At 48.0% G+C, this 237189-nt stretch overlaps 3 protein-coding genes across 3 annotated transcripts; all 3 read left to right on the forward strand.

Annotated features, from left to right (window-relative positions):
• Window positions 1-41092: 41092 nt before the first annotated feature.
• LOC119978461 (polymeric immunoglobulin receptor-like) lies at window positions 41093-62291 on the forward strand. The gene is made up of 6 exons (XM_038820117.1): window positions 41093-41193; window positions 42418-42738; window positions 48574-48891; window positions 49517-49601; window positions 56137-56227; window positions 61155-62291. The coding sequence occupies exons 1-6, from the start codon at window positions 41142-41144 to the stop codon at window positions 61200-61202; spliced, it is 915 nt and encodes a 304-aa protein (XP_038676045.1). The 5' UTR covers window positions 41093-41141; the 3' UTR covers window positions 61203-62291.
• An 8789-nt stretch (window positions 62292-71080) lies between these two features.
• Window positions 71081-197992, forward strand: LOC119978458. Its single transcript, XM_038820114.1, has 10 exons — window positions 71081-71153; window positions 81061-81372; window positions 85216-85539; window positions 174557-174868; window positions 182016-182339; window positions 186078-186192; window positions 189899-189987; window positions 195344-195396; window positions 196331-196616; window positions 197907-197992. Exons 1-10 carry the CDS (start codon window positions 71117-71119, stop codon window positions 197915-197917), a joined length of 1863 nt encoding a protein of 620 aa, XP_038676042.1. The 5' UTR covers window positions 71081-71116; the 3' UTR covers window positions 197918-197992.
• On the forward strand, window positions 127144-155991 carry LOC119978459. The gene is made up of 7 exons (XM_038820115.1): window positions 127144-127241; window positions 140050-140361; window positions 145638-145961; window positions 148984-149098; window positions 152301-152389; window positions 152867-152919; window positions 155674-155991. The coding sequence occupies exons 1-7, from the start codon at window positions 127205-127207 to the stop codon at window positions 155968-155970; spliced, it is 1227 nt and encodes a 408-aa protein (XP_038676043.1). The 5' UTR covers window positions 127144-127204; the 3' UTR covers window positions 155971-155991.
• Window positions 197993-237189: the final 39197 nt, after the last annotated feature.

Raw genomic sequence — 237189 nt, forward strand, 5'->3', positions numbered from 1 at the left:
TGGAAAAGAAAAACAAAACAGGAAACAGAAAAAGGGAAACAGACAAAGGAAACCGATTGAGCATTCAGAGTCTGGGTAGCATTGTGGACAGCTCCAGGGTCCCAGGTTCGATTCCGGCTTGGGTCTGTGCGGAGTCTGCACATCCTCCCCGTGTGTGCGTGGGTTTCCTCCGGGTGCTCCAGTTTCCTCCCACAGTCCAAAGATGTGCAGGTTAGGTGGATTGACCATGATAAATTGCCCTTAGTGACCAAAATTTCCCTTAGTGTTGGATGGGGTTACTGGATTATGGGGATAGGGTGGAGGTGTTGACCTTGGGTAGGATGCTCTTTCCAAGAGCCGGTGCAGACCCGATGGGCCGAATGGCCTCCTTCTGCACTGTAAATTCTATGATTCTGTGATTCACCTAGGGTAGAAAATATCTGAAGATCCACGTGCCTTTGAGTGAAGAATCTTCCTGGATTCTCATTCCCGTCGGCAGCGCACTCCTACCTATATGTTTATCCGCATCGTGGGTGTTGTGTTATGCTTCTTGATGTAGCATAAGATGCTTCCTTGATGCGTACTCTGACAAAGGAAGGTTGAGACTTGGAGATAGCTTTAACACATTTATTAAACTATTAACAATTCTCCTACTTGAGTTTGACTCTCCTGTCAATCTCCCCATAGCTGCTCAGACCAACTAACCAGTCTGCTACAATCCACGTGATGGTGTGATGCTTCTGATCTGCCCCTGTCTGTACTCACTAAGTGTTGCCAGTGGAAAGAGACTGAGCATGTGTGCTCTGTCCTTTTATATGGTGATGTGTAATGCCTCCTTGTGGTTCCTCCGCGTGTCTTGACTAACCATTGGTTGTGTCCTGTCTTACTGCCCTATTGGTTGTATGTCTGTGTGTCACGATGTCTCTGGTGCTCCCTCTAGTGTCTAGCTAGGTGTGGTGTATGTACATTAACCCCTTGTGTATTTACAGTGATGCATATGACCACAGTGGGTGGGGGGGGGGGGGGGGGGGGGGGGGGGCTTCAATGGGAAATCCCATTGGCAAGTGGTGGGAGTAGAGAGTTCCTTCACCAGCGAATGGCGCGCGGTCGAGATACACGTGCTGGGGGATCGGAAAATCCTGCCCTTCATCCCATTCCTAAATGATTACTTCCCTGTTGAAACGCTGTGCCCCGTGTTTGCGACTCTCCAATCGGAGAAACAAACTCTCAGTGCGTTCAGCCCCTTCAGAATTTCATCTGTTTGAATTGGACCACCTCTCATTCTTCTAAACTCCAGAGAGTAGAGGCCCAATTGGACTCCACCTGTCTTCTTCGGGCAGGCCTCCAATCTCAGGAACCAAGCCAGTGAACATTTCCTCCACCACCTCCAATGCAACGTGTCCCTCCCTAAATATGGAGAATAAAATTGCGCGCAGTATTCTTGGGTGTGATATTGAGCCCGCGTTAGCTGCCAGTAGGAATGGTGACGCGGGCGGGAAATTCAGCAGGAATTGGAAACACAATTTTCTCCAGCAAGATCACGATATCCAACTTTCCTGGCCCCATTACCCTCCAGGGTGAGCGCTCAGATCACCATTACCCTTCAGGGTGCCAGTCACACAATGGGCAATGGAGAGGATGCTTGGGATCCAGATAGGTTACGCCCTGGGCCTGGTGGGTGGGTTGGGTTCAGTCTCAGGATCTCCATGGGTCCATTCACTCGCACACCTTCGCGGCCCTTCATGTCTGCGAACCTCTAGGTGTAAAGGAGTTTGGAGGCTAAAGGCAGTGATTCCCATGTCCTTCTTGCTGGGATTGTGGTGGTATCACCGCCGAGGTATTGCCCTTCCAGAGGGGCAGCTGGAAAGTGGACGGGAGCAGATGAATCAACAGGGTCAACACTGAGGGTGACTAAGGTTCTTGGGTGGGGTCCCGGGAGAGGCCAGGCTGTATGGGCAGACTGGGGAACTCTGACAAGGGGTGGTTTCCAGCTTCACGAGGCCTAAAGTCCCTCAAACAGGGGGCAAAACTCCTGCAGTGAGAGTGAACCCCCACACTCAGACAGCACTGTGAAGCCTGAGGGCACAAGCTGTATGGAAGTTCAAGGCCGCTGGTTATGGTGACCAGGCCGCCGGGGGTAGTGTCCGGGTGACTGGCTGTTCCAGTTGGAAGGGTCATTTAATCCGTAGCCCATGGGAGCTGGAGAATGAGGGTTCCCTCTAAGGATGAAGTTGACATGCTCATTTCAGTCTTCACATGAATCAGTTGTGCCTCGCCTGACCACAAGGGGAAGCCAATTTCAGCTCCCTGACCCTTTCACGGTGAGTCAATTGTACCAATTTAGTCAGCATCGAAATGCATGTATGCCACTGATAGGCACCCAATTGTCAACGCCCTCTGCTGCAGCTGCTGTCTCTGCTATGATCTGCTGTTACTGTGCTGTCTTTTTTTTGTCTGGGAGAAGGACCTGCTATCTGGGGCAGGAGGAGGCTATCACTGCCTTCACCTGAATCCCTACGGGTGAAAGGACAGTGTTTCTCCTCTTTAACCTCTGAAGCCTGTGGCCGAGGGAGGAATAAGTATCTGTGACTGCTTGATTTCAACAACAATTACAGAGGCCTCAGACCTGAGGCCTGGAGACCTCACAGCCCTCAGGAGGGGGAGGAGCAGAAGGACTGTAATACAACAGCTGCAAGGAGAGGCAGTGACCCAGAATCCAGCCGACCCTAGTTAATCCCACCAAGGCGTGAGTGTCTGCGGTGGTGGAGGGTGCGGGTGACTGCTGTGACGCCTCCTTCATGCTTCCCTCCGAATTGTCTATCATGGAGCTCCTCGGGTCTGTTGTCTCCAGAGGGTGCGAGATGATCGACTGGTTGACCTGCAAAGGGAGTGAGAGGGCATTAATGCATCACAGGGGATAACTGATGGGAGAAAGGTGTTGCTGTGCTGCCCTCCTCTGTGTGTGGGAGGTGTGTGCAGGCCTCAACTATGACTGTATATTTTGAGAGTCCTCACTGTTGCCTGGGGTCACTGTTTGTGTGGGGTTTGCACGTTCTCCCCGTGTCTGCGTGGGTTTCCTGCCAGTGCTCTGGTTTCCTCCCATTGTTCAAAGTTGTGCAGGTTAGAACATAGAACGATACAGCGCAGTACAGGCCCTTCGGCCCTCGATGTTGCACCGACATGGAAAAAAACTAAAGGCCATCTAACCTACACTATGCCCTTATCATCCATATGCTTATCCAATAAATTTTTTAATGCCCTCAATGTTGGCGAGTTCACTACTGTTGCAGGTAGGGCATTCCACGGCCTCACCACTCTTTGCGTAAAAAACCCACCTCTGACCTCTGTCCTATATCTATTACCCCTCAATTTAAGGCTATGTCCCCTCGTGCTAGCCACCTCCATCCGTGGGAGAAGGCTCTCGCTGTCCACCCTATCTAACCCTCTGATCATTTTGTATGCAAAGGTTAGGTGTCCATGGTAAATTGCCCTTAGTGCCCAAAAGGGTTAGGTGGGATCACTGGGTTATGGGGATAGGGTGGAGGTGTGGGCTTAGGTAGGGTGCTCTTTTCAAGGGGCTATGCAGACTCGATGGGCCAAATGGCCTCCTTCTGCACTGTAAATTATATGCATTCTGTGTCTATCACCCCTCTCCTGCACACCATCCATGAGATTCCGCTCTATTTCCTAACAACACAGCAATGATTTTTCACAATCAGGAGCAGTAAGAACATTCAGGTCTCTGAAGCCAATCTGTGACACATGGAGAAAAAAATTCCGCTCTGAATTCAACTAGAGGGGTAGAGTTCTCATTAAGAACAGCAATGAGTTGAGAAGCAGCTTCATTTATTATTGCTGGCTCATCCTTGGAATTACCAACAGCAGGAATAACTTGTATTTAAATCAGACTTTAAAATTGTAAAAACACTCCAGGTGCTTTGCGTAAATGTGTTAGGGAATTGGAATTAAATGAAAAGTAAAGAATTGGATGAAAAAGAAACTGATCGGGATGTAGCTGCACTGGGGGATTGTGAGATGCAGATTAAACTAGAAACGGTGAAACAGATACTTTGTTAAGCAAAGTGGAGTTGAGCAGTTTCGTGGCCCAGATCAGAACCATGTCCTGTTTGCTTTTTTCTCTGAGAGAATCAACTGCTGCGCAGAAAATAAAGGTTTTCTGCATTAGACCCCAGTATTTCTGCTCTAAACTAGAAGAGTGACTCCGAAAATAAAGCTGCAAGTCCTGTGCGGTATTTATCTATTGGATTTGGCTCACAGTATTAAAACCTATCGGATGTTGTTTTGGGAGAGGTGTATTCTCGTAATTTAGGAAAGTAGATCGAGTTAGATTGGAAGGCAATTCAAGTATGGTGTCTGAGTAATCATTATTGCCCGTGTCTATGTATTTACATTGTGTATTTATGTTGCCCTATGTATTTTTCTCATGTTTGGAATGATCTGTCTGAACTGTTGGCAGAACAATGCTTTTCACTGTATCTCGGTACACGTAACAATAAACACATCCAGTCCAATATGATAACAATTGTAAATGTTGTTCTTTACTGTTGCCTTCCTTTTTGTGTTTAAAGTTTTTAAAAATTAAATTTAGAGTTGATTATTTTTTTCCTATTAAGGGGCAATTTAGCATGGCCAATCCACATACCCTGCACATCTTTGGGTTGTGGGGACGGGCAGAATGTGCAAACTCCACAAGGACAGTGACCCGGGGCCGGGATCGCATTGTGTTTAAAGTTTGATAAATGTTTATTATTTAAATACTTACAACAAGTCTGATCCATTTCCTCACTAGGTTCCATCTCTTTTATCTCAAGTTTTTTCCAAATCGCAAAAAATAAATAGTTAAGTACCGGCATTCCAAATTTCCCTTCTAGGGTTTGGGGATGTCCTTGCATTTAATATCAGCGGGGTTCATAACACAGGTGATCAGATGTTTTTTTGCCAAGCCAAAGATAGATACACATATTAGGTACACAAATCTTTGGTCAGAGTGATCTGTTTAAGGGAGAAAATTCTGAAGATTACCAACTAGACAATTGAAGACATTACTGTTAATGCTGGAGTGATTGAAGTGGAAATGTAGAAGAACATAGAGTTGGCAGAACACCGATTTCACAGATGGGGGTTACAAAGAAAAGGACAGGCAAGGCCATGAACCATAAGACCATCAAACATAGGAGGAGAAATGGGCCATACGGCCCATTACTGATTACAGATCTCTCAGCCTTGAACCTACTTAACAACCCAGCTTCTACAAGAGGTGACAAGATTTGGATGCAGGTAGGAGAATCTTTAAATCAAGGCAATTGGGGAATGGTAAACAAGTGAGATCCGTGGGCACAGGGTTGATGATGATACAGTATTTTACAAGTTAGGATGCCGGCAACAGAGATTCAGATGAGCTTAAATTGATGGAGGGTGTAAGTTTAGAAAGCTGGCGAGAGGGGCATTGGATTTCCCGAGTTTGGAAGTGGATTTCTCGAGTTTGGAAATAACAACGGCATGCCTGAGAACTTTAGTGACCAGTGAATGGGGTGGAGTTGGTGGCCAAGGAACTTTTTTTCTGACTGGGTGGCAGACAATGGCCAGGATTTTACAGTCCCACAATGGTCCGAGCGGACACTGGGGGCCATTTAATTTGCCGTTTACTTTTTAAAAATAAATTTAGAGTACCCAATTATGTTTTTTTCCAATTAAGGGGCAATTTAGCGGAGCCAATCCACCTATCCTGCACATCTTTTGGGTTGTAGGGGGTGATATCACGCAGACACGGGGAGAATGTGCAAACGCCACACGGACAGTGACCCGGGGCCAGGATTCGAACCCGGGTCCTCAGCGCCGTAGGCAGCAATGCTAACCACTGTGCCATCATGCTGCCCTTAATTTGCCGTTTACCTCGGCAGGACCACATTATCCCGCAGGGTGTGACGGACAGTAAAATCCTGATCAACGGCTTCACTTTGCAGTACTTTCTTGGTACCCATTTTTAGTTAATCAAGGAATGAAAGTGGGGCAAGCAGTCTGACGGCACAGAGAAAGCAAAGGGGTCAACAGAGATGGTGGTCGGGCGGCACGGTGCTTAGCAATGCTACCTCACAGCGCCCAGGACCTGCGTTTGATCCCAGCCCCGGATCACGGTCCATGTGTAGTTTGCACATTCTTCCCCATGTCTGCGTGATATCACCCCCCCACAACCCAAAAATGTGCAGAGTAGGTGGTTTGGCCACGCTAAATTACCTGATTAATTGGGGGGGAAATGGGTAACTTAATTTAAAAAACAGAGATGGATGTCAATAAGGGGATCAAGCTCCATCCTCAAAACTGTGCTTTGTAGCATGTGCTACCTCCTCACAAGTGTAAACCAGATTTTTTTAAATAAAAAGAAAATCATAGCAAAATAAAATTATGATAATATTGGATTTGCTAAAATAATGAAAAGCACAATCTTATTTGTATCAGTGGGTCTCCCTGTCTTCTACTGTTAGACAGGTACGTTCTTCCATCTCAGATAAACGCATAAGTTATTATTGAGCAACTGGTTTCCAATGAATGAGTGATTCAAGTTGCCAATTTCCTCACAGAATATTGTTCGTGATACGTACAAGCTTAAAAAATAACTCAAAATCTATGACCAAAAAATGAGCAAGAAGTCAAGTCAGGCAACCAGAAGGTTTTCCGATGAATCCCCAAAATGGAGATGGAGCGACCGCAACATAAAAGTTCCAGCTGTCGTTTTTTGCTTTTGATTCTTCCTGCAGCAATTTAATGGTCAAAATGATTTGATAACAAAATGCATTTTATTATGTACAATCGGTGGAGAAAAAGTTTAAAACTGGACTCAGATGCAAGCAGTGAATCTTCAAGTTGTCGCGTTGGTCACGTTGTGAGCATCTGATTCAGTGAGAGACTGGAAAAGAGGACATTTCATGCATCAGGTTCAATACGATCGGGAATGACTGGCTGTGTTCCATGTCAGTTCCGAACAGGATTTTGCAACTGGCAGAAAATTGAGGAAAAGCTTGTGAGGAGCTGGAGCTCTCTTGGGATCACACCTTCTCCCACCCCCATCCCACCCATTGCATTTGTGCTGGGTAAAGGTGCCAGGTATGTCCGTCTGCAAGGGGTGTACCGCCAATTTTTCGAAGGGAACGAATGTTTCCCGGCAGTTGTGGTGATCCACAAGAGTCAGAAAAAAATATTAACATGACAGCTTTATTCAATACATTCCAGTCGAGCTTCACAGCAACAATAGCATCGCTGCCTGTACCTGTAAGATTTGGTTTCAAGTGGATCAATTTTAGTCCCCGTGTTCTTTTAGAAAACAATTGTTGCTCATGTCTGATAGTAATGTGCTTTATGTTTTCACCTTTCCCATTTCATTCATAGTGATTGTTTTATAACAATTGGACTGCAAGTTGGGAGAGATCTTTAACAGGCGGATATATCTAAACATAGCAACAAGAGTGGCCCATTCATGCTGTGGAACCTCTATGGGTAGAGCTGCAAAATACCAAGGGGCAAAAACCATTAGTCGGGGTTGTTTACGGACCCCAAAACTGCAGTGGAGATGTTGGGATAGCTTTAAACAGAAGATTAGAGATGCATGCGACAAAGGAACATTTGTAATTATGGCCAACTTTAATCTGCATATAGATTGGACAAATCAAATTAGTCACAATACCATCGAGGAGGAATTCCTGGATGTGTCTATGGGTTGTTTTTATGGACAAATACAGTGAGGAACCAACTAGAGAACAGGCCATCCTAGACTTGGATATTGTGTAATGAGAAATGAATAATTGGCAATCTAGTTGTGTGAGGCCTTTTGGGGATGAGCAACCATAATATAATAGAATCTTCATCAAGGTGGAGAGTGACGTCATTAATTTTGAGACCTGAATCCGTGCATTGGCTTTGATGGATTGGCGAACGCTACTTAAAAGGATGACAGTGGATTGACAATGGCAAACATTCAAAGAGCGCTTGGATGAACTGCAACAATCGTTCATTCCTGTCTGAAGCAAAAATGAAACAGCAAAGGTGGCCAAATCATGGCTTAAAAGCGAAATTAAAGATAGTATTGGATCCAAAGAAGAGCCAGAAAGAATAGAAGACCTGAAGATTTGGAATAGTTTAGAATTCAACGGAGGAGGACAAATGGATTGAGTAAGAAGAGGAAAATAGAATATGAGAATTTGCTTGCGAGGAACAGAAAAACTGACTAAACGCTTCAGTATGTGAAGAGAAAAAGATTGGTGAAGGCAAATTACAGTAAAATACCTTGGAATTTAAAAATGGAACAAAGAAATGGCTGACCAACTACATACACGCTTTGGTTCTGTCTTCACAAAGGAGGACACAAATAACACACCAGATGTGTTGGGGAACAGAAGGTTTAGTGAGGGAGGAACTGAAATCAGTATTAGTGGGGAAATGGTGTTGGGAAATTGATGGTATTGAAGGCCGATAAATCTGATAATCTGCATCCCAGAGCACTCAAGGAAATGGCCCTAGAAATATTGGATGCATTGGTGGACATCTTCCAAGATTCTATAGACTCTGGGACAATTCCTACAGATTGGGGGGTAGCTAATGTAACCCCATTATATATAGAGGAAACAGTGAATTATAGACCAGTCAGCCTGACGTCAGTAGTAGGGGAGATGCTAGAATCCACTATAAAAGATATAATCATATAACAGCAAAACAGTAGCAGGATCGGACAGAGTCAGCATGGATTTACAAAAGAAAAGTCATGCTTCACAAATCTACTAGAATTATTCAAGATTGTAACTTGCAGAGCTGAGACGAGCCAGTGGATTATTTGGACTTTCAGACGCTTTTTGACATGAGAAACGAGCATTGAAAATTAAAACACATTGGATTAGGGGTAATGTATTGAAATGGAGAGAAAACTGGTTGTCAGATAGGAAACAAAGAGTAGGAATAAATATTTTGTTTCTAAGTGGCAGGCAGTGACTAGTGGAGTACCGGAGGGATCTGTGCTTGGACACCAGATATTCATAATATATCTATTACCGATTTAGATGAGGGGACTAATATCTCCACATTTGCAGGTGACACAAAGCTGGGTGGGAGGGTGAGCTGTGAGGAGGATGCAGAGATGCTTCAGTGTGATTCGGACAAGCTGAGTGGGCAAATGCACGACGGATGCAAAGTAACGTGGGTAAATGTGAGTTTATCCACTTTGATAGCCAAAACAGGAAGGCAGATTATTATGTGAATAGCGATAGATTGAGAGAGGGGAATGTGCAGCGAGACTTGGGTGACCTTGTACACCAGTCACTGAAAGTAAGCATGCAGGTTCAGCAGGCGGCAAAGAAGGCGAATGATATATTGGCCGTCAAAACGATGGATTAGAATACAGGTGCAGGGTTGTCTTGCTGTAATTAAATAAGGCATTGGCGCGGCCACACCTGAAATATTGTGCCCTGTTTTGGTCTCCTTATCTGAGGAAGGATGTTCTTGCTATAGAGGGAGTGCAGCAAAGGTTACTAGCTGGACCCCTGGGCTGGCAAGACTGCCATATGGGAAGAAATTAAGTTGGTTAGGATTCTATTCGCAGGAGTTCAGACGAATGAGGGGGAATTTAGTAGAAACCTGTAAAATTCTAACAGGACTATACAGGGTAGATGCAGGAAGGTTGTTTCCGATAATGGGGGACTCCAGAATCAAGTGTCACAGTCTAAGGATATGGGGTAAACCAGTGAGGACTGAAATGGGAAGAAATGTTTTCACCGAGGGAGTAGTGGAATTCGCTACCACAGAAAGCCTTTGAGGCAAAAACATTGTATGTTTTCAAGGAGGAGTTAGTTATAGCTCTTGGGGTGGGGTGGGGTGGGGTGGGGGGGAGTGAGAACAGGCTACTGAGTTGGATGATCAGCCGTGATCATAATGAATAGCAGAGCAGGCTCGGAAGGGCCATATCGCCTCCTCCTGCTCCTATTTTCAATGTACGCCTTGAACCTGTTACGCCATTCAACTGGATCATGACTAAATTGTGGGTCAACTCCATTCACCTGCTATTGATTCATAGCCTTCCATATCCTGACTCAATGAATATCTATTGATCTCAGTAGCGTATATTTTAATTAACCCAGCGTGCAAATGCTTTGGATGAGATGTAATTTAAAAATGTAATTTAGCTCACTTAAAAATGTAATTTAGCTCAGTTGGCTAGACAACTGGTTTGTGATGCAGAATGAAGTCAACAGTGTGGGTTCAATCCCCATACCAGCTCATGTTATTTACGGGCAACACGGTAGCATGGTGGTTAGCATAAATGCTTCACAGCTCCAGGGTCCCAGGTTCGATTCCCGGCTGGGTCACTGTCTGTGCGGAGTCTGCACGTCCTCCCCATGTGTGCGTGGGTTTCCTCCGGTTTCCTCCCACAGTCCAAAGATGTGCGGGTTAGGTGGATTGGCTATGCTAAATTGCCCGTAGTATCCTAAAAAGTAAAGGTTGGGGGGGGGGTTGTTGGGTTACGGGTATAGGGTGGATACGTGGGTTTGAGTAGGGTGATCATTGTTTGGCACAACATTGAGGGCCGAAGGGGCTGTACTGTTCTACGTTCTATGAGACGGGCCTGAATTTTTACTGCAATAAAGAGCCTCTGCCTCATAGCAAAGATGGTTGACGAGCCCTGAAATCGGAAGCCTGCATCTGAACACACACGTTTTTCATTTGAGGAAGCAAAGTACATTACTGTCCACTTCTAATGTGTGTGAAATTGCATGCTGTCTTCAAGTAAGTGATAATTTGTGTAAAGACAGTGAAAGGGGATGGAGTGACTTGGGACATGGAAGGGGAGAGTGAGCCACGAATATTTGCATTAATTTTTGATTGATTTAGGTGTGTAAATGCCCCAACGTGTGTATGTTACACCCAGCATTTCACCTCTTAGCCTTTTGATAACAGCTACGTGTAGTGGATTATTTGTCCTCCATGTGAATTCACAGGCTTTGCAACTAGATGGCAGCAAATACACCCTCTGCTGTTGCAGCATTGGGCAAAACCCTCCTGTACTGGAATCACAAACAGCATCACTGCATCTACTTGTATCATATCGATCCTCTGAATCATTTTCAATAGCTCAATCAACTCACCCTTCCAGGTTTATGCAGTCAGTTGTCTTAATTTAACCCTTTAAACCCTGGAATAATTCTGGTAAATTTACATTGCTCCCTTTCCAAAGACAATAGCGAAAATCTTCCAGCCTTTCCCACTGTGGGATCTTCCGGTCCTGCCTACGGCGACTGTCATAACCCCCGCGAAGATTATATCTAAACATAGCACGAGCAATATCATAGTTGATGGTGTGCGACCTCCAGCCAGCAGGTGGTGGTACAGGCACACCTTGCGCTCTCCAGACCAAGGCCATGTGACCTGGGACCCGGATATAAAGGGAGACACATCCAGTCATCCTGAGAAGAAGATTGAGAGGGTAATAAGATGTACATGTAATTGGCCAATGGACTGGAATGTGGAGGAGTTGAGGTTCTAATCAGATCAGCCTGAACTTATGAATTTAAATTTTTTTTTAGAGTACTCAATTCATTTTTTCCAATTAAGGGGCAATTTAGTATGGCCAATCCACCTACCCTGCACATCTTTGGGTTGTGGGAGTGTAACACACAAAGACACGGGGAGAATGTACAAACTCCACACAGACAGTGACCCGGGGCTTGGATCGAACCTAGGAACTCGGCGCCGTGAGGCAGCAGTGCTAACCACTGAGCCACCGTGGTGCCCTGTGATCTTATTAAATGGCAGAGCTGAGTGGCTTACTCTTGATCCTAATGCATATCTTTATAGGTATGTATATTCGTATTAATACGGAGCCTACTTGATTTTCCTACATGATATCAGTAATACTTGAAAACTAACTCATTTTGGCTGCAAAACTCTTTGATTCATCCTGACAACATGAATGGATTAATGAAATTGCAAGTTTCCCTTTACAATATCTGTGATCAATGTCATTTGAAAGAATTTCTGGAACGATTCAGATATTGTTCACAGTGGCTACCTTATACTTTCCCGTGCACCATATGACTGAAACAGTATAAATCACCATGAGAGCAAAGAGCACCCAGTGAATCACAACCCAGATAATGTAACTGAGCAAAAATGTGATTGGGAAGGATGCTTGTGATAGTCTTAACAATTTAAACAGTTGGTGGAATGGGCAGACAAGCGGCAGATGAAATAAAATGCAGGGAAGTGTGAAGTGATCATATTTTAATCAGAAGAACGAGGGGAGGTGAACATAAGATAAATGGTACAATTCTGCAGGAAATGCCGGAGCAGAGAGACCTCGGTGTATAGGTGCGTACGAATCATTGATGGTAACAGGACAGGTTGAGAAATCGGTTAATGAATTAACTAGGTTTTAAAATGATGGACACCGAGAACAAAAGCAAGTACCTTAGCAAAAGACTGGTTCAGCATCAATAGAAAAGATGCAAAGCTTTTAGAAAGGGTGAAGAAAAGATTTACAAGACAATTTCCGAGGATGAGCAACTTCAGCTTTGTGGATAGATTAGTGAATCTGGGAGAAGAGAAAGTTGAAGGGAGATTTGTTAGACATGAGGGGTCTGTATAGGGTAAATGGGATAAATCGGTCCCATCAGCGGACGGTCGAGAACCTTAAGGTGGTTAACAAAAGAACCAGAGGTTAAATGAGGAAAGTCTTCTTTATGCAACAAGTGGGTTGGATCTGGAATGCGCCGCTTGAGCATGTGGTGGACACAGATTCAAATGCAATTTTCAAATGGGAGCTGGGTAATTATCTGAAGAGAAAAGCTTTTACAGGGCTACGGGGCAAGGGTGGAGGAGTGGGACTAGCTGAGTTGCTGAGTGGGACTAACTGAGTTGCTGAGTGGGACTAGCTGAGCTGCTGAGTTGGACTAGCTGAGTTGCTGAGTGGGACTCGCTGAGTTGCTGAGTGGGACGAGCTGTGTTGCTGAGTGGGACTAGCTGAGTTGCTGAGTGGGGCTAGCTGAGTTGCTGAGTGGGACTAGCTGAGTTGCTGAGTGGGACTAGCTGAGTTGCTGTGTGGGACTAGCTGAGTTGCTGAGTGGGGCTAGCTGAGTTGCTGAGTGGGACTAGCTGAGTTGCTGAGTGGGACTAGCTGAGTTGCTGAGTGGGACTAGCTGAGTTGCTGTGTGGGACTAGCTGAGTTGCTGAGTGGGACTAGCTGAGTTGCTGAGTGGGACTAGCTGAGTTGCTGAGTGGGACTAACTGAGTTGCTGAGTGGGACTAGCTGAGCTGCTGAGTTGGACTAGCTGAGTTGCTGAGTGGGACGAGCTGAGTTGCTGAGTGGGACTAGCTGAGCTGCTGAGTTGGACTAGCTGAGTTGCTGTGTGGGACTAGCTGAGTTGCTGTGTGGGACTAGCTGAGTTGCTGAGTGGGACTAACTGAGTTGCTGAGTGGGACTAGCTGAGCTGCTGATTGGGGCTAGCTGAGTTGCTGAGTGGGACTAGCTGAGTTGCTGTGTGGGACTAGCTGAGTTGCTGAGTGGGACTAACTGAGTTGCTGAGTGGGACTAGCTGAGCTGCTGAGTTGGACTAGCTGAGTTGCTGTGTGGGACTAGCTGAGTTGCTGAGTGGGGCTAGCTGAGTTGCTGAGTGGGACTAGCTGAGTTGCTGAGTGGGACTCGCTGAGTTGCTGAGTGGGACTAGCTGAGTTGCTGAGTGGGCTAGCTGAGTTGCTGAGTGGGACTAGCTGAGTTGCTGAGTGGGACTCGCTGAGTTGCTGAGTGGGACTAGCTGAGTTGCTGAGTGGGACTAGCTGAGTTGCTGAGTGGGACTAGCTGAGCTGCTGAGTTGGACTAGCTGAGTTGCTGAGTGGGGCTAGCTGAGTTGCTGAGTGGGACTAGCTGAGTTGCTGAGTGGGACTAGCTGAGTTGCTGAGTGGGACTAGCTGAGTTGCTGAGTGGGGCTAGCTGAGTTGCTGAGTGGGACTAGCTGAGTTGCTGAGTGGGACTCGCTGAGTTGCTGAGTGGGACTAGCTGAGTTGCTGAGTGGGACTAGCTGAGTTGCTGAGTTGGACTCGCTGAGTTGCTGAGTGGGACTCGCTGAGTTGCTGAGTGGGACTAGCTGAGCTGCTGAGTGGGACTAGCTGAGCTGCTGAGTGGGACTAGCTGAGTTGCTGAGTGGGACTAGCTGAGTTGCTGAGTGGGCTAGCTGAGTTGCTGAGTGGGACTAGCTGAGCTGCTGAGTTGGACTAGCTGAGTTGCTGAGTGGGACTAGCTGAGTTGCTGATTGGGACTAGCTGAGTTGCTGTGTGGGACTAGCTGAGTTGCTGTGTGGGACTAGCTGAGTTGCTGAGTGGGACTAGCTGAGTTGCTGATTGGGACTAGCTGAGTTGCTGTGTGGGACTAGCTGAGTTGCTGAGTGGGACTAGCTGAGTTGCTGATTGGGACTAGCTGAGTTGCTGTGTGGGACTAGCTGAGTTGCTGAGTGGGACTAGCTGAGTTGCTGAGTGGGACTAGCTGAGTTGCTGAGTGGGACTAGCTGAGTTGCTGAGTGGGACTAGCTGAGTTGCTGAGTGGGACTAGCTGAGTTGCTGAGTGGGACTAGCTGAGTTGCTGAGTGGGACTAGCTGAGTTGCTGAGTGGGACTCGCTGAGTTGCTGAGTGGCACTAGCTGAGTTGCTGAGTGGGACTAACTGAGTTGCTGAGTGGGACTCGCTGAGTTGCTGAGTGGGACTAACTGAGTTGCTGAGTGGGACTAGCTGAGTTGCTGAGTGGGACTAGCTGAGTTGCTGAGTGGGACTAGCTGAGTTGCTGAGTGGGACTAGCTGAGTTGCTGAGTGGGACTAGCTGAGTTGCTGAGTGGGACTAACTGAGTTGCTGAGTGGGACTAGCTGAGTTGCTGAGTGGGACTAGCTGAGCTGCTGAGTGGGACTAGCTGAGTTGCTGAGTGGGACTAGCTGAGTTGCTGAGTGGGACTAGCTGAGTTGCTGAGTGGGACTAGCTGAGTTGCTGAGTGGGACTAGCTGAGTTGCTGAGTGGGACTAGCTGAGTTACAGTCGTAAGGATACCAGGTGTTGTCTTAGTTTTGGGAAAATTCATGCCAAACTTGGTATCACGCAACACGGCACTAAGACAGCTTATCCAAAAGACATTCAACTAGTCTGATGAACGCAACAGAGAGTGGTCTGATCTAAAACGAGCACTCACCAAAACACCTGTTCTGTCCTTCTTCGATCCCCAACGCAGTACGATGATCTCGAAAGATGCCAGCAAAGGCAGCATAGGCACAGTGCTGTTACAGCAGAGCAGTGAAGGGCTACGGCAACCATTGCATCTGCCTCGAGAGCGATGACACCTACCAAGCAGCGCTATGCGCAGATCGAAAAGGGGTGTTTGGGTCTACTCATGGGTATGGACAAATTCCATTTCTATGTGTATGGGTTACCCCCATTCACAGTTGAAACCGATCATCGTCCTCTTGTCGCAATTACAAAAAAGAATTTAAACGGCATGTCTCCACGACTACAGAGAATGGTCATGAAACTTCAAAGGTAAGATCTTGAGTTAGTCTACACGCCAGGGAAGGAGATAATTGTGGCTCATGAAGTATCACATGCAACCGATGATCCAGGTACGACAGACATCGTACAGATCATTGAAACTCAAGCAACCCTCATTGAAGAGAACCTGCCTGTGTGTAGTGACAAGTTGAAATTAATCAAAAAGGAAACAAGTAAGGACAAAACTATCCAACGAGTGTTAAAATACATGCGGGATGGTTGGCCCAAAGGAACTTGTTACAACTACCGAAACATACAAACAGAACTAAGCAGTGTCAATGGGTTTCTGCTCAGACAAAATTGGATTGCATTACCGACTTCTTTACAACAAATCATAGAATCATAGAATTTACAGTACAGAAGGAGGCCATTCGGCCCACCAAGTCTGCACTGGCTCTTTGAAAGAGCACCCTACCCAAGCCCACACCTTCACCCTATCCCCATAACCCAGTAACCCGACCCAAAACTAAGGGAAATTTTGGACACTCAGGGCAATTTACCATGACCAATCCACCTAACCTGCACATCTTTGGACTGTGGGAGGAAACCGGAGCACCCGGAGGAAACCCACGCAGACATGGGGAGAATGTGCAAACTCCGCACAGACAGTGACCCAAGCTGGGAATCAAACCTGGGACCCTGAAGCTGTGAAGCAATTGTGCTAGCCACTATGCTACCGTGCTGCCCTGATACTCAGCAAGGAGCATGAAGGCCATCTGGGGATGAAAAAATGTAAAAAAAAGAGCTTGTGAGTCCGTGTACTGGCCAGGAATCAACAATGATATTAGCAACCTAGTTGCACAATGTGAAACGTGTCAGAAGAATCAGTCTCATCAACAGAAGGAAGCAATGACTATGCACGAAAGTAGGAATTGCTCTGTTTTTCTTTCAAGGCAGTGAAAATCTGTTAGTCACAGAACATAGAACATACAACGCAGAAGGAGGCCATTCAACCCATCGAGTCTGCACCGACCCACATTAAGCCCTCACTTCCACCCTATCCCCGTAACCCAATAACCCCTCCTAACCTTTTTTTGGACACTGCAGGCAATTTATCATGGCCAATCCACCTAACCTGCACGTCTTTGGACTGAGGGAGGAAACCGGAGCACCCGGAGGAAACCCACGCAGACACGGGGAGGACGTGCAAACTCCGCACAGACAGTGACCCAGCAGGGAATCGAACCTGGGACCCTGGCGCTGTGAAGCTACAATGCTATCCACTTCTGCTACCGGGCTGCCCTCATTGACTAAAAATAGTCATTGACTATTTTTTGAATTACCTGAGGTAATCAAGCTACCCAACTCAAGTTCAAAGGCTGTCATCAAGGCTACAAAATAAATATTTGCGAGGTATGGCATCCCATTCACTGTCATGAGAGACAATGGATCGTGTTTTGATAGCATCGAATGGACTGAGTTTTCCAGACAGCATGACGTCCATCATGTAACCTCTAGCCCGTATCATCCACAGTCCAATGGCAAGGCTGAGAAGGGAGCGCATATTGATAAAAGTTACTGAAGAAAGCTTGGGATTCAAACAGCGACCCAAACCTTGCTTTGTTCAGCTCCAGAGCAACACCACTTGCCACAGGATACTCACCAGCTCAGTTGCTGATGACCCAAATCAAATGTACCACATTACCGAGTCTTACTACAACAAATCCTGAAAACGAAGACGCACTCAAAAAAATCAAACAGAACAAAAGGAAACAACAGAAGTATTGTGATAGAACAGCAAAAAAATCTATCACCGCTAGACGAAGGTGATACTGTCCGAGTACAACGTCCGAATGGATGGTCGAGCATAGCACATGTCATACACCAGGCAGCTCCACATTCCGATGTAGTAGTAACGGAAGAGGGTTCTATCTTGAGGAGAAACGAGGGAGCACTTCTTCAGGTAAAGCCAACTCAACCCGCAATTCCAAACATCACGATAGATACGGAGCTACTCAAAGCAACTGCAACAGTACATCAGGAAGACATCATTCCAGCAGCGAACAAACAACAGCAGGCTTGGAACTACACCATGCAGAAGCATTGGAGAGTAACCAAACACAACTGTAAGACAAGATTGAACTCAGAAGATCTACACGTCTCAGGATAAAAAACCAGACAGACTGAATTTGTAAAAAAGAAAAAATTGTTAACCAGATGGACAATAATATTGTTAAACCATGCATAAGCTCACCAAGCATCATGTATTGTAAATATGTTTGAATACATATCCAAACAACTTCAAGGAAAGGGGGATGTGACAATATGCGTTTGGAAGAATAATGAAAGGTTAACAATTTACTATAACTACATACAACCACTAGATAGCGATCAAACACATACACGTAGATCACGTGATGTTCTTGATTCGGCGAGTAGGTTGTTAGGTGAAATATGAAATGAATTGAAATGAAAATTGCTTATTGTCACAAGTAGGCTTCAAATGAAGTTACTGTGAAAAGCTCCTAGTCGCCACATTCCGGCGCCTGTTCGGGGAGGCTGATAAGGGAATTGAACCGTGCTGCTGGCCTGCCTTGGTCTGCTTTAAAAGCCAGCTCTTTAGCCCTGTGCTAAACCAGTCCCGTTAATAGCAAATGGTTGTGTTATCGAAAGATTATGCCAGTGCTTTTCAATTCACGGATTACCTGAAGTAATGTTATCAGATAAGGGAACCATATTCATAAGTGCTGAGTTTCACATTGTCACCACTCTCAACGGTATTAAACACATCAGAACTGCTCCCTACCACCCAGCATCAAACGGACTAGTCGAGAGAGACGTCCAAACTGTCAAGTCTGTTCCGAAGAAACTGTCAGGAGTAACCTAGGCGACCAAAATCTCAAGATTCCTCCTTAGCTATCGTACCACACAACATGCAACAACAGGACGTCCACCAGCAGAATTGTGAATGAAACGTCATCTCAGAACGAGACCGAGCCTCGTGTTTACCAATGAGGGTAGAACCCGGTCAAAGTAACCAGGAAACAAACCATAATTCACATCGAAAAGCACCATCATTTATATTAAATGAAGCCGTATATGTGAGAAACTTCAATAGTGGAGCACGTTGAATTCCCGGAATTATTGTCTCTAAGAACAGACTTCTTTCATACCTAGTAGATGTTTACTTGGAAGTAAAGGAAGGACACTAGTGATTTGACCCACAGGGAACCGATCAATCAGTACATTGGGGGACATTTCTCGACACACTGTGGTGTTTGAGCTGCCTGTGTGTACGATTTCCCTTTTTCATTTGCACCCCATTTTAAGCTTAACCATATCATGCGGGAGGGGGGGGGGTGGCCTTGAGGTGCAGTAGGCATTGTTTGTACCTCTGAGCTCGAAAACTTCCAGGTTCAGGTCCCACCCTAAGACTTGATGCCCACAGAAAATGAGTTAATAACGTCGCCAAATAGTTCGATCGTCAACCTCCCAATTGTTCCAACATGCCTGTGCCAGGCAATAAAGAGGGGGGAGAGACTTCTGGTCAACCATGCTTGACGTGAAGGGGTGTCCCTGAAGCTACTGTCTTTGGCTTCAGGCTAGTGACTTGTTCCAATACCAAAAACAAGCCTTTGCCTTGTCTGCCTCATGGATCTCCAGAAGTGTGAAATCGCCAGAATTTTATTCTGTTGTCATGGACTATTAACCAATACCGCCACTTCTCCATTTCTGACAATTCACAATATTAAACTGTCAGCCCTACCCTCCTGTGAGCCGCAACTCACTTAATCTATCAAACCTCTGTTGTGTTATGTACTCTGGGATAACACAGGCTGCAACTGGATGCAGCTTAAACCAAAAGATACTCCAGACCGTGAAGTTAATTCAATCTGATTTATTGAACCAGTAGCACAGTTAGCACAGTTCACTATCAGTTCGACTCTCTGCTCTAAGTGTGGTTACTCTGTCTGACTGAACCAGACTAGCTCTTAGACACGTGCTGGAGGTGTGATACTGTACATACACCCTGACTCACTCTGTAGATGTTCATCAGTGGAAAGAGGCGGAGTGTGAGTGCCTCATGCCTTTTATAGTGAGATACCACCCCTGAGTGTCCTGCCTGCTCATTGGTCATGTCCTGTTCTCTGTGTTCATTAGCTGCCTGTCTGTGCCTGTCTGTATATCATTATCGGCATGTCTGCACGTCATGACAACCTCCTCATAAAGAAATTGTTCCCCCAGTTTGACGATTTTGCACAAGCGTATTTTGTGCATTTCTGTGTATTTGATTGCTGCATGCTTCTCTCGGTTTGGCAATCGTGTTCTTTTCAATCCTTCCTCTTTCTCTTATGAGCTAGGCAGCTGGCTTTTCATGCAGAACAAAGCCAGCAGCGCGGGTTCAATTCCCGTACCGGCTGAGAGAATTCTCAATTCTCTCTCTGTGTACCCAAACAGGTGCCGGAATGTGGCGACTAGGGGATTTTCACAGTAACTTCATTGCGGTGTTAATGTGAGCCTACTTGTGACAATAACGATTATTATTATTATCAATGTGTCTCTTTCCCTTTCTCTTCTTCCTGCCTCTTCACCTCATTTTTTTAACATATATTTTTACTAGAATTTTATCGTTTTTACAGATAATGCCAGAAAATTTCAAAACACAAACTGGTAGGGTAAATATAAGCGAGGCCGCAGACCCAGGGGAACATAGGCTGCTCTTACCTTTGAGAGCTGACTGATGGTGGTTTAACCTGAGGGTCACTGCACCTCAGGCGAGGGGCACGGTTGAGATGGCAAAGTGGCAAGGTTCAATGGTTCTGCAAGGTTTTCAGGGGGTTTCAAGGGATTTCAAATGTTTTCAGCTTTCTAGGAAGGCTCAGAGGCGTGAAAAAACAATGTAGTGTTAAAAGCATGGGGCTGAATGAGCAGCTGTGGAGAAAGGGAAAGTATCTGAGGTGCCCTGGCTGCTAGCAGCAAGAGCTGTTTGAACAGCTGTGCAGCCCTCAAGCAGGGCAGGCCAAAGCGGTCTGGCTGCATAGGCTCCTGGAGGGAATTACCCCCCCCCCCCCCCCCCCCCCCCCCGCCACCCCGTGAAACTGACTTTGCCTGTGAGTTCAAGGGGGTCTTCAGCAGCTTCTGAGAGGGAAAAAGGAGAATCCCTTCTGCAGAATGGAGTGCCACTGCGATTGGGAAGCCTTCCCGGGATCTGGGGCTCATGGGAATTAAAGTGACCTGGTCACGTCAACGTTTTCACAGTGCACAGGCAGGAATGGAGGTTTTGATCAGAGAGCTGTCTGAAATCACCATGCCAAGACTGATCTTCATGTTCCCCAGAGCCGGAAGGGGCAGTTCAACCACAGGACTAGCAACCCAGGGAGAGCACCCCCTTACACCCAGTCTGAGCCCACCCAACTCCCAGGACCCTTGAGGAACCCTGCCTCTGCAGCCTGGCATTGGACCAACCTCCTTGACCCCCCCCCCCCCCCCCACCCACACCCAGCCTTGGGGTCCAACATGCCAGGCATGTCAGGGTACCAAAGGGATGTCCATCATCGGAACTACAAAGGGATGAGGCCTGCAGAAAATGCGGAGGGGTTGGATCACTCTTATGCCTGTAGCGTGGGGGAGGGGTTGACCTGTTATTTTAGTGATGGGGGGAGGATGCCCCTCTTTGCTGAGGGGTTGTGGGTGCTTCCCTAGGCAGTTGGGGGGGGGGGGGTCCCCATTTCCATTGTGGCAGGGCCTATCTGTCAACGCTGGTTTTCAGACGCCCCAAAATCGGTTGGCCAGCATACTACCCGATATGCTCACTTTGAATATTAATATAATCGTTATTGTCACAAGTAGGCTTACATTAACACTGTAATGAAGATGCTGTGAAATGCCCCTAGTTGCCACATACCGGCGTCTGTACGGGTACACAGAGGGAGAATTCAGAATGTCCAAATTACCTAATAGCACGTCTTTCGGGACTTGTGGGAGGAAACCGGAGCACCCGGAGGAAACCCACGCAGACACGGGGAGAACGTGCAGACTCCGCACAGACAGTGATCCAAGCCAGGAATCGAACCTGGGACCCTGGAGCTGTGACACCATAGTGCTAACCACTATGCTGCTCACATACTAAAGGTGAGTGCATTGCAATCTGGGTCGCGCCCACCACCCAATAGGAATCACTTTGAGGTTCCTGCCCGAAATGACAGGTATTTCAGGAGAATCGTGCCCAATATCTCATACAACAGCTGTACCCTCTCCTTCTGCACTGAACTGTCAGCCCAGATTTGTTCCCAAGTCTCTGGATGAGGTGATGCCACAATTTATTTGATCAAATGTCCAAACACAATAGCAAACTTCAGACTTTTATATTTGAAAGATTATTACCATTGTCAACTTTGGTGTAATATTGGGCATCAGACCACTTAAAAAATGTTTTTTTTAAGTATTAAAACAGGTTTGTATTTTTATTATACTAAGCACGCAGCTTGAAAAATAAATAAATGGATTCCCTTATTAAAAATACGGCTTATCACTTATTGGTAGATACATCTATTGCACAATACCTCACAAAATATTTTTCACTTTTTTGTGCCAAGTATTTAAACATCACCACCGTATAAATTGTACACCACACTTAAACTAACGCTGATTATCTGAATATCCAACTCTGGTGGTTACTCACCAGGTAAGGGACAACAAAAAAGTGTCATAATCCACATTGTTTTTCCTTATCATGTGAGAGTACCTTTAAGAAATGGGTGTTTAAGAAATGTACCTTCAAGAAATAGGTGTTTATCAGTGATGTCAGAGTATGGGTGGAGCTGGGCTGTCTGTCAGCTTTTTACTTTTGTTTTAGGCTGTTTGCTGCAGGGTGTGTTTTTTGTTTCGTTTTCAGTGTTGGAGCTGAAGCCAGACCAAGCAGGTGTACTGCTGTTCTCTCTGCCATCAAAAGACTATCTCTTGATCATTTGGTGAATTCAGAATTATAAATGTTCTCAGTAGTGAATGTAAACCTAATGTGCTTCTATTAAAACATGTTTCTTTTGCCTTCTGGATGTTGTTTGGGAAGTTATTAAGGATTACTTAGTGTTGTATTCTTTGTGGGTTGTATTTGAATTGATGGTTCCTAAGATTTTCACTGTATGTTTTAAAAAGGTTAACTTGAGTTCATAGAATAAACGATGTTTTGCTTTAAATACTACTTTTCCATTTCTGCTGTACCACACCTGTAGAGTGGGCCGTGTGCTCCCCATACCACAATCTAGCAAAAGTTGTGGGTCAGGTGAACTCCATGATACACTTTGGGGTTCTCTAAACCCTGGCCCATATCACCCTTCAGAGTTCAGATCAACATTGACTTCAGTGTCTAATGTGGTAAATGATGCAAAGAATTTAAATGAGGAAGCAGAAGCCAGAGCGTAAAACCGCAAAGCAAGCTGATGAAACCTGACCCTGAGGAACATGACTGAATGTCAGGGAAACAAACAATAACTGCACTAATTTTCTTCGAAAGGTGGAAAATGCTGAAAACACGCGTGGCTACCAGGAGTTGATAATGGCGACTCAAACGAGGTTTTTAAGATTCCTCGACGCGTCTGTTACCAAAGATTTTTTTTCTGTGCAAAAATAAAATTAAAACTATAAAAATTGCCATTAAACATTTATGTTTTTTAAAAATGTTTTGGTCTCATTTGCTGATCTGGTTGTTGGTCACGAGTAACAATTCTGTCAGGACGAGGGGGTGTGAACTTGTAAGATTATGCAGACTTTCCCGCGCTCCATTTATCCACAAATAAGTTATGAGGTAGTTTTCAGGCAGAAAGGGAACTCAATTCACAGAGAGAAGCCTCTGGTAAAAGCAAATTGGATTGAGTAACAGTGAGGATCCTCATTTGTGCATCGCACACCATCGTCACATTTGAAGAATGAAACCCCGTCCTGTTGCTGAATTAAATGGTGGACGGAATTTCGCAGCGCTGAGGGGTGCATTCAATGGGAAATCTCGCTGACAGCGGTGGGACTACAAGATCCCGCTGGCAGGCCGCCTCCGCTGCCGAAAAACACAGGGGGGGTTGCGCAGGAAATCCCGCCCGGAGTTATTTCTTGGCGCCGTCAATGCAATATGTGCTCCATCGATAGCCCCAGTTACTTTTAGGAAGCCAGCAGTCCTGTAGAATGCAATGGACCTCTCCTTCATCTTCACAGGGAATGTGACAAAAATAATAATCTCCGAAACATTACGCTTTCCTTCCCTGGTGAATGCAGCATTCTGTGAAATGTTACAAGTCACTAATGCCACGTTGAAAGGACCCAGACCCCCAAAAATTCAGCATTGTTGTGAGTTTAGTTTCCAATGTTAAGGCAGTTTGGCAGTGACGGTCCGGCTTCAGGTCTTCCTTCAACATTTCGCAAAAGCGTCCCATTGCTTCCTTGCTGAAGCGCACTCTCCTGCCACACATCATCTCTGACATTATTTCAGGATGTCCTTTGCCTGTACACTCTTTGGGGCGGTAATCGATTTGCTTCCTCGCCAAGCGGAGATGTAGCCTGACTCTTCTCTCATGATCCGTGCGCCTACGTTGAAGGATCAAAAGAATTTCAAGGATTTTAAGAAGCCAAGCGATAAGTGTAATTCCCCAGCCGAGGTGAAGCATGACTCCAGATTTTGAATCTGCCCTGGAATCTGCAATACCTGTCAGAGAGATAGTTCACATTAGCTTATATTGCGTATATTAGCTAAGCATTAAACTTTGCTAAAACATTTGTAGTAATCACTGAGGCTTGTAAGGATGGACATGACATCAGGGAGACTCTTAAACAACACAGCTTAAAATACATTGCAAAATCCAAATCAGCTAGGAGGACAGACGTGCGAACATTAGTATCCCTGAAGGAGTCAATAGCACCTGTATAGAGGCCATAATCATCCGAAACCAACTCCACTGGGCTGTCCATATGCTTAGGATGTCAGTTCAAGGAAGGATCCCGAGCAAGAGGAGCACAAAGGAAGTTCTTCAAAACGCCTTTGAAGGCTTACATAAAGAAATGGAGCTTAGGCATTAATGCCTGGGAGACCTTTGCTCAGAATAGGCCTACTTGGAGGAACCTCCTGATTGAAGGGACACAATTATTTGAGAACATCCGAAAAGGGTATTTCTGCAGTATGCTAATGTTGGAGTTCAGGGCCAGTTGGTTGGGCATCCTCTTACCATGCAACACAATACAAGTGGAAGGGACAATTCCTGTCTCTTGACCCTCTCTCCCCCATCAATGGCTTCCACCCTCCACTCTGGGGCTAGCACTCAATGGCCCTAAGGCGTCCGCCCCAGCGAGCTCCTTCTTGGGCCTTCATCGTTTGCATGTTCCAGACTGGCTGCAGTCCCATCAGCGGCCACTACCCCTGGTGGCGCTGCTGTGACAGAAGTGCTGCCAGCCCTCTGATTGGCTGGCGACACTCGGAAGAAAGACACAATCCTGGAGGAGGACGGAGGCCAAGACCTTGGGCAACGAACTGCCTGAGCCACCAAAAATTAGCATTGTGGCTTCTCGGGCTGGCAGGGGAAGGCTTTTTAATGGCTCTCCAGAGATAAGAGGGTGGTCAATACCTTCACATTGAAACTGAGCCCCAAGGGCAGACAGCACTCGCTGTTTATTATGCACACAACTCCCCAGAGAGATTTTGTGTTGCTTTGAGCAGAGACTTCAGCATGACGCTCTCTGCAGTTATTCTGCAACATGTTGGAGCAACCCAGGAAACAGTGAGGATCATTAAGCAATCAGACAGAGCAATCCTCTCTCAGCCACACAGAATCCAAAGACAGGAAATATGAAGCATGAATTCCACTTCAATCAAGTGTTGAAGGAAAATAAAGATGGAAAAAATGATACAAAGAGAGAGAGAGACAAAATGTATAGGAAGGAAACCTATATTAATTATTGGAATGTTAAATATATAAAAATCTCTAACATGACTTAAATTCTGAAGGAATGAGACTCGGATTTTTAGCGTTAAATGTCGCTGACCCTACTGTTAAAATTCCATTACACCTGAATGCATCGGTTATAAAGGGCACAATTCTCCAGAAAGAGTTCTAAGTGTGGTAGCGAGTGGGAATTGCCGTGAGGTTCCCGGCCCCGAGGCCACAAGGCAGACAACGCTATTCAATGTTAATTGGTCCATGTAACGAGGCCCCACTGGCTTCTTTCTGCAAATAAAGGCTCGCCAGCTGATTCGCCGGTACCATGCTCGGCAGCCTCCCACTAACAAGGTAGAGCAGCACTTAAACAGCTCTTGCTCAGCCAACCCCAGCCAGCTCACAACAATGGCACCCAGGAGACCGGCTGCAAGATTCCGGAATGCAGATCTCAGGATGCAGTGGAGGCCAGGAGGAGTGTCTTGTTTCCCAGAGGGTCCCCTCCGGGGAGGGTCAGTCATGGGGCAGCTAGTGCTGCCTATGACGAGGTGGTAACTAGGAGGACTGACCTCCAGTGCAGGAGAAAGATCAACGACCTAGACCGGGCAGCACAAGTGAATTGACACCAATGCACCTCCCCCTCACCGGGACCTTTCCTCCCATGCGAGCATCCACCCCCCCAACTCTCCATGTGACCCCCAAATCTCTATTCAACCATCCTCGCCCTTCAACCCCCCCCCCCCCCCCCAAAACCTTCCTTCACACCCCCCATCCCACCACTGCGAACCGCGCATGGGGCTCACGTTGCCCTCTCTGTGTCTCCTCAGGAAAAGCTCTCCCACAATCGTCGGGAGAAGGGCCAGATTGGCGGTGGAATGCCTGACTTAAGAATCCTCACCTCCTTCAGAAGGCCAGATGAGATGCATCTTTACCAGTAATTAGGTTAGAAGACATCTCGGCGGAACCATGTGTGAAAAACCTATTAGTGGAAACAGTTTATTTAGATGATTGGGATAACAATGAGGTATACACATGGTCCAACAGACTTGAGAGGGGCAGACATCCAAATACCAGAAAGCAGAACCAAAGGGAATAAAATGGTATCATTGCCAGCACCCTCAGAAACAGCCTGGTGGCCAGGTTTACATCTAGCTGCCTGGAGACAAGAATTACATTTAACAGCCTCTTAAGTCTTCGAGCCAAGGCAGTGCAGAAACCTTCATAAAGGTAGTTTAAATATCTTCAGTGGACCAGGAAAAGATTTATCCCAACCATCATCAACCCTGTATTGTGTACTAATTATAAGCTGGATTTAATTCATAGATCTATTTATTTTGGATGTTGTTTGGGTAACGGGTAGTCTTAAGGAGTTGAGGGATCTTTGATGTATTTTGGAAGTAGGGGTATGTGTGTGTGTTTACTAGTTCCATTACTTAATTATCTTAGCGTGGTATATTCCTGTTCATGTGTATTTGGCTTTTCTTTAATTTAATAGTCTTTAATTGTTACAGAACAACTGGACTCCTCGGCTGGGATTCTCCCTACCCAGCGGGGCGGGGGGTATTGAGTGGTGTGAACCACTCAGGCATCGGGCCGCCCCAAAGGTGCGGACGTCTCCTCACCTTTAGGGGCCAAGCCCTCACATTGAGGGGCTAGGCCCGCGCCGGAGTGGTTCCCTCTCTGCCGGCTGGTGGAAACGGCCTTTGGTGCCACGCCAGCCGGGGCTGAAAGGACTTCGCCGGCCGGCGTACGTCCGTGCATTCCTCGGAGCGTCAGCGGCTGCTGACGCCATCTTGGCACATGAGCAGGGGAGGGGGTCTCTTCCACCTCCGCCATGGTGAAGACCATGGCGTAGGCGGAAGAAAAAGAGTGCCCCCACGGCACAGGCCCGCCCGCCGATCGGTGGGCCCTGATCGCGGGCCAGGCCACCGTGTGTGCACGCCCTGGGATCAGATCGCCCCACGCCCCCCCCCCCCACCAGGACCCCGGCGCCCGCCCGCGCCGCCAATCCCGCCGGTAAGGTCGGTGGTTTAATCCACGCCGGTGGGAGAAGTTTGTCAGTGGCGGGACTTCGGCCCATCGCGGGCCAGAGAATCACCGCGGGGGGCCCGCCGACCGGCGCGGCGCGTTTCCCGCCCCCGCCGAATCTCGGGTGGCGGAGACTTCGGGACACGGCGAGAGCGGGATTGACGCCGGCCCCGGGCGATTCTCCGACCCGGCGGGCGGTCGGAGAATCCCGCCCCTCATCCTCACTGGGGTGTCACTTAACTCTTCACACCATTCCAAACACTATACACCCCCACAAACCGGCGTTGCAGGTTAGGATATGCTCACAGATAACAGAGATGCGATAAGTGATTAAAATCCTCGTTTGGTGGTCGGCGTGGGCTGGGGTGAGGCCCACCTTGTAGTGGCGTAGTTGCTGGTGAGTGTAGTCGCGCTTCAGCGGTGCTGTGTGCATCTGGATGATGGCCGCCATTGAGAATGTTGTTCTGGATGAGGATCTCGGCTCTGCGGTGAAGGTGGTTGGAGCTCAATTTGACGATTTGCGAGGTCTCCTCAGCAGATTGGTGGAGGAACATGAAAGAGTTCTTGCATTTGAAAGAACACTTTCCTCGGTAAGGTCCTGTCTTCAGGTCACTGAGCTCCTGTTGCACGGTGTGCCGTCTATCCGGAGGGGTTTCGGAGGTTGGAGCTGGACAAGGGGTGCCCTTGGACCTGGTCCCTGGCAAAAAGTGGGAGATGAGTTACCGATTGAGTTTGAAAATTGGCTGCCATGCTTTACTAATCTTGATTTGGAGGCTGGGAATATCAAGTTTGATGGGGCACAATGTATCCAAGGCCAGGGGCCTGTTGGGTCCCTTGATCATTAGCCCAATATTACCCAATCCTCAATGCTAATCATGAGGTGTTGGAGGTAGCTGACCAACCTAGTTATCCCCCTGCCCCCCCCCCCCTCCCCCATCGGCTCTGGGTCACTTGGACGTCAGAGCGCCATCATTTTTGAAGTGATGATGATTCATTCGTTGGAATCCTTGAGAGATCCTGAGGAGTGTTTGCTGATCATGCCTTAGCCTCTGGGTTCTCGAGCAACATAGATGGTGTTATTATCATGAAATTCTTCCAAAATCCTTGACGTTGTTCACTTGTGATAATTTTGTTGATTATTTAGAATTTACAATGCAGAAAGAGGCCATTCTGTCCATCGAGTCTGCTCTGGCCCTTGGAAAGAGGACCCTACTTAAGCCCACGCCTCCACCCTATCCCCGTAACCCCACCTAACCTTTTGGACACTACGGTACAATTTATCATAGCCAATCCACCTGACTTGCGCATCTTTGGACTGTTCGAGGAAACCGGAGCTCCCGGAGGAAACCCACGCAGACACGGGAAGGAAATGCAAATTCCGCACAGTTACCCGAGGCTGGAATTGAACCCAGGTCCCTGGAGCTGTGAGGTAGCAGAGATAACCACTGTGTCACCGTGCCACCCAAGTCTTGCGGCAACTGTACACAGTAATTGTAAGATTACACATAGAGCAGCTTTTGTTTTATTTATGGAGGGACATACTTGCAATGGAGGCAGTTCAGGGAAGGTTCGCAGGTTGAGTCATGCAAGTGAGATGTTGTTTTATGAGGAAAGGATGAGCAGGTTCAGCCTATGCCCATTGGAGTTTGGAACAAGGTCCTACTGAAAAATAAGGTAGATGTTGAGAAGGATGTTTCCCACCCCAGGGAATCTGGAATTATGGGGCATAGTTTCAGAATAAGGGGTTGTCTGTCTAAGACAGAAACGAGGAGGAATCTCTTCCTCAAGGTTGTGAATTCTCAACCCCAGAGGGCCGTGGAGGCTGTCAGTGAGCATATTCAAGACTGAGATAGGTGGACATGTTTTTAAACAATAGGAAAGCCAAGGGTGTGGGGAAGAGACTGGGAAGCGGAGCCGAGGTGACAATCAGATCAATCGTGGTCCAGTGAGTAGCAGAGGAGGCTTAAGGGACACTGTGGTCTATACTTGCTATTTTTGATTGATTGTTGTGCAAGGGTGTGTCAGGTGTGACCACAAGGTGGTGTCTTTGGTTATCCTGTTCTTCTTGCAAAACCATATCGAGTCAATCACGCGGAATGTGGTGTGTGCAGTTTTGTTCCTCTTCCACCTTTCGGATATTTTGTGTTACAATGCTTGTGGCTGTGGAAGGGCTGTGGGCTTTCGTCTCACCTCTCATCTCGTTTATAATGAAGTTGAGCGGAGCCATGACGAGGTGAAGTGTGGATGGCTGGGGTGGAGTTATTTCGATTTTTCTTTTTGTTACTTTGAATTTAAGAATCTGTGCCTCTCTCCTTCAATGGCGTGGGCAGATTATGTATTCTGGAGAGCACTGGGTTCCGTCTGGCTCTTCCTTGACGTAGCAGTTTTTACTTTGGGCTTTTTCTTTGCCTCTTTAGAACTATTAGAAAGAGAGAAATGGTGCACGCTGAAGGGAGGTTGGTTAATCTGTGAATAGTCTGTTGAAGTGAGGGATTGTTCTTAGCTTCCTCTCTGTGATGGCAGATAGGGTGGGGTGGTGGTTGATGATTCTTGGGTCAGTTCGGGCGTTCCTCCCTTGAGGTTTTTCTTTTCTCTTCTTCTCTTCATCCGGGTGAGCAGGGTACTGTTTCAAATCCTCGTCCGGCCCTGTTATGTATATCGCCTGCTGATGCAATGTCACGTGATCTATCGTGACATCAGCAGAGTGTTCACCATCATATCCTGTGGACGGAACATCACAAAATAAACCCTGCACTATGTTTTGATGAACTTAGAGTGTGGAGCGTCTACTTCTTTTCTCTTTGCGGCTAACAACAAAAATATAACAGAAGAGAAAACTGGCGATGAGGATTCGGGCCGTAAACAACCACCGACAAGTTTGTGGTGAAGAAAAAAACAAACTGCTCAGACCTTGGGAAGTCACCAACGAATCCATCCAATCAATCGCAACCAGCCGCTAGTGCAAATAAGCGTTTTGATAAACAAATTGGAATGGAGCTGTGAATAAGTGCCGCATGTCCTCAAACAAGTTGGGGAGGTGATGGTGGTAGTGGTATTATCACTGGACAAGTCATTGAGAAACACAGGATAATGCTCTGGAGTCCTGTGTTTGAATCCCAACATGGCATAGAACATAGAACGATACAGCGCAGTACAGGCCCTTCGGCCCTCGATGTTGCACCGACATGGAAAAAAAACTAAAGGCCATCTAACCTACAGATGGGTGAAATTTGAATTCAATCAAAATATGGAATTAAAAGTCAAATGATGATCATGAAACCATTGCCGAATGTCGTAAAAAACCATCTGGTTCACCAATGTCCTTCAGGGAAGGAAATCTTCCGTCCTTACCCAGCCTGGTCTACATGCGACTCCAGACCCACATAGCGATGCGGTTGACTTTTAACTGTCCCCCATTGAAATGGCTCAGCAAGCCACTCAGTTCAAGGGCAATTAGGGATGGGCAACAAATCCTGGCCCAGTTAGTGATGCCCACATCCCAAGAACGAATAAAAAAACCCCCCAAAGTTTCAGGTGTACTTACTGTTTGCAGTGGGTAGAAGCTGCGAAGACCGTACACGTGGGACTCCGAACGGGCTGCAGGAACGGCTGCCAACTCTGCAACCTGCTGCTTGGGAACTGATAATCCAGACAAGGGAAGAACTAGTTTGCGTGAGGACCAGGAGATTGCTTGCTTTGAACAACGAAACAGAGGCGAGAAAGGCTGAAGTCTGAAGAAATGCAGACCAGGGAACTGGGATCCGGAAAATGGCGGGGAAAAGTGGTGCCATGGGCATGTTTGCCGAGGACTATGAAACACGGAATTCATATGACGAACGGATCCAGTTGTATCTTGTAGCAAATCAGGCACCTGAAAACCAGCATTCTGCGACGTTCCCCAGCTGGGTTGGGCGAAAAACATTCATGTTGTTACAAAATCTGGCCCACCCAGCTAAACCAAGAATTAATGACAATCTTATAAGGACATTTCTCTCCCCATCTGCCTTTGATAGCATAAAGATTTTGCTTCCATCATCGTGGTCAAGAGGAAGGAAAAGGCATTTTGCAATTCGTAGCAACGGTTATGTAAATTAGCAAAGTACTGTGAATTTGGTCAAATACTTGATGCTTCTCTTTCAGGCAGATTGGTTTGTGGACTCGGGAATGAAGCCATCTAATGAAAACTGCTGACTTAAAGTACTTTAACACTAAAATGTGCTGTGGAAAATGCTACTTCCATGAACCCTGCCGTGAAAGAGGCATCGTTGATTGGAGTCCCAGCCAAAGTTCATAAGATGGCGTCTGCTAAAAACAAACCTGCGAAAAATCTACCCTGTCATTGCTGTACACAAGTAGGACATCCAGCAGAAGAATGTTGGCGTAAGGAAAATGAATGCAAAAATTGTGGCAAAGTGAGCCATATTGCAAAGGCATGTTGGTCACGTCAACCTTCATCAGCACAAAAGAAGTGTACCCAATAAAATACCGCCACGTCTACTCAGCCAGTTTACAAGTTAAGAGACAGAAGGGCAGCACGGTGGCACAATGGTTAGCATTGCTGCCTGCGGCGCTGAGGATTCGGGTTCGAATCCCGGCCCTGGGTCACTGTCCGTGTGGAGTTTGCACATTCTCCCCGTGTCTGCATGAGTTTCATCCCCACATCCCAAAGATGTGCAGGTTAGGCGGATTGGCCATGTTAAATTGCCCCTTAATTGGAAAAAATTAATTGGGTACTCTAAATTTAAAAGAAAAAAGTTAAGAGATAGAACTAAAGACTCACTCGAGGACAATGTGTCAAATCAGCTTCAAGAATTCAAGCTAGATGCCGCGGCAGAATGGGGTGATCAACGCTTCTGTGTATTCTGAAAACTTGATGGAAATACATTCAAGATGGAAGCGGATATGGGCACTGCAGTATCACTAATACCTGAGACAATATACAGTCAGAAGCTAAAATATCTGCCCTTACAGCCAACATATGTAGTCCTAAGGATGTACACAGAAGTGGTAGTACTTCTAAAGGGATGCATTATAGTGAAAGTATAAGTTAATGGTGAAACAGCAGAGTTACCTCACCACATTGTGCAAGGAAAGTTCCCAGCCTTGTTTGGTAGATCATGGTTGAGAAATATAAAACTCAACTGGGCCATCGTGAGCCAACTGTTTGATTGAAAGAATGACCTGCAACAACTTCTGCACAAGTGTACAAAGGTGTTTGAAGATTCACTGGCCTCAATGACAGGAGTTGAAATCAAAAATAAGATCAAACCAGACAGTGCACCTAAGCAAAAACCATACCATTCCCCATTAGGCCAAAAGTAGAAGAAGAACTTGAAGGATTAGTTCAGACAGGAGTCATTGAACCTGTTACTACCAGTGATTGGGCAACACCAATAGTTCCTGTGGTAAAGCGTAATGGTTGAGCAAGAATATGTGGAAATTTTAAAACCACAATTGACCTGATATTAAGTGTAGGTCATTATCCTCTGCCACCTATTGAAGGTTTATTTGCTGGACTCATGAGAGGCCAGAAATTCAGTGAAATAGATCTTTCACAGACATATCTACAGGTGAATATGACTGCAGGATCGTAGCCATTACTTACCATAGTGACACATAAACATCCTTTTTATTATCAGAGACTTCCATTTGGGATAACTTTGACACCCGCTCTTTTTCAGAGATCAATGGATCGCATTCTGAATGGGCTAACTGGTTACCTAGATGACATTCTCATTACAGGTTCCAATGATGAAGAACATGTAAGGAATTTGGAAGTTACCTTTGCACAATGAAAAAAAAATCACACCCTTAGAGTCAAGAAAGAAAAGTTTGAATTTTTTAAGTCTTCGATCAACCATCTGGGTCACACTATCGACAAAAATTGTTTACATAAAGAAGCAGATAAGAACCGAGATTGTCGAAGCCCTACATTTGCAGAATGTGAAGCAATTGAGGTTGTTCTTAAGATTGTTCAATTATTATGGTAAATCCGTCCCTAACTTAGCAACAAAGCTGAAGTTATTACACACTTTGCTTTGTGTCAAACAAGCATGGCACTGGATTGAAGAATTTGAAAATGCTTATCGAAATGTCAAAGAAATTGTGGACAAGTCAGAGTTATTGGTTGACTGCAAGAGGTTACAGCTTGCATGCATCATCACGTGGGATTGGCACAGTTGTCTCACACATAATGCCCTCAACAGCGGAATGACCGATAGCATTTTCCTCCAGAACACTTAACAGCGCAGAATCTAATTAAAATATAAGTAAATGTCGCCACCGTCTGCACTCTCCTTTGAGAGAGAGCTGACTGGCGGTGGTGATTTAATCTGAGGTTTGAGAAGGCCGGTCCTCAGTCGGTACAGGAATTGAACCTGCGCTGTTGGTATCTCTCCGTATCGCACACCAGCTGCGCAGCCGACTGAGTTAACCGACCCACGCTCAGCTCGAAAAAGAAGCATTATTTTGCCGTAAGAACGTTTAACCATTACCTTTATGGGTGAATTTTCACTTTGGACTGATCACTGAACCTTAACTAGAATCTTTGGGCTGTATAAAGGTATTCCTTCTTTCGCAGCTAGTCGGTCACAGAGATGGCCATTGATATTGTCGGGACGTGATTATGATATCCAGTATTGTAAATCAGAGCAGCACGCAAACGCAGATGTTTTATCGGGACAGCCATCACAAGTCAAACAAGAATCTGAAGACAATTTTGTACATTTCTTACATCTGTGAACCATAAATGCTTCACAGCTCCAGGGTCCCAGGTTCGATTCCCGGCTGGGTCGCTGTCTGTGTGGAGTCTGCACGTCCTCCCCCTGTGTGCGTGGGTTTCCTCCGGGTGCTCCGGTTTCCTCCCACAGTCCAAAGATGTGCGGGTTAGGTGGATTGGCCATGCTAAATTGCCCGTAGTGTCCTAATAAAAGTAAGGTTAAGTGGGGGGGTTGTTGGGTTACGGGTATAGGGTGGATACGTGGGTTTGAGTAGGGTGATCATGGCTCGGCACAACATTGAGGGCCGAAGGGCCTGTTCTGTGCTGTACTGTTCTATGTTCTATGTTCTATCTCTCCTTTAGGAACAGTCTCTGAACAGGTGAACTCCTGGACAACTGGAGAGTTCTGGGAGAGCACAACGCCTCTTTTGCTGTTTGACAGTTTGTGTGGCTGTCCATAAGAATCCCCCAACTTCAGACCTCCTCTTACCTGTTCGAACCTGCACATTCTGGATTCCACACTCCTGTTCTTCCAAAACCTCACTTCAGTTGCGGCACCTGATGATTTTAATGGCCAGCTGCCTCCATGAGTCGCGCATTTGTGAAGATCCGCCTGATTCGTGTCCCGCTCCCGCAAAGACGGGAAATGCCAGTTTCGGGGTGAAATTCCGGCCATTTCCGGGATTTTCACCAGGACAGAGAGCCTTCAAACCTGGGTGTCAGGTTAATGCTTCACCTGAAAGGCATCACCAAGCTCTGCGAACCCAACTGGGGGAGGAACATCTGGGCCTTAGTGTCCCTTACTATTACACAGGAATGTTAGTGTAGATTTTATGTTCCAATCTCTGGAGTGGGACGTGACCCTGTAATCCAGTGATTCAAAGGTGACAGCGCAAGCGCCGAGACCCAACTTAACAAAATAACAATAGCGATTGCACATTAAAAATACATTATGGCAGCAAAGTGCTTGGGTACTGATAGTATGGCTCCAAATATCAATGTTTTCTTTCATCACAAACTAGCTACTGAACTCTGAATACATTAAGTGGAGAATTTACTCTGTACACTGTGACGAATCTTATTAACATGTTTTTCTTTGTATTAAGCAGTTATTTGCTGATCAATTTCTGAAATGTTATCTCCTCAGTTTCAGGTGCATTGTTGGCTGGAAATAAAGTAACAGGAATTTTGGGAAGAGCGATCACAATAAATTGTCACCATGATGCATGGTACCAGCAAAACATGAAATATTGGTGGAACAGTTGGACTCGTGAGTGTTCCTATTTAATGAGAACAGATGATCCAGGTAGACGGAGACGGAGAATGTCAATTACAAATAACAAGACACAAGGAATATTTGTTGTCACTATGGAGAATCCTCGCTCAGGAGGTACAGGATGGTAAGCTGTGGAATTGATAAACATGGCCAAGATGAATTATTTTCCAGCTCCTCATCATCCAGATCCTCTCCCCTTTGCATCGGCAGGTTGTGTAGCCTGCAGCAAGCCACTCTGGGGAGCGCACGGGAACAGTCTGCCAGATCTGTCCAGGCACCAGAACCTCATTTTCAGGATGCCACAGGTGACTCTGGGTTCTGGAATGAGCCTCGTTGTACCTTCTTTCACATGGGTGCCATCAGCAACATCTTTTGTGCGTAGCCTTTGACCCTGAGGAACCAACTCTGCATCCTCTCTATCAAGCTGTCAGGGATTTGAGGCTGTAAGATGTAAGAATTGGGGATGGCTCTGGGGTAAGTTGCACCCACCTGCAAGATCTTTTTGTTGCACACCATGGGAATCCACAAATCTTAGCAAATCCCAGCGCTCCTGTTCCCTGACTCACCTGATCTCTGTTGAAGTTGACAAAGTTGAGGGCTTTGATAAAAAGGGTGACTGCGACCTCCTGATTCATTTGTGGGCAGAGTCTTATGAGGCCCCGGCAGGAGTCATTGCCGTAGAAATTGAGCTAAGGCAATGGGTACCCTCTGGGTTCTGTTCTTAAAAATACAGAAAAATGTGTCATTTGAAACATGGAAGTCTGGCAATATCTGGTTTGAGAGGATACAGGGAAAGATCCCACAAAAGTTTAATAGCAGCTTCAAAGAGCAGGATTATAAAATGCAGATTCTTTCTCACAAGCAGGTTTAGCAAACACACAGGTTTCATGTGGTAAGCTAAAACAATGGCTCACACCTTCATGGAATGTAACTATCTCAGGAAGCATCTGGAAAAGCATGGATGAGAGTTTCAATTGCATTAAGTGACGAATGTTTAAAACAGGCAAGTCTTTCAAGTCATAACCAAGTTAAATTTTAGCATACAGCTAAAAGCAAAGTTTCACACCTTAATTGAAATAAACCCTCTTAGTAAACAACTGGAAAGGATGGATGATGCTCAGTCGAATTTGGTGTCAATTCTAAAGTGTAAAATTCTATGAACATCAAGACAATTAAAAGAAAATTGGAGACGACCTGTCTACGAGAAACATAATTTAAGTCAAAATCAAAGTTATGAGCTGGGGACAATTGGAAAATTAAACGATTCGAAATCACAGAAATAAAAGTTAACTATTGAAACCAAAGCATTTTTTAATCAGATCTGAGAGGAGACAATATGCCCAAAATGAATAATTAGTTGTAGTAAAATGTTTACATCAAAGATACTTTTAAACTATCAAAGTGAAACAAGCTCATTTACAATAAAGTCGTTAAAACTTAATAACTCTTCGAAAGAGAATATAAACCACCGGAAGAAAGGGTACAACCAGCAGAGCCAGAGCCAGCTCTCACAGCTCGGTGCATGGGAAGGACAGGACACAGCAACCGAGTTCACCAGCGAATACAACTCGAGAAGACCAGATTTTAAGAAGATTGATTGTCAAGGTGGGCCTGAAGGTCTCTACAACCAACCAGCAGCAGCCAGAAGCAAGATCTTTTTTCCTTTCTGTAAAGAAAGTGTTTGCAGCTTTTAAAAGAAAAAATATAATAATAAAATAACTTAACTTAACCTGAAAAAGTGGTTATTAGCCTACTTTACTTCCTTAACAACGCAGGATCCAGGACATCGATGCTACTAAGGGGTAAGTAGGTAAAATTCTTCGGTGAAGGTATGGGTTATACTGGGGGATAACTTGAAAATATAGTTTGACCTAAATAGCACCCACCGAAGCCTGCATCGGAGTCAGGGAGTGAGAATCCCTGTTCACCATTTAGAATATCAACCTTTTTTGGTATAGGGGGAAATCTAAGAATAGTGGTGAGTTTTAACTTCAGTTCCCACGGCACCAATTCCTGCAGAAGGTGGCATATGACCAGTTTCCTTGACTTGTGCAACCATCAATGATACTGGTTCTCGCTCATCTGCGGCTAGCACATGTGTCTGTTATAGACCTTGGGTAGCATGCCCATACAAATGGCAGCTTTATCATAGAATTTACAGTGCAGAAGGAAGCCATTTGGCCCATCGAGTCTGCACCGGCTCCTGGAAAGAGCACCGACCCAAGGTCAACACCTCCACCCTATCCCCATAACCCACTAGCCTTGTGATATTACCACTAAGCCATTCTCCCCAAGCAGTGGAAGCCTGTCGGCGGAATTCTTCGTCGGCGGGATCATCTGGTCCCCGGCAGTGCTCCCACGGCCGGGGGATTCCTGACGGCGTGAGGTGGCCACAATGGGAAACCCCATTGGCCGGGTGCAGAAATGGAGAATCCCACTACTGGCGGGGGCGCACCGGAAAACATGGCTGGCAGACCAGACAATCCCGCCCTGTGTCTATTTATTGAGGCACACGTGAAGGCCCAGTGTTGCCCAGCACCAGTGTAAAATTTAATTCAATCAACAGGTTTTCTCTAATTAAATAGAGTTAATATGTGCAAACAAAATTTAAAATCAAATTAAATTAATAACCTCCATATTCTGTACCAAGTTTTGCAATGAGAGATGTCTTTCTTCTCGGACCAACACCAATTTCTTTGTACATTAGTTTTGTTAATCAGTTGATGGCAATTATAGAGACTTCCCTTTTCACCCGCATTTGTTTCACCTTAATTGTTATGAACAATTGAAGTTGAATTTATACATATTTGTGTGTTAAGAAAGATAAAATGGTTTCAGTTTCATTTCGATTTTGTGTGTGAATCCTGGTGCAAGGGAATTTGTTTTTTATTCATTTATGAGAAGTGGGCGTCGCTGGCTGATCCAGCATTTACGGCCCTCGTGGCCTTGGACTGAGTTGCTTGCTAGGCCACCTTACTTCAGAGGGCTGTTAAACGTCAACCACAATGCAGTGGATCTGGAGTCACATGTAGGCCAGGCCAGGTAAGGATGACAGATTTCCATCTCTATAGAACTATTAGTAAACCAGCTCATGAACTCTGTACCAAAGTTCCTCGAGCAACCAATATCTGCTCCACATGGGAACCACAATGGGGTCCATCAGCTCCCACATCATTCAGGTACAACACACCGCCTGGCCCTCCATCTCAATCTTATTTTATTAGTTTTAATTTTTTTTTTAATTTTCAACTTTTTTTGCCTTTTTAATTCGGAAAATATTTCTTCTTTTTAACCTTTAATCTGAAAGCAACTTAGAATAGGTAATGCAAATTAGCAGTTACTTACCAGCCAATGAACCTAACATTTTCCTATGATGTCAATCGTGGATTGTTTTACAAACTCAGACCATTGCCCAAGGAGAGGTGTTCCTCGCAGGTCCGGTTTTCTCCGCTCCCTCCTCATTCACCGAACTCCCTTCTTCACCAAACTCCAGTAACACTCTGATACAACAATGCAGCGCTCAGTGGGTGGGACTTTCTCGACCCTCCCATCTCAGGATCCCACTGAAAGTCAATGGAACTCTGGCTGGGATGCCAAATTGCCTGTAGTGGGTCCCGCCATGAGAGGCCCAGGAAATCCCTGTCAGTGAGTTAAATATATGTTTTTTTGGGTGTCTCGGCGAGAGATATGTGCTGTGGGGGGGAAAGCATCGAGTGAATGTTCAGGAATTCACTGAAAGAAAGCAGTGCCTGTCCCAAGCAAGAATCCTTTGTGTCAAGCTCGTGGTAATTCTTCACTGGTTTATGTGCCTGTAAAGATGTTGCTGGGATAAAGGAATAGTGCGAATTGGAAGTGTCGTTTTGAGTATGTATTGAGATCTGTTCAATCTTTTTTTGTCTGGTGTAATACAGTTCATTTTTCTTGTTTAATAACTATTTTATTCTTTGTGTGATAAATTCATCAGCAGATTCATGTGAATTTGTTCAGCAGCTTTCCCCCATGGTTTCCAAAAAAATGTTAGGATCTATCAAGCCGGGTTTCACTTTGGGATCTGACTTGTCGAATATTAGCATCAGCTGGGATTGTAGCACAATCCCCAACTGTTTCTCACACACATTTTATCAAGTGTGGATTATCCTCACATTGATTATCGATATGCCATTCACTACAGACATTATACAGAATCTTATTTCAACCACTGGACAAATAAATTCCCATGTTGACTGCCTCCACAAGGGCCAATGTTTCATTAACCAAGGTATAAATAAGCAGGTTTATGTTCTTAGCTCCCTGAGCTAAAGGGCAACGTTTCCCATGCTCGTCCAGGAGAAATATTCTGACAGCAGCTGCACTGGAATGTCCATCAGGAAGATTAACATGTCAAACTTTACCAAAACTTACGAGTTTCATGTTTTTGGGTCACTTAAGGTTGGCAACTTAACATTCCTCCTGATATTTCAAAAATGTTTTATTTGCTCTAAAAACCATCTCCTACAAAGTATTTGATTGTCGTACTGAACTCCAGCGCAACACAGCTTGGCTAGTCTGAGTGCACAATCAGTTCAAATGACAACTCAAGCTCCGCCTTTCTTCTGGCTCCAGCTAAAATATACCTAATATCACTAACTGGTTGGGAGTTAGTTCATTCATCGGTCTTTTCTTTCCAGGATGCTGACTGTCATGCATCTCCAGACCCAATAAAGCCTCATGATAACACATTGAACACAGGCAAGGAAACCTCCCACTGTTTGATGCCTTCCCAAGGGCAATTAGGGATCATCAACAAATGCTGTGCTTGCCAGCAATGCTCACAATCCAGGAAGGAATAGATCAAACTGCCTGCCTCCTTCCACAGATGAATCAGTGCTCATTCGTATTTCACATTCTTTGATATAAAAGATAAACTGCAGCATCTTGTGGAGACTCCGTCAACAGCTCCTTCCAAATCCAGGAGGTCTACCACCGAGGAAGCAGACATGTGAGAGCGCCATCATCTGAGAGTTCAATTCCAAGTCAGTCACCATCCTGACTTGGAAATATGTCACCGTTTCTTCACTGCTGCTGGGTCAAAATCCTGGAAGTGCCTCCTTAACTACTCTGTGTGTACCTCCACTGCATGGACTGCAGCAGTTCAATAAATGGCTCACCATCACCTCCTCAAATTTTATGGATGGACAATTCAATTCCCGGCTTTGGTCACTGTCTGTGCGAAGTCTGAACGTTCTCCCTGTGTCTGCGTGGGTTTCCTCCGGATGCTCCGGTTTCCTCCCACAAGTCCCGAAAAACGTGCTCTCAGGTGAATTGAACGTTCTGAACTCACCCTCTGTGTACCCGAACAGGCGCCGGAGTATGGCGACTAGGGGCTTTTCACAGTAACTTCATTGCGGCGTTAATGTAAGCCTGCTTGCGACACTAATAAAGATTAAATGTTGGCCTTGCCAAAAAGGCTCACAAACCATTAATAAATAAATACATTTCTAGCAGTCACTTTTTCCCCCACAATTTTCTATCCTTCAAAGAAAATAAGTTGGTTTTGTTGGAATTTCAACATCTTAGTGGTCACATTTCTTTGGCGGGTATGATGCAATGTCACGAGCTGGCTTCCTCCTACCTTCTTCCCCTTTCAAATTCCTCGTATTATTTTGATCTGACAGTCATTTCAATGTGGGAGCCAAGAGCTGGGTGACCGACAACAAGTGTTGATCGGAACATGGCCAGGAAAATAATGTGGATACTGATTCTTCTTATCTCGTCTCTGGCCAGTGAGTACAGTCAGAGCTGAATATTCAGATAATCAGCGTTAGTTTAAGTCTGGTGTACGGTTTATACGGCACAGATGTTTAAACAATTGGAAACAACAGAAGACACAAAATATTGAGCAAAATTATGTAATATTCTGTGGGAAGCCTCGTAACTTTCTTTGTCTATCCTAGTGTATCACAGAAATATTTACCTTTATAAAGAAAACTAAAGTCAATTGTAAATTAAAAATAAAGGACGCACTCATTGGGCGGAATGTACTGGCTGCAGCCCAGTAGGATTGGGATGGGAAGTGGCAGGTAGATCCCGGGAGACGCTTCTGAATGAATTGGGGAATCATCTCAAATTCAAGTTGTTCTTGCTATTCGAAAGGAAGACTTGCATTTTTGCATCTGACAGTGTTGTCAGAGACCCCTCACATCCAGGCTTTGCCCTCTTCCAGACCCTCCCATCAGGCAGAAGATAATAATATTAATCTTTATTAGTGTCACAAGTAGCCTTACATTGACACTGCAAGGAAGTTACTGTGAAAATCCATTACAGATACAGAAGTCTGAAGACCCACACACCCAGACTTAGGAACAGCTTTGTCCCCACAGCTGCCAGACGCCTCAATCACTCTCCCCCTCGGACTGATCTGTTCCCTGTAAGAACACTATTCACGACGCCCTATGCTGCTCTTGCTCATGTCGTATTTGTTTTGATTGGCCCTTGTTCTCGATTACTTATTTGTCGGTGTACTGTGTACTTTTTCACATGCACTGTAACAATCTACTATTCTTTTTTGTCTGCTGTGTACGTACTGTGTACTTTTCCTTGGCCGCAGAAAAATATGTTTCGCTGTACTTCGGTACATGTGACAATAAATCAAATCAATCAAATCAAAAAACATGTTTCACAAGCCCGAGACATCGCAAAGGGCTTGACTGGCAATTACTTTTCAAGTAGCTTTTGGCTTCCTGACTCGAGAGGCGAGAATATTATGACTGAGCCATGGTGAACACACTAACGATAGTAACTGTGCTTCAAAGGTAAAATCTTGGCTGTGAGGTGCTTCATCACGTCCTGATTCCATGATAAGATTAATTTTTTCCTTTATCGCAGACTTGAATGAATTAAACTGTATTAATATAGGCAGCAAAGGGATTCCTCTGTACGCAGTGTTAGCTTCTTTCAGAGTGTATTCGTTTCTATTCAGCCTGGTTCCTGAAATGCTGTCTCCTCAGTTTCAGGTGGATTGTGGGCAAAGAGCAAAGTCACAGGAGCTGTGGGAAGAAAGATCACAGTCGCTTGTCACTATACCAGACAATACAAGCAAAACATGAAATATTGGTGCGACGGTCGGACTCGTGAGTGTTCCTATTTAGTGAGAACAAATGATCCAGGTGGACGGCTTGGGAGAATGTCGATCGCAGACAACAAGATAAAAGGAATATTTGTTGTTACTTTGGAGGATCTTCGCTTGGGAGATACAGGATGGTACAGCTGTGGAATTGATCAACCTGGCAAAGATACAATGTTCGCTGTACGCCTACAAATATTTACTGGTACGTTTCTCGCTGATTATCTTTATTAATCTCTATTGAAATGTCTGATCATTGTTTTCTCCGGGAGGAAACACGGCAGCTCCGATATCCCGTGTCTCTGCTGCAGTGCAGAGTCTGGCAGGCAGAGGGCAGCGGTCAGGGAAACTGACTCTTGTTACACAAACCCAATTCAATTAATCTTATTGGTGTCACAAGTAGGCTTACATTAACACTGCAATGAAGTTACTGTGAAAATCCCCTAGTCGCCACATTCCGGCGCCTGTTCGGGTACACTGAGGGAGAATTCAGAATGTCCAATTCACCTAATAACCCCGTCTTTCGGGACTTGTGGTAGGAAACCAGAGCACCCGGAGGAAACCCACGCAGACACGGGGAGAAAGTGCAGATTCCGCACAGACAGTGATCCAAGCTGGGAATCGATCCTAGGACCCTGATGCTGTGAAGCAGCAGTGCTAACCACGGTGCGACTGTGCCGCCCAAAAGAGTAGCTGGAAGAGATTGCAACAAAAAGTAGCAACTTTAAGGCCAGTGGACGGACGGCCTGGTGTGGGAGGAGGGGGCTTGTTTCATTGAGAATACATGTTTGGGTTATTTTTTAAAAAGGGGTTTAATATGGAGGAGAAAGGTCAAAATCTAAAGCTGAGCTCAATCTTGAGTTCTGAAGTCTGTAACGTACCCAACTGGAAGATGAGATGCTTCTCCTCCAGAAGCACCAGGCTTCACTGGAGCATTGCAGTAGGCTCAGGACGGACATGTGGGCTTTTGAGTCATGAGTTATCCATATGGCATACTCAATCCTCTTATCTAAAATATTACTATGGATTGCAAATGACTGAAACCCAAGAACTAATCCTTGCAGTAACCCGTAGGTTACAGCTGGCCAACCTGAAATATCCTGTTCATTCTGACTCTGTTTTCTGTCCTAATTCTGTGTAATAGCTTCTGTTGTGCTTCCTGAGGTAGGATTAAGTGGAGAAATGGCAAAGTATCATTTTTGGCACTCAAGTCTGTGCGTTATCCGGATCGCGATCTTGAGCCACTGAGTCTAATTTATTTCCCCCCACATGAAACAATCTGCGCCTGATTCACCCACCCCCGTGGGTCAGCCCAGCACTGCAATCAAGGGGGCGCTGCGTTTGAACAAAGCCTCAACACTCACTCTCAGTCAAGACTCCATCAAACGGACAACCCAGGCCCATTACCCTGTTCAGATGTCAATGAACCCTTTGCAGGGGGAGGTGTTGCGGAGCTGCCGGACAACAAGCCTCCTAATGGGTGAACTTGGAGGCGATGAGAGCACCTCGGGTCCTCCTGCCCTGGTGCACCCTGGCCACTGTCTGTCCTTCCTCCAGGTCCTGAAAACTTTGGGCTCTGTGGCTTCGGACTGTGTCCAGCACCGCCACACTTGGCCGGGATCCGTGCCGCTGGCCGGGGAGGCTTCAGTGATGGCTGGGGGGGGGGGGGGACTGGTGGGGGGTGGCCAGGGGGTGGGCTGTGGGGTTGCAGTTTGCGTCGTGTCAGTGCTCGGCCGGCACCATGTTGTACGGCGCGACCGCTGCAGGTCGTCAGCCGTGTATATGCGCGGCCCGGGACCCGGCCATTCTCCGGCCGTTTTCAGCACGGGAGGCGGGTGTTTTGGTCGGCGCTGGTGCTAGTCTCTCACCGGTACCAGAATCAGTGCGGGGTTCGCACCGCTTTTTTACGCATAGACCTCCCGTGGATTCTCTGTTCGAGACGGCACTTAGCCGCAGGAACAGAGAATCCTGCCCGGGATATATTTTAATTCTTTAAATGCTAGTCATTGCTCATCTATCGTCCTAACCTTTAATTAAAGCAAAATAATGCCAATGTTGGAGATCAGAAATAAAAACAGAAGTAGCTCACTTGGGGGGGGGGGGGGGGGGGGGGGGGGGGTGGGGGGTGGGTGCGGTATTGCCTATGTCTGGGGGAGGGGGTGGGGATGACATTATTCATCGGTGGGGGCTGTGGGGGACTCCCAAGCTCACTTAGAGATCGGGCACCTTTGCAAAATGCTGGCTGATCTCTGAACAGTAGGTCTCGCCGGCGAGTTCAGCTCCCCACTGACTAAAACATTTCTACAAGTGTGAGCGAGACCAGGGAGAAACTCCCCAAGTCCCAAACAGCGACGAAGTGTATGTGGATCCAGGTCTGGATCTCACTCAGAAAGCCAACTGGAAACATGGCGCCAATCACCCAAAACAACACTTGGGGCTGGATTCTTCGGCCACGCCCACTGCATGATCACCACGGGGACCATGTAGAGGTCCATTGACCTCGGGAGGGAATTTCTGGTCGGCGGACGGGCACAGCCGAGGAATCCTGCCCTTAGTCATTTTTTGGGAGAATTCCGCCCAAGGTTTCAAGTTCAGTTTCACATTGCACTCCAAACTTTATGGGCAAAATTCTCCGCCCCCCACGACGGGTGGGAGAATAGCGGGAGGGCCTTCCCGACATTTTTGCCGCCCTCCCGCTATTCTCCCCCCCCCCCCCCGCCGAAGTCCCGACCCGAATCGCTGCCGCCGTTGTTTTACGGCCGGCAGCGATTCTCAGCTGTTAGATGGGCCGAAGTCCCAGCCCTTTCCGCCGTTTTTACGAACGGCAAACACACCTGGTCTTGCCGTTCGTAAAAACGGCGTGACTAACTCGCTATTAATAACCATGGCACCGATTGGCACGGCCGTGCCAAGGGTGCCATGGGCCCGCGATCGGTGGGCACCGATCGCGGGCAGCGGGCCCGATGCCCGCGCACTACTTGTCCTTCCGCCGCCCCGCAGTATCCATTCGCGGGGCGGCTGAGGGGCAACCCGGCCCGCGCATGCGCGGGTTTTGCGCAAAAACACGATGACGTCACCCGCGCATGCGCGGGTTGGAGTCTTCCAAACTGCGCATGCGCGGCTGATGTCATATGACGCGTCAGCCGGCGCTAACTCCGGCAAGCGGGCTTAACGATTTTCGTTAAGCCCGTCTTGCCGGAGCCTACGGCGTCGGGCTGCTAGCCCCGACCGGGGACCAGAATCGGTCCCCGGTCGGGAAGGGGCGCGCTGCCGTAAAACCCGCCCGGGTTTTACGCCAGCTTTACGATTTCTCCCGTTTTGGGAGAATCGCGCCCTATTTGTTTCTCATTCCAGAGGTGCTGCCAGAACTATTGAGTTTTTCCAACATTTTCCTTGTTTATATCCTATCTATTAATATATTTGGCCAACTTCCACCCTATACCAACCTCGTTTCCGTGGTTTTGATCAACAACCCTATTTTCAGACTTCTTTAAATCACTTTCAAGCTCAATATAAAACTCCATCATGTTATGATCACAGAACAAGCCCTTTCACCACAGCCCCATATTAGCTCCAATATAGTCTGTTCCCTAATTGATTGCTTGACAAACTGAACTAGGTAACTATCTTGTATACATTCCATGAACTCGTTTTCCACACTTTTACTACAAATTTGACTTGCCCCAATCTATGCGGAGATTAAAATCCCCCTGAATTAATGTATTACCCTTATTATATACACTTCTAATTTCCTGATTCTTATTTTGTCTTAAACTAAGACCACTGAATGTGGAACCTATGGACAATCTCCACCAATGTTTTCTGCCCTTGCTGTTTCTTAGCCCCATCCAAACATATTCTACAGATGTTGCGGGCTAAGCTAATTTCTCACTATTGTATTTAGCCCCTTCTTTATTACGATGGCCATCCCTCTTTATTTCTTGTTATTTTCTATATCTTTACTTAATCATCCAAGTTCGGGTCAATATTCAACCACATCTCCCAAATGGCTATTCGATCAAAGCTAGTCATTGCTATCTGTTGTGAGTGCTTAACATATTCAGATAAAATAGATTTAGCTTTGACCTTTTTATATTTCCTGTGTGCTCCGACCATTGTACAACCCCTGCCCCTTATTTATTTGAAGCCCTGTCTCCTGTCCGAGTTATTCAATTCTTCACGACACCAGTCTGGGCCCATTTTAAATGGAGTAGATCCCAATGGATCAGTCCCCTCTTTCCTCAGCACTGGTGCCAGTGACCCATGCAGTGAAACCTTGCCTCGATCATTTCAACCAAGCATTTAGTTTTGAATCAGTTGTTCATTATATCCACCCATGTGAATCAAGTGACAATCCAGACACAATCACCTTTTCAGTTATCGTTTTTCATCAACTCTCTAACTCTTCAAACTCTCGGCAGAAAAATGCCCTTGTTTTACCGACATTGTTGGCTCCTATGTGGACGATGGCAGCCGCATCCTCCCCTCCCCCTCCAAGATCTTCTCCAGCCACTGGGGAAATGTCTTTAACCCTGGCACTGGGCAGGCAAGAAAACATCAGTCACAGTCACAGGGGGCCTCACGGTAGCATGGTGGTTAGCATCAATGCTTCACAGCTCCAGGGTCCCAGGTTCGATTCCCGGCTGGGTCACTGTCTGTGTGGAGTCTGCACGTCCTCCCCGTGTGTGCGTGGGTTTCCTCCGGGTGCTCCGGTTTCCTCCCACAGTCCAAAGATGTGCGGGTTAGGTGGATTGGCCATGCTAAATTGCCCGTAGTGTAAGGTTAATGGGGAGATTGTTGGGTTACGGGTATACGGGTTACCTGGGTTTAAGTAGGGTGATCATTGCTCGGCACAACATCGAGGGCCGAAGGGCCTGTTCTGTGCTGTACTGTTCTATGTTCTATGTTCTAAATGTGGAGAATATTATTTATTACTCTGTCCATAATGCCAAAAAACACTTTCACGTTCCTTTGCATTCTTGGAATGGCATCTTGCACTTTGGCACCATGGTCATTTCGCTCATCCAGCATTTAGTGCCTGTTCTCATCCATATGTTGAGTGAGTATCTGCTACTTCTTGATGGACAGCACGGTAGCACAGTGGTTAGCACTGTCGCTTCACAGCGCCAGAGACCCGGGTTCAATTCCCGGCTTGGGTCACTGTCTGAACGGAGCGTGCACATTCTCCCCGTGCCTGCGCGGGTTTCATCTGGGTGCTCCTGAAAGACGTGCTTGTTCGGTGAATTGGACATTCTCAATTCTCCCTCAATGTACCCACTGCAGGAATGTGGCGACTAGGGGCTTTTCACAGTAAATTCATTGTTGTGTTAATGTAAGCCTTACTTGTGACAATAATAAAGATTATTATTATACCTGCCTCAGCATCTTCCAGTCCCTGACCATCAGCCAATTCTAAAGGCTAGAATTTGCACTCTCCTGTCGCATGTGGCCTGACGTCCCCTGACATGTCTATCCGGCCCTGAGCTGTCTCAATTGTAAAGGGATTGAAGGGGTTGGGAGGCGGGGTAGGGAGTTAGATGCGGGGTGACGGCGTGTGGCAGACCAGCCTTCCTTGGGACTATTGAGGTCTTTAAGTAGCCTTTTAAGGGCTTCATCCTGCCTGCAATGGTATCTTCCATGGCAAAGAGAGATCCGTGCTAAGCAAGAGGGTCCACTGAGCAGATCCAAACTCATTACACTCCCCCCAGGGAAAACTAGTCTTTAACGGAGACTCTTTCCTGCCAATTCACATTCAAGAGCTGAGCAATGAAACAATGACTCTCCACCACTAAGAGAGATTGTTACCCCTGATATTCACATCCTCAGTATCATTGCTGCTGGCTTGACCTGGAAACCTATCATGTCCCGAAATAACGGTAGCCAGGGTTGTTCAGGCTGTTAGGAGGTTGGATAGATATGGATGCATTGCTGAGATTAAAATATGACAGGGCCTGATTGAGACACAGAAGTGCTGAACATTGGATTGTAGTTTATTTTTGGAGGTTCAGTCAACATCTGAATGTTTCTTCCTTTCCCACAGAATCCGTATCTGTTCCTCTACTTAGCCTTTTACCAAATGTCTCATGTTCTGTGAGCCCAGTGTCCGTCTCCTGTGAGTCTCTCCGGGGCTCCCTCCCCATTCAGTACATATGGAATGAAAAGACCCCGTCTGGAGATTCAAAGATCTCCGACACCAATAAACTGGATCTCCGTTGTCGATCCTTCAAACAGCAACAGCATCAATATTACTGCACAGCCTCAAATACTCAAGGGAAACAATCCAGTCAAATGGTGAATGTGTCGGTCATCAGCCTTTCAGAGCAGAGCTGCAGTTATGTGATACTAAATGGAAGCAGTGGTAAGTGTTACCGTCAACAAACCATAACCAATGTTTCCAATGAATGTTTATTCAAACTGGTCACAACCTAAGTTGCTACAGTCACTCTGAGAAATGTAACCGGTCAAATTCTGTCTATTCTGCCCCTCAACAGTCATGGACAATTTGAATATTATTTTAACTACGCGGTTCTTTAAACAGAGAAACTCGTTAAAATATTAACTTCTTGTCCACACAGTTGCATCAGCAAACCCTCATTCAATATTTCACTGTGTGTTCATTGCAGAACTGACCTCCAGGACATAACAGTGTTGGCAATGCCACCAAGGGATAGATTGTCCAGTGGTGGCAGTGCCCAGCTCCCTGGCTAAAGGTTTTCTTTATGTTTCACAAAGGCAGAGAAGGTGATATCTGAATTGCAAACCTGTGTCCTTTAAAACCTTCCATAATAACTCGGTATCACCAATGCCTAGATACAGGAACAAAATATAAATAATAAGTAGAAACAAGGCTCTTTCCTCGCTACCAGAGAGTGGGAAATTACACAGAAATTAATTCTTCCAAACCATTTCCCGAGGTTCCATTTGGAAAGAGTTCTCTCTCCGTTAATCAGCTGAATCTGAATACTATCTTTATGTCTCAATAGGAGCTGAATATACTTGTGCCGTTTTAACAACAATATCACCAAAAACATCAAATGCAACTTCAAGATTTACATCTGTCAGTAAAAGGTACAGTTTTCTCATTGCTGATGTTTTCATTGGCATTGCTTTCAAATGGAAATAAATATTGATCAGTTTTGACATGAAGCTTTACAATAATTGGGCAGAATGGACTGTGATTACATAACGCTACTGGCTGTGATTTTCCCACCGCGTTGCGCCTGGCGCCAATCCCGTTACATTGGGTGGGTAGCGGGAGAGGCCAAAAACGGGGTTTTTGCCGAACCGATCGCGATGCACCCGAACCTTGATGCCCGACACAATGTGGATCACGCCCTCGCTGGGCATAATCCGGATCAGCATATCTTTTTTTTGAATAAACATTTTATTGAGGTATTGTTTGGTTTTACAACAACGACAAAATAAACAATACACATGTCTATCAACATAGTGCAAAAAAAAAGGCTGCTACCTCCCAAGCAGGTCCCACCTTCATTAACCCCCGACTCTAAACTAACCCCCCCACCTTCTGCTGACGATTAATTTCCCGCAAAGAAGTTGACGAACGGTTGCCACCTCCGGGCGAACCCTAACATTAACTCTCTCCAGGCGAACTTGATTTTCTCCAGACAGAGAAAGCTAGCCATGTCCGATAGCCAGGTTTCCGACTTCGGGGGCTTTGAGTCCCTCCAAGCTAATAGTATTAATAGTATCCGTCTCCGGGCTATCAGGGAAGCAAAGGCCAGAATGTCTGCCTCTTTCTCCTCCTGGATTCCCGGATCTTCCAATACCCTGAAATTCGCCACCTCCAGACTCGGTGCCACCCTTGATTTAACACCGTGGACATGGCATCCACAAATCCCTGCCAAAATCCCCTAAGCTTCGGACATGCCCAGAACAAATGGACATGGTTTGCTGGCCCCCCCACATACCTTGCACACCTGTCTTCTACATCTGCTCATCCGGGCCACTGTCTTGTGAGCCCGGTCAACAACCTTAAACTGTTTCAGGCTGAGCCTGGCACATGTTGTGGACGCGTTGATTCTACTCAACGCATCCACTCAGAGACCATCCTCTATCCCTCCTCCTAACTCCTCTTCCCATTTGTGCTTCAGCTCCTTAGTCTGCATGACCTCTGACCTTCCCTTCTCCCACCCTAACTCTGGAAACTACCCTATCCTGAATCCCCCTTAGCGGTAGGAGCGGGAAGGTTGAAACCTGTCTACGCAGGAAGTCCCGCACCTGCAGGTACCTAAATTTGTTTCCCCTTGCCAATCCAAATTTTTCCTCCAGCTCCCACAAGCTAGGAAAGCTCCCCTCTATAAACATATCCCCCATCCTCTCGATCCCTGCTCTCCGCCATCTCCGAAATCCTAAATCCATCTTTCCCGGAGCAAACCGGTAGTTATTACAAATTGAGGACCAGACCGATGCTCCCTCCGCTCCCACATGCTTCCTCTATTGCCCCCCGACTCTTAGGGCTGCCACCACCACGGGGCTGGTGGAGTACCGTGCCGACGGGAACGGCAGAGGCGCCGTTATCAACGCCCCCAAACTGGTGCCCTTACACGAAGCCGCCTCCATCCGCTCCCATGCCGACCCTCCCCCCACCACCCACTTCCTGATCATGGCTATATCCGCCGCCCAATAATAGTTACTGAAGTTTGGCAGCGCCAGCCTGCCCTCTCCCCAGCTCCACTCAAGCAGTCCCTTTTTTACTCGCGGGGTCTTGCCCGCCCATACAAAGCCGGTGAGTACCTTATTGACCCATTTAAAGAAGGACCGCAGAATAAAGATGGGGAGACACTGGAACACAAACAGGAATCTCGGAAGGACCGTCAACTTCACCGTCTGGACCCTCCCAGCTAGTGACAACGGGAGCGCGTCCCAACCCCGAAAATCGTCTTTCATTTGATCTACCAGACGGGCCAGATTACGTTTGTGTAACCGTTCCCATTCCTGCGCCACTTGGATGCCTAGTTACCTACAACTTCCCCCCCCCACTCTAAACGACAGCTCCCCCAATCGCCTCTCCTGTCTCCTTGCCAGGATCGCGAACATCTCGCTTTTCCTCATATTTCGTTTGTACCCCGAAAACCGGCCGAATTCCCCCAGAATCCTCATGATTCTTCCATTTCCCCCACTGGGTCCGACACATACAGGAGCAGGTCATCTGCGTAAAGTGAGACTCTGTGTTCCATTCCTCCCTGGACCAACCCCTTCCAGCCCCTTGAGGCTCTCAGAGCAATTGCCAGCGACTCTATAGCTAGCGCAAACAACAGCGGGGAGAGGGGGCCTCATCCCCTGCTTCATCCCCCGGTGTAGCCTAAATAGTCTGTTGTCGCCCTATTCGTCCGTACACTCGCCACAGGAGCCTGATACAGCAACCTGACCCAGTCAATAAAGCATTGTCCAAATCCGAACCGTCCCAGCACCTCCCACAAATATTCCCATTCTACTCGATCAAAAGCCTTCTCTGCGTCCATTGAAACCACTACCTCCACCTCCCTACCTTCTGGGGGCATCATGATCCCATTTAGAAACCTCCCTACATTGGACACCAACTGCCTTCTCTTAACAAACCCCGTCTGGTCCTCCTCAATCACATCCGGAACATAATCTTCAATCCCAGAGGACAGAATTTTGGCCAGCAGTTTGGCATCCATATTCAATAGGGATATCGGCCTGTAGGACCCACACAGCTCCAGATCCTTGTCCCGCTTCAGGATCAGCGAGATCGTGGCCTGTGACATCGTTGGGGAAGCACCCCTCTATCCCTAGCTTAATTGAATGTCCTCATCAACAGCGGCCCCAATATCCCAGAGAACGTTTTGTAGAACTCCGCTGGGTACCCGTCCGGCCCCGGGGCTTTACCCGCATGCATGGTGCTCAGACCCTCCACCATCTCTTCGATCCCAATCAGGGCTCCCAGCCCTTCTACCAGCTCCCCGTCCACCTTCCGGAAATTCAGCCCCCCGAGGAAGTGCCTCATCTCCTCTGGCCCCGGTGGGGGTTCCGACCCATACAGCCTACTGTAAACCTACTTAAATGCCTTATTCACCCTACCAGGTTCCTATCTCCATCCTTTACTTTCCCTATCTCTCTGGCTGCCTCCCTCTTTCTAAGCTGCTGTGCAAGCATTCTGCTGGCCTTCTCTCCGTGCTCATAGATCACCCCCCTCGCCTTTCTCAGCTGTTCCATCGTCCTCCCTGTGGTTAACAAGCCGAACTCCGCCTGCAGCCTCCGTATTGAGATCTGCTCCTCTCTAACCACCGCCTTCAGTGCCTCCCAGACCAGCGCTGCTGAAATTTCCCCCGTGTCATTGACCTCCCGGTAATTCTGAATACATTTCCTCAGCCACCCGCACACCTCCTCGTCCGCTAAAAGCCCCTGTCTAACCTCCAGTGCGGGCGCTGGTTACCGTCTTTACTAACCTGTAGGTCAACCCAGTGCGGGGCATGGTCTGAGATTGTGATCGCCGATAACTCCGGGTCCACCACCCCCGTCAGTAAAGCCCTGCTCAGAATAAAGAAATCAATCTGGGAGTACACTTTATGCACGTGTGAGTAGAAGGAAAACCACTTTACTCTTGGCTGCCCAAAGAGCTTGACCGGTCTAAACCAGGGTCAATAACTGTTTTGAAGTCCCCTCCCATGACCAGCTTATGCAAATCCAGGACCGGTATCTTCCCCAGCATCCTCTTTATAAACTCCAGATCGTCCCAATTTGGCGCATACACATTTACTAATACCACCTGCCCCCCCTCCAATTTCCCACTGACCATAATGTACCGGCCTCCCACATCCGAAACTATTCTTCCCGCCTCAAACACCATCGCTTGTTGATCAGGATTGCGACCCCTCTAGTCTTTGAGTCCAGTCCCGAATGAAAGACCTGTCTGACCCAGCCTTTCCTTAATCTATTCTGATCAGTTACTCTAAGGTGCGTCTCCTGCAACATTACCACGTCCGCCTTCAGTCCCCTCAGATGCGCGTACATGTGTGCCCCCTTGACCGGCCCATTGAGCCCTCTTACATTCCAGATGATCAGTCGAGTTGGGGAGCTCATCGACCCCCCCCCCCCCCCCCTTCACCAATCAGCTACCCCTCTCTTGGGCCAGTCACCAGTCACCAGCCCCGCGCCCTGCGCCTCCACCGGCCCGCCCCCAAGCAGCCCGTGCCCCACGCCTCCACCGGCCCGCCCCCAAGCAGCCCGTGCCCCACCGGCCCGCCCCCAGGGAGTCCGTGCCCCACGCCTCCACCGGCCCGCCCCCAGGGAGTCCGTGCCCCACGCCTCCACCGACCCTCCCCCAAGCAGCCTCCGTCCCCAACTTCCTCTCTGTCCCTCAGCAACAGTCCCTCCCTCATAAGCAGAACATTTCCCCCCTCCCCCTAGTAACAGCACTAAGTAAATCAACCCCTTTGATAAGCCTAACTTCTGTTCACCCCCCACTACGCTTCCGTACGCTAGCCCGTCCAGGTTGGTGGCCCTCGCCCCTGGCGCCAGACAATCTCCCACCTGTTGTCCCTTCCCCACCTTCTCCCCCCCGCTCATACATGCATATTCAAATGAAAAACAATCCCAACACAATTGTCCGACAGAGATGAGAAAAAACCCCAAGTTGAACTCAAACGAAGGAAAAGGTCAAGCAAAAGATCCAGCATCTGAACAAACACACCTCCATCCCCCAACAGTGCAAATGCAAACTTTGACCTCACTCAGCTCTGCAGCTGGTCCCAGATCCATACAGCAGGCATTACACATAATGTCCGAAAAGAAACCCCCACAAGAAACAAGAAACCTTTTATTTGCAAAACATAAACGTAACAGCCAAATTCCAAATTCAAAGTTCTCAGTCCGACACCAGTCCTTTCCTTTTCCAAAGTGAAGCGACTCAAAATAGAAATGTTGCTCCTCGTATGTGACCCAGAGGTGGGCTGGGTCCAACAGCCCGAACTTCACTTTTTTCTTGAATAGGGTCGACCTGATCTGATTGAATCCCACTCTTCTCCTGGCCACCTCCGCACTCAGGTCCTGATAGATCCGCAGGATACTGTTGTCCCATTTACAGCTCCGTGTCTGCTTGGCCCACTGTAAAATATGCGCCTTATCCAAATACCTGTGGAATCTCACCACCATTGCCCTTGGGGGCCTCCCATTCGCGGCTTCTTCGCGAGCGCTCTGTGAGCCCTGTCCACCTCCAAGGGTCGGGGGGATGCTCCATCCTCCAGCAGCTTCTCAAACATTGTCTGCGATATTGCCCCAGCGTCTGCTCCTTCGGACCCCTCCGGGAGCCCAACGATCCTCAGGCTCTGCCGGCGGGACCTGTTCTCTAGGTCCCCCACCTTCTCCAGGAGCCTTTTCTGCTGATCTCTCAGCATCCCCACCTCCAACTCCACCGCAGTTTGATGTTCCTCCTGTTCAGCCAGCGCCTTCTCTGCTTTCTGGATCGCCCGATCTTGGGCATCCAGTCTAAGCTCCAGCCGCGAAATTGCCTCTTTAATCGGGTCCAAGCAGTCCTGCTTCTGCGATGGGAATTTGTTCCCATTTAGTTAAATCCCTCGGGCACAATTCTCCCGAAAGGGAACAAAGTTCCCTCGCGAGCGCGTTCAGCCACGTGTCTCCCGGCACTCGTAGTGTGCGACCACGATTTGTATCGTGGGGAGCTCAGCTTGCGTGCGCAAGAAGACCAATCGGGTTGCCATTTTTAAAGGCCAACGATTTCGATGAATCTCACAATAAGTTTCGAGTATCGCGGATTGCGCAAGGTGCCTCTCGGCTGATTCAACAGCCTCGTCATGTGACCTAGTTGGGTGCAACGAGGCCGGTACATCGCATTGTCATTAGTCATTGTTTGGGAGAATTTCACCCATTGTGTTTAGTAACAAAGTTGCTGTGGAAATTCAGATAAAGAAGTCAACATTTTTTGTTTGCCTCCCCTCAGATGTTGCAGTTTTCATTATTCATGTGAATCACTTCACCATGCACTCAACCTCATGGAGATGTAGCTGTCACACCCCAGTCATGGCAGATTTCCTGTGTGTTCTGGAGTATCTCTGACAGGGACATTTCAATCACTGTCATTGTCTCCTTCACGGTTGTCGGGTTTTACAGGTTGTCCCCAAACTGAGAAGGTTAAAGGTCGTCTGCTTCCATTTGGTTAAGAATTTCCTGTGAGGAGATGCACCAGGGAATTGTGGGATGATAAAAACAGGAAGTTCTGGAAAAACTAAGCTCCCTCAGCATCTGTCGAGAGAGGAACAGAGTTAACATTGAGTTGAATATGACTGTACTTCAAAACAGTGTTAGATGGTGTTATTCTGAGTTCCTTAGTCACTGAACAGATACGGCACCATTGCTATATTGCACCATGAGAGATATGCTGTGGAAATCTAATTAAATTTGCTCCATTTGATCTTTATCTAATAATCATGAAATTGATCAGTAAAACGTTAGTTTATTTTTCCAGCGGATATGCCTTGTCTCTGCTGCTTTACGTTGCTACAATACACTAAGGTCACAGCAGAGACAAGTGATTTACGTTTCAAACGTGAAGTAGTCTTATTTCCTGCAAGTAATGTTGTAATCTTTCCGTTTTCCTCAGTTACATTATCTGGGATGTGATCCGCTGGGGGCTCTTTACTCTGCTGGTGATTTGTGCTGTTTCAGTCACATGGTGTGCAGGAAAATCTAAGGTGAGCATTACGGACTTTACCAGAATCATTCTGAGCGCTTTGTAAACCCTCCATCAATTATTCCAAATGCATTGACCACAGATAATGGGAAGAAAATCTTGCATTGTTGTAAACTGTGGTATTTTTTAAAGGATACGTTTGCAGACCACGAAGGTGAAAACAAACAAGAGCTTTATTGGAAAGGTGTTGTCACACAGGCTGCTAGAATTGACTGACGGTTAGCCCGTCCAAACTGTTGCTAATGTCATCCATACGTCACGTGGTCGACCTAGGAACAAACATCAATGGACCAAACCTACAACAGAGGTTTCTGCAATGAAACACAATACAACATTAAGAGATATTGGAAAGAAAATCTTGCGTTGGTGTAGATGTCCACAGGGTTAAACAATGGCGGAACTTTACCTTTTATCTCAAAGAGTGGCAGGGCATTGTGGAGAGGGAGGGTGGCCAGCCAGTGGCCGTGGTACACAGTGGTACCAACAACAAAGGGGTGAGGATCTGCATATAGCTGAATATCAGAAGTTAGGAGATAAATTAAAATGCTCGTCCTCAAATGTATTGATCTCAGGATTGCTGCCAGTGCCATGCACTGGCGAGAGCAGGAATAAGAGGATAGATAAGATTAACGTGTGGCTGGAGAAATGGTGTACCCGGGAGGGATTTAGATTCTTGTGGCATTGGGACCGACTCTGAGGAAGTTGGGACAGGTTGCACCCGGATAGAGCTGAGATCAATATCCTCTGGGGGGCTTTAGTTATTTCTGTTGGGGAGATTTGAAACTGATGGGGGAATGGGACCCCAAGGATAGGCTTAGATGGGTCAGATTCTGATCAGGAAACAGGAAGTAGGACATTAGTCAGTGATGCAGTCAGCGACTCAGAAATCCAAAAGAAACAAAGGTTAAAAAGCAAATCCATCAAAGGAAACTGCCGGGGTCGAACTGTTCATACTTCAGTTCAAGGAGCATTACAAACAAGGCAGATGAACTAAGGGCACCGATAGACACATGGCAGCAGGATGTCGTTGCTATAACGGAAACCTGGCTAAAGGAGGGGCAGAATTGGCAGCTCAATATCCCTGGATGTAGAGATTTCAGGCAGGAAAAAAAGGATGTCAAAAATGGTGGGGGCAGCATTATCGTTTAAAGAATCAGTTACAGTTGTGAAAACGGATGATGCAATAAACTAGTTAACAATTGAAACTTTATGGGTTGAGTATAGGAATAAAAAAGGGGCAGTCACACTTCTAGGAGTGTACTACAGACCTCAAAACAGTGAGAGGGAGCTAGAAAAAGATATATATGGACAAATTTCTGCCTGTAGGAATAAGAGGGCAATAATAGTAGGAGGCTTTAATTGTTCCAATATCAATTGGGTTTCAAGCAATATAAGGGATATTGAGGGTGAAAATTTCATCTACTGTGTCCTGGATTTTTTAATTAAACGATACGTGACAAGCGCAACGAGAGGAGACACAATTCTGGATTTAGTCTTGGGAAATGAACATGGACAAGTGGGTGAAATGACAGTAGGCGACCATATCGGGAATAATGACCACATCAGTTGGATTCAGGATTATCATGGAAAAGGACAGAGATAAATCAGAAGTAAAATGTTTAAACTGGTGTAAGGTAAATTTTACAAAACTGAGAAGTGATTTGGCTGAAGTGGGCTGGACAAGACTGCTAAAGGGTATGTTAGTGGTAAACCAGTGGGAAGCATTAATTAGTGAGATCCTTATGGTACGAAGTAGACATGCCCCCTCCAAAAATACAAATGTTACTGCCAACCCCCATGGTTGTCCAGAAAAATACAGGAGAAGATTAAACAGAAAAAGAAAGCTTTTGATAGTCACAAAAAACTCAAGACTGCTGATAGCCTAGTATAGAAAGTACAGGATCAAGTAAAAAAAGAAATAAGGAAATCAAAGAGAGAGCATGAAAAGATATTAGCAAAAGCCAGGGGTCATGGATTCAAGCTAAATGGCAGAAAGTGTAGAGGGGACGTGAGGGAAATCTGGAATTCGCTGCCTGAGTAACTTGTGGAGACAGAGACCCTAAACTCTATTAAGATCCACATCTTAGGTACTGTACGCTGCAGGGCTATGGGCCATGTGCAGCAAGATGGGATTAAATAGGGCACTTTGGTGTCTTTGGGCCAGCATGGACATGATGGACCGAATGGCCCCATTCTGGGCTGTATCATTTCTATGGTCCTATGGGCGGGGAAAGAGGCATTGAAGACATAATGCTAAGTACTTTGTCCAGAAAGGTTGATCAGAGACCTGATAATGGTTCACAAATGTTGAACGTCAGGATTCCCGTTGTGCCACTGACGGGAGATGGGGACAATTACAATGAGAATTCCTGTCAAAGTAAAACGCGATTTGAGCCTCTCGTGAGATTTTTATCTCCCGCCACCAAATCCCCCACGAGAAGAACGAGAGCGGAAAATCCCGGCCAAAGTGATTTCCAGATTATAAAACCATAGAACATTGGAGCAGAATTAGGCCACTCGGCCCATCGAGCCTCCTCCGCCATTCAATCATGGCTGATATTTTTCTCAGCCCCATTCTCCTGCCTTCTCCCCATTATATCTCCTGCCTTCTCCCCATTATATGTTTTGAGCTGTCGCTGATGTTATGTAGGAAAGATCAATGGGATTGTTTGTTGCAGATGGTATCAACATTCCTGATCCTTATTGTAGCTGCATCCATCATGATATGATCAATTGTCTTAATCCAGGGAAACCTCCAGCAATAAATGAAAGTTTAACTTTATCACTGAAGGATTTTACAAAAAAAAGATCTCTAGATAATCTGATTAGTCCAGGACACTGGGTGATCTCTGCTCTTCTCCAAATATTGTCATGGCCACTTTTGGCACCTGAGCAAGACGATGGCGCTCTCAAATCACAATTCATAGATAGTCATAGAATTTACAGTGCAGAAGGAGGCCATTCGGCCCATCGAGTCTGCACTGGCCCTTACAAAGAGCACCCTACTCAAGCCCATGTATCTATCCTATCCCCGTAACCCAGTAACCCTCAATTAACCTTTTTGGACACTAAGGGCAATTTAGCATGGCCAATCCACCTAACCTGCACGTATATGGACTGTGGGAAGAAACCAGAGCACCCGGAGGAAACCCACGCAGACACGGGGAGAATGTGCAGAGTCAGCACAGACAGTGACCCAAGCCGGGAATCGAACATGGTACCCTGGAGCTGTGAAGCAACTGTGCTAACCACTATGCTACCGTGCTGCTATATCTGACAATAGAGCACTGTCTCTGTACGGGGTTGAGGTGTTGGCCAAGATTCTGTCTCTGACCAAACAGGGTCAATCCAGGAGACAGAAATCCATGTGGCTCGGGTTTTACTTCTAGTTGATGTCACTGAAGAACTTATCATCTTCACAGTAAAGGCAATAATGCTGTGGATTGGAGGGGTGAGTTGGTTGAACTTTTTAATGGATGCAGTCTGGTAGGTAGAGAGAAACACTTTGCTCAGTGCACAGATTGAGTACAATGGGGTGTGACATTATAGAAATGTACAGCATGTGAAGAGTTAACGTCATGTTACAATTAGCCACTAGATGGAGCTAGGGACAGTACTAATAAAGCACTGACGCTTAGGCTTTTGGGAGAGAATAAAATAGAGAAGAGACTGGAGTGAAGTGCATGGTATAGCTGTAGACGATAGAATATAGTTACAGTTAGCATATAGACATGGTAGCACAGTAGTTAGCACTGTTTCTGCACAGCGCCAGGGTCCCACGTTCGATTCCTGGCTTGGGACACTGTGCGGAGACTGCATGTTCTCCCCGTGTCTGCGTGGGTTTCCTCCGGGTGCTCCGGTTTCCTCTCACAAGCCCCGAAAGACGTGCTTGTTAGGTGATTTGGACATTCCGAATTCTCCCTGTGTACCCAAACAGGTGCTGGAATGTGGCGACTAGGGGCTTTTCACAGTAACTTCATTGCAGTGTTAATGTAAGCCTACTTGTGACAATAAAGTTGATTCTTATTATTAGAGATGATGTTAGTGAGTGTAGTTTAATATAATCTATTTGTTTACTCCAGGAATAAGTGTTGAATTTTAATTCAAGTAGTGTGAATAAATTTGTTGTTGAACACTAATTGGTCCACCCTGATGACAACCTCACAAAGATCACCACTAGGGGCAGCTAAAGTGAGAGCTTTAGGAGTGAAATTTGGAAGCATTTCTTTCACACAGCTGGTCATGGAATCTGAAACTGGTCCATGCTAAAGGTTATGGATGCTGGGCAAATTAAACTTATCAAAGGATATGTTTTGGTGAGCAGAAATAGGAGTGTAATAACAGATAAACCCAATCCTATCCAATTGAAAGGTGCAACAGGCTCAAGGGAATGAATGAGCTACTCCTGTTGCTATGGTCATGCGTAACCATCCTTTATAGAACCCTTTCATCGTGTAATCCAAATCTTATTAAACTGTCGCTACAAGAAAAAGGAAGGAAATGGGAAAGGTTAAAAACAGCGACAGGGCAGATAGTTTTTGGACAAGAACACAAGGGGACTTTTGCAGACTGCATCAAGAGGCTGAGACCCAATGGTATTGTTGCTGGAAGTAGCAAGTGGACTGTATAAAATATATTTAATAACACGGACGTAACAACCTATTTCTCCAGTCAATTGTCCAGAATCACAGCTGCAGGGAAACATTAGTTACCTGTGAGAAAATAAAGTTCCATGTTTTCCAGAAGGACACAAATGAGAGATTTTCCCAGCACATATGCAATGGGGGGACAGAGTGATCCTGAAACTGCTCCACTTCTTCAGAAGCTTTGTCTCAATTTGTTGCCATTTGCAGAATTCTGTTCAAAACTGAAGTGTCAATTAATTCATCGTTCTCATTCTCAATGATTCTGATGTTTGTCTTTTCCAGCCACTCAATGATTGCAGTTCTCACAGCTTCTCCAATGTGGGGAAATGAAGATTCTGGGCTTGCATCAACATTGATGGAATTTTGCCTCCTGATCAAACATTCATTACTCACCAGCTTTTTTGAAGCATGTTTATTAAGGTTTTACATTTTAGCAAACAACACAACAAAATTACAAAAATGATACATTGCCATAAGCAAAGAAAGCTTCAGCGTCCATGAATACGGAGGGGGACAGGAGAACAACATGAGAACTGGCTGGATATAATCATTGGACATAGCTAGGTCTCTCTGCAGCCCAACCAAAGACCAAGAGAGAAACAAGATGAGGCCATGAAAAGATGGGAAAATGGTGCGCACGTTCCCACACTGCGCCTGCTCACAATTACCGCGGGAGTTCAGGATAAATTATCTCCGCCATGTTCAATCACGCACCAATATGTTTCTTCCTCAACTTGAGCAGCACCAACGACACATCACAGCTTCCTCTCCTCGGATAGCAAACCCGCCTGCACACATGCAGGAACCAATCACGGATTCTTCGTACCCACCCTGACAACTAAAAACAAGGAAAATACCTGGAATCCCCAGTTCTACAGGGAGTTGCATGTATACCACACAGTGCAACTTGACCCCAATCTCAGACCCAATACAGAACAAATGGTCCGTAATTTCCTGCCAGCAGTGGGCAGCCGCGGGGTCACCGATTTTGAAAGTGAAATCTGCACAGCTTCCTGAACTCCGGTGATGCATCCAACCTTCCTTCCTCGCCGGCAGCCTGGGGGCCTCCAGCGGCCTGGACTGCACAGGCTCCAGCGCAGCGCAGGAGCAGTGCAGCCCTTGTGACACCGCCAGCTGGGGAACGCCCAATGAGGGCAGGCATTTAAATAGCAGCTTTAGTTAGAAAACAACAGGCAACTATTTTAACAAGTGTTTTAACAAGTATATAGACTGCTCTTAACAGTTATTTTTGCTCTGTCTTTTAAACAGGCAATACTGTTGTTGTTGAGTCCTTTAAAATAATTTTTAATCTTAATTTTTATGATTATAGGTGCTCATTGATAAGTGAACAAAGGTTTGGCTATTTGTTTTAAATCTCTGAAACCATTTAATCTAACTATAATATTATATAATTTTGCATGCAGCATACTTAAAAAGTTTGTATGTTTTAATTTAAGTTATGGTGATAAAATTTGAAAAGCGCCCCAGGCTTTGTGCTGTCACTGTCCTTGTAACATCTGATTTTTTTTGATTAGTGCTTATAGGATTCCCGCAGTGCAGAAGAAAGCCATTCGGCCCATAAAGTCCATACTGACACTCCGAAAGAGCACCCTATCAAAGCTCAGGCTCTATCACCATGATGCCATCTAACAGTTGGACACTAAGGATCAATTTAGCATGACCAATCCACCTAACCTGCACACCTTTGGACTGTGGGAAGAAACCAGAGCACTCAGAGGAAACAATGGTTGCACCATGGTACAGTGGGTAGCGTACAGTGGGTAGCACTGCTGCCTCTAAGTGCCAGGGACCCGGGTTCAATTCCAGCCTTGGGTGTGGACTTTGTACATTCTCCCCGTACGTGGGTTTCCTCTCGGTGCTCTGGTTCCCCCAGTCTTGTCGGGTTCTGGACAGCCTTCTTCGAGGCTATGTCCAAGGTGGTGGGGGTGAGGGTGGAGTCATGCCCGAGAGTGGCAGACTTCGGGGTCTCAGAACAGACCAGATCTATTCCTGGGGAGGAGGGCCGACGCCCTTGCCTTTGCCTCCCTAATCGCCCGCCGGAGAATCTTATTTGGCGGGCGATCAGCAGCACCACCCAATGCTGCAAACTGGCAGTCTGACCTATCGGAAATTTCTCCAGATGGAGAAAATGAAATTCGCCATCCGGGGGGGTCGGAAGAAGGCTTCCACAAAACGTGGGAGCCATTCACTCAGCTGTTCCAAGACCTGTTTGCACCCAACAGCCAGTAAACCAGAGGGAGCTGAAAGCCACAACACAAGAACGAATGCCAATGAAAGTGGGGGGAGGGGGGCGTACAAAGAAACATAGTGCCCAAGCAAGATCAGTAAATAACAAAACACACGGCGTCACACCAACCATACGGGGACAAAATATAGGAGCTAAAGAGGAAAGAGGGCACTGCAGATGACCAGAAGGGGAGGGGGGTTGAGAAGAAAGTTTGGGGGGGGGGGGGCAGAGAAAGTGAGGGACCCGGCTGGGAATGAACAGCAAATGGAGTACGTGAAACAAGAAGCTACAACCGATGTAAAGAATAAAGGACGAGAATGTATATATAATTTTTCTTTGGTTTTCTGTTGTTTTCAATGTATATTCACAGTTGCCTTTGTCTTGTATAGCTTAAATTTTTAAATAAAAATATTTAGAAAAAAATAAACAAATACAAAACTTTGAAACCAGTTACCATTTAATTTAACGTTTAACTTTAGCAGCTGGGGCAGCACGGTGGCCAAGTGGTTAGCATAACCGCCTCACGGCGCTGAGGTCCCAGGTTCGATCCCGGCTCTGGGTCACTGTCTGTGTGGAGTTTGCACATTCTCCCCGTGTCTGCGTGGGTTTCGCCCCCACAACCCAAAAATGTGCAGAGTAGGTGGATTGGCCACGCTAAATTGCCCCTTAATTGGAAAAAATAATTGGGTAATCTAAATTTTTAAAAAAAAAAAAAAAAAAAAAAAACTTTAGCAGCTGAACGGTGACATAAAACTGCCTCGACTTTAACAAATTTCTTGCAATAAAATATATTTTCTCAGCGGTCCTGTCTATGTGTAAAGGGAAGGGAGAGAAGGTGGGAGGAACGGAAGAGGAGGGGAAGGGGAGGGTTTTTACAATTGTTAATTGACAAGCTCAACGTCCGAAAGCAGCAGCTGCTGAAGCACAGTGCCCTGACACACATCTCCTCTGACATCATTTCGGGACGTCCTTTTGCAGTACACTCTTCAGGGTGGGTGATTGATTTGTTGCAATACCTGTCAGACAGATAGTTCACATTAGCTTACAGGAGGCTTGCATATATCAACTAAAACTTTGTTGAAGCATCTGAAGTAATCACTGAGGCTTCTAAAGATGAATATTACATTTGGGAGACTCGTAAACAACTCATCTTAAAATACATTGCAAAATCCAAATGTACTTTAGCTCTGAATCAGCTGGGAGGACAGGCAAGCTAACATTAACTATGCAAGTGATTCCGAGGGGCTGGTTTAGCACAGTGGGCTTAACAGCTGGCTTACAAAGCAGAACAATGCCAGCACTGCGGGTTCAATTCCGTACCTGCCTCCCTGAACAGGCGCCGGAGTGTGGCAACTAGGGACTTTTCACAGTAACTTAATTGAAGCCTACTTGTGACAATAAGTGATTATTATCAGTGTCCTTGAAGGAGTCAATAGCACGAGTATCGAGGCAATGAGCACCCGAAACCAACTCCACTGGACAGTCCAAATGCTTAGTATGTCAGACTAACGACTGCCAAAGCAAATCTTCTTCACCATTTCAAGGAAGGATCCTGAGCAAGAGGAGGACAAACAAGCTCTTCAAAGGCACCTTGTAGGTTTACCTCATGAAATGGAACATAGACGTCATTGCCTGGGAGACCTATGCTCAGAAGAGACCAATTTGGAGGAACCTCCTGATTGAAGGTCATAATTCTCCGAGAGCACCCGCTGGGAAGAGGAGGCCCGGAAAAGGCGCCTGAGGAAGGATTACCCGCGACTTAGTGACCAAGCACCGATCCCACCTTTTGGAAACTCCTGCCAATTGATTGGTTGAAGATGCGGATCTAGGATTGGGCTCATGAGCTATGCAAGACCCAAAGAACCCATGGCCAGTGACATAGAGTATCTGAGGAGGACAATCATACTCGTTAGCGAGTGATCATCGCATTCTATCCCTTATAGTTCCTTCAATGCAATTAATAGCCTCATGACAAACCAAAGTTTCAAAAAAATAATTCTTTCACCTTCTGTGACTTCAAGCTCACTATATACAGTAAAGCAGGCATTGTCAAACTCGGGGGTGCGACCCGCGGGGGGTTGCGGGTGGGTGTCGGGAGGGTCCTGGAGCCGTCCGTCGCGGCGTTCCCGCTCACGGAAATCTGTGCGCAACTGCCACAGCAGCCGGCTGCAAGCGGCCTTCAAAATGGCGCCAACATGTAAAGAAAATGCGGCCACACTGCACATGCGTGCCAGATCATCGGAGCGCAAACGCATAGTTTTGCACATACGCGCCGATGATCAGGCACACATGCTCTGTGCGGTCGTTTTTTAAAAAAAAACGGCCGAAGCTTTTTGTTTTACAATTTCGGATTCACTAAAGGGAAATCATGCTGGACAAATCTTTTGGAATTTTTTGAGGATGTGACCAGTAGTGTGAACAAGGGTGAAACAGTGGACGCTCTGTATCCGGAGGCTTTTGACAAGGTCCCACACACGAGATTAGTGAGCACAATTAAAGGGGCAGCACGGTAGCACAAGTGGATAGCACTGTGGCTTCGCAGCGCCAGGGTCCCAGGTTCGATTCCCGGCTTGGGTCACTGTCTGTGCGGAGTCTGCACGTTCTCCCCGTGTCTGCGTGGGTTTCCTCCGGGTGCTCCGGTTTCCTCCCACAGTCCAAAGACGTGCAGATTAGGTGGATTGGCCATGATAAATTGCCCGTAGTGACCAAAAAGGTTAGGTGGGGTTATTGGGCTATGGGGATAGGGTGGAAGTGAGGGCTTAAGTGGGTCGGTGCAGACTCGATGGGCTGAACGGTCTCCTTCAGCACTGTCTGTTCTATGTCTATATTCTATGGTATTGGGGGTAATGTATTGACGTGGATAGAGAACTGGTTGGCAGACAGCAAACAGAGAATGGGAATAAATGGGTCCTTTTCAGAGTGACTAGTGGGGTATCGCAGGGTTCAGTGCTGGGACCCCAGCTGTTCACAATATACATTAAAGATTTGGGCAAAGGAATTGCATGCAATATCTCCAAATTTGCAGACGACACTGAGCTGGAGGACAGTGTGTGCTGTGAGGAGGATGTAAAGAGGCTGCAGGGTAACTTGGACAGGCTGGCTGAGTGGGCGAATACTTGGCAAATGCAATACAATGTGGGTAAATGTGAGGTTATCCACTTTGGTGGCAAAAACAGGAAGGCAGATTATTATCTGAATGGTGGCTGTTGAAGAAAAGGGGAAATGCAACGAGTCCTCGGTGCAATGGTGGAACAGTCGCTGAAGGATGGCATGAAGTACAGCAGGCGGCGAGGAAAGCTAATGGCATGGTGGCCTTCATAGCGAGAGGAGATGAGTATAGGAGTAGGGATGTCCTGCTACAGTTATACAGGGCCTTGGTGAGGCCACACTTTGGGTATTGTGTGCAGCTTTGGTCTCCTAGTTTGAGGAAGGACATTTGTGCTATTGAGGGTGCCCAGCGAAGGTTCCCCAGACTAATTCCCGGGATGGCAGGACTGACAAATAAAGAAAGACTGGATCGACTGGGCTTGTACTCACTGGAGTTTAGAAGAATGAGAGTGGATCTCATAGAAACATAAAATCCTGATGGGACTGGACAGACTAGATGCGGGATGAATGTTCCCGATGTTGGGGGCGTCCAGAATTAGGGGTCACAGCCTAAAAATAAGGGGTCAGCCATTCAGGACTGAGATGAGGAAGAACTTCTTCTCTCAGAGAGTTGTGAGGTTGTGGAATTCTCGACACAGAAAGCTGTTGGGGCCGGTTCATTGGATATATTCAAGAGGGAGTTGGACATGGTCCTTGCGGCTAAAGGGATCAAGGGGTATGGAGAGAAAGCGGCAGTGGGATACTGAATTTGCATGATCAGCATGATCTTATTGAATGGTACTGCAGGCTTGAAGGGCCACATGGCCTATTCCTGCCCCTATTTCCTATGTTTCTATGTTTCGATCACATTTGATTGAATTTTTTGAGCACGTGACTAAGTGAGGGTAGAGTAGTTGATGTTGTTTAAATGGATTTAAAGCCTTTGACAAGGTGTCACATGGGAGACTTATAAAGAAGGCAAATGCATATGGGATACAGGGGAACTTGATAAGGTGGATTCAAAGCTGGCTGAGCTGTAGGAAACAGAGGGTGATGACAGACGGCTGCTTCAGTGATTGGAAGCCAGTGTACCACAGGGATCTGTGCTGGGTCCCCTATTATTTGTCATTTATATAAATGGCAGCACGGTAGCATTGTGGATAGCACAATGGCTTCACAGCTCCAGGGTCCCAGCTTCGATTCCGGCTTGGGTCACTGTCTGTGCGGAGTCTGCACATCCTCCCCGTGTGTGCGTGGGCGTCCGCCGGGTGCTCCGGTTTCCTCCCACAGTCCAAAGATGTGCAGGTTAGGTGGATTGGCCATGATAAATTGCCCTTAGTGACCAAAATTGCCCTTAGTGTTCGGTGGGGTTACTGGGTTATTGGGATAGGGGGAGGCGTTGACCTTGGGTAGGGTGCTCTTTCCAAGAGCCGGTGCAGACTCGATGGGCCGAATGGCCTCTTTCTGCACTGTAAATTCTATGAAATATAAATTACATAGATGACTATGTCAGTAAGTTTGCGGATGGCACAAAATAGGCCGGATGATTAACAGTGAGGCTGGGAGTCGGGTTACCGGAAGATATGGACAGAATGGTCAAATGGGCAGAAAGTGGCAGAAGAAATTTAATCCTGAAAAGGTGTGAGCTGTTAAACTTTGGAAGGAGCAATTTGACAAGGAAATATTCAATGAATGGCACCACACTGGGAAGTCCTGAGGAACAAAGAGACTTTGCCGTGTTTGTAAATAGATCTCTGAAGGCAGAAGGGCAGGTTAATAGGGGGTGAAAGAAGCATTTGGGACACTTGCCTTTATCAATTGTGGCAGAGATTACTAAAGCAGGGAGGTCATATTGGGAGTTATATAGAACTTTTGGTGAGGCCACAGCTGGAGTACTGTGTGCAGATATGGTCGCCACATTATAAGAAGGATGTGATTGCACTGGAGGGGGTGCAGAGGAGATTCACCAGGATATTCCCTGGGTTGGAGCATTTTAGTTATGAAGAGAGGTTGGATGTCTTGTGTTGCAACTGGATGCAGCTTAAACCAAAAGATACTCCAGACCTTGAAGTTAGTTCAATCTGATTTATTGAACCAGTAGCACAGTTAGCACAGTTCACTATGAGTTCGACTCTCTGCTAACCTAAGTGTGGTTACTCTGTCTGACTGAACCAGACTAGCTCTTAGCCATGTGCTGGAGGTGTGATACTGTACATACACCCTGACTCACTCTGTAGATATTCATCAGTGGAAAGAGGCGGAGTGTGAGGGCCTTGTGCCTTTTATAGTGAGATACCACCCCTGAGTGTCCTGCCTGCTCATTGGTCATGTCCTGTTCTCTGTGTTCATTAGCTGCCTGTCTGTACCTGTCTGCATATCATTATCTGCATGTCTGCATATCATGACAAGGTAGGCTTCAGTTGTTTTCATTGGAACAGAAGAGACTGAAGGGCAACCTGATTATGGTTGACGACCAATGTAAAAAAAGACTTGAACTCTGAAAACAATGGTTTCAAAGTTGTTGCACCTCATGGCGGTTTAACTGCAAGAAAAATGTGTTGCTATTCTCAAGGTTGGTGTGTGACAGAAACATGTGAATATGTACAATAGGTGCTAATTACTAAATGAAGGGTTGTGTTTGCAACTGGGAGAAGAAGCTCTGCTTTGCTACAGGGTTTGTTGGAGGTAAACATCATGAATGTTGATCCATTATTGGGCTCCATGTGATACAGGTGGAAGAAACAGTGAACAGGAGAACAGGCTTCATACGAAGCACACCGTGAGTAATTCATCCCAGACACAGTATTCACTAAACTGGATGGAATCGAATGAATCATAAAGCAAAGGGAAGGCCGTAACTGAGTGAAAATGAATGGATTCAACTCCCCTGTCAGAAAAACCTGCGAGGCTTAAGCTTCATACGAAGACAACGCTGCTTGTAACTGCGCACCACCCTGTACTGAGCTGAGAAAGGATAACATATTGTCCTGAGCATGGGTTTCTAATGGGAGTGTGGTCCCTGATGGCCTGGCATTACAGTAAGGGGTGAGCCTGCCCCCACATGGCTGATGGGGCTTGAGGCCAAAGGTCAGTGTGGGAAAACCCATTTCCAGAAACTGCCAGCCAACCCAATGGCCCAAAGCCTTCTGGCCCCAGTGGCGCCAAAAGGAATGGTGGCCTTTGATGGAACTGCAGCAAGTTAGGGCTGGGTTGGTTTGACAGTGGAACGGAAGTCATCTCGATCGACACAGGGCTCGAAAAAGAGGATCAACGTGTAAACAATGTGTTATTCACCAGGCTCACTCACCACCAACTACACAACTCCATGCCACGGGGCGTTGAGCACACCTATCCTCACCTGGGAACTGAATCTTCCTCCCAGTTACTCAGTCACAATTTCCATACAGCCAGAGTCGTCTCTCTGAGAATTGAGAACCTTTTCTGCCTGAAATCTGCCTCACAGCCTGTTTGTGGATCTGGTGAGTAGAGTAAAGGGTGTTCATCTACCGCACATCCAGGAGCTCAGATCTCCTCATCCTGACAGAATTGTTGCTCAGCGCGACTAACAAGATTCACATGAAGCAAACAAAAACAAAATATGAATAAAGCTCTGTTTCGTTAGAGAAATAATTCTGAGCAGGAAAAAAGTACTTGTTTTATTAATCATAAACTTTTATTGTCACAAATAGGCTTACATTAACACTGCAAAGAAGATCCTGCAAAAAGTCCCTAGTTTCCACAATCCGGCACCTGCTCAGGTACACAGAAGGAGAATTCAGAATTCTCAGCTATTACTGGAATTGAACCTGCGCTGCTGGTCTTGTTCTGCATCACAAACCAGCTATCTAGCCCACTGAGCTAAACCAGCCCTGCTTCCAGAGGCGTTCATGGGATCTTGATAACAATGGAGGAGGGCCTGTTCTAACTCACCCCCCAATTAATTATAAAACTTAGCCTGGGTCAATATTACCCATTGATTCGGAGATTTTAACACCTTGGTTTCAGAATTTTACATACTGTCAGAGATGTTGGGTGGGATTCACTGTCGGCCAACGGCGAAATTGCAATTGGGCAAAGAATAGCCTCCGATCCAAAATTGCGGTAGGTGCTGGCTTGACGCCAAATCGGCACCCCGAAAATGGCGTAAATGCGTCACTCGTCGCCCGGCTTTTAAGCACCGTTGGCACATCATTAGCGGGCCTGACCGTCCATTCTCCGGGGCCTCCGGTATTCACCGGCACTGATGGGCCGGGTTGCTGACGGGGCGGTTCACTTGCGGTCTCAGCTGTCGGGAACCCGGTGTGGTGGCTGCGGACTGTGCCCCGTGCCACCACAGCCAGCCAGGAGCCGTGTTGCTGGCCGGGGGAGGGCTTCTGCGAGGGCTGAGGGCACCTGGTGGGGGATGGCCAGGGGGTGGCCAGAGGGTGGCTAGCGGGACAGTATTTGGCAGGTTGGGATCCGCGCACGGCCAGTGCCATGTTTTACAGCGCGACAGTTGCAGGTCTTCGCCGTACTCATGCGCGGCCATGGACATGGCCACTCCACAGCCGTTATTGTCGTGGGAGCCGCAAGTTTCACTCGGTGAAGTTGCTGGCCCACCACAGGATCGGTGAGGGTTCAGCGCCGATTTTTCCATCGGAAAACGCTGCAGTTCCCACGCGGGCATCAGCACTTAGCCTCCAAATCGGAGAATCCAGTCCAATTACTTTTATTCTTTTGCTAAATATAACTGACAGACGTTCAAGAAGCCAGATTTTGGGCAGCCTTACTGTGGTTTTATGACCCGGCTTCCTGTTTTTGTCTTCCTCATTTCAATTCCTTGTACAATTTATACGAGTCACTTATTTCAGTGTGAGAAAGAGGGGCTGGGTGACTGACGACAAGAACTGATCTGATCTCGAACAAGACCATGCGGATTCTGATTCTTCTTATTTGTTCTCTGCCCGGTGAGTAACAGCCAGAGCTGAATATTCAGATAATCAGCGTTAGTTGAATTCTAGTCTACAGGTCATACGGCAGAGATGTTTAAAATATTTGGAGACAGAAACGACACAAAAGGAGGTTTTGTGGTACAGTGGGTAACGTCTCTGTATCTGAGACTGAAGCTCCAGGTTCGAGTCCCACTCCTGCTCTCGATGGGAGTGGAAGGTGTGTTCTCACGGGGCCATACAGGTTGACTATCAACCTGCAAATCCTCCCAACACACGGTAGGCAGTCAGTAAGAGGGGGAGAGGTTCCCAGGCAGTCATGCTCGATGTGGAGTGGCGCCCCTCAAGGTTTCAGGCGAGTGACCAGCAAAAGCTAGCTGTTGAAAACAGACAGCCGTATTTGCTTTGTCTGCCTCATGTCTCTCTAGATTTGGGCAGTCTCCCGGATTTAAGGCACAAAATCCTCAGCAAAAATAAATAAATAATATTTGTGATGTATTGTTTCTCCTTGTGAATGTACAATCCCACCATGGATATATTTATCAAATAAACTAAACTGCAATATTCATGGTGAAAGGGTAATGAAGGACAAGTAAACTTAAAAAAATCTAGATAGCAACATTTTAAAAATGAAAGCCATGTTTAATTAGAATATCTTTGTAATATAATCCGATGTCCAATTTATATTGAAGGCTGCTGTGGTAATAATTGGGGGCTGGTTTAGCACAGTGGGCTAAGGCAGCTGACTTGTAATACAGAAGACCAGCAGCGCGGGTTAGATTCCCGTTTCAGCCTCCCCGAACAGGCGCTGGAAGGTGGTGACGAGCGGCTTTTCACAGTAACTTCATCGAAGCCTATTTGTGACAATAAGCTATTATTATTATCTCGCTCTCAGAACATGTCGCAAGTTTCTCATTGTTTCTGTTGTTTGAAGTATATGTTAGGCTCGGTCAGTGGCATTGTTCCTCACCGTTGTCGATATTACTCTTCCCAGAAGTAAACTTTTTCATTTCATTGGATTTTGATCTTCACTCCTGCCCATTTTAATATTAAAAGATTACAGTGGAATGAGATTTTTGGTGATATTGTCACCTCTCCTCCATTTACAGTGAATCTATTTTCTAATAAGTAATGTTAAACTCCCAGACCAATCCACTCTCACCCTCAACTCTGTTAATTATATTCCATCAAACTTCCCATCTAAGACCACCACTGATGTTATTCTGTGAGAGTGAATCAAAACTTGAAAGTTTAACTTGAATCACTAGTTGTCAGTGGTTTATATTTGTTTGGAAATATTGTGAGGAACAATCTACAATTGCCTCACACCTGTATGCCTTAAGATTTTGATATCATTCCCCATTCTAGTCTGTCCACATGGAAATATTTGAACCCAGCACCCAAATCTTTGAACATATCGGCCACCCGCTGGTCACTCTCCTGATGTACAATTGGTGCGCACATTTATCCTTCCTATTGTTTGCTCATTACCTCCGTGTATAAATCCACCCCACTTCTCCTGTTTTCCAGCCTCTGATTTCTAACCTGTATTCGACCTTACTAAATGCATTACCTCACATTTGTTCGGATTAAACTCCATCTGCCATCTCTCCGCCCAAAGTAAAGGAGAATATCACAGATGTACTGCGGGAGGACACCTCAGAGGGCTCATGCAGTGAGGCAATATGGTCGCCACAGTACCAGAAGGGTGTGGAGGCTTTGGAGAGGGTACACAAGAGATTTACCAGGACGTTTAAAAAAAAATAATTTATGGGATGTGTGCGTCACTGGTTTTGCCAGCATTTATTGCCCATCCCAAGTTGCCCTTCAGCAGCTGGTAGTGAGTTGCCTTCTTGAACTGCTGCAGTCCATGAGGTGTAGGTACACCCACTGTGCTATTAGGGAGAGAAATCCAGGAGGCTGCCATAGCAACAGTGGACAAAGTGGTGAGTGACTTGGAGGGGAACCTCCAGTTGGTGGGGTACCCAGCTATCTGCTGCTGTTGTGCTTATAGATGGTAGTGGTCATGGGTTTGGAAGGTGCTGTCGAAGGAACCTTGGTGAATTACGGCAGTGCATCTTGTTGATGGTACACATGACTGCCACTGTTCATGTGGTACCCCACATGCCATCTGGACATTGCAACTCAGCGGGGGATCGCTTGGTTCCCCGATGCAGGTGGGTGAGGGGCTGGCTCGTGGGTGACAGTTGTTATCAACTTTGGTCATGGCTGATTAGACCTATCCGGAGGCCACAGACTGGAGTGGCGACGCCCCCTGCCCACACCACACTGGCACCCCCCCCCCCTGTGATTTCTACGTGTCTCACTACGGGGTGCTGACCCTAGGTTGGCAGTATCCCTGGCTCTGTGTCTGCTCCAACATCGATGGGTCTGCTCTTTCCAGATGCCCTAGGCCCCTCTGGATGGCATCTAGTCCTTGGGGTCGGCCAAACCTCCGACCGTCCGACTCCTCGGGGGTACCTACCTCCACCTGATGCACTGCTTCACGTGTGTGGTGTGCATCAGATAGTGCCACAGGAGCCTCTTCACTATAATGCCCAACTGAAGTGAGTGTCTCTGGGTGAGTGTCTCTGGGTGAGTGTCTCTGGGGTTGGAGACAGCTATGATGGAAAGTCAGTGTCGTCCTGCAAGACGCAAGACATGACGCATGGTTGGATGGTGGAGGGGATCATAGCATTTTCAGTGCAGAAGGAGACCATTCGGCCCATCGAGTCTGCACCGGCTCTTGGAAAGAGCACCCTACCCAAGGTCAATACCTCCACCCTATCCCCATAACCCAGTAACCCCACCCAACACTAAGGGCAATTTTGGACACTAAGGTCAATTTATCATGGCCAATCCACCTTTCCTGCACATTTTTGGACTGTGGGAGGAAACCGGAGCACCCGGAGGAAACCCACGCACACACGGGGAGGATGTGCAGACTCCGCGCAGACAGTGACCCAAGCCGGAATCGAACCTGGGACCCTGGAGCTGTGAAGCGATTGTGGTATCCACAATGCTACCGTGCTGCCCTTGGTGGAGGGGTGGTGTGGAAGTGGCGGTGTTAGGGTGGGGAGGCGGTGGGTGGTGTGGGGGTGGTGGGTGGTGTGGGGGTGGTGGGTGGTGAGGGGGCGGTGGGTGGTGTGGGGGTGGTGGGTGGTGTGGGGGCGGTGGGTGGTGTGGGGGTGGTGGGTGGTGTGGGGGCGGTGGGTGGTGTGGGGGCGGTGGGTGGTGTGGGGGCGGTGGGTGGTGTGGGGGCGGTGGGTGGTGTGGGGGTGGTGGGTGGTGTGGGGATGGTGGGTGGTGTGGAGGAGGTGGGTGGTGTGGGGGCGGGGGGTGGTGTGGCGGCGGGGGGTGGTGTGGGGGCGGTGGGTGGTGTGGGGGTGGTGGGTGGTGTGGGGGCGGTGGGTGGTGTGGGGGCGGAGGAGTGGAGGAGTGGACCAGGGTGTCATGAAGGGAGCAGTCCCTGCAGAATGCTAACAGAATGCTAACAGGGTGGATAACAAAAAGATGTTTTCCATGGTGGCATCATGCTGGAGTTGGGATAAATGGCGGAGGATGATCCTCTCAATGCAAAAGCCGGTGGGGTAGAAAGTGAGACCCGATCATGCCTCTGGGAGGAATGTGAAAGGCGAAGGACAAATGTGTGGGAGGAGGGTCGAAATCGGTTGAATTACCCTTCAACCACAAGGAGGGGAAAACTCGGTTAAGAAAAAAGGCAAACATTTCAGCAGCGCCATACCAGCAGGGCGGCATGGTAGCACAGTGGTTAGCACTGTCGCTTCACAGCTCCAGGGTCACAGGCTCGATTCCGGCTTTGGTCACTGTCTGTGTGGAGTCTGCATGTTCTCCCTGTGTCTGCGTGGGTTCCCGCCGGGAGTTCCGGTTTCTTCCCACAGTTCAAAGATGCCCAGGTTCGGTGGATTGCTGTGCTAAATTGTTCTTAGAGTCCAAAGGGGTTGGGTGGGGTTGCTGGTTTACAGTAATAGGGCGGGGGTGTGGGCTTAAGTCGGGTGCTCTTTCCAAGGGCCTGTGCAGACTCGATGGGCCGAATTCTGTGTCTACGTCTATCAGAAAAGATACAATACAGCTGGAGAAACTGGGAGAATGGGTACCCATAGCCACACCTTTATTTTCAGAAAGTGAGACAAGTTAAAGAAGAACATTTTGAGTGACAGAACAAGTTCAACTAGACGGAGGAGAGTGGTGGTGGTTGGGGTTTGTCCAGGTCTCTGCTGAAGGAAGAAGTGATGACCCCTTAGACCCTCCTGGTGGTGGATGGAGGTGTAGAGGGATTGGACAACCCTTAGAGATAGAGATAGAGATAGAGATAGAGAAATACAGCACAGAACAGGCCCTTCGGCCCACGATGTTGCGCCGAACTTTTGTCCTAGGTTAATCATAGAATTTTGGACAATTTTTCATGGCCAATCCACCCAACCTGCACATCTTTGGACTGTGGGAGGAAACCGGAGCACCCGGAGGAAACCCACGCAGTCACGGGGAGGACGTGCAGACTCCACACAGACAGTGACCCAAGTCGAAATCGAACTTGGGACCCTGGAGCTGTGAAGCAATTGTGCTTTCCACAATGCTACCGTGCTGCCCTTAAGAAGTTAACCTACACTCCATTATTCTACCCTAATCCAAGTACTTATCCAATAGCCGCTTGAAGGTCCCTAACTTTTCCGACTCAACTACTACCACAGGCAGTGCATTCCATGCCCCCACTACTCTCTGGGTAAAGAACCTACCTCTGACATCCCCTCTATATCTTCCACCATTTATCTTAAATTTATGTCCCCTTGTAATGGTGTGTTCCACCCGGGGAAAAAGTCTCTGACTGTCTACTCTATCTATTCCCCTGATCATCTTATAAACCTCTATCAAGTTGCCCCTCATCCTTCTCCGTTCTAATGAGAAAAGGCCTAGCACCCTCAACCTTTCCTCGTATGACCTCCTCTCCATTCCAGGCAACATCCTGGTAAATCTCCTTTGCACCTTTTCCAAAGCTTCCACATCCTTCCTAAACTGAGGTGACCAGAACTGCACACAGTACTCCAAATGTGGCCTGACCAAGGTTTTGTACAGCTGCATCATCACCTCACGGCTCTTAAATTCAATCCCTCTGCTAATGAACGCTAGCACACCATAGGCCTTCTTCACAGCTCTATCCACTTGAGTGGCAACTTTCAAAGAACTATGAACATAGACCCCAAGATCTCTCTGCTCCTCCACATTGCCAAGAACCCTACCATTAACCCTGTATTCCGCATTCAGATTTGTCCTTCCAAAATGGACAACCTCACACTTGTCAGGGTTAAACTCCATCTGCCACTTCTCAGCCCAGCTCTGCATTCTATCTATGTCTCTTTGAAGCCGACAACAGCCCTCCTCACTATCCACAACTCCACCAATCTTCGTATCATCTGCAAATTTACTGACCCACCCTTCAACTCCCTCATCCAAGTCGTTAATGAAAATCACAAACAGCAGAGGAACCAGAACTGATCCCTGCGGTACACCACTGATAACTGGGCTCCAGGCTGAATATTTGCCATCCACCACCACTCTCTGTCTTCTATCGGTTAGCCAGTTTGTTATCCAACTGGCCAAATTTCCCACTATCCCATGCCTCCTTACTTTCTGCATAAGCCTACCATGGGGAACCTTATCAAATGCCTTACTAAAATCCATGTACACTACATCCACTGCTTTACCTTCATCCACATGCTTGGTCACCTCCTCAAAGAATTCAATAAGACTTGTAAGGCAAGACCTACCCCTCACAAATCCGTGCTGACTATCCCTAATCAAGCAATGCCTTTCCAGATGCTCAGAAATCCTATCCCTCAGTACCCTTTCCATTACTTTGCCTACCACCGAAGTAAGACTAACTGGCCTGTAATTCCCAGGGTTATCCCTATTCCCTTTTTTGAACAGGGGCACGACATTCGCCACTCTCCAATCCTCTGGTACAACCCCTGTTGACAGCGAGGACGAAAAGATCATTGCCAACGGCTCTGCAATTTCATTTCTAGCTTCCCATAGAATCCTTGGATATATCCCGTCAGGCCCGGGGGACTTGTCTATCCTCAAGTTTTTCAAAACGCGCAACACATCTTCCTTCCTGACAAGTATCTCCTCAAGCTTATCAGTCTGCTTCACGCTGTCCTCTCCAACAATATGGCCCCTCTCGTTTGTAAATACTGAAGAAAAATACTTGTTCAAGACCTCTCCTATCTCTTCAGACTCAATACACAATCTCCCGCTACTGTCCTTAATCGGACCTACCCTTGATCTAGTCATTCTCATATTTCTCACATATGTGTAAAAGGCCTTGGGGTTTTCCTTGATCCTACCCGCCAAAGATTTTTCATGCCATCTCTTAGCTCTCCTAATCCCTTTCTTCAGTTCCCTCCTGGCTATCTTGTATCCCTCCAGCGCCCTGTCTGAACCTTGTTTCTTCAGCCTTACATAAGTCTCCTTCTTCCTCTTAACAAGACATTCAACCTCTCTTGTCAACCATGGTTCTCTCACTCGACCATCTCTTCCCTGCCTGACAGGGACATACATATCAAAGACACGCAGTACCTGTTCCTTGAACAAGTTCCACATTTCACTTGTGTCCTTCCCTGACAGCCTATGTTCCCAACTTCTGCATCAATTCCTGTCTGACAGCATTGTATTTACCCTTCCCCCAATTATAAACCTTGCCCTGTTGCTCGCACCTATCCCTCTCCATTACTAAAGTGAAAGTCACAGAATTGTGGTCACTACCTCCAAAATGCTCCCCCACTAACAAATCTATCACCTGCCCTGGTTCATTACCAAGTACTAAATCCAATATGGCCTCCCCTCTGGTCGGACAATCTACATACTGTGTTAGAAAAGCTTCCTGGACACACTGCACAAACACTACCCCATCCAAACTATTTGATCTAAAGAGTTTCCACTCAATGTTTGGGAAGTTGAAGTCGCCTATGACTACTACCCTGTGACTTCTGCACCTTTCCAAAATCTGTTTCCCAATCTGTTCCTCCACATCTCTGCTGCTATTGGGGGGCCTATAGAAAACTCCCAACAAGGTGACTGCTCCTTTCCTATTTCTAACTTCAACCCATATTACCTCAGTAGGCAGATCCCCCTCGAACTGCCTTTCTGCAGCTATTATACTGTCTCTAATTAACAATGCCACCCCCCTACCTCTTTTACCATCCTCCCTAATCTTGTTGAAACATCTATAACCAGGGACCTCCAACAACCTCACGGTAGTTAAGGGGCCTCACGGTAGCATGGTGGTTAGCATCAATGCTTCACAGCTCCAGGGTCCCAGGTTCGATTCCCGGCTGGGTCACTGTCTGTGTGGAGTCTGCACATCCTCCCCGTGTGTGCGTGGGTTTCCTCCGGGTACTCCGGTTTCCTCCCACAGTCCAAAGATGTGCGGGTTAGGTGGATTGGCCATGCTAAATTGCCCGTAGTGTAAGGTTAATGGGGGGAATTGTTGGGTTACGGGTATACGGGTTACGTGGGTTTAAGTAGGGTGATCATTGCTCGGCACAACATCGAGGGCCGAAGGGCCTGTTCTGTGCTGTACTGTTCTAATTCTAATTCTAACCATTTCTGCCCCTCTTCTATCCAAGTTTCCGTGATGGCCACCACATCGTAGTCCCAAGTACAGATCCATGCCTTAAGTTCACCCACCTTATTCCTGATGCTTCTTGCATTAAAGTATACACACTTCAACCCATCTCCTTGCCTGCAAGTACTCTCCTTTGTCATTGTTACCTTCCCCACTGCATCACTACGTGCTTTGGCGTCCTGACTATCGTCTACCTTAGTTGCTGGACTACAGATCCGGTTCCCATTCCCCTGCCAAATTAGTTTAAACCCTCCCGAAGAGTACTAGAAAACCTCCCCCCCAGGATATTGGTGCCCCTCTGGTTCAGATGCAACCCGTCCTGCTTGTACAGGTCCCACCTTCCCCAGAATGCGCTCCAATTATCCAAATACCTGAAGCCCTCCCTCCTACACCATTCCTGCAGCCACGTGTTCAACTGCACTCTCTCCCTATTCCTAGCCTCGCTATCACGTGGCACCGGCAACAAACCAGAGATGACAACTCTGTCTGTCCTGGCCTTTAACTTCCAGCCTAACTCCCTAAACTTGTTTATTACCTCCACACCCTTTTTCCTACCTACATCGTTGGTACCAATGTGCACCACGACTTCTGGCTGCTCACCCTCCCCCTTCAGGATCCTGAAGACACGATCAGAGACATCCCTGGCCCTGGCACCCGGGAGGCAACATACCTTTCGGGAGTCTCGCTCGCGACCACAGAATCTCCTATCTATTCCCCTAACCATTGAATCTCCTATTACTATTGCTTTTCTATGCTCCCCCCTTCCCTTCTGATCCCCAGAGCCAGACTCAGTGCCAGAGACCTGGCCGCTGGGGCCTTCCCCCGGTAGGTCATCCCCCCCAACAGCATCCAAAACGGTATACTTGTTTTGAAGGGGAACGGCCACGAGGGATCCCTGCACTGTCTGCCTGTTAGCTTTCTTTCCCCTGACTGTAACCCAGCTACTCTTGTCCAGTACCTTTGGTGTGGCTACCTCCCTGTAACTCTTCTCTATGACCCCCTCTGCCTCCCGGATGATCCGAAGTTCATCCAGCTCCAGCTCCAGTACCTTAACACGGTCTCTGAGGAGCTGGAGTTGGGTGCACTTCCCGCAGGTATAGTCAGCGGGGACACCAGTGGTATCCCTCACCACCCACATCCTACAGGAGGAGCATGCAACTGCCCTAGCCTCCATCCCCTCTTACTTTACAGAATTAGCTGCCCCTTGGACCAACTAGACCTCCGCCCTCCGACTCTACTTCCAGTCAGCTGTACTCTAAACTCCTGGCTCCCTTCACGCTCTTTGATAAATATAGGAAATTAAATGACAGGAGCACCTTACTCCCTCCTCACCTAACTCCCTCAGTCACCAAACTCTCACTGTAGCACTCAAATGCCACAAGCTCAGCACTCCAGTGCAAACAAAGTCTGCACTGTATCTAGCCCCTATTTATACTGTGACTCTAGCTTCTGAAAACTGGCCTAATGCAATTAACTAATTAACAAGCTCCAGCTGCAAGTAAGTCCAAGTAGAACCTTGTTTAAAGCTGATTCAAAATTCACCTTCTTATAGGCCAAACAGCAACTTTTAATTTAATTAACTAAATAAAAGAAATACTAGACTTTAAATAAAAATGAACCCTTATACTCCCTCAGTCACCAAACTCTCACTGTAGCACTCAAATGCCACAAGCTCAGCACTCTAGTGCAAACCTTGTGAAGAGGAGTGGTTCAGACCGGGGAACTGGAAATTGTCGATGTGATGTAAGGAATCAGAGGAATCCCGAATGCAGGTGGGAAGAGGCTGGACAAGGGGAGTGAGGATGGAGTCAGGATTGGAAGAAATGAGTTCCGTGGGGCAGGAAGAAGCTGATACAATGGGTCTACCAGGGCAGACCTGTTTGTGGATTTTGGGAAGGAGGTACAAGCGGGCTGTGCAGGGTTGGTCGCCTGTGAGATTGGAGGCTGTAGAGGGAAGATCTCCAGAGGAGACGAGGTCAATGTGAGTCCGAAAAACAATCACTTGATGTTTGGTGCTGGGGTCATGATCCAGGGGGAGGAAGGAGGAAGTGCCTGAGTTTCAGATTCCAGTATCCAAGAAAATACCCCAAATATTTCAAAAGTAAATCATTGGCTTTGGAATAGAACATAGAATACTTTGGAATATTCTGAGCCTGTGAAAAGTGTCTATATAAATTATTACTTTTATTGCAAACTGGGTGGAATTTAACTCATTAAAAATAAATCTGTTTGAATTAAGCAATTATTTCCTGATTGAATTCTGAAATGTTGTCTCCTCAGTTTCAGGTGCATTGTGGGCAAAGCCTACAGTAACGGGAATTGTGGGAAGAGCGATTGCGATAGATTGTCACTATGGTGCAGCGTACCAGAACCATGTGAAGTATTGGTGTCGCGGCTGGTCTCGCCGGTGTACTGTTATAGCAAAGACAAATTGGCAAAATGGAAGGTTTTCAATCACAGATGACAAGACACAAAGAATATTTGTTGTTACGATGAAGGATCTTCGTTCAGGAGACACAGGATGGTACAGCTGTGGAATTGAACAGTCCAATCTTGATACAATGTTTTCCGTAAAGCTACAAATATCCGAAGGTACCTTATTCTGAGTTATTTTCTTTGTTATTCTCGACTGAAATGTCTGGTCAATGGCCTGAATTTCAGATGCATTATGGGCAGAAAGGAATGTGCATGGAATTGTGGGAAGAGCGATCACAATAAATTGTCACTATCTTGCATGGTACAAGTCATATATTAAATATTGGTGTCACGGCACGACTCTCGTGTGTAACGTTTTAGCAAAATCAAATTGGCAAAATGGAAGAATTTCAATCACGGTTAACAAGTCACAAACAACATTTGTTGTTACTATGGAGGATTTTCGCCCAGCAGATGCAGGATGGTACAGCTGTGGTATTGAAACAGCAGTTCTCGATCCAATGTTTTCTGTGGAGCTTCAAACATCTTATGGTACATTTCTCAGTTTTATTTTATTACTTTCTATTGAAATGTCTGATCATTGTTTTCTCTGTGAGGAAACTTGGCTCCGATATCAGTGCAGGGTCTGGCAGATAGAGGGCAGCGGTCAGGGAAACTGGTTCTTGTTACACAAACCCAATTCATGTCATGGCCAACTTGTCACACTGCCAGGTGTTTGATTTCAGAAAGCAAGTTGTCAACAATGGTGTTAGTTCAGAGAATCATAGAAGTGTTACAGCACAAAAGGAGGCCATTCAGTCCATCTTGTCCCTGCTGGCCAAAGGACACCCAGGTGCCCTTTCTAATCCCACCATGTTACGCCCCCGGTCTATAGCCCTGTATATTAGAGCATGTAATTGCATATCCAGGTACTTTTAAGAACAGCTTAGACTCTGCCTCCACCACCAACATGGGCAGCAAATTCCAGACACTCACTACTCTCTGCATTGTCATCAAATAGAATCAATCCACTGAATTTCACAGCTTCCATAGTCTTCCTGATATGTCGAGTGACTCAAATAATCAATGCGACACTGAGGTCAGCCTAACAGAATTCAACTTTACAAAGGACATAGTGGGTGTGAGGGGAGGAAGGGCAGAGCTTGGCATGTGAGCATGACTGGGCCGTGGGTGTGGGTAATGGGCCATTGGGTTGATGATGGAATTGAGGGTAGTGGGAGACTGCGACGTGGCAGAAGGGGATGAGCAGAACCTTTTTAACTTGGCTTAACTTCAAACAAGTTGGTGAAAATCCAGTTTAATGTTCTTTTCATGGGGATTTTCTCAAGGGTCATTTTTTGAATTCCAGGTGCTCATTTTTCATTCTCATTAACTCCCTGATTAGGTGATGTTATTGCAATATTACAGTTTGCATTTATGAACTTTTTTTAGGGTTTCTTTCTTGTGTGCACATAATTAAATCTTTTAATTTTAAATCTATAGAAAAGGTAATATTGCGAATTGATTATAAATAAATCTCCCATACTCCATATCGAACTGAAACTTCTGAACATTTGGCACATGGGAATTGAATAGGAACAAGTCTCAACCGTGTCACCCTGGACGGTGGGGTTGGGAGGAGGTGGAAGTGAAGATGTTGGGCGGAATCTACCTGGCGCGTCCGAACAGGGACGTGATGAGGCCGCTCATGGGATTTACCCAGCTCGCCACACTTAGCGAGATCTAACGGGATCTCGCGAGACGTCATGATCTGGATCCCACCACAATGGGTGGGATCAGTATTTAGCATATCAGCACATTAGACTGAGGCAGCTAATCCTTCCTGGTCCGTGGTACCTTCACCGCCCACACAAACCCAGTATTGTCTCATTCACTCGACTAAAAATAGACTTGGGCATGAAAATCGGGAGTTTCTGAAACACAAACAAAAACTCCTGGAGCACCGGCCAGCCTTACCGTCTGGGCCCCCTCAATACCCCGCCACCCCCTCGAAGCCCTAAGTGTCAATGCCAACCGTTTAATCACTAGGGCACAGAGAAAAGGGGTGAGCGGATAACCCTGCAACCCAAAATATTCCAAATTGAGATTATTGATCCGCACACTCCACACATTCAGACGCCTTCTCCACATCCATAGACATAACCACCTCCCCTACCTGGTCCTTCGAGGGCATCATTACCTCATTCAATAATATCTGAACATTGGCCGATAGCTGCCACCCATTCACCAACCTCGTCTGGTCCGCCCTTATCACTCCTGGCACACAATTCTCTATCCGCATTGCCAGCACCTTTAATTGGTTGGACATTGAAAATTGTAATGGACATATTAAAATAATTCTGCACAGTGTCAGGACCCAGAACTATCTTCCGTGTCCACTTCATATAACCTTGATCAAATAGCCATCCGTGGAGAGGTAGACATGACATTCCTATTTTTTTAATGAATGTTTTTTATTAGGTTTTTGAACAAAGTATGTTTACAGTTATGTGCACAGAATAAAATTTATATACATAGAAGAGAAGAAAACTAAAAAAAGAAAAAAAACGGGAAGGATATTGTGCACTAGCTCAACAACAGCAACACTATGCAGTTAGCAATATTATTTTTAACACATAAGTAGGCACCTGTTTGGTGGGGGGGGAAACTGGGGAGGTAGATATACATTTGGGTGCTGAAGAAACAATTACAGTAGTTATGTCCAATATAGAGTGGGCAATATGAGAATGGATCTGGTGTTGGTGTTGTTACTTGCTTCTCCCGGACGGTTTTCGCTGCCGTTGTCGTCTCGTGTTCACCTCCGCTTCGGCCGTTCGTCCCGTCTTTCTCCTGTATTGTCCTTGCTTTCTGTTCCTGTGTTTGCCAAGTTTGTTATCGTTTCCTGTGCTCTCCTTCCGGCTCCATTCCCTTGCCTCCCCCCCCCCCCCTCTGGTTCCCTCTATTGTTCCCTGGTTCCTCCCTCTTCCCCCCCCCCCCCCCCCCCCCCCCACTTCTGCCTCCCGTCTCCTGTGTTTGCCTTTCTTTTCTCTTAGGTTTAGCTGTCCCTCCCCCCCCTCCCCCACCCAATCTATCCCTCCCTCTCACGCTTTGGCTACTTTCCCCTGATTTTTGGCTACCTGGCTATTCTTCTGCTTGTTCGCTGGCCACAAACAGGTCCCGGAACAGTTGGGTGAATGGCTCCCACATTCTGTGGAAGCCGTCGTCTGACCCTTGGATGGCGAATTAGATTTTCTCCATTTGGAGAGATTCTGAGAGGTCGGACAGCCAGTCTGCAGCTCTGGGCGGTGCTGCTGACCGCCAACCGAACAGGATTCTACGGAGGGAGATCAGGGAGGCAAAGGCAAGGGTGTCCGCCCTCCTCCCCAGGAATAGATCTGGCTGGTCTGAAACCCCGAAGACCGCCACTATCGGGCATGGCTCCACCCTCACCCCCACCAATTTGGACATAGCCTCGAAGAAGGCTGTCCAGTACTCCACACGTCTGGGGCAAGACCAGAACATGTGGGCAGCACGGTAGCATGGTGGTTAGCATAAATGCTTCACAGCTCCAGGGTCCCAGGTTCGATTCCCGGCTGGATCACTGTCTGTGCGGAGCCTGCACGTCCTCCCCGTGTGTGCGTGGGTTTCCTCCGGGTGCTCCGGTTTCCTCCCATAGTCCAAAGATGTGCGGGTTAGGTGGATTGGCTATGCTAAATTGCCATTAGTGTCCAAAAAATAAGGTTAATGGGGGGGGGGGGGGTTACTGGTATAGGGTGGATACGTTGACTTGAGTAGGGTGATCATTGCTCGGCACAACATCGAGGGCCGAAGGGCCTGTTCTCTGCTGTACTGTTCTATGTTCTATGTGGGCGTGATTTGCCGGGCCTCCTTGGCACCATTCACAGACATGACATTCCTACATGGCTGACACTGGCCGAGATGCTGAAAGACAAAAATCATGATGAGTATTTGATATTGAGATGCTCAGTCAGTATCTGAATGTTTGTTTCTTTCCCACAGAATCCGTGTCTGTTCCTGTGTTGAAATTTCTATCGCCGCCAAATGTCTCACATTCTGGGGGCTCAGTGTCCGTCTCCTGTGAGTCTGTCCGGGGCTCCCTCCCCATTCAGTACACATGGACTGAAAGGACCCCGTCTGAAGAATCAAACATCGCCGACACCAATAAACTGGATCTCCGTTGTCGATCCTTCAAACAGCAACAGCAACAATATTACTGCACAGCCTCAAATACTCAAGGGAAACAATCCAGCGAAATGGTGAATGTGATAGTCTTCAATAAAACAGAAAAGAGCTGCAGTTATGTGATACTAACTGAAACCATTGGTAAGATATATTCTATCCAAGCAATATGGTCAATGATGTTTATTCTTGTCTGTCTAAAATAGTCACTTGTTCACCTCCTTCAGTCACTCTGAGAACCTGCAACCAGAAAGGAATTGGAATGGAAAAGCATCAACGGAATCCCACAACACTCTATTATTTAATAGATAATCTTTAAAATAGTCGTACCTATTTCGGTCGTATCTCAAGTCGTAAATAGTCGTTTCTCGACCTGAATCCGTTGACCACTTTGAAGGCCCCAACCAAACAGCAGTCTGGTAAAGCTGGTGTCGCAGAATCAACAGGTATCGGACCACTGCAGGTCTGGCACAGAAGCCTGATTAAGAACAGGCCAACACACGCCTGTATTCCATTTGCAGCAGTCCAGATGACTTTTAGTAAGATAAGATGTTAATGAAGACAAAGCAAACTTTGGAGAGGTTTTAAAGAATCATATTTCAGTCTTCAGAGGAATATTATTGTAGACCGGGAGAGGTTTAAGAGGGGCACTCAGAATCCGGAGAGGTGTTACTAATTTTTGTTCATGGGCAGTATCATTTGGCTGATAGTTGGGACAATTGAGCTCGATAAGATGAACTGATCCAAGACTGTGCTGTGGTCAATGTGCTTGATCAAGCCTTGTCTGATTTCCTGCAGTCCAGGGAAAGGTTAATATTATCCAAGGAAATTCAATTAGCAAGACAGGCCAGGCCATGGAAACAGAACCAAGTTTTAATCCAGGGTGCAAGAGAAACTATTGACACAGTCCAGTTTGGTGAGAAAGAGAGTACCAGCATACCAACTTAAAAGCTGGTTCAGAATGAATAGGGAGCAGTCAGCACCATTGTCCATTGCTCCTGTTGTGGAGAGAAAGCATCCCGCCAGTGAAAAGATTGTCCTTCCAGACTCGGAGTGTCATTTGAGTCCTGCTGGAGGCAGGTGGAGCTGGTTTAGCACAGGGCTAAGTAGCTGGCTTTTAAAGCAGACCAAGGCAGGCCAGAAGCGCAGGTTCAATTCCCGTACCAGCCTCCCCGAACAGGCACCGGAATGTGGCGACTAGGGGCTTTTCACAGTAACTTCATTTGCAGCCGACTTGTGTCAATGAGCGATTTTCATTTCTTCAAAGCTCCTCTCCAAAATTTAACGGGAGGCCAATCAGATGCAAACAGTAATCAGGAAAGCGAAGACACAGGGGACCATAGCTTGCATTTCTTGGGCGAAGTTGAAAAATGCAAGAGGACCTTTTGGAGTCCGGGTATTATAGTCAATGGCCAGAAAACCAGTTTGAAACTAGACGTGGGACAGGGGTGTCAATTTTTCCACTGGAATCCACTCAAGGTGCAAGTTGAAATGTTAGCAATAGAGGTCCCTAAAAACAAACCAGATCTTGCATCAGGTAAAAACGGTAATCCTCATTGAGACTTGTTTTTAAGAGATGTGTGTTTTTCACCCTGAGGGGAGGTTTCTTCTGAACAGAGAGAGGACCCAGACGGGAAGGCTAGAAACTGGTATTCATACTGAACTTTTGCACAACAATAAAACAGTTGTGAATCGCAGAATGTCTTCTATTGCCTAATTCAGTGAATATATATCCACCTGTTTAACTCATTGCCATGCTTCATTACAATGGAAGGGAACTTACTGACGTTCTCTAGATTATTAATACTCACGGTTGCTCTGTATTAAGCACAAGCTTTGCAGCCTCTTTATTCACCAGTTCCAGTGGAAACCCAAGTCAATCCAGAACGGTTTAAACTAGTCTCCATAGTGGAAGCTCCACATTTGCAGCTACAGGTGGACATTCTGGATATTGTATAGGAGGCAATACAAAGGTTGGCGTCATGCTTTCAGGCTGAGCGAAGATCTCCCCAATGTAGAGGAGACGCTATTGGGGGCAGAAAATACAGTCGACCAAATTGTAGGAAGTCCAAGAGAAATACTGCTTAACCTGAAAGTGAGTGATTGGGTCTTTGAATGGTGAGGCGGGAGGTGACTTATAACTTCTGCAATTGCAGGAGAAGTTGTCATGTGATAGGATGGGCTTCTGGGCATGGTGGAGGAGTGGACCAGGGTGTCATGAAGGGAGCAGTCCCTGCAGAATGCTAACAGGGTGGATAACAAGAAGATGTTTTCTATGGTGGCATCATGCTGGAGTTGGGATAAATGGTGGAGGATGATCCTCTCAATGCAAAAGCCGGTGGGGTAGAAAGTGAGACCCGATCATGCCTCTGGGAGGAATGTGAAAGGCGAAGGACAAATGTGTGGGAGGAGGGTGGAAATCGGTTGAATTACCCTTCAACCACAAGGAGGGGAAAACTCGGTTAAGAAAAAAGGCAAACATTTCAGCAGCGCCATACCAGCAGGGCGGCATGGTAGCACAGTGGTTAGCACTGTCGCTTCACAGCTCCAGGGTCACAGGCTCGATTCCGGCTTTGGTCACTGTCTGTGTGGAGTCTGCATGTTCTCCCTGTGTAGGCGTGGGTTCCCGCCGGGAGTTCCGGTTTCTTCCCACAGTCCAAAGATGCCCAGGTTCGGTGGATTGCTGTGCTAAATTGTTCTTAGAGTCCAAAGGGGTTGGGTGGGGTTGCTGGTTTACAGGTATAGGGCGGGGGTGTGGGCTTAAGTCGGGTGCTCTTTCCAAGGGCCTGTGCAGACTCGATGGGCCGAATTCTGTGTCTACGTCTATCAGAAAAGATACAATACAGCTGGAGAAACTGGGAGAATGGGTACCCATAGCCGCACCTTTATTTTCAGAAAGTGAGACAAGTTAAAGAAGAACATTTTGAGTGACAGAACAAGTTCAACTAGACGGAGGAGAGTGATGGTGGTTGGGGTTTGTCCAGGTCTCTGCTGAAGGAAGAAGTGATGACCCCTTAGACCCTCCTGGTGGTGGATGGAGGTGTAGAGGGATTGGACAACCCTTGTGAAGAGGAGGTGGTTCAGACCGGGGAACTGGAAATTGTTGATGTGATGTAAGGAATCAGAGGAATCCCGAATGCAGGTGGGAAGAGGCTGGACAAGGGGAGTGAGGATGGAGTCAGGATTGGAAGAAATGAGTTCTGTGGGGCAGGAAGAAGCTGATGCAATGGGTCTACCAGGGCAGACCTGTTTGTGGATTTTGGGAAGGAGGTACAAGCGGGCTGTGCAGGGTTGGTCGACTGTGAAATTGGAAGCTTTGGAGAGAAGATCTCCAGATATGACGAGGTCAGTGACCATCCTGGAAATAATGGCTTGATGTTTGGTGGTGGGATCATGATCCAGGGGGAGGGAGGAGGAAGTGTCTGAGTTTCAGATTCCAGTATCCATGGTAATTTTATTCGACTGTGAATCAGGTTTGACAATTAGGTTTGTAAAACTCTTGACGATGTCACTGAATGGCACACTGGAGTTAAACCCCACAATACGAGGCAGAACCCTAATTTCCAGGTTCCCCATGCTCTCCCAGTAAGTCAAGAAAATACCCCAATTATTTCAAAAGTAAATCATTGGCTGTGAAATGCTTTGGGACACTGAGGCCATGAAAAGTGTCTATATAATAATAATCGCTTATTGTCACAAGTGGGCTTCAATGAAGCTACTGTGAAAAGCCCCTAGTCACCACATTCCGGCGACTGTTCGGGGAGGCTGGTATGGGAATTGAACCCGCGCTGCTGGCCTTGTTCTACATGACAAGCCAGCTTTTTAGCCCACTGTGCTAAACCAGCCCCATATTAATGCTTACTTCCATTACAAACTAGGTTGGATTTAACTCATTAAAATCTATCTGTTTGAATTAAGTAGTTATTTCCTGATCAATTTCTGAAATGTTGTCTCCTCAGTTTCAGATGCATTGTGGGCAGAAAAGAAAGTGCGTGGAATTGTGGGAAGAACGGTCACAATAAATTGTCACTATGATGCATGGTACAAGTCATATATTAAATATTGGTGTCACGGTACGACTATCACGTGTAAAGTTTTAGCACAAACAAATTGGCAAAATGGAAGAATATCAATCACTGATAACAAGTCACAAACAACATTTGTTGTTACTATGGAGGATCTTCGCCCAGCAGATGCAGGATGGTACAGCTGTGGTATTGAAACAGCTGTTCTCGATCCAAAGTTTTCTGTGGAGCTTCAAACATCTTACGGTACATTTCTAAGTTTTATTTTATTACTTTCTATTGAAATGTCTGATCATTGTTTTCTCTGTGAGGAAACTTGGCTCCGATATCAGTACAGGGTCTGGCAGATAGAGGGCAGCGGTCAGGGAAACTGATTCTTGTTACACAAACCCAATTCATGTCATGGCCAACTTGTCACACTGTCAGGTGTTTGATTTCAGAAAGCAAGTTGTCAACAATGGTGTTAGTCCAGAGAATCATAGAAGTGTTACAGCACAAAAGGAGGCCATTCAGTCCATCTTGTCCCTGCTGGCCAAAGGACACCCAGGTGCCCTTTCTAATCCCACCATGTTACGCCCCCGGTCCATAGCCCTGTATCTTAGAGCATGTAATTGCAGATCCAGGTACTTTTAAGAACAGCTTAGACTCTGCCTCCACCACCAACATGGGCAGCAAATTCCAGACACTCACTACTCTCTGCGTTGTCATCAAATAGAATCAATCCACTGAATTTCACAGCTTCCATAGTCTTCCTGATATGTCGAGTGACTCAAATAATCAATAAGACACTGAGGTCAGCCTAACAGAATTCAACTTTACAAAGGACATAGTGGGTGTGAGGGGAGGAAGGGCAGAGCTTGGCATGTGAGCATGACTGGGTCGTGGGTGTGGGCAATGGGCCATTGGGTTGATGATGGAATTGAGGGTAGTGGGAGACTGCGACTTGGCAGAAGGGGATGAGCAGAACCTTTTTAACTTGGCTTAACTTCAAACGAGTTGGTGAAAATCCAGTTTAGTGTTCTTTTCATGGGGATTTTCTCAAGGGTCATTTTTTGAATTCCAGGTGCTCATTTTTCATTCTCATTAACTCCCTGATTAGGTGATGTTATTGCAAGATTACGTTCTCCATTCATGTTCTGTTTTTAATGTTTCCTTTAGGGTACATAATCAAATCTTTTAATTTTAAATCTATAGAAAAGATGGTACTGCGAATTGACTATAAATAAATCTCCCATACTCCATTTCGAACGGAAGATTCTGAACATTTGGCACATGGTAACTGAATAGGAACAAGTCTCAGTCGTGTCGCCCTGGACAGTGGGGAGGGAGGAGATGGAAGTGAAGATGTTGGCATGTCCTCCCACAATGTGCGGGATCAGTATTTAGTATATCTGTATATTAGACTGAGGCAACTAGTCCCTCCTGGTCCAGGGTACCTTACACACAAACCCAGTACTATCTTATTCAGTCTTATTCAAAGATTTGGGCACAAAAATCGGGAGATTCTGAAGCACCATCATCTTTACCATTTGGACCCTTCCAGCCAACAACATGGCAACGGATCCCACCTCCTAAAGCCCTCCTTCATTCCCTCCATCAGCTTTGCCAGATTCAACTTCTGCAGCTGGGCCCAGCTCTGTCACATATCTATCCCAAGATACCGAAAGCCCATCCCTACCAACCGAAATGGCAACCTCCTCAAATCCTTAAACCGCAGCCACCTCCACCCCGTACCCCCCCCCCCCCCCCCCCCAACCCTCCCGCCTCCCCATCCCCGGAATTGGGAATACCACACCTTTCCCCATACTGGGCTTATACACCCAAAAAAGACTGAATTCGCCCATGGTCCCGTACTTCTGTCAAAACTTTGAACCAGGTTTGCAACATATAACAAGAGGTTGTCAGCATCTAAACAGTCTCGGTGTTCCACCCACACACACACCTCAATATTCCGCCACCCCCTCAAAGCCCTAAGTGCCAATGCCAACCGATTGATCACTAGGGCAAGGAGAAAAGGGGTGGACGGGCATCCCAGCCTCATCCTCCGATGCAACCCAAAATATTCCAAATTGAGACTATTGGTCTCAAACACCTTCTCCACATCCATAGACATCACCATCTCCACTTCCCGGCCCATCGAGGGCATCATTATCTCATTCAATAACCTCTGAACATTGGCAGATAACTGCCATCCCTTCACCAACCTCGTCTGTCACCCCGCCACACAATCCTCTATCCGCATCGCCAGCACCTTCGCCAATAGTTTCGCATCCACGTTTAACAACGATATCGGGTGGTACGACCCACACTGCTCCGGCTCTTTATCTTTCTTTAAACTGAGCAAGTTCGATGCCTGACACAGTTTGGGGGAAGCTCACCTCTCCCCACCGACACATTGTAAATCTCCACTAACAGGGGCCCCAGGAACGACCCAAAGCTCTGATAAAACTCCGCTAGGAACCCACCCGGGCCTGGGCTCTTCCCCGACTGCGTCACCCCAACACGCTACCTCACCTCACCCAGACCAATCGGGACACCCAGCCCCTGTACCCTCACCTCATCCACCCTCAGGAAATCCAGCCCATTCGAAAACCGCCTCATGCCCTGACCCCCACCATGAGCACCGAACTGTACACTTCCGATAAAATGCCTCAAACACCCATTTACCTTCTCCAGCCCCGTTACAAGCTTCCCCCACCACCCCCCCATCCCTCATCCGCTCAATTTCCCTCGCCGCCTGCCTCCTCAGCTGATGCGCGTGCATCCTGCTCGCCTTCTCCCCATCCTCGTACACTGCCCCTCTGCTCTTGCGTAGCTGTCCCACCGCCTCCCCCGGCGACACTCGCCCAAACTCCATTTGGAGCTTCTGCCTCTCCTTCAGCAGCACCTCCTCAGACACCACCGAGTATCTCTGGTCCACCGTCAGAATGGACTCCACCACCCTCAGCCTCGCTGCCCACTCTGCCCTCACCTTATGCACCCTAATCAAAATAGACCCCCCTCTAACCACTGCCTTCAACCCCTCCCACAACGCAGCTGCCGTGACCTCCCACATCTTATTATGCCCACATAGTTCTGTATAGTCCCACCTATCTTCTCACAAACTTACTTATTGGCCAATAACACCACATCCATCCTCCATTGTGGCCTCTGGGAGATTGCTGCAAATCCACCCAGTGTGGCCCACACTGTCTGATTGGATGGTAAGACTGGTTCCTGGCCTTTAATTGGCCGTACATTGAAAATTGTAATGGGCATATTAAAATAATTATGCACAGTGTCAGGGCCCAGAACTATCTGCCATGTCCACTTCACATAACCTTGATCAAATATCCACCCCATGGAGAGGTAGACATGTCATTCCAACATGGCTGACTCCGGTCGAAATGTTGAAAGGCAAAACATGATGAGTATTTGATATTGAGAAGCTTAGTCAGTATCTGAATGTTTGTTTCTTTCTCACAGAATCCGTCTCTGTTCCTGTGCTCAGATTTGTATCACCATCAAACGTCTCATGTTCTGGGGGCTCAGTGTCCGTCTCCTGTGAGTCTGCCCGGGGCTCCCTCCCCATTCAGTACACATGGACTGAAAAGACCCCGTCTGGAGATTCAAGCATCTCCGACACCAATGAACTGGATCTCCGTTGTCAATCCTTCAAACAGCAACAGCATCAATATTACTGCACAGCCTCAAATACTCAGGGGGAACAATCCAGTCAAATGGTGAATGTTTCGGTGATCAACCTTTCAGAGCAGAGCTGCAGTTATGTGACACAAATTGGAAGCATTGGTAAGAGATACTTTATCCAAACAATATGGTCAATGATGTTTATTCTTGTCTGTCTAAAATAGTCACTTGTTCACCTCCTTCAGTCACTCTGAGAATCTACCACTGGCCAAATTCACTCTATGTGGCTCCTCACAGAACAAAGTCACTGGGGGTGATTCTCCCAAATGGAGCCCAAGTGTTCGCGCCGTTGTGAACGCTGTCGCCCACAGGGGGCCAGCACGGCGCTGGAGTGGTTCACGCCACTCTCGTCTCCCTTCCCGGCGCCGCGCCAACTTGTGCATGCGCGGGGGACTTCTTCTTCAGCACGCCGGCCCCGACACAACATGTCGTGGGGATTCAGGGGCCGGCCGCGCAGGAAAGTAGGTCCGGGGTGGGGGGGGGGGGAGGGGAGGGAAAGAGGCCAGCCCGCCGATCGGTGGGCCCCGATCACGGGCCAGGCCCCATCGGAGGCCCCCCTCCCCCCCCCCGGGGACGGAGCGCCACTCCCCCCCCCACCACCCGCCCCTGGCCCTTCGCGCCGAGTTCCCGCCGGCAGCGACCAGCGGTGAATGGCGCCAGCGGGACTCTGTCGTATCCGCGCGGCCCATTCGGGCCGGAGAATCGGCGGCCCTGCCGATTCCAGCAGCCCGCGGCCAGCGTCGCATCAAACACGCCGGCGCAAATGGTGCCGATTCTCCAAACCTCGGAGAATTGCGCACCGGCGTCGGGGCGTCGTGGCGGGGTTGCTCCAATTCTCCGGCCCGGCTCGGGGCTCGGAGAATCCCCCCCCCCCCCCCCCCCCCTCCCCCCACTGATTTGCATTCATCGTCAACAATAAAATATCTTCAAGGCGTGTAAATTGAAAATGGAGTTTGAGTTACGAAGCTTTGATTAATCTATTTTCCAATTTCTGGCAGACAGGATTGTGAAATGCAACCTTGAACTGGTGTGCCCTCGTTGTTGTAGTACAAAGGGTTAATAATGGTCATGCTAATAGCTAGTACGCATCATCAGTGTTGTCAAATCACGTCTTCAGAACTGAAAGAGAGCTGTTTCTGGAAGGAAACTCATGATAATCTATCCCTGCACATGGGGAAGGTTGATAATCAAACTTCTCGATGGTAATGGTAAAGTTACCGAACAGCAAGGATGCCTGACACAATTGCCAGTTGCAGGAAAGTGGAAGCCATGGAAAATGGAGCAGTGAGGGAAAAACCGTGGAAAAGAATTGGAAAGGAAAGCATCAACGGAGTTCCACAACAATCAATTGATTAAGAGATAATCGTTGAAAAAATCCTACCTCCACCTGAATCCGTTGACCACTTTGAAGGCCCCAACCAAACAGCAGTCTGGTAAAGCCGGTGTCGCAGAATCAACAGGTATCGGACCACTGCAGGTCTGGCACAGAAGCCTGATTATGGCTGGATGTGTCCCCAAGCCGGTGTAAAAACGCTGGCCTTTCCCTCCAGACTTTACTGAAAAAGATTTACAGCAATTCACTTACCTACAGGGGGCTGGCAGGGACCCGGAGTGATTCCCGCACATCCGGTTTCGAGTCCGCGCATGTGCACAGCGGCCGCGCCAAGCGCGATGACGGACTTGAACTGCGGACCTAAACCAAGCAACGAGGTCCCACCGATCTGCCCCATGCCAATTCATCTATTCGATCGCTGCCCCGGCCGCCCATAAGGCCCCCCCCCCTCCCCCAGTGATGGATCCCACCGCCCCCACCAGGAGTCCGCAGCCACTGTGCATGAGTCCCGACCGGCCAGACGTGGTTAGAACACGCCGTCGGGAACTCGGCCGGTCGGGAACGGAGTACCACTTAAAAGCCGATTCAGAATGAATAGGGAGCAGTCAACACCACTGTCCATTGCTCCTGTTGTGGAGAGAAAGCATCCCACCAGTGAAAAGATTCTCCTTCCAGACTCAGAGTGTCATTTGAGTCCTGCTGGAGGCAGGTGGAGCTGGTTTAGCACAGGGCTAAAAAGCTGGTTTTTAAAGAAGACCAAGGCAGGCCAGCAACACGGTTCAATTCCCGCACCAGCCTCCCCGAACAGGCGCCGGAATATGGCGACTAGGGGCTTTTCACAGTAACTTCATTTGAAGCCGACTTGTGTCAATAAGCGATTTTCATTTCATTAAGCTCCTCTCCAAAATTCAACGGGAGGCCAATCAGATGCAAACATTAAGCAGGAAAGCGAAGGCACAGGGGACCATAACGTGCATTTCTTGGGCAAAGTTCAAAAATCGAAGAGGACCTTTTGGAGTCCGGGTATTATAGTCAATTGCAGAAAACTAGTTTAAAACTAGACGTGGGACAGGAGTGTCAATTTGTCCACTGGAATCCACTCGAGGTGCAAGTTGAAATGTTAGCAATACAGGTCCCGAAGAACAAACCAGATCTTGCATCAGAGTGAATTGAGAAAAGGTAATCCTCATTAAGACTTGATTTTAAGAGAAATTCGTTTTTCCCCCTAAAGGATTGGATTGGATTTGTTTATTGTCACGTGTACCGAGGTACAGTGAAAAGTGTTTTTCTGCGAGCAGCTCAACAGATCATTAAGTACATGGGAAGAAAAGGGAATAAAAGAAAATACATAATACGGCAACACAAGATAAAGGGGAGGTTTCTTCTGAACAGAGAGAGGACCCAGACGGGAAGACTAGAAACTGGTATTCGTAATGAACTTTTGCACAACAATAAAACAGTTGTGAATCGCAGAATGTCTTCTATTGCCTAATTCAGTGAATATATATCCACCTGTTTAACTCATTGCCATGCTTCATTACACTGGAAGGGAACTTACTGACGCTCCCTAGATTATTGTTACTCACGATTGCTCTGTATTAAGCACAAGCTTTGTAGCCTCTTTATTCGCCAGTTCCAGAATCAACTCAGAACGGTTTAAACTAGTCTGCATAGTGGAAGCTCCACCTTTGCAGCTACCGGTGGACATTCTGGATATTGTTGTGATCCTTGAGTAGAGGGTGGGTGCGGACCGTATCCAGACCACCACTGACAACGGTGAGCAGACAGTGTCTGAACAGATACTGTATGAGGAAGGTAACCAACATATCACTAATGGATGTGACCAAAACATTGTCGATGAGTGTGACCAGGATGCTAGTCCACCTGACCATTCAGGTAAGGACATCAATGACATGAAACAACCTGGTGCCGACATTAACTTTCACAAGGAGAAACCAGGCACTGAAGATCCGCCAATGTTGCAATTGCAGAACACAAAGTTGACTCCACAAACGCTGATATCAAGGCTGAAGAGGAAGTGGCTAAAACTGCTGATGTAGCAGCTGCTAATCTTACACACACCTCAGATGTACAAGGAAGGGTAACTTCTCTGAATCTAGTAGAGGCAGAAGAACAACAATCTACTCAGAAAAATACCGGATAGTAACAGAACCTGAGGTGATATTCAACACAATTTCTAATCTTAGCTCTCAAAAATTACAATACCTAATGAACAGATTGTGGTGAATGTAACTCCGTAATTCACACTGTATTGTATATACATGAGACCATGCATTGATAAGCGCAGTTGCATTGCCTGACCACTAGGGGGAGTAGCGCTGGGAATGCTGCGGCGTTTGCACAGGGCTCCACCCTTGGCTCCGCCCATGACTCCTCCCCCTGGACTGCTGTATAAATACCAATGCTCAGAGCCAGTCGTTCAGTTCATCGAGAGTTCAATGCGGAACAGGCTGGCTCTGTTGTAAGCAGATTAAAACCACTGTTCATATCTTAAAGCACGTGTCTAGTGAATTGATGGTTCCATCACAGGTATGACCTGCAAAAGGACAAGGGCTGTAGACAGTTGGGAACACACCACCTTGAAGTTCCCCTCCAAGTCACTCACCATCTATATGTTGGCTATGAGCATTAAGCAGCAAAGGACATAAGAACATAAGAACATAAGAACTAGGAGCAGGAGTAGGCCATCTGGCCCCTCGAGCCTGCTCCGCCATTCAATTAGATCATGGCTGATCTTTTGTGGACTCAGCTCCACTTTCCGGCCCGAACACCATAACCCTTAATCCCTTTATTCTTCAAAAAACTATCTATCTTTACCTTAAAAACATGTAATGAAGGAGCCTCAACTGCTTCACTGGGCAAGGAATTCCATAGATTCACAACCCTTTGGGTGAAGAAGTTCCTCCTAAACTCAGTCCTAAATCTACTTCCCCTTATTTTGAGGCTATGCCCCCTAGTTCTGCTGTCACCCGCCAGTGGAAACAACCTGCCCGCGTCTATCCTATCTATTCCCTTAATAATTTTAAATGTTTCTATAAGATCCCCCCTCATCCTTCTAAATTCCAACGAGTACAGTCCCAGTCTACTCAACCTCTCCTCATAATCCAACCCCTTCAACTCTGGGATTAACCTAGTGAATCTCCTCTGCACACCCTCCAGCGCCAGTACGTCCTTTCTCAAGTAAGGAGACCAAAACTGAACACAATACTCCAGGTGTGGCCGCACTAACACCTTATACAATTGCAACATAACCTCCCTAGTCTTAAACTCCATCCCTCTAGCAATGAAGGACAAAATTCCATTTGCCTTCTTAATCACCTGTTGCACTTGTAAACCAACCTTCTGTGACTCATGCACTAGCACACCCAAGTCTCTCTGAACAGCGGCATGCTTTAATATTTTATCGTTTAAATAATAATCCCGTTTGCTGTTATTCCTACCAAAATGGATAACCTCACATTTGTCAACATTGTATTCCATCTGCCAGACCCGAGCCCATTCACTTAACCTATCCAAATCCCTCTGCAGACTTCCAGTATCCTCTGCACTTTTCGCTTTACCACTCATCTTAGTGTCATCTGCAAACTTGGACACATTGCCCTTGGTCCCCAACTCCAAATCATCAATGTAAATTGTGAACAATTGTGGGCCCAACACGGATCCCTGAGGGACACCACTAGCTACTGATTGCCAACCAGAGAAACACCCATTTATCCCAACTCTTTGCTTTCTATTAATTAACCAATCCTCTATCCATGCTACTACTTTACCCTTAATGCCATGCATCTTTATCTTATGCAGCAACCTTTTGTGTGGCACCTTGTCAAATGCTTTCTGGAAATCCAGATATACCACATCCATCGGCTCCCCGTTATCTACTGCACTGGTAATGTCCTCAAAAAATTCCACTAAATTAGTTAGGCATGACCTGCCTTTAACGAACCCATGCTGCGTCTGCCCAATGGGACAATTTCTATCCAGATGCCTCGCAATTTCTTCCTTGATGATAGATTCCAGCATCTTCCCTATTACCGAAGTTAAACTCACTGGCCTATAATTTCCTGCTTTCTGCCTACCTCCTTTTTTAAACAGTGGCGTCACGTTTGCTAATTTCCAATCCACCGGGACCACCCCAGAGTCTAGTGAATTTCGGTAAATTATCACTAGTGCATCTGCAATTTCCCTAGCCATCTCTTTTAGCACTCTGGGATGCATTCCATCAGGGCCAGGAGACTTGTCTACCTTTAGCCCCATTAGCTTGCCCATCACTCCCTCCTTAGTGATAACAATCCTCTCAAGGTCCTCACCTGTCATAGCCTCATTTCTATCAGTCGCTGGCATGTTATTTGTGTCTTCCACTGTGAAGACCGACCCAAAAAACCTGTTCAGTTCCTCAGCCATTTCCTCATTTCCCATTATTAAAACTCCCTTCTCATCCTCTAAAGGACCGATATTTACCTTAGCCACTCTTTTTTGTCTTATATATTTGTAAAAACTTTTACTGTCTGTTTTTATATTCTGAGCAAGTTTACTCTCATACTCTACCTTACTCTTCTTTATAGCTTTTTTAGTAGCTTTCTGTTGCCCCCTAAAGATTTCCCAGTCCTCTAATCTCCCAGCAATCTTTGCCACTTTATATGCTTTTTCCTTCAATTTGATACTCTCCCTTATTTCCTTAGATATCCACGGTTGATTTTCCCTCTTTCTTCCGTCCTTCCTTTTTGTTGGTATAAACCTTTGCTGAGCACTGTGAAAAATCGCTTGGAAGGTTCTCCACTGTTCCTCAACTGTTCCACCATAAAGTCTTAGCTCCCAGTCTACCTTAGCTAGTTCTTCTCTCATCCCCTTGTAATCTCCTTTGTTTAAACACAAAACACTAGTATTTGATTTTACTTTCTCACCCTCCATCTGTATTTTAAATTCCACCATATTGTGATCGCTCCTTCCGAGAGGATCCCTAACTATGAGATCATGAATCAATCCTGTCTCATTACACAGGACAAGATCTAGGACCGCTTGTTCCCTCGTAGGTTCCATTACATACTGTTCTAGGAAACTATCGCGGATACATTCTATAAACTCCTCCTCACGGTTGCCTTGACCGACCTGGTTAAACCAATCGACATGTAGATTAAAATCCCCCATGATAACTGCTGTACCATTTCTACATGCATCAATTATTTCTTTGTTTATTGCCTGCCCCACCATCTCGTTACTATTTGGTGGCCGATAGACTACTCCTATCAGTGACTTTTTCGCCTTACTATTCCTGATTTCCACCCAAATGGATTCAACCTTATCCTCCATAGCACCGATGTCATCCCTTACTATTGCCCGGATGTCATCCTTAAATAACAGAGCAACACCACCTCCCTTACCATCCACTCTGTCCTTCCGAATAGTTTGATACCCTCGGATATTTAACTCCCAGTCGTGACCATCCTTTAACCATGTTTCAGTAATGGCCACTAAATCATAGTCATTCACGATGATTTGTGCCACCAAATCATTTACTTTATTCCGAATACTACGAGCATTCAGGTAAAGTACACTTATGTTGGTTATTTTACCTCTGTTTTGAATCTTAACATCTCCAGTTTTATTCCTTTTGTTATTACTGGGCCTATTCACTGTGCTCCCCTCAGTCACTGTACCTTGTACTGTCGCCCTTATGGATTTCTGACTATGTCTTCTCTGCCTTGCACTTTTCCCCTTACTTCCTTTTGTTTCTGTCCCTGTTTTACTACCTTCCAACTTCCTGCATTGGTTCCCATCCCCCTGCCACATTAGTTTAAACCCTCCCCAACAGCTCTAGAAAACACCCCCCCTAGGACATCGGTTCCAGTCCTGCCCAAGTGCAGACCGTCCGGTTTGTACTGGTCCCACCTCCCCCAGAACCGGTCCCAATGCCCCAGGAATTTGAATCCCTCCCTCTTGCACCATCTCTCGAGCCACGCATTCATCCTATCTATCCTGACATTCCTACTCTGACTAGCTCGTGGCACTGGTAGCAATCCTGAGATTACTACCTTTGAGGTCCTACTTTTTAGTTTAACTCCTAACTCCCTGAATTCCGCTTGTAGGACCTCATCCCGTTTTTTACCTATATCGTTGGTGCCTATGTGCACCACGACAGCTGGCTGTTCCCCCTCCCCCCCCCAGAATGTCCTGCAGCCGCTCCGAGACATCCTTCACCCTTGCACCAGGGAGGCAACATACCATCCTGGAGTCTCGATTGCGTCCACAGAACCGCCTGTCTATTCCCCTTACGATCGAGTCCCCTATCACTATAGCCCTGCCATTTTTCTTCCTGCCCTGCTGTGCAGCAGAGCCAGCCACGGTGCCATGAACCTTGCTGCTGCCTTCCCCTGGTGAGCCATCTCCCTCAACAGTATCCAAAGCGGTATATCTGTTTTGCAGGGAGATGACCGCAGGGGACACCTGCACTGCCTTCCTACTCTTGCTCTTTCTTTTGGTCACCCATTTTCTATCTCCCTCAGTAACCTTCACCTGCGGTGTGACCAACTCGCTAAACGTGCTATCCACGACCTCCTCGGCATCACGGATGCTCCAAAGTGAGTCCATCCGCAGCTCCAGAGCCGTCAAGCGGTCTAACAGGAGCTGCAACTGAACACACTTCTTGCACGTGAAGGAGCCAGGGACAGTGGACGTGTCCCTGAGCTCCCACATCGCACACGAGGAGCATGACACGGGTCTGGGATCTCCTGCCATGTCTTAAACCTTAGGTAAACTTATACAACTAGAATTTCAAAATAAAAATAAATAAATTAGACAATGAAAAGAAAAAGAGAGACTACTTATCAGTCACTTACCAGGGTAAAAAAGCACCTCCTTACACTCTGCACCGAATTACCTCACTGCACCAAATTACCAAGTTTAAATCTCCCACTCTGTATGAGTCTCACTCCGGATGTGTCTCCTGGAAAAGAAAAGTCCTGGATAGTTAAGAATGTAATAATGCACATCTCCTCCAGTCATGATGAACTATTTTGCAACCAACAATGTAAAACCTCCAGTTCCACCCCACTCTACAGCACAACTCTCTTAATTCCATTACATAATACCTTCCCGCGAAAATTTGTGCCCCCAGCGAATCACTTTTGCAAAGAGTATTTTGACGATTTTTGTACATTCAACCAGCATGTGGCTGTATGTGTTTGGTAAGCTTTCCCCTTCCAATCAATCCTTCGTCTTTCTGATGTGATCATTGACCTTTTTGTTTCTCTCCTTCCACCGCTGGATTGGGAGTGTGGTCAATCCAACCGCGTGTGAAATCCTGCCAAGAATGTCTCATGTTCCACTGCGAGAGTCGGAAGCACGTCCACCGACAACTAAGCCCATTAAAAAGGCAATTCCCTTGAATTTTACATAACCTGTGCAATTTAGTGGTCACTGCACTGACCGCACGGACAGGTGCCATCATGAGATCGTGCCGTCCAGTTGTAACATCATCTGGGATGCTAACAATAGATGACACACATCCAGCCATAAAGGTGCCAACGGGTGAGCTGGGTGTTGGGTTACGGGTATAAGGTGGATACGTGGGTTTGAGTAGGGTGATCATGGCTCAGCACAACATCAATGGCCTGTTCTGTGCTGTACTGTTCTATGTTCTATGTTCTATGAATATTATCTTCATGCCTCAATAGGTGATGAACATACCTGTGAAACTTTAACAGCAGGATCACCAACACCTCCAGGATCTACATCTGTCAGTAAAAGGTACAGTCTTCTTATTGATGATGTTTCCATTTACATTGCTTTTAAATACAAATAAGTTATCAGTTTTGGCATAAGGCTTTACAATCATTTACCAGAATGGAAATGGTGACTGTGTTTATATAATGTTATTGTGTTGGCTTCCTTACAAAGTCGTTGTTACTGTTAGTGGAAATTCAGACAATGTAGTCAACATTTTTGTTTGCCTTCCCTCAGATGGTGCAGTTTTCATTATTCATGTGAATCACTTCACCATGCACTCAATCTCATGGAGATGTAGCTGTCACACCCCAGAAATGGCAGATTTCCTGTGTGTTCTGGAGTATCTCTGACAGGGACATTTCAATCACTGTCATTGTCTCCTTCACGGTTGTCGGGTTTTACAGGTTGTCCCCAAACTGAGAGGGTTAAAGGTCGTCTGCTTCCATTTGATTAAGAATTTCCTGTGAGGAGATGCACCAGGGAATTGTGGGATGATAAAAACAGGAAGTTCTGGAAAAACCAAGGTCCCTCAGCATCTGTCGAGAGAGGAACAGAGTTAACATTGAGTTGAATATGACTGTACTTCAAAACAGTGTTAGATGGTGTTATTCTGAGTTCCTTAGTCACTGAACAGATACGGTACCATTGCTATATTGCACCAGATAGTGCATCCACCCCAATGACCGGACAATTTATAAAATATTTCTTACAAGATTAATTAAATTTGCTCCATTAGATCTTTATCTAATAATCATGAAATTGATCAGTAAAACGTTAGTTTATTTTTCCAGCGGATGTGCCTTGTCTCTGCTGCTTTACGTTGCTACAATATGCTAAGGCCACAGCAGAAACAGGAGATTACATTTCAAAAGTGAAGTAGTCTCATTTCCTGCAAATAATGTTGTAATTTTTCCGTTTTCCTCAGTTACATTATCTGGGGTGTGATCCGCTGGGGGCTCTTTACTCTGCTGGTGATTTGTGCTGTTTCAGTCACATGGTGTGCGGGAAAATCTAAGGTGAGCATTACGGACTTTACCAGAATCATTCTGAGCGCTTTGTAAACCCTGCATCAATTATTCCAAATACATCGTTCAGAGATATTGGAAAGAAAATCTTGCATTGATGTAAATGTCCACGGGATTGAACAATGGGCGGGACTTTACCGTTACGTTGCAGAGTGTAGCAGCCAATAGGAAAAGAATGTGTTGAAGCTGTCTGCACCAATGGCGACTGTCTCTGCCAGGTACTTAGTGAATAAAGGTTGAAGGGGCAGGACCCACATGTCACACTGGCAGCAACTTAGTCTTTTAAAGATCGAGGCACCCTACTTAAAGGTCTTTTTTAAAGGCCTCCCCGTGTACAGATGTTAAAATGGAACCACCCCCCTTCTCACGTCCGTCCCCCCATGCAACTGCCCCCCCCCCTACCCCCCCCCCCCCCCCCCCCCCCCCCCCCCCAGGAACTGCCCTTAGCAGCAGCCTCTGCCCGCTCCAAGATGGCAAGGGGCAATGTCTGGCACTGCTTGCGCACTGCCCGATCATGGAACTCTTCCCCCTGAGCGAAGGACTCACCTAAGCTCCTCCAGCGGGTCTGGCGCCAGGGGTCATAATTGAAACCAATGTGGAGTAACGTACAGGGGGGGCTGGATGGATGATCGGGTGCAGAGCCCTGATAATGACAAGTAAATTTATCATAATGGAATTCCTGATTTTTGAATGCCTGGATTCCCGTTCCATCACCAGTGGAGCTTGGAGATCATCGCGACGAGACTTCCCGTCAACGGGATTTGAGCCTCTTGTGAGATTTTCTGTCCCGTCACCAAAACCCCCCGAGAAGCATGGGTGCCTGAAAATCCCGGCCAAAGTGTTTTACAGATTATATGAGTTGGTTTGAACTGCCGCTGATGTGATGTGGGAAAGATCAATGGGATTGCTTGTTCCAGATGGTGTAAACATTCCCGATCCTTATTGTAGCTGCATCCATTGTGATGTGATCACTTGTCTCAATCCAGGAAAACTTCCACTAATAAATGGAAGTTTCACTTTATCACCGAAGGATTTTTCAAAATACACTTAGAGTACCCAATTATTATTTTTTTCCTTTTTTCCAATTTAGGGGCAATTTGAATAAACTCGGTTTGTTCTCACTGGAACGACGGAGGTTGAGAGGCGACCTGATAGAGGTCTACAGAAATATGAGGGGCATGGACAGAGTGGATAGTCAGAGGCTTTTTCCCAGGGTAGAGGGGTCAATTACTAAGGGGCATAGGTTTAAGGTGCGAGGGGCAAGGTTTAGAGGAGATGTACAAGGTAAGTTATTTACACAGAGGGTAGTGGGTGCCTGGAACTCGCTGCCGGAGGAGGTGGTGGAAGCAGGGACGATGTTGACATTTAAAGGACATCTTGACAAATACATGAATAGGATGGGAATGGAGGGATTCGGACCCAGGAAGTGTAGAAGATTTTAATTTAGACGGGCAGCATGGTCGGCACAGGCTTGGAGGGCCGAAGGGCCTGTTCCTGTGCTGTACTTTTCTTTGTTCTTTAGTGTGGCCAATCCACCTAACCAGCACATCTTTGGATTGTGGGGGTGAAACTCACCCAGACACGGAGAGAATGTGCAAACTCCACACGGACAGTGACCCGGGGCCGGGATTCGAACCCGGATCCTCAGCACCGTAGTCCCAGTGCTAGCCACTGTGCCGCGTGTCGCCCTTTCTGAAGGATTTCATTAAAAAATGTAACATCTCTAGATAATCTGTTTAGTCCAGGACGCTGGGTGATCTCCTCTGCTCGTCTCCAAATATTGTCATGGCCACTTTGCCACCTGAACAGGCAGAGGGTGCTCTCAGACCATGATTCACCCTGGCAATAGAGCACTGTCTCTGTACGGGATTGACGTTTCCGCCAAGATTCTATCTCGCACTCTCTGACCAAACCGGGTCAGTCCAGGTGACAGAAATCCATGTAGCTCGGGTTTTATTTCCCGTTGATGTCACTGGGGCAACTCATCAGCTTCACAGTAAAATAACGCTGCGGATTGGATCACCCGCCCACCCATTCTAGGATGGTTGGGATGAGGAACTTACATTAAAACAGACAGACTGAGTGAATGGGCACATCGAGGACAGATGGAGTTCGTTGTGGACAAATGTGAGTGTACCATAAGACCATAAGACATAGGAGCGGAAGTAAGGCCATTCGGCCCATCTAGTCCACTCCACCATTCAATCATGGTTGATTTCAACTCCATTTACCCGCTCTCTCCCCATAGCCCTTAATTCCTCGAGAAATCAAGAATTTATCAATTTCTGTCTTAAAGACACTCAACGTCCCGGCCTCCACCGCCCTCTGTGGCAATGAATTCCACAGACCTACCACTCTCTGGCTGAAGAAATTTCTCCTCATCTCTGTTCTAAAGCGACTCCCTTTTATTCTAAGGCTGTGCCCCCGCGTCCTAGTCTCCCCAGCTAATGGAAACAACTTCCCTACGTCCATCCTATCCAAGCCATTCATTATCTTGTAAGTTTCTATTGGATCTCCCCTCAACCTCTTAAACTCCAATGAATATAATCCCACGATCCTCAGACATTCATCGTATGTTCGGCCTACCATTCCTGGGATCATCCGTGTGAATCTCCGCTGGACCCGCTCCAGTGCCAGTATGTCCTTCCTGAAGTGTGGGGCCCAAAATTGCTCACAGTATTCTAAATGGGGCCTAACTAGTGCTTTATAAAGCCTCAGAAGTACATCCCTGCTTTTATATTCCAAGCCTCTTGAGATAAATGACAACATTACATTTGCTTTCTTAATTACGGACTCAACCTGCAAGTTTACCTTTAGAGAATCCTGGACTAGGACTCCCAAGTCCCTTTGCACTTTAGCATTATGAATTTTGTCACCGTTTAGAAAATAGTCCATGCCTCTATTCTTTTTTCCAAAGTGCAAGACCTCGCACTTGCCCACGTTGAATTTCATCAGCCACTTCTTGGACCATTCTCCTAAACTGTCTAAATCTTTCTGCAGCCTCCCCACCTCCTCAATACTACCTGCCCCTCCACCTATCTTTGTATCATCGGCAAACTTGGCCAGAATGCCCCCAGTCCCGTCATCTAGGTCGTTAATATATAAAGAGAACAGCTGTGGCCCCAACACTGAACCCTGCGGGACACCACTTGTCACCGGTTGCCATTCCGAAAAAGAACCTTTTATCCCAACTCTCTGCCTTCTGTCTGACAGCCAATCGTCAATCCATGTTAGTACCTTGCCTCGAATACCATGGGCCCTTATTTTACTCAGCAGTCTCCCGTGCGGCACCTTGTCAAAGGCCTTTTGGAAGTCAAGATAGATAACATCCATTGGCTCTCCTTGGTCTAACCTATTTGTTAAATCTTCAAAGAACTCTAACAGGTTTGTCAGGCACGACCTCCCCTTACTAAATCCATGCTGACTTGTCCTAATCCGACCCGGCACTTCCAATAATTTAGAAATCTCATCCTTAACGATGGATTCTAGAATTTTGCCAACAACCGAGGTTAGGCTAATTGGCCTATAATTTTCCATCTTTTTTCTAGTTCCCTTCTTGAACAGGGGGGTTACAACAGCGATTTTCCAAACCTCTGGGACTTTCCCTGATTCCAGTGACTTTTGAAAGATCATAACTAACGCCTCCACTATTTCTTCAGCTATCTCCTTTAGAACTCTAGGATGTAGCCCATCTGGGCCCGGTGATTTATCAATTTTCAGACCTTTTAGTTTCTCTAGCACTTTCTCCTTTGTGATGGCAACCATATTCAACTCTGCCCCCTGACTTTCCTGAATTGTTGGGATATTACTCATGTCTTCTACTGTGAAGACTGACGCAAAGTACTTATTAAGTTCCTCAGCTATTTCCTTGTCTCCCATCACTAGATTACCAGCGTCATTTTGGAGCGGCCCAATGTCTACTTTTGCCTCCCGTTTGTTTTTAATGTATTTAAAGAAACTTTTACTATCATTCCTAATGTTACTGGCTAGCCTACCTTCATATTTGATCCTCTCCTTCCTTATTTCTCTCTTTGTTATCCTCTGTTTGTTTTTGTAGCCTTCCCAATCTTCTGACTTCTGTTGCACGTTTTGCTATGGGCGTAAAACGCGTTTATTGGGGTGTATTAACTTCCAAGTGCTTAACACCACTAGGCTCTGTCGTATGTATTTATTCAGCTTTAGGAGTCGCCAGTTGCCGTATAGACAACGTCACTAGTATTCCAAGGTCAAGTTCAAAGTAATAAAGACGATACACCGATTAGTAAGGTCCAAACGATAATATTTATTATACAGTAATAATAAATATTCATGCACACACTAAGAGACTAAGCTATGACTAAACTAAAGTAATCAGAATACTTATCTAACAGGAACAGGCAAGGTCAGGGAGCGAGGCCTTCGTCCTGGTCTTGGGCTGCAACCTTCAGCAAGCGTTCTGGTCACTGGGGGTTCTAGCGGGCTTAGTTCGCGTAGCGAGCGTCGTACTGGCACTTACGGTTCGGCGGCTGGTGCTCAACGGCTGGAGTCAGAGTGGATCTTCTAGGTCGTGGTCAGAGCCGGAGCACGGAAAAACAGACCTTGATCGAAGTTAAGCCGGAGCACAAAACAGACCGGACAACACGAGGTCCCTATCTTTTATAGGGGTTCCATTGTCCTTCCCCCTTCTTGGGCGGGCTCTACCTATTGGGTCAATTCCTCATCGATACTGTTTTAATTCCCCAATGCGAGGGGGTCTCCGTGATGGGGGGGGGGGTTTCTTATGCCCTTTTGTTTGGAGGTTTCTGGTGCCTCGATGTCTGGGCCTTGATTAAAATGTGTCCATTCAGAATCAAATGTATCTATTGTGTGGGTGTTCAGGTCTGATTGCCTCATTAGCATGCAAAGCGTTTTGCCATTTGCACCTAGCTAAGGTCTTCTCACCTGAGCCCAAACTGGTTTCTGCTGCTGCAGAATGCAAAATGCTCTTTGCAGACTGCTGTTCTGGCTAAACTGTCTGTTTCCCAGCAGTCTTAGCGCTTGACCTAATTTTGTAGCTCAGCATCCATTTTAGGTGGCTACACTTCCCACTACTCTTTGCCACATTATAGGCTCTCTCTTTTGCCTTGATGCATTCCCTGACTTCCTTTGTCAACCATGGCTGCCTAATCCTCCCTCTGATAACCTTGCTTTTCTTTGGGATGAACCTCTGCACTGTGTCCTCAATTACTCCCAGAAACTCCTGCCATTGCTGTTCTACTGTCTTTCCCACTAGGCTCTGCTTCCAGTCGATTTTCGTCAGTTCCTCCCTCATGCGCCTGTAATTACCTTTATTTAACTGTAAAACCTTTACATCTGATTCAACCTTCCTTCTTTCAAATTGCAGACTGAATTCTACCATATTATGATCACTGCTTCCTAAGTGTTCCCTTACTTTAAGATCTTTTATCAATTCTGGCTCATTACATAACACTAAGTCCAGAATAGCCTGTTCCCTCGTGGGCTCCATCACAAGCTGTTCCAAAAAGCCATCCTGTAAACATTCAATGAATTCCCTTTCTTTGGGTCCACTGGCAACATTATTTACCCAGACCACCTGCATATTGAAGTCCCCCATGATCACTGTGACCTTGCCTTTCTGACATGCCCTTTCTATTTCGTGGTGCATTTTGTGCCCCTGGTCCTGACCACTGTCAGGAGGCCTGTACATAACTCCCATTATGGTTTTTTTGCCTTTGTGGTTCCTCAACTCTACCCACACAGACTCCACATCGTCTGACCCTATGTCGTTTAGTGCTATTGATTTAATTTCATTTCTAATTAACAAGGCAACCCCGCCCCCTCTACCCACCTCTCTTTTCGATAGGTTGTAAATCCCTGGATGTTTAACTGCCAGTCCTGAACCCCCTGCAACCACGTCTCTGTGATGCCTACCACATCATACCTGCCAGTCACAATCTGGGCCACAAGCTCATCTACCTTGTTCCGTACACTGCGGGCATTTAAATATAGCACCTATAATTCCCTATTGACTGTCCCTTTTTGTTTTCTTAGTGTGGTGGACCTTGGTTTACTGAGCCTTTCCATACACTGTGTCATATTTTGTGAGATGGGGACTATCGTAACCTCTCCTGAGCTCTGTCTTTTCGTGATTTTTTGTAATCCTAAGCAGCTACGCTTCCCACTGATTCCTTCACCTCTTGGTTCCCTGACTTTCCCTTCCCCCCCCAATCTCTAGTTTAAAGTCCTATTGACCACCCTATTTACTCTTTTCGCCAGAACACTGGTTCCCAGCTCGGTTCAGGTGGAGACCATCCCAACGGTATAGGTCCCCCCTGTCCCAAAACTGATGCCAGTGTCCCATGAAAAGGAACCCCTCTTTCCCACACCACTCTTTCAGCCACGTGTTAACTTCCCTTATTCTTGCCTCCCTATGCCAATTTGCACGTGGCTCGGGCAGTAATCCGGAGATTATGACCCTTGAGGACCTGTTTTTTAATTTGAATCCTAGCTCTTTATAATCCCTAAACAGGTCCTCTTTCCTAGACTTGCCTATGTTGTTGGTACCGACATGGACCACAACAACTGGATCCTCCCCCTCCCTCTCCAATATCCTTTCAAGCCGGTCAGAGATGTCCCGCACCCTAGCACCGGGCAGGCAACATACCATGCGGGACCCTCTATCCTGCTCACAAAGGATACTATCTATCCCTCTGATAATAGAATCTCCTACAACTACAACTTGCCTATTTACTTCCTCCCCTTGAATGACCTGCTGAACCATGGTGCCTTGGTCAGCTGACTCATCCTTCCTGCAGCCCTGTTCGCCATCCACACAGGGAGCAAGTGCCTCGTACCTGTTGGACAGGGTCAAGGGCTGAGGCTCCTGAGTTCCTGACTGCTGGTTCCCTTTACCTGCCTGACTTGCAGTCACACCCTGCTGTCCCTGGCCACTGGCAGGATTTAAACTATTTACTCTGACAGGTGTGACTGCCTCCTGAAACAAAGTGTCCAGGTAAGCCTCCCCCTCCCGGATGTGCCTCAGTGTGTGAAGCTCAGACTCCAGCTCATCAACTCTGAGCCGGAGTTCTTCGAGCAGCCAACACTTACTGCAGATGTGGTCGCTGCAGCTCGCAATGGGATCTGCCAGCTCCCACATCAAGCAGCTTAAGCACATCACCTGACCAGCCATCTCTAATTAATAAATTTGTTTAATTTAAGTTTACAAGTTTTAAATTTGGGGCAGATTTGTTATCAACCAATCAGATCACAACTTCCCTCTGACGTCACTTTTGAAAAAAAAGTGGAAAACAGGAAGTTACCGTTAGGTCTGTATACTCACCCAGAGACTGCTCCTCCTCCTCTGAATGGCTCCCGAAACTAGGCCTCGATCCCCGGGTTAAAGTGAGTTTTTATACTCACCCAGAGACTGCTCCTCCTCTGAACGGCTCCCGAAACTAGGCCTCAATCCCCGGGTTAAAGTGAGTTTTTATACTCACCCAGAGACTGCTCCTCCTCTGAATGGCTCCCGAAACTAGGCCTCAATCCCCGGGTTAAAGTGAGTTTTTATACTCACCCAGAGACTGATCCTCCTCCTCTGAAAGGCTCCCGAAACAAGGCCTCGATCCCCGGGTTAAAGTGAGTTTTTATACTCACCCAGAGACTGCTCCTCCTCCTCTGAATGGCTCCCGAAACTAGGCCTCGATCCTCGGGTTAAAGTGAGTTTTTATACTCACCCAGAGACTGCTCCTCCTCCTCTGAACGGCTCCCGAAACTAGGCCTCGATCCCCAGGTTAAAGTGAGTTTTTATACTCACCCAGAGACTGCTCCTCCTCCTCTGAACGGCTCCCGAAACTAGGCCTCGATCCCCGGGTTAAAGTGAGTTTTTATACTCACCCAGAGACTGCTCCTCCTCATCTGAACGGCTCCCGAAACTAGGGATGTTAAAAAGACAAACCCGTAGTCTGAAGATGTGCAGGTTAGGTGGATTAAGTGGTCACGCGAAATTTCCCCGTAGAGTCCAAAAAGTTAGGTGGGTCTGCTGGGTTACGGGGATAGGCTGGAGGTGTGGGCTGAGATAGGGTGCTCTTTCACGGGCCAGTGAAGACTCGATGGGCCGAATGGCCTCCTTCTGCACTGTAAATTCGATGTAAATTCTATGATCAGATACTAGTGGACGGGCGCAGAAAGTAATCAAAAAGGCTCAACACAATGAAAGTCTTTATTTCAATGAGACTGGAGTTTAAGTGACAAATTTGACAGATTCTTGGTCCGACTACCTCTGGAATTCTGCAGCCAGTTTTGGGCAGCATCAAAGCCATTGCCATGGGCCTGGAGTCACATGTAGGCCAGACCAGATAAAGAGGGAGATTAGTGAGGATTTCCAACAATTTATGACCATTTGTCACCTTCTCCCAGAACAAGATGGGTTTATACAGCAATTGATAATAGTTTCCTGGTTACCGTGAGACAAGTTTTCAATTCCAGATTTATTAATCAATTGAATTTTACTTCATTGCATTTATATTCCACCAGCTGACATGTTGAAGCCATGTTCCCAGCGCATTATCAGGAGCCTCTAGAATAGATTATTAGCCAAGTGACATTAACACTACAGCACCATCTCTGCAATATCAATGAACCAGAATGATACAGGGAGCACAAGATTCAATTACATGCAGAGATTGCACACATTTGCTGAATTTCCTCAAGCTTGGAGGTTGGGGGTGAGCTGATTGAACTTTTTAAGGGAATCAGCCAGGTAGGCACTGAGAAACACTTTGCTCAGTGGGCAGATTGAGCACAAGTAGGCAGGGACGAACAGTGAGAGATAAGATATTGAGGAGTGAAATTCGGAAGCATTTCTTTCACACAGCTGGTCATGGAAATCTGAAACTGGTCCATGCTAAAGGTTATGGGTGCTGGGCCAATCAAACTTAGGTAAGAATATCAAAGGATATGTTTTGGTGAGCAGAAATAGGAGTGGAATGGGCGGCACGGTGGCGCTGTGGGTTAGCCCTGCTGCCTCACGGCGCCGAGGTCCCAGGTTCGATCCCGGCTCTGGGTCACTGTCCGTGTGGAGTTTGCACATTCTCCCCGTGTCTGCGTGGGTTTCGCCCCCACAACCCAAAAGATGTGCAGGCTAGGTGGGTTGGCCACGCTAAATTGCCCCTTAATTGGAAAAAATGAATTGGGCACTCTAAATTTATAAAAAAAAAGAAATAGGAGTGGAATAACAGATAAACCCAATCTTATCCAATTGAAAAGTGCAACAGACTCGAGGGAATGAATGAGCTACTCCTGTTGCTATGGTCATGCGTAACCATCCTTTATAGAATCATAGAATTTACAGTGCAGAAGGAGGCCATTCGGCCCATCAAGTCTGCACCGGCCCTTCAAAAGAGCACCCAACCCAAGCCCATACTTCAACCTTATCCACAACTCCACCCTATCCTCGTAACCCCACCTAACCTTTTTTGGGCACTAAGGGAAATTTAGCACAGCTAATCCACGTAACCTGAACATCTTTGGGCTGTGGGAGGAACCCGGAGCACCCGGAGGAAACTCACTCAGACACGGGAGAATGTGCAGACTCCACACAAACAGTGGCCCAAGCTGGGAATCGAACCTGGGATCCTGGAGCTGTGAAGCAACCGTGCTAACCTCTGTGCTACCGTGCTGCCCATATACAACCCTTCCGTCGTATAATCCAATTTTATTAAACTGTCGATACAAGAAAAAGGAAGGAAATGGGAAAGGTTAAAAACAGCGACAGGGCTGATAGTTTTTGGACAAAAACACAAGGGGACTTTTGCAGACTGCATCAAGAGGCTGAGACCCATTGGTATTGTTGCTGGAAGTAGCAAGTGGACTGTATAAAATATATTTAATAACACAGACATAACAACCTATTTCTCCAGTCAACTGTCCAGAATCACAGCTGCAGGGAAACATTAGTTACCTGTGAGAAAATAATGTTCCATGTTTTCCAGAAGGACACAAATGAGAGATTTTCCCAGCACACATGCAATGGGGGGACAGAGTGATCCTGAAACTGCTCCACTTCTTCAGAAGCTTTGTCTCAATTTGTTGCCATTTGCAGAATTCTGTTCAAAACTGAATTGTCAATTGATTCATCGTTCTCATTCTCAATGATTCTGATGTTTGTCTTTTCCAGCCACTCAATGATTCCGGTTCTCACAGCTTATCCAATGTGGGGAAATGACGATTCTGGGCTTGCATCAACATTGATGGAATTTTGCCTCCTGATCAAGTATTCATTATTCATCCAGCTTTCAGCATTTCTACAAATCTGCCTCATAAAGTGCTGTTTCCAAGTACGTTTACGAAGGTTTTACATTTTAGCAAACAACACAACAAAATTACAAAATGATACATTGCCAGAAGCAAAGAAAGAAAATGCTTCAGCGTCCATTAATACGGAGGGGGACAGGAGAACAACATGATAACTGGCTGGATATAATCATTGGACATAGCTAGGTCTCTCTGTAGCCCAACCAAAGACCAAGAGAGAAACAGGATGAGGCCATGAAAAGATGGGAAAATGGTGCGCACGTTCCCACACTGCGCCTGCTCACAATTACCGCGGGAGTTCAGGATAAATTATCTCCGCCATGTTCGATCGCGCCCCAATATGTTTCTTCCTCAACTTGAGCAGCACCAATGACACATCACAGCTTCCTCTCCTCGGATAGCAAACCCATCTACACACATGCAGGAACCAATCACGGATTCTTCGTACCCACCCTTTTAAACAAAAACAAGGAAAATACCTGGGGCGGGATTCTCCACCCCCCCGCCGGCAGGGAGAATCGCCGGGGGTTGGCGTGAATCCTCGTAATTCTCCCGGCCCCCCAAGAAGTGCCCTGGCGTGAGTCGCGCCGCCTGCCTCGGAGAATGGCGGGGTCCGGCGCGACTCAATGGACCCCGGGGCTGCCCGAATTCTCCGGCCCACGGTGGGCCGAAGACCCGCCCATTCTTTGCCGGTCCCGCCGGCGTAAATTAGAGTAGGTCCCTTACCAGCGGGGTTCTTGGGGGGTCGCGTGGGATCTGGCCCCGGGAGGTGCCCTCATGGTGGCCTGGCCCGCGGTCGGGGCCCACCGATCCGCGAGCGGGCCTGTGCCGTGGGGGCACTCTATTGTTCCGCACCAGAGGCCGTGGTCTTCCGCCATTCCCGGTGCGGAAGCGATTCCCTCTGCGCATGCGCGGGGATGACGAAAACACACGCTGGCGCTCCCGCACATGCGCCGACTCGCGGAGGCCCTTTGGCGCCAGTTGGCGTGGCGCCAAGCCCCTTTCCCGCCGGCCGGCGGGGCGCCAACCACTCCAGGGCAGGCCGACGCCGGGACTCCCCGCCCCACCGGGTAGGGGAGAATCCCACCCCAGTAATCCCCAGTTGCATATGTACCACACAATGCACTTAACCCCAATTTCAGACGCAGTACAGAACCAACATCATTCCATACATCCATGCAGAGAGGACCGGTAACAGCATGTTCAGATTATGATCAAAGCCTTCAGACCGCTCAAGAAAGAAAAAAGAAGGGCGGAGAGGTAGAATTACCAGAAGTAACCCACAGGTTATCGAAAAAACAGGATCCAACCCTGGTTCCATATTTCTCTGGCGCTCACTGAGCGCCCACAAATGAAGAAGAGAACAGGCTGCTCATTCACACAAGAGAGTCTCCCACTCTGGGGGAGCATCAGGATATTAATCGAAGAACCAAAGTTGGCTCATCCCCTGGCCGTGGTGCTCCAAAAACTCCAAATCCAGCCTCTCAGGATGTCCCTAATAAGTGCTTTCGAGAAGGGATATCCCAAGCTCCCTGGGGGCGACCCGATAGTCGCCACGTCACTGGTCCAAGCCGAGGCCAGCACATCCCAACACACAGGAACTGATAGCCCAGGACCCTTCAGCACGCCCAAAAAAGTTACAGCCCAGCCAAACCTGCACCACTCCAACCACATCCGGGTCAATGGACCACCCCCACTCACACTAAAAAAGAAATATGGGTGATGATGCCAGACCCAACTGGGAAGACTCCACCACCAAAGAGAAGAATCGTCAAGATACCCAACAATTGGGCACCCTGGGAGGGGGGCAATTCCCTCTACGCTGGTACAACCAGGGGAACTTACCCCAAACCATCAGAGTGGACCAGGAATAGAAACTTGTTCATCAGATGAAGAGAAGAAGAAACACCCTCCAAGGGAGGACTGCCCAAACTGACCCAGAAACATTAACCAGCACCACTCACTTACCGCCATCACAGAAGGGATAACTAGAACAATCCCTGCCTTCAACAGCCTCCCCTCAGTGTTCACCATCACTCCAATCCTCCCATTCGAATAGATCTGAAGAGAAGAAAGAGGCTCAAAGGAAAATCTACCACCTCAAGGAAGAGTCCGAAGGAACCCAGACCCCTCCAGGATACACAACCTGCCCAGGCCAGTGAAGGGCAAAGGCACGGATTCTTAAATTCAAACAGAAAAAAACAAAATAAAGCCCAATACAGATTAGCTCCAGCCGCAATCTCAGCGAGGACTGAACTGACCCAACCATCCAACCGCCCAGACAGTGGATGGGAGATGATTCGATCTATCACCTTCCTCAAATCCCTCACGATGAACATCGTGAATAGGATAATATAGAACCAGCGTTCAGGGGATGCACCCCGCCCCTGACCTTGTGCCCACTCAAACCCGTTTCATCCAGCCTCTAGATCAACATTGCTGAAGCATGGTCGCCAATTTCTCAATGGCGGCCATTATCCGGATGTGCACAGCGCCGCTGAAGCGAGACTCTGCTCACCAGCAACAACGTTCACTGCAAGGTGGGCCCCAGCCCAGCCCGCGTCAACCACCAGGGTGAAACGAGGATTTTAACCATTTATTTAGGCTTTACTTCCCAAAAACAACAAACAAGATCCTCCAGGGACATAGCACAAGTCACGTATCCCAAGAAAAGACAAATGTGAAATGTGCATCAGGATAAAATAACAGATTACATCCTGAACAGAGCCAGAGCTCACGTAAACGTGACCGCTCCCACGCTTACATCACGTGACCCTCCATAAGGTGTTTTTGTCACTGAATAGTTTTGACCAGAAAATTGGCGGAGGAACGAAAAACCAAAACGGATGGCTGCAAAAGTCAAGTATCTCCACCTGGGCGATAATTTATCTGTTTGCTGACTTAATATCTAGCTTTCTTCTTTCATTTCTTATCTTAATTTGTGTCAATTTAAAGGCAATCACATTCTCTAAGAAACAGACAACAAGAGTTATTCACTCACCAGAAACCAACCGCTCCAATGAGATGTTTCACATTTACCAGAGATAGAACACAGAACATAGAACATTACAGCATAGAACAGGCCCTTCGATGTTGTGCTGAATATTGTCTGAAACCAAGATCAAGCTATCCCACTCCCTGTCATTCTGGTGCGCTCCATGTGCCTATCCAATAACCGCTTGTAAGTTCCTAAAGTGTCCGACTCCACTATCACAGCAGGTAGTCCATTCCACACACTAACCACTCTCTGAGTAAAGAACCTACCTCGGACATCCCTCCTATATCTCCCACCCTGAACCTTATAGTTATGCCCCCTTGTAACAGCTACATCCACCCGAGGAAATAGTCTCTGAACGTCCACTCTATCTATCCCCCTCATCATCTTATAAACCTCTATTATTTGGAACTTCCAAATGGGACAATTTAACTTTGTAACTGCAGAACAGTTAAATAAGAATGTATTTCCCTTTATTTCAGAAAGCTGGGTTGATGTTTTCGGGATTGACATTTTAATGTCCCTCTTTGTTGGTTCTGTTACAATCCCAGTTGATGTTACAACTGGACAGGAAGATCCCAGAACCCCTGGCTCAAAAGACTTTCATTGTTTACATTTTAAAATAAAACATGGAGGAACAGAGTCACGGGGCCGCTAATTAGTTGTGACTACAGGAAAAAAATATTTATTAAACATGAAAAATTAGATTATAATGCAAAACTCCTTTACCCCCCCCCCCCCCTCCCCCGCCTTAGTTTAACAAATACACACAGGTTTGAAAATGATCATGGATTACAAAGTACATATTAAGCTACAATGGTCTCATTAACACAAAGTCCATTTTAAGTATACAGATTAGCTGTGGTCAAATACGCACACTCCGTTCTGAACCCAAGTGAGATGGATTTCTCCTCAGAATCCCCCAGACGATTGTTACATGAAAGTTTCCAAACTTCACTCCCAAAACACCGTTTAAAATCGTCTCTCACAATAATGCTTCCTCTGAGCGGTTTGCATTCCAAATGCCAGTCTAGCTTTCACACAATACTCTTCAGCAAAGCTTCTGCTCCACTTTTACCAGGGAATCCTGTCCCCAACTCCTTTGACTACTGCACAAATTGTTCACAATTGCTTTAACTCTCGATTCCCAAACTCTAGAAAAATAGTGTAAATATTTAATTCACCTCTGAAATCTGCTGTCCCTCTTTAAATCTGGTTACTGTAATTGTCTCGTTAACACAGAACACTTTATTTACTCTTCCTTGAATTCTTCTGTCAATACCTTGGTCTCCGTTCTTTTAACTCCAGGCACTTGGACATTCTTTTTGGCCCAATTCCCTGATTATCTGGGCTGTAACTTGTTCCTCGGGAAGTTTGCAACTCAGCAATTCCCTTATCCTGTCCAGCTGCTCCCGGGTGTTGTGTCCAGCTCAAACTAAAACTTAAAAGCTTTTTCAACCTTGCAAGGGCCTCCAGTTGCTAAGTAATGACTGCTCCTACTATTTATTCTCCATGCCATAATCCTCTCTAAGCACACTAGAATCACAGTTGGAATTGAACCAAGACCACACATACAAATACCTCTGTCCAACATCAATATAACTCGAGGTTGTACCCTTTCAGGTAGAGAAACATTAAATCAAACACACTCAAAACTATGCCTTAATTTTTTTTTAAAGAAGGCTTACTTGAACACTGCAATGAAGTTATTGTGAAAAGCCCCTAGTTGCCACATTCCGGTGCCTGTTCCAGCGCCTGTTTCTAACGCTCACCAAACAAATATAAATCCCTTAAAACTACCTATATTTTCCTAATAATTGCAGCAAGTTCCCCCTGGTCCCCACCACCCTCCCACCAGAATCACCACCATCACTCACCCTACCTAATCTATGTATTACAAAAGAGCGATCTATTCCTTTAGATTTTAAAGGATCCATCATTGCCCATATCGATGAGGAATAAAATATTATATTGGAATTAGTTTAAAACGCTAGTTAATTTATATAATTTCCACTTTTTATGGGAGCGATTAGCATCTTCAGTTCGGACTGTGAGAGACGAGCTGACAATTGGAAGAAGACATCCCGAGGCCACAATCTGCCTGGGGCAAGTTCTGAGACAGAAACTCCACTGGTGTTAGTTCTCAAGGTGTGTAATAACAATTTGGGATCTTCTACCATTTGCTCTGGTGCCAGCATGTCTGGAGGTAACGGAAGGGAGGCGAAAAGTACATACAGCTACATCTCTATTGTTGCATCCATACCTCGAGAGGAGCCACTAAACAGCAGAGTTACCCGACAGGGAGAGTGATTATTAGGCACAAGCCAGATAACGGACTACCGATATAAATATTTGTAAGACAACATGCACGTGTCTTTGCACTGATTGAATATTATAATTCAGTATGTGCTCACTTGTAATTGGTTAATTGTTCTCACATACTGTGCATGATGTAAACATAATCAGCAGTCATAAGTGGACATAAATAACTAATAACAAATGATTGGTATATGCTTGGTGTATTTTTGTGACCGAATCTGATGTACAATATTTGAATCGGGCACTCTGGCTTGTCAGCTTTGAATGCCATCAATCCGTGCTACAGTTCACAATAAAGGTCTCGTTTGGAACTCCAATTCCTCTGATATTTTGTGAGTGGGAGAGTGAAGTTCACTGTAGCCGAATAGTCATGTAATTTGCCCTCGACACATATGTAACCGATTGCCTATAGAGACCTGGGGCTGGATTCTCCAGTCCCCCCAGCATGCTGCTAGCTCCCACCGTGAACTCCCACCACACGTCAGTGGGATTTCCCATTGAGGTCACCCCATGCCGCTGGGAAACGCGCTGGCGGTGTTGCGCTGCCGGCAAGAACAGAGAATCCCAACAGGCGGAGAATCCCAGCCCTCATTTTCTCATTGTTTTCAGAGATTGAAAAGATTGTTTTGTATAGAATTCTCCAAGTGATTGTTCCATCAATAATGAACAGAAACTCAGTTTAAGGAGAACTCATTAACTCCTCAAGTAAGTTCCTGGTTCATGACCAATGTAAAAAAAGACTTGAAAACAATGGTTTCAAAGTTGTTGCACCTCATGGCGGTTAAAATGCAAGAAAAATGTGTTGCTATTCTCAAGGTTGGTGTGTGACAGAAACATGTGAATGTACAATAGGTGCTAATTACTAAATGAAGGGCTGTGTTTGCAACTGGGAGAAGAAGCTCTGCTTTGCTACAGGGTTTGTTAGAGGTAAACATCATGAATGTTGATCCATTATTGGGCTCCATGTGATACAGGTGGAAGAAACAGTGAACAGGAGAACAGGCTTCATACAAAGCACACCGTGAGTAATTCATCCCAGACACAGCATTCACTAAACTGGATGGAATCGAATGAATCATAAAGCAAAGGAAAGGCCGTAACGGAGTGAAAATATGTGGATTAATCGACACAGTTTCCCAAAAGCCCTGAGGCAGTCATCAGTTAAACTGTGCTGTGAAATGTGGTTATAGTTCCTGCAGCTCTGAACAGTGATCGCCCTTCCAGGAACTGGGTGGCAGTTTTCTCAGGGGTCAATGGAACGGACATCAAATTGTATCAGGGACGTCACAGAAGCTTCCCAAAGGCTTCGACATGGCTAAATAACATTCAGAAACTGGAGCCAAAGCTCTTCACTTCTCATTGTGTTTGCACCTTTCCAAAGGTGAGGCCCTCATTCGCTGTTCAAATGTGGCTATTCATTCCCAAAAATACAATGCTGACAGCAATCAAAAAAAATCTCTCTGACTCAATGTGTGATTCACAGTTTGGAAAAATACTGACATTTATATTCAATTCCCTTGTCAGAAAACACCAAAGCTGCTTGTAACTGCGCACCATCCCTGTACTGAGCTGAGCAAGGATAACATATTGTCCTGAGCATGGGTTTCTAATGGGAGTGTGGTCCCTAATGGCCTGGCATTACAGTAAGGGGTGAGCCTGCCCCCACATGGCTGGCACCGATTTAAAGCCCTTTGGGTTTGAGGCCAAAGGTGAGTCTGCCCTGTCAGGGTGGCAAACCCATTTCCAGAAACTGCCAGTTTTATTAATGGGCAAACGCAGCAACTTCATCAGACTCTCAGCGTGGTTAACGGTGAGCTGGGAAGTTAATGGTGGAGTGGCACAAATCAGTCACTAACTTATGGCAATTTACAATTCATGGGGGATCTCTTCATTGCCACATGTTGCTGACTGATTTTCACATTAATAAAGGCGTGCATCATTCACAGCCCATTATTATCGCCAAGTTCGAGGCTGTGATGTTCTCAGCGATTGTAGAGGAAATAAGGCATGTCCGAGTCATTCAACACCAGTTTCGACCGCCTGGTCACACCACCCAAGATGTCAACAGCCATATCTGCAGATATTGAAAATGAAAAATGCTTATTGTCACGAGTAGGCTTCAAATGAAGTTACTGTGAAAAGCCCCTAGTCGCCACATTCCGGCACCTGTTCGGGGAGGCTGTTACGGGAATCGAACCGTGCTGTTGGCTTGCCTTGGCCTGCTTTCAAAGCCAGCGATTTAGCCCAGTGAGCCCCTCTGACATGTCATGAAGGAGGCAGATGCTGAGCTGTGCTGTTTTTTTATAAGGAGATCTGCAAATAATCAGCAGCATTAAGCTGACACAGCCAGTGATTGCAGTGCTCAGTGGAAAAATCCACTCTGTACAGGAAGCACAGAAGGAGGCCATTCAGTCCATCGTCTCTGCTCTGAACAAAAAAAGGGAAAAAACCTAGCCGCTCATTTTAATCCCACTATTTAGCACCACGTCCAGAGCCTCTCAGGTTACTTCAGGTGCCGATCCAGGTACGCTGTAAAGGAGTTGAGTGTTTCAGCCTCAACTACCCAGTCACAAAGTGCATTCAGACACCCACCAGCTCTGTGTGAAAACGTTTTTCATCTAATTTAATTTAATCTAATCCTTCTACCAATTGCCTTAAATCTATGTCCCCTGGTAACTGACCTTTCAACTGGGGGAAAACACAGGCCTTTCTTGTTTACCTTATCTCAGCCCCTCATGATTTTATCATAGAATTTACAGTGCAGAAGGAGGCCATTCGGCCCATCGAGTCTGCACCGGCTCTTGGAAAGAGCACCCTACCCAAGGTCAACACCTCCACCCTATCCCCATAACCCAGTAACCCCACCGATTACTAAGGGCAATTTTGGACACTAAGGGCAATTTATCATGGCTAATCGACCTAACCCGCACATCTTTGGACTGTGGGAGGAAACCCACGCACACACGGGGAGGATGTGCAGACTCCGCGCAGACAGTGACCCAAGCTGGAATCGAACCTGGGATCCTGGAGCTGTGAAGCGATTGTGCTAACCACTATGCTACCATGCTGTCCTTGGGCAGAGAAAGGAGATCTGTACCCCTCAATGAGGTCTCTCCTTAGCCTCCTCTCTTTGAAAGACAATAACCTGAGCCTATCCAATAGCGGCGATTATCAAGCCCTTTCTGCAATCTTCTCTCGGGGTGATGTACATGATGGCAGCATCTGTCCGCCCCTCTGTCACTGGCTGTTGTTTTGGAAAAGGTGATAAATAAATTTTTTTTAAAACGTTATTCCATTTTATTTCACCCAAAAGTGGTTATAATGAAATTTAAAAAATGAAATGAAAATTGCTTATTGTCATGAGTAGGCTTCAATGAAGTTACTGTGAAAAGCCCCTAGTCACCACATTCCAGCACCTGTCCAGGGAGGCTGGTACAGGAATTGAACCGTGCTGCTGGCCTGCTTGGTCTGCTTTAAAAAGCCAACGATTTAGCCGAGTGAGCTAATAGGGAAAACTGAAAGGTTGTTATATTCTGGGGATGGTAAATTTTGAAGAAGGATGAGGACAATGTGAAAAGGTGAACGAGAACAAAGATAGTTAAAGAGACCTTGGGAGCAGTGTTGGGGAATGGCTGTGTAACGTCCTGTAGTCTGCTCTGTGCTGGGCTAGGGCTGTAAAGAAGCAAAGTGAGCTTCCAGCCAACCTGGAAAATTATCTGTGCTTCCAGAACCCCAGGTTTTGTTTTTGCCTTTTTTGATTTTCCGCAGCAGAGTGGTACCAGCGAGAGAAAAGCCCTCTCCTACAACAACAGTGGGTGTGCCTTGTCGTAATATTATTTAAATGTTTAATAGGTGAAGTATCTATGCGGGATTGTCGCACAAAGGGGTGTAACAAAGTAGGAAATCATTTTGAGGGCATGTTCTGTCAGACTAATTTTAATTGTGTAAATGTAACCTTGTATGTTTAATTATTTTCTTTTGTAAATAAAGTTAATCAATTAATATTTCTAATCCCAAAATTAGTTACTGGAATTTGTGGCTCCTGACTCCAGTACGTGTCTTCTCCGCATAAAATTCAAAAATAAAATAGTTGTGGTAGCTTGCTGAGTTTCCCTTTGGGATTTGGTTTGAACGGCACCTACAACCTCACCCTCACAACCCAAAAAGATGTACAGGGGAGGTGAATTGGCCACGCTAAATTGCCCCCTAATTGGAAACAAAGAATCGAGTGCTCTAAATTTAAAAGCAAAGCAATTCTGCTAGCCCCCCAGCCATCAATTTTAATCTGAGTGGTTCAAACCAACCTCATGCTGCTGAATGAACTGCAGCTCACATCTGCAGTCACTCCTCAGGGTGATGGCAGCATTGACTCCGTCCGTCCCTCCATCAGTCATCATTGCGTATGATGAAAACGCGATGTCTGAGGAGTGGCCAGCCATGGCGCTGGAGACAGGAGGGCATGCAGAGGCTCCACCACCAGAGGAAGATAGCCAAGGTAATCAACATCCACAGGGCATTAGAGGCAGCAAGCTGCCTCCAACCCAACTGCTAGCGATGGGGAAACACCGAGACGTAGCACTCACAAACGGACCTTTAAGCCACTATGAACATGGTCACTACTCCTGGTATGCCCTGTCCGACCAACAGGACAGCCCCAGCAATGGTGATGGAGGCACAGCGGAATACAGTCGTGAGGGAGTTGCCCTGGGAGTCCACAACATTGACCCTGTACCCATTTAATTATTGTCGATAATCTTCCAACTTCTGCGTGTACCTGCCAAACAAGATAATGCGAGATGACGCGATGATGTCACCCACCTAACATCACCGCCGGCCACTCCAACGGTGATCAGGACCGCCGTACACCCGCTTCCTGAGTGTTAAATTCAGATCAATGTTTAAACAATGTGTTATTCACCAGGCTCACTCACCACCAACTACACAACTCCATGCCACGGGGCGTTGAGCACACCTATCCTCACCTGGGAACTGAATCTTCCTCCCAGTTACTCACTCACAATTTCCATACAGCCAGAGTCTTCTCTCTGAGAATTGAGAACCTTTTCTGACTGAAATCTGCCTCACGACCTGTTTGTGGATCTGGTGAGTAGAGTAAAGGGTGTTCTTCTACTGCACATCCGGGAGCTCAGATCTCCTCATCCTGACAGAATTGTTGCGCAGAGCGACTAACAAGATTCACATGAAGCAAACAAAAACAAAATATGAATAAATCTCTGTTTCGTTAGAGAAATAATTCTGAGCAGGAAAAAAGTACTTGTTTTAATAATCATAACCTTTTATTGTCACAATTAGGCTTACGTTAACACTGCAATGAAGTTACTGCAAAAAGCCTCTAGTTTCCACAATCCGGCACCTGCTCAGGTACACAGAGGGCTGATGCACTATCAATTATGACCAGGCAAGAGTAGAGTAATCGAGGCTTTATTACGCAGAGATGTGTAGCCTCCCGCAGCTGCTGCCGAAATGGCTGCAGCTCGGAGAGCCCACACATTTATACTCCGCCTACTGGGCGGAGCCAGCAGGCAGGGGTCTACCCCTGTACCTGTAGTACAGGGTGTGTACCGTGAGGGAGCAGTGCCTTACTGTATCGGGGTGGATGAAGCTCTCAGTGCTCCCGGAGTCCAGAAGGCAGGATATCTTGTGCCCGTTGACCTTCACTGTCATCGACGCGGTCGCGAGGTTGTGCGGTCGGGACTGGTCGACCATGATGAAGGCCCGACGCGGCTGGTCGGCGGCGATTGCAGGTGATGAGCGGCCCGATGAGGTGCCCGATGAGCAGGGGTCCTGAGGCAGGGAAGATGGCAGTGCCCACAGGCTGCACGTGTTGCGAGGCAAGCAATATGGCGAGCAAGATGGCGGCACCCACAGGCCGCTTGTGGTCTGAGGCGGGTCGCACATAGGGGATATTGGCGGTGACCGAGCAGGCCTGTCACACAGCAGCGAAATGTCCTTTCTTCCCGCAGGCCTTGCAGAACGCGCTCCGTACCAGGCAGCGCTGCCGGGGGTCTTTAGTCTGTCCGCAGAAGTAGCACTTGAGTCCCCCGGGGTTGGTTCGCTGCCGCGCGGCGCAAGCCTGGGGTGGGCTGGGGCCGGTCGCTGATGGGGTCCATGGTGGGGTGTTCGCTGGTGGGGTCCACGATGGCCAGGAGGGGTGGGCCATGTGGTCGGGGCATACGCCTGGATATTGCGTGAGGCGACTGTGAGTGAGATCGCTAGTTTCTTGGTCGCCGCGAGGTCAAGGGTAGCCCCTTCTCGAAGGCGTTGGCAGATGTCGGCTGACTCTATGCCCGTAATGAATGAGTCTCTAACTAGCAGGTCAGAATGTTCAGTGGCCGAAACGGCCTGGCAATCGCAGTCCCTCGCCAGGGCCTGCAGGGCACGGCAGAAATCCTCCACAGGCTCACCGGGGAGTTGATGCCGCGTGGACAGGAGGTGCTTGGCGTAGATTTTGTTAGTCTGCTGAGCGTAGTTCTTCAGAAGCGCCATGGCCTCAGCATAGGTTGGCGGGTTCCAGATGAGGGGAAAGATATCAGAGCTTAGCTGCGTGTAAAGGATCTGGAGCTTCTGTGCCTCTGAGCGTGGGTCTGTCGCAGATCTGGGGCGGGATTCTACCCTACCCGGCGTGACGGAGGGTCCCGGCGTAGGGGAGTGGCGCCAACCACTCAGGGGTCGGACCTCCCCAAAGATGGGGAATTCACCCCACCTTTGGGGGCCAGCCCCGCGCCGGAGCGGATGGCACCAGAAGACTGGCGCAAAACCCCGGCGCCCCCGGCAGCGGGGCTGGCCGAAAGGCTTTCGCCGTTCGGCGCATGCGCCGGCAGTGACGTCAGCAGCAGCTGGCTGCTGACGTTACTGCCGGCGCATGCGCGATGTGGGGTTCTCTTTCGCTTCCGCCATGACGGCAGCCGTGGCAGCCGCGGAGGAGAAATAGTGCACCCAGGGCACTGGCCCGGAGTCTGAGCGGGGGCCCCCGATCGTGGGCCAGGCCACCGTGGGGGCACCCCCCGGGGTTCGATCGCCCCCCGCCCCCCCCAGGACCCCGGGGGCCCGCTCACGCCGCTGATCCCGCCGTTCCAGAGGTGGTTCAAACCTCGGCGGCGGGAGAGGCCTCCCAGCAGCGGGACTTCGGCCCATCCGGGCTGGAGAATCACCGCAGGGGCCTCTCCGATCGGAGTGGCGAGATTCCCGCCACCGCCACTTCCCGGGTGGCGGAGAATCTCTGCCACGGCGGGGGCGGGATTTTCAGCGGCCCCAGGCAATTCTCCGACCCTGCTGGGTGTTGGAGAATTTCGCCTCTGATGTATGCTTCAAAGCAGGCTAGCCAATGTGCGAAGGCCTACTTGGCGTTGTCTGCTTGAGGGTGCAACTGCATGCGATCAGGCTTGATGCGGCGATCCATCGTTGTAAAATCTCTGCGTAATAAATTGATGCACTATCAATTACGATGAGATGAGAGTAGAGAGTAATCGAGGCTTTATTACGCAGAGATGTGTAGCCTCCCGCAGCTGCTGCCGAAATGGCTGCAGCTCGGTGAGCCCACACATTTATACTCCGCCTACTGGGCGGAGCCAGCAGGCAGGGATCTACCCCCGTACCTGTAGTACAGGGGCCTTACCGTAATACCCTCGGATGCAGTATATACAATCCAACAGTGGTGACTAGCACAAGGAAGAATTCAGAATTCTCAGCTGTTACGGGAATTGAACCTGCACTACTGGCCTTGGTCTGCACCATAGACCAGCTGTCTGGTCCACTGAGCTAAACCAGCCCTGCTTCCAGAGGGGTTCATGGGATATTGATGACAATGGGCCGGGGGGGCTGTACTAACTCACCCCACAATTAATTATAAAACTTAGCCTGGGTCAGAATTACCCATTGGTTCGGACATTTGTTGGTTTGGTTGCCTTGGATTCAGAATTTAATTTTCTTTCAGAGAATTACTTTCATACTTTTGCGAAATATAACCTCCGGGTACTCCGGTTTCCTCCCACAGTCCAAAGATGTGCGGGTTAGGTGGATTGGCCATGCTAAATTGCCCGTAGTGTCCTAAAAAAAAAGTAGGGGGGGGGGGGGTTGTTGGGTTACGGGTATAGGGTGGATACGTGGGTTTGAGTAGGGTGATCATTGCTCGGCACAACATCGAGGGCCGAAGGCCCTGTTCTGTGCTGTACTGTTCTATGTTCTATAACTGACAAACGTTCAAGTTCCTTTGAGCGGATTTTGTGCCGCCCTATTGTGGTTTCGCGACCAGGCTTCCTGTTCTCTTCATCCTCAGAGTTCCCTGTACAATTTATACGAGTCACTTATTTCAGTGTGAGAAAGAGGGGCTGGGTGACTGACGACAAGAACTGATCTGATCTCGAACAAGACCATGCGGATTCTGATTCTTCTTATTTGTTCTCTGCCCGGTGAGTAACAGCCAGAGCTGAATATTCAGATAATCAGCGTTAGTTGAATTCTAGCCTACAGGTCATACGGCAAAGATGTTTAAAATATTTGGAGACAGAAACGACACAAAAGGAGGTTTTGTGGTACAGTGGGTAACGTCTCTGTATCTGAGACTGAAGCTCCAGGTTCGAGTCCCACTCCTGCTCTCGATGGGAGTGGAAGGTGTGTTCTCACGGGGCCAAACAGGTTGATTATCAACCTGCAAATCCTCCCAACACACGGTAGGCAGTCAGTAAGAGGGGGAGAGGTTCCCAGGCAGTCATGCTCGATGTGGAGTGGCGCCCCTCAAGGTTTCAGGCGAGTGACCGGTCCCAGCAAAAGCTAGCTGTTGAAAACAGACATACGTATTTGCTTTGTCCGCCTCATGTCTCTCTAGATTTGGGCAGTCTCCCGGATTTAAGGCACAAAATCCTCAGCAAAAATAAATAAATAATATTTGTGATGTATTGTTTCTCCTTGTGAATGTACAATCCCACCATGGATATATTTATCAAATAAACCAAACTGCAATATTCATGGTGAAAGGGGAATGAAGGACAAGTAAATTTTTAAAAATCTAGATAGCAACATTTAAAAAATGAAGCCATGTTTAATTAGAATATCTTTGTAATATAATCCGATGTCCAATATATATTGAAGGCTGCTGTGGTAATAATCTCGCAGTCAGAACATATGTCTCAAGTTTCTCATTATTTCTGTTGTTTAAAGTATAGTTGATATGGGGCTGGTTTAGCTCACTGGGCTAAATCACTGGCTTTTCAAGCAGACTAAGGCAGGCCAGCAGCACGGTTCGATTCCTGTACCAGCCTCCCCGAACAGGTGCTGGAATGTGGCGACTAGGGGCTGTTCACAGTAACTTCATTAAAGCCTACTTGTGACAATAAACATTTTTCATTTCATATTAGGCTCGATCAGTGACACTGTTCCTCACTGGAAGGCGGTTGTCGATAGTCCTCTTCCCAAAAGTAAACCTTTTCCTTGTGTGGCAAGGCGGCGCTGTGGTTAGCACTGCTGCCTCATGCTGAGGACCCCGGTTCAATCCCGGTCCCGGGTCACTGTGTGTGTGGAGTTTGCATGTTCTCCCTGTGTCTGGATGGGTCTCATCCCCACAACCCAAAGATGTGTCGGGTAAGTGGATAAAATTGCCCTTGAATTGGAAAAGAAAATTAAAACAAAACTTTTTCCTTTCATGTTTAATTGTAAGCAACAGGATTTTGATTATCACTCCTGCCAATTTTAATATTACCAAATTACAGTGGAATTAGATTTTTGGTGATATTGTCACCTCTCCTCCATTTACAATGAATCTATTTTCTAACAAGCAATGTTAAACTCCCAGACAATCGTCTCTCAGCCATAACTCTGTTAATTATATTACATTAAACCTCCCAGTTAAGAAATGTAAGGTCATCCATTTTGGTAGGAATAACAGCAAAATGGACTATTATTTAAATGGTAAAAAATTACAGCATGCTGCTATGCAGAGGGACCTAGATGCCCTCGTGCATGAATCGCAAAAAGTTGGTTGCAGGTGCAGCAAGTAATTAAGAAGGCAAATGGAATGTTGTCCTTCATTGCTAGAGAGATGGAGTTCAAAAGCAGGGATGTTAGGTTGCAGCTGTATAGGGTCCTGGTGAGGCCACACCTGGAGTACTGTGTACAGTTTTGGTCTCCTTACCTGAGAAAGGATGTACTGGTACTGGAGGGTGTGCAGAGGAGATTCACTAGGTTAATCCCAGACTTGAGAGGCTTAGTTTATGAGGAGAGACTAAGTAGAGTGGGACTATACTCATTGGAATTTAGAAGAATGAGGGGGGATCTTAGAGAAACATATAAAATTATGAAGGCAATAGATAGGACAGAAGTGGGGAGGTTGAAGCTAAAACTAGGGGGCATAGCCTCCAAATAAGGGGAAGCAAATTTAGGACTGAGTGGAGGAGGAACTTCTTCACCCAAAGGGTCATGAATCTGTGGAATTCCCTGCCCATTGAAGCAGTTGAGGCTACCTCGTTAAATGTTTTTAAGGCAAAGGTAGATAGATTTTTGAACAGTAAAGGAATAAACGGTTATGGTGAGCGGGCGGGTGAGTGGAGCTGAGTCCAGAAAAAAACATCAGCCAATATCTTACGAAATGGCGGAGCAGGTTTGAGGGACCAGATGGCCGACTCCTGCTCCCAGTTCTTATGTTCTTATGCTCTTATGATCTTATTCTGTGAGAGTGTCTCAAAATTCCAAAGCGTAACTTGAAAAACTGGTTCTCAGTGGTTTATATTTGTTTGGAAATATAGTGAGGAACAATCTACAATTGCCTCACACCTGTATGTCTTAAGATTTTGATATCATTCCCCATTCTAGTCTGTCCACATAGAAATATTTGAACCCAGCACCCAAATCCTTGAACATACCAGCCATTCGCTGATCACTCTGCCGCTGTACGAATTGGTGCGCAAATTTATCCTTCCTATTGTTTGCTCATTACTTCCGTGTATAAATCCTCTCCGCTTCTCCTGTTCTCCTATTCCAATTTCATATTTCCCCTTTTACGATTTCTAACTCCAACCAGTTTTCCATTTAGTCCCAAACCTTGGATTGGTCCAGTTTCAAAGAAAGCATCTAACTTTCCTCACCTCTCTGATCCCCGCAACACAATCTTTTTTATTTTGCGCTGAAGCCTCCTTTGAACTTTCAATCATTCCCTCTCTTGCTTGATTGTTCTTTCTCGCTCGCATCTCCCCATTTTCGATCTTTATCAGACTTAAGAGTGTTGAAAGTAAGAACAAAGGATAAAGAACAAAGAAAAGTACAGCACAGGAACAGGCCCTTCGGCCCTCCAAGCCTGTGCCGACCATGCTGCCCGTCTAAACTAAAATCTTCTACACTTCCTGGGTCCATATCCCTCTATTCCCATCCTATTCATGTATTTATCAAGATGCCCCTTAAACGTTGCTGCTTCCACCACCTCCTCCGGCAGTGAGTTCCAGGCACCCACTACCCTCTGTGTAAAAGACTTGCCTCGTACATTTCCTCTAAACCTTGCCGCTCACACCTTAAGCCTATGCCCCATAGTAATTGACCCCTCTACCCTGGGAAAAAAATCTCTGACTATCCACTCTGACTATGCCCCTCATAATTTTGTAGACCTCTATCAGATCGCCCCACAACCTCCTTCGTTCCAGTGAGAACAATCCAAGTTTATTCAACCTCTCCTCATAGCTAGCGCCCTCCATACCAGGCAACATCCTGGTAAATCTCTTCTTCATCCTCTCCAAAGCCTCCACATCCTTTTGGTAGTGTGGCGATCAGAATTGCACACCATATTCCAAGTGTGGCCTAACTAAGGTTCCATACAGCAGCAACATGACTTGCCAATTTTTATACTCAATGCCCCGGCCAATGAAGGCAAGCATGCCGTATGCCTTCTTGACTACTTTCTCCACCTGTGTTGCCCCTTTCAGTGACCTGTGGACCTGTACACCAAGATCTCTCTGACTGTCAATACTCTTGAGGGTTATACCATTCACTGTTTATTCCATACCTGAATTCGACCTTCCAAAATGCATTACCTCACATTTGTCCGGATTAAACTCCATCTGCCATCTCGCTGCCCAAGTCTCCAAATGATCTAAATCCTGCTGTCTCCTCTGACAGTCCTCATCGCTATCCGCAATGCCACCAACCTTTATGTCGTCCGCAATAGTACTAATCAGACCAGTTACATTTTCCTCCAAATCATTTATATATACTATGAACAGCAAAGGTCCCAGCACTGATCCCTGCGGAACACTCATCGTCACAGCCCTCCAATCAGAAAAGCACCCTTTCATTGCTGCTGTCTGCCTTCTATGACCTAGCCAGTTCTGTATCCATCTTGCCAGGCTGTGACCTATGAACTAACTCATAATTGTCAGCAAGCTTTGTTCCTCCACATAGGCCCTTGTCGTTGTCGGTAACAAGTCTTTAAATTCTTCCAACAGAATTGCTTTTCTCAGGGCTTCATAGCTTTCTTCTATTTTTAATGCTCTCATCCACCTATCATAAATACCCTCTCAAATTCAATATAAGTCTGCCCAGGCTGTTTTCTTATATTTCAAAACCTTTGTCTGTAAGCCTCCGGTGCTAACCCATAAGCACTCAGTAAAGCTCTCTTTGCCATCTCATATTCCCCAGTTTTCTATGTTAAAGACACATTTCACTCACCCTAACCACACTTTACTTTGTAAGAGCAATGTCCAAATATTTTGTGACCATTTTGTCTGTTTAGCTATTTTGTCAAAGGCATTAAAAATTGCCCCGGCGACCCTTTCATCAAATTTTTGAAGTGCCTGTACAAATATAAATACCTCCTCATTAGCTTCATGTTTGGAAGTATGTTCTTCGTCATCCAGCTCTGTTGATCCGACTGCAGTTCGCTGCATTTTAATTTGATGTTCTCTCTTTATTCTTTTTTCTTTCTGCTATTGTTAACTTCTCCAGTTCCAAAGCTCTCGCTTTCTCTCTTTCTTCCCGCTTCCTTGGAAAGCTCTCTCCTTTTTCTTGCATTTCCAATGTCTTCATTTTGATTTCTCTTTGTAATCGAATTTTAGCAGATTCAAGTTCCCCACTTCTTGAAATACTGGCTCGGCCTGGTATATTTAAATGGCTTGCTATGCATTAATTACTTCAGCTTTGTTTTTTTTTGTTTTTTTATAAATTTAGATTACCCACTTATTTTTTCTAATTAAGGGGCAATTTAGAATGGCCAATCCACCTACTCTGCACATTTTTGGGTTGTGGGGGCGAAACCCATGCAGACACGGGGAGAATGTGCAAACTCCACACGGACAGTGACCCAGAGCCGGGATCGAACCTGGGACCTCAGCGCCGTGAGGCAGTTGTGCTAACCACTAGGCCACCGCGCTGCCCTACTTCAGCTTTGTTGACCATTGTCGATAATCCTAATTCCAATTTATCTGCTAATTCCATCAATTTAGCTTCAGATACACTTTTCAAATTTGCTAAATTTATATTTTCCACTTCCAAAGAAACCTGGGAGAGAGCGAGGCCCATCTCTGCAGTCTCTTTATGTTAACTAACACTTGGCTCCACGTGTTCCTCACTCTCGTCACAAAACCCCTACAACTAAAAGGAATTGTGCTTTGTAAAATTCCAGATGAGCCTCCAATTTTGTTTTGAACCTCGCTAATGTTGCCTGTGAGAGTGTGTCAAAACCCCATTGGATAGCTTGAGACATTGATCCTTACTAAACACACTGTGGTATCTGAAATTACCTCTGGTTCCCAAAATGTCTTTTTACATTTCCTGAGCTCACTGAGACACCCCCTTTCCCAAGCAACATCCAATTTTAGTAAATTTATGGGTCAAATCCAGCTAATAGTTGCCAGACAATACCGCTTAACTGGTCAAGTTTGTTAAACGTCGGGGCAGCACGGTGGCACAGTGGTTAGCATTGCTGCCTCACGGCGCTGAGGACCCGGGTTCGAATCCCGGCTCTGGGTCACTGTCCGTGAGGAATTTGCACACTCTCCCCGTGTCTGCGTGGGTTTCACCCCCACAACCCAAAAGATGTGCAAGATAGTTGGATTGGCCACTCTAAATTGTCCCTTAATTGGAAAAACTTATTGGGTACTCTAAATTTATTTTTTTTTAAAGTTTGTTAAACGTCTCTTCCTAGTTCAGCGAAGGCACAAAACTGTGACTTTTAGAGGGGAATACCTGCAATCTGACTTGCTTCAAAATGCTGGGTGGAAAAGGTCTCCATGGCTCAGAACGTCGATGGAACTGGCCTGTCTGACTGTTGGTTGGAGAACTAGCCTCCTTCCAACAATGAGGGTGCTCGCAGTTACGCTGTTCAGTCTATTTGATATTCCCCTCAGTGGATTCAACTGCTTAAATCTCTCAAATTCCTTGGGCTAGATTCTCCGCAGCCTGGCGCTGAAATCGGGTTCGGCGACGGAGCACGAAATCGGGACGGGCGCCGGTTTCGCAATTCTCCGCCCCCTGAAAATCGGCGTATTCCGCGTCGAGTATCCACCGCCCCGTGATTCTCCGTCCCCGACCAACCAAATTCCCGATGGCGTGGACCTCTCATGGTCCCACCACCCGGGATCCTCGCGTGGAGGCTGCAGACTCAGTACTGGGCCACCACATTCGGGGAAGGGTTGATCGGAGAGCAGGGAGGGAGCTTCATTCGGGACTGGAGGCTATGTGTGCGGGCAGTCCGGGGCACGCGAGCGGCGATGCAGGGCACTACTTTGCCCGTCCAGGTCCGCGGGTTGAGTCCGTCATGGAGCACGGGGCAGCCGCTGGAGACCGCCGCATTGCGCATGCGAGGCCTCTGACCCAGAGGTGTGGGGGTCCGTATCAGCAGCTGGAGCTGTGAGCTCCACAACAGCTGCTTGCTAGCCCCCTGCAAGATGGTGAATCTGTGGCCTTTTGACGCCAGTTTTCCTGGCATAAAAGACCACAGTTTTCCCGATGGCATGGGGACATAGTCCCAAAAATGGAAAACCTAGCTCCTAGTCTTTTGACGTTATCACTTGTATAATCCCACTGATCTCTGGTCAACAATATTTCTGATAATGCTATTTTCACCTCAATGTCTCTAGACTCCGGTTAATCTTGTTACTGGGCAAATTGCATCTCATTATTCCTTTAGATGCCTGCTAGTCATGTAACATAGAATCCCTACTGTGCAGAAGGAGACCATTTGGCCCATCGGGTCTGCACTGACCCTCCGAAAGAGAACCCCACACAGGGACAATTTAGCATATCCAATCCACCTAACCTGCATATCTTTGGACTGTGTGAGGAAACCAGAGCACCAGGGGAAAACCCTCGCAGACACGTTGAGAACGTGCAGACTCCGCACAAACAGTGACCCGAGGCTGGAATTGAACCCGGGTCCTTGGCGCTGTGAGGCATCAGTGCTAACCGCTTATCGGTTACGCTATTTTCATCGCAAGTTCACTGTTAACCTTGTTACCTTCCCACATTCCTAACACCCCCCAGAATATTTTGTGCCTCTGGCTTATTGTTTTGTTGAGGGGTGCTTCATGTCCTGAAGGACGGGCAACTGAAGTCTGTTTCTGTCTGTTTTGCAATCTTCCTCTGTTCAGTACTTCCTCTTTCTGATAAGATCTCACTTCCTCTCCAATTTCATCATTAATCGTTCCCGCGCCCTTTTTCCTTTCCTGCCCTTCTCCCAAGTCCTTTAAGTATTTTGAATCTCGAACCTGTGGTTTGTGGTAAACTCCTTCTGCACAGCTTGAGCTCCTCGCCCAAACAAGGTGGGACAGCTGGGACAATGGTGAGTGGGAGCTGGGAGAGATCTCAACAAAGATGGAGCAAAACCCTCAGAAACAAGTGACAGATGGCCCAGTGGGGGAGGGAGGGTTTTTGCGCAGAAGCAAAGAAACGTTTGGGGCATTAAAAAAAGATGGGGGAGAAAGTTCACATTCTGAAGCTGGTGAACTCAATGTTGAGCTTTAAGGGTTGTAAGTGCCGAATCGGAAGATGAGGTTCTGGTCCGCCTGTTTGCGTTGGGTTTCACTGGATCATTTCAGTAGGCCAAGGATAGACATGTGGGCATCAGAGCAAACTGCTGAGTTAAAATTGTTCATCGGAAACAATGAAAGGGTGAATGTGTTAGATATTAAAGCGTAGCTGTGAGAGATTGCTACAAAATGTAGCAACGTTAAGACCAATGGCCTGGTGTGGGAGGGGAGGGGGGTTTACATTGAGACAATACGGACGCGATTCTCCCAAAGGGAGACTGAGTGCTGACACTGGAGTGAAACCCGGATTGTTTCACTCCGGAGTCGGAGGCCGCTCCTCACCCCCTTTTCTCCCCCACCCCGGGGGACTAGGAGCGGCGTTGCGAAAAACTCAGCCGCCGGACCTTGACGCTTGCGTCAAAGCGGCGCACCGAGAATGACGCGGCCGACGACGCCTAAGTGACATCAGCCGCGCATGCGCAGGTTGGCCGGCTCCAACCCGCGGATGCGCGGTTGCCGTCTTCCCCTCCGCTACCCCGCAAGACATGGCGGCTTGATCTTGCGGGGGGGCGGAGGGGAAAGAGTGCGTCTCTTAGAGACGCCGGCCAGTCCCCTCACGAGCACGCCCGTGGTGCTCAATCCTCTCTCCGCCCCCCACAGGCCCCACACTTACCTGTTGCGTGCTGTTCACGCCGGCAGCGACCTGGTGTGGTTGCCGCCGGCGTGAACCCGTCGGGGTCATCAGGCCGCTCGGCCCATCTGGGCAAAACGCGACACGCCATTTTGGGGGGGGGGGTGGGAGAATCGCGGGAGGTCCGGGTGAATCACGCCACGCCGCCCTGGCACCCCCCGAGATTCTACCACCGGCGTGGGGAGTGGAGAATCGCGCCCTACATATTTGGAATATTATTTAAAAAAGGGTTTCGGATGGAGGAGAAAGGTTAAAACTAAAGCTACTGAATTCAAGGTTGAGTCCCGAGGGCTGTAATGTGTCTAATCAGAAGATAAGATGCTGCTCCACCAGCTTGCGTTGGGCATCACCAGAGAATTGCAGCAGGCCAAGGACTGATGTGTGTGCATGAGAGCCAGGTGCTGAGTTACAATGGCAAGCGACAGGAAGGTTGGCGTCATGCTGGCAGGCTGAGCGAAGATCTCCCAATGTAGAGGAGGCGGCTTTGGGGGAAGTGACCAAATTGTAGGAAGTGCAAGTGAAATGCTGCTTAAGCGGAAAGTGAGCATTTGCATCATTGAAGGGTGAGGTCGGAGGGAGATGACAAGAGGCAGGGGAGGAGTGGACCAAGGTGCCACGAAGGGAGCGGTCCCTGCAGATTGCTGACAGAGTGGGTGAGGGGGGATGTGTTTCGTGGCAGCAGCATTCCGGAGTTGGAGGAGATGGTGGAGGAATGATCCTGTCAATACAGAGGCTACTGGGGTAGAAAGTAAGGACAAGGAGGACCACATCATGGTTCTGGGAGGGAGGGAAAGGGCTGAGGATAAATGTGCGGGAGATGGGTCAGGCTGGTTTGGCGGGGGACGGGGGGACGGACGTGATTAATGAGAGAGGCACCACCTCCAAAGTTGGCATCATCAGAACAGATGCAATGGAGGTGGAGAAACTGGGAGAATGGGATTGAATCCTTACAGGAAGCAGGGTGTGAGAGGCTGTAGTCGAGGCAGCTGTGGGTGGCTTGCACTGAATATTGGTGGTCAGCCTATCACCAGAAATGAAGACAGAAAGGTCAAGGGTGGGGCGGGAAGTGACGGAGGAGGACCATGAAAGGACCATGAGAGAGGGGTGGAAATTGGCAGCAAAATCAATATATTTTTCCAGGTCCAGGTGAGAGCATGAAGCAGCGCCAATGCAGTCATTGATGCAACAGAAAAGGAGTTGTGGGAGCAGGCCTGAGTAGGACTGGAACAAGAGTGTCTCACATAACCCACAGAAAGACAGACACAACTGGAACCCATAGCGACAGCTCTTATTTACAGGAAGTGAAACAAGTTAAAGGAGAAATGTTTGAGTGACAGAACAAGTTCAGCTACACGGAGGAGAGTGGTGGTGGATGGGGTTTGTCCAGGCGTCAGACACACCAGGTGGGGGATGGAGGTGTAGAGGGATTGGACATCCATTGTGAAGAGGAGGTGGGTAGGGCCTGCTGCTCATTTTACTGCCTCCGTTTAAAGGCCGTGTGCTTAACACTACTATGGCTCTGTGTATGTAATTATGCTCAGGAGTCGCCAGGTGCCGTATTTAGACACCTCACAAGTATATCAAGGTCAGGTTCAAAGTAATAAATCTGTACACCGATTAGTAAGTCCAAACGATTGATATTTATTATGACAAATATAATAAATACACATGCATACGCTAAAGAGACTAACTTACTTCTAATACTAAACAACTAAAATACTTATCTAGACAGGAACAAGCAAGGTCAGGGGACAAGGCCTTCGCCCCGTTCTTGGTCTGCAACTCTCAGGTACTTAAAGTTGTCAGGATCTAGCAAGGTCTGGATCACGTAGCGATCGTTGTATTGGCACTTACAGTTCGATGGCTGATGCTCAACGGCCGGTGCTAAAACTGGAGTCAGGATGCGATGTAACAAGTCTGGGCCGGAGTCTGGAAGCAACAGACCGAACCATGTGCGGGGTCTATTCTTATAGTCCCTAGAAGTCCGTGCCCCTTCGGGGCGGGCCTTTTACCTGCCATGTATCGATTGGGCCTTTCCCAATCGATATCTTCCAAACCCCCCAATCTGAGGGTCGTTTCTCGATGGGTGGGCTGTCCCTATGGTTCTTTGTGTTGGATACAGTGGTGCCGTTCTGTCTGGGCGTCTACTCAAAAGTATCCATTCATACTTAAATGTTTCTATTGTGTGGGGTCTGGATCTGGATCACCTCATTACTATGTAGATCTTGTTGCCATTTACACCTTTGGCTGAAACTCTGCACCTGACCACAAACTGGTTTCTGTACGTGCAGAAAGCTAATTAGTCTCCTGCAAACTGCTTGTCCTTGCTAAGACTGTTTTTCCCTGCAGCCTTAGCAGTTCTCCATTTTGTAGCCCAGTGTCCATCTTAGGGGAGTGAGGATGGAATCAGGATTGGGAGAAATGAGTTCCGTGGGGCAGGAAGAGGCTGATATGATGGGTCTACCAGGGCAGACCTGTTTGTGGATTTTGGGAAGGAGGTACAAGCGGGCTGTGCAGGGTTGGTTGACTATGAGATTGGAAGCTGTGGAGAGAAGATCTCCAGAGATGACGAGGTCAGTGACCATCCTGGAAATAATGGCTTGATGTTTGGTGGTGGGATCATGATCCAGGGGGAGGGAGGAGGAAGTGTCTGAGTTTCAGATTCCAGTATCCATGGTAATTTTATTCGACTGTGAATCAGGTTTGACAATTAGGTTTGTAAAACTCTTGACGATGTCACTGAATGGCACACTGGAGTTAAACCCCACAATACGAGGCAGAACCCTAATTTCCAGGTTCCCCATGCTCTCCCAGTAAATCAAGAAAATACCCCAATTCTTTCAAAAGTAAATCATTGGCTGTGAAATGCTTTGGGACACTGAGGCCATGAAAAGTGTCTATATAATAATAATCGCTTATTGTCACAAGTGGGCTTCAATGAAGCTACTGTGAAAAGCCCCAAGTCACCCCATTCCTGTCAATACGGAGGCTACTGGGGTATAAAGTAAGGACAAGGAGGACCGCATCATGGTTCTGGGAGGGAGGGAAAGAGCTGAGGATAAATGTGCGGGAGATGGGTCAGGCTGGTTTGGTGGGGGGAAACGTGATTAATGAGAGAGGCACCACTTCCAAAGTTGGCATCATCAGAACAGATGCGATGGAGGTGGAGAAACTGGGAGAATGGGATTGAATCCTTACAGGAAGCAGGGTGTGAGAGGCTGTAGTCGAGGCAGCTGTGGGAGTCGGTGGCTTGCACTGAATATTGGTGGTCAGCCTATCACCAGAAATGAAGACAGAAAGGTCAAGGGTGGGGCGGGAATTGACGGAGGAAGACCATGAAAGGTGAGAGAGGGGTGGAAATTGGCAGCAAAATCAATATATTTTTCTAGGTCCAGGTGAGAGCATGAAGCAGCGCCAATGCAGTCATTGATGCAACAGAAAAGGAGTTGTGGGAGCAGGCCTGAGTAGGACTGGAACAAGAGTGTCCCACATAACCCACAGAAAGACAGACACAACTGGAACCCATAGCGACAGCTCTTATTTACAGGAAGTGAGACAAGTTAAAGGAGAAATGTTTGAGTGACAAAACAAGTTCAGCTACACGGAGGAGAGTGGTGGTGGATGGGGTTTGTCCAGGTGACAGACCCACCAGGTGGGGGATGGAGGTGTAGAGGGATTGGACATCCATCGTGAAGAGGAGGTGGTTGGGGCCAGGGAACTGAAAATTGCTGATGTGACGTAGGGAATCAGATGGGTCACGAATGTAGGTGGGAAGTAGCTGGACAAGGGGAGTGAGGATGGAGTCAGGATTGGAAGAAATGAGTTCCGTGGGGCAGGAAGAAGCTGATGCAATGGGTCTACCAGGGCAGACCTGTTTGTGGATTTTGGGAAGGAGGTACAAGCGGGCTGTGCAGGGTTGGTCGACTATGAGATTGGAAGCTGTGGAGAGAAGATCTCCAGAGATGACGAGGTCAGTGGCCATCCTGGAAATAATGGCTTGATGTTTGGTGGTGGGATCATGATCCAGGGGGAGGGAGGAGGAAGTGTCTGAGTTTCAGATTCCAGTATCCATGGTAATTTTATTCGACTGTGAATCAGGTTTGACAATTAGGTTTGTAAAACTCTTGATGATGTTACTGAATGGCACACTGGAGTTAAACCCCACAATACGAGGCAGAACCCTAATTTCCAGGTTCCCCATGCTCTCCCAGTAAGTCAAGAAAATACCCCAATTCTTTCAAAAGTAAATCATTGGCTGTGAAATGCTTTGGGACACTGAGGCCATGAAAAGTGTCTATATAATAATAATCGCTTATTGTCACAAGTGGGCTTCAATGAAGCTACTGTGAAAAGCCCCTAGTCACCACATTCCGGCGACTGTTCGGGGAGGCTGGTATGGGAATTGAACCCGCGCTGCTGGCCTTGTTCTACATGACAAGACAGCTTTTTAGCCCACTGTGCTAAACCAGCCCCATATTAATGCTTACTTCCATTACAAACTAGGTTGGATTTAACTCATTAAAATCTATCTGTTTGAATTAAGTAGTTATTTCCTGATCAATTTCTGAAATGTTGTCTCCTCAGTTTCAGATGCATTGTGGGCAGAAAAGAAAGTGCGTGGAATTGTGGGAAGAGCGATCACAATAAATTGTCACTATGGTGCACGGTACAAGTCATATATTAAATATTGGTGTCACGGCACGACTATCACGTGTAAAGTTTTAGCACAAACAAATTGGCAAAATGGAAGAATATCAATCACTGATAACAAGTCACAAACAACATTTGTTGTTACTATGGAGGATCTTCGCCCAGCAGATGCAGGATGGTACAGCTGTGGTATTGAAACAGCTGGTCTCGATCCAATGTTTTCTGTGGAGCTTCAAACATCTTACGGTACATTTCTCAGTTTTATTTTATTACTTTCTATTGAAATGTCTGATCACTGTTCTCTCTGGGAGGAAACACGGCAGCTCCGATATCCCGGGTCTCTGCAGTGGGTGGGAGGGGAAGGTGTTGACTTGATTGGGGCCAGTGGCACGCCACAAAATGCGCAGGTAGCCAAAGGGGCTGCCAGGACAGTGACAGGCTATTTAAAAGGCCCACCTCATGCCTTGGGACTTTGTCCCAGCAACAATCTAAGCACTAAGGACCCCCCATTCCACAGAACCATAGGATCCCTGCATTTGGCCCATCAAGTCTGCACCGGCCCTCTGATAGATCACGCTACCTAGGACGACTCCCCCATCCTATCCCCGTAACCCCACCTGACCTGCATATCTTTGCTCACTAAAGGGCAATTTAGCGTGGCCGATTACCTAACCTGCACATCTTTGGACTGTGGGAGGAAACCGGAGCACTCGGAGGAAACCCACGCAGACACGGGGCGAAGGTGCAAACTCCACACAGTCACCCGAGGCTGGAATTAAACTTGGGTCTTTGGTGCTAACCACTGTGCCAACGTGCCGCCCATTTTATTCGTCATCCCTCACAGTCCACAAAGGGGGTGGGTGATGGGAAGAGCTTGGCATGAGGCCGCATAAAGGGGCATAGATGGTGTGAGGGGAGGAAGGGCAGAGCTTGGCATGCGGGCATGAATGTTCGTGGGTGAGGGTAATGGGACATTGGGTTCATGACGGGATTGGGGGTGGTGCAAGACTGTGAAGGGGATGAGGAGAACCTGTTGAACTTAGTATAACTTTAAACTTAATGAAAATCCAACTCATTATAATCAAGGGCAGACCTCCAGATCAGGATCACAACCATTGTTATTTTCATGGGGCCCTCTTGAGGATTTTCTCAAGGGTCATTTGAAGGGAACACATTTTGATTTTCAGCCGCTCTTTTTTTATTCTCATTAACGTCTTTATTAGGTGATGCTATTGTAATATTACATTCTGTATTGATGTTATTTTTTAGGGTTTCTTTCTTGCTTGTGTGTGTGTGTTCCTGTAATTAAATCTTTTGGGCGCGATTCTCCGCACTCACGACGCGTCGGAGAATAGCAGGCGGCGCAAATTTTTACGGCTACACTGGTCCGACGCCCTCCCGCTATTCTCTCCCCCCCCCCCCCCCCCACGGCCGCCCCCCAACACGAATCGCTGCTCGCCGTTTTTTTACGGCGAGCAGCGATTCTCCCCTGGCCGATGGGCCGAGTTCCCAGGCCTTTACGGCCGTTTTTACGAACTAAAAACACACCTGCTCTCACCGTTCGTAAAAACGGCCGTAAAGTGCCATTCTGGGGAACCATGGCACCGATTGGCACGGCCGTGGTGCCCGCGATCGGTGGGCACCGATCGAGGGCAGTGGGTACTTACCCCGCGCACTCTTTCTTACTCTGCCGCCCCGATGGATCCGTCCGCGGGGCTTCTGAGGGGCATAACGGCCCGCGCATGCGCGGCTGACGTCATCATACGCGTCAGCCATCGCTAACTTTGGCGCACGGGCTATCCCCGACCGGGGAGCAGAATCGGTTCCCGGTCGGGGGCGCGGAGGCTGCCGTCAAACACGGCCGGTTTCACGGCAGCCTTCACGACTCTCCGTATTTGCGGAGAATTGCGCCCTTTGACTTTAAATCTAAAGAAAAGATGATATTACGAATTGATTACAGATAAATCTCCCATACTCCATTTCCAAACTGAGAATTCAAATACTTGGCACATGATAACTCAATAGGTATGAGTCTCAATTGTGTTGCCCCTAGGCAGTGAGAAGGGAGGAGGTTGAAGTGCAGATGTTGTATCTCCTGATCCTGAATGGGAAGTTGCCTTCCTGTATTTTTCTGAAATTAAACGTGCTGGGCAGCGTTCTCCGTTTCAACGTTGACGCCAGGTCAGAGTCGGTGGACGTCTACAATTGGCGCCGCTCCCAGAACAATTCTGCAACAGTTAATGGACGAGCACCGACACCACGTAGAACACCATCGATTCCAATGAGAAACGGTGTTGGATACTCCGGAGTCGGGATTGAGAGGCTGACAAGCTGCAGACACGTTTCAGCACTCCGCTCCCCACACACACTCATCCCAGCCAACAAGATGGCAGCGCAGAGAGCGGCACCCTGGTTGGCGGATGCGGAGTTGGTGGCCATACTAGATGCCGTGGAGGAGAGGCGGGTAACCCTGTACCGTAGGGTAGGAAGGAGGTTGCCAACCGCTGCCGTGCACCGGGCCTGGGTGCAGGTGGCAGGCGCTGTGGGCCCACGCCAGGGACGGACAACAGTGTCGCAAAGAGCTGCACGACTTCCTCAGGGTGGTCAGGTTCAATCGGCAGCACTGTGCCTCTGACAGTAACCCCCGTCCCACACACCCATAACCCCCCCCCCCCCCACCCCACCCTGCACCATGTGCCAGCGCCCATACCGGCTGCCACGGCCGAGTGCCCTGGCCATGAAGGTCACCAGCTATGCTGCATGCATCCAGCTGTCTAACACTGAGCGTTTACTCTCCCTCCCCCCACTCCAAGGAGAAGGTGGTCCACATCCGGCGGGAGAGGGAACAAACGGAGGGGGTCCGTCGAACCTGCGGCCCCCTCACCGCAGCGGAGCAGCGGGCACTGGGCTTGGTTGGTGGGCCCGCAGAGAGGGCAATCGCCAAGGCGGAGGTCATCATTGAGCGAGTGAGTGAGACCTCGCTGAGTTGCAATTCCCCATGGCACATGTGTCACCACCCCCTCCACCACCCCCACCCTCCCCCACAGCACCACCACACACCCCCCCCCTCCACCACCATCCCCCTAACCCCGCACCACCCCAACCCGCAGTCCAGTCATGAGTAATGTATTGTGTTTTACAAGATATCCTGGCGATGAGGCAGGTCCTTCTGATGTCCCCGTGCACCGGCCCCAACCCCAACCCCAACCCCTCGTGGAAAGCAGCAAGGAAGAGGTCACAGGAGCCCTCGAACCGCAGCCCGGGACACCCCGGAACACCAGTCCTTCCTCAGGTGAATGAAGAGGTTTGTTCCAGAAACATATGTATAGACAAAGTCAAAGATGCCAGACAATGCTTAGAATGCGAGCATTTGCAGCTAATTAAGTCTTTACAGATCCAGAGAGAGGGGTAACCCCAGGTTAAAGAGGTGTGAATTGTCTCAAGCCAGGATAGTTGGTAGGATTTCACAAGCCCAGGCCAGATGGTGGGAGGGTGAATGTAATGCGACATGAATCCCAGGCCCCGGTTGAGGCCGTACTCATGTGTGCGGAACTTGGCTATAAGTTTCTGCTCGGCGATTTTGCGTTGTCGCATGTCCTGAAGGCCGCCTAGGAGAACGCTTACCCGGAGATCAGAGACTGAATGCCCTTGACTGCTGAAGTGTTCCCCGACTGGAAGGGAACATTCCTGCCTGGCGATTGTCACGCGATGTCCGTTCATTCGTTGTCGCAGCGTCTGCATGGTCTCACCAATGTACCACGCTTCGGGACATCCTTTCCTGCAGCGTATGAGGTCGACAACGTTGGCCGAGTCGCACGAGTATGTGCCGCGTACCTGGTGGGTGGTGTTCTCACGTGTAATGGTGGTACCCATGTTGATGATCTGGCACGTCTTGCAGAGATTGCCATGGCAGGGTTGTGTGGTGTCGTGGTCGCTGTTCCCTATGGTGGCAAAGGGCAAGATTCACCAACCACAAGGGATTCCACTCATTCAATGTCTAGATCGTGTCTAACTGTGCTATACACATTACGCAGGTGTGTGCCCAATTCCCAGGGAGTATCCATGACAACTACATTTTGGGGTGCTCACAGATCCTAGGCATTTTCAAGGCAAAGCAGCGGCTGGAGGGATGGCTCCTCGGGGACAACGTGTACCCACTCGTGAGGTGGCCTGACTCCAGTGCGTAGGCCCCACACAGCCTCTGAGACTCGCTACACTCCCACAAAGGGCACAGGGCCAGGGACACCCTCATTGGCTCTGGGTTTGGGGGCGACGGGGACCAGGATGTCAAAACCTCTCCCACCCAGGGGCTCTTCCACCTTCTCCCTGCTGCGGTGCCTGCGGGAGCTTTGACAAAGAGTCATCCAGACTCGAAACATTAGCTCCCTTCTCTCTGCAAAGGTGCTGGCAGACCTGAAGAGATGGTCCAGTATTTTCTGTTTCTGTGGCATTTTGCCTGTGCCGGAGATCGGACCCGGAGGTGCCATGTGGGGTGTGTGGGGGGGAGCTCAAGGACCCCCTTGTAGGTGAGTTGGGGGGGGGGGGGGGGGGAATGGGGGTCGAGAGATCGGGGCATCAATTCAAAGTGCAGTAAATGCGACTGAGTGCAGCCTCGGGTGGGGGGGGGGTCCCCAATGTGCAACCAAACAACACGTAGCTTCTCAGATTCTCACACCCAATTCAGCCACAGATAATTTAAGCTCATCGCCAACTACTTAACGAGTCATTGTTAGTCACGCTTTGCATGTTGCCACATCCTCGGTATTATTCTTGTTGTCCTGATCTGGAGACCTGATATAAAGGCAGACATGGCAACGCAGGCCTCCAGGAGGCTAGTCAGAAATGGGGCTGGGATTTTAACAATTACTGTGTTGGGATCAGAAGCGGTGGGCGCACCATTTGGTGCTGCCAGTCTTCATGCCAATTCGCTATTGCAGCCCGTCTCCAACACATTTTGAGAGCGGCTGGATTGCCGTCAAGTGGTGGACAGTCAATGTGGCAAAGAAATTTACCAATGGCTTCCTACACCAAGTGGAACCATCAGTGGGAAATGCAGGTTGCCCCTTCAGGATCATGGTCAGGCGGCTGGGGGATTTTCAAGGATAAAGTAAAATAGCACGGGCTTAACCCCTCGCTGTCTCCTTATCCGGACTGGTAGCCCCCCACCTCAGCCACTGAGGCCTTGTAGCATCTGGAGCCTGCCCACAGTCCCTGACTGGATGGTGAGCCCAGTTACTTGGCCTTGAACTGGTTGAAGCATTGAAAATGGCGGTGGGTGTTCCTGAAGTTTGACGCGCAGTGTCAGGACTCAGAACTTTTCCCGATGTCCAATTCCCAAGCCCTGATTAAACATCCACCCTCCCCCCTCCCCCCCCCCCCCCCCCCCCCTCCCCCCATAGGGAGATACATGTCAGATTCCAACATGGCCAACACTGGCTGGAATGCTGAAGGGCAAAACATTAGAGAGTATTTGATTTTTAGATCCTCAAGTCAGTATCTGAATGTTTGTTTCTTTCCCACAGAATCCGTCTCTGTTCCTGTGTTGAGATTTCTATCCCCGCCAAAAGTCTCATGTTCTGGGGGCTCAGTGTCCGTCTCCTGTGAGTCTGCCCGGGGCTCCCTCCCCATTCAGTACACATGGACTGAAAAGACCCCGTCTGAAGAATCAAAGATCTCCGACACCAATGAACTGGATCTCCGTTGTCGATCCTTCAAACAGCAACAGCAACAATATTACTGCACAGCCTCAAATACTCGAGGGAAACAATCCAGTCAAATGGTGAATGTGACAGTCGTCAGTAAAACAGAAAAGAGCTGCAGTTACGTGATACTAAATGGAAGCAGTGGTAAGTGTTACTGTAAACGAACCATTTAGTGATTGAGTTTTTCGAAACTGGATGCGAGTTAACTTCCTTTAGTCAATCTGAGACACTGCCACTGACAAAATCCATTCTGTTTGGATCTTGAAACATTTGTGAACAGAACATTAAAAACAGAAACTGTTGGAAGAAAGGTCGCAATGTCATCATTTATATTGGCGGAGGGGCGGGTGGAGGAGGTGGGGAAGACGAGAAGGTCAGGGATAGGTCGGAGTAAAGGAGTGATTGAAAAGGACATCGTGGACATCAGACAAAGGGGGTGTTAATGGTGCCATTGAGGACTGATAGCACTAATGGTGGTAAAACGTAAGGTTAGAGCAGAATGTGCTCAGAGGGGAACTTCTCATGGAAAGTGGGCAGGATAATAAAATATCCTGGGGCTGGTTTAGCACTGGGCTAAATAGCTGGCTTTTAAAGCAGAACAAGGCAGGCCAGCAGCACGGTTCAATTCCCATATTAGCCTCCCCGAACAGGCGCCGGAATGTGGCGACTAGGGGCTTTTCACAGTAACTTCATTTGAAGCCGACTTGTGACAAAAAGCGATTTTCATTTTATTTTCATTAAAAATATCCCCAAAACCTGTACACATGTTTCAGACTTTAGAAACCAACATGCCAATTCTAGCCAGGTGTGAAACGGAGTGTCATAATATACACCAATATATCATGGTGCAGACACACACACTGATGGGCATACAGTAGGACCAATTAACATGCGTAACACCGCAGCCAATCACCAGTTAGAGCACACTCACTATAAAGTCAGAGGGCATCAGTTTTCCCGCTCATTCGGGATGCAGCCTCTCAGAAGTACAGAGCTCACAGCTTACAGCACAGATCCTCACCATATGCTGAGTGATTAGACTGGTTAGAATAGGCACAGGTCTTTAGTTAATCTAGCATCGTGTTAACCCACAGTAAGAGTATGTTCAACAGTTTATAGTTTAATAAAATAGTGTTGTACTATTTTAAGTGTTGGTGGCCTGTATGTGTTCCACGGATCCAGAGCACCCAACACATCACGGAGGGCGCAATTTAGCGGCCTCGTCACGTACGACTTGATGTTGGGACCAGGCCGCTGAATCTCGCGGGAGGTCTCTCGTGAGATTTAACGGAGTCTCGTGGGACGTTGCAACCTGGATCTCTCCCTCACTGGACGTGACGCAGGTCAGCGTATTTAAACGAGCTATTAGTCACAATTAAATATCCGTTTGCAGGATTCTCCCGGATTCTCCCTGTGCCCTGGACCTCACGGACGTGCCTGAGAGACCTCACCAAGATGCCATTTAGTGCTGGTTTCTACAAACGTGGACCAGTCATAATGGCACCTGGGGTGGGGGGGTGGAGTGTCTCCCAGGCCATAGGAGACCCCCAAGTGGTTGGGGGCATGGAGGGTGGCGCCCTGGCACTTCCTCTGGCACCCTGGCACCTTGGCACTGCCATCCTGGACGTTGGCAGTGTCACCAGGGCTCCAGCCACCAAGAAACACCCAGCCAAACTCGTCCAAAACCGGACATAGATGTTTCTGGTTAAATCGCGCCGGGAGCGTTTAACTGTAATACCTGGTTTAGGAAAAATGTCATGGAGTAAAGAACAAAGGGAGAAATTAGGATCATTTAATGGATGCAAATCATTATTATAATGTGGAATGCCCAAATGGAATAAGTTGAGAAACAAATTCAATAATAGCTTATCAAAGGGAAGGAAGCAAATGAATGAGTGTTTGCGGAGAGGACAATGAAAAGCAATTAACCGGGAGCTTTTTCAGTGAACCAACATACGAGAGATGGGCCGAATCTCCTCCTTCTGTGCTATAGCATCCTATCATTACAGACAAAATTGCAAATTACCTTGTGCTGAAAATTGAATTCTCCAGGCCCCATAAAACGATGCCCCTGGTTTTGAAAGAGGGAAGACTTTAGTCAATTTGAATGTGGCAGTTCCATTTTCAGCAGCGGGGGAGAAACACGTGACCTGATGGTTGCATTGAGAAATACCAAAATGGGCAGAAAACTCAGAGGATAGCATTTCCTCTTGGAGGTTGTGAAAGCTGCCAAATCATAGATTATCATAGAATTTACAGTGCAGAAGGAGGCCATTCGGCCCATCGAGTCTGCACCGGCTCTTGGAAAGAGCATCCTACCCAAGGTCAACACCTCCACCCCTATCCCCATAACCCAGTAACCCCACCCAACACTAAGGGCAATTTTGGACACTAAGGGCAATTTATCATGGCCAATCCACCTAACCTGCACATCTTTGGAGTGTGGGAGGAAACCGGAGCACCCGGAGGAAACCCACGCACACACGGGGAGGACGTGCAGACTCCGCACAGACAGTGACCCAAGCCGGGAATCGAACCTGGGACCGTGGAGCTGTGGAGCAAATCAACACAATTTATTTCACACATTATGAAGCAAGTAATTTATTGAAGTACTCTCAACCAATTGTCTTTAGTGCACACTGGAGGGTTTGGGGGTGGGGGTTGGGGGGGGGGGGGGGAGAGCGAGTGTCCCCCAACAGGAACATGGACCATTAGAATTAAATGGTCAGAACATTGCTGGTAGGTTTGAGGAATTCATGGCCAGTGGCTAAAGATTCCCAACATTGCTGCAAGCTTAGGGAACTGAACCCAAGTGGCAGGAAATGACCGTTGCCAATATTTAGAAGCGGCAGTTCAATGCCTCCATGTGAAATTGATGACAAAAAGAGGGATATCTGGATTGTGGTCCACAATCTGAGCCCTGTAACTAGCGCAACAGTAGCTGTGGACCACCAACTCTCAGATATAGGAAAGAAATCACCAATGGCCCACTGCCAGCGATCAGCAGCTTCTCAGTTGTTACCAGAGAGGGGGAAATTGCACAGAGATCAATGATACCAACCAGGCTTTTCCTCAAGCACTGATGTTCCATTTCACAATGATGCTCTCTCAGTTGACCACAAGTGAAAATGAGGTGAAGCTGAATGTTATTCCCTTGTTTCAACAGGACCTGAATACTCTTGTGAAGTTTCGACAACAAAATCGCCAACATCGACACATTCCACGAGCAGAAGTTCCACGAGCAAACAAAGTGAATCTTCAGACTCCGAAAACGATGGAAGGTACGATGTTCTCATTAATGCCGTTATGAATGACACTGCTTCTATGTGAGGGGTCAAATGTCCTTTAACCATTGGGACCATAGCAGAAAATGTTGTTCATTACTTCGGAAAGTAGCTCGCCAGAATGGAAATGGTGGCTGGGTTGACATTGTGCTGTTGGGTTCGTTTTCTGATGAAGGTGACATTTTTTGTTGTTGGAAAATACAAAGGGAAAATTCTCCTCTCTGGCACTAAAAACCATGGCGGAGGTGGGGAGCAGAGCTTATCCCAGTGCAGAGGGCAGTGGGAAACCAAGATGTACCTTACCTTCCCAGTGTGATTAATTATGCATCCAGGTGTTTTGCACCATCTTCCTTGGCAAGATGGGCTTGAGGGCATGTGTCCCACCATCATGCCCGGGTGTCATATTGAAAATACGGCCAACATCACTAACTTACCGCTGGATCAAGATGGTTGACCTCCTGAGGAAAGAAGGTGGACCTCCAGGGACACCCTGAGGCCTGAAGCTGGACGATTCGCCTGACAGATATTTTCCCCACGCTGTGCTGCAGTGTTCCAGACTCCAGGGTCACTCACAGATTCCATGCCCACCTCTGAAGGCAGCCCCAGGCCTTACTCATTTCTGCTTCTGCCCCCCACGTTGGGCCAGGTGTCTTCTGGGCCAGCGTGTTTTCCCGCTGGCGTTACGAAGGATCGGGCTGGGAGGGGGAACATTCCGGTCAGGCTTTCATTTGCGGGATGCAATTCGCTTTCATCCCAGCCTCCAGCTAGATTCCTGGGGGGGGGGGGGGGGGGCGGTCAGAGAATCCCTGGGGGGGGGGGGGCGTGAATCCCACACCGCCGCTCCGACGCCGGCTGCCCCTGGGTTTCGGGTGGGGGCGGGGATCACGCCACGCCGGTCGGGGGCCGTTGGCCCGACCCCAGAGGGGACCCCCCCCCACCGGTGGCCTGGCCCGCGATTGGGGCCCACCGATCTGCAGGTGGGCCTGTGTCGTGGAGGCACTCCCTCCTTCCGCGCCAGCCCCTGTAGGGCTCGGCCATGGCCAGTACGGAGAAGGCACCCCCCCCCTGCACATGCGCCAGAATACACCGGCCGGTCTGCACAAGTGCTGAACCACGCCGGTGGTTCTGCGCGTACGCTAACTTGTGCATTCCCTCCGGCGCCGACCTAGCCCCCGGAAGTGCGGAGAATTCTGCAGCTTCCGGTCAGCCCGACGCGGGAGTGGTTCACGCCGTTTTTTACGCCGACGTCGGGCCAACCCGCCGATTCGGGAGAATCCCGTCTCTGATCTGTCATGATGGCCGCGATCGGAGGATCCCGCTGGAAATTCACTCTGGAGTTAAAACAATTTTTATTCCTCCGACTGAATTCTCCTTCCCCGCAACCCCCCCCCATCCCAAACCTGCCATTGATTCTGCCAAGATTTTCGAATATTTTGTTTTAAAATAAATTGTTTGTTTGTTTATTTAATTGTTGTTTGTGGAAACATGCTATTTCCAGATTCAAAGCCACGTCTGTCGCATTATGGACGTGGTTTTCCCACCCGCGTTGCACCGGGAGCATCGTAGGAAAGGTCCCTGGGTGGTCATGGACAGGGCAGGGCACTGCCAGGGTGCCTGTTGACACTGCCAAGGGGCGGGGACTGAGGGGTCCAGCCATGAAAGGGTGGGGTGAAGAGCGGGGGGGTGAAGGGAGGGGCCAGAAGGGAGGGGCCTTAAGGGTGGTGCCTTCAGCAACTCCATAGTGGCATATGCTCACTGGGGGGTGGGGGGGGGGGGGTGATCCGATGCCCACAACTATGGATTGGTGTGGGGCATGGTCAGCCTCATGCCTGGGTGGTAGGAGGGGGGGCTCACATTAATTTTATTGATGGGGGGAGGTTGGCCCTCAGGGGTCAAGCGTTGGAGTGTTGCCCATGTCTGCGGGAGGGGGGTGTATTGTCTGTGGGTGGGAGGTGTGAGGGACCCTCAAGCCCACTTTCAGATTGGGCACCTTTTTAAACCTTTCAAAATGGCGTTGTGATCTCTGAGGAGCTGGCCTTGTTGGTGAGATTAGTTCCCCACTGCAGAAAACATTTCGAAGTGTGCGGTTATCCGGTGAGAAACTCTCCAAGCCCCAAACGTGCGGCATGGCAGCACAGTGGTTAGCACTGTTGCTTCACCGCCTCAGGGTCACAGGTTCAATCCTGGCTTGGGCCACCGCCTGTGCAGAGTCTGCACATTCTCCCCGGTGTCTGTGTGGGTTTCCTCCGGTTTCCTCCCACAAGTCCCGAAAGATGTGCTGTTAGGTAATTTGGACATTCTGAATTCTCCCTCTGTGTACCCGAACGGACGCCGGAATGTAGCGACTAGGGGCTTTTCACAGTAACTTCATTTCAGTGTGAATGTAAGCCTACTTGTGACAATAAAGATTATTAAAAAGAAATGACTTAAGTGTGGATGAATACAAGTCTGGGGGCGGATTCTCCATCCCAACAGCTCCGTATTCTGGTCGGCTCGCCCCCCACCGGCAGCGGGATTCGCCGTTCCCGCAGCCAGCCAATGGGGTTCCCCATTGTGGCCACCCCACCCGTCGGGAAACCCGCGGATATGGGTGTGCTGCCGATGAAGCGGAGGGTCCCGCTGTGGAACTTACTTAATAACTGATGGAACCATCAATTCTACGGACACGTGCTTGTAGGATTAGAATAGCGGTTTTAATATACTTACAACAGATCCAGCCTGTTAGCCGTTGAACTTTCGGTGAACTGGCTGGCTGACTCTGTGGCACGGATCTTTATACAGCAGCTCCAGGGGGAGGAGTTCTGGGCGGAGCCAAGGGGGGAGCCCAGTACAAACTCTCGAGTACTCCCAGAGCTACTCCCCCTGGTGGTCAAGTAGTGCAACTGCACTTACAATATTGATACATATATATACTTGGAACAGAGTGACATTGGTAACTTATAATACCGTGTGAATCTCATTAACCACAATAACCAATTCGCCGTAGTGATTTTTTGGATGGATTGTGCCCGACAACAGGTATCAAAAGGATTCAATTGTCTGTAAAGAGCTTTGGGATGGTCCTAAGTTCATGAAAACCACTTTATAAATGTCTCATCTCTGGACACCCCCTTCATCTTCCTTTAATTATTTCTTTAATCTAATGGGCAAGGATCAATTGTGCACCCACACTGACCCTTTCCTGTTCTCTGTATCACAGCCTGATTTACATTGTGCTCGGTGTGCTGGGCGCCATTCTCATCGTGTTTGTTGTTTCTCTACTTTTGTACCTGAGGCAAATCAACAAGGGTGAGTTTCTATTTCTCTTCAGTCATTTCTTTACGTGTCAGCAATTTGTCACAGAATATAATGAATACATAGTTTGTCGGATGAATCAACAATCACCTAAGATTGTAGCATCTTAATTCTAGCCTATACAAATTCAAGGTGGAAGAATAATTGAGTTGGATATTGACGAACAAAATGTTTTTGAAGCAATTACTTCGAAATCAATGTGATGACATTTGGATGTGTTCTCCACAGACGATCTGTTCTATCAGACGGTGAGGGTGAACCCATTTGTCATGAATATAATGTATAATAATCTGACCAATTGTTGATTCCATGCTGAGAATCATGGGTGTGATGCAGATGAGTGTATCTACTTCAATATAGGTCAATGGAAGACATTTGAAACATTTGAAACTCATGCTCAATTTAGAGACTTTAAACATATTGATCATCCCTGTCGCAGCTCTTTAAACAGCTAAATTGGTTCCAATTTAGGTTCCAATGGCATCCTGTGTTATCGAAGAGACAAGGCTCTTCATGATGATCAGGTAAGGATAATAAAGTTGAAGATGGACAATGTTTGGAAATTTGAAAAACTGGGTGACGCAGAATTTATTGAGAATTTACGGCAGGAACGAGCCATTCGGCCCAACTGCTCCATGCAGCCTCCTCCCACCCCTCTTCATATCACCTTATCTGCATATCCTCCTGCCCCTTTCTCCCTCATGTGATTCCCTGGCTGTCCCTGAAATACAGTAATACTATTTGACCTAATGGGTGGTACGGTAGCACAGTGGGTAGCATTGCTGCTTCACAGTGTCAAGGTCCTGGGTTCGATTCTCGGCTTGGGTCACTGTCTGCACGTTTGCCCCGTGTCTGCATGGGTTTCCTCTGGGTGCTCCGGTTTCCCCCCACAAGTCCCAAAGAAATGTTTGTTAGATGAATTGGACATCCTGAATTCTCCCTTTGCGTACCCAAACAGGCGCCTAGGGGATTTTCACAGTAACATCATTGCCGTGTTAATGTAAGCCTACTTGTGACAATAATAAAGATTATTATTATAATTCCCCCACAGGGAAGGAATAAGGAACTCAGGAGAAACACCTTCACCCAGAGAGTGTCAGAATACCAAATTCATTGCCATAAAAGATCAGCTGAAGTAAATGTCATAAATACGTTCATGGGATATATTCAAGCTGGATAAGCAGTTGAGAGGGAAAGGAATAGAAAGATATGTGGAAGAGGTTGGACGAAGAGGGGTAGGATTAGCTGATGACCTCAAAGCTGGGTGGGAGGGTGAGCTGTGAGGAGGATATGGAGATGCTTCAGTGTGATCTGGACAGGTTGAGTGAGTGGGCAAATGCATGGCAGTTGCTGTGTTAAGTGGATAAATGTGAGGTTATCCACTTTGGTACCAAAAACAGGAAGGCAGACTGTTATCTGAATGGCTATAGATTGATAGGGGGAATTTGCAACAAGACCAGAGTGCACTTGTCCACCAGTCACTGAAGGTAAGCATGCAGGAGCAGCAGGCAGTGACAAAGTCAAATGGTATGTTGGCCTTCATAATGAGAGGATTTGCATACAGGAGCAAGATGTGTTTTTGCAATTATACAGGGCCTTGGTGAGGCCACACCTGGAGTATTGTGGGCAGTTTTGGTCTCCTTATCTGAGGAAGGATGTTCTTGCTGTAGAGGGAGTGCAGTGAAGATTTACCAGACTGATTCCTGGTTTGGCGGGACTGATGTATGAGGAGGGATTGAGTCACTTAGGATTATATTCGCTGGATTTTAGAAGAATGAGGGGGGTCTCATAGAAACCTATAAAATTCTAACAGGACTGGACGGGTAGATACAGGAAGCTTGTTCCCGATGGTGGGGGATTCCAGAACCAGAGGTCACAGTCTGAAGATACGGGGTAAACCATTTAACACCAAAATGGAAACATTTCTTTACTCAGAGAGTGGTCAGCTTGTGGCATTCACTACCACAGAAAGCAGGTGAGGCCAAAACATTGTGACTGGATTCTTCGTTTGGGAAACTATGTTCTCCCAGCACCACATATCACTTCACGCCGCAAATCAGCCCTCAACCCCCTCCCGTCCCACCATATGGCAACCCGCACCCCCAAGTGCGGGGGTGACAAGACCCTCCCACCAAGCACCCCTGTAATAAGTGGACTCCCCATGGACCCCTGTAAAAGGCAGATCCCCCACAGGGATCCCTGTTATAGGAGAATCCATCACAGGGACCCCTGTAATAGGGAGACCCCCTACAGGGATCCCTGTAATAGGGGGACCCTTAGGAACCACTGTAATAGGGAGACTCCCCACAGGGACCCCTGTAATAGGAGAGTCCATCACAGGGACCCCTGTAATAGGCAGACCCCCCCCCCCTCTGTCCACAGGGATCCCTACGATAGGAGGGCCTGCACAGGAACCCCTGTAATAGGCAGACCCCCCCCCTCTCCACAGGGATATCTACGACAGGAGGACCTGCACAGGGACGCCTGTAATAGGAGAGTCCATCACAGGGACCCCTGTAATAGGCAGACCCCCCCCCCTCTCCACAGGGATATCTACGACAGGAGGACCTGCACAGGGACCCCTGTAATAGGAGAGTCCATCACAGGGACCCCTGTAATAGGCAGACCCCCCCCCCCTCCACAGGGATCCCTACGATAGGAGGACCTGCACAGGGACCCCTGTAATTGAAGAACCCCCTGTCTAATGGAACCCCCTCCACAGATGCCTGCACACAAAGAACAACCCCCGCCTCACACAGACTGCCCCAAGAAAGGGATCCCAGCCTGGCATCTAAACAGCAGCCCAGCCAGGGACAGCGGGAAGCATTATAGCTGAGATAGTTATCTTGCAGCTCAGGTGTCCATTCCTCAAAGGAGGGCAGCTGTGCCTCAATCTGTTTCCCACAGATCCACTATCTGCAAGCCATTCATATCTTTCCAGTACTGGTCTGCGGTTGGCAGGTCTTTAAAAACTATCTAAAAACCATCTCCAGCTTTGATCCATTCTTATCCCTTTACACTTCAGTGGCCTAAGTGGTGAATCCCCAATGTTTGTAAAGATTGACCTCATCAAAGAGAGCGAAGTGCAGTGAAATCACAGGCTTAAGTGATTGGAATGCACTTAGTGCACTTACCTCTCTTTGATGTAAATAATTTGAAATATTTTGCTATACTTTATGAACTGATTTATAAGGATCGATAAATAGCTTTCTCCTCATAACAGCACAAAGCACCATTCATGCTGTTCAAAAATAAATGCAACCTTCTTGTTATTTTAGCAATTGGCAGCGGAGGAAGAGAACATTGTGTATGCAAATATAAACCACATTGACAGGAACTCAGCGAGAACACACAGAGAAAGATCTGTCCAGCTGACTAATGATGAAATCACATATGCAGCAGTGCAGTTTCAGAAGAAATCGTCCAGAAGGAGCAATGAAATGTCCAGACATTCAGCTTACAACATGGACGGTGCTATCTACAGTAACATCACCATACAGAGCCAACCACCAAAGGAAAATCCAAAAACTCCACATGAATCCGAAATGTCAACTTACGCTAGTGTTATTTATTAGAAAATCCATCCAGCTGGTGCACATGTTGCTTATTGCTTCTTACTTTGCTTCTCAGTTACGTTGGGCTGGAATCGCCAGCACCTGCCACCAGTAGCAGAGTTCCTGATGTGGCAAAGAATCCAGCGGTGGTAAAAAAAATGGGATTGACCCCCAGCGCCGTTCTGTTTCCGATATTCCGATCCCCTGCTGGCGGCAGCATCTAGGTTCGTGCTCCGCACCAGCGGCTGGATGCAAATGACACATTTGCCTCCTATTAACAGGCGGGCACCGGATTCTCCAAGCCTCCGTGATTCTTCAACCCACTCGGCTGGAATTCACCCTGGCATGGATTGGTGCAAGTATTTCCCAGCGTGGCCCTGACACGGTGAAACTCCCAGTGGCCCGAGGGGCTACGTATTTCAGGTAGCTGTCCCCAAAGTCTATCGGGGGGGGGGGGGTACCCACTAGCCCACAATGTAATTTGTGCCCACCCTCCTCCACCAGAGCCCCCGCCCCATGAGACACCCCTACCAGATATCCCACCAATCCTCTTTTTCTCAGAAGAAAGCACTTAGCTGCTTCTGAGGTGGTCTGTCAATAATAGCTAGATATAAAGGGAAATGAAAATAATGAATCCAGACATCTGGTTGGCTAGAAGCTGTCAACCACAGACTATTAAAATCTATTTCATCTTCAAATTGAATAGAAGCCTTGCAAATTAAAGGATCTGAGGGGGTTTAAAGCCTCGTGATGTGGTTTTGGCTTTCTATGAAGTTACAGCTGCTGCTTTCTAAACATCTGTCTGAGGCAGCAGGTATAAGGCACAGGTTAGTGCGAAAGCAGTATTTTTTTCACTGTTTCTGTCTGGATGGCTTTTTAGCTTCCAGGTATGTGCGATTGATGGGACGAGTGGGAGGTGTTCCCTGTTATGGGGGTTCTCTGCTATGGGGGGTAGGTTTCCCTGTTATCAAATAATCCCAACCGTGCAGGTGGAGGCCATTTTCCCCCTAAGCTCAACCCACTTCCCCGCCCTATCCTCGGAATCCCGGAACTCCACCTAACCTTTGGACACTAAGGGGCAATTTGTCATGACCAATCCACCTAATCTGCATGTATTTGGATTGTGGGAGGAAACCGGAGCACCCGGAGGAAACCCAGCCAGACTCGGCGAGAAAATGCAAACTCCACACAGTCACCCAAGGCTGGAATCGAAGCCGGGTCCCTGGCGTGATGAGGTAGCAGTTCTAACATTGTGCCACCATGCTGCCCTGTTATGGTGAGGGTTCTCCGATATGGGGGGGGTTCCCTATTGTTGGGGGTGGGCTCTGTTATGGGAGGAGGGTTCCTGATATGGGGGAATTCCCTAATATGAGGGGGTTCCCTGAAATGGGGTTTTCTGATATGGGGGGCTCCCCTGTTATGGGCAGTTCCATGATATTTGGGGCATCTCTGCAATGGGTGGTTCCATGATATGGGGTGGGGTCTCTGTTGAGGGTGTCTCTGATGGGAGTTCCTGGTGGTGGTCTCTGGTGGAGGGGTTGGTGGGCAGACTCATGCGTGCGTTCTGTGTGGGGGTGGGGTGTCTCCAGCAATTTCCATGATGTGGGGGGGGGGGAAGAAGCTCCTACTTGTCGTGGGGAGCGGGAAGGTTTTCCGTCGCTGGGAATGGGGCCAGGGAGAAGGGGACCAGCCGCTGGACCTCACTATCGAGCAGTTTGCTGAAAATGGTGGCCCGGTAGCGTGATACATGATGGAATTTCAAGGGACACTGAATCATTTCTGGGCACCTCTCCCAGCCCCAATGCGAGGCAGAAGCGTTTCAGCTCCAGCGGAAGGACATATGGCGGGATGTACCAGTCACGTTGCGCCCGAAAATCAGCGCAACCGGCAGATGTCAGGAGATCTCACTTCCGGCATTTACCTTTCTTGCCACGCCTCACGAGATCTGACCTGATTTCTCGAGACATTGTGATGTGAAACCCGCCCATTGTGGGCGGCAGAACCTTCTGGAAAATCTGCATTTTAGAGTGAGATAGCTGGGGAACCTCCTTATAGTGAGTTGGGACATGAGGGGAGGGAGTTCGGGGGTCGTGTCAGGTGCGCGAGAGATTGAGTCACCATCTAAAAATGATGTGCCATGAGTGCATGAAACATCGCAGCAGAATTAGGCCACTCGGCCCGTGGAGTCTGCTCCACCATCAATCATGGCTGATATTTTTCTCATCCCCATTCTCCTGCCTTCTCCCCATAACCCCTGATCCCTTATTAATCAAAAACCTATCTATCTCTGCCTTAAAGACACTCAGTGATTTGGCCTCCACAGCCTTCTGCAACAAAGATATCCACAGATGTTTCACTGTAGAAAACGGGGCTAAGTGCGGTCTCATTGGGGAGTTCCCCACTGACTCCCCCGATCTACCTGGATGGGCGTTAGATAGCGGAGTGTTTGGCGGCACTCTGTGCATCGGGAATCACCTGACTAATCTCGTACGCTATGGGTTCCCATTCAGGTAGATCGTGCCCATTCATCCACGAATGGAAGATCCTACCCATTGAATTTCTGATGTCATGAGCTGCCCACATGTTTACTTTTGTGGGATTATTCATCTAACTTTGGAACTGTCTCCTCCATTCCCACTACTCCTCCCAGTTTGGCATCACCAGCAAATGTCATCAATTTACCTGGGGTTTGAGTCTAGGTTAATCAATGAAATTAGAATGGTCCCATAACTAAGGTTTGTCGCTTCCCACTCGCTACTTATCACCTCCCCAGCCCCCAGCATACGATAATTTAACCATTGAATTTCAGTCGTGTCTTTCTTTGTTGTCCTCTTTCCTCCAATTCATAGGTTCCTGGTTCAAGTCCCATGCCAGGGTTTGCAAAAATCAAATGTTGACTCTCTGGTGAAGGATGGCTGAAATGCTGGAGCTGCATGACTGGATTCTCCCAAATGGGACTCATGGGCGAAATTCTCCGACCCCCACGACGGGTCGGAGAATAGCGGGAGGGCCTTCCAACATTTTTTCCCACCCTCCCCGCTATTCTCCCCCCACCCCCCCCCCCCCGCCCAACTCCCGACACGAATCGCTGCCGCCGTTTTTTTACGGCCGGGCAGCAGCGATTCACAGCTGTTCGATGGGCCGAAGTCCAGCCCTTTACGCTGTTTTACGAACGGCAAACAGACCTTGTTGGCAGTTTGTAAAAACGGCGGGGAACAACTCGCTTTTTATAACCATGGCACACGATTGGCACGGCAGTACCACGGCCGTGCCAAGGGTCGCCATGGGCCCGCGATCGGTTTGGCACCAATGCGCGGGCAGCGGGCCCGATGCCCGCGCACTACTGTCCTTCCGCCGCCCCGCAGTATCCATTCGCGGGGCGGCCTGAGGGGCATCCCGGCCCGCGCATGCGCGGGTTTCGCGCAATACGCGATGACGTCATACGCGCATGCGCGGGTTGGAGTCTTCCAATCCGCGCATGCGCGGCTGACGTCATATGACGCAAGCGGGCTTAACGAAATTTGTTAAGCCCGTGATGCCGTGAAGTTTACGGCGTCGGGCTTGCTAGCCCCGACCGGGGACCAGAATCGGTTCCCGGTCGGGAAGGGGCGCGCTGGCATCAAACCCGCCGGGTTTTGACGCCAGCCTTACGATTTCTCCCGTTTTGGGAGAATCGCGCACTATGGCTCCACCCCAGCATACAACGCTGGAGTTTTACTACACAGAGATTCCTGCAAAATAGATCAGCTAATTCAATGCCCTGCAGAGGGCTGGCAGGGACCTGGAGTAATTCACGCAGCTTTAGCTGCAGATATGGGCCCCCCGCATTTCCGGTTCGGTGTCCGCACATGCGCACGGCGACAGCCTCCAGCGGCCATGCGAGCTCCATGGCGGACCTCGGACCGCGGAGCCAGACACAAAAGTTAGACACCCCCGACCAGCCACGCGCCTGAGCACCTAACCGCGTGGATCCAACCCCTGGCCGCTATAACCGGCGTCCAATCCCCCCGCCCCCCACCACGGCAGCCGCAGACTGAGTCCGCAGCCGTCACAACCAGCATCCCGACTGGCAATAGGTGGTTAGTTCCACGCCGACAGGAACTCAGCCGGCCGGGAGCGGACGATCGCTGGGCCGGCCTCCGTCAATCGGTCCCCAGCCCCGCAGCGTACTCCGTGATCACGCCGATTCTCGGGTCCCGGAGAATCGGCCGACCGGTGCCGGGCCCGATTTCAGCGTGAAAGTGGATTCTCCGCCCCCGCACCGAATGTGATTTCGGCGCAGGGCTGCGGTGAATCCAACCCGTTATCTTTTGGATGAGATTAAACTAATCCCCCATCAGTGTGCCTGGGTGAATGTAAATGATCCCATGGCACTGTTTTGAAGAGGAGTAGGGGATTATCCCCAATTACCTGACTATCAGTTATCCCTCACTCAACACCACATAAACAAACTATCAAACGGGTTATTATCCCATTGCTATTTGTGTTCATTTGTTGCCTGCCTATTGGCTGCTGTATTTTCTACTTTACCACAGTGACTACACTTCAGAAATACTACATTGACTGTAAAGAGCTTTGAGATGTCTGCTGATCATGAAAAGCACTCTGTAAATGCACAACGTTCTTTCTTTTCCTTAACACAAAAGGTTTAAGGGAACAAATTTGACTTTGCACCAAACCCTTGTCTTCAAGTCAGAAGTTTGTGCGCTAACTCTAAGACGTGCCATCGAATCCAGGCTGACATTTCAGTGCAGTACTGGGGGAACCGCTGCACCGTTACAACTGCCATTTCTCGGGATGGGACTTTAAAGTAAAATCCCTTCTGCTATCTTGGGTTAATATGGAAGATGTGGAGGTGCCATTCAATAGTTCTCCCAGTGCCCCAGCCAATAGTTATTCTGCAACTAACATCAATTCAACAGATTACCTGGTCGTTCATCGAATTTTCGGGTGTTTTGCTGTGTGGCAATTCGTTTCCGCCTCTCTATTTCAAAAATATTTCAGGGGATGTGAAAGGCATTTGTGAATTGCAAATTCCTCTTTCCTTTCTGTTGTAACGGCTTCAATTTGTCACTCAGATAATTTCTTATCAATTCCCAGGCTTCAATGCATAGAACTTTGGATCTCATTTATTCTTCAGCCAAATATGTTTTAAAATCACAGATCATAGAATTTGCAGTGCAGAAGGAGGCCATTCAGCCCTTCGAGTCTGTACCGGCCCTTGGAAAGAGCACCCTACCTAAGCCCAAACTTACACCCTACACCCACACCCTATCCTCGTAACCCTCACCTAACCTTTTTTGGACGCTAAGGGCAGTTTAGCGCGGCCAATCCACCTGACCCGCACGTCTTTGGACTGTTGGAGGAAACCGGAGCACCCGGAGGGAACCCACGCAGACACAGGGAGAACGTGCAGACTCCGCACAGACAGTGACCCTAGCCGGGAATCGAACCTGGGACCCTGGAGCTGTGAAGCAACTGTGCTAACCACTGTGCTACCGTGCCGCCAGAGTCAACTGGGGAGATGTTATCACTCAATGACGTCATGGACGTTGCTCAGGCAATGTCTTCCAATGTCACATCTATATTACTATTTATTTTGTTGTTATGCTTGTGTGCACCAATGAAACAGGTTCTGCAGTGATTCCGGAGCCTGTCTGCAGGAGTCACACTGGGGAATGGCTGTAAATTCAGTAACAATAAAGAATGGCTGAAATGTTGAATGCAACGTTTCCTTGGTTTTTATAAAACTTGAGGGTGAGGCTAAAAACAATATTAACCCAGTTGAGGTAGAACAGGAGAAAGATAATTGGCCATGTAGCAAATGCGAGACAGGATGATGCCATCGGATTTCAGGGCACCCACTCGGGTTGCCAACTCTCCAGGATTGGCCTGGAATCTCCAGAAATTGTTGATCAACCTCCAGGGCAGTGCTGTGTGCCACCCTGGAGAAACATCATCAGGGGATATTACGAAGGATCTTTTTCTCTCATTTTCTTTGAGTATTTCTCTTTGCCAGAGATAAAAACATTGAAAATAACAAACTAAGGCTGACTGATTGAAGTCAAGCATCATCCAATTGGGTATTAAATCTTTTTTTGCTTTCCAATTTCCTTAGGAAGGCAATACAGAACAAGGGTGGCTGTGTCGCCTGACTAGCAGTGAGAGAATTGGGCAAGTCACGCACTGAAACCTCCCGGGAATCTATTTAATCCCAGTTGACAACCCTAGTACCCACTGAGAGCTAAGCCCGACCGGCAATGCTTTGCCAATGGCCAGCCTGAGGCATCCATATGATCCCCGGTTCTAACTCCCAACTGGACCGCAGCCATCAGTGGACCAGAATGTGGCCATTCGGGTGGGGGGGGGGGGGGGGGGGGGGGGGTTATCCCGAGGGCAGCGGGGTATCCCGAGGGCAGCCTCGGAACAGCGATGACCGTTTATTTTATAAGACCCTCACTGGCATTTTGGGGAGTGCCAATCTCGACTTCCGCACAGGAACAAAGACGCTCCCTGTTTTCTTCAACCAGGTGCAGCACGGTAGCATGGTGCATGGTGGTTAGCATAAATGCTTCACAGCTCCAGGGTCCCAGGTTCGATTCCCGGCTGGGTCACTGTCTGTGCGGAGTCTACACGTCCTCCCCGTGTGTGCGTGGGTTTCCTCCGGGTGCTCTGGTTTCCCCCCACAGTCCAAAGATGTGCGGGTTAGGTGGATTGGCCATGCTAAATTGCCCGTAGTGTCCTAAAAAGTAAGGTAAAGGGGGGGGGGGGGTTGTTGGGTTACGGGTATAGGGTGGATACGTGGGTTTGAGTAGGGTGATCATTGTTCGGCACAACATCGAGGGCCGAAGGGCCTGTTCTGTGCTGTACTGTTCTATGTTCTATGTTCTATCTGCCGCGTGTCCCTCATAGTGGGTGAGTGGCATTCCCGCGATCAGGGATGTCTCCCTGTTGATGTGGGTGGCATTGTCCTGCACAAACACAGATCGATCGACTGTGAGTGCTGTGGATGAAAGAATCAATCATTAGCATGTGCGTGCTGAACGTTCCTTATAAGGACTGAAATGAAATGAAATGAAAATCGCTTATTGTCACTAGTAGGCTTCAATGAAGTTACTGTGAAAAGCCCCTAGTCGCCACATTCCGGCGCCTATCCGGGGAGGCTGGTACGGGAATCGAACCGTGCTGCTGGCCTGCTTGAAAAGCCAGCGATTTAGCCCAGTGAGCTAAACCAGCCCCTTAAGATGTCGCTAGTGCAGGATCGTACAAGAGATGGTGATATACACGTGTCTGTCAGACAATCAGTGCTGGTGCCCCATCTGCTGGTGGTACGTGAGATCCTTGTGGACTGTAACCCTTTGAATGCCTGAAGCCCTGATGGGAGTGTTTGCAGTAAGGAGAAGGTTGATTAAACCTGGTGGAGCAGGTGAGATCATTCATCCTTTTCCTGCACTGCAGGATGGTCCTTTTCCTGTGCCCCACAAGTCACCACATCCCAGGCTGGGAATGGTCAGGTTAGGGACCTCCTGCTGCCATCTCTGGGATAGAGCCCCTCCTGCCAGACCAGGTCTGCCTAGAGACGTCTCTCCAAGGATGTGTTACTAAAGCATGGAGTGGAGGGTTTGGTGCTTCTGGGCGCCATGGACAAGAATTTCCTAACACAGCTGGGTTTCAGTGAGTGAGTGGATGTGTGTGGTTGCAGTGTTAATGTGCCACGTGGACCTTCGTGACCCGTCTGCTGCCAGGTCAGGTCCCACTAAGTCAATGGGCATTTGGCTAAGCTGCTGAATCTCCCACAACAAGTCCCACCATGACAGGGCCAGAAACCCCCGGCATTACTCTCCTATTGTAACCCACCTCCTGGCAGCAATTGTCTACACGTCAGCAAGGAGACAGGTGGAGAGCTGTGCCATCTGTTGCAAGAATAACAGGACCTAATAAGCAGCAGAAAGCTGGCAGGACCACGGAGAGCAATATTCAGCTGAGGCCTCCATTCTGGAGGACCATGGTGGCGCAAATTTGAGAGCTCCTGTCACCATTATTAATGATGTGGAGATGCCGGCGTTGGACTGGGGTGGGCACGGTAAGAAGTCTTACGACACCTGGTTAAAGTCCAACAGGTTTGTTTGGAATCACTAGCTTTCGGAGCGCAGCTCCTTCACCAGGTAAGCGTGTTCTAGCTCACCAGATGAAGGAGCTGCGCTCCGAAAGCTAGTGATTCCAAACTAACCTGTTGGACTTTAACCTGGTGTTGTAAGACTTCTTACCATCATTAATGTTCAGCATCTCCCCATTGAGCAGAAATCCTGGGAAGGTAGGCTCCTAGGGTGGATCACTGAACCATTCCAGAGCAAATAGGATGTACATCCCACTGGGGGAGGGATTCCACAGCAGAACTTTGCCCAGCATCTATTTATTTTTTCAAAAATGTTTTTATTCTCCTTTTTCATATTTTATTTTTCACATTATCTTCCAAATGTACACCCACCACCGAACAATAAACAGTAAAAATACATTGTCAGTCCCCTTATCATAAACAATCCCATCCCCCTCCCAAACCCCCAAACATCAGCCCGCATGTTAACATGAACAAATAACAAAAAGGAATCATGAATCACCCACAGTCGCCATTAACACACACAGCCCCCCTCCCCCCAACCCTCCCAACCTCCGCCCCTAATGTTCGGTGTAATCCAATTCTTGAAAGTGCATAATGAATAATGCCCATGAATTGTAAAACCCCTCCATCCTTCCCCTCAGCTCGACCGTAACCTTCTCAAGAGTCAAGAATTCCAGCAGGTCTCCCCACCACGCCAGGGCACAGGGTGGAGAGGTTGATGTCCATCCCAACACGGTCCTCCTTCAGGCAATCAACGAGGTGAAGGCTATAACATCTGCCTCCGCAATCGTTTCCAACCCCGGCTGGTCCGATATCCCGAATATGACCTCCCGAGGGCCTGGGGCCAATTTCACGTGCACCACTTTAGAGATTACCCTAAAAACCTCCTTCCAGTAATCCTCCAGTTTTGGACAGGACCAAAACAAATGAACATGGTTTGCAGGGCCCCCGGGCAACGCTCACACACATCGTCTACCCCCTCAAAGAGCCGGCTTAACCTCGCCCTTGTGAGGTGTGCTCTATATACTACCTTCAGCTGTATCAGCTCCAACCTCGCGCACGAGGTCTACAATTCATGGGCGTTATTCATTATGCATTTTCACTCTCTGGAGCACCTCACACCAGAACCCCTCCTCCATATTCTCTCCCAACTCTTCCTCCCTCTTTGCCTTGATCCCTTCTAATGGCGCCTTCTCCTCCTCCAAAATAGCCCCGTAAACCGGTGATACTATCCACTTCTCCAGTCCCCCTGTCATCAGCACCTCCTCCAGCAATGTGGAGGCCGGCTCCACCGGGAAGCTCTGTATCTCCTTCTGAGCAAAGTCTTGAACCTGCATGCATCTAAATATGTCCCCCTGCTCCAGCCCATGTTTCATTTCCAGCTCCTTCAATCCTGCAAACCGACCCCCAAAAAAAATTCTTTATTTTCCTAATTCCCTTCTCCTCCCATCTCCAAAAATTTCCATCCCACCTCCCTGGTTCAAAACTGTGGTTCCCCCGAATCGTCATTTCCCTCGGTTCTGCCCTCAACCCGAAGTGCTGACGAAACTGCCTCCAAATTCTCAACAAAGCTACCACGACCGGACTCCCTGAGCATTTCCCGGGGCCATTGGGAGCGGATTCTGTTGCTAGTGCTTTCAATCCCGACCCTCTGCACAAACTCTCCTCCATTCTGACCCACTGGGAATCAACCCCTCTGACCCAGCTCTGCACCTTCTCCACATTCGCCGCCCAGTAATAATACATCAGGTTCGGAAGACCCAAACCCCCTGCCTGCCTTCCTCTCTGTAGTAGCACCTTTCTAACTCTGGCCACCTTCCCTCCCCATATGCACGAGGTAATCATCACTTCAATCTCTCTAAAAAATGCCTTTGGCAGGAAAATCGGTAGGCATTGGAAAATAAACAGAAATCGCGGCAACACGTTCATTTTAACTGCCTGTACCCGACCCGCCAGTGACAGAGGGAGACCATCCCACCTCGCCAGATCAGCTTTCACTCTCCCCACCAAACTAGAAATGTTGTACCTGCGGAACCCCCCCACCCCACTCCCAAACAACCTGCACCCCCAGTTATCTAAAGTGAGTCCCTGCCCTGCGGAATGGCAGCCCCCCCATCCCTGCCCCCACCCCCGGCCAAGACACCACAAAATACTCACTGTTGTCTCGATTTAACTTGTACCCCGAGAAAGACCCAAACACCCGAAGCAGCTTCAATATTCCCCCTGTTGACACACTCGGTTCTGACATGTATAACAACAGGTTATCGCCGTATAAGGACACCCTATACTCTACGTTCCATCCCCCACCCCCGCACCATCCCTTTCCATAACCCCAAACTTCTTAACCCAATGGTCAATGGCTCAATCGCGATTGCAAACAGCAGTGGGGACATAGGACATCCCTGCCTTGTGCAGAGAAAAGTATTCCGAGCTGATGTTGTTTGTGTGAACACTCACCCTCGGCTCCTTATATAGTAGCTTTACCCAGTTCACAAATCTTGGTCTGTTGCTCGTTCTGGTGAGTGCGCTTCACACTCAATTGGCTCTGTTTTATTACTTAGCTCTAGAGTCGCCAGGTATCCTTATGATACCACCACGAGGTTCAAGTTCAAGTTCAGATCAATGACTCAATACACCAATTAGTAAGGTTCAAATCAAAACACGTTTATTAATACACAGTTCATCACTACTCATGCATACAATACTAAAAGACTCGGCTATTCCTACCACTAACAGGCCAGTACTTATCTGGATAAGGGAACCCGCTGGGTCAGGGAACAATGGCCTCTTGCTCGATCCTGAGTCTGCAGGCTTCCAGCTGGTATGGACTATGGGGTCAGGAGTGTCTATCTCGTAGCGTGCGTTGACTGGACACTTACTTGATGGTGCAGCAGTTTTCCAGGCCTCTCCTTCTTACGGTCAAGTTCTTCGAGAGCTGCTAAGATGTTCTGCTGGGAGGGCCGGCTAAGAGAGCGAACTGACCTTGGGGGCTCTATCTTATAGTCCTCAGGGGCTTTGCGCCCTTTTGGGCGGACCCCGAGCGTACTTCCAATCAATTGGATCCCATACCAATCGATTGGTTTGAATTCCCCAATACTGAGGCTGTTTCCCGATCGCTGGGCGGTCCTTGGGTGCCCGTTTGCTTCTTTTGTCTTGGACTCCTGCTGGCGTCTAGTTTTACTTCGATCACCTTTGATTGTTACTACTGTGCCCGGGAATTGCTCATTAATATGCATAGCTGCTGGTTTCAGTGCTGTCTGCTTTCTTTGCAGGCAGAATACACAGGAAAAGTCTGCAAACCGCTTGTTTCTCTGGGATTGTCCCATTTTCCCTGCATTCCTTGTGTTTCTCCATTTTAACTTGGGAAGTGGCCAACTCAGGTGGCTACAGGTCTAATCCCAAACTACTCCAGAACTGCCATCAAGTATCCCCACTCTACCCGGTCAAACGCCTTCTCGGCGTCCAATGCCACAACCACCAATTCCCTTCCCCTCTGCCGGTGCCATAACCACGTTCAATACCCTTCTAATATTAGAAAAGAGCTGCCTCTCCCTCACAAGCCCTGCCTGATCCTCACCTATCACCTTCGGGAGGCACTCCTCCAGCCTACCCGCCAGTACCTTCACCAATATCTTTGCGTCCACATTTGAAAGTGAAATGGGCCTATATGACCCACACTCCATCGGATCCTTGTCTTTTTTAAGCAACAGGGAAATCGATGTCTCCCCCAAAGTTTGTGGGAACACCCCCTTCCCTATTGCCTCCTCAAACATCCCCACCATCAGCGGTGCCAGATTATTCTTAAATTTTTTATAATATTCCACCGGAAACCCATCCGGCCCTGCCATCTTCCCCGACTGCATCCTCCCAATCGCATCTTTTATTTCCTGCTCCACTATCACCCCTTCTAATGTAGCCCTGTCCCCCCTCCCCTCGCCTCGGGTTCTCCAGCCCATCTAAATATTCCTGCATTTCCTGCCCTGCCCCAGGTGGCTCTGACCTGTACAACCTCTCATAGAATTCCTTAAAGAACTTGTTAATCTGATCCGGAGCCACCACCAACTTTCCTGCCCTGTCCCGCCCCTGAACAATTTCCCTTGCCGCTGTTTCCCTCTGGAACTGACCCGCCAACATACGCCTACTCTCCCTGCTCGTAAACTGCCCTCCTGGCTCGCCTCAGTTGGTGCACCGCCTTCCTGGTAGATAGTCGGTCAAAGCTCGCCTGTAGTTCCTTCCTCTTTTCCAACTTCACTCGGTCCCCATCTTCTGCATAACTCCCAATCTCCAACATCTCAACTATTACCCTCTGCCGCTCCAACCTCTCCTCTTTGTCCACCCTGTCCTTGAACGGGATGCCCTCACCCCTCACCACCGCCTTTAGAGCCTCCCGGACAACTGCCTTCGACACCTCACCCAGACAGTTGAAACCTACATATTCCTCAATTATTTTTCAATTTTGTCACAGAACCCTCGGTTCCCCAATAGTCCCACATCTGATTTCCACCATGGCCTCTGCACTACGCCCTTCTCCAATACCATATCCACCCAATGCGGAGCATGATTTGATATTGCAATTGCCGAGTACTCCGACCCCTTAACCCCAGCCAGCAGAGCCCTCTCCACTACAAAAAATGTTGATCCGCGAATCCACCTTATGGACCGCTAGGAAAAGCGAATACTCCCGATCCCTTGGGTGCCAAAACCTCCAAGGGTCCACCCCTCCCATTTCCACCATTAGCCCAGCCAACGCCTTTGCCCCCCCTAACGGGACCAGCGAGCGCGGTTGACCTGTCCAATCTTGGCTCCTGCACCAGGTTACAGTCCATCCCCACTATCAGTTTGTGTGAATCCAAGAAGCGAATGGCCCTACACACCTTCTTCACAAATTCCAAATTGTCCCAATTGGGGCCATATACACTTACCAGCGCCACTAGTCTCCTCTCCAGCGCCCCTATCACAATCACATACTGAGATACCCTCAATTACGACACAGGAGAGAAGATTGGTAATTCAAAGGCTTTAATCATCAGAGAACTGAACAGCTGCCGAGAAGTGTGCTCATCACATGCTGCCGAGTGAGCCTCATCTTATATACCGTTTCCTGGGGGCGGAGCCAGAGGCGGAGTCCCCCAGGGTTCCAAGCCCGGTCTTAAACGGCCAATGTATTAAAGGCAAGGTACATTTACAGCAGCTACTGATACCATTCATCACACATACCAACCCCCTGATCTGCAACCACCTTCTCCATCTGGAACTGTATCCTTTTGCTGACCATTACTGCTACCCCTTGAGCCCTTCCATCAAATGCCCAGCATCTATTTCTCTCGGGGAACAGACATTTATAAAGCTGCCCAGTGCACGTCCAACACAACATAGTTTTGACACAGACCATTTCACTTTACAGGATGTTGAATGGTGTGGTCAGATATCCATTTCTGCACTGTGGGAAGGAGCGATGATAAAACTTCCTGCCAAGCTCAACACTTGCACAATTTTTTTTCAACGTGCGTTCCAGCTCAGGGATTTTTAACATGGGGGAAGTCACTGAGAATGGAATTGACAGAAATAGTCATTTTGACACAGGTTGACACAAACTAAAGCCGGTGATTAATAACCAAACCAGGATGATGCTGTGACCCAGTGACTCCCCCCAGGATCTGTTGCTGTAAGGATATCACATTGAGCGTAGTTTCCGTCTCTGGGTCATTCGCTTTAACGGAGTCCCCAAGCTTTCCTCACCCTGAACTCGGACAAGTTCGCAAAGAGATTCTGAAACAACTCCCCTCCAATTGGTGAAATAAATGATTGTGTTGGTGAACAAGAGGGGGCAGATTAAACTTTCATCCATATTCATCTATTTAAATTCTCTTTCTCAATGTCACACCTGAAAGTTTCTACATTTGCTGCAAACTATCCCGCACACAAAGTCGGGAATTACAGATACGAGAGAAAATCTCACTCACGGAGCTGTTCAAGCTCCTGTGCATAATTCCATTGACCACTTTGAACCAATATTCAATACACTGTGATCTGATCATAGCCAGAGAAAGGGGACATGTTGAGGGAGAATGAAAGAAAACTCAGTCCTTCTAGGAACTGCGGTAATGGAAGACACTGAGAGATTAATTTTGAGCCAGAGATGAATGAGGGAGGGGCAACTGCAAGATCAATGGTTCCAGTGAATCAGGGCCAAGAACAAATACAGGGTCATGATACACATTCCAAACTCTACCCACAACACTCATTCTGTTAATATAACTGCAGAGAGTTAATAGAGGCAAGGGCCTTGGATTCCTAAATGTTGCAGTGGAGTTTACCCAATGTAGCAGACAGGTTTTCCAGTGCCGAGCACTGCGGGTTATCACTGGTTAAGTCTCCAGATAAATGGGGTGGCACAGTGGTTAGCTCTGCTGCTGCCTCACGACACTGAGGATCCAGGTTTGATCCTGGCTCCGGGTCACTGTCCGTGTGCAGTTTTCACACTTGTCTGCGTGGGTCTCACCCCCACAACCCAAAGATGTGCAGGGTAGGTGGATTGGCCATGTTAAATTGCCCTTTAATTGGGGAAAAAAAAAATTATTGGGCACTCTGAATCTATTTTTGAAAAAGTCTCCAGATAATGACTGCAGTGGGTCAATCTCCTCCCTTGTCTAAGAGTTGTCCATTCAGCCATGGGATGGGGCGATTACCTTCAGCATGGTGGGCCGTGATACACACCGGCTGCTTGGTGTCAGCCAGCTTGATTTTCTCAATGTTTAAACAAGTGTCATTCACCAGGGTCACTCCCCACCAATTACATCATGGGAAATGCACAGCCCCCATGCCACAGAACTACCCTCACCTTGCAACTGAGTCTCCCTCCCAGTTACTCAGTCACAATTTGCTCTGACGCTTTCTGCCTCATAACGTGTCTGTTGATCTGGTAGATGAAGTAAAGGGTGGTCTTTTAATGCTCGGAGCTCACATCTCCTCTTCCTGACGGAATTGATACTCACGACAAAGAAGAAGAGTGCGATTAAGCAAATAAAACCAAAAAAATCAATGAACCTCCATAATGTTCAAAAAGGCAAAAAATACTTGTTTTACAGAGGAGTTCGTAGAATGTTTATAACATGAGAGGGGCTATAACTAACCTCACAATTCAGTAAAAATATTTAGCTTAGATCACCATTCTCCATGAATTCTAACTTTGACGCATTACTGTTTCTTGAATATTATATTATTTTGTTGCAAGTTTGTTTGTTAAATCTAACTGACAGATTGTCACAACCCGGCTTCCTGTTCTCTTCTTCCTCATTTCAATTCCTTGTACAATTTATACGAGTCACTTATTTCAGTGTGAGAAAGAGGGGCTGAGTGACTGACGGCAAGAACTGATCTGATCTCGAACAAGACCATGCGGATTCTGATTCTTCTTATTTGTTCCCTGCCCGGTGAGTAACAGCCAGAGCTGAATATTCAGATAATCAGCGTTAGTTGAATTCTAGCCTACAGGTCATACGGCAGAGATGTTTAAAATATTTGGAGACAGAAACGACACAAAAGGAGGTTTTGTGGTACAGTGGGTAACGTCTCTGTATCTGAGACTGAAGCTCCAGGTTCGAGTCCCACTCCTGCTCTCGATGGGAGTGGAAGGTGTGTTCTCACGGGCCAAACAGGTTGATTATCAACCTGCAAATCCTCCCAACACACGGTAGGCAGTCAGTAAGAGGGGGAGAGGTTCCCAGGCAGTCATGCTCGATGTGGAGTGGTGCCACTCAAGGTTTCAGGTGAGTGACCGGTCCCAGCAAAAGCTAGCTGTTGAAAACAGACTGCCGTATTTGCTTTGTCTGCCTCATGTCTCTCTAGATTTAGGCAGTCTCCCGGATTTGAAGGCACAAAGTCCTCAGCAAAAATAAATAAATAATATTTGTGATGTATTGTTTCTCCTTGTGAATCTATAGTCCCACCATGGATATATTTACCAAATAAACCAAACTGCAATATTTATTTCGAAAGGGAAATTAAGGACAATTTAATTTTTAAAAAGCAACGCAAGCAACATTTTTCAAATAAAAGCCGTTTTTAATTGGTAATTGTTTAAATATAATCTGAAGTACAATATACACTGGGGAGCATGGTAGCATGGTGGTTAGCATAAATGCTTCACAGCTCCAGGGTCCCAGGTTCGATTCCCGGCTGGGTCACTGTCTGTGTGGAGTCTGCACGTCCTCCCCGTGTGTGCGTGGGTTTCCTCCGGGTGCTCCAGTTTCCTCCCACAGTTTCCTCCCAAAGATGTGCGGGTTAGGTGGATTGGCCATGCTAAATTGCCCGTAGTGTCCTAAAAAGTAAGGGGGGGGGGGGTTGTTGGGTTACGTGGATATGTGGGTTTGAGTAGGGTGATCATGGCTCGGCACAACATCGAGGGCCGAAGGGCCTGTTCTGTGCTGTACTGTTCTATGTTCTATACACAGAAGGCTGCAATGGTAATAATCCACAATCAGAATATGTCTCTAGTTTGCAATTGTTTCTGTTGTTTAAAGTACAGTTGATGAAATATTATTTTTCGAGGCTCAGTCAGTGAGATCCTTCTTCACTGGTAGACGATTGGTCTACTTTATTCTTCCCATAAGTATCCTTTTTCTTTTAATTCTTTAACTTGGAGCAACTTGATATTGCTTTTCCCTCCTGCCCATTTTAACTTTGTGCATTCCAGGCACTCAAGCATGTGATTGCAATGCACATACCGCTCTTTTATGTGGTTGATGTTTGTAAACATTGGGGTTTCAGCGCTTAGAGTCACTCATCCATGAAGGGAGATGAATGAATCAAGGCTGGAGATGTTTTGTGGAAGCTGTCCATCACAGCCCACTACTAGAAATGAATGAATGGCTTGCAGCGACAGGATCTGAGGGGTTCAAACACAAGTCACAAAGTGATTCCAGGTAAATGGAATCACCCCAAAGATATACATTCCGATAGCGTCATTGTTGTAATGTAAAAAAAAAAACACATTTCCCTCAAACAGCAATACCATAATGACCAAATAATCTGTTTTTCAACAATTGTTGTTTGAAGGGCAAATGTTGGTAAGGACACTGCAGAGAATTCATCTGCTCCTCGTCGAAATACCACCATCGGAAGGTTTATACCCACCTGAGAAGGCATATATTGTCTTGATAGTTGCCTGCCCAACACCCACATGATGTAACACCACTCATCACCCTATTCATTCTAATTTGCCACCTGACCCCCCCCCCCTATGGAAACTCCAAAAAAATCTGCCTTCTAATTTTCCACACACCGATCGTTCCTCTGCCATCCTTCTGAGCAATCTAATTGAAAATGAAAATCGCTTATTGTCACAAGTAGGCTTCAATGAAGTTACTGTGAAAAGCCCCTAGTCGCCACATTCCCGCGCCTGTTCAGGGAGGCTGTTACGGGAATCGAACCGTGCTGCTGGCCTGCTTTCAAAGCCAGCGATTTAGCTCTGTGCTAAACAGCCCCTTTCTCCCCAGACCACTCATAGCACAGTTGGGCAGCACAATAGCACAGCGGTCAGCACAATTGCTTCACAGCTCCAGGGTCCCAGGTTCGATTCCCGACTTGGGTCACTGTCTGTGCGGAGTCTGCAGGTTCTCCCCATGTCTGGGTGCTCCGGTTTTGTCCCACAGTCCAAAGATGTGCGGGTTAGGTGGATTGGCCGTGCTAAATTGCCCTTAGTGTCCAAAAAGGCGAAGTTGGGTTACGGGGTTGCGGGGATAGGGCGGAGGAGTTCTCTTTCCGGGGCCGGTGCAGACACGATGGGCTGAATGGCCTCCTTCTATGATCGGCCAACCCAAGGCCTCCAATCTCCCTGAATCACCCGTCACCTCCCCCCCCCCCCCCCCCCCCCCTCCCGATTTCCAGTCTCTTCCTCAACAGGTATCCTAATTCCTTCCTCAGGCCTCCAGCCGACCTCCTTGCCAACCTCCTGTCACACGCACCACCCCTGAGGTCCGCAAACCTCACCTCCTGACACCCCAAGCCCACCCACGACCTGAACAGCTCCTCTGCCAGGATCCAATTTGTGCCTCACATCCCACCCCCTCACCATTCCTCTGGTCAGATCAAGGACCTCTCATCTCCTCCAGGTTAATTCCCGAGCAAATGCAAGTCCCACTTGCCAATCGAAAAGGTTTCTCAGTGTGAAACCTCCGTGTGATGTCACACAATCACACACTGGAGTTAAACCCGACAATGTGGGGCTGGGCCCCGGTTCCCAGGCGCCCCCCCCCCACCCCCCAAACCTTTTCCCAACCTCTGCCAGTGGGTCAGGAAAATACACCAAATATTTCAAATGTGAATCAGTGACGACAGAAATGTCATGGGACACCCTGAGACTGTGATGAGACTCTATATTAATGTTTTTCTTTCATCACAAACTAAAGGGAATTTACCTCATTAAAATGTATGTGTTTGAATTAAGCAGTTATTTCCTGGTCAATTTCTGAAATGTTGTCTCCTCAGTTTCAGGTGCATTGTGGGCAAAGCCTACAGTAACGGGAATTCTGGGAAGAGCGATTGCGATAGATTGTCACTATGGTGCAGGGTACCAGAACCATGTGAAGTATTGGTGTCACGGCTGGTCTCGCCAGTGTACTGTTATAGCAAAGACAAATTGGCAAAATGGAAGATTTTCAATCACAGATGACAAGACACAAAGAATATTTGTTGTTACGATGAAGGATCTTCGTTCAGGAGACACAGGATGGTACAGCTGTGGAATTGAACAGTCCAATCTTGATCAAATGTTTCACGTAAAGCTACAAATATCCGAAGGTACCTTATTCTGAGTCACTTTCTTCGTTATTCTCGACTGAAATGTCTGGTCAAGGGCCTGAATTTTACACATAAATATCAGGCGTGTGCGCCTGACCGGGAAATGTGTAAAATGATGCGAGAAGGAGTCGGACCTGCGTCCCGAGGTCATCGTGCTCTTGTGCGATGTTTCTGTCAGTCGGCACTTACATGGGTCAGAAGCAAACAATCCACAAATCAAGAAGTCAATGTAAATGAATAAAAAGCCGATTGTCCGGGATTGGACGTTGCCAGTCTGCCTGTACTGTTGGCGGGTGGGTCAACTGTCTCGGTGGCCTTTATCGTTTAGCTGCAACCACAGTCCAGGGCGGAATGAACAGTCAGGGCTGAACTAACATTAACAAGAGTGTATGGGGATTCACAGCGCCAGGGTCCCAGGTTCGATTCCCGGCTTGGGTCACTGTCTGTGTTTCCTCCGGGTGCTCCGGTTTCCTCCCACAAGTCCCGAAAGACGTGCTTGTTAGGTGAATTGGACATTCTGAATCCTCCCTCTGTGTACCCGAACAGGCGCCGGAGTGTGGTGACTAGGGGCTTTTCACAGTAACTTCATTGCAGTGTTAATGTGAGCCTACTTGTGACAATAAGGATTATTATTATTATGTTTGAACCTGAAATTTATTAAAAAAAAGATTATTGTTAATTCATTGTGAATAAATCCCGCATACTGCATTTCCAAAATGAAAATTCTAAATACTTGGCGCATAGTAATGTGCAATGAAATGATATCCAGGTGTGCAGCCCCTGGACAGTGAGTGAGGAGGGAGGAGGTGAAAGTGCAGGTGTTGTATCTCTTGATCGTGAATGAGAAGGAGCCTTCCGTTATATTGCTAAAATTAAACATATTGTAGAGAGTGTCTGTCTGGCCTGTGGGTTTACAGTGCGACTGACATTCAAATTTTACTATCCACAGATCAACGGACTGTCTGTCTGTGCTGCTTCCCTCTTTCAAAGGCTGGTTTGAAAATGTACCATTTGACAGGGTTTGCAGCTAATCTCCTGATTGTGATATTAGCCCACCGCCAAACAAAGGCATTTGCTAATATCCTGTGTCCAATGAAATACTTTTGGATAAAAAGGCGATCTGTTGCAATCATCAAAGTAGATTGAACACATTCAGCTCTGTTGAAATTAAGTTAACTGGAAGCTGATGGGCGCGATTCTCTGATCGTGGGACAGAGTGTCCGTACCGTTGTGAACGCCGTCGCGTTTCACGACAGTGCAAAATGGGCACTAGCGATTCTGTCCCCCACAGGGGGCCAGCACGGCGCTGGGGTGGTTCATGCCGTTCCAGCCTCACTTCCTGGCACGGACTGGGGACGGCGCGAACCCGCGCACGCGCAGTGGCTTTACGGAACACGTCGGCCCCGACGCAACATGGCACGGGGGTTCTGGGGCCAGACGCGCAACAAAGTAGGCCCGGGAGGGGGGAGGAAAGGCCGGCCCACCGATTGGTGGGCCCCTATCGCGGGCCAGACCCCGTCGGAGGCCTCCCCGGGGATGAAGCCCCCCCCACACAGGCCTCCCCCCGGACCCTGCGCGCAGAGTTCTTGCCGGCTGAGAGCAGGTGTGGACTTCGCCGGCAGGACTCTGCCGTTTACGCATGGCTGCTTGGCCCATCAAGGCCCGAGAATCGGCGGCCCGGCCACGTAGAGCGGCCCCCAACCGGCGCCACGCCGAACACGCCGGCGCAAATGGTGCCGATTCTCCGCACCTCGGAGTATCGTGCTCTGGCGTCAGGATGGTGTGGCGTGCTTGCGGCGATTCTCCGACCCGGCGTGGGGCTGTTCTGGGTTTTACACATTGGGAAATGTCCATTACACATATTGGGAAATGTCCATTTCATAAGGTGCCTTGAGATTTGGTAAGTCGGTGCAGTTGGTTCATTAAATCATAAGGCAAAGCAGTAAAACTCACACAAATCTGGGGCGGGATTCTTCCCCCCTACCCGGCGGGGTGGGGGGGGTCCCGGCGTAGGGGAGTGGTACCAACCACTCCGGCGTCGGGCCTCTCCAAAGGTGGGGAATTCTCCGCACCTTTGGGGGCTAAGCCCGCGCCGGAGCGGTTGGCACCACACCTACTGGCGGCAAAACCGGCACCAACGGCCTTTGACGCCCGCCGCCCGGCGCCAGGGCTGGCCGAAAGGCCTTCGCCGGTTCGTGCATGCGCCAGTGGTGACGTCAGCGGCAACCACCGGCGCATGCGCGCTGGGGGATTCTCTTCCGCCTCCGCCATGGTGTAGGCCGTGGCAGCGGCGGAAGAGAAAGAGTGCCCCCACGGCACTGGCCCACCCGCCGATCGGTGGGCCCCGATCGCGGGCCTGGCCACCGTGGGGGCACCCCCAGGGGTCCGATCGCCCCGCGCCCCCCCTGGACCCCGGGGGCCCGCTCGCGTCGCTGATTCCGCCGCCACCAGAGGTGGTTCAAACCTCGGCGGCGGGAGAGGCCTCCCAGCAGCGGGACTTCGGCCCATCGCGGGCCGGAGAATCACCGCAGGGGGATCGCCGCTCGACGTGGCGCGATTTCCTCCCCCGCCAATTCCCAGGTGGCGGAGAATTTCTGCCACGGCGGGGGAGGGATTTTCGGCGGCCCCGGGCGATTCTCCGATCCTGCGGGGGCGGTCGGAGAATTTCGCCCCTGATCTTCATTGATTTACATTCTGAACTCACTGCCTACCTTATAACATCAACTGTGATCAGCTCACTCCAGGGGTTCTATATATTGTCCGTGAGGGTGAAGCAGCAAATAACAATAGTTAAGAATGTAAATCTGGACAAATGTATCTCAAAATCTCAATTGCCAAATGTATTGAGTAAGTGAGTTAGCCATCCGTGATTGAGCAAATTCCTGTGTTGTGCACATCCCAACACTCTTTCAACCCTGAAATCCTGAAATATATGTAAAGAAAATGAGGATTGCTCAGCACAATGGAGACGGTTGCATCTCTCCTTACCAGGCTCCTCCTACCATGAAAGCCTCTAGTGTTTTTTTTTTAAACAGGCACATCAGTTCCATTCCAGGAAGGCCCAACTCGTGTCTCATCAGGGTGTTATACAAATATTAATAGCGCTGTTTTTTTACGGTTACATAAGTAAGGAGAGAAGTACTGGCCCCTATTTCTCAATCCTCAGTTGCTTGCAAGTGGGTTTGAAATGTAAAATGATGAATGTACCAATTCAGTGTCTGAGCTTTAAACGTTTTCATGCCGAATTCAAAAAAGCACCTCGGTAAAGATCTCGGTCCGGATTCTCCGTCCCGCCGCGCCAGATTTCTGGTTCAGCACTACGGCAGGATTCCCCGTTACGCCGGCTGATCAATGGGGTTTCCCATTGTGGGGCAGCCCCACGCCGTCGGGAAACCCCCGGCTGCCAGTAAAACGGAGAATCCCGCCCAGTACATTTTTTTGACAAAAATAGGTAAAAACAAATCTTGACTAACACATGCATGCAAAAATATATAGTGGGCCCATTTTAGATTGAACAAGAAAAGGCAAATGGAGAGTTAAGACTAATATAGGAACATAGGACAGGAATAGGCCATTCAGCCCCTCAAGCCTGTTCCCCCATCATTTAATGAAATCATGTCTGATCTGTGACCTGTCATAATATACACCAGTATATCATGGTGCAGACACATACTGATGGACATACACGAGGACCAATCAACATGCACAACACCCCGCAGCCAATCACCAGTTAGAACACACGCACTATAAAGGCAGAGGGCATCACTTTTCCCGTTCATTCTGGATGCTGCCTCTCAAAAGCACAAGAGCTCATCAAGTTTAGTACAGACTCACACCATGTGCTGAGAGATTCAACTGTTTCGGACAGGCACAGGTCTCTAGTTAAACTAGCATTGTGTAAACCTACAGTTATAGTATGTCTATTATTTTATAAGAGTTACTAAAATAGTGTTGAACCTTTTTCAGTGTTGGTGGCATATATCTGCTTCACAAGTCCACAGTGCCCAAAACTTCATGACATAACTCCATATAGCTGCCTTTGGCTCATATCCCTTAATATCTTTGCTCAACATAAATCTATCATAGAATCATAGAATTTACAGTGCAGAAGGAGGCAATTCGGCCCATCGACTCTGTACCGGCCCTTACAAAGAGTACCCTACTCAAGTCCATGTCTCAACCCTATCCCCGTAACCCAGTAACTTCCACTTAATCTTTTTGAACACTAAGGGCAATTTAGCATGGCCAATCCACTTAGCCCGCACATCTTTGGACTGTGGGAGGAAACCGGAGCACCCGGAGGAAACCCACGCACACACAGGGAGAATGTGCCGACTCCACACAGACAGTGACCCAAGCCAGGAATCAAACCTGTACCCTGGAGCTGTGAAACAACTGTGCTAACCACTATGCTACCGTGCTGCCATAAATATTTATTTCATGTTTCACATTTATTAGGGAGAAATATCTACCTCAGGAAAGATGTGAACATTAAGAGGAAATGAAAATTGCTTATTGTCACAAGTTGGCTTCAAATGAAGTTACTGTGAAAAGCTCCCAGTTGCCACATTCCGGCGCCTGTTCGGGGAGGCCGGTACGGGAATTGATCCCGCGCTGCTGGCATCGTTCTGCATTACAAGCCAGCTATTTAGCCCACTGTGCTAAACCAGCCTCTATCTATCGATCTCAGATTTAAAATTAGCAACTGTTCCAGCTTCAACTGCTGTTTGTGGGAGAGAGTTTCAAAGCTTTACCGCCCTTTGAGTGAAGAAGTTCTTCCTCAGATCTCTCCTGAATGGTCTAACCCTAACTTTTAGACTATGTCCCCTTGTTCTAGAAACTCCAAGCAGTGGAAACAGTTTATCCTTCTCTACCCTGTCTTTCCCTGTGAATATCTTGAAAACTTCGATCAGATCACCCTTTAGCCTTCTACATATCAGTGAAAACAGGCTTAATTTGTGTTATCTCTCCTCGTTACTTTTTTAAAATAAATTTAGATTACCCAATTATTTTTTCCAATTTAGCGTGGCCAATCCACCTACTCTGCACATTTTTGGGTTATGGGGGCAAAACCCACGCAGAGAATGTGCAAACTCCACACGGACAGTGACCAAGAGCCAGGATCGAACCTGGGACCTCAGCGCCGTGTGGCAACTGTGCAACCATTAGGCCACCGTGCTGCCCTCCCTTGTAACTTAACCCCTGTAAATCCAGGTATCATTTTTGTCAACCTGCATTGCACTCGCTCGAAGGCCAAAAAATTTCCTTCCTAAGATGTGGTTCCCAGAACTGCTGATAGTGACTCCAAGTGGGGTCTAATCAGGTAAACACGCTAGAAACCTAGTTGAGGCAGTGAGACTGACCGACCGACATCAACACCTCTCAAAATAAACAGGCGCCGGAATGTGGCGACTAGGGGCTTTTCACAGTAACGTCATTGAAGCCTACGCATGACAATAAGTGATTATCATTATCATTTTATTGTAAGTCTCCCATTGGAGGGTGACTTTAACAAAGTAGGTGCCATGGATCTAAAGGTTTGAGACAAAGCCAGAAATATTTCTGTTGTTCATTTTTGAAGTAGTGATCAGATTTAGCCTTTCGATAATAATGTTTGTTATAGACAACAGTGTTATTATAGACAAAATCCTGAATATGAAAAATGAAAAATATGAAAATCGCTTTTTTGTCACGAGTAGGCTTCAATGAAGTTACTGTGAAAAGCCCCTAGTCACCACATTCCGGCGCCTGTTCGGGGAGGCTGGTACGGGAATTAAACCGTGCTGCTGGCCTGATTTGGTCTGCTTTAAAAGCCAGCGATTTAGCCCAGTGTGCTAAACCAGCCCCTTTATACAGTGGGGTGAGGGAATGAACGATGAGTCATAACCACATAAACTAAGGGAAAAGAGTACCGATAGCCAGGGAAATCAAGGAAAGGAGTGCGAATGGCATTTCCTTGAGAGAATAAAAGGTGTGAAAAAGGCCAAAGAGCAGAGAAACTAGGTTGCTCCGAGGTTGGACAGACATGGGGCTGCATTTTTAAAAGATTTGGGTCGGGATTAGGGGCGAGTGGGTTGTACTGATTCCATCAGATTCACTTTGAAAGTAGGCGGCTCAGAGGCAAGTGGTGGGCAGCTTAATTGGGAAATAACGGGCGTGATTCTCCCAAAGAGAGACAAAGTGCCGACGCCGGAGTGAAAACTGGAGTGTTTCACTCCGGCATCGGAGGCCGCTCCTCGCCCCCTATTCTCCCACCCCCAGGGAGCTAGGAGCGGCAGCGCGTCAATCTCGCACGCCGGGCCTTGGCGCCCGCGTCAAAGCGGCGCCGCCTGAATGACGTGGCTGGCGGCGCCTAAATGACTTCACCCGCGCATGCGCGGTTCCGTTCTCCCCTCCGCTGCGGAGGATTGATCTCGTGGGGCGGCGGAGGGAAAAGAGTGCGTCTTTCAGAGACGGCGGCCCGACGATCGATGGGCACCGATCGCGGGCCAGACCCCTCCTGAGCACCCCTTGGTGCTCGATTCTCCCTCCGCCCCCCCCCCCACAGGCCCCACACGCAGCGGTCGCGCGCTGTTCACGCCGGCAGCGACCAGGTGTGGTTGGCGCCGGCGTGAACCGGTCGGATTAGGCAGGCCGCTCGGCCCATCGGGGCCGGAGAATCGCCGCTCGACCTGAGCGGCGATTCTCTGAGCGGCCTATCGCAAAACGCGACACGCCGTTTTGGGGGGGGGTGGGAGAATCGCGTGCGGGTGCCAGGGCGGCGTGGCGTGAATCGCCCGGCTCTCCAGCGAATCTCCCACCCGGCGTGGGGGTCGGAGAATCGCGCCCAACATTTCCCAAAAGGGTCTATTGAGGTCTTGTTCCTGGTCAACAACTGGTCAACAATGTGGGCAGGCCACACTGCCCCTCCAGGATCATCGGCAGGCAGCTGTCGACAATGTGGGCAGGCCACACTGCCCCTCCAGGATCATCGGCAGGCAGCTGAAACTTAAAAAAAGTTAAATAAACGCTCTTGCCCCTTGTTTTCTCCATGCTCAGATCTCCAGCTGGTGGGGGCTCCAATCTGAGTGCTGGAGGGGTAAAAATCACAGAGGATTTAATTTTCAGATGCTCAGTCAGTATCTGAATGTTTGTTTGTTTCCCACAGAATCCGTCTCTGTTCCTGTACTCAGATTTCTATCCCTGCCAAAAGTCTCATGTTCTGGGGGCTCAGTGTCCGTCTCCTGTGAGCCTGCCCGGGGCTCCCTCCCCATTCAGTACACATGGACTGAAAAGACCCCGTCTGAAGAATCAAAGATCTCCGACACCAATAAACTGGATCTCCGTTGTCAATCCTTCAAACAGCAACAGCAACAATATTACTGCACAGCCTCAAATACTCGAGGGAAACAATCCAGTGAAATGGTGAATGTGAAAGTCTTCAATAAAACAGAAAAGAGCTGCAGTTACGTGACACAAATCAGCAGCATTGGTAAGTGTTACTTTGAACAAGTAATGGGATTATCAATTTTTATAATTAATGTCTGTCCATCCTGGTTGCTCGCTATGTTCCTTTATCAATCTGAGAAATTGGATCTGATCAAGTTCACTTTGCTAATGTCACTCCAGGAATCCAGAGGCCCAGGTTAATGCTCGGAGGATATGGGTTCAAATCCCACCACGGCAGCTGGTAGAATTCAAATTCAGTTAACGAATCTGAAATTGAAAGCTGGTATCACTATTGAAAGATGTCATCAACTGTCATAAAAATCCATTGGGTTCACTAATGTCCTTCAGGGAAGGGAATCTGTTGTCCTTACCCGGTCTGGCCTACATGTGACTCCAGACCCACAGCAATGTGGTGGCCTCTTAACTACCCCCTCTGAAATAGCCGAGCAAGTCATTCAGTTCTAGAGCAATTAGAGATGGGAAACTTAGCAGCGATGCTCACATTGCATGACAGATGCAATTGTGAAATGTAACCTCTGAGGTGAGACATTTCAGTTACGAGGAGAAAAGCATCACAATAGAGATGAAGGTCTGAGTTTGCGAATTTCCCAAGGGAAAACCGGAGTCCTGGGCCGAGATTCTCCCCTACCCGGCGGGGCGGGGGGGGGGTCCCAGCGGGATGGAGTGGCTTGAACCACTCCGGCGTCGGGCCGCCCCAAAGGTGCGGATTTCTCCGCACCTTTAGGAGCCAGGCCCCAACCTTGGGGCTAGGCCCGCGCCAGAGTGGTTGGCGCCCCGACGGCTGGCAGGAAAGGCCTTTGGCGCCACGCCAGCCGGGGCCGAAGGGACTTCGCCAGCCGGCGGAAGTCCGCGCATCATTCCCACGCATGCGCAGGAGAAGGGGTCACTTCCGCGTCCGCCATCGTGAAGGCACAGGCCCGCCTGCCGATCGGTGGGCCCGGATCGCCCCGTGCCCCCACAGGACCCTGGAGCCCGCCCGCGCCGCCAGGTCCCACTGGTAATGGAGGTGTTTTGATTCACGCTGGCGGGACCGGCATGACAGCAGCGGGACTTCGGCCCATCGCGTGCCGGAGAATCGCTGGGGGGGGGGGGGGCCCGCCGACAGGCGAGACGCGATTCCCGCCCCTGCTGAATCTCTAGTGCCGGAGACTTCGGGAGCCGGGGGGGGCTGGGATTCACGCCGGCCCCCGGCAATTCTCCGACACGGCGGGGGGGGGGGGGGGGGGGGGGGGGGGTCGGAGAATCCTGCCCCTGATGCTGGAAGTCCAGCCCCGATTCCCAATACCCACCATTCGTACCGGGGGTGGTGGTGAGAGGGCAGCACAGCTGGTTTGTACTTTGCATATCTGTGGTTCATGGAGGCAGTTTCACATTGAAAAGCAGCAATTTCCATTATTGGGGTTTCCAAATCATGATCCATGGGCTTCCTTCTGCTTGAATTAAAGGAAAAGGCTGCCTAAACGACCCATGTCCAAAAATCATCCATGGATGTAACGGCAGAAATTATCGAAAGGGGAAATAAAGGAGTAAATAGGGAATAAATAAATAGGACCTTATATCATTGACATTTGCACTGGGGTTATAATTATGGGATTAGTGCTCCTTGACTGTTTCTACAACCTATCATTATAATGGGAAGCCTGTAAGTTCACAGATTGATTGATAGCTGCAAGCGGTTATAAAGAGAACAGCTGTCCTTGATGTGCGGTCATGAATACATATGTTTGTTTTCAAAATGGATTAATTGCTTGAGGAAATGTTAGTTTTTATTTTAGATGAAGTACTTGAAGGGATTTTATTGTTGTCGACAAGTGTTTATTCAAATATAGTGAAATCTGCATTGGGCATTTAGACCTTTATTTGACCTCATTTCATTATTACCCCTGAGGTCTGCCCATGGTGAAAGTGGGTGAGTTGGCATAGGGCTAAAATGGACCCTGATGATTGTGAGGGGCATGGGATGATATGAGTTGGCTCTAAGTTGGCATGGGGCAATAATAGGTTACGAGGATGGGTAAGGGGGCATGGAAAGGCACGAAGGTTATTCTGAGTTTGGGTATACTGCATGTGTTGACATGGGCGTTATGAGGTCCCATGGGGGTTTGGTAGAGGGCATTAAGTGGCATGAGGTGGCATGGGTGGACCATGGGAAACGTGTTGGGGGTGAGAAGCTGTGAGGAGTGAGAGGTAGAGGGCTGCTTTTTGTTTCATTGTTTTAATGTAAGTGGGGCAAAGTCCCAGAGCACAGAGGCAGACCCTTTAAACAACCCATCCCTCTGCACCCAGCATCCTCTCTGGCAACCTGTGCACTGTCGCCAGAGGCTGTCATCCCAACTGCAGACAGCATTCATGACCCCCCCACCCCCCCCACCCTTCCAGAACACAAATCTAAAGCTTTTTACATCCAGATCAGGTTTGCGGAGTTGGGAAGTGAATCAAGTAAACGTAAGAGGAAATTAGGAAAGGATAAGGAAACGGGATTCATTGCGGTGGGGAGGGGGGGATTTCGGAGAATCAGCAACAGGTTTAATTTCTCTCCTCTGAGCTGCAAAATTCTAACAGTCCAGTCAAAAGTCTCAAATTGCCTCGTCCCAAAGATTGGAGTGTTTTCTCCTCGCATAACAATGACTCCGGTTCTGAGATAGAGGGGACTTCAACCTCTTTGAATTTTCCGCGGAACATGTTCACCAGTGGTTGAGCTGGGATCAGCAAAATGGGCAGAAGACAAGGAGAATTGCATTTTTGTTTTCCTGAGCCACAGGACGCACATTTACATCTGCAAAAAATCAGTCCGGCCCTCTGCTAATGTGGTCCATTGATTTGGCTGTCAGAGAGGAAGGCTGCCAGCTGTAGATTGAAATAAAGTTGTTTGCGCTGTGCAGCACTAAGGTACTGCTTTACTGGTACAAACGCTACCGGGTAGCCGAGGAGCCATGTGACCCTGCAGTTAAATGTAAAACATCCCAGGGTGTTAGTCACAGATGAGGAAAATCCTGCTGTTGCCTTGGAAGGGTTTATTCCTCAACCATCCCCATCAGTTAAAAGGAAAGATAATCTAGTGAATGTTTCAATGGTGTTTGTGGGGTTGTGTTGCATGCAAATTAACTTCTACATTTCCCTCTTTAACAACTGTGGCTTTACTTTAAGAAATTAGTTCATAGCCTACGAAACATTTTGGGATAGTGGATTGGATTGGATTGGATTTGTTTAGTGTCATGTGTACCGAGGGACAATGAAAAGTATTTTTCTGTGTGCAGCTCAAACAGATCATTTAGTACATGAAAAGAAAAGAAAATGCTTAACAGGGCAACACAAGGTACACAATGTAAATACTTAGACACCAGCATGGGGTGAAGCATACAGGAGTGTAGTATCAATCAGGGTCAGTCCATAAGAGGGTGATTTAGGAGTCTGGTAACAGCGGGGAAGAAGCTGTTTTTGAATCTGTTGTTGGGTGTTCTCAGACTAAGGCTATGAAAGGTGATGAATCAACGCAAGCTATTTCTTACATTTTGATGTTCACGGTAGCTGTGTACCACCAACTCTCAGATACAGGAAAGAAAGTTAAATTAGCAATAGCCCATTGCCAGTGATCAGCAGCTTCTCAGTTGTGACCTGAGAGGGGGGAAATTGCACAGAGATCAATGATACCAACCAGGCTTTTCCTCAAGCACTGACGTTCCATTTCACAATGATACTCTCTCAGTTGACTACAAGTGAAAATGAGGTGAAGCTAAATGTTATTCTCTCGTTTCAACAGGACCTAAATATTCTTGTGAAGTTTCTTCAACGGAATCACCAGCATCAACACATTCCATGAGCAGAAGTTCCACGAGCAAACAAAGTGAATCTTCAGACTCCAAAAATGCTGAAAGGTACAATATTCTGGCAGTATGCTTTTCTGATTGGAGGGTTGTGACTAGTGGTGTTCCGCAGGGATCAGTGCTGGGACCTTTGCTGTTCGTATTATATATAAATGATTTGGAGGAAAATATAACTGGTCTGATTAGTAAGGTTGCGGACGACACAAAGGTTGGTGGAATTGCGGATAGTGATGAGGACTGTCAGAGGATACAGCAGGATTTAGATCGTTTGGCGACTTGGGCGGAGAGGTGGCAGATGGAATTTAATCCGGACAAATGTGAGGTAATGCATTTTGGAGGGTCTAATGCAGGTAGGGAATATACAGTGAATGGTAGAACCCTCAAGAGTATTGACAGTCAGAGAGATCTTGGTGTACAGGTCCACAGGTCACTGAAAGGGGCAACACAGGTGGAGAAGGTAGTCAAGAAGGCATACGGCATGCGTGCATTTATTGGCCGGGGTATTGAGTCTAAGAATTGGCAAGTCATGTTGCAGCTGTGTAGAACCTTAGTTAGGCCACACTTGGAGTATAGTGTTCAATTCTGGTCGCCACACTACCAGAAGGATGTGGAGGCTTTAGAGAGGGTGCAGAAGAGCTTTACCAGGATGCTGCCTGGTAGGGAGGGCATTAGCTATGAGGAGAGGTTGAATAAACTTGGTTTGTTCTCACAGCAACGAAGGAGGTTGAGGGGCGACCTGATAGAGGTCTACAAAATTATGAGGGGCATAGACAGAGAGGATAGTCAGAGGCTTTTTCCCAGGGTGGAGGAGTCAATTACTAGGAGGCATAGGTTTAAGGTGCGAGGGGCAAGGTTTAGAGGAGATGTACGAGGCAAATGTTTTACACAGAGGGTACTGGGTGCCTGGAACGCGCTGCCAGAGGAGGTGGTGGAAGTAGGGACGATAGTGGCGTTTAAGGGGCATCTTGACAAATACATGCATAGGATGGGAATAGAGAGATACGGACCCTGGAAGTGTAGAAGATTTTAGTTTAGACGGGCAGCACGGTCTTGGAGGGCCGAAGGGCCTGTTCCTGTGCTGACTTTTCTTTGTTCTTTGTTCTCATTACTGCCATTATGAATGACACTGCTTCTATGTGAGGGGTCAAATGTTCTTTAACCATTTAGACCAAAGCAGAAAATGTTGTTCATTATTTCGGAAAGTAGCTCGCCAGAATTGAAATTCTAGCTGGGTTTATATGAAATGAAATTAAATGAAAATCGCTTATTGTCACAAGTAGGCTTCAATGAAGTTACTGTGAAAAGCCCCTAGTCGCCACATTCCGGCACCTGTTTGGGGAGGCTGGTATAGAATTGAACCGTGCTGCTGGCCTGCCTAGGTCTGCTTTCAAAGCCAGCTAAACCAGCCCCTTATTGTGCCGTTGGATTAGCTTTTTGATAAAGGTGACATTTTTTGTTGTTGGAAAATACAAATAATGAGTGAGCATTTGTACAGTGTTGGCTCTCAGATGGTGCTTCTTGTATTGTTCATGTGGTTACTTCACTGCTAACCTATGCAGTGCGATGAGTTCTACTTCCATAGCTTAACTTGTTGGTAACGAAAACAGTGAGTGCTGGACAATGTCAGCCTCTGTGGAGGGAGAGGGGAGCGAGCGTTTTGAGTCTGCATAACTGCTTGTCAAAGAGTCGATACCTTGTCGTCATCCATGCTGACAGAGTAGTCGCTCTTCCGCTGGTGACAGGGAGATATTAGAGTGATTTGTCCACAGTCCTTGGAACCACTGGTAAATGAGAGACATCCAGCAGCGTTTTATTCCCCATATTATTGGGTCGGGTTGTCGACACTAAGCAGCAGAATTATACTTAGATGTGAACACCGAGGAATTGTGCCTGTGAAGTGACAATGGCAATACAGGGAAACCACCAACTAAATGTCAAACAGGGACTGTTGGGAATGGATAACGGGCAAATCATCACCTGTGGTGATAATAGACAAATTTATGGTTTGGATGTGGACATTTGTTCGAAATCTCTGTCCAATCCCGAACCTACACAGATGCATTCACCCCACACTGACCTGCTGAGTGTTTTCAGGAACCTCTGATTTTCATTCACATCTCTAGTACATGCAGTGCACTTATTTCCAACCAGATAGAACGTAGAACAGTACAGCACAGAACAGGCCCTTCGCCCCTCTATGTTGTGCCGAGCCTTGTCCGAAATCAAGATCAAGCTATCCCACTCCCTGCCATTCTGGAGTGCTCCATCTGCCTATCCAATAACCACTTGAAAGTTCCTAAAGTGTCCGACTCCACTATCACAGCAGGCAGTCCATTCCACACCCTAACCACTCTCTGAGTGAAGAACCTACCTCGGACATCCCTCCTATATCTCCCACCCTGAACCTTATAGTTATGCCCCCTTGTAACAGCTGCATCCACCCGAGGAAATAGTCTCTGAACGTCCACTCTATCTATTCCCCTCATCATCTTATAAACCTCAATTAAGCCGTCTCTCATCCTCCTCCGCTTCAAACAGAAAAGCCCTAGCTCCCTCAACCTTTCCTCATAAGACCTATCCTGCAAACCAGGCAGCATCCTGGTAAATCTCCTTTGCACCCTTTCCAATGCTTCCACATCCTTCCGATAGTGAGGTGACCAGAACTGCAGATTAACATTAATAATGTGAGAAGTATTCAAAGTGTATGGATTCCACTTTATGACATATCTCTATGTCTGTTCTGTTGTATAAATTTGACTCTGGCTATCATCTGAATGTAAAATCCATATATTGTATGAAACTGTTGTTGCATCTGTCTTTTTTAGGGGTGGCCAAATATTTTTCATTCTTTTTTTTAATTTAGTGAAATTTACTGAATTTATTGAGCAGAGCCCAGTGACAGCACACTCACCTGCTGTGTCCGAGGCTATGGGCTCACTTCCCCTCCAGAGACTTCAGGTGCTCAGTGGCCAGCACTGACACGATGGGTCAAAGGGCCTCTTTTCCTGCTGTCTATGATGCTGTGCCTTGAGCACATTAACTCAGCTAACACTCCAGTGTGGTACTGAGGGAGTGCTTTGCTGTTAGAGTGTCCGCTCTTCAAATGTGATAAACCCAGGGCCCATCTACTCTCTCACGTGGACGTAACAGATCATAGAATCATAGAATCCCTACAGTGCAGGAGAAAGCCATTCAGCCCATCAGGTCTGCACCGACTCACTGAAAGAGCACCCACCGAGGCCTACTCCCCCATCCTATCCCCTAATCTTCTGGACACCAAGAGGTAAATTTAGCGTGGCCAATCCGCTGAACCTGCACATCTTTGGGAGGAAACCGGAGCACCTATGCAGGCACTGGGAGAAGGTGCAAACTCCACACAGTCACCCAAAGGTGGAATTGAACCAGAGTCCCTGACGCTGAAGATGCTCAACAAGCCTGACAATCTCTGTGCAGAAAGGACAGAGCTAACGTTTCAAGCCGGGATGCCCCATTGCCGGAGCTTGAGGGAAACTAATTATTTGTTCACTTATTTAATTGTAGTTCGTAGGAGCATGCAATGTGCAATTTAAATGCCACGTCTGCCACCTTACAACAGTTACTGTGTGTCAAAGGATTTAATTGTCGGTAAAGAGCTTCGGGATGTTCCGAGGTCATGAAAGCCACTTTATAAATGTCTTCCTTTAATTATTTCTTTAACCTAATGACCAAGGATCAATTGTGAACCCACACTGACCCTTTCCTGTTCTCTGTATCACAGTCTGATTTACATTGTGCTCGGTGTGCTGGCCGCCATTCTCATCGTGTTTGTTGTTTCTCTACTTTTGTACCTGAAGATAAACAACAAGGGTGAGTTTCTATTTCTCTTCAATCATTTCATTACAGGTCCACAATTTGTCGCAGAATATAAAGAATTTCAAGTTTGTTGGATGATTGTAGAATTCTCATTCTAGTTACGCGTATTGAAAATGGAGGCATAATCAAGTTGGGTATTGCTACCAAAAAGAGTCATGGAGCAGGATTCTCCCATCTGAGACCAAGACTCCTGGTGGGGGTGGGAGTGTTTTCTTCTGCAGAGGCTGACAGGAAACCATGCCACACCTTCCAGCCCCAAGATCGTTAATTATGCAGCCAGGGGCTTAGAATAATCTGTGGTGTGTGGGCAGGAGAGCCCCAATCCCCCATCAGATCTGAGTGCCATATTTAAATGGGTGCCCAGCATTACTGACCCGCCACGGAGGAAATAAGACGGACTTCCTGACCAAAGAGGGTAGACGTCCTGAAAAAGGTGGATCTCCGTGATCACTCGGAGGCTGGAAGATGGACCTCTCCGATGACACTGAAGATCCACCTGGTAGATACTGTGGAGTTACACACTCCGGGACTGCTGAGAATTCCATCCAAAGTTCTGGAGGCAGCCCCGGGCAACCTTCAGGTAAGTCCTGGTATCTGCGTGCCACATTGTCTCAGATATGTTCTGCACCGGCGTGTTTTGCCATTGGCGTTGTAGAGAATTGGGCATTTGAGGGGATTTCAGTTGAGCTTTCATCTACATCCCATTAGCAAGGTACGATTCAGTTTCACATCCGCCGCCAATGCAATTCCCGAGCGGCCATGGCAGACTGCAGCTGAAGATCCCACAGGAAATTCACGCAAGTGTAAAACAGATTTTTGGGCCGGCTCTTGGAAAGAGCATCCGACCCAAGGTTAACACCTCCACCCTATCCCCATAATCCAGTAACCCCACCCAACACTAAGGGCAATTGTGGACACTAAGGGCAATTTATCATGGCCAATCCACCTAACCTGCACATCTTTGGACTGTGGGAGGAAACCAGAGCACCCGGAGGAAACCCATGCACACACGGGGAGGATGTGCAGACTCCACACAGACAATGACCCAAGCCAGAATCGAACCTGGGACCCTGGAGCTGTGTAGCAATTGTGCTATCCACAATGCTACCGTGCTGCCCTACCAAACAACCTTTTTTTAAATTTAGAGTACCCAATTCATTTTTTTTCCAATTAAGGGGCAGTTTAGCATGGGTCAATCCACCTACATAGAACATAGAACAGTACAGCACAGAACAGGCCCTTCGGCCCTCAATGTTGTGCCGAGCCATGATCACCCTACTCAAACCCACGTATCCACCCTATACCCATAACCCAACAACCCCCCCCTTAACCTTACTTTTTTATTAGGACACTATGGGCAATTTAGCATGGCCAATCCACCTAACCCGCACATCTTTGGACTGTGGGAGGAAACCGGAGCACCCGGACGAAACCCACGCACACAGGGGGAGGACGTGCAGACTCCACACAGACAGTGACGCAGCCGGGAATCGAACCTGGGACCCTGGGACCCTGGAGCTGTGAAGCATTTCTGCACATCTTTGGGTTGTGGGGGCTAAACCCGCACAAACATGGGGAGAATGTGCAAACTCCACACGGACAGTGACCCAGAGCCGGGATCGAACCTGGGACTTCAGCGCCGTGAGGCCGCAGTGCTAACCCACTGCGCTACCGTGCTGCCCCGTACCAAACAACTATTAATAATTAAGTTGTTACAGTTTTTGGGTAACAACAAATAAAACCTGAATTGTGTTTAGAATTAGAATGATGGCGGTGGATGGCAGAAAGTGATTCAGTCAAAATGAGACAAATCGGCTTTAGTCTTTCAACTGTAAGGCTGAAGTTTTGTGACGTGGCCATTTTAATTGGAAGTGTTGAGGATTTAATGTGCTAACCCGCTCCCATTTAGCCCGTCTGGGACAATGTGGCCTGTAGAAACCAGGACAGAAATTTCGTTTTCAACAGTATTAATTTGTAAGTCAGATAACCATTGTTGAAATGTTTACTGCTTTCTCAGGCTCTCTAGGTTCTCTCCAGAATTGAACACTGGTTCAGTTTTCCACTGAAACAGGCTCTGCTGATTTATTTGCTTTGCTGTTTCCTGAGCAAATGAATTTTCTTGCTGTAAAATATACAAGAACTGTCCCATCTCCAACTCCCACCATGGTGTCAACAGACACTCTCGACTGAGGGCCCAATTTTAACTCAGTCTTAGTGGGATTTGAGTTGGTAAAAATTGGGTCCCTCATTTCCGTGATCAGGTGTTACTATACCTTCTAACAGTGGCACAACATAGCAGGAACTCATCTTCAGTCTTTAAGTCATTAAATCCTAAATGCACAGGGAGGTTAATGTTTACCTTCGCAACCTGGGCGTTAATTTGGCAGAGTGCTGCGTCAAAATCATTGGGATGAATATACGAGCAGCTCTGTCAGACGGTGAGAGTGAGCGTCATATGCTGGTGGTATGGTTGCTGCCGTCTAGTATACGTGGTATAGTGACCTATCGGGCGGGATTGTCCGACACCCCGCCAGGTGGGAGAATCGCCGGGGGTCGGCGTGAATCCCGCGCCCGCCGTCCTCCCAATACTCCCGCCCCCCCTAAAACCGGCATGGTGTGAGTCGCGCCACCTGCCTCGGAGAATGGCGGGGTCCGGCACGACTCAATGGGCCACGGGGCTGTCTGGATTCTCCGTCCTGCGATGGGCCAAAGTCCCGCCCGTTCTGTGCCAGTCCCACCGGCGTAAATTTGAGTTGGTCCCTTACCGGCGGGACCTGACAGCACGGGCGGGCTCCAGGGTTCATGGGGGGTCGCGGGGGGATCTGGCCCTGGGAGGTGCCCCCATGGTGGCCTGGCCCGTGGTCGGGGTCCACCGGCTGCGACGTGGGGGCACTCTATTCCTATGCGACGGCCGCGTAAGCCTCTGCGATGGCCTGCCCCGTAGGTGAACCCCATGTGCATGCGCGGGGATGACATCTGCAGACGCTAACGCTCCCGCGCGTGTGCGGACCCCCACCGGTCGGCGGAGTCCCTTCGGCCCCGGCTTGTGTGGCGCGAAAGGCCTTCCACTCCGGCCGGCGGGGCGCAAACCACTCCGGGGAGGGCCTGGCCCCTGAAGGTGCGGAGGATCCCGCACCTTTGGGGCGCCACTCCGTCCCGCCGGGACCCCCCGCCCCGCCAGGTACGGGAGAATCCCGCCCATCTTATCGAGCGAGACTATTGTCTTCCTCTGGCACTTGCTTTTGTCAGAATATGGGAATAAAATGAAAATGAAAGAATTGGATGAAAGGAAAGGAAGGGCAGCACGGTAGCGTTGTGGATAGCACAATCGCTTCACAGCTCCAGGGTCCCAGGTTCGATTCCGGCTTGGGTCACTGTCTGTGCGGAGTCTGCACATCCTCCCTGTGTGTGTGTGGGTTTCCTCCGGGTGCTCCGGTTTCCTCCCACAGTCCAAAGATGTGCGGGTGAGGTGGATTGGCCATGATAAATTGCCCTTAGTATCCAAAATTGCCCGTACTGTTGGGTGGGGTTACTGGGTTATGGGGATAGGGTGGAGGTGTTGACCTTGAATAGGGGGTAGGGTGCTCTTTCCAAGAGCCGGTGCAGACTCGATGGGCCGAATGGCCTCCTTCTGCACTGTAAATTCTATGTAATCTATGTAATCTATGAAACTGATGGGGATTCAGCTGCACTGAGGACTTTTGATATGCAGATTAGCCTAGTAGCAGGATATTTACTTAAGCAATGTGGAGAACAAGAGGGTACATAATTACAGGAGTTAAAGATAAAGAGGGTAGGAATTGAAAAGGAGAAATAAGAATGAATGTTGTACGGACATGCCAAATGCAAGACTTCTAAGACTGGTTGTTGAGATAAGACAAGATCAAAAGAGATAAACCATATATCAGTGGCAGTGTTAGTCCTATAATCTTTAATAATCTTTATTAGTGTCACAGGTAGGTTTACATTAACACTGCAATGAAGTCACTGTGAAAAGCCCTCACTCCGGTATACGGTACACAGTCTACAGTACACAGTTGCCGAACAGTTCACAAGTGACGGAGCTCACAGCCACAGCCACTAGAAGCAGAGTTCTCCCAAGAACAAGCTTTTGACCCGAGACAGCTACTTTAAACCCCAGAGGTTTTACTCTGAACAGGAAGAAAAGTTTCCCAAAGGAAAGATACAGGTCATGATTGTAACTAATGCTGCATTTGGTTACAGTGTTAAAACCAATGGGATTGTTTTGAGGAAGATATATTCTTGGAGTTTAAGAAAATAGATTTAGAACTGGAGTAATTCAAGTATACGGTGTGTAGCCATTATAGTAATTAATTGTCATTTTTTTTCTGTATTGTTACCTTTCTTGTTGGATGTTTTACAGTTTAATAAACATATTTTTATTTGCATGATTACAAGAAGACTGGATTTTTCCTCATTGGTTTTCATCTTGTTTTCCTTCAGGGATTTGGGTTACCCTCACATTTAACACCAGTGGGGTTCTTAACATTTTTAATTGATTTATTAACACTATATGTAAGGTAGGTTACAGAGTAGGTATGTGATTTATTCACACTATATGTAAGGTAGGTTACAGAGTAGGTATGTGTCTCCTACAGAGTGCAGAGTACAGAGTGTTCCTCCTCTCTCCTGGATTCTCCACTCCGCCCCGCCACAATTCTGTTTCACCCTGCCAGCGGGAAGTTTCATTATGCCGGCTAGTCAATGGGGTTTCCCATTATGGGGCAGCTCCATGCTGTCGGGAAATCCCCAGGCTGCCGGCAAGATGGGGCATCCCTCTAGCGGAGAATCCAGTCCCTGATATCACAGATAAAACATGGCTTACATCACTCATTAGCATAGTTATTCGATTAACCCACTACATTACAAACGCAAACTCTATTTGTCACTAATATAATAATCCGACCAATTTGTGATTCCATGTTGGGAATCATGGATGTGATGCAGATGAGTGTATCTACATCAATGTAGGTCAATGGAAGATTGATCGATGGGACCTGGGTTCGATTCCTGGCTTGGGTCACTGTCTGTGCGGAGTCTACACATTCTCCACGTGTCTGCGTGGGTTTCCTCCATAAGTACCAAAAGATGTGCTTGTGAATTGGACATTCTGAATTCTCCCTCAGTGTACCCCAACAGGCGCCAGAGTGTGGCGACTCGGGGATTTTCACAGTAACTTCAGCCTAATTGTAAGCCTACTTGTGACACTAATAAAGATAATTATTATAAGACTATTATTATATTTGAAACTCATGTTTAATTTAGAGATTTCAAACATATTAACCATTCCTGACACAGCTCTTTCAACAGTTACGTTGTCATTTTTCAGGTTCAATTGGCACCTTGTGTCATCGAAGAGACAAGACTCTTCGTGATGATCAGGTAAGGATAAATCAATTCATCCCCAAGGAAGGAATCAGGAATTCAAGAGAAACATCTTTACCCAGAGAGTGTCAGAATGCAAAATGTATTGCCGTGGTTGAATACGTGTCATACATAGGGGCTGGTTTAGCACAGGGCTAAACCGCTGGCTTTTAAAGCAGACCAAGGCAGGCCAGCAGCACAGTTCAATTCCCTTACCAGCCATCCCCGAACAGGCGCCGGAATGTGGTGACTAGGGGCTTTTCACAGTAACTTCATTTGAAGCCTGCTTGTGACAATAAGTGATTTTCATTTCATTACGTGCATTCAATGGAAGTTGGATAAGCAGTTGAAGGAGAAAGAAATAGAAAGATATGTGGAAGAGGGGTAGAATCAGCAAGAAAAGGAGAACAACAAGAAAAAGACGTTTTCAGATTAATTTTTTTAAAATTTACTCATGTGATGTGGGCCTCACTGGCCCAGAATTTATTGCCCATCCCTAATTTCCCTCAACTGAGTGATTCATGAGCCATTTCAGAGGCAACCACATTGGTGTAGTCCTTGAGCCCCATATAGGCCAGGCCAGGTTGGGGCAGCAGATTTCCCCTCCCAAAAGGAAATTAGCGAACCAGATGCACTTTTCTTTTAAATGAAAATTGGTTCATGGTCATCATTAGAATTTTAATTCCAGATTTTTTATTGAATTCAAATTTCACCATCTGCTGTTGTGAGATTTGAACCCAGGTCCATAGCATTACCCTGGGCCGCTGGATTACCAGGCGAGTGACAATCCCACTATGCCACTGCCTCCACTGCGTCTGTGCTGTAAATATATTTAAAATAATTTGCCATGCTTTATAAACTGATCTGTAATCGTTGATAAGTAGCTTTCTCCTCATATCTGCGCAAAGCACCATTCAGGTTAATCATAAATGCAATCTTTTTGTTATTTTAGCAATTGGCAGCAGAGGAAGAGAACATTGTGTATGCAGATGTAAACCGCCTTAACAGGAACTCAGCGAGAACACAGAGAGAGGGAACTGTCCAGCTGACTAATGATGAAATCACATATGCAGCAGTGCAGTTTCAGAAGAAATCGTCCAGAAGGAGCAATGAAATGTCCAGACATTCAGCTTACAACATGGACGGTGCTATCTACAGTAACATCACCATACAGAGCCAACCACCAAAGGAAAATCCAAAATCTCCGCAGGAATCCGAAATGTCAACTTACGCAAACGGTACTTATTAGGAAATCCATTCAGCTGGTGCACATGTTGCTTATTGCTTCTTACTTTGCATCTCAGTTACGTTGAATTTCTTCCACCACGAGCTGCCCGCATGTTTGCTTTTGTCTAATTCTTCCCATAACTCTGGAATTGTTCTCTCCATTTCCACTGCGCCTCCCAGATTGGCAAATCCATTTACCTGGAGTTTCTGAGAACAGGTCATTCACATAAATCAGAGTGGTATCAATATCAAGGCTTGTAGCTCCCCATTCAGTGGCCACTCCCCCCACTGCCCTGAAATACTCACAGCTGAGGCTAGCTTGACAGCACTCTTCCCTGTCTGATCACAGGTCCCAAGTTCAAGTTCCATACGAGGGCTTGGTTACAACACTTGCAGTCGTCGCTCCATTATAGTACTGATGAGCTCCTGAAATTGGGAGATGTCTTTTCTTCTGCCATCCTTGCGGGCGGCGAGTTCAAGCTCAACGCTAATTACTGGGATAAAAAGTTCTTCTTCACATCCTCGCGCCCCCCCCCCCCCCACCCCACCCCACCCTGGACGTCTCTTACTGAAAACCTTAAATCTGTGTCTCCCAGTTCTTGCACCATCACCCAATGGGAAGAAACCAATTGTAATCTTGTGGACCTCTGCCAAATCTCCCATCAGCCCACTTTGCTCCATCTTTGACATTTTTTGATACTGAAATACACAAAGGGAAATGGGGTAAGATAAGGGGGCAGGCTTGAAGGGCCTGGTGACTGCGTCTATTTCTTGTGTTCTAATGGATGGATTTCAACGAAACGTGGCACACATATGAGTTACGCCCCAAGGAAGAGCTGATTAATTTTTGGCGAGGATCCGGATCCTGGAATTTTTATTTTAAAGGCATTGGGTTGACGTATGAGGAGAGATTAAACAGCTTGGGCCTATGCTCATACGAGTCTGGAAGAATGAGAGGGGATCTGATCGAGGTGTATAAATGAGATTGATAAAGTAAACATAGACCAAATGTTCCCATTGTGAGGTAATCTAGAACTAGAGGTCACAGATATAGGTTGAGAGGCGGTAGATTTAGAATTGAGATGAGGAGGAACTACTTCTCGCAGAGGGTGGTGAATTTGTGGAACTCGCTGCCCCATAGAGCGGTGGAGTCTGAATCATTGAAAATTTTCAAGAAGGAGATAGATATATTTCTGATTTTAAAAACAGGTTAAAGGGATATTGGGGAACAGGTAGGGAAGTGGATTTGAGACCAGGAAGACATTCGGCATGTCCACATTAACCTTTACCAACTTTTACAGATGCACTATAGAAAGCATCCTATCGGGCTGCATCACAGCCTGGTATGCCAACTGCTTGGCACAGGACCGCAAGGAACTTCAGAGAGTCGTGAATACCGCCCAGTCCATCACACAAACCTGCCTCCCATCCATGGACTCCATCTACACCTCCCGCTGCCTGGGGAAGACGGGCAGCATAATCAAAGATCCCTCCCACCTGGCTTACTCACTTTTCCAACGGGCAGGAGATACAGAAGTCTGAGAACATGCACGAACAGACTCAAAAACAGCTTCTTCCCCAACGTTACCAGACTCCTAAATGACCCTCTTAAGGACTGACCTCATTAACACTACACCCTGTATGCTTCATCCGATGCCAGTGCTTATGTAGTTACAATGTATATCTTATGTTGCCGTATTATGTATTTTCTTGTATTTTCTTGAATTTTGTTTAATTCCCTTTTCTTCCCATGTACTGAATGATCTGTTGAGCTGCTTGCAGAAAAATACTTTTCACTGTACCTCGGTACACGTGACAATAAACAAATCCAATCCAATCCAATCAGCCATGATCTGTGTATGCATGTGTGCGCCAGCTCCTAATTCCTATGTTCCTTTTGGGAGATAGGGCGAGTTGACTGTTTTTGAATGTGGTGGGTTGCTTTACTTCGAATGTTGTTGATTGTTTTGAAATGTTGTGGATTGTCTCAACTGCAATTCGCCACATCAGTCAAAACAGGAGCAGATCAGATCATCCCTGTCCTCCATACTCAAGGGGAGTCCAAGTCAACTTTACGTAACCCGTCCCCATAATCCAACTCTCTAAACCTTTTAAAGTAATTCCAGTGAAGTTACGCTGTGCCTCTTAACAGTCTGGAGGGACTTGGAAGGAATAGAACTTCTTGTTGACAATCCTTAAGATGTAACCAGTTCTTGGAGCATGTATAACTTTGCTACAGAGAGAGTTTGAGACAGAGACCATTGCGTGTTTAGACTAAAGTACAGAAATGTAAGGACCAATGAGGAGGGAGCAGGGAGGTTTGGATCACTCCAGCAAAGAGTTAACTTAGACACAATGAAATGAAATGAAATGAAAATCACTTATTGTCACGAGTAGGCTTCAAATGAAGTTACTGTGAAAAGCCCCTAGTCGCCACATTCCGGCACCTGTTCGGGGAGACTGTTACGGGAATCGAACCGTGCTGCTGGCCTGCCTTGGTCTGCTTTCAAAGCCAGCGATTTAGCCCGGTGCTAAACAGCCCCTGGGCCAATTAGCTTCCAACTGTGCAGTAAACTTAACTGGTTATTGAAAAAAACTTGATCACCCATGACACACGACTTTATAATCGTGAACATCAGAAGGCCTCCACACCATCTAATTGAGAATTTTGATAAGATAGAGAAAAGCAGAATAAACTGTGGCACCATTTTAAGATTATCACCCAAGGCACATGAGGAGAGGTTATGAGGACTCTTATTGTAACACAGAAATTTGTTACCATGTTGCCCCGACCAAAAGCAATGGTGGCACCATTTTATTTTTTCATTTAAAAGACCACAAGGAAACAGCAATGGGCCGGGACTAATCAGATAGGTCTTTCAGAGAGCCACCACAAAGAGGTCAAATGTTCATCTTCTATACTGTAAGCAAACAAATCCTGAGGTCACTCAGAGTTGAATTGCTCCATGAGGAAGAAAAATTGCAAGGTGCTTATACTTCTGGCTCCACATCATAACTATCTTTTTCCTTTTTAAGAAACATGCTTGAAGCAATAAAGTGGTGTGCGTGTGCACGTGTGTATGTAATTTAAAAAAAAAAATGCTTCAAACTGTATCGGGAGCAATGTTACTGGGCGATAACGTGTCTTCGGATTCAATGTTCAATTGTCATTGGATCAGTGGTGGCACATCCTAACCAATGGTCAGATTGTTTTTCGAAAAATCCTTCCATCAAACCTTTCTTAAAACTGTTTTTAAAAATCTCACGTTGGCAACTGTTCTGAAATTAAACCAAAAAAATGGAAATGGACTGGAATAATCCTCACGAGGACCACGGGGGAAAACCGCTGATTGACCGCCCCATGGATTTGCGAGAATACGCGTTCCCATGGTGAGCAGGCGGAGGGTGAACGAGGTGGGGCCCGTTAGTGGGAAATTTAAATGTAGTTCCCAATAGTCCTGGGCTGTGCCATTTGTTTTGTGCCCCAGTCGCAGATTTATTTTTAGTTTAAAATAAACCAGTTTGGCCTTTCACTCCGCATCTCCTGGAATGATAACAGGATCTACTGGCTGTCTGTCAGTGAAAAGACAGGGCAAGGTTTTGGATGTAACCCTTAATCAGGAGTCAAGGCTTCACCCTAAATGTTGACCTGCAGGCCCGCTGCAAATTGCCAATGCTCCCTGGATTTATTTCAAAAGGAATCTTGGGATGTTTTTAGTTTCTTTTTACTCTGAAGTCGGAAATAATTTGCCCACCCACCTTTACCCGCTCACTCACCCAGTGTAGGGTTGTGGAAATCTCAGCAGCTCCGGGCAGGATGGTGGCACAGTGCTTAGCCTCACAGCCCCAGGCATTGGGTTTGATTCTGGCCTTGGGCGACTGTCTGTGTGGAGTTTGCACTTTCTCCCTGTATCTGCGTGGATTTCCTCCGGGTGCTCCGGTTTCCTCCCGCAGTCCAAATATGCCCAGGCCATGATAAATTGTCCCTTAGTGTCCGGGGATGTGCAGGTTAGATTACGGGGTCACGGGTATAGGGTGGAGTGGATCGGTACAGATTCGATGGGCCGAATGGCCTCCCTTTGCATTGTAGGGATTCTATTCTACGATTCTATAATCAGTGGCTGAACAAAGAGGCATCGGGGTGGCGTTAGGGTCAGACTGGAGGGGGGGGGGGTGCCTCAGGGTCATTCCCCACCGACAGGAGGATTCCCCAGTGGGGCTGAGACGCAGGGATGATCCTGCCTCTTGATTATTGTTAAAGGGCACAAGATGGTTAGTACTGTTGTTTCACTGCGTCAGAATCCCAGGTTCGATTCCCGGCTTGGGTCACTGTCTGTGCGGAGTCTGCACGTTCTCCCCATGTCTGCATGAGTTTCCTCCGGGTGCTCCGCTTTCCTCCCACAAGTCCCAAAAGACGTGCTTGTTAGGTAATTTGGACATTCTGAATTCTGAACAGGCACCGGAATGTGGCGACTAGGGGATTTTCACAGTAACTTCATTGCAGTGTTGATGTACGTCTACTTGTGACAATAAAGATTATTTTTAAAAATAGGGTCCAGAGTGTGTATTCTTCTGAGGACAAGAGCATCCGATGTAAAATACTCACATGTATATATTGCAAAAGAAATGTTTTGTGTATTCTCTTACCTACAAATGGGAATCATGAATTTCAGTCAGGATTGGTTGTTGTGATGTTGGCGGTTAGGGTTGGCGTTAGCGTTAGGGTTAGCGTTAGGGTTAGCGTTAGGGTTAGGGTTAGCGTTAGGGTTAGCGTTAGGGTTAGCGTTAGGGTTAGGGTTAGGGGTAGGGTTAGGGGTTAGGGTTAGGGGTTAGGGTTAGGGTTAGGGTTAGCGTTCGGGTTAGGGGTTAGGATTAGTGTTAGGGTTAGCGTTAGGGTTAGGGTTAGCGTTAGGGTTAGCGTTAGGGTTAGGGTTAGGGTTAGGGTTAGGGTTAGGGGTAGGGTTTTGAGTTCTGAAATTGGTACATCTGGAAAAACCTGAACCAAACTCATTACTTACTGACAAGGTCAACATACACATCTATGGATTGGTTCTCCGACTGCTCGGAGTCCTGACTTGATTATTCTTTGAGAGCTCACCAAGGTTTGACTAAAGTATGTGACTTCCCATCCCAGCTTGAAGATGCTATTTTAAAAGTTCTGTTTGACTCCTGAAGTCAATGTAGTATACATTTGTAGAAGAAAAGCAGAAATTACAGCATAACTTTATTGAACTGAAAATTAAAATTATCGGTCTCAACTCTTGTTCCTTCGAGGTTTTCCTTACATCTGTTGAAATATCAAAACCATTTCTGTTCGCCACAAGGATAACCATAATGACATGAACAAAATTGCAAATTACTTCATTCTTTAGCTCCGCTGAGAATAAAAAGAACACTTTGTTCCTCATTAACATTGGGAACATTTATAGTTCAAATTGAGGGCAGTGCGGTGACAAAGTAGTTAGCACTGCTGCCTCACCGCGCCAGGGACCCGGGTTCGATTCTCCCCTTGGGTGGTTGTCTGTGTAGAGTTTGTACTTCCCCGTGTTCATGTGGGTTTCCTCCGGGTGCTCCGGTTTCCTGCAACAGTCCAAAGATGTGCTGGTTAGGTGGATTGGCCATGCTAAATTGCCCCTTAGGGTGGGGTTGCAGGAATAGGATTGAGTATTGGGCCTAGGTAGGTCTTTCAAAGGGTCAGTGCAGACTCGATGCACCGAATGACCTCCTCTGCACTCAGAATTCTATGATTCTATGAACTGTAAATCCAAAAATTGAGATCTGTCCAAATATTTAAAATCGAGAATAGGTTTTATTATAGTGCGTGAATATTAGCTGAATGTGAGGTTGTTGCTGTTATAAGCTGCGCGGATCCAATTGGCTGCGGACAATTGGTTACCCCATGTTCCTTGAGGAACGTGAGGGGGGTGATCATTAGCAGTGCAGCTGTACAAATAGAGCTGGCCAGTGTGCTATCGGCTACAGCGGGAACCAGTAGTGAACCGCTGATACTGAGTACATATTGTTCTAAATAAAGTTACTTTCTGTTTCACTCTACAAACGCATGCTGGATCCTTCATGGCCCTCACAAATGTTATATTTTAAGGGGAGCTCGCCTTTGCCGACTTTCAATGTTTTTAATGGTTTAAAAAATACTCCTGGAGGTAATAAAAACTCAGCAATGCTCTTCCGACAGCATCTTCTAAACCTGTGAGTTCCACCATCTAAAAGAACAAGGGCAACAGACCTGCCTGCATGCCACACCGTGCAAGCTCCTCGCAGTCACTCATTAGCATGGCCTGAATGCACAGTGCTGTTCCTTCACTGTCGCTGGGTGAATAATCTTGAAATGACCCCTAACTGCCCAACATGGACAACAGGGTTCAAGAAAGTGATTAACCACCATCCTCTCAGGGGTAATTAGGGATGGACAACAAATATTGGCCTTGTCAATCACACCCAGATTCCAAGAACAAATAAAATATGTTTTTTTAGGTTTTAATATCTACAACCTTAAAAATCCCTAAGCCAGGTTTCTGTCTCGGCTGTAGCGGGGTCCACCGAGGGGGATGCAGCCGGCATTCCAGCATTCCATGGAGTTTCGGCGGGAGTGACTAATCCTCGGGACAGACAGGTTGGGTAAATTCCACCCAGCGCTGAAAGGTACTGTGATTGTATAAAAATTGTACTTAGATGAGTTTTGCTGTCGCACTAATGCATAACCTTTTTAATTCTGAATTAAGAAAGAACTTGGGCTGGATTCTCCGCTGTCATTATTCTCCGCTGCGCTGGCAACGCACCCGCGTCCGGGAATTTCCCGAAGGCATGGGGCTGCCCACAATGGAAAAATCCCATTGGCCAGCTGGTGGGACAGAGAATTCCCGTTGCCGGCCAAAGCGCGCCACACCAGGAAACCGGTGCGGCCGGACGGAGAATCTCGCCCCTTGTGTTTCTGTGATGTTTGTCTGTATCATTATTCATCCTCTTCTATCTAACACCAAGGGAACCACTCACTCTAACTCCAAAATGTATGAACAATGCAATGATTGGAGCATCCCATCTGTAAGAAAACACTTCTTGATTGCTCAACCGTTGGCCACTCCCTCTCTGGGTAACGGGGAAAAGGACTAACCTATAGGAATGACATGAGAACAAGTGGAAAATATCGAGAGTGGTAGTTTCAACACATCAGTCTTGGTTCAGTATGCAGCACTCTCTCCTCTGAATTATTAAGTTTGTGAATTCAGGTCACAATCCAGAAACCTGAGGCCTTAATCAAGGCTGGCAGTATCGAGGGTGGCAGTAGATGCCATCCTCTGGTGAAATAAAACCCTGTTGCCTGCCTTCTAAGGTGGACATTGAAAAATGCCACCACACTTTTCAAAGAAGGCAATGAAATATTCCTCTTATCTCTTGCTTATGGATAAGGCACACAGTCCGGTTAAAGAGATGTATAAAGCACTCTTTATTTCTTTTAGAATTCATTTGGTACATTTGCACAAAATTAAATTGACAAACTTTCTGTTAGTACATTGTAAGTCCTTGAGACACTGAGGAGTGACATCAAAAAAACTTCAAGATAAAAGTGACTCCAGATTTACAAGTTAAAAGTCATTTCAACAAAAGGCCTCTTTAAAAGTAATTTTCGCGAATGCTTCAAGGATTCTCCGACGGCTAAAATTCTTCTCTCCAATCAGTCACAGGGATCACATTCTTAAGGGAATCCTTATCTGGGTTTAGCCCCTTACTAACTTTCATTGGTTCTAATTCTCAGCTGAGACTCCCCTTGATCCATTCAGGAAAGTGTCAGCCACTCAACAGGTGATTGATTAATTAGACAGTAATCAATTACTCCAAATTAATTATCCTTCCCACAGTTCTTGTCCCACGTTCAAACTCCCTACGTCACGTCTGGTCTGGGATACGAGATTGTTTCAAATTAGTTGAATGTACCCTCATATTGCTTTTCTACAGTACATCTTTTGCAACATTTGAGACAGTCATGGACAGGATTCAAAAGTTAAACCAATTTTATAACTTAATCATATTTCCAAGGTTCATTTTATTTTCCAGTATATTTTAACTAATATTTCAAAGGACTCTATAATTGTTGAAGCCAACAAGCATTGTTTTCTCCCTGAATCAATACTTAAAAATGTTGATTCTGGTCATTTATTTCATAGTTATTCCTGGGAGCTTGTTATGTATGAAAACAGCAGCCAAGTTCCCGACATTACTTCATTGGCTGTGAGGTAATTCGGGACTTTCTGAAATGGTGAAAGCCGTTTTATTTCTATCAAAATGTAATGTCAACGGCATGTTTGGTTTTGATTTTTTTTGCTGAGAAGGATGCCGAACTGACTTTTTAACTGACTATTACATTGCTTTGCCAATTACAATATCTATAAAAAGATTACAGATGGCTTCAGAGAAAAAAACGTGTGTCACAAGGCTGAACGACCAACTTCCCATTCTGAGGTACCAAAAGGGTCAAAAGTTAAAGCTGAGTTGCAAAATCGCAGTTGTAAAACATTTTTATTTCTGTTCATCTGGTTTAACTGAACGACGAATGAGTATGTGCAGATATTTGCAGACAGACATGTCTCAGAGATGTGTCGTGTGCTGTGCAAATTTATACTGGAAATGGATTGATTGATTTATTGCCACATGTACCACTGGAAATTGCTTTGCATTCACAAAACTTTCCATCAACCAATTCCCTTTGTTTCCTGTCACATAGCCAACTCCAACCTGCCACGTTCCTCTGTATCCCATGAGATCTCACTTTTCTGGCCAGTATGCCATGAGAGGCCTTGTCAAATGAAATCCATATTGACAGCATCCACTGTACTAACTTCATCAATCCTCCTTGTTACTTCCTCAAAACATTCTATCAAGTTAGAAGACATGATTTTCCCCTAAAAAAAAACACTATCCCTGACTATCCCTGATCAATCCATCCCTTTCTAAGTGACTCTCAAAATTGTTTCCAATGATTTTCCCACCGCTGAAGTCAAACTGATTGGCCTATAGTTTTCAGACCTATCCATCCATCGTACTCTTTTTAAATAAGGGTACAATATTTGCAGACCTCCAATCCTCTGGGACCTTGCCTGTGTGTCGTGATGATTGGAAAACGATCCTCAGAGAATTCTTTATTTCATTTGGTTTCCTTCAACAGCCTGGGATACAATCCATCTGGCCCTGGTGATTTATTCACCTTCAAGGATGCCAGTCCCTAAATCAATCATTGAATCCCCAACCATCTGGAGGTTACCACTGACCAGAAACGTAACTGGACCAGTTATGTACATCCTGTGGCTACAAGAGCAGATCAAAAGGCTGGGAATTCTATGGTGAGTAACTCTCCTCCGAACTTCCCAAATCATGTCCACCATCTACAAGGACATGTCAGGAGTGTGACGGAATAATCTCCACTGACCTGACAGCTCCAACAAGACTTAAGAAGTTCGACGCCATTCAGGAAAAACAACCTCCTTGATAAGCATTTCATGCACCACCTTAAATATTCCCTCCCCCCACCACCACACACAGTGCTAGCAGTGTGAATCAACTACAAAATTAAAAAGGAATGAAGAAATAAGAACTTGCATTGATATAGCGCCCTATCATGAACTAAGGTCATGCATAATTGCAAAACAATTAAAGAACTACATTCGCAATACAATCTCCATTGTAATTTACAAAATGTAGCCTCTAGTTTTCACACAGCAAGGACACATACTCAGCAATGTGGCAATGAGCAAATTATTTGTTTTCAGTGACAATGGCGACAATATTGTCCTGGATACCAAGAGAATTCCTCTTCCCTTCTTCAAATAATGTTTTGTGTCCCTTCACATCAACCGAGAGGGCAGACAGTGTGCCAGTTCAACTTGCCATCTGAATGATGATAGCCCTAACCTTACAGCTTCACTAAGGAACGAGTGATTCACTAGATTAAGTGGCAATTGAATCTTGGACTCAGAAGTGTGAGTACAATTTATTAACCACAAATGCCACTTTATGCGAGTGACCTTTCACTCCTGCTCGTTTGGACTATTAGACTTTTCCCCTCATTTCATGACTCATACAACAGTACAGCACAGAACAGGCCCTTCGGCCCTCGATGTTGTGCCGAGCAATGATCACCCTACTCAAACCCACGTATCCACCCTATACCCTTAACCCAACAACCCCCCCCCCTAACCTTACTTTTTAGGACACTACGGGAAATTTAGCCTGGCCAATCCACCTAACCCGCACATCTTTGGACTGTGGGAGGAAACCGGAGCACCCGGAGGAAACCCACGCACACACGGGGAGGACGTGCAGACTCCGCACAGACAGTGACCCAGCAGGGAACCGAACCTGGGACCCTGGAGCTGTGAAGCATTTATGCTAACCACCATGCTACCGTGCTGCCCCGGAAATCACATTGTAATTTCCCTTTTACTTATCTTCCTAACCAGTTTAAATCTTTTCCCATTGGTCTTTGACATTTTTCTCAGTGACTTGGGTGATTCTCTGGTTTATATGACAGCCATTCCACAGTCATCCCTATTTTCAAAAGCCATCCCAAGAAATTGAAATCCGCCTTGCTACACCAGACATGTATTGACAATTCTAGGCCGGGATTCGCTAATCCCGCGGTCAAGTTCTGACACCGGTGTGAAAAGCAGCGCGAGCCACTCCCACATCAACGGGCCTCAAGTGGCAGGTATTCACCCCTTCCTAGGGGGCTAGTATGGCGCCAGAGTGGTGTCCGCAGCTCCGACGCCTGAAAGCCAGTGCGCCACGGCCGGTGCGAGTCGGCGCATGTGCGTGGGTTCCCGCCACGGAACTTAGGCCCGCCACGGAACTAGCCTGCCCGCCAATTGGCAGGCCCCGATCATGGGCCAGGCCACGGTGGAGACCCCCCCCCCCCCCGGGATCGGATCCCCCCGTACCCCCACCACGACTGCCCCCGCAGCCAGAACTCCGAGGTCCTGCGGGTGGGACCATACGTAACCCACGCTGGCCGGACTCGACGTCGAGGCCCGGAGAATCGCCGGGGTGTGCCATTTTCAATGGCCCCTGCCCAGCGCGGCGACGATCCCGCGGGCGTCCGAGAATCGGCGGGACTGGTAGATTCTGCTGGCAGTCCATCTCCCCCTGCCGGAAAAAAAAGCAGCAGGGTGGTCAGTAAATCCCAACCATTTAGTCCAATCAGTTGTACCCAACTCTGATTCAGGAAGGATCGTGGATTAGAATCATCGAATGGGTTACAGCGCCGGAGACCCATTGGTAACTGAGGAATTGCTGCACCGTTGCAGGTGCAATCTACCAAATAAGGCGTCAAATCGAGGCCCAATGTTCCCTCTCGGATGAACGTATGAAGATCAAGGTAGTTCTTCCTGCTGTCCTCGCTGCTGTAGTATTCTGTGGAATGTTTTCTATTTTTAAAATGCATTTGCAGACTAGTTGCGCATTCTTCTTGCAAGCGAACACAGTCGAGTAATTCAGCGCGAAAATAATGCAGAATTACCAAAGGTAGTGGCAAAGTTTCACCACCGTCCTCAAGGACCACAGGCTGCTCTCCCCCTTGAGTCAGAAAGAAAGAGAGAGGGAGAGAGAGCTGACTGGTGGTGATTTTACCTGAGGGTCACCATACCTCAGGCGAGGGACAAGGTTGAGGAGGCACAGGATTTCCGGTGTAGGAATTGAACCCGTCCTGTTGACATCGCTTGACGTCACGAACCAGCTGTCCTGCCAACTGAACGAACCAACATCCCCAAAGATAGCAGCACAGCCAATGTGAGGGGGGGGGGGGGGGGGGGGGAGGGGGACCAATCCCAAACTTTGTGAGACAAATGTGCCCTCCTGAGGCATGGTCAAGGAATTGCACTTGTGATTGACGTGGGGAGAATTAGCAGCTTGGTGGAGGTACATGAAGGGCCCAATCGGCCGGCCCCATCACAACCGAAAGGCAGTGCAGAAAACGGCATCATCAGGGCGTTCCCCACCGAGGCCCAATATCTACCTGAATGGCCGTTCGATAGCGTGGCATCTCTCGGCGCTCCGAGCGCCAGAAAACACCCGGCTAAAGGCTCTCGCTTCGGGACTCCGTTCCCATTTGGGTAGATCGTGCCGTAAATTTCTATTGCGCCCTTCCTCCGGCACCAAGAACTAAAGAGAGACTTGTACGTATGTACCACCTTACACAATAGGTCGTACCAAAGTGCGTCACAGCGAAACAAGACATTTTCCATCCCCTATTAGGGTGGACATGGCCTTGGCTCATCATCCTGCCTGAAAGACTGCACACGCAACAGTGCAGCATTCCCTCAGCATTGCACTAGGGTCAGCTACCGTGCCCAGGACCTGGGATGAGAACTGAATCCACAAGTCTCAGATACAGACAGAGTTACACAAAAAAACCATCAAGTCACCCAAGCAGCCAAGGTAATCAAAGCAATACCTTGAACGTAGGAGAAGGACTTCCCCCATCAGTCCACCCACCTTCCCCCCACAGACCTATTTCAACTTCTAGTTCACTTGAGAACGAACCTCTTCAAAATTCAACTACAGGACTTCTCACAATTTACTGAGGATCCTCCACTTTATAAGATCTTCACTTCAGATAAGGCATTTGATTTTGTCTAAGAAACTACAGGCCCACCATGAAAGGGAGTGAGATTATTAAAACTTACAACCATATTATTTTTACCTTCATCTGTATCCAATCGATGTATATGTCAAGCTGATGAATACAACACTGCGTTAAATAATGTCCTTTATATTTAAACTCACAAAAAGCTTGCTGTTGGAAATTATTTAATCAGAATTGCCATGAGAGCAAGAAAACACACCCCTCTTACGCAAACATAATGAACATGGGCGTGATTCTCAGTCTCTGAGACTAAGCATTGACGGCAACGCAGAATCTGTGAACTTTCACAGAAAAACCAGTGCTGCACCTGGACCATTTCTGCCACTGTTAGGGGCAGCACCGACACCACAGTACTCCAGCTGTGGCCTCACCAAAGTTCTCTATACAACTCCAACATGACCTCCCTGCTTTTGTAATCTGTGCCTCAATTGATAAAGCCAAGTGTACCGTGTGCCTTTTTCACCACCCTATGCCCTTCTGCCTGCAGAGATCTATGGACAAACAAATCCCTGTGTTCCTCGGAACTTCTCAGTGTCAGGCCATTCATTGAGTACTTCCTTGTCACATTACTCCTTCCAAAGTGTATCACCTCACACTTTCTGATTAAATTCCATCAGCCACTTTTCTGCCATTTGACCATCCCGTCTTGTATCTTCCTGTCACCCAAGACACTCAACCTCACTGTTAAACACCTGGCCAATCTTTGTGTCATCTGGAAACTTACTGATCCTATCTCCACCCCCCCTCCCAACATAATAATCTATGTTGTTTATATATATAAGGCAAACAATAGGGGACCCAGCACAGATCCCTGTGGTATGCCACTGGCTTCCAGTCACTAAACGAGCCATCTCTAATCACCCTCTGTCTCCTACAATTAAGTCAATTTTACCAAGTTTATCAAGTTACCCCATATCCCATGTGCATTTGACTTCTTTATAAGTCTCCCATGTGGGACTTTGTCAAAGGCTTTCCTGAAATCCATGTTGGAGCCATCTGGGATGGCCACTTACAGAGGATCCTGGGAAATATGGCCACCTGCAAAGGACCATGAGAAATATGGTCAACCCAGGACTCAGACGCTCAGAGCTTATGTATATTGGCAACTCAGATAACTAGACACAATCGAAAGCCCCAGCTACTTTGCATTCTAATGGCCCATTTTCCCCAGAACAAAAGACCTGTACTCAGGTATCAGATACAGAAACAGACTCATCGGCACCACTCCCTTTGCTCAGGGAGCCCAAATAGCCAAGGTCAATGACCGCTCAGGACACGCCCCCATCAAGGCACCCGCCCCTTTATTGGCCAAAATCGAAGGCAGTAATCGAAGCTTGTAGAATTATTGGGTCCAAAGCTAAGGACCGCCCAAAAGAGCGCGAAAGCCCAGAAGGATAAAGAGAGACACAGCCATGTGTTCGGTCTCTCTTGGCCCCGGCGCTCGGTCTCTCTTGGCCCCGATCTACGTCTAAAATCAAGTGCAGCATCACAGCCAGAAGACAAGTTCAAGACCAACAATCCCTACCAGATGGATGAGCCCAGCAGAAACGAAGTCACTTCTCCAGCCCCAGTCACGCAAGATCCGAACAAAGACCTTGTTCCTCTGCATAAAGCCGGGTGCCTGAAGTTAAGTACAGGTTGTTGTAGTGTTAGGTGTAATTTAGCTTGAAGTATTTTATGTTGCATGTCGAAGTAATTCTTGTGTGTAAATAAACTACGATTGAACTTGAACTAACTAACTGGTTGTTTGGTCTTTGATCAATATCCGGTAAAGCCTTGTGGTGGTATCATTTGGTACCTGGCGACTCTGAAAAGCAATATCATCATTAATAACGGTCATATCAGTATCCAGTTAAAAAGAGCAACATTGTTGGCGTCTCCAGTGCAGATTGGCAACAATATAAACTACATCCACTGCACTACCCTCATCTATACACCTGGTCACGTGCTCAAACAATTCAATCAAATTTATTAGGCAAGACCTGCCTCTGACGAAGCCGTGCTGACTATTCCTGTTCACATCTTGCCTCTCCAAGTGGAGATAGAATTTCTTCCAATAGTTTCACGACTGCTGCCGTGAGACTCACTGGTCTGTAGTTCCCTGGCTAATCTCTGCAAAGTTTCTGAAATAGTTGGACCACATTAGCAGTTCTCCAGTCCTCTGGCACCTTCGCAGAGGCCAGAGAGGAATTAGAAATTTGGGTCAGAGCCCCTGCAATCTCTTCCCTCGCTTCCCCTCAGCATCCTGGGTCACAATTCATCTGGACCTGGAGATTTGTCCACTTTTAAGACTGCCAACGCTTAATAATAATAATCTTTTATAGTCACAAGTAGGCTTCCATGAAGTAACTGTAAAAAGCCCCTAGTCGCCACATTCCGGAGCCTGTGCGGGGAGGCTGGTACGGGAATTGAACCCTCGCTGCTGGCCTTGTTCTGCATTACACGCCAGCTGTTTCGCCCACTGTGCTACACATCCAATACCTTGTCACTCCCTATGGCAATTTTCTCAAGAACCTCACAGTCTGTCTCCCAGAGATCTACAGCTGCCTCCTCATTCTCTCGGGTGAACACCCTATCAATGTTCTCCGGCTCCACCCACAGATTCCCCCCCTTGGGCCCTACTTTTTCCTTTGTTATCCTCTTCCCATTGATATACTTATAGAATATCTTGGGAGTGTCCCTCCTTTTATCAGCCAGAGCTTTCTCATGTACCCTCTTTGGTCTCTTTTTTTGAAAATAAATTTTAGAGTACCCAATTCATTTTTTTCCAATTAAGGGGCAATTTAGCGTGGCCAATCCACCAACCCTGCACATCTTTTTGGGTTGTGGAGGCGAAACCCATGCAAAGATGGGGAGAATGTGCAAACTCCACACAGACAGTGACTCAGAGCCGGGATTGAGCCTGGGACCTCGGCGCCGTGAGGCAGCAGTGCTAACCACTGCGCCACAGTGCTGCCTTCCCTCTTTGCTCTCTTAATTGCTTTCTTAAACTCCATCCTGCGCACCGTGGACTCCACTAATACCTCTGTTGATTTGCTCCTCTTCTACTTGCTAAAAGCCTCTCTTTTCCTACTCATCATATCCTGAATGTCTCTGATCATCCACGGTTCTCTGGGCTTGTTACTCTTTCCTATTACCCGCGAGGGAACATGTTGGGCCTGTATCCTCCGCATTTCCTTTTTGAATGCCCCCCCCCCCCCCACTGCTCTTCTGTAGATTTCCCCGCAAGTAACTCTTTTCAGTCTACCTTGGCCAGATCCTGCCTTATTTCACTAAGAACCATTCTCCCCCAATCCAAAACCTTTTTTTTGCAACTTGTCCATTTCTGTGTCCATAACAAACTTAAATTGTAAGAAGTCTTACAACACCAGGTTAAAGACCAACAGGTTTGTTTCGAATCACTAGCTTTCAGAGCACTGCGAAAGTTAGTGATTCGAAACAGACCTGTTGGACTTTAACCTGCTGTTGTAAGACTTCTTACTGTGCTCTCTCCAGTCCAACGCCTGCATCTCCACATCAAACTTAAATTGTACCATGTTGTGGTCGCTATCACCAAAATGCTCCCCTACCGACACATCAGCCACCTGGCTGGCTTCATTCCCCAGAATTAGGCTCAGCACTGCACCATCCCTTGTTGGACCCTTTACATATTGTTCTAAAAAAGTTCTCCTGTATACATTTTAAGAACTCCTCTCCATCTAAGCCCTTAACACAGTGACTGTCCCAATTAACATTGGGAAAGTTGAAAACGCTGATTATTATTTTTACACACCTCTGCGAATTGCGCACATTTCTGCTTCACAATTTCCTGCTGACTATCTGGGGGTCTATAATAAACACTTAGAAACGTGGCTGCCCCTTTTTTGTTCCTAAACTCTACCCACAGAGCTTCATTCGATGCCCCCCGCAAGACATCATCTCTCCGTACCGCAACAACTGACTCCTTAACAAATAATGCAACGCCTCCTCCTCTGACACGCCTGAAGATTCTATACCCCGGGATGTTGAGTTGCCAATCCTGCCCCTCCCTCAACCACGTCTCCGTGATGACTAAGCTATCACAATTCCATGTGGTTGTCTTCAATTTAAACACCACAGACTGCTTTTCTGGCACCATCCTCCACCATGGAAGATCCGTCAATGAAAATATTAATTTCAGGTCCAATTGGAGATTCAATTGGTCTCCCTGTGCCCCCCCCCCCCCCCACTCACACACACTTTAATTTTGGCACAAATGAGGGGTGTTGTTCGAATAGGATATCCCGACCCTGGAGCAAGAGAGTCCTTCGGGAAATGCGGTTGTGGCAGACTGCGCCATCCTTTACACATCCATCCAATAGAAAAGGGATAGGAGTGCGTCCCGTCAGGATGGTGAGGGATTTAAACCTACCATGTAATTAAAATACCGGACAGTCCAAAATACTGCCAAAAGGTGGCGCTCACGCGCAGGGAAAAACTGTTCCACTGAAGCTAATTGCTGTGAAGCACAGGCGACAGGCACAAGCCTGTAGCGTCGTTCCTGTAACAAACGGCAGAGATTGTCAAGGTGTGCTGCTAATTCCACCCAACCCGCACATCTTTGGACTGTGGGAGGAAACCGGAGCACCCGGAGGAAACCCACGCAGACACGGGGAGAACGTGCAGACTCCGCACAGACAGTGACCCAAGCCGGGAATCGAACCTGGAACCCTGGAGCTGTGAAGCAGTTGTGCTAACCACTGTGCTACCGTGCTGCTCTATAAGTTCAGACAACGGGGCCATCCTTTTTAGCGAACCCAGCGATGTGATTTTAACGGTACAATACCAATCCTAAAACAAGGATCTCAAAGACTTCACACCCGTTGGGATTGGTGGTTTTAAAATAGCATTGCTTCCGTGCTGATTCCTTTCTTTCCCTGTTTTATCACAGTGCCCGAACCGCGTGACCCGAGATTTCATTATTTGTGCCTCTTTCGGATTTGGCTTTTAACCCAAGGGAGGTCAAAAGTTTGAATGATACAATCCAGCAATTTCAGATGTTCCTCAGCAGTTCCAGTTTGTAACAACAGGCCATCGACATACTCCAGTAGGCATTCCGGCTTTGAGAATGTTTCCAGGCCATGAAGTAAATGCTGACGAAAGGTTGAGGGTGAAATATGGAATCCCGATAGGGACAGGTCCATGTGAACTGTTGCCCCTGGAAAGTAAAAGGGGATTTGGACTGGCAATGGCGGGCGAACTGAACAGACCAAAAGCCGTTGCTCCCAGAACCTGACAATGAGTGTAAATATCTACAGAAGTCTATCTGCAGATTCACCGATACTATTTTGCCTGTCTTAATCACATTTACTTTTCTATGTTTTGGCTGACCTATCGTGTGACTTAACGTGTTGCCATTGCTCATTGCATTGTCAAACTCCAGCTGTCCAAAGCATTGGTTAAAAATTATGCTTTGACAAACAAACTATTGCATTACGGTCCTCGAATGCAGTGCTGTCATGTTTCAGTGAGTTTTGCAATCGTTATTTTTCACTTAAAGGATTTGAGACCATTTTCACTCCCCCCTGGCATGTTGGCTCAAAGAATATCTTTCCATCGATTGGATAATATTCAGCGTTAAACATTGATATTTTGCTCATGTATTTTGACCACAGAAACAGTCGGTGTGCCTCCTTCTGCTGCAAGTACTGGATTTGCATATTTGCAGCATGACAGCTTTCATATCGATAAGGGGCAAAATCATATCACGGAGCTCAATATTCCTATGGGCACGATTCTCCGGAACGATTTCTCAGTGTGGTAACGAGCGGGAACTGCCGCCAGCTTCCCGGCGCTCCGCCCAGCGAGGCTGGGAACGTGATACAACGTGAATTGGTCTGCTTAGCGAGGCCCCATGGGCTTCTTGCCGCAAATGAAGGCTCGCCAGCCGATTGGCCGGCACCGGGCTTGCCAGCTCCCCGCTTACAAGGTCAAGCAGCACATAAACAGCGCTTGCACAGCTAACGCCAGTCAGCTCATAGCCATGGCACCGAGAAGACCAGCCCCAAGATTTGGTGTTGAGGACCTGGCGAGGCTCCCAGATGCAGTTGAGACCAGGAGGGATGTCCTGTTCCCCGAGGGTCCCGGGGGGGGGAACAGGACATCCAGGGCCGGCTGGGATGAGGCGGTGGCAGCTGTAAAGTTCTGGGAGCGTGACCAGGAGCACAGGCCTCTGGTGCCATAAGAAGGTCAATGACCTACACTGGGCAGCACAGGTGAGTTGACACCAAAGCCCCCACCCCCTACCAAGACCTTTCCACCCCCACATGAGCATCCACCCCCAACTCTCCATGAGGCCCACACCCTTCTCTTCACCCCCTCTCCATTCGCCCCCCCCAACCCTGTAAATTCAATTCTATGAACATAGGCAATGAGTCCCACATGCTACATGGCCTGCCCACCCATGGGGATCCACTTGGGATGTGTGAAGTGCTCACTTAAGCACAGTTGCCAATTCCCTATTAGCAGTAGCCTTCAGCTACATGGCCAGAGGCGACGGCAGTCTGTGGAGGTTATGGATGGTCAGTAGAGCAGATGGGCAGGGGCCATGTACGGCACACACGATCCAGGGGTTGGCAAGCTGGTGCCGTGCGCATTTGTCCTCCCCCCCCCCCCCAGTGCCTCCCACCCTCCCCCTCCACCCTTCCCATAGAGGCCCTTCCTCCAGAGGGTTCCCCCCCACCCCACCACAGCCGAGTGCCCCCACCCCGTGCCGGGCAGTGGGGTGGCATGCACAGCGCCCCAACTCTTTGCTTGTGATGGCTACTCGCCTCCTCGGCTCCCTGCAGAAGCTATTCTGCCAACTTCACCTTTTTAAAAAGGAGTTCTGATCGGCGCCAGACTGAACACTTGCTGGGGAGGCCAGTGAATGACTGGAGGCCTTTAGATATGGGGTCGCTCCCATTAATTGTATGTATATAATATGGTGATAATTGGTTTCTTGCCTCACTACGGCATCGCAAATAGTTTGCCGCCTGGTGCGGTTCCCATTTTCGGCCTCTCCCGCTATTCACCGGCCTGGTTTCACACGAGCGAGAGCACATTGAGGCCGAAGAATTGCACCCTTTGATTTAATTCATTCTCTGAATATGGATGTCACTGAAAAGATCAGAATTTATTGACCATCCCTAGTTGCCCTCCAGATGGTGGTGGTTGCCAGGAAGGGTGAGCCCCGATGCCCATTCCTAATTACCCTTGAACTGAATAGCTTGTGAAACTATTTCTGACGGCAGCTGAGAGTCAACCACATTCGCTGTGGAATCCGGAGTCACATGTCGGCCAGACCGGGTAAGGATGGCAGATTTCCTTCCCGAAGGGACATTAGTGAACCAGATGGGTTTTAACGTCAGTGATAGTTTCGTCGAGCAGGGTTTCCCAGCCCGTCCCACCAGCGGGATCTTCAGTCAGGCTGAGGGCGGCCCCCGCAGTGGACTCCCTAGCGGCATGAGGGCCGAGCCACGCTAAACACTGTGAGCATCAGCAGGACCGGATGCTGGCCAATGGCGAGCCGTCCCTGCGTCCCGAAAACAAGCCGGGGGAAGGGCAAGAAAATCCCTCCCGGTGTCACTATCAATGAGACTGTCTTGATATTCCAGATTTATCAGCTGAATCTAAATTCCGCCAGCTGCTTTGGAGGAGCCTCCGGGTTACCATTCAGCGACATAACACCTCTGCCATCATTGCCTCATAATCTGCACTCAGAAAATAGTTTGCAAACTAAAGTTTGCTCCGGTTTGCTCCGGGTGCTCCGGTTTCCTCCCACAGTCCAAAGATGTGCGGGTTAGGTGGATTGGCCATGCTAAATTGCCCGTTGTGTAAGGTTAATGGGGGGATTGTTGGGTTACGGGTATACAGGTTACGTGGGTTTAAGTAGGGTGATCATTGCTCGGCACAACATTGAGGGCCGAAGGGCCTGTTCTGTGCTGTACTGTTCTATGTTCTATGTTCTATAAAGTAATCATCTCAAGATCCAACAATACCTCAAATTAAAAATTCTCACCTTGCACCCCAATCCCACCGTAGCCTTCTCATCTCTGTAACCTCGTCCAGTCCTACATAGATACATAGAAAATAGGAGCAGGAGGAGGCCTTTTGGCCCTTCGAGCCTGCTCCGCCATTTATCACCATCATGGCTGATCATCTAACTCAATAGCCTAATCCCGCTTTCTCCCCATGGCCTTTGATCCCATTCTCCCCAAGTGCTGTATCCAGCCACCTCTTGAATATATTCAATGTTTCAGCATCAACTACTTCCTGTGGTAATGAATTCCACAGGCTCACCACTCTTTGGGTGAAGAAGTGTCTCCTCATCTCTGTCCGAAATGGTTTACCCTGAATCCTCAGGCTGTGACCCCTGGTTCTGGACACATCTATCATTGGTAACATCTTCCCTGCCTTCAGCATATTTATCCGCCGTAAAGCACTCTGAAGTCGCGAGAGGTGCCATGCAAATGTAAGTCTTTCATTTTAATGCACCTTCCTGTACATTCTGAATTAATATCTGTTCAGATAATGAAAGCCACTTTCGGAACCTCTGCAGCTCCTGTTGCAGGAGGGCAAGCACGTGCATCTCAAAATCTTTTCAATCAATTTTTACCTGTTACTGCTTCAGTGACCAGGGGTCACAATTTCAAGATGGTCAGCAAGAGAGCTCAGAGTGAGATGAGGAGAAACCTCTTTACTCAGAGAGTTGCTGGGGTTTGGAATGCGCTGCCTGGGGGAGTGGTGGAGGTGGATTCCATAGGAGGTCTCAGAAGAGAGCTGGATATATATATTTGAGAGGGATTAATTTAGAGGGCGACGGAGATGGGGCTGGGGGATGGGACTAGCTGGGTAGCTCTTTCGGGAGTCGGCGTGAAGACGATGGGCCGAATGGCCTCCCTCTGTGCTCTGAATAACAAAAACATGCTGAAGTGTTACATTCTGGAGTCTTAGGAATAGAAAAAAAACTAAATGGCAATTCAAAGTAAGTAATAAAGTAAGTCACAAAGATGTGCGGGTTAGGTGGATTGGCCATGATAAATTGTCCTTAGTGTCCAAAATTGCCCTTAGTGTTGGGTGGGGTTACTGGGTTATGGGGATAGGATGGAGGTGTTGACCTTGGTAGGGTCCTCTTTCCAAGAGCCGGTGCAGACTCGATGGGCCGAATGGCCTCCTTCTGCACTGTAAATTCTATGAAATAATGACCTCTGACAAAGCACAAAAATTGATGGAGTGGTGAGAAGTTGTCAATGTTGTCTCATGTGTGTGAAACCCTGGCCCGAACGTTTCAGCCGGGATCGGAAGCGGACGTGAAGCGCAGTCCCGGCCATTCCCGGCCGTAATAGGAGCACAATGAGGAGCACAATTTCATGCTGGCCAATCAATTAACAGCTATCCAGGGTGAAACGCATTCTGCCAAAGGCTGGGCGCAGCCAGGAGGGCAGGAAGAGGGCAGGCAATGGAGGGCACCGGCTGGTCATCCTAATGTGTTCCCTCAGGGAGACAGCTGCTAACCTGTGAAAAATTAATATTGTCATGATATGCAGACATGCAGATAATGATATACAGACAGGCAGCTAATGAACACAGGGAATAGGACATGACCAATGAGCAGGCAGGACACTCAGGGGTGGTATCTCACTATAAAAGGCACGAGGCACTCACACTCCGCCTCTTTCCACTGATGAACATCTACAGAGTGAGTCAGGGTGTATGTACAGTATCACACCTCCAGCACGTGGCTAAGAGCTAGTCTGGTTCAGTCAGACAGAGTAACCACACTTAGGTTAGCAGAGAGTCGAACTCACAGAGAACTGTGCTAACTGTGCTACTGGTTCAATAAATCAGATTGAACTAACTTCAACTTCTGGAGTATCTTTTGGTCAAAGCTGCATCCAGTTGCAGCCTGTGTTATCCCAGAGTACATAACACCTCAAATATCAATGTTAAAACTGTGCCACGCGTGTCTAGGCAGCACGATCATACACAGACCCCAGCCCCCAGACACATTTATTCATTTTGTTTGACCCCGAACCTTTCACCCCGCCCTGGATCGAGGTCGCCACTCGACCTGGCCTCCAACTGTAAAAGGCAATGTATAATCCTGGTCAATTGTTCTTCAATTAATTTAAATTTCTAAGGGGGTGATGACGTCGGGATACTCGCCCAATATCTTCTCTTGGGACTTTATGGGCTCCCCGGTGGGGTGGCCCCCAAACTTTATACGTCAAATTCTGGCCCCCATGGGTAGGTGGGGGAGAGATTTACTGGCGCGTGAAAAGCTGTTCATACTTAAACTATTTTTCATTTGATAATGACACAGACTTTGCAGCACAGAAACGCTCAGATGGTGGCTAATCTCTGAAACCTTCGACCCCAAAGTGCTGTTGATGCCTCCCAGTTGTCGAGGACATTCGGGAATGAGATTGAGAGATTCCTGGGCATCAAGAAAATCGGGGAATACGGGGATAGTTTGGGAAATTGAAGCCAGGATCTCATTGGAAGATGCAGCAGACTCGAGGGGCCCTACTTCCTCCTCCTGCTCCTCTTTCTCACGCTACGTTCCGAGAGCCTTTGGAATGGGCAGCTCTGCCGTTTACTCTACATCTCCCCTCAAATCTTTATCCTCGCCATACACACCATGCCAACGTGAAATCTGGCTGCCCCACAGGACGATAGCGGAGGGCAGGCAGCCTTCCACCTCTACCAGGAAGGGAGTCCCACCCTAGAGGGACACATCTAGAGTGTCCAGTACTGGTCACCTTATTGAAGGAAGGATGTAAATGCGTTAGAAGCAGTTCAGAGAGGGTTTACCAGACTAACACCTGGAATGGGTGGGGTGTCTTATGAGGAAAGGCTGGTCAGGCTAGTCATGTATCCACTGGAGTTCAGAAGAGTAAGAGGCAACTTGATTGAAACACGTAAGATCCTGAGGGGTATTAAACAGGGTGGATGTACAAAGAATCTAGAACTTGGGGGGGGGCCCCCGTTTAAAAATAAGTGGGTCCTCGTTTAAAATGGAGACTCGGCTAAATTTGTTCTCTGAGCGTGTCTTTGTAATTCTCTTCCTGAGAAGGCGGTGGAAGCAGAGTCTGGATGGATTTTTGGTAAACGAGGGGATGAAAGGTTATCGGGGGTGGAGGAGGGATGTAGATTTGAGGTTACTGTCATATCAGCCATGATCTTATTAAATAGAGTATCAGGCTCTAGGGCCGAATGGACTCCTCCTGCTCCCTGTTCACATGCCCGTGAGTTTGTATGTTTGTCGAGAGCTGCCGGACATTCTGATTGCCTACTAACCATGTAGGCCCAACAGTACCATAGGACAGCAGCTGCTAGGATTACAGCCAGTCCCCAAGAAGAAGGAAGATGAATACTGACTTAAAGGGAAGTCCGGGATTTTGGGCGGGGGGGGGGAGGGGTGCAAGGCCCCCAGTGAGGGGAAGGAGGGGTTCGAGGATCTTGGCCGGGATTCTCCCCTACCCGGCGGGACAGAGGATCCCGGCGGGATGGAGTGGCGTGAACCACTCCAGCATCAGGCCGCCCCAAAGGTGCGGATTTCTTGGCACCTCTAGGGGCCAAGCCCTAACCTTGAGGGGCTAGGCCCGCGCCGGAGTGGTTGGCGCCCCGCCGGCCGGCGGGAAAGGCCTTTGGTGCCACGCCAGCCAGGGCCGAAAGGACTTCACCGACCGGCGGAAGTCCACGCATGCGCCGGAGCATCAGCGGCTGCTGGCGTCCTCCCCGCACATGCGCTGGGGAGGGGGGTCACTTCCGCGTCTGCCATCGTGAAGGCTATGGCCAACGCAGAAGGAAAAGAGAGCCCCCACGGCACAGGCCCGCCCGCCGATCGGTGGGCCCCAATCGCGGGCCAGGCCACAGTGGGGTCACGCCCCGGGGCCATATCACCCTGCGCCGTGCCCCCCCCCCCCAGGACCCCGGAGCCCGCCCGCGCCGCCTGTCCCGCCGGTAAGGGAGGTGCTTTGATTCCCGCCGGTGGGACCGGCATCACAGCGGCGGGACTTCAGCCCATCGCAGGCCGGAGAATCGCCGGGGGGGGCGGGGGGGGGCCTCCGACAGGCGCGGCGCGATTCCCGCCCCCCCCGAATATCTATGGTGCCGGAGACTTCGGGAGATGGAGGGGGCGGGAATCGTGCCGCTCCCCGGCGATTCTCCGACCCGGTTGGGGGGGGGGGGGTTGGAGAATCCCGCTCCTTGTTAGAAAGGCCGGGGGGGAGGAGGTTTAAAATTGAAGGGGTTGTCATCTTCGAGACAGTGTCCCTGATGAGCACAGTGGAACGCCTCCCCAGAAAAGGAGTTACCACCCCCCCCACCCACCGCGCTCCCCCCCCCCCCCCCCCCCCCCCCCGCGCACCCGACAGCAGCCCATGTTGTTAAAGTTGCCAGCTGGCTGCCTTCCTTCTGTCTGCCATGATAGTGGCAGAGGTGGACTGAGGCACTTAAGTGGCAGCTAATTGTCCACTTCAGGGTTTCAATAGGCCAAAGAGTAAACGGGCTGTCTGTGGTCCCAGCCACCCCTACCCCACCCCCCCACCCCACCCCACCCCACCCCACCCCCACCCCCCCACCCCACCCCCCTACCCCACCCCCACCCCCCCACCCCACTCCCCTACCCCACCCCCCCTACCGCACCCCCACCCCCCACCCCACTCCCCTACCCCACCCCCCCTACCGCACCCCCACCCCCCTACCCCACTCCCCTACCCCACCCCCCCTACCCCACCCCCACCCCCCTACCCCACCCCCCCACCCCACCCCCAACCACCTACCCCATCCCCCCACCCCACCCCCCTACCGCACCCCCACCCCCTACCCCACTCCCACCCCAACCCCCCTACCCCACCCCCAACCCCCTACCCCACCCCCTACCCCCCCACCCCCCCACCCCCCACCGCCCCCCACCGCACCCCCACCCCCCCACCGCACCCCCACCCCCCTACCCCACCCCCATCCCCCCTACCCCACCCCATCCCCCTACCCCACCCCCATCCCCCCTACCCCACCCCACCCCACTGTGAATGGGGGACAATCGGAGGTGGGTGGCAGACCTTCTGTCTACCCGGGATTTTACCTTCCAATGCGCGTGTGGGTCGGGGTGGGGCAGTCATATTCACCAAAAGAAATCACCAAAATAATTTTGGAAGCCTGACTCTGTTTTACTAATCAGGTGCTAATCGGGCGGCGGTGAGTTTAAAAAAGATCCTTCCCCCTCACATAGATTAATAGATAAGAGTCAAGCGGAGCCACAGAATCAACCACCACGCTGCAGAAAATCACTCATCCTGTTTGAAGTTTCAGTCAAACCAACAAAGAGAATCACTGCCCACACCCGAGACCACATCTATTGCACCACAAAACCACAGCGTTTTCATTGTCATGTCCTGCCTTACACACTCTGTAATTAAAACAGTTTGTACAGGGGTTTGTACAGGGGTCTGGCTTCCTGCACCAGGCAGTGGTCTTTGCGGCCTCTCCTGACGCAGGCCGAGAAAGCATCCCCCTGAACTGAATGGGTTTATCCCACAGTCAGTACAAAGTGGATGAGGGAACCTGAGCAGCGACACACAATGCAAGATTTTCTTCTCAGCGCCTGGCTCAGGTGGGAATTTGCACCACATTGTCTGGAAGAACAGAAATCCTGGAGGCATGCCCCACGCCGTCACGCTGGGGCCTGAAAAAGCCAGAAATGGCAGGTTCCGGAGACCAAGGTGCCATTTTTAAATGGTGCCCTGATCTCTGGTTAATAAAATACGAACCACACCCCACGCACATGGAGCCCCCCCCCCCCCCCCCCCCCCCCCCGCCGGCCATGGATCTCTCCAGAGGAACTGTCCAGCTGGCATGGGGCAATGCCAGGGTGCTGCCCGGGCATGTCCCCATTCCCTCTGCCCTGGGGGCCTGCGTCGCTGCAGGTTCCCTTCCCGATTTTGAAAACTTGTTGTCCCGAATACCCGATGTGGGAGGGGGCGGGGGGCGGAATGATACAATGGCGATTCCCGCTGGTGGCATTCCAATGTATTCAAAGGAGGTTCCTCAAATGGGAACCTCATGACATCAATGGCAGAAGCTCGCTTGTGGCCTCTCACAGGAATTTGCGGCCTCGTCGCCGTTTGTGCCCACGGCAATTGTGGCCGCAAAATATTCGCCATGGATTCACAGAATCGCAGAACTGTTGCAGCGCAGAAGGAGGGGCATGTGGGCAATGATGTCTGCACCGGCTCATCAAACGAGTATAACAGCTTAGTGACATTCTTCGAGCTTTTCCCTGTACCTCTGACAGATTGTTTCTGTTTGAGAAATCATCTGTTGCCCTCCTCAATAACTTGATTGAATCTGCCTCTACCACACTTCCAGGCAGAACCACCCACTGTGTGAAAAAGTCTTTTCTCGCATTGTTGCTCTGTTTACTTGCTATAAATATAGCAATCAATATGGTCGCCTTTCTTAATCCTAATTATGTGTATACTTTCAGAGTCGGCAGGTATCTCTCAACACCGCCACAAGGTTCAAACCCGAATACTGATCAAAGAGCCAATACACCCGTTAGTTAGTTCAAAGTCAATACTATTTATTTACACACACAGTAAGATCTACTTATGCACAATAATACTACGAACTAAACAATCTCTAACGCTAACGCCTATACTTAACTTCGGGTGCCCACTCAGTCAGAGGAACAATGGCCGTTGTTCGGATCTGAGGCTGTTGGGTTCGAAGAGGTAACAGGAGAACAGCTAAGGTCATCCGTCTGGTAGCGAGCGCCGGCCTTGAACTTACTGCTTCTGGTGATGCTGGTGGATGGGTCTCTCCGCTTAAGAGTCGAATAAAAGAGGGCGAATCTCTCGTGGGGGTTCCTTCTTATACTTGGAGGGGTTCACGCGCTTTCAGGTGGGCCTTAAACTTGGTCCCAATTAATTGGACAGCTTCTCGATCACTTTTATCGATCTTGACCAATAAAGGGGCGGGTGCCCTGATGGCTGGGCGTGTCCTAGGTGGCCGTTGGCCTGGCTTTGTTTGTGTCTTTTGGTTGGGGTACTGGAACCGGGATGTCTGTGACAGTATCAGCTACCTGAGTGTTAGTCCTTCGTTCCTCGGAGATGGGCCATCAATATGCTAATCGACCCAGAGTTTCAATTCCGTCTGGTGACTGCTTCCCAAATATACATTCAGGCTCTGTGCCTGCTTGTTATTTAGCATTGTCCACCTTTCCCTAGAGTCTCTGCGAGCGTCCATTTTGTGTTCTGAAATGGCCATCCCAGATGGCTGCAACATCACATTTGATTCTTTTGCAAAACACTTTAAATCTGTGCCCTCTCATTCTTGATCCTTCTCCCAGTGAGAACGGTGACTCCTTATCGACACTGTCATGTCCCCTTGTGATTTTGAACATCTCAATTAAATCTCCTGTCAGGGGCTGCTTTAGCACACTGGGCTAAATCGCTGGCTTTTAAAACAGACCAAGGCAGGCCAGCAGCACGGGTTCAATTCCCGAACCAGCCTCCCCGAACAGGCGCCGGAATGTGGCGACTAGGGGCTTTTCACAGTAACTTCATTTGAAGCCTACTTGTGACAATAAGCGATTTTCATTCTTAGCCTCCTTCTCTCCAAGGAGAACAGTCCCAACCTCTCCAATCTATCCTCATAACTGAAGTTTCTCATCCCTGGAACCATTCTTGTAAACCTCTTCTGCGCTCTCTCCAATGTGTTCACATCCTTCCTATAGAGTGGCTCCCAGAACTGTACACTCCAGCTGAGATCTAACTAGTGTCTTGTATAAGTTCAATGTAACCTCCTTGTACTCTATGCCCCTATTAATAGAACCCAGAATACAATATCCTTTCCCTTTTCAGCAGCTACTTTTTAAGATCCTCCTCCTTCAGGCACCCTGCCCTGCTGACCATACACTTCCATTGGACTGACCCACGCTTATGCTTCAGGTTGCAGAATGGTTGACCAGGGAACTGACCATTTTTACTGCCTGCCATCACAGGTGTTTGAAGAATTTACAGGCTGATAATCAATCTGTTTGGCCACATTCGGGACTTTGCTGTTGTAAAGGCACTTCCTGTTTTTTTTCCTGTTTATTCCCTGTCTATTGGCTTGGGGGATCAATTGGGAAGCAGAGTAGGTAATCACGCCAGAAAGTTGAGTGCTCGCTTTGATAGGAGACATGTCGAGGGCAAGGTGCCACCATGCTAGCTACTGTTCTGGTGTACAGTTATCCTTATTCATAAACTCTTTTGCGTTTCTAATAAAGTCTGTGAAAGTGGATCACTTACACCCCTTATGCCAAGTTATGCCCCCACCAACCCCCCTCAGGCCCCATATGCCTTCTATGCCAAGATCTGGCCTTCCACCAGCTCCTTATGCCTCATCATGCCCCCATGCCAAGCTCTGCCCTGAGGGTCAGAGGGGTTGGCTGCAGGGGCACAGCTTTGCAAGGGGGTAGCATCAGGGGCCATAGATGGAGGATGGAAGCGTGAGATGGCATTGATGGAGCATGGGGCAATGTTTGGTAAGGCGAGGAGGGTGTGGGGTGGGGGGGAGGGGGTACTGGAGTGCCTCTGTGATTTTCTTTCAATGGGACAAAGTCCCACGGTAGTAAAGTGGGCCTTTTGGACAGCCCGCCTCTGCACCCAAAGCCCCTGGGGCTGCCTCCAAACCTCTTTCTAGGTTGGCAAGCCTGAATCCAGCCCGTCGCAATGAAGATGCCACCTCGGCTGAAAATATCTCCAAAGGCAGGTAGGACGAGCAGGAATTTTCCCAACTCCCCATACTCACCCTGAGGATGAAAATCCAGGGCTTAATGTGTCCCTCAGAAGCATCATTGGAACGATCAAATTGGGAGACTCGGGCTGAATTCTCCGTTCTGGGGACTGAGCCCCCACACTGGCATGAAAACGGTGGCGTTTCACGGCGAACAAATCATTGTGAAACGGCCACCGATTCTCCGTTCCGGGGGGAGGGGGGGGTTTAGCGGCCGGGCAGCGTGCAGCACCCAGCTCCAGCTGCCAATACGCCCCGGAGAATTGCTGGGTCCGTGGTCGCGCATGAGCACGGCGGCAGCCTTCAGCGGTCGTGCTGTGCTTCATTGCGGAGGCCACTCGCGGACCCGGCCTGCAAAACAGTACCCCCCCTTCAGCCGGCTCGCACGCCCCGGACCGCCCCACCTCACCCCGAATATGTCCACCCCTGCCCGCGGATCAACCCTCCCCCGACTGTGCTGGCGGGAACTCGGCCAGTCGGGGGCGGATCATCGGGGGCGGGGCGGGCCTCAGAATGGCCCCTCTTTGGATGGGGTGGAGCATCGCAGAAGCGGTGCCGCCCCCGGTTCTGTCGGGAAGTTGGATTCCCTGGCGGGTCGCCGGACACAATTTCTGCATCGGGGACCGGAGAATCCAGCCCTTGGTTTACAAGCCTCAATGCACATTTTTAAATTCTAAGTATTCAAAATGCACTCTATTCTATTAAACTGTTATATTGATTTATGTTTTACCACACTTAAACCACGCGTTATACTTTCACAATGAACAGTTGCCTGCGCCGCATCAAATGGACCGGACGTTGTAAATGGATCAGTGGGACAATCAGTCCATATCAAGTGTAAATATGACAAATATTACCGCAATTATCGAACGTACTGGTGCAAAGATGAGCCCCAGGAAAACTGCGCTATTGTAGTCCGAACCCACGGCCCTAGCAAGAGAGTTTCAGATGGCAGAACCACCATTGCAGCCAATGATGAAGCAGGAGAAATCACCGTCACAATGGAACACTTAACCAAGAACGACTCGGGTGTGTACGGGTGTGGAATTGAAAGATATTTGTGGGACCTGCTACTTCCTGTAGAACTTAAAATCAATGAAGGTAGGATCTGAATGTTTATGCCACTTTGTGCATTTTTGATCTGTGCAGCTTTATGTCACTTTTTGGTTATGTTTTGCAAAATTTCCAAAGCTTTTTTCCAATGGTAAGTTAGAATTCTAACCAGCTGAATAGTAAACAAAAACAAATTTAGCTGGATTTGACCGAGTGCCGCCAGTCACTACATCACTCACTAAAATGTCGGGGGGTGGGGGAGTCCACCCATCCAGCACAAGACAGCTGACTGGCCATTAATAGATTGAGGGATGACAACTCCATCCCTGAATTTCTCCCTCAGAGAGATGTTGGCCGCACGTACCTCAGGTCATGCAGGAGGAGGTTGGAACTGGTGAAAGTTTGGGGGGTCCTGCAGGCACCCGCAAGAGGAATGGGAGGGTGGGGGGGTGGTATCTGAGAGGCCATGGGAGGAAGAGAAACCTGTGGGGAGGGCGGGTCGAAAGACCTTGGGGCCGCTCTGATGAGGGACGTCCCTTGCTCACCTTGTCCATTCAGACAAACCCGCTGGCCACCCAGCCTCGATCTTTCCACTACCACTAGTTAAATTTCAATCACGTCAGGGTAAGATATTAAGTGCACATCAATTGCCTCAGTTGACCCACAAACATTGACACTACCTTACCAATGGTAAAATTGCATTGGGGGCAGGGGCAGTGTTATAACATGCCTTTAATGGACAGCAGCATGACATCAATAGGAGGGAAGTGTGTCATAGAATCTAGTCTTAGGCTTGAATTTTCCTGCCCCGTCACAGCAGATTCCATGGCAGTTATGGTGAGCCAGCCAAACGTTCACTGTCTTTTTGGGGGGGGGGGGGGGGGAATCCCAGAGAAAGGCCATAAAGTAGTTTCATTTTTGACTCTGAGCAGAACACAGAACAACTCTGATGTCGTCAAGCTTTCTGCCATTGTGTAAATATTCTCTTGTGCCTAGTCTCAATAAATTAACCCACAGTGTGTTTATACAATCCCTCATGAGCGATTGGTGCCTATATCATTATAACAACACAGTAGACAGGTAGGTGGCACACACTCCACCCATTGCAGCCCACCCCCACCTTCAGGTGTGCATTAAATTCAACCCAAATTGTATAATTTTAGCGCTTATTGTATCACAAATTGTTAAGAAGTCTATGATGTTTTAATCAGATGTATAATGCAATTTGGCACCGTAATCTAATAACAATTAGTTATATAATTTTGAACAGGTCCCAAAGGACCTCTTGCAATCGCCCCATCAGACGATGAAATCCGCAGGTAAGTGTCATGCCTATTTAAAAGGGTCCATTCTGAATATTTGTTCCCACGCTGCACAATTGTGATCACACCAGAGAACGAACACTGAGGAGATTAATGAGGATATTGTCAGGCTGAAGAATATTCAGTCATGAGGAAGGATTGGGTAGGCTAGGGAGGCTCCCCTCGAAACAGAGATCTAATTGAGACAAATAAAATTATGAAGAACCCAGGCAGGGTGGGTGCACAACATCCTTTTCCCTTAGCAGAGAGGGCAATAACTATGGGGCATAGATTTAAATTAATCGGCAGAATTTTAAAAGGGGAGTTGAGGAAGGGTTGTGAGGATTGAACTCACTGCCTGGTATGATGGTGGAGGCAGAAATTCTCATTACATTAAAAAACAATACTTGCATTTGCCCTAACTTACTGGGCGTACGACCAATAGCCGGACGGTGACATTAGGCTGAGAATGCTCATTTTGGGGAGCAGGGTATTCCGGCCCAGCCACTGAGATCATCCGGTCTCGCCGAAGGTCAATGAACTTGTGGCTGGGCCATGGAATCTCCTGCAGCAAGTCTCACCATGATATGGCCAGAAAATCCCGGCCAAGGTAGCAGTTCTGTCCTGAAATGCTTAACTCAGTTGTTCATTCCACCACTGCTGTCTCGCCCGCTTCCTCAGTTTCTGTTTTTCCTTCTCACCTTTGCAAGCATTTTCATAGCAGAAGGAGGTTGTAAGAAGCTGGGGCTGGATTCTCCATTCGGAAGACTAAGTGTTGACGTCAGCAGAGCATGTGTGAACTTTTATGACCGCAAAATTGGCGGGAAACCCTCACGGTACCGGTGAGGGATGAGCATCAGTGCCGAGTGGAACTCCCAAGGACTGTGGCGAAAATGGCTGGAGAATGGCCGGGTCCCTGGCCGCGCATTCGCACGGCTGCCGACCTGCACCGGTCACACTGTACAACATGGCGCCAGCCGAGCGCTAACCCAACCCATCAACTGCGACCGCACAGCCCACCCGCTGGCCACCCACCACCAGTCCCCCCAGCCCACGCAGAAACCCCTTGGCCAGCGGCACAGATCCCGGCCGAGTGTGGCGGCGCTGGACACGGTCCGCAGCCGGCACGCGGGGTTCCCGCACGCTCCAGATCACATGTGGCCCGCGCCGTCGGGAACTCGGCCCATCGGGGGTGGGAGCAGGGCGGGTGGGCTGACCGGTGACGTTCTGATGATGTTGAAATGGCGCAGTGCGCGTCAGAATGGCGGACCGGCGTCAAACCACACCTGCCCCGATTCTGCCGTCGGAATCCATTCTCCGCCCGATCGCTGATCACGATTTCGGCGCTGGGCTATGATGTTCTGCTGTCATAACATTACCATATTTAATGAGGAAAGAAAACTGGACATTTGCCACCTCACCGCCCGAGGTTCAGGCTAGTGCTTGGATGTGACACAACTTCCAACTCAATACTTTCTATGCGCTTAGGTATTGGATAGACTGTCACAGGTAAAATGTCTGCAGTTCAGCAATTTGCCAGATGCCCCAGGAGTACAGAAGCAGAAAGATTCACAATGTCCCACCGTAAGTGTAACCAGATAATTCATGCATCCAAGTCGAGTCACTGGATTCAAGAAATAATTTTGATGAAACCATTTTGTCTTCTCTACCTAGGCAGAAGAATTATCTGCGCTATTTTATCTGGAGCATTTTATGTTGGGCGTTTTAGCCAAACTAAAAATATAAAGATGGTAAGTCGTTGATTTTAACCTGTGCATTTATGTGCAAAATATTTGGAAGAATTGTTTGTAATCTGCCCATTATACATACTTCAGACAGGATGACAGGATAAGAACAACATGGCCCAGGTTTTACAGCCTCTGTCACATGATAGGATATGATGGGATCTGTCAAAATAAGCGGCCATTTAAATGGGCTGCCACTTCTGTGGGGGGTAAAACTCAGGTAAAAACAGGTAAACATCCATTCATTTTATCATAGATTGGGATCATTTTTATTTTTATTGACCAGTCAAGTAGCTTTCAGGGGCAGCACGGTAGCATAGTGGTTAGCACAATTGTTTCACAGCTCCTGGGTCCCAGGTTCGATTCCGGCTTGGGTCACTGTTTGTGCAGAGTCTGCACATCCTCCCCGTGTCTGCGTGGGTTACCTCCTGGTGCTCCGGTTTCCTCCCACAGTCCAAAGATGTGCAGGTTAGGTGGATTGGCCATGATAAATTGCCCTTAGTGTCCAAAATTGCCCTTAGTGTTGGGTGGGGTTACGGGGGTTATGGGGATAGGGTGGAGGTGTTGACCTTGGGTAGGGCGCTCTTTCCAAGAGCTGGTGCAGACTCAATGGGCTGAATGGCCTCCTTCTGCACTGTAAATTCTATGATAAAAATAGATACAGTCGTGGTGAAATGCCTATGGGCCATTTCATAGTTGGATGGTGTGCGACCTCCAACCAGAAGGTGGTGGTACAGACACACCATGCGGTCTCTAGACCAAGGTTATAAGACCTGTGTGGTGAATATGATTCACACCGGATTATAATCTGTATATACATGTGCCTATATTGTATGTGCAGTTGCACTACCTGACCACCAGGGGGAGTAGCTCTGGGAATGCTTGAGAATTGTACTGGGCTTCTCCCTTGGTTCCGCCCAGGACTCCTCTCCCTGGAGCTGCTGTATAAAGATCAGTGCCACATGGTCAGCCAGCCAGTTCACCGAATGTTCAATGGCTAACCAGCTGGCTCTGTTGTGAGTATATTAAAACCGCTATTCTAATCCTACAAGCACTTGTCCGTAGAATTGTTGGTTCCAACAACCTGTGACTCGGATATAAAGGAAGACACATCCGGCCATCTTCAGAAGAAGATCGAGAGGATAATAAGACGTACATGTGCATGGTCAGTGCTAGGTGCAAGTTCCAGAGGAGTAGTTAGCAGACTCCATGATAACGTGCTCTGTATCAGATTGCTATCTTACCACACAAGACTCAATAAAGATCCTGGTTTGGACAATTCAAAGTGTTTGGTGAGTTCCTTCGTGAAGTACAAATGACCAAACACAACAACAGTCAGCATTTATTTATTGAATTTTCCAAATATGCTGCACTTTATATTCAGAATATTAAGTGCATTGATATTTTACCAAAGTAGAATAATTACTACAAAACATACATTTAAAAAGAATTCTGACTTGAAGAAGAACCGAGTGGGTGTGCCAACAGACAGCTGGTTAAAAGGGTTAATTCTGACCATGTGTCGTGAAAATGAGGACAACCCCCAAATCTTCCTCTTTTAACTTTAACATGTTTTACTGTGTGTGGCACCACCCGCTGGAACAGTCGGCGGCAATTTTAATACCCAAAGGCCCCATTATCCGCTGCTTTAAATGGGGTTTCTGAATTTAACTGTGCGTGCGCACGTTGCCTGGGTTTTGCAAAAACATGCCAAGGAGACGGAGGCAAGAAGGCTGTGAGGTGGCTGAACAAGTGACAGGCGAGAAATCCTTTGAAAACTAAGATCTCACACCTGTTTCCTTGCCTAAGTGAAAGGCTTTGACAGGCCGACCGGCCCTGAGACTGTGCTCACACTGTGGCCAGTGGGCAGTGGGTGTGGTCCTGGGTCAGTCAGTGCTTCCCCCAGAGTGTGCGGCCTCCTCTGAGGAATCTTCATCCTCTTCCTGCAGCACATCCCATGGGAGGCTCCAAGGTTGTCTGGGAGATGAAAGACATGGATTAGAGCTGCCAAATAGGGTGTTGAACCATCAATGTGTAAATCATATTTGAGTGGCTGCTGATATCAGGCCAATGGGGTGATTTTGTGCCCACACTCGCCGTCTGCGGGATCGGCGACACAGGCAGAAAATCCCAGGAGAATCGGGAAATGTGATTATCGCCGGACAGATCCGGTTTCCCGATTCGTGGCCACAAAGGCTGTGAACCTCGTTTTAATAGATTTAAATTAATTCAGATATTCTTAACGGGTCCCCGCCACATGATCCTCCCTCACTGAACATTCATATCCCCCCTACAGTGAGATTCCTAACAGGTTTGGCCGGACATAAGGCAGTCAAAAGGTTCCTTCCGGGGTTATAGGGGTAATGTAAGCCCCTTGGGGGGGGGGGGGGGGGAGCGGCGTGGAGAGGGGGGGGGGGGGTGACATTCCTGGGCAGTGCCTTGGCACTTCATAGAATCGGAGAATTTACAGTGCAGGAGAAGGCCATTCGGCCCATTGAGTTTGCACTGGCCCTTGGAAAAGGCACCCTATATAAGCCCATGCCTCCATCCTATCCCCGTAACCCAGTAACCCCACCTAACCTTTTGGACACTAAAAGGCAATTTAGTGTAGCTAATCCCCCTAACCTGCACATCTTTAGACAGTGCAAGGAAACCGGAGCACCCGAAGGAAACACATGCAGACACGGGGAGAACGTGCAGACTCCCCACAGACATTGACCCGAGGCCAGAATTGTACCCGGGACCTGGAGCTGTGAGGCAGCAGTGACACTATGCCACCCCTTAGCGCAGGTTGGCACGGCCATATTTTGGACTGCCAAGTTGCCATTGCCAAGTTTCCACTGCCAAGTCAGCAAAGTGCCTGCAGTGCCGGCCTTAGTGGGAGTCCCATTGGAGGTGTTCATTGATGTGTGGTGTGGGGGGGAGAGCAAACACTGGGGGTGGAGGGGGCAGAGGGCCAGCTTTACTCCACCCTGTTGGAGTGGGGGGTGCAATGCCAGCAATGAATGTTGGGCGGGTGAGGGGTTGCATTGCCAGTGAGGAATGGCGGGAATAGGGATCCCCGAAAGCTCCATAATGACATCTGCGAGTGTTTAAGCTGCAACGCTGATCAGGGTGCTGTTTGCAGATGCCGCTCCGACCTCTGTGAATAAAATGAAATTAAACTCGCTTATTGTCACAAGTAGGCGCCAAATGAAGTTTCTGTGAAAAGCCCCTAGTCGCCACATTCCGGCGTTCGGGGAGGCTGGTACGGGAATTGAACCCACGCTGCTGGCCTGCCTTGGCCTGCTTTAAAAGCCAGCTATGTAGCCCTGTGCTAAACCAGCCCCTGTGGAGCCGATTGCTAACTCTGTCAGGTCCCACCTCTACACCAAGCTTCTTCCCCCCCCCCCCCCCCCACCCCCTTCGGCAAGTAACAAAACCTCACTGGGGGTGGGCCCCTTGCACCCTAAAGCATCACCTCCAGGGAAGTCGCAGTGAGGATTAACTAACATTGCCTTGTAATGGGAGCCTATAGCTCCAGATTCTGACTCTGCCTCAGCTCCTGCACCATTCCTTCAAATCACAATCTCTCAGGGCCCTTCCATATAGTTGAGTTGAAATAGTCGGATTGAGGTCATCGTCAGGTCAGTCCGGAAGTCAGATGACAGTGTCATAGCTGTTTTGAGAATCTGCTGACAAAGAGGTTTCTGAAATTTGCTGACGCACAACAGAGTTCTCCCAGTACCAGCAGGTTAAAAAGTTAAAATCCAGTCCAATATCTCTGACAAAGTGCTCAGTCGTCTTACCTTAGAGTCAGATTTATGCATCAAAGCTGGAGGCTACTCAACCCATAATCAACAATGTCTCCATATTGCTCTGTGACTGACAGCGACAGGCACTTAAAAGTAAGGTCCCCTGAAATCTCCCTAACAGTGCACATAACCCAGTTTCAGAAGACCAGTGCCTGCGTAGGATTGCTTAATATGATACTGAGAGAAGGAAGAAAAGGTTCTTATTGCCAGCATGTCAGTTTCCTTCTCAATAAGCACACAAAACAAAATAACTTCAATTTCCAATTTGTGTTACATTTAAAACTGATCCTTTCTTTGAACACGCGTACTTAGTTCAATATTTTCAGTTTTCCATTTAATTGACTGTGTTGTAACAAAAGCACAGATTTACTCTGAACTTAAAGGTTGCATATTGTGTTGTGATATTTGAAATATCGTTTGTTTTTCATTTCCAGGGTAATAGGATCTGTAACTTTGCAGGACCAGCACCTTCAGAGCATTGGAGAATTTCAGTGAACCAAACAGCAAAACTATCGTCACCTTGCCCTTATTCACCATGGGCTGGATTCTCCGACCCCCCGCCGGGTCAGAGAATCGCCAGGAGCCGGCGTGAATTCCAACCCGCCGTCTCCCGAAGTCTCCGACACCAGAGATTCGGCGGGGGCGGGAATCGCGCTGCGCCTATCGGTGGCCCCCCCCCCCCCCCCCCCGGCGATTCTCCGGCCCGAAGTCCAGTCCGCTGCTGTAATGCCGGTCCCACCGGCGTGAATCAAAACACCTCCCTTACCGGCTGGACTGGAGGCGCGGGTGGGCTCTGGGGTCCTGGGGGGGGGGGGGGGGGGGCACGGGGCGATCTGGCCCCAGGGGGTGCCCCCACGGTGGCCTGGCCCGCCGGCCGTGGGCCTGTGCTGTGGGGGCACTCTTTTCCTTCCGCGTTGCATGCCAACCGGCGGGGCGCCAACCACTCCGCCGCGGGCCTACCCCTCAAGGTTAGGGCTTGATCCTTAAAGGTGCGGAGAAATCCACACCTTTGGGGCGGCCCGACGCCGGAGTGGTTCACGCCACTCCATCCCACCGGGACCCCCCGCCCCGCTGGGTAGGGGAGAATCCAGCCCATGTATGGTCTGGACTGACTGAGAAATGTAGTGAAATAGCACTGCTATGTCCTTTCAAATTCATTCATTCTCTTTAGAATTTAGAACAGTACAGCACAGAACAGGCCCTTCGGCCCTCAATGTTGTGCCGAGCAATGATCACCCTACTCAAACTCACATATCCACCATATACCCGTAACCCAACAACTCCCCCTTAACCTTACTTTTTAGGACACTACGGGCAATTTAGCATGGCCAATCCACCTAACCCGCACATCTTTGGACTGTGGGAGGAAACCGGAGCACCCGGAGGAAACCCACGCACACACGGGGAGGACGTGCAGACTCCGCACAGTCAGTGACCCAGCCGGGAACCGAACCTGGGACCCTGGAGCTGTGAAGCATTGATGCTAACCACTATGCTACCGTGCTGCCCCGTGCTTTGAGGGTCACAATGACCCATTGTAGGGTAAATGTTGCAACAGGTACAATTTGAAACAAACAGTAAGGTTAGCTCAGCCCACAATGACAAAGAAGGTTGAATAGTTCGAACAATGTCAGAAACCTAGAATGTGGGAAAGATCTATGAATCTACAGAGCTTTAAAGGCAGGCTTCTCACTACAGCTTATTGAAGGCGGAAACCCGTGGGTAAGTGATAGGTCATTGCGGCAATAATTGGACGGCAGTCCCACATTTCTGTCCCCATTACTGATGATGTAAAGTTTCACTCCGACCACGATTTCTAGACCGATGAGGCCACAACACTGATAGCTGTGATTAGCTTCTCCACAATGATTGTTTGCAGATGAACAGTGGATAAATTTGTCAAAGCATCATTTCATCAGCCCGTAGTGTTGACAACTAAATTGCCTTTTGTCCATTCAGTACGTTGGTACTTTCAATGTGTATGATGGACTGGAAATTTTTCAGGGGTCCTGACCTCCAGCGGTAACTTTGCAGCGTTTGCCTCCAATATCCCATGAAGGTCACGGTGGAAACTCGGGAGAATACTCATGACTACCTCAATCAGTGAAAGTAATCATCAGAGAATTATGTACTTGCACAATATGGGCACGTTGATGCACACTCCAAGGTGGCTGAGACTCTCTACCAGATATGCAGAGTCAGGAGTTAGCTTCATAAACATTGGAGCCGGTTTAGCTCAGTTGGCTGGACAGCTGGTTTGTGATGCAGAGTGAGCTCAACCGTGTGGGTTCAATTCCTGTACCGGCTGGGGTTATTCATGAAGGCTCAACCTCGACTGAGGTGTGGTGATCCTTAGGTTAAATCGCCACCAGCCAGCTCTCCCCCTGCCTATGGTCGTCTGGGAATATGGTGACTACTTTACTTACTCATATATATGAACTGATCCACTCTTTGTGCTCCATAGCTGTTGAGACTGTAACATTGTCCTCAAAATCAATTGTATTATTCTCCCTTCTATTTACTCACTTTCTATTGTAAAGCTAATTGTTTTTCAATAGACTAATGTCTGATTACTACTTGTAAAACAAAAGTGTTTTAACTTATTTGTAGATAGATTTGATTTTAGCTTATTTCCATTTCTTCACTGCCTTTTTCTCCAATATAACCATCGCAGGTGGAGAAGTTATCTAGTTTTGTTAGCACAGCCATCAATGCCACATGTGTGGCCGAACGGCCACCTAAGATGGCGCCCTGCATAGGATGCTGGGAGAATTGGCCAAATTTAAGGACAAGCAGGCTGCAGTTTAAATAAACATTGAGGGGCAAGCTGCAGTCTAGACATCGCAATACACAGGAATAAGGATCCCCAGGCCATCCCAGGAACAATAGAGCTATCTTGTCCATCACAATTGTTTACCAGACACAGTGGCAACTGAACTCCTTATTTGGAAGGGCCTACCTACCCCCAACACTTGCAAGCATGGCCACTGAATGCCCACCCCAAAATCGATGTGGCAGCCCCTGATTGGACTTGATCGATCAGGGTGATCGAACCCTGATCAACTGATTGGCAACGACCCAGGAACCACCCAAAAGGGCACGAAATCCAAGCAGATTAAAAGGTGCTGCACCACTTTAGAATCTCTCTCCGCAATAGCGCGCAACAGCAACGAAACAAAGGTGATCTTCATCGGCCACCACGAAGAGGACCATCACAGCACCAAACAGAAGGAAGACCAGAGCCAGAGCATCAGGCCAGA

Source organism: Scyliorhinus canicula, chromosome 15 (genome assembly GCF_902713615.1).
Source record: "Scyliorhinus canicula chromosome 15, sScyCan1.1, whole genome shotgun sequence".
Taxonomy (NCBI): Eukaryota; Metazoa; Chordata; class Chondrichthyes; order Carcharhiniformes; family Scyliorhinidae; genus Scyliorhinus; species Scyliorhinus canicula.

Excerpts from the sequence above, each read along its gene's own strand:
- LOC119978461 (XM_038820117.1), top strand. The coding sequence starts at position 41,142 with ATGGCCAGGAAAATAATGTGGATACTGATTCTTCTTATCTCGTCTCTG. Across the intron at positions 41,194-42,417 it reads TCTTATCTCGTCTCTGGCCA|TTTCAGGTGGATTGTGGGCA; the intron begins GTGAGTACAGTC and ends CTGTCTCCTCAG. Across the intron at positions 56,228-61,154 it reads GGTGTGCAGGAAAATCTAAG|CCACTCAATGATTGCAGTTC; the intron begins GTGAGCATTACG and ends TGTCTTTTCCAG.
- LOC119978458 (XM_038820114.1), top strand. The coding sequence starts at position 71,117 with ATGCGGATTCTGATTCTTCTTATTTGTTCTCTGCCCG. Across the intron at positions 81,373-85,215 it reads AAAGCTACAAATATCCGAAG|AATCCGTGTCTGTTCCTGTG; the intron begins GTACCTTATTCT and ends TCTTTCCCACAG. Across the intron at positions 189,988-195,343 it reads CCTGAAGATAAACAACAAGG|GTTCAATTGGCACCTTGTGT; the intron begins GTGAGTTTCTAT and ends GTCATTTTTCAG.
- LOC119978459 (XM_038820115.1), top strand. The coding sequence starts at position 127,205 with ATGCGGATTCTGATTCTTCTTATTTGTTCTCTGCCCG. Across the intron at positions 140,362-145,637 it reads GGAGCTTCAAACATCTTACG|AATCCGTCTCTGTTCCTGTG; the intron begins GTACATTTCTCA and ends TCTTTCCCACAG. Across the intron at positions 145,962-148,983 it reads GATACTAAATGGAAGCAGTG|GACCTGAATACTCTTGTGAA; the intron begins GTAAGTGTTACT and ends TTGTTTCAACAG.